The following is a 266,635-nucleotide window of genomic DNA, read 5'->3' as shown; positions in this document are numbered from 1 at the left end:
ACCCCATCCACTCCGGCCCGGCTCTCCCTCACGGCCCGGCAGCTACCTCCACCCAAGCAGCTGAACCCGCCAACCACGCTGACCCGATGCCCCTTATAGTTAGGGCCGCACTTCAAGTGGGCCCCGACACTGCCAAGCTCTCCTGCCACAGTTCCCTGAAATAGTCACCTTTTCTCACGCGGAAAGCCTGCTTCTCACCCTGGTCTCCTCTCCCGTCTCCAACACCCTCTTCAATGACTTCAGTGACTCAAACTTCAGTCACAGAAGATGGAGTCAGAGCGGAGGGACTTCATCGTCCCCTTCCTCTGCTCCCTGCCTGCAGAGCAGTGGGCCCACACTGTGGGGGGATCCCCTCTCTTCTCTACGGCCGAGTCTTCGACTTGTGGTCTGCTTCCATCCCTCTTAGCTCCGAGACTCAATCCGAGCAGCCGTCCCCTTTTCCTCTTGCATTATCCGTGCTGGCTCCCTGCTGGCTCATTCCCACCCGCAGACACCCAAAGCATCCTACCTTGGCCCTCTTGAGCCCCTGCGCCATTTCTCTGCTCCCCTTTATGGCAGAGCTCCCCAAAGCTCCCCATCACCAGTCCCAACCCTCCATTCTCTCCTCAGCCCACTCAGATGAGGAGGCCTTTGCTCCCACCACCCGTTAAACAGGCCACTGTGTGTTTCCGCCTCGTCCAAGTTTCCGCCTCGTCTCTCCCTCCTCTGTTCAAACAACCTCTTTTCTTAAGTGACCACGACCAGTAGTCTGACTTCAGATACCATGGATGTGACAGGGATGCAAAGTCTGATCCTCAGATAGAACCTCCCCGGCTCAGGGCCAGGCTTAGATCACTTAGTAGACTTCACGCATTGAACACAGGCAGAAAATTCATTTTCCTCACAAAGTAACTCCCTCCCCCCACCCCATCCAAGCTTTCCCCATCTAAGTAAACAGCACCATCATCCCCCAAAACCTTAACTTCCCCCTCTCCCCCACACTCCATTATCAATCCATCAGTAAATCCTATTGGCTCAATTTTCTTTCTTTCTTTTTTTTTTTTAAGATTGTATTTATTTATTTGACAGACAGAGATCACAAGTAGGCAGAGAGGCAGGCAGAGAGAGAGAGGAGGAAGCAGGCTCCCTGCTGAGCAGAGAGCCTGATGCGGGGCTCGATACCCTGGGATCACGACCTGAGCCAAAGGCAGAGGCTTTAACCCACTGTTGCTCAATTTTCTTAAATCTGCTTTGGACCCAACTAGATGCCACGGTCCGCATGATCCCGCCTGCAGTGGACACGAAGCCTGTGGCTTCCCACAGATTTCTCAGCTGCTTCATTAGTGCTTCCTGTTGGATCCCACCCTGCACCAAGTCCCCCCTCCGTTTTCGATTCTGGATGAAAAACCACTCCAAGGGGCCATGAGATCTGACTTCCTCAGAGGCCGCCAATGCCTAGGTGATTCAGTCCAGAACTGTGGAGACATTAGCTCCCCAGCGGCAAATATCGAAAAGGAGGAAATGGTAGGTGGAAAGGGAGGGAACTGGGCTAACTGCCTCCTTTTCTCCAAAATTCCTCCCTTCAGCTCTTCCAGAAAAGGGTCTGTGCTCATTATTACATTTGCTCAGTGCTCAGCCGTGCCTCTCTGCGCTTGCTGGGAAGCAGTAGCCTGGACCGCTCACTGCTTCGTCTCTTCCCCCGCCCCCCCGCGGCGCTCCCTGGGCCTGCACCTTCCCGATAAAGGACCAGCGCTTGGACCCATTTTTCAGCCTTTCTTTCTTTCTTTCTTTCTTTCTTTCTTTCTTTCTTTCTTTCTCTTTCTTTTCTTTTCTTTTCTTTTTTTCTCTCCTTCCTTCCTTCCTTCAAGATTTTGTTTATTTGAGAGAGAGCATGAGCAGGGGGAAGGGGGAGAGGGAGAAGCAGACTCCCTGCTGAGAAGGTAGCCAGACATGAGGCTCAATCCCAGGACCCTGAGATCATGACCTGAACTGAAATCAAGAGCCAGACACTCAACCTACTGAGCCACCCAGATGCCTCAGCCTCTTCCTTCTTAAGGACCAAAGTTAGCACTAGGGGGAGACACATTCCCCAGTGTGAGCCGTGGTGAACTCTGGGGCCTCTGCATCCCTGGGAACTTAGCACACAGTTCTTTTTTTTTTTGTTTTTAATATTTTATTTATTTACTTCACAGACAGAGATCACAAGTAGGCAGAGAGGCAGACAGAGAGAGAGGGGGAAGCAGGCTCCCTGCTGAGCAGAGAGCCGGATGCGGGACTCGATTCCAGGACCCCAGGATCCTGACCTGAGCTGAAGGCAGAGGCTTTAACCCACTGAGCCACCCAGGTGCCCTCAGCACACAGTTCTTGAGTCCTGCCTCAGACTCCTGGAGTCTGGATCTCTGGAGAAGGAGCCTGGGACTCCGGGATTCGACAAGCTGCTCGGCTGAGTCTTGTACCTGCTAAAGTTAGAGATAGATTGTTCAAGGAAAGAAAGGAGTTTCTAGAGGAGAAGGGCTGTTGCTCTCTCCTACTCCTGCTGGCTTCCTGCTTGAGTGTGGTTTCTTTTTCTTTTCTTTTCTTTTCTTTTTTTAAGATTTTATTTATCTGAGAGAGAGAGCAGGAGAGCACAAGTACAGGGAGCTGCCGAGGGAAAGGGCAAAGCATCCTCCTTGCTGACCAGAGCTCGATCCCAGAGCCCTGGGGTCGTGACCTGAGCCAAAAGCAGATGCTTCACCAGCCAAGCCATCCAAGCGCCCTTTTGCTTGAGTATGTTGAATGAGGATATGGAGTGTGGGGTTGCAGCAACCACTTTGGGATCATAAGTTCAAGACCCTAAGGATGGCAGAGCAAAAAGAGCAAGCCTGAGACAGCTGCCCAGCCAGCTTCAGAGCTACCAAATCTAGATCCATCTGGGAGAGAATGAAATGCCTTGATTCATTTTGTCAGATAACCCATCGCTTGCAGCTAAAAACAGCCCCAAAGGATTCAAGAGATTGTTTGATCTTATCCTCACATTCACGTGAGAAGTGGGAAACAATTTCTCCATTTTACATGTGAGGAAACAGGGTCTGGGAGACCCAGTGGGATCCAGTCTTGAGTCCAGTCCAGGCCCATCTGGCTCCAGGACCCACTCTGTGACCCTTGACTCAGTTCTGCAGATGCTCAGAGGGCATTTGCGATGGGAATGAGTGAGCTGGCTTTGAAGATGGGAACGTAAATGATCAGAGCCTGGACTGGGCTCTGGACCGAGAAGTTGGGGCATTAACATTGGCCAGAGCAGAAATATTCCCTTCCTCCTCCCACAGCAACGCAGGGGGCAGAGAAGGTTCTCCCAGTTATCTGAGAGCTTTGTCATTCTTCCAGGCTGCACGTAAGATGGAATCGGAGGGGACGGCTCTTAAATTGCCCTCAGAGAAGCTGGGTCAGACATGAAAGGTGGTGACTTCCCAGAAAGAACCCCAAGGATCACTTGCCACGTCCTGCTGCAGCCAGCCAACGCCAACGAGTCCGCATGGTTAGCGAGCCCTCTCCGGAAGCCTGCCAGCCTCTGCAGAACGTGCCGGACTTACCACATTTAATTCTCACAACAAGCTCGTAACATCATGCTTCCCATTTTACAGATGGGACAACTGAAGCCCTAGGAGTGTTAAGTAACTTGCTCCAAATTGCATAGCTGGTGAGGGACTAAACCTGATCTGACTTGGATGCAATGAGCCTGAAGGAAGGCTGCTCTAGAAGCTTCCACGCGGGGCGCCTGAGTGGCTCTGTCAGTTGAGCATCTGACTCTTCATTTCGGCTCGGGTCAGATGATCTCAGGGAGGTGAGATCCAGACCCCTGTCGGGCTCTGCAAGGAGTCATCTAGAGATTCTCTCCCTCCGCGCCCCACCTCCACTCATATGTGCTCTCTCTCTCTCTCTCTAAAATAAACAATTTTTTAATTTAAAGATTTTTATTTATTTATTTGACAGAGAGGAAGAGCACAAGCAGGGGGAGCAGCAGAGGGAGAGGGAGAAGCAGGCTCCCCTCTGAGCCCAGAGCCCGATGCGGGACTTGATCCCAGGACCCAGGACCTGAGCCGAAGTTCCACACTTAACCGTCTGAGCCACCCGGGCGCCCCCAAAATAAATAAAACTTTAGAAAATAATAAGAAACCTCCACACTATTCTGAGGCCCAGTGGCATGTCCTGGGCCACACTAATGGCCGAGTGAAGACTAGAATCCACACCTGCCTCCACAGTAGTCTGGGCCCCAGATCGGCACCACCCTTTATTTTTTTTTTTAAAGATTTTATTTATTTATTTGACAGAGAGAGATCACAAGTAGACAGAGAGGCAGGCAGAGAGAGAGAGGGAAGCAGGCTCCCCGCTGAGCAGAGAGCCCGATGCGGGACTCGATCCCAGGACCCTGAGACCATGACCTGAGCTGAAGGCAGCGGCTTAACCCACTGAGCCACCCAGGCGCCCCTCGGCACCACCCTTTAAAGCAGCCAACCGCCACTCCACTACCCACCATTTTCTACCACTGAAACTTTGGAAGTGTCCAGCTTCCTTGCTGGTGCCGCTGCCCCAAGACAGCGAGTCACAACTATTCCCGCTCCAACCAGACAGAACACTGGCCCTCGCACTCCGTCTCTCACTCCCTTAGGAGAAAAAAACTCTTCCCCTCTCACCTCCTTCATGAGGGCTAGAAGGCTAAGCTGAGCAAAGACTGTTCTTAGAATATTCTTATTCTTCCTAAGGTTACTTTATGCCGATCGTATGGCAGGCATTATCTCATTTAACCCTCACGACATTTTACAAAGAAGAACACAGAAGCCTGGAATGGCTAAGTAACTTGCTCCCAGTAAGTTGACCAAACTCCTGACCTCTATGTCATGAGAAGGCGGTATCCTCAGTGCCACATGAGGGCTCCCGGGTTCCCTGCATAGTTCCCAAATTGAACAGAGACATGCCCAAGGCCCGCAGCAGTCCCCATGCCAAAGCAAAGGCCCCATTTTCCACCAAGGAACTCCAGGCACAGGACCTAGCCCGAGACCCCTCATGGCCCTTGGCCCTAAGGCAACATTTTTGGCTACTTCGACCTTTGGCTTGTCTGAGGCTGGGGCAAAACGGCAAGGCCTATTCAGGCCTGCACTACAGAGGGCACCCCAGAGGCCAGACATTTCCCCAGAGTTTAAGCAGCATTTGGGAGAATGGTACCTGCCAGGCAGTGAGTCATAATGACTCGTGCTTCTTACTCCTACTTACCTACCCATACATCCTGAGTTTTCCACACTGGCCATGTACTCCTTGGGTGGGCCCGGAGGAAGGAGCTGGGCAGTGTTCTTTTCCTTCTGAACATAACAGTATTGATGGCTCAGTATAAAAACATTTTTTGAAACACCTCAATAAAGACATACCAAAGGCAAACATGAAAATCGTCTCCTTTGCAAACCCACTCTCCTCCCAGAGGCAGCCCCTGTCATGTGGATACGGACCCTTCTGGGTTTTTCCTGGGCATTTATTTACAAACATGAACGAGTCCAGATGTGTTCTGAGGTCCCCTTTGCCTCTGAGATCTAGGGGACATGCTGAGAGGGGCTCTTACCTCCACCCCCATGAATCATGAGAGGTTGACAGTCACCTCTTTGAGTCCCAAGAATGGTGTTGGGAGAAAGAAGGGGACCCTTATGTGTCCGGTCCCCTCAGTCTCTGGCTCTTGCTTCTGCCCTGGCCATCTCCTTTCTCTGACCCAGACGAAAGGTCAGCTTCTTTCTGGACTCTACCCTAAAACTCACTCACACAGACATTGGTCAGTCGAACAGACTTCCCAGAGGGTTCGGGGGTCCCAGAAGTGTTCACATTGTACCCCACATGGCAAACCATTGTATCATCTCTGTGTTGGGTTCATGCCCTCTCAAGCCTCCCCATTCCCAGGAAGGGGTGCTCCCTCGCTCTTTGCCCCATTCATTCTACCACCTTGACCCTCAGGAAATTCACACTCTCTTCCCTTCCTAACCCAAGTAATTCAGTCCCCCAGCACCTCTGTCAACCCCTCTTGGCGCTAACACAAAGGCCCTCCATTGTTCTGGGCCCACTCTCCTGAGCAGACATCTGTGGCACATTTCATGTTCTCTTGCTGCTCTCATGGAATGGGCCTGGAGCTCTTACAAGGCGAGGAGGCTTCTGTTTACATCTGGGTTACATATTTAACAAACAGAAATAGTGTGGGGGTGCAGTTTTTCTTTGTTTGCACAAGTGAAATCATGTTGTGCACAGTGCTCAGTGGTTTTCTTGTTCCACTCAACTGAAAGCACAGACATCTTCCAGATCACTAATAATCACAGCTGAACTTCCCCGGGGAACCTAACTCAGGCCCTGGGTACTTTGTACCTGTGCCATCCCAGCCTGATGACCGCGAGCCACATGAGGATCCAGAGCCATTGAGATGTGGCTGATGCCAGAAAGGACCAAATTTTTAATTTAATTTAATTTTAATTACTTTAAATTTTGAAACAAAAATATTTGTTAAATATGCTTTATTTTTTGGCAGGACTTCGCTTACAGTATTGTTGTAGAGCTGAAAGATGTCATGGGGTAAAATACATACCAGATTTCAAAGACTTAGTAGGAAAAAAAGGACAGAAAGTATCTCAGGGTAGTTGGGCTGGCTCAGTTGGTAGAGCATGAGACTCTTTTTTTTTTTTAGCATGAGACTCTTGATCTCAGGTTGTGAGTTTGAGCCCCATGTTGGGCATAGAGATAAAAAAATCCAAATCCTCAGTATTAATTCTTATATTGATATCATGTTGCAATGATCCATTATGTTAAAACATATATTAAAACTAATCTTACCTTTCTCTTTACTTTTTCTAAACATGGCTTCTACAAATGTTAAAATTGTATGTAGCTCATGTTGTATTTCTATTAGTGGTTCTTCGTCATTTTCTATGTATTACCTCACTAGGGCACTGACGTGTTTAACAAATATTTGTTGAATACCTTCTGTGTGTCAGGCACCAGTGATACCATGCCCAACAAAACAGACCAGAATCCCACTCTTACCAAACGTCCATTCTAGGTTGCAGTCTTTTTCTACTTTATCAGGTAGATAATATTATGACCCCATTTTATAGATGGGGAAACTGAGGGAGAGGAGAGTTAGATAATTTCCCCGAAGTCACAGAGCAAGTAAGTGGTCAAGTTGGGATTCGAACTCAAGCACTCTGAGCCCACCTGCAGGCACCACCATCAAGTACGACCTATGCAGGAACCAAACAGTACCTGTTCTGAGATCAGGTGAACTGGGGTTGCAGGCAAATATGAGATGTTGACGAGAGACAAGCCTTAGGTCTGAGGTCATAAGCAGGGCCAGAGCTGGGACAGTGAGGGTCATGTTCAGAAGCTGGGGGTGGGCTTGGCTGCCCACGAACAGGGCCAGGGAGTGCAGCAGCTTCCGGGGTGGCAGCCTGAGGGCTCAGGCAAGAGAGCACAGAAGGGCTGGGGAGGAGGCTGCAAGTCAGATCTGGTAAGCGGTGGGGCCCGGCCCCGAGAAGCTGTGCCCCAGAAGCCACCAGCGCCCCGCCAGGCCCCAGGCTAACCAACCTATTCTCTCCAGCTGGTTAGTCGGGCGGCCCCTCGACAGCCAGTTACCAGCTGCCGACTGGCACCACCCTCAAAATACCCACCTCACAAGAGTCCTAATGAGACGTTTTATTCCATCTGTCATTTTACAGCTGGATGACACGCAGCTCAGGGAGACGGAGTGATCTAGTAAACTAGTGACACAGCTGGCCATGGTTGAAGAACCCAGGGCCACTGGGTTCCAGAACCCACGGTCCACTCTCCTTACCAGTGTCGGCCTGCCTTCTGCGCCCCGACTGCCCGCCTGTGGACATCCCCAGGGTTCAGTGGTGTGGGAGAGGGCGGCTCCTGAATGACAGTGTGGGGCTAGGGTCTGGCCCAGGACAGGGAATGGGGGAGGGGATGAGACTCATTCCCGAAGATAACGGGTTTTCTGCCTAACTTAGGCCTAGAAAAAGGGGATTCTGGGTCTTCCCATCCTGCCCACAGAGAACCAACACCATGCGGGAGGAGCAGGCGGTGCAGCGGCCAGATCCCAGACATGGAGTTTCTCATCCTGGCTCTGTCCCTGAACGTGACCTTTGACAAGTGATCTCTCCTCTCAGAGACCTGGCTTCCTCATTAATAAAATGGAGATAGGAAACGGTACCTCCGGGGTGCCTGGGTGACTCAGTGAGTTAAGCCTCTGCCTTCAGCTCAGGTCATGATCTCAGGGTCCTGGGATCAAGCCCTGCATGGGGGTGCTCTCTGCTCAGCAGAGAGCACCTTCCTCTCTCTCTGCCTGCCTCTCTGCCTACTTGCGATCTCTGTCTGTCAAATAAATAAACAAAATCGTGAAAGAGAGAAAGAAAGAAAGAAAGAAAGAAGGAAGAAAGAAAGGAAGAAAGAAGAAGAAAGAAAGAAAGAAAGAAAGAAAGGGAAAGAAAGAAAGAAAGAAATGGTACCTCCTCCTGTCTTTGGGCCCCAGGCCAGAGCAGGGAAGAACCCTGCACTCCCTGGTGCACACCCCTGGCCAGAATAGGAGGAACAGGAGCTCCTGACTGGGCAGAGGAGCTCCAGGAAAGAAGATAATGACATACAGTGTTTTCTATGCACCTCATTTCATCCCTACAATACCCATAGTAAGGCAAGTACTATTTTCATCCCATTTTGCAGAAGGGAAAATTGAGGTATAGGAGGCAGCAGAGCTGGCTTGAGCACTCCGGTCCTTAAGGCCTTTAGGTCTATGCTTCTTTTTTTTTTTTTTTTTAAAGATTTTATTTATTTATCAGAGAGAGAGAGGGGAGAGAGAGCGAGCACAGGCAGACAGAATGGCAGGCAGAGGCAGAGGGAGAAGCAGGCTCCCCGCTGAGCAAGGAGCCTGATGTGGGACTCGATACCAAGACGCTGGGATCATGACCTGAGCCGAAGGCAGCTGCTTAACCAACTGAGCCACCCAGGCGTCCCAGGTCTATGCTTCTAAATACTGCATTGTCCCTCAAGATTCAACCTCTCCTGTTTAGTACAATAGGAACCCCCCACCCCCAGGGCACCCAGAGCTTTGGCTGTGAGAAATAGCCTTGCTCCCCAGGTTCTTGTCTGCCTGGCCTTTGGAGCGCTGTGAGGAGAGTAAGCAGCAGAGTCAGCAGACCCAAATTTAACTCCCTAATCTGTTCTACTGATCCTCACTGGGGGCTTGAAGGCCCAAATGGGGCTTGAACACACAACCCCGAGATCAAGAGTCTCATGCTCTCCTGACTGAGCCAGCCAGGTGTCCCAATTTTCCTAGCTTTAAAATCTGACCAAATGCAAGGGGGCGAAAGAGAGATCTCCCAAAGTTCCCACACAAAACTCCCTAGATGACGTCCAGGGGAGCTGAAAGGAGGGGAAGAGGCTCGTGGATGCAAGAGAAGGGCGGGCCAACTGGGGAGAGGCTGGGGATGAGGCGGGGAATGGGGCCATCACAACCCAGTGTCAGTGGCCTAGAACCTACGCGGGGGTACGCAGCAGGGATGGGGGGGTGCAGTAGGCCTGGGTGAGGTCAAACCCAGGAAGAAAGCCAGGCCATGCAGAGGGTGGGGTGAGCCTGAGGTGCGTGCCCTGCCCCGCCTCTTACCTTGACCCCTCATAGGTCCTTGCACATCCTCTAAGGTCCCGGACTGGTCCGTGTTTCCGAAACCCACATCCCCTGCCTTCGCCTGCGGCCCAACTAGTCAACCACTCACCCAGGCTCAGAACCTTGGAGGCCTTGGAATCAGGAATCCCCCCTTCCTGGCTGTGTTTCCCTCAGCTTTTATTTATTTATTTATTTTTAAGATTTTATTTGACAGAGAGAGAGATCACAAGTAGACAGGGAGGCAGGAAGAGAGAGAGGAGGAAGCAGAGAGCCTGATGTGGGGCTCGATCCCAGGACCCTGAGATCATGACCTGAGCCGAAGGCAGAGGCTTTAACCCACTGAGCCACCCAGGTGCACCAATCATAATTTTTTTTTAACTGAGCCCACTTTGGCACACCAGGCCCAGTCCTAGCTGCTAGGGACGCAATGGCAAGTGAAACAGGCTGACTCCCTCTCTTGGGAACTCACCTCTGTGGGGGAATCTGACGTTAAACACAGAATCCAATCGCAGATTGAGGTCAGTGTCAGCAGAATAAGAACATGGTTGAAGAATCAGACTGTGGCTTTCTGGGGCCAGGACAGGAGTGAGGAGTCGTGGGGCAGAAAGGTGAGGCCGGGAGGAGGAGGAGGCATCAGGCAGAGGCCAGAATGTCGGCAGGAGTCAGGCTGCAGCAGGAATGGCCAGAGGGGAAAGGGTGTGACAGAAGACAGGTTGGAAGGGGAAGGACATGGTGACGCTGGGCCTGTGTGCAGGGGTCAGTCCCCAACTCCCACACCTTCTGTGTCTCCCTTTGGTTGCTCACTGCACAGCCCTTAGTTGGCCTCCAAAGTCCACACTAGCAGGAGAAGCCTCTAGATGGTCTTCACCTCCCCCCTTTCTCACGCCCCACCCTCACTGTGTCCCTTCACAAACATTTTATAAAGTGTCTCTGGTAGCGAGGGACATTGGTAAGCCCTGGATATGTACACAGCAGGGGACAAAACAGACGTGGTGCGTGCAATGCCCTCTGGGAGGTTCCTGCCTTCATGGTCCCTGTCCTAAACTGCTCCTTCCAGCTCTCGAGCCCTTCACCTTTGCAAACCGACCCCCACCCCCTCACCTTGATCTTCCTGGTGGCTTCCCCACCAGCTCTGACTCCACACCTGGTCCTGGATGGTCTCTTCTCTTCCCAGCAGTGAGGGGTGTCATTTAAAGACAGAAATCTGATAGAGCGCCTGGGGGGTTCAGTCAATTGAGTTTCCAATTCTTGGCTTCGGCCTAGGTCATGATCTCGGGGTGGTGGGATCGAGCCCCACCTCAGGCTCTGGGCTCAGCAGGGTAGTCTGCTTGGGATTTTTTTCCCTGCCCCTCCCCCTACTCACACTGGTACGTGCAGACTCTCTCTCTCTCAAAAAATAAATAAATCATAAAAAAAGAAAAAGACAAAATCTGAGTTTCTTAGGTCTGAGCTGTCCTGCCTGCTATGCTCATCTTGGTCCCAGGTTTGTTTCCCTCCGTAACTCTCACAGCCTATAATTAATTACTCACCTGCTTACTGATTTCGGAAGAATGGAAGTTCTGAAAATTGTGGCAGATTGAACATACATATCTAACTCCGCATTTCTCCTACAACCCCGAGAAAACTACAGTAAAGAGATTTTGTTTAAGGCACAAACCCACTGAGACGAGGAGAATGAGGCAGACATCAGAGCATAGCGTCGGGAAGCTCGAACACAGACGGTTGGGTGGTAAGGACAAGAAAACCTAGGCTGTACAAGACCTAGGTAAGTACAAGAAAACCTAGGGGTACCTGGGTGGCTCAGTGGGTTAAAGCCGCTGCCTTCAGCTCAGGTCATGATCCCAGGGTCCTGGGATCGAGCCTCGCATCGGACTATCTACTCGGCAGGGAGCCTGCTTCCCCCTCTCTTTCTCTGCCTGCCTCTCTGCCTACTTGGGATCTCTGCCTGTCAAATACATAAATAAAATCTTTAAAAAAAAAAAGAAAGAAAGAAAAGAAAACCTAGGCTAAGCTGCATGTGGGGAAGAAGGGTCACAGGGTCACAGACTCCCCCAAAAGGTCCAGGTACCCGTTTAAACATGGGGGCATCTGAAATGAGAGGAGTTTAGACGCTGTTTCAAATCAGAATTGTCAGGTTCCCTGGGGACCCGACATCAGCGTTTCTTCCTCGATTCCAGCAGAAGACTGGATGGAGGTCTGTTCTCTGGAAAGGATGACCCGAGTTCAGGGGAACAGGAAAACCGCAAGTGCAGGGGACGGCAGGAGCAACCTCCCCAAATCGGGCAGTGGCGGGAACATACACGCTGGGAATGCTGAGACCCCCCCAAATGCTCCTGTTTCCCAGCTGGCCCCCCAGGAAGGTGGCAGCTGGGGCTTTGTGCTCCAGGCAGGGGATCAGAAAAGTTTTCTCAGCCCCTTAACGACTGAGCCACACAGGCACCCCCAGGATGTTATTTTAAAAAAGAACAAACATCTGGGGTGCCTGGATGGCTCAGTCATTAAGTGTCTACCTTCAGCTCAGGTCATGATCCCGGGGTGGTGGGATTAAGCCCTGCATGGGCTTCCTGTTTCCAGGAAGCTTGCTTTTCCCTCTCCCACTGCCCCTGCTTGTGTTCCCTCTCTCGCTCTGTCTCTCTCCGTCAAATAAATAAATGCAATCTTTAAAGTACAATTTTTATTTTTAAAATAAAAATAAAAAGAACAAACACCAAAGAAGAAGAAGAGCGACAAACATCATCAACAACAACGAGGCCCTGCGCATCAAAAATTCAATGGAGGGGCGCCTGGGTGGCTCAGTGGGTTAAAGTCTCTGCCTTCAGCTCAGGTCATGATCTCAGGGTTCTGGGATCAAGCCCCGCATCGGGCTCTCTGCTCAGTGGGGAGTATGCTTCCCCCTCTATCTGCCTGCCTCTCTGCCTGCTTGTGATCTGTCAAATAAATAAATAAAATCTTTAAAAAAAAAAATTCAATGGAAGGGTTGGAATAAATTTGAGGAAACCTTCCAGAAACTAAAACAGAAAGACACGGAAAGGAGGAAAATAAAAAAAAGAAAACTAGAGGACTGGTCCGGGACACTCAACACGTGGACAACAGAAGTTACAGAAAGAGAAAACACAAAAAGAGAGGAGATATCAATCAAAGATTGAAGACAATTCCCAGGTCTGAAGGATGGACGCTTCCATATTGAAAGGTATCTCCAAAGTGCTCAGTGCGTGGATGAAAATGGACCAGTATCAGGATGCGGTTGTGAAATGTCAGAACCCCAGAGAAAAAGAGAAGATTCTCCACCATCCAGAGTGGAAAAGACATCTCATACAAAGCACCAGGAATCACGAGGCCTTTGGACTTCTCAGTAACAGCACTAAAAGAAAATAATTTCCAAGTTCACAAGAGCCAAACTATGGAAAGAGCCTAGATATCCATCAACAGATGGATGGATAAAGATGTGGTATAGAGGTGCCTGGGTGGCTCAGCTGTTAAGCAACTGCCTTCAGCTGGGGTCATGGATAAAGATGTGGTATAGAGGTGCCTGGGTGGCTCAGCTGTTAAGCAACTGCCTTCAGCTGGGGTCATGATCCCTGGGTCCTGGGATAGAGCCCCAGTCAGGCTTGCTGGTTGGTAGGAAGCCTGCTTCTCCCTCTGCTACTCCCCCTGCTTGTGTGCTCTGTCTCTGTCTCTGTCTCTTTGTCTCTCTGTCTCTCTCTCTCCCTGTCTTTCTCTTTGTCAAATAAATAAATAAAATCTTAAAGATGTGGTATTTACATACAATGGAATACTTTGCAGCCATCAAAAACTGAAACCTTACCATTTGCAACGATGTGGATGGAACTAGAGGGTATTATGTTAAGCAAAATAAGTCAATCAGAGATAGACAATGATCATTAGATCTCACTGATAGGAGGAATTTGAGAAACAAGGCAGAGGATCATCAGGGAAGGAAGGAAAAAATGACACAAGGCGAAACCAGAGAGGGAGACAAACCATAAGAAACTCTTAATCTCAGGAAACAAACTGAGGGTTGCTAGAGGGAATGAGGTGGGAAGGATGTGGGGGCTGGGTGATGGACATCGGGGAGGGAATGTGCTATGGTGAGTGGTGTGAACTGTGTTAAGACTGATGATTCATAGACCCGTACCCCTGAAACAAATAATACATTATATGTTAATAAAAAAACTTATGATGTACTTATATGCTGCCTAACTGAACATAATAAAAAAAAAGAAAAAAGAAAAGAAAAAATAGAAAGTTAAAAAAAAAAGAAAAGAATTTCCAACTAGAATTTTTTATGATAGTAATACCAAAACTCCAATGGTATTTAAAATATGCCAGGCACTGTTCTTTTTAATTTTTTTTTTTTTTAGATTTTTTATTTATTCATTTGACAGATAGAGATCACAAGCAGGCAGAGAGGCAGACAGAGAGAGAGGAGGAAGCAGGCCCACGGCCGAGCAGAGAGCTGGACGTGGGGCTCGATCCCAGGACCCTGGGATCATGACCTGGGCCGAAGGCAGAGGCTTTAACCCACTGAGCCACCCAGGCACCCCTGTTCTTTTTAATTTTTATTTATTTGTTTATTTTATTCATATGACAGAGACAGAGAGAGAGAGAGAGAGAAAGCGAGCGCACGAGCAGGGGGAGCAGCAGAGGAAGAGGGAAAAGCAGGCTCCCCGCTGAATAAGCAGCCTCATGCGGGGCTAGATCCCAGGACCCCAGGACCATGACCTAAGCCAAAGGCAGATGTTTACCCAACTGAACCACCCAGGTGCCCCTCTATGCCAGGCACTATTCTAGAAGTTTTTAAAATATATTCTGTACCCAGCCAAATTATTGAGGGTGAAAGTAGAATGAAGATATTTGCAGACATGCAAGGTCTCAAAATGTCACTTCCCACACCCTTTTCCCCAAGAAATTTTTGAAATAGGGGCTCCACAGAAAGGATGGAGTAAATCAAGAAAAATGTGATCACAGAGGAATCCCTAGGAAGACTGAAGAAGATCCTGGGATCAGTGGCAAACTTCCCAAGAAGTTCCTACAGCCTAAGCTCCAGGGTCCTGCATGGCCACGGGACCCTGTGAGCGCTGGGAGCTATAGAGGGCTCTAGGTGGGCAGGAGAAGCCAAGTTGTAATCAGAAAGCACTTCTGCTAGACTGCCTGACGAGATCTCAGAAGAAAAGGTGCTGAGTCTTCCCGGGATTCGAAGCTCCAGGAATTTACTGGTTTATCTTATCAATCTATAAATTATACCTAACTTTGTATTCTTTTTTTTTAAGGTCTCCAGACTGTATAAACTGTAAAACTTGAAACCCTACAAAATCCAGATCTTTCCCACCCAGAATACTAACCATTCACCAGGTGTAAACTCCTGCTCCTTCTGTGTTGGCTCCAGATGGAGAGCTACTGTGCAAGAGAGCATCGTTCCCTGGGGCAGCCCTCACACTGTGACTGAGCCAGGCAGGTTCTAAGGGCCTGAGATTTCCGCTGGGCTTGGGACATTCTGATGGGCAATCCTTGCTCCAAAGCTCCCTGCTTTGCACATGCACGAGAATCCCTCATCGAAGTTCCTTTCCCTCTGCCCAATCCTGCTTCCACCCACTTCCTCACCCAGCTGATGGGTGTGAACATTTTGGGAAGACATTTAGATAACTGCTGGAGTTACCTTAAAAAAAAAAAAAAAAGGTGAAATTCACAAAAACTAAGCAAGTGACAAAATCGGACAATTATTAAGTCTGGGGGAAAACAGACAGCTGTGCAAGGAAAAATAGGGGCACCTGGGTGGCTCAGTGGGTGAGGCATCTGACTCTTGGTTTCGACCCAGATCATGATCTCAGGGCTGTGGGGTTGAGCCTCCCAGCCTCTTTCCAGCTCTGTCCTCAGCAGGGAGACTGCTTCTTTCCCTCCCTCTCCCTTTTCCTCTGCCCTTCCCCCTCCCACTTGTACCCTCCCTCAAATAAATAAATGAATCTAAAAAAAAAACAAAAAGAGAGAGAGAGAGAGAAAGGAAACATAGTTTACATGTAATAATGTGCGCAATGACTACTGAATCAACCAAAATTGTGTTGGTGGTTGGGGGAAGCAAGATTATGTGTACAGTGGGGCCGGTGATGGGGAAAGAGTTAAAACTTTATCTTTCTCAGTAGAAAGTCAAGAGATGGTGCTTAAAACTGAAACATCAAGAAATGGCCAAACAAGCAGGCTACTTAGAGATGACAGAGATAAATGCAAAAAACAGTCAGCTGAAAGAATTGAAAATAGGTGCCTCTGGGAAAGTGGAAATGTGGGGAAAGGGTGATGGACTGCCTTCTGTTTCCATAGAAAACCCTGTAATACTTGTTAGTTCTTTAAACCATGTGTATGTATAACTTTCACTTAAAAAAAAATCTTGGGGGCATTTGAATAGCTCAGTTGGTTAAGTGTCTGCCTTGGGCTCTGGTCATGATCCCAGAGTCCTGGGATTAAGTTGGGCTCCCTGCTCAGTAGGGAATCTGTTTCTCCCCCTGCCCCTCCCCACTGCTCCTGTGCTCGCTCTCTCAATCTCTCTGTCTGACGTAGAGAAATAAAATCTTAAAAAACAAATAAAAATAAAAAGAAGCTTCCCATTCTGTAAAAAGAAAGAAAGAAAGAATCTTAGGGGCACCTTGCTGGTTTGGTCTGTTGATTGTGCAACTCTTGATCTCAGGATTGTGAGTTCGAGCCCCACATTGAGTATAGAGATTACGTAAATAAACTTTAAAAATGCATTTTGTTTTATTTTTTTATTTTTAAAAAATATTTTATTTATTTGCTAGAGAGAGAGAGAGAGCGCAAGCACAGGCAGACAGAGTGGAAGGCTAGAGGCAGAGGGAGAAGCAGGCTTCCTGCCGAGCAAGGAGCCTGATGTGGGACTCGATCCCAGGACGCTGGGATCATGACCTGAGCCCAAGGCAGCCGCTTAACCAACTGAGCCACCCAGGCGTCCCTAAAAATGCATTTTTTTTTAAAGATTTTATTTATTTATTTGACAGAGAGAGATCACAGTAGACAGAGAGGCAGGCAGAGAGAGAGAAAGGGAAGCAGGCTCCCTGCTGAGCAGAGAGCCCGATGTGGGACTCGATCCCAGGACCCTGAGATCATGACCCGAGCCGAAGGCAGCGGCTTAACCCACTGAGCCACCCAGGCACCCCCTAAAAATGCATTTTTTTTTTTTTTTTTTTTAAAGATTTTATTTATTTATTTGAGAGAGAGAGACAGTGAGAGAGAGCATGAGCGAGGAGAAGGTCAGAGGGAGAAGCAGACTCCCCACGGAGCTGGGAGCCCGATGCGGGACTCGATCCCGGGACTCCGGGATCATGACCTGAGCCGAAGGCAGTCGTCCAACCAACTGAGCCACCCAGGCGTCCCTAAAAATGCATTTTAAAGAAATAAAATAAAAAAGAATATAAGTTTCCAGGTGGTATGGGACCATAAGAATCTTGTTACTATAAAACCCTGAGCTCAGGGGCACCTGGGTGGCTCAGTGGGTTAAGGCCTCTGCCTTCTGCTCAGGTCATGATCCCAGGGTCCTGGGATTGAGCCCCGCATAGGGTTCTCTTCTGCTTCCTCCTCTCTCTCTCTCTGCCTACTTGTGATCTCTGTCAAATAAAAAAATAAAATCTTTAAAAAAATAAATAAATAAAATAAAATTCTGAGCTCAAAAATTATTTGTTATTTAATGATTAGATAGAAGTCTTCCCCCTCCTTGAAACTCAAAATGGCTCCCCGTAGGGCACAGCATTGAGATCACAGAGCTTGTTGGGACACCTGGGTGCCTCAGTCAGTTGGGCATCTGTCTTTGGCTCAGATCATGATCTTGAGGTCCTGGGATTGAGCCCCACATGGAGGCCCAGGTTGGGCTCTGCACTCAGCAGGGAGTCTGCTTCTCCCTCTGCCCCTCCTCCTGCTCATGTTCTCTGTAGCAAATAAATAAATAAAACTTTTAAAAAAAAAATCACAGTGCTTGTGATGCCTCCAGGAATGACAGGCAGGATCTGGCACCTACAGACTCCTCTCCCTGACTCTTCCTCAAGAGTCATTCAATTGCTCACATGCACAGGAGTCCCTTCAGCCTCAAGAGCTTTGCACATGCTGTTCCTCCTACCTGAAAAGCTCTTCACCACCATCACCTAGTTCGCTCCCACAAATTGGTTAGATTTCAGCTCAAGTGTCATTTCCTCCAGATCTTCCCCATCTCCTGCATTCCTCTCTCATCAGCCTAATGGGGCCACGGTAGGATGATACCAGGATCCCAAAGGACCTTGTAGACCTATTAAGCCATTTGCTTTAAAAAAAATCGTATATATATATATATTTACTTTAGAGAAAGAGGCCATGCAAGGGCAGGGGCAGAAGGATCGGGAGAATCTCAAGCAGACTGCCTGCTGAGCATGGAGCCTAACTTCGGGCTCGATCTCATGACTCTGAGATCATGACCCAAGCAGAAAACAAGAGTCAGATGCTCAACTGACTGAACCACCCAGGAACTTCCAGGCATTTATTCCTTATGCAGAAGAGAATGAGAAGCCAACTAAGAAAGATAAGATCAGATATGCTGGTAGGTCTGAGACTCAGAATTATGAAAAGCAGCAAGCCTCTTGGGACATGTTGACCCTTGCTTGACAAAAAGTGACCTCATCCTACCTCCCCAGGGTTTCTCCAGTAATTTCTTACGGTAGTTTTACAGAACCGGGTGTGACTAGCACTAAGTGTTCTAGGGAATACTTTAATGATGTGTGAGCAAAAAATTTTTTTGGTCCATAAGAAGTTTATGATGACTTCAAGATACTATAATGCAGGGGTGCATGGGTGGTTCAGTAAGTTAAGTGTCTGCCTTTAGCTCAGGTCATGATCCCAGAGTCCTGGGATGGAGCCCTTCATCAGGCTTCCTGCCTGCGTCAGCCTCTGCCCCTCACCCCACCTCCTGTGCTCTCTCTCTTTCAAATAAATAAAAGCTTAAAAAAAAGAAAAAGAAAAAGATACCACCAGGTAGACTTTTCTCCCAGAAAATGGTCTTTCATATACAGGAAACCATTATCCAGATGAGGGCGGCTCATTTATCATTTTCATAGGCAGCTGGATTCTGCCTGTTGGATTTCTCAAACTCCTGGATCCCCCACGTGCAGACCAGATAAAATGCTACAAATGGGGGCTCCTGAGTAGGTCAAGCCTCTGCCTTCGGCTTGGGTCATGGTCTGCAGGGTCCTGGGATCGAGCCCCGCATCGGGCTCTCTGTTCAGCAGGAAGCCTGCTTCCCCCTCTGACTCTGCCTGCCAATGGCGCAACGTGAAGAATGCAGGCCCACAAGCGGAGCAGTGCAGTGGGGAGGCCCTGGCTGAAAGAACGCCATTTGCTGAGTCCTCAGAGGGCGACAAGCTGTAAGTGATCACATGCACCTCAGTCCTGCAGGAGTCCCTTGGCCCTCTACACTTGTGGGAACCACCGGCCTCCTCATGATCATATATATATATATATATTTTTAATGTATTTGACAGACAGAGATCACAAGTAAGGCAGAGAGGCAGGCAGAGAGAGATGGGGGGGAAGCAGACTCCCTGCTGAGCAGAGAGCCCGATGTGGGGCTTGATCCCAGGACCCTGGGATCACGACCTGAGCCGAAGGCAGAGGCTTTAACACACTGAGCCACCCAGGCGCCCCGATCAAATATTTTTTAAGGGCGCCTGGGTGGCTCAGTGGGTTAAGCCACTGCCTTCGGCTCAGGTCATGATCTCAGGGTCCTGGGATCGAGTCCCACATTGGGCTCTCTGTTCGGCGGGGAGCCTGCTTCCCTCTCTCTCTCTCTGCCTGCCTCTCTGTCTACTTGTGATCTCTCTCTATCAAATAAATAAATAAAATCTTTAAAAAAAAAAAATTTTTTTTAAATAGTTACATTTTTAGAGGCGCCTGACTGGCTCAGTGCATAGAGCATGGGACTCTTGGGGTTGAGTTTGAGCCCATGTTGAGTGTAGAGATCACTTAAAAAATAAAGTTTTCTTTAGCCTGACATATTTATTTCAGCTGGCATTCAAAAAAATAAAGCCTGCATATTAAACCCATGACTCCATGGCCATTATTGCTTAGGACTAACTTCATGAGGTTGATACTCCGTTGACTAAATTTTGGGAACTTGCCAGGCGCCCGGGTGACTCTTGATTTCGGGTACGGTCATGATCTCAGGATCCGGGGATGGAGACCGGGCTCCAGCTCCACTCTCTGGCTCTTACTGGTGAGGAGTTGGTTTGAGCATTCTCTCTCCCTCTGCCCTTCCTCTGCTCACCCTTGCCATTCTCTCTTTTTCTCTTAAATAAATAAATCTTTAAAAATAAAATAAAATAAAATTTGGGACCTCCTGCTCAAGTCAAACTCGCCAAGCACCATGAAAATCCCTCCCCATTTTTATATATATAGCTCTCCTGCCCTTCCTACCCCTGCTTTGGAAATTCTACAGATAATCCAAACTCCCAGTTGAAATGCCCCCTCAGCAAAGTGGTCTTCAATTAGGGCAGGAGACCAGCACAGTTGTTAAAAGCCAAGGTTTATCAAAAGTAAAGTCTGGCCTTTGGGTGATAATAATGTGTCAGTGTGGATTCATTAATTTTAACAAATACCCCACTGTGGTGTGGGGTGTTGATAGTGGGCAGGAATGTGTGTGGGGTGGTTATACAGACACTCTGCACCTTTTGCTCAATTTTCTGTGAACTAAAAACCGTTCTTTTTTAAAAAAGTAAAAAAAAAAAAAAAAAAAGTAAAAAGCTCAGAAATTCAATCCTTAGCTAGCTGTGTGACTTTGGACAAGTTACTTGACCTCTCTGAACCTCAAATTCCTCATCTGTTAAATAGGAACCTCTGTAAAATAGCCTGCCCTTAGAGGGCTGCGCTGATTTAATATCTTCATGCAGATAAAAGTACTTAGTAAGTGCATAGCATACATTAAGCCTTCCTTAAACGTTACTTGTTTTTATGAAAATGGGGAGCCACGAATTGAAACGCGTTCTCTCCTTATTTTAATTATTCATTTTTGTGTCTTTTCATATAGCAGGCGCTTAGGACAAGCTGGTTGGTTGTTGGTGGCATTGATGCCTTTGGGAGGGATCGTTCTCATCCACAGGAGCTAGTAGGTGACCACCATGGGGGCAGATGCAGAGCGTCCGCACCCAAACCCTACGAAGTCCTGAGCAGGATTCACAGTGGCCAGTGAAAGAACGCCTGCCAGGGCAACCTCGACCCCATTTCCAGAACCCGGTTCGGGAGGAGCGGGATCTCGAAAGCCGATCTCCCCGACCGCGGCCCACCCCTTGGTCGCTAAGGTCAGTTTCCCCAGCCCTGAGGGGTCCCCGGGTGCTTGGTAGGCGCTGCTCCCTGCGGCCGCACGGTGGCGACGCAGAGCCGAGCTCCTCATATGTGGGCGGCGCTGGAGAGGCAGCGCCCCATCAGTTGGGCCTCCTGGGCCCGGCTCCCCACCGCTGCCAGCACAGGTCACGGCGTCCATGATGAGGGAGCCCCTGAGCCTGAGCTCACCTCAATACCTCCCGTTGGACCCTGGATTCCAGATCGTGAGTCGGACATCCCCAGCTCACGTGACTCGCCCTCCAGACGGACCAGAGCTCCGCGGGCCGCCCCGCCTCTCTACCATCCCGCGCAGCGCACCTGGCGGGTACCGAGCCAACCGTGGCTCAAACTCGGGCTCCGAGCCCGCGAGACCTAACTGCGCCGGCTGGAGGAAAGGAGGTGGACGTGGACTCGAGCTCCGCGGCCCTCACTGCCCCGACCCCGGACCTTCCCATCCTCTGCTTCCGCCTCCGGGCCTGCATCTTCTCCGAGCTTCTCAGAACGCCCTTCTTGTCAACCCTCCGAACGGGGCCCCGGGGACTCACTGGGACAGAGACACCCTCGCAGGCCCAGAGAACCGGACGGACCACGCGCGGGCACGTGCAGGGGCGGGGCCTCGGAGGGGGCGGGGTCCGGGGCGGGGTCCGCGGGCTCGGGTTCCCGCGGGCCACGGAGTCCGCGAGGCGCGCGCGGGGTGCCGGGAGCGGGAACTATGCGGAAATGAGGCGCGGGGTTGAGGGGAGGGCGCAGGACTGGGGGGCGGGGCAGAGGTCCGCCCAGGGCCGGGCGGGCACGGGGTGGGGGTGGGGCGGAAGATTTGAGGGAGCTCAGGGAAGAGTAAACCTGGGAGCTGAATGGGCTGCCGCGGGGCTGGCCTGGGATTTGGAACCCACAGGCCAGAAGGGCCGGAGCGGGGCGTGGAGGAGGCAGGAACCCCGCCCACCTTCCGGACCGGGTTCTCGGAACCAGCCAGGATATCCTGGGACTCAATCTAGGGGCTAGATCTGGAGGCGACGGTTTTATAGAGACCGCTGATAGGGGCCCTCCGGTGTGTCATCACACTTATTTCCCCTGCATTCCAGGAACTGCTCAGGCTTGTCCCCCATGTGTTCGAGGACTTAGCGGCTCCCTCCCTGCACACCTTTGAGGGGCGGACCCTACCCTAAGAACCTGGGGAGGCCCTGCAGTCCCTCCAGGGTCCTTCCTTTTCTTGGGGGAGGACGGAAGTCTTCGGGGCCATAAGCCACATCTCGAAAGACCTCCAGCCCCCAGGGCCTTTTCTTCCCCCTGCCTTTGGGTCCCCGGTGGGGGGGTCCAGGAGAGAGCAACCTCAACTAGCTTCTTTCTGTTGCAGCCTTTGCAAAAGAGGACTTTGGCTGGGGTGGACTTTGAGGGCTGAAGACGGGGGTGCGGCTGTTAACCCCTCCCTCCCCACCGAGGAGCTGGCTGGAGCGGACTGCACAGTGACAAGATTGCGGAGCTGATCCTCTTGGAGTCCTTGGCTTTCTGCCATGCTCTGTTGTTGGGCCTGAGAAACACCAGGGGAAACCCTATCCACCACTCCCCCACCTTAAATGTTTTCTTTTATATAAAAGTAATTCATGAGTTTTATTAAAAAATTAAACCTTACAAAAACATAGATTAAAAAAAAAGGAAAACCCTCATCTTCACTGCTGAGATAGCTATGGTGTTGAGTGGCCTTACACCTTTTCTGTGTATTTACATCCTTAACGTGTGTAAAAATATACATAAAGGCGTCATGCTACACATACCGTTTTGCAACTTGCTATTCCGTGGACATTTGTTCCATGTCATTATACTGACATTTTTAACGAGTTTGTAGTATTTCAGAATATGAATGCCCCATAATTCATGTAGCGCTCTACTGATAAACAGTTTATGCCTATGTTTATAATAATCCTTATGGTATTTTACTTTAAATTGCAAATGTGGGGCACCTGGGTGGCTCAGTGGGTTAAGCCGCTGCCTTCAGCTCAGGTCATGATCTCAGGGTCCTGGGATCAAGGCCCGCATCAGGCTCCCTGCTCAGCGGGGAGCCTGCTTCCCTCTCTCTCTGTCTGCCTCTCTGTCTACTTGTGATCTCTCTCTGTCAAATCAATAAATAAAATCTTTTTTAAAAAATGCAAATGTGTGCTCGTTGTAATTTGTTTTTAATTTTTTAAAGATTTTATTTATTTATTTGACAGAGAGAAATTACAAGTACACTGAGAAGATTTTATTTATTTATTTTGGAGAGACAGAGCATGACTGTGAGTAAGCAGAGGAAGAGGGAGAGAGAATCCCAAGCAGACTCCCTGCTGAGTGGGAGAGCTGGAGGTAGGGCTTGATCTCTGGACCCCGAGATCTTGACCTGAACTGAAACTAAGAATCTGCCGGCTCCACCAACCTAAACTCCCTGGCAGGCTTCAATGTAAAAAATTTCAAATAAAATACCGATAAAAGCAAAAAATAGTGATAAAGACAAAATGAAGTTCATATTCCTACCAGGTTGAGATAACTCCTTTATTTTGTAAGCTGCGTCTGACAGAAAAATTACTGTATGCCAGGTACATGCTAAGTAATTCATGGAACATCAATCTGAGTGTTAGAGAAGTATCTCCCTTGAGGCTTGCCCAAGGTTACACAACTAGAAAGTGCCAGAGCCTGGACCTGCGCCCAACTTTACCTGATTCCGAAGCTCTGCTGGTCTCTTACTGTTAACATTCAGATGTATTTCCTTCTGATCTTTTTTTCTATGCAACAGGACAAAAATACTCACATGTAAATATTCATGGCTTTTCCTCCTTCCCAGACTAAGTTCTAAGGGGTCTTTGTAAGGAGGGCAGAGAGAGAGAGAAACAGACCTGAGCAAGGAGAGGAGTGACCTGAGAAATTTGCTCCCAGTCCCACTCAGGAAAAGCTGCTATGGAGAGATGGAGGGGAGTGAGCCGGCAGCATTTGGGTGGCCGGGAATTTGGAAAAAAACAAAAAGAAAGAAGAGGTTTGGGGAGCTACTCTGATAGCATGGAACTTTGAGGAAGAAAAATTTTGGAGATTTTGAGGTGTGCAGTGTCCTCCACAGAACTTTGGTAAAGACTTTTGTTTTCTGGGGCACCTGTCTGGGGCTCAGTTGGTTAAGCAGGTGACTCATGGTTCAGGCCAGGTCATGGTCTCAGGGTCTTGGGATTGAGCCCCACTTCAGGCTCCCTGCTCACTGGGGAGTCTGCCTGAGATTCCCTCTCTCTCTCTCTTTCTCTGCCCCTCCCCCAGCTCTCTTGCACAAGCGTGCTCTCTCTCTCAAATAAATAAATAAAATCTTTTCTGAAAAAAGGGCTTTGGGGAGTGCCTGGATGGTTCAGCTGGTTAAAGAGCCTTCGGCTCAGGTCATGATCCCGGGGTCCTGGAATCAAGCCCCACACCGGGCTCCCTGGTCAGTGGGGTGTCTGCTTCTCCCTCTCCCTCTGCTGCTCCCCCTGTTTGTACTCTCTTGCTTCTCTCTCTCTGGCAAATAAGTAAGTAAATAATCTTTTTTTTTTTTTTAAGATTTTGTTTATTTATTTGACAGAGAGATCACAGGTAGGCAGAGAGGCAGGCAAAGAGATGGGGAAGCAGGCTCCCCGCCGAGCAGAGAGGCTGATGCGGAGCTCAATCCCAGGATGCTGGGATCATGACCTGGGCTGAAGGCAGAGGCTTTAACCCCCTGAGCCACCCTGGTGCCCCACCATAAGAGACTCTTAACAATAGAGAACAAACTAAGGGTTGATGGGGAGAGGTGGGTAGGAGATGAGCTAGATTGGTGTTGGATATTAAGAAGGGCACTTGTTGGACGCCTGGGTGGCTGGCTCAGTGGGTTAAAGCCTCTGCCTTCGGCTCAGGTCATGATCTCGTGGTCCTGGGATCTAGCCCTGCATCAGGCTCTCTGCTCAGCGGGGACCCTGTTTCCCCCTCTCTCCCTGCCTGCCTCTCTGCCTAAATGTTATCTCTGTCTGTCAAATAAATAAATAAAGTTTAAAAAAAAACATTAAAAAAAAAGAAGGGCACTTGTTATGATGAGCACGGGGTTTTGTATGTAAGTAAGTAATCACTGAATTCTACTCCAGAAACCAGTTTTTTGGTTGGTTTATGTGAACAGTATGTTAACTAACAAAATTTAAATAAAATACATAAGAGACTATGTGGGTTTGGTGGTTTTCTATATCACTTGGTGTCAAATGAAGTACCGTGCATCAGTTATCAATCCCAAGAGAGCAGAGTGCTGTGCACCTGTTACAAATCCCCGGGGGAGAACTCTAAACCCTTCTAACCCATCTTGTCTTGGTATTTGAGTCGCCAAAGAAAACACATGCAGTCAAGCATCACTCACATAGAGAAGAGAAGGAGTGAGATCACCTTCAATCTTGGGCCTTGGTCCCCATGGCCAGTGGACCTCCCCCAGTGGTGGACGTGGGGCAATTTGCCTATATGCTCACTCTTCTCATTCTGTGGTGGAAGGACCTCGTCCCCTTCCAGAGAACAGATAGAGCAGTGGGGTTGGCCAGATGCCATATGATACACATGCTCTAAGAAGAAACAAAAGAATACACATTGCACTTGAGACAAGGAAAGATAATACCACACAAGGTGAAAACCCAGCGCAAGCTGTGTGGGCTCTTTGTCTCTTGGTTAGGAAGTGTCCCAGGCCTGGGACGCATTCTTATGCAGCTGAGTGGGGATCACAAGACTACAAGCATAAGATTGTCTTTCATAACATTTGGCTACCATGACTCTTATTTCCCTTTTTGCTTTGGCTGCTAAGAGGCTCAAAATATTTCTATTTCTTCATCTGTATTTTCTCCTTGTCCCAATTCTCTTAATTACTTACTTTAATCCTTTAAAAAAAAACTCTCTATTGGGGCACCTGGGTAGTTCAGTCCGTTAAGCATCTGCCTCAGGCTCAGGTTATGATCTCAGGGTTCTGGGATCAAGCCCCACATTGGGCTCCCTGCTCATCAGGGAGTCTGCTTCTCTCCCTCCCTCTGCTCTTACCCCTCCACGACTTGTGCTCCCCCCTCTCTCAAATAAATAAATAAGATCTTTTAAAAAAACCCCAAAACCGGGGCACCTGGGTGGCTCAGTGGGTTAAAGCCTCTGCCTTTAGCTCAGGTCATGGTCTCAGGGTCCTGGGATCAAGCCCCACATCAGGCTTTCTGCTCAGCAGGGAGCCTGCTTCCTCCTCTCTCTCTGCCTGCTTCTCTGCCTACTTGTGGTCTCTGTCAAATAAATAAATAAAATCTTTAAAAAAAAATCCAAAATCTCTCTATTATGGAACACTTCAAAATTGCATAAAAGTAGAGACAATATAATAAACTGTACCTATCATGTACCTATCACCTATTTTTAATAATTATCAATGTTTTGATAATTTGATAATAATCTTGTTTAATTACCTCTCCACTTTTGTCTCTCTCTGGAGTCCTATAATGCAATCCCAGGCATCATATCATTTCACCCAAATTATTTCAGCATATATCTTTAACAGATAAGGCTGTTTCAAACATAACTATCATACCTAACAAAATTAATAAACATTCCTTAAAATCTGGGGTGCCTGGTTGGCTCAGTCAGTTAAATATCTGCCTTCAGCTCAAGTCACTATCCCGAGGTCCTGGGCTCAAGCCCCACACTGGGATTCCCGCCTGGTGGAGAGCCTGCTTTTCCCTCTCCCTCTGCTGTTCTCCCCTCTTGTGCTCTCTTGCTTCCTCTCTCCCTGTCAAATAAATAAATAAAATCTTTTTTAAAAATTCCCTAAAATCACTGAATGCTTAGTTCATTTCAAATTTCTTTAATAGTTGGCTTGTTCCAATCAGGATTCAGATAAGGTTCACACATGTCATTTGTTGCTATGTCTCTTAAGTAACTTTTTATTTTTTATCTTTTTTTTTGACAGACAGAGATCACAAGTAGGCAGAGAGGCAGGCAGAGGTGGGGGACGCGGAAGCAGCCTCCCCGCTGAGCAGAGAGCCTGACATGGGGCTCAATCCCAGGACCCCGAGATCATGACCTGAGCTGAAGGCAGAGGCTTAACCCACTGAGCTACCCAGGTGCCCCTCTTAAGTAACTTTTAATGTGTAATAGTTTCACCTTTCTCTATTTTTCTTTTTTTTCATGCTATTTATTTGTAAGAGAAAACAGAGCATTGTCCTGAGAAGTTTCCCAAGTCGCAGAAGTTTTGGCTGATTGCTTCCTAATGGTGTAGTTTAACTTGTTCTTCTGTTATTTATATTTCAGTAAACTGAAAGTTAGATCTAGTGGCTTGATTCGTTTGGGTTTAATGATTTTGGCAAGAGTAACTTCTTGGCAGTGGTGCTGTATACTTATTATTAGGTCATATCTGGAGGCACATGATATTTAGTTGAAACATTTTTATTGATGGATCTGCTGGTCAGGGCTCTTGGCCTGCTCTCTTCATTGAAATCCCCATCAATGTTTTATCTATTCATTTTAACATCCACCTATGAACCATCATTTCATTAGATGTTATCAAAAATTGGGGTGCCTGGGTGGCTCAGTGGGTTAAAGCCTCTGCCTTTGGCTCCGGTCATGATCCTGGGGTCCTGGGATCAAGCTCCACATCGGGCTCTCTGCTCAGCAGGGATCCTGCCTCCTCCTCTCTCTCTCACTGCCTGCCTCTCTGCCTACTTGTGATCTCTGTCTGTCAAATAAATAAATAAATAAAATCTTTTAAAAAAAGATGTTACAAAAAATTTTTCTTTTTACAAAATATTTTATGTATTTATTTTAAAAGATTTATTTATTCACCTGAGAGAGATGGGTAGAGGGGCAAAAGGAGAGGGAGAGAGAATCTTAAGCAGACTCCCCACTGCCCATGTGGGGTGTGGGGTGAATCTCATTTCTGGAGATCACAACCAAAGCCCAAACAAAGAATGAGACACCCAACCGACTGTACCACCCAGGCACCCCAAGTTTTTATCTATCTATCTATTTTGTTTATTTATTTTAAAGATTTTTATTTATTTATTTGACAGAGAGATCAAAAGTAGGCAGAGAGGCAGGCAGAGAGAGGGGTAGGGGAAGCAGGCTCCCCGCTGAGCAGAGAGCCGGATGTGGGGCTTGATCCCAGGACCCTGAGATCATGACCTGAGCCAAAGGCAGAGGCTTAACCCACTGAGCCACCCAGGCACCCCAAATTTTTATTTATTTTTAAGTAATCTCTACACCCAACATGGGACTTGAACTCATGACCAAGAGATCTAGAGTCACATGCTCTATCGACTGACTCAGGCAGCCCAAAAGGTAATTTTCTAATTCTTCATTCTTTCTTGCATTCATTAGTTGACATTCTTACATAAAGAACTATTCCTCATTCATAATTTGATCTTCCTGAAATATAGTAGGATAAATGCTTGCTTTCTCTTATATATGTTTAGAATTTGCCTGAACTCCTTTGTGCAACAAGATGTGAAAAAAAGGCAGGCAGAGGCGTGGAGTGGAAGGAGCACAGGCCTGGGACTCAGGCAGCATCCCGACTCCGTCACTTATCATCTCTGTGACCTTGGGCAATCTTCTGAGTCTCAGCTTCCTCGATTGCCAGTTGTGGATACTGATCCCCAACTTCCCCAAATCGTTAGTAGACTCATTTCCAGGCTGTGATCAGGCAATTCCTTGTACTGGAAGTAAAACGTATTCATTGTGGAAAATGTAGAGGATCCAGGTAAACACAAAGAAGGGAATATAAGCCTTGTGAAAAGCATCTAACACACGCCTGTCATAAAGAAGGTATTTTGTTTTTAAAGATTTTATTTTTAAATGTTTTTTAAGTACATCCTATGCCCAAGGTGAGGCTTGAAGCCATGACCCCTAGATCAAGAGTTGCACGCTCTACCCACTGAGCCAGCCAGGCTTCCCCATAAAGCAGGGTCTACTTCTCCTTAAGACAGATTTATTTATTTGTTTGTTTATTATTTTTTTTTTAAAGAATTTTATTTATTTGACAGAGAGAGATCACAAGTAGGCAGAGAGGCAGGCAGAGAGAGAGGAGGAAGCAGGCTCCCCGCTGAGCAGAGAGCCAGATGTGGGGCTTGATCCCAGGACCCTGGGATCATGACCTGAGCCGAAGGCAGAGGCTTTAACCCACTGAGCCACCCAGGCGCCCTGTTTGTTTATTATTTTAAAAAAGATTTTATTTATTTATTTGAGAGGGAGAGTGGGAGTGCAGGAGAGGAGTTGTGGGGGAAGGAGAGGGACAAGCAGACTCTGGCTAAGCACACCCAATGGGGGGCCCGATCCCAGGACCCGGAGATCATGACCTGAGCTTAAGGCAGATGCTTAACCCACTGAGCCACCCAGATGCCCCAAGATTTATTTATTTATTTGAGAGAATGAGAGAGAGAGAGAATGAGCCTGAGTGGCAGGAGCGGAGGGAGAGAATTTCAAGCAGACCCCTGCTGAGCATGGAGGCCCACCTGGGTTTCGTCTCAGGACCCTGAGATCACGTGAGCTGGAACCAAGAGTCGGACACTTAACTGACTGTGTCATCCAGGTATTTTTCCTAGCAGGTATTTTTGACAACTCAGTCTCGCTTCTCAGGCTGCTCGGTGGCAATATCCTCCTGGAAGAGAGTAAATTTGGTTTTGGGTGACTATAGCCTCAGCCCCAGAAAATCCCAGCAAGAGTGAGAGAGGGAGTTGCAGGAAGGAAGCTGGAGGTAGCTTCCTCCGGTCTTATGTCAAGAGCTAGTGAACTATAAAGTTAGGCAGATTGGCCGCAAACTTGGAGTGAGATCCCAGGAATGTCACTTGACCTCCCAAGCCCTATCTTCTCACCTGTAAGATGGAGGTTGTCAAGGTCGACCTGTCAGAGTTACTGGGAGCTGTTTGGATATGGGCATGTGGGTCTCAGCGCCAGCCATTGGGAGGTGCTAATGGAATGAGTGTTAGCTCGTTTGGACTCCAGGAGCTCCCTCTCTGAGCTTCCTTTAAAAGTGAAGTCACTCATAATTGTCTCCTGTGACTGAGGGACTGTGTGGGACCTGGCTTGGAGCCTAGCTTTGTCTTAGAAGTGCTAGGTGCATTGGGTAAGCCTCTTCTTTTCTGGATGGAGCCTGGATTTCTCCATTTGTGAAATGGGATTAGGGATTAGGGATTAGATTAGGGATTCAAATCCAGATGCCCCCAGGAGCAGGCAGGCAACAAGACAGTGAAACAGTTGAGACAATAGTGGGTGGTGGGGGTGGGGGTGGGGGTGTGGCTGCCTGATGAACTTGCCTGAGTTTTTTTGTTTTGTTTTGTTTTGTTTTTTAAGATTTTATTTACTTATTTGACAGAGAGAGAGATCACAAGTAGGCAGAGAGAGAGGAGGAAGCAGCCTCCCTGCTGAGCAGAGCGCATATGCGGGACTCCATCCCAGGACCCTGAGATCATGAACTGAGTCAAAGACAGAGGCTTAACCCACTGAACCACCCAGGCGCCCCAACCTTGCCTGATTTAAGAAGGGCTACTACTCATCCTGCTGATACTTCCAAAACAGGAATGTGAGCCCAGGTTGACAGACTTTTAAAGAAGCTGGAGGGGCTCCTAAGTGGCTAAGTTGGTTAAGTATCCTACTCTTTTTTTTTTTAAGATTTTATTTATTTATTTGACAGAGATCACAAGTAGGCAGAGAGGCAGGCAAAGAGAGAGAGGAAGGGAAGCAGGCTCCCTGCTGAGCAGAGAGCTCGATGCGGGGCTCAAACCCAGAACCCTGGGACCATGACCCGAGCCGAAAGCAGAGGCTTTAACCCACTGAGCCACCCAGGTGCCGCAGGTGCCCTACTCTTGATCTCAGCTCAGGTCTTGATCTCAGGGTCATGAGCTGGACATGGAGCCTACAAAAGAAAGAAAGGAAGAAAGAAAGCATTTTTAAATTTAAATTATTTTTATATTTTCAATTTTAAAATTTTTATTGTGATTATTTATTTTGATTTTTATTTATTATTTAATTTTTATTTAAATTATTATTATTATTATTTTACTTCTTTTCCTTTCCTTTTTTTTTTTTTTAAAGATTTTATTTATTTATTGGACAGAGAGAGAGATCACAAGGAGGCAGAGAGGCAGGCAGAGAGAGAGGAGGAAGCAGGCTCCCCGCCGAGCAGAGAGCCCGATGCGGGGCTTGATCCCAGCACCCTGGGATCATGACCCGAGCCGAAGGCAGAGGCTTAACCCACTGAGCCACCCAGATGCCCCTATTTTTATATTTTTAATTTAAATTTTAAATGTAATTTTTTAGCTTAAATTAAAGCAATGGCAAGTTATTTGGGTTATTCAGCAACCTGTGTGGGCCAAACAAATGTAAAGTAGTATTAAGAGCATGGGCTCTAAGGTAAGAGATGTTCACGTGCCAGTTCTACTACTTAATGACTGTGTGTCCTTGTACAAATCATTTAGCCACTCTGTGCCTCACTTTTCTTTTCTGTAAAATGGGGATAATTAATGCAGTTCCTTCACAAGATTGCTGCAAGGGTTAGATGAGCAAAGATGAGACTAGGGTGAGGTTAATGAGGAATCATCTTGGGCGTAAGATTTAAGGGGGCACCTGAAAACTCAACAGTCAAGATAACTAATGTATTAATGTAATATTTTAAAAAGTAGGGACACCTGGGTGGATCAGTGGGTTAAGGATCTGACTTCAGCTCAGGTCATGATCGCAGGGTCCTGGAATCAAGTCCCATGTTGGGCTCCACACTCAGAGGGGAGTCTGCTTGTCTCTCTCCCTCTGCCCCTCCCCCTGACCCGCCTGTGTTCCCCCCCCCCTCTCAAACAAATAAAATATTTTAAAAAATAAAAATAAAAATTAAAAAAAAAAAAAGTCAAAAGTAGGGATGCCCAGATGGTTCAGTTGATTCGATGTCCAACTCTTGGTTTCAGCTCAGGTTGTGATCTCATGGGTCATAGGACAGCTCTAAGTCAGACTCTGTATTCAGTGGGGAGTCTACTTGGGGATTCGCTCCCTCTGCCCCTCCCCCCACTCTCTTTCTCTCTCTCAAATAAATAAATGCTTTAAAAAAGTCAAAAATACATTGGGGAGAGTATGTGCTATGGTGAGTGCTGTGAAGTGTGTAAACCTGGTGATTCACAGACCTGTACCCCTGGGGCTAATAATACATTATATGATAATTTTAAAAAAGTAAAAAATAATGCAATAAATATTTACAATGAACAAACTATCAATATTTTAAATAAAGACAGGATCTGAACTTGCACTGCATGACTTGTCCTCACTCACTTTACCCTAATCCCAGCCCTGTGGGAGTCTGTCCTCACTTTTAAAGTGAGATGAAACACAAGGAAACACCTCCGGGTCCAGTGGTTCAAGGGTAATAGAGAAAAAGCACTTGACCTTGTTCACTGCCATATTTCCAGCACCTACAATGGTGCTCACACAGGGTAGGATATTAATAAATATTTGCTGAATATCCCCCCCCAAAAAAAAGAGAAAGAGAGAGAGATGATGTCAAACCTTAGAACAGGACCTGGTACCAAGTAGGTACTCAGTAAAATAATAATGATGATCATAATTGAAAAGATAATGCCATTGTCTGTGGGTCTTCTTCTGTTTTCAGGTCGACGGTAAACCTAGTGTGTATCTGACTCCCAGATTGGATCATTTTTTTAACCACAACCTGACAGAATTTTCTCCAATAATAATTGTGAAACAAAACAAATAATAATGGCCAGAAAAGAAACATGGTAAAAATTTCCTTTTATTGGGTGCCTGGGTGGCTCAGTGGGTTAAAGCCTTTGCCTTCAGCTCAGGTCATGATCTTGGAGTCATGGGATTGAGCCCCGCATTGGGCTCTCTGCTCGGCAGGGAGCCTGCTTCCCCCTCTCTGCCTGCCTCTCTGCCTACTTGTGATCTCTGCCTGTCAAATAAATAAATAAAATCTTTAAAAAAAAATTTCCTTTTATTGACTTCATATACACACCCAGACAACCAAAATATAAAAAAAAAAAAATTACAAAACGAAAGAGAAAAAAGTAATGGACCAATATTTTTTTAGTTACATTACTATTATTATTATTTTTTTTAATAGAAAGGACATGTACATATACACAAGAAAAAGGGCCTCCAAAAGGGGCAACAGGGCAGGGTTCAAAGAATGAGCAGCACAGAGAATGAAAGAATTGCAGTAGCTCAAGTTTTGTTCCTTCATTTTTTACAGTCACTGTACCATCATTGTTGATTTCAAATCTGCTTATACACAGAGACAGGGGGACCTAAACATTCTTGAAGCGACTCCAGTATTTCTGAGCTGCTAGGAAGTCTCAAATTGAAGGCACATGCTGAGGGTCAACTGTGTAGGGGGGATAGCTTTCCAAATTAGCTCCCATTGTAGCATATATTATTTATCAAAGGTTAGGTAACATAAATGTACTAATTTGAAGCCTCCATATATATTATATTCTTAAAACTCTTAATAATCACAGCAATGATTTAGAACTTAGACCAACAGAAAGATCTCTTTAGGAGGGAGCATTTTTATCCCCGACATTGTCTGGAGGTACCAGGGCAGGGTGATAATAAAAAGCAGACCTACCCAGTTTCATTCATGTTTTTAAGTTCTCCACAGACAATGCAAGCCTTATGTCTTGCACACGAAGGACCTGCCACCACCCTTACCTGATTCACCTCAGCCCCAGGCCACCAGTTTTCCACTGCTCACTAAGACAATCCTGAAGGCCCTTTCAAAGCTGACACTCCACTCCTTTTTAATTCTGGATCTGCAAGCTGTTTCAAGCTGTGTGGCCCTGGGTAACTCCGGTAATTTCTTTAAGTTTCAGTTTCCTTGTCTGTGAAATGGGAACAATAATCCCAACCCATGCCTAATCCTTGTCAGGGTTCCATGAGGTAGTGTGGGAGGAGACTTGTAGGTGGCAGGCCTTGGTGACAAAGGGGACGTTCCTTTGAGGTGGTATGTGTAAGCTGTTCTTGCATTGAGGATCTGGGAGAGAAGGGGATCCAGTAGTGCTGGAGTTTGCAGATCACTGAGTATGTTTCTTTTTTTTTTTTTTTTCAGGAAAAGGCTCACTCCTCTTGGCCCAGAGGCGGAGAGCTGATGACAATGACCCCAGCGCCTCTGAGCTGTAATGTAGTCCAGCTGGACGGAGTACCTCCCTTCCAGGGCTAGGTGGCTGAGGCAGGAGCTGGCTCCCTTACCAGATGCCCCCTGAAACCCACTTACTGTTTCCTTAACTGTCTCTTCAGAGAGAATGGAAGGTCCCAAAACAGAGGTTGAAAAACTACCCCCCCCTCCCCAAAAAACGCAAAAAAGCCATTTCAGGCTTTCCAGGCCATATGGTCTGTGTTGCAACTACTCGACTCTGTTGTTGTAGTGCCAAGCAGCTCTAGACCACACATAAACGCAGCCTGGCTGTGTGCCAATAAAACTTTATTTGTGGATTCAGAAATTGGAATTTCATATAAATTTCACAGGTCAGGAAATAGTCTTCTTTTGATTTTTTTCTTTTTTTTTTTTTAAAGATTTTATTTTATTTATTTGACAGACAGAGATCACAAGTAGGCAGAGAGGCAGGCAGAGAGAGAGAGAGGAAGAGGAAGTAGACTCCCTGCTGAGCAGAAATCCCAATGGGATGCGATGTGATGCGATGCGGGGCTCAATCCCAGGATGCTGGGATCATGATCTGAGCCAAAAGCAGAGGCTTTAACCAGCTGAGCCACCCAGGCGCCCCTTTTGATTTTTTTCAATCAGTTAAAAAGGTAAAGACCATTCTTAGCGCACAGGTGTGCAAAAATAGTAGGTCAGGTTTGGCCCGTGGGCCGTAATTTTACCCATCCCTATCCTATCCTAGAGGGCAGAGAACCCTCTCCCTCTCCTCCTCTGCTGTATCCCCAGCGGCCACAGCGGTGCCGGGCACATAGTTGGTTTCTGATGAGTATCTACAAATGACCCACTGCTTCCTCTTTTGTCCCTCGAACTCCAGTTCCTTTTCCATCCTTTCCAACGAATAGCAGCAAGCTTCTGCCTCATCCCCAGGCTCCAGAGCAGCAGGAGAGCCCCCAGCCAGTTCTCCAGCAGACCATCCCACCTGCACACTCCTGTTCCTCCTCTTCCTTTCTGACGACTCCATCTCTGGCCTCATTCTTTCCCTGCCTCGTGACCACGGTCACGGGAGTGCCTTTAAACCGAAGCCTCTTCTCACATCTTCATCTCACACCGGTGGAGAACACATCCAGTGAACTCTCCAAGTCCCAGCCTCCTGCGTTCCCTTCCTTTCCAGGGGAAGAATTAGGGAGGAAGGGAGAAGGGCTATGGTTGTTTGTATGGTTTCTCTTGAGCACCTACCATGTGCCAGGCACCACACAGATATTTTATTGCCCGATCTAACTTAATTCAGACACCCCTGGCTTAGAGATGCAGAAACCAAGTTTAACTAAATGTTCCGAGTCACAGAGCTAGGAGGGGGCAGAGCCTGGATGAGAGCCCAGGTTGGTGTGGTTCCATTCATAAGTATGTTTGAGGGCTTGCCATATGCCAGATGTATCCTGGGATACAACGGTAAACAAAACAGATAAGCCCTGCCTCGTGGAACTTTATTCTACTGGGCACAACGAACAATAGCAAACAGGTAAATGGGCAGTGCGACTGCTGCTGGTGGAGAGGCGTGCAGTGAAAACAAGATAACGTAGGTGATGCCGTTGCTGGGGAGCTGGTTTAGAAGGGGCTAGTTCTCTCTGAAGAGGTGACATTTGAGCAGAGGTATGAATGAAGGGAGAGAACCTTCCACATGAAGGGGACAGCAGGAGAGAAAGCCTGAGGTGGGAGCTGCCTTGCATGTCAATGAGCAGGAAGGAAGCCTGGTGGCAGGAAGGCACTGAGCAAGCTGAAGGAGAGGAGATGCCCCAGGCAGCAGGGAGCCGGGTCCTGTGGGGCTTTGCAGGCCCAGCAAAATCTGTGGATTTTGTTTGAAATGTGATGGTGGAGCCACATGAGGGTTTCAAGCAGGGGAGTGATGGCACCTCCAGCCCCCTAGACCTGGATGGAGCAGACGAGAGACTCTACCCCCTTCCCTGTTCACTGCTACCCGCTGTCTGTACCCTGGGTACCCCTGAGCTCCTGTTCTGGGCTGACCGTGTAATGAAGTGAGTCTTTGAGTCTGAGAGAATTAGGTTCTCAGTCCAGCTGCAATACTTACCAGCTGTCTGACCATGGACAATTCTGTCCCTTTATGTGCCTCAGTTTTCTCATCTGAAAAATGGGGACAATGATTTCAATCTCATAGTGGTGTTGGGACAATTGGATGAGCTCTTTCTTTAAACAGCTCCAAGCAGGCCCTATTGTACTCTCCCAATAAGCCCTTCTAGTTGGTTATTATTATTTAAATACTTAGCCAAGCTCGGGCCTCTTGTAATCACTTGTCAAAGAGGACTGTGACTGCCGTTATGATTATCCTTCTCATTGTGTTCCACCTGCTGCCAGGAGACACATGTGCCAACACCCTCCTCTACCGAAAGGCTAGGAAAGTATAATGACAGACCGTCTCCCTGAGGCAATGCCTTCTGCTCTTGATTATAGCAAGCACAAGGCCAGGTTCTCTTTAGAGAGACCCAAAACCCAGCCTTTGGCCCCTCTCAGTTCAGTACCCCTGCTCCATGCCAGAAAAATCTCTCCAACAGGATACAAAATAATAACCTCATTTGTGTCCAGCAAAGCCCTTTTATGAGTCATTCATTTAACAAACACCTCAAGTGACCGCCCAGAACAGCCTGTTCTAACACCGTTATTATTATTATTAATAATAATAGCTAGCATTTATCCACTACTCAGAGTGTGGGGTTAGACTGCCTGGGTCTGAGTCCTGGATTTACTACCATTTCATACACAGATGATGCTGGAATATCACTTAGCCTCTTTGAGCACCTACTATGTGCCAGGCAGTGTGTCAGGTGCCAGGAAGACCATGAAGAACCAAGATGCGACCCCTGCCCTCTCAGAGCTTACTGTCTAATTGAAGAGCCAGGTGTTAATCAAATAATCACATAAACACATGGAAAGGGACAACTGTGAGAAGTATCCATTGCTACGAGTGTGTATAACAGGGAGGCAAAGGAATATGTCCTGGAGGAAGTGATTGTGGAGATACGCTGGTTTGAGGAAGAGAGAAGATAGTTTCAAGTACAAGGAGCAGCGTGTTCAAAGGCCCTGTGGCAGGGCAACTAAAGGAGTTGGGGCTGGAGTCTAGAGGGAAGCAGGAGAAATTGTGAGCTGAGGCTATAGCAGAATCACTGCCCTGTAGGCGATGGTTTGGTCTCCATGTCTCTCTGTTGAGTGACTGCTGTCACTACAACATAGGTAGGCAAGCTGACCTGCCCAAACTGCCCAGGCCAGGCCTGGCTGTTCTCTGGGCTTCCTTTTTCCAGCATGACCCACCATGGCTTTTCCAGTACCTTTGGGAGAGGGGACATATGAAGTGAAACTTGTTCGTGGGAAAGCATAGTCACCACTCAGTCCTTAAGCGGAAACGATGCACTTGATAGGGAATCGTTTCCTGTAAGAAGCGAAAGGAAGAGGGTCAGGGGCCCCAGGAAAGGGGCAGACTGAAGACAAAATCGCTCCTGCTTTCCCCTCACTTCCTCTACTCCTGCCCGTCTATCCCATCTTCCTCACCCGGTCTTTTGCCCTGATGCTCTGGGACCTCTTCCTATCTCACTTCCGTCCGGCTTGCCATCAGATGTTTGGCCCCTGTGTGCCATCTCTTCTGTACCCCAATAGGATCACTAGATTCAGCAAATCAAAATATAGGATGCCCAGTTAAATTTGAATTTCAGAGAGACAGCAACAGTTTTTTTTTTTTTAAAGATTTTATTTATTTATTTGACAGAGAGAAATCACAAGTAGTCGGAGAGGCAGGCAGAGAGAGAGAGAGGGAAGCAGGCTCCCTGCTGAGCCGAGAGCCCGATGCGGGACTCGATCCCAGGACCCTGAGATCATGACCTGAGCCGAAGGCAGCGGCTTAACCCCCTGAGCCACCCAGGCGCCCCTAGCAACAGTTTTTTTTAGGGTAAGTCAGTCCACATATTACAAGGCTAGCCCCGAGCAGCAGGGGTTGGGACGCTGCAAATGGTTCCAGGCAGCTGAACTGGCAGACACTAACGCCGAGGTTAATAATGGCCACTGCCTCTGGTCCAAGCCCCCACCCTTTCCCATCAGGGTCATGGAGAGTGAGTGAACAAGACACCAAAATCTGGGCCCACACTGCCAGAGTGGTCTCAGTTCTACCATTTTTTCAAGCTGTGTAACCTCGGAGAGACCCAAAGAATGGGATGCCTAATTCCTCTGTCCTCAGTTTCCTCCTCTGTTCACTGGAGAGAGTAACAGCTCTCACCTTATAATGCTGTGAGGATTAAATGAGTTTATACAGGTGAAGTGCTTAGAACAGTGCCTGGTCCAGAGTAAGTGCTGGGTGTGTGTTGGCTGTAATTATTTCTGTAATCACACCAGACTGAACGTCAACTCTGGGAGAGCTGGGGCTCGGTTTTGTCATCGTTCTATCCTCAGCATCTAGAAGCAGTCCTGGGATACTATACATGCTTTGGAAGAGGGCCTGGCATGTCGTATGTAGGCATAAATGTTTACTGATTAACACAAATGTAGGCACACCCAGGTGGCTCAGTTGGTTGGACAGCTGATTCTCGATTTCGGCTCTGGTCGTGGTCCTCCAGGTCCTGAGATTGAACACTGAGTTGGGGTCCACGCTTGGCAGGGAGTCTGCTTGGGGATTCTCACCCTCTCCCTCTGCCCCTTCCCCCAGCTCACACACTCTCTGTCAAATAAATAAATAAATATTTTTTAAAAAATAAAATAGGGGCTCGTGGGTGGCTCAGTTGTTAAGTATCTACCTTTGGCTTAGGTCATGATCCCAGGGTCCTGGGATCGAGTCCCGCATTGGGCTCCCTGCTCAGCGGGAAGCCTGCTTCTCCCTCTGCCACTCCCCGTGCTTGTGTTTCCTCTCTCCCTGTGTCTCTCTCTGTCAAATAAATAAATAAAATCTTAAGAAAAAACAAAAAATAAAATAAAGTAACTGTTGTGCTCAGTACCTACCTGAAAGACTTGGGTTATAATTCTTTCACAGATAGAGAAACTGTGGTTAAGCGATATAAATTAGCTTTCCCATGTTAAGGAGGTAAAAGAGTTAGGATTCAAATCAAGATTTGTTGGGTTCTGGAGCACCTGGCTCGGTCCATAGAACATGCAAGTCTTGATTTTGGGGTTGTGAGTTTGAGCCCCATGCTGCACATAGAGCCTGCTTCAAAAAAAATTTGTTGCGGGGGGGGGGGGTTCCTGGGTGTCTCAGTGGGTTAATTTGGCTTAATTGGTTAATCTTGATCTGGCTCAGGTCATGATCTCAAGGTTGTGGGATTGAGCCCCAAGTAGGGCTCTGAGCTAAGCGGAGTCTGCTAGAGTCTCTCTCCCTCTGGTCACCCCCCCCGTAAAAAATTAATAAATCTTTTCTTTTTTAAGATTTTATTTATTTATTTAACAGAGAGAGAGAGAGAGAGAGACAGTGAGAGAGGGAACACAAGCAGAGGGAGTGGGAGAGGGAAAAGCAGGCTTCCCTCTGAGCAGGGAGCTGGATGTGGGGCTCAATCCCAGGGCCCTGGGATCATGACCCTAGCGGAAGGCAGACACTCAAGGACTGAGCCACTCAGGCACCCCAAAATAAATAAATCTTTTAAAAAAATTTGTTGGGTTTCAGTCTTTTTCACTGAAAACCCAATTCACTTGCTACCGTAGGAAAGTCGTGGAATAAGGGAAGTATCTGGATTTAGGAGAAATATTCATAAACTTTGATTTCTTAAAAGTCCTAATCTGTTCTTTTTTTTTTTTTTAAAGATTTTATTTATTTATTTGACAGACGGAGATCACAAGTAGGCAGATAGACAGGCAGAGAGAGAGGAGGAAGCAGGCTCCCTGCCGAGCAGAGAGCCCGATGTGGGATTCGATCCCAGGACCCTGAGATCATGACCTGAGCCAAAGGCAGAGGCTTTAACCCACTGAGCCACCCAGGCGCCCTCCTAATCTGTTCTTGACCTGGTGTGTGACCTTGGGTAAATCATCTCATCCTTGTGAGGCTGTTTTATGATTTGTAAACTAGGTGGTGGTGGGAATTCAAAGAAATCACAGGTTGTTGGAGCTGGTTCACAGAAGGTTTTTGATAAACAATCTTCCCCATCACCCTGCCTTAAAATTTACTTATTTAATTTAGAGAGTGGGGGTAAGGGCAGAGGGAGAGGGGGAGAGAGTCTTACTCAAGGCAGGGCTCAGTCTCACAATCCTGAGATCATAACCTAAGCCAAAACCAGGAGAGTCCCATGCTTAACTCCCTGCGCCACTCGGGTGCCCCCATCATTCCCCTGCCTTCCAAAAGCTTTGCAAATAACTAGCCATTCTTCCCCACCCATGAACCTGCAAGCCCATCCCTCCACTGCCCCACCTGTGAATAAACCTCTTCGCACCTGGACCCCTAACACCTCTTTAGATGCTGGTTGAATCTCTCCAAGAGGAACCCTTTTCCCTGGCCTTTTACTCCACGTGCAGCCCAAGTGTCCCTCAACCTTGGGAGTTTGGTCCGAGCCCTCCTCAGAGGGGGCAACAAACATAAATCAGCCCTGGGTCTGGGCCTGAAGTTGGAGAGATTCTGGGGAGATCTGGCTTGAAAGGGGTCCCCTCAAGGACAGATTACCCAAAAAATCTGGAGGCGCTATGGGTGCTGATGGTGGCAACATAATAGGAACCTACCCCGACCTGGGGCGCTAAGATCCCGGGGGATCTCTAGGGCCTCGTGAGCTGAAGGCCTGAGGGGCATGGGGCCCAGGCTCCTTTCAAGCCCCGGCCTGGGTCCTTCGGTGTGAGTGCTTGCCTGGAGCGGGAAGGGGAGAGGCGGGCGGATGGGGGCTGGGGGAACAGGGGGCATCCCTCCCGCAGGATGGAGAGGGAATATCTGGGGCGTGACTCCGCGCGAGCAGATGAGGGGAAAGCGATGACCCCGGCGTGGTCCGCACGGGGAGGACAGCGTTTTGGTAGGGAGGAGCCGGGAAGGCCTCTCATAAGCGGAGCAGAGCACCGGCCAGGAGCTCGCGGCGGAGGCGGGGCGGAGCCCTCCCGCGCGCCGGGGGCTGGGGTCTGCTCCGGGAAAGCCGCGCTGCGGGGTCTGGGGCGGGGCTTCAGCGGCCCCGCCCCTCGCGCAGGTAGCCAATGGGCGCGGCGGCGCCGGGTGACGGAGGGAGCCGAAGTGCGAGTGCCGCGGCGGTAGCGGCGGCGGACGGCCCAGCCCCAGCGCGGGGGTCTCGTGGGGGGCGCGGGGGCTCAGGGGCGCAGAGCCGGGGACCCCGGGACCCGGGAGGCGGCGCGTCCCGGGCCGCCAGAGGAGCGCGGGCGGCCTGGCGGCGGCGCGATGCCGCTCGCCCAGCTCAAGGAGCCCTGGCCGCTCATGGAGCTGGTGCCGCTGGACCCGGAGGTGAGTGAGCGGGGCGGGGGACGGGCGCCGGCGGCAGGCGAGCCTGGGTCCCCACGGGGGCGGGGCGGCTCGCGGCGCCGCTGCAGCCTGGCTGGCGCTCTCGAGGGCGTGAGTGCACTCCGATCTCTTGTGCCTTTCTTCGGCTCCACACCCCTATGCCCCGGGTGTGTGTGTGTGTGTGTGTGTGTGCGCGCGCGCGCGCGAGGGACAGTTCCGCCAAGCGTTCAGACCCCCCTTAGCACGGGGAGGGGATCCCGCGAGGCCCTGAGATCTGGCCCCCCGTCACCCCACACACCTAGGACCTGTACGGGAGCTGTCGGAGCTTCCTCTGTCAGCGCAGAAGGGCAGGGCTAAGGTGCCAGATGTCTAGGATTCTACAAGAGATGAGGGTCATGAGAACCCCACGTCTCTTTCATGTCTCACAGTGCCCTACCCCGAGAGCGGCCCGCTTCTCTGCTGCTACCCTAGCAGGGTTTCCCCTCTTGACCCTTGGCAGTTGTGGGATATGGGGTGACACCACCTGTCTAGGGCTGAAACTCTTGGGTTTTTTTGCCCCTGGGTTAGGGCCAGAGGACATATGTGTCCCCTACCCCAAGCTGTGGAGATGACAGTGGGGAAAAGCCCTTAGACCTTGTGAGGATCATTCCAGGAGACATGGAGGACCTTGGTGCCTGCCTTTTTCCTTGTGAGCCCTCCCATAGGAAGGGCTGGGCCCCTGGGGTTTTTGGCCTCTGTCACCTAGCTTCTCCCAGAAGCAGCTTCTGCTCTCCTCCGAGGATTCTGTGGTGCCAAGCCCTAGGATGCAGAAGGCCAGCTCTTCCTGTGCCCTTTGACCCCCAGGGTCAAGGTCAAGGCCCTGAACCAGCAGATTAAGAAAACTTTCCTCTCAGCTTCATGCTGGGAAGGAAGCAGATGAAACTCCATTTCCAGAGGGGATGTGGGGGTATACTGGGAGGGTGTGAAGACATCAGTGAGCAGGGGAGCCAAGGTGATTTTCTCTTGGCTTTGGTCCCTAGCCCCTGCCTAGCTCCCCTCCTCTGCCTCCTCTTACCTGGGGCAACCACCACGTACCCTGCCTCCCAGGGCCACAGGTTGTGCTTAGAGTGAGGACCCCAGGTCCCCAGCACCCAGGGTGTGCTACCCCTTTAAAGGGATGGTCGTAGCTGACACTGGCTATTGGATGGTGGGCGCGGCAGGATTAGGTAACCAACCTGAAGGTGCAATTTGGAGTAAATTGCTCTGGGATCCCTGCCATGGGGTTTTTACAGGCCCTGCACGGCTCTCGGAGGTTCTCTCGCTGACTCACCCTCTGAGGTGAGGAACACTGCCCTCTGCAGTACCCCCCCCCCACAAGGCCTGGGGCATCAGGGCTTGGTTGGGGGGGCGCTCAGAGATGGATGCCTTTGCCCTGGCATGCCCCTGTGACTTAGGCCTCCCTAGAGGAAGGGAGGCCGGGAAGTACTTAACCTAGGGACTTACCTTGGGTTATGCTCGCAGGAAGGGCAGACACCCAGGAGCTCGATTCCCAGTGCAGGGCACTACTTCCTGCTTCCCTTTGGGGAATCCTGGGGCAGGGGACCAGGTTTAAACAGGAAACTCGACTCAGTTTTGAGTACAACTGCATCTGAGTTCTGTGAGAGGAGAAGACTAGTGTATTTCCTAGGACTGGAGGCATCGTGATTTCTGAGCTTCACCTTGGAAACACTGTGTGACCCTCAGCCGGTCCTTAGCCTCTCTGCCCCTCTGTTCCTCCAGCGGCCAGTGCTGGGTCGTAGCTTCATGCTTCCTGGGACTGAGAGGTGCAGAGCCCTGGGCGCTGCTGCCTGTTCTCCCCCTCCCCCACTGCATGGAAGTGCCAGGCGTCTGGGTGTTATTGTTTGGGTAACAGGAGCCACGGGGCAGCCGGGGCACCGGTTGGGCCGCTCTCACTGGAGAACAGGGCCTTGCTGTTCTTAGCCCAGGTGACATGTAAGTGATACAGCAGCCTGACCCACAGGTACAGGCGCTGCCACCGCCTCCTGGCTGGGAAAGAGGCGGGCAAGGGGCTGCTGGGGGCATTTCGCAGAGGCCTGGGGTCTGGACGGCCCTGCCCTCCTCGTGACGCTGCCGAAAATGGGCTGCTGGGAGGCAGGGCCTGGCCCAGGTGGCCGTGTGGGTGCGGATTCCGCCCTGGGCCTTCCCTGGCCCTGCTGAAAGCAGGAATGTTCTCCAGGGGCCCAGCCCTGCCCTGTACAGAGCTTCACTGTGTGCCACCGACCCTGCTTTGCCTCTGTTACCTTGTTAAAATAATTCTCTAAACATCATCTCAAAGTAGGGATCATTGGGGTGCCTGGCTGACTCAGTAAAGCTTGCGGCTCTTGATCTCAACGTTGTGAGTTCAAGCCCCATGTTAGGGGGGAACCTCTTTTCTTTTTTTAAAAAAAAGGGGATTACCCCCATTTTTGGATGGGACAGCTGAACTTGGGAGAACTGGCCTATAAATTCATGTTTGAGACAGGATCAAAGTCCAGAGCTCTCACTGTCTTCTAACAAGTTGGGGGGTCGGGGCTCAAGGATGGGGAAGGGCTGGGATCAAACTGGCCCAGGTGGAAGGGACTCCAGGAGAGGCTCCGGATGTTGGCAGACTCTCTTTGTTCCACAGGGCCTCTGTCCAGCCTTTTCAGAGGGCCGGTGGTGCCAGCCAATCCTGGCACCTGGCCCCCAGCCTCCAGCAGCGTGCAGGGCTGCCAGGGCTGGGCTCTGAACCCAGCTCCTGGGGCTGCTTCCTGCCCGTGGGGCACGTGCTGTCTTTGTCCATCTGCTGCCTGGCTTCTCCAGATGCTGCCCTGAGCCCCACTTCTCAAGACAGAGCTGCCTGGGCGAGAAGGACGAATGCCTTTTGGAATCCATCTCTGACCTCTGGGGAGGGGGCACGGTGGTCTAGGGCAGCTGTCCTAGGAACAGTGCTCCCTGAGGAAGAGCAAGAAGAGTGGGTGAGGCCCAAGGGCCCTTCCTATGCCAGACTTTTTAGACAAGGTCTTTGACTCGGGATACTGCAAGGTCAGCGTCATTGTCCCCTTTCATTCATTCATTTATTCATTCATTCAGCAAATATTTATTGAGTACTCATCATGTGACAAGTACTGTGCCAAGCAACAGTGCAGCTATGAACAAGACAGACCTGGCCTTGACACAGATGAGAAAACCGAGGGTCAGAGAAGTGACATGACAGACCCAAGGTCAGAGCAAGCGGCCGGCAGAGTCGGATTAGCAGCTGTCTTTGTGGCTGGGGAGCTTTGTTCTTCCCACCTGCCTGTGCAACAGTCAGGCCAGAGGGGCACATGGACCCTGTCTTCCCAGGACCTTGGCTTTGAGGAGGAGGCTCTCCTGTGGTTTCTTCACTCCTAGTCCTTTCTCCAGGGCTGCCCATCCCTTTCTAGAAACATCGTGCATCAGCTCTTACAGGCATGGGGTTTCATGAGGGTGGCACCCAGGCCAGAGACCCCGGGACTGGAGACAGCCAGACAGGGCCTCTGTCTGGGGTCCCCTGAACCGCCCAGATATTGCTCAGTAAGCCCACACCTCTGGGGGCATCCGAGGCCTCCTCCCCTCCCTCACTGGGGATTTAGGCTTGCAGCCTTGTGACTTCAGGTTTCGGCGCCATGTCCATCACCTGCTAGGTGAGGGACCTCAGGTAAGTCCCTTAACTCTGAGCCTCATCTGAAAAAGAGGAGTACTCGAAGTTGGTCTGGGCTTCTTGCTCTCTCTGCTGAGCAGCGCTTTGCTGTGATCGACGGCGTGCCGGGCCCTGAGCTGGGTGCTGGGAAATGATGATGGACAAGCCTTGGCTTCTTCCTGAGTTCACCTGGGGTTTTCTCAGTGCCACTGGGGTCCAGAAGAGGGAGGAAAGGACTTGAAACCTTGTGAACAGAGGAGAGGACATTGCTGGAAGAAGGCCAGGTGTTTGCCAAAGTGACAAGGCAGGAAGGGTTTTCTTGGTAGAAGGAGCCACAGTGCAGATGCTAGGGATATGAAACAAGCTGGTCTGCCCAGGGTCCCAGGTCATTCGGTTAAGCTCAAGAACAGGACCCAGTAATGATGATGGCTGTTGTTTGTGGACTGGGTAGATTTTGTTTGCTTCTTGTTGCCTCCCAATGAGATACATTGCTTTCATGTCTGTTTCACAGATGAGAAAACCGAAGCTCTGAGAAATGAAGTAACCTCAGGGTCGTGCAGTGGCTAGAAGCCAGGATGTGACCCAAAAGGCCAGGTTCTAGAACCCACATGCTTAATTGCCTGTATTGGGCAGTTGGGGATAATGGTCTTGAATGCCATGCCAAGGAGCTGGGACTTTATTCTGTGGGCAGTGGGAAGCCATGGAAGGATTTTGGGCTGGGTCCATAGAAGGTTCTCAGTAAGGAGTGTGTGAGCGAGAGTTGATTGCTCAATGCGAGGCTCACAGTTGAGTTTGAGGAAGGACAGGGGTTTGGAATGAGGAGTGCAGAGGCAGGGCAGGGGGAGCTGGTCTGCAGGTAGGCTGTTGTGACCTACTGTGGGAATTATTGCAGGAGTCTAGAATGCCGGGTAAACTCAACATATAAAGACATCATGGTCCCTACTCCCTACTCCCTGGTCCTTAGCCACCCAGCCCTCCCCCGAGGCTGCTGAGAGATGACAGCACGTATGTGTATGTATGTGTGGAGGGACCTGCAGAGCAGCGGGCCCTGGGGTGGGTTGGGGCATTAAAGGGGCTCAGGGGGCAGGATGTTCTGCGAGCTGCAGGGAGGAGCCGCTCCAGGGGCCGGGAGATTATGTAATGGGCAGAGCACAGCTGTGCCTGCTTCTGCCAGGCAAAGCCACAGCTGCCCTGTGGACCCAGCCCCTGGCTCCAAAGTCCTGACCTGCCCGAGGCTGGGTCTTGCTAACGGGAGGAGCCGCCGTCTGCCTCCCCACACACTGGCTGTGCCAGGTGGGGTGGGGACTGCTCCTTCCTTACTTCCAAAGGCCTGGTTACTCACCTCCTATCACACAGGAAAAGGATGGGCTGGGTTTGGTATACCCCTGAGGGCAAAGTCTAGGGGCTGGAAGAAGCAGGACTGCCTAGAAATGGGCCCCAGTAGCCGCCTCTTTGCAGGTGGTTCGCCCTGCTGTGGCTGGGCTCCTCTTCAACAGACCTTTCCTTGATCACCTCCTGGGTGTCAGAGTCTGGATTTTGCATCTCCGCTTCCCAGTCCTGTGACCTTAGGTGCCATCGCCATGCTTCTCTGAGCCTCAGTTTCTTCGTCCGCCAAGTGGGGACAGGGCCTCCCTCCCAGGTCAGGAGGATTTAATGATGCCACAAGCAGGAGGCACCAAGCCCAGTGCCTGGCATGCAGCGGGGGCACGGAAGAGCGCAGCTGTTAGCACCAAGGCCTAATCTCCGTCCTCCCCTCTATGAGGAAGGGCAGGCCTCTGTGTATATAGTCCCTGCCGCGTCGCCAGTGGCACAGGGGAGGAATGCAGGGGCACTGTGTGGCGGCCGCGATTCTGCCCGGCAGGGGCAGGGGAGGAGTCTGAGAATGGGGCAAGGACAGGGCAGCCAGCAGCTCCAGGCTGGTCACTGGTGCAGACTTGGTCTCCTTACGTCCCTGCAGCAGTTCTGGGAGGTGGGGGTAACTCTCCCCAGCTTACAGATCGGGAGACTGAGGCCTCTTGGCAGTCGATTCGTTAGCACAGACTCAGTTTGTCTCCAGCGGAGCTGGGAGCCACACGTGCCCTTTCCTTCTCCCTGGGAGGAGATGACATTTGAGCTCAGTCTTCAGAGATGAGGGCTTTGCCAGGCAGAGAGCATGAAGGAGGGAGGGGGGAAATGCGGGTGAGGGGCTGCTGCAGGAGGGCCTGATACCTTTCCCCCTGCGTTGAAGGTGGGGGTAGAGGGCCCTCGCCTACATGGCCTCCCTGGCTAGCCAGGGCAGCCCACCGGGGTGGGGGAGGAGGGGTTCTGGCCGAGTCTGTTTTTGCTCCCTCCCACCCTGGGAAGTTCTGGTAATATTCCCCAATCTTCCTTCCCTTCTCTTTTCTAGAATGGACAGGCCTCAGGGGAAGAAGCTGGACTGCAGCCATCCAAGGTGAGGACCAAGGCAAGCACCCTGCGCAAGGGACCGTTTGCATGGTTGTAAAGGAGGAGAGAGGCCCACCCAGCTCAGCCTTCCTGTCTGGTCCCACTGAGTCCTCGAGGTGACCCTGTGCACAGAGATAGCTTGCTCCAACTTTCCTCTCTCTCTTTCTTTCCTCCTTTCTTTTCTTTCTTTCCTTTCTTTTCCTTCCTTCCTTCCTTTTTTTTAAGATTTTGTTTTATTTATTTATTTTTAAAGATTTTTTTTTTTTTTTTTATTTGACAGAGAGAAATCACAAGTAGATGGAGAGGCAGGTAGAGAGAGAGAGAGAGGGAAGCAGGCTCCCTGCTGAGCAGAGAGCCCGATGCGGGACTCGATCCCAGGACTCTGAGATCATGACCTGAGCCGAAGGCAGTGGCTTAGCCCACTGAGCCACCCAGGCGCCCTATTTATTTATTTTTAAAATATTTTATTTCTTCATTGAGAAAGAAAGAGAGATGTGCACACCCATGTGGGGCTCGATCACAGGACCCTGAGATCACAACCAGAGCCAGAGTCAGTCACCTAACCAACTGAGCCACCCAGCCATCCCTAGAGATTTTATTTAGTCATCTCACACCCATTGTGAAGCTTGAACTTACATCCCTGAAATCAAGAGTCACCCACTGTACCCACTGAGCCAGCCAGGAGCCCCTCAACCTTCCTATTTCTCAGGCAAGAGGACCGCGGCTGAGCCTGGGTTAGGAGCAGAATTCGGCTAGAACTCTGGCTCCTCCTCACCCAGGCCACTTCCTTGGTTTATTTCCTCATGGCAGCTGGGCTGGCTATAAGGAAAGAGCTGAAGGGGTGATGGGAAAGGTTGAGGTCAGCTGGGCATGATGAGGGCCTAGAATCTTCTGGGTATGCGGTGCTGGTACATGAAGGGAGGGCACATGGTGGCCCCCCAGGTCTAACCAGGGCCCAGTGCCTGGCACATGGCACCTGGCCGTTTCTCTCGGTTTCCATCTCCCAGCCCAGGGCTGGTTCCCTCCCCTACTGTCTTTGCTTCCCTTGGGCGCCTCCCTTTAGCCCTTCAGTCTCTGTTGCTGGTTTTGTGTGTCCACAGTTGTGTGACCTTGGGTGGGGCCTTTATTCCTTCTGGGCCTGGGCTTTCTCATTTCTCTGTTGGGAAAGAGCACAGCCGGTTTTCAGGAGCTGTGAGGCCACAGAGCTGCCGGCCATTGGGGGGCTGGGGGAGAGCGGCAGGCGGTGCGTGTGCTTGGGAAGCTGCCTAGAGAGGATGGAGCCTGGGTTTTGACATTAGGGCAGACCTGCGTTTAATTCCTGGCTCCACGCTCACTATTTGGCCAGAGGTGTGCTCCCTTCCAAGTCTCAGTTTCCTCATCTGTAAATTGGGGATGATGGCGCCTGGCTCAAGGGAGTAGGGGGAGGGACAGATGAGATTGTAACTGCCCCACGTGCACGCACGGTGACTTCAGCACCAGGAGCATGGGTATGACAGTATTGCCCCCTTCCAGGGGCCACACCCTCTAGACCTGGATCGGCCTAGGCACGAGACTTGCCATGAGCTTGACCTTTGAAATAGGCCTAGAGCTGGTCCCAAGGTTTGCCTTGTCTCAGCCTCCTGAGATAAGGGAACTGAGCTGCCCGAGGTATGGCAAGGTGAGATAAGCAGGCTCTACCTCTCTTCTGATGGTCACTTTGGCCACCTTGGCCAGCAGCAGCCAGACCAAGTGGTAGAGACTGGGTCCCTCGGTTTGTCTGGGCCCCTGGTCTGGAGAATCTCCTTCCGGAGTACCTGCTTCTAGTTGCTTCGTAACAAAACCAAAGGATTCAAGGAAGAACCAGGATGTTCAGATCTTAGGGTTCAAGTTCTGGGGGGTGCAGAGAAGCTCGCAGCTTTGGGGGGATAGGTGGTAAGCTACCCCAGGAGCTAGAGAGGCCTTTTGGGAGAGGGCAGGAACTTACGCAGGCAGGTAACCTACATTGGGTCTCAAGCCTATGATGCCTGTTCTCAAGCAGAAGACCCTGGGGTAGGAAGGGGGTTAAGGCTGGGGATGGATGGGCACGGAGAGCCTTGAAGGCCACGTTAAAGAAGAGAAAGAGCTTAACCCATACCACTCCAGGAGCTTTGCGTGTAGTTTTCACAACACCCCTGATGTAGAGATTGTTACTATCCCCACTTTACAGATGAGAAAATCGAGGCCTGAGGTCACATAGCTGGTGCACAATGGAGTCAGGTCTTGCTTGCCTACAGAGCCCATACTTTTCCCAGCCCAGAGAACATTGTGTGCTGAAGGGGGGGGGAGTATTGGGTCCCTGTGACCCCCGGTTTCACCATTTTTAAACACCTGCTTATCTCTTCTGTTGCCCCCAGAACCTCACATTATCCCCGGTGCCTGCTTCTGGGCTCGGCACACCAGGGGGCGCTCAGCCTGTGGTCGGGACCTCATCACTGTGCAGTGCAATGAGCTGGGAGCAGGCCATTTTCTCCTTTGCTTCATCAGACTTTAGGGACACTGTGCTGTGACACCGGAGGGCTCTAAAATGAGTCAGCAGCCCAGCCTCAGGTAGCTCTCAGGCTTGAGGAGAGGGTGGAGACAGACAAGCCGTGCGGTAGTGGGTGCTGGGTTGGTAGAGAACATGATCGCGGGCACAGAGAATCTCCATTCTGTGCCAGGCCCCATATCGGGCCAAGAAATATACCCCTTTCCACGTGCCCATGTTTCTCCCAGTGACATGGTAAGAGGAGCAGTCCTGGGGAACCAGCGAGGGGCACCTGTGCTCAGGGCCAGCATGGACCAGATGGATGGTTGCTGTTCCGAGTGGCAGGGGAGGAAGTGTCACGGTGGGCTCTAGGGCTCCCTGCCTCCTTCCCTGCAGAACTGGCATTTGGCTGGGCCTCCAACGGCCAGATTCGGCAGGCCCAGAGAGCATTGGGCCTTCCAGATGGAGATGAGGCAGGGGGGTGGCCCTTGGGAGTCCAGCATTCTGAGTTCAGAATCCTGCCCCTTTCTCATTTGCTGTGGAACCCTGGGCAGGTGCCGTGCTCCTCTGAGGTTCTGATGCTTTTCCAGCATCGGAGGACGAACAGGGTCTGCCCTCAGGCCCCCCTGGGGGAGGGAGTGTGATATGTATAAATTAAACAGTCCCACAAAGTTTGGTGTGTTGGGTTTGTTTTGTTCTTTTTTAAAAGTTTGTATTTTTAAGTAATTTCTACATCCACTGTGGAGCTTGAACTCATAACCTGAGACCGAGAGTCGCCTGCTCCACTGACTGAGCTAGCCAGGCCTCCTCAAAGCTTGGTGTTTAATGCTTGATTGTTTTATTCATTTTAGGCCGAAAGGGGGATTTGGGTTTTAGCTGCCATGGTATGGACAGCAGTCCAGGGCAAGAGCTCCCCGGATCCCTTCGGCACCCCCGCACTCCTGGGGTCCTCAGGCAGACTGGGGCTCCACTCACCCTCTCTCTCTCCATGACGGTGGACCAGGCGCCCCCCGCCCCTCCAGCCCCCCCATCTCCGGAGCTGGACCCCTTTGAAGCACCGGCAGGTCTATTTTGAGAGCTGAGCGTCTCCCCCCTCCCATCCTCTCTTCCTGTTTATGAAACCCTGATCCATCCCGGATCCCTCCTGCTCCTCTGGCCGGAGCACAAGCAGGATGTGACTGTGGACTTTGGGGAGCCTTGGGGGCCTCAGGTGTTGGGGGGAACTTCCCTCGGACTGGCTGGGGTAGGCCACCCACCCTCCCGTGGACCCTGGGACCATGTGGCTGGGCTGTGTCCCCGCAGCCTGCCGGGAGGAGACTGCAGCAGTGAGATCGCCCGCCCAATCCAGGGAGAAGTCCTGCTTGCAGCATCCGTTCGTCTCTGGCCCACTGTACTTGTAGCAACAACCTTCCCGGGCTGGAGTCTTTAGTTTTAACCTCTGTTTTACAGAAGGGGAAACTGAGGCGCACACAGGGAGGGAAATTTGCCTGGGAGCGCTCAGCTAGTGAGTGCACAGTTCTTACCTTCGTACCCTGCACTCCCGGCCTCAGCCTCTTCTTCATGCGGGTCTCTCTCGGCAAAGAGGGTCTTTTCTCCCCTCCTTTCTGCCTGGACAGCTCCTGTTCGTCCTCGGGGTTTAGCTGGGCTGCACCCTCTTTGGAAAGTCTTTTGGGACCTCACCCCTGGGAGATTGTTACTGCCCCTGGGCACCCGTAATACTGGATTGTAGGATTGTAGCCACTTGTGTTTTGTTACCATGGATTTTCAGGAGTTGCCAGAGAACAAGGCCCGAGTCTTAACATGTGCGCCTCCTAGCGTCAGGCTCGTAGCTTGGGGACGGGGCCGGAGGGGGTGGGTCAGGGTGGCGTAGCTTTGAGGTTGTCCAAAGGGGAACCAGGCTCGCACTGAGGGCTTGAATGTAGACTTCAGAAGCAAACACTCTTTGATTTTGCCCTTAGCTGTCCCCCTTTCTAGCCATGTGGTCTCGGACAAGTCATTTTCTCTCCAAGTCTGGTTTTCGTGGCTCTGAAATGGGATGACAGGATCTCTGTCAAAGCTAAAACACAGGGCCTGGCAGAAGCCACACCGGTAGAGGCTGAAGGAAAGAAAGGCCTCGTGCAGTACATGCTTCGTTGAGAAGGGGCAAGTTCTTGTTGTCACTCATGCCGGTCCTGGCCGAGTGCAGCAGGGATGCCTGGGAACTGCCCACCTCTCCTCCCCTGCCCCAAGGAACCAGGAGACAGAACAGGAGCCATCTGTCCCACCCACCGGAGGGGGTAGGCCTGGGAGGCCCTGTGTTCACTGCCACCTGGGGAAGGCACTGTGGGTGTCCGTTACTGCTGGGATTGGCAGCTGGGTTTAGGCTGCAGCTGGTGGTGGAGGGAGGCCCGTGGCTGGGACCCTAGGGACCAGGGATCAGGCCGAGGGGCTCTGGGCTTCTCTCCCAGCTGCCTTGTAGGAGGAAGTAAGTAAGAGGAAGTGTCTGTAGGGGAGAATGGGGCAGGGACCAAGGGATGTGGTCTGGTGCCTGTCCTCCCCCACTCCTGCCACCAGAGGCCTCACAGTCCCAGCACAGACCCTCCAGCGAAGGCAGTTCTGAGACTGTTTCCTTCCTGTAGCCCCTTCCTGTACTCTGCTAGCCACAAAGTCTTCCTTTGCTTCTCAGGGATTTGAGGATTGGTTGGGGGGTGCCCAGCTGGCTCCAGCCCAGAGAGCTTTGGGGCTTCCGGGGCTGTCCCGGTCTCTACAGCCCTGCCGGAGCTGGGTGCAGTGAGCAGCCTGTCTGAGGAGGCCTGTTTCCCAACCACCAGCAGGCCATCAGCAGCAGACTGTCGTTGGAGGCCCTTTGAGGACTGGAAGGGGAAGTCCGTGTGTACGTGGGGGCGTGTGTTTCCACATGTCTGTGGAAATGGTTTCCGATCATCGGCCTGTGTGTATTTGTGGGTGTGCCAGTTCCTGTGGGGGTACTGGTGGGACTGATGCGGCCAGGCCATGCGGAAGGGGGCTGGGCCTGGTCAGCCCCTGCCTCACTGCTACCTTCTCCTCCTCTCAGACTTCAATGAGGCCCTCTGGCCCCCTTGCCCATCCCAGCGCCCTGGCCTGGCAGGCTTCTGCCAGGCGGGGCTGGGTGTGGCGGTGCCTGCTCTGGGGGCTGCCATTTTGGGTGGGCCCAGCCGTAGGAAGGTCACTGCTGGGGAAGGAGCTTCTGCACTCTGGCCTGGGGCACTCAGAGACCTCGGCTTTGCTGAGTTCTGCCCCACATTCTCTCAAGGGGCTGTTTGCAGGTGCTGGGATGTCCAGTGTGTCACCACCTCATTATCTTGTGACTTTTGTCTGTGTTCTAGTCTCCCCTCCGTAGGATCAGAGGAGATGATGAGGGCTGTATCCCTGGACCGCCCCCACCCCGGAGTCGTGGGCTTGGGGTCTCCAGTGTCCCCTTCTCAGCTGGGGAGCCTGACCCGTCTTCTGTCCCTCCTCCTTACAGAGGGGGAAGTGAGAAGGAGGGGGTCAGGGACCCTGCCTTCTGGGCCGGGAAGGCTGAAAAAGCAGAAGTAGAGGAGTACCGGGGCCCTTTGGCCACCGCTTGAGCCCCACCATGCAGACCCCGGCAGATTTCCCCAGGGGTGAGAGAGACTCGCTCCCCTGTCCCAGAAAGGTGAGCAGAGGGTTGGTCTGCCCAGTCTCTGTCCCCATGACCCTGGGCAAGGAATGGGTTTGGGAGTGGCTCTGTCCCCTGGGGTTTCCGGGTGACTGCTTCTGTCCCCAGGGAGTGTCCTCAGAGGCAGGCGAGCAGAGGCTCAAACCTCAGGGCGGGGTGGGCAGGGGCTGCTGTGTGGCCTCGGCTCACCTCAGCCCCTCTCTGAGTCAGGCTTTCTGCCTGTCCTGCCCAGGCTTCTCCTCAGGCGCCTGCAGAGCCTGCAGCTTCTTGTGGCTGCAGCTTTTGTGGCTGTTCAAGGTCGCCTGAAGATGGGGCTACGTCTGTCCGGTCCCAGACCTAGAATGGGACGTCCCTGGACTGACCCCGGTGTTGAGGGAGGGGGTGGGATCGGATGGGCAGGGCAGGGCTCTGGCTGACTTCCCTGCTCACCCCGTCCTGGCACTGAAGGCCCGCTGACCCCAAGCCAGGCAGTAACTAGGGGAAGGATTTGAGTGTCAGCCGGCTGTGCCGCTGGTCTGCTTTCAGCCTGCGTGAGTCACTGGCCTCTGGGCCTCAGCTGCCTGTATCTGCAGTGGGGATAACAGATTTGGGGAATTTGGATCAGAGACAGAGCTATCAGCTTGCATTCAGGAGGTGGCCCTCTCACCCACTATATCGGTCCTGGGCCCTCCGCAGGCCCTGCAGGGATGAAACTCAGAGGAGTGTCTGCCACAAAGCCGGGACTGCTGCCCCAGATGCGGGGTGATGTCCCCTCACCTCCCCCCACTGGCTCCCTGGCAGACCAGCAAGAACCCGGAGCTCTGCCCTTGAGTCCCGGAGCTGGCTTTCTGTGTGTCTGGCCTGCATGTCTGTTGGTCTCCCTGGGCCTCACTGACTGGCTTTCTCTTTCTGTGGCCCACCTGCCTCTCTTACCGGGTCCCCATCTCTGTCTCCACCTGATGAGTGCCTGTCTTCACCTGTTGGGTACATGTCACATGTTGGGTGCCTGTTGGGTTGTGTCCCCTTCTGTCTCTGCCTGTTGAGTACGTGTCCCCATCTGTCTCCACCTGTTGGATGCCAGCCCCCATCTGTCTCTGCCTGTTGGGTCCCCATCTGTCTCTGCCTGTTGAGTTCACGTCCCCTTCTGTCTCTGCCTGTTGGATGTATGCCCTGGGCCCCTCTGCCTGTTAAGTATGGGTCCCCTCCTGCCTCAGCTTTGTTGGGTACGTGTCCCCATCTGTCTCTGCTTGTTGTGTGTGTGCTCTTCCTACCTCTGCTGGCTGGGTGTGTGTCCCCCTCCGTCCCTGCCTTGTGGGCCCGTGTCCCCACCCACTGCTGCCTGACAGCTGCCCACCTTCACCCGTCTTTACCTGTGGATGCCCGCCTCTGCCTGTTGGGCGTCCCCCCTCATCCGCCTTTACACGTTAGACGCCTGTCTCTGCCCGTCAGGTACCCATCTAGCCCCCAGCAGCTGTGTTGGCATGGGGCTTTCCCTTTGCAGGCCCACGGGCAGGATGAGGGGGACAGGGCCAGAGGGCGGCCCGCAGGTGGTGGGGAGGGGGGGCAAGAGAGGAAGGGACCGTGGTAAGATTGTAGGCCTGGAGCTGGGAAACCACAGGCCCCGGGTGATTGGCGGCCCTGAGCTGGGCCCAGCCCCCGCCCTCACCCTGCACATCCGCCTTGGGCCTGGCCACCTCCGAGGCGGCCCCCGACACTGCCTGCTCCTGCCATGGTGCCTCGGCCCTGCCGGGCGGATGGAGCAGGCTCCCAAGCCGCCCCGCCTGCGGCTCTGGGCCCTGCTCCCCTGGCTGCCCAGGAAGCAGCGGCCCCAGACCAGCCAGACCTCTCTGCCTGCCCCTGGCCCTGGCTCTGGCCCCAGGCGGGACTCGGTGAGTGTGCCCAGATGTCTGGTCCCGGCCTGGCTGGGGCCCTTGGAGCAGGTGCCTGGACGGCGAGTTTGGCCTCAGTTGGCTTCCGGCTTTCCTGGCCCCGGCCCGGCCCGGCTGGACAACTGGCCCCTGCCCAGACTTGCTTCCTGGGGACGTGAGGAGGTGCTTCAGGCTCCAGGGTACCAGTGGCTGATTGGAGGGAGGGCAGGAGGGTCCCGGAAGAGCTAGGACCTGGCAAGGGGTTTTTAGTAGACTCCTGTGATGGAAGTCTCAAAGGGTGGGCGGGGGAGCTCATCGAGTCTTTGGCCTCAGCTCCTAGCCACCCCAGACTGGCGCTAACTGGGTTAGTGTGGGTAGTCTCTGGTGGACTTTGAGTCCCTGTGCCTCTGGGCTATCCTTTTGGCCAGAAGGATCCTATCATCCACTTTGACAGGAATAAAAGCCCAGCTCTGCCTCCCTGGTATGAGAACAAGCTCTACTTCCTACTGTAGCAAAAGCAAAACCTTTGCAGCAGGGGGAAGGGAGTCCCACAGGTACAACCCGTGCCATGCACAGGCATCTCCCTGGGCCTCCCCGGGCCAGGACAGCAGGAGCGGTGGGAGCTGGGCCTCACCTGACCAGCACTTGGTGGTTTGACCCTCCCTGGCCCTTGAGACCCTTGGGGCATTGATGAAGAGGAGGCCGGCCCTGTCGGTACAGCTGCCTGGTGTGGCCAGCAGAGCCCTGTCTCCAGGGGGAGGGGGCTTGGATGGGCCCCCCTGTGCTCACCAGCTCTGTCCCTCCCATTAGGATGAGGGCGTCCTCAAGGAGATCTCCATCACGCACCACGTCAAGGCTGGCTCTGAGAAGGCCGACCCGTCCCATTTTGAGCTGCTCAAGGTTCTGGGCCAGGGATCCTTTGGCAAAGTGAGTCCTGGGCCCGCAACTAGCGGGGGCCGCACTGGTCGTGTCAGAGGTGGGGGCGAGGGGTCCCCTTGGGGTTCAGGATCAGAGGGTAAGGGTTGATGGGTCTCAGGGGAGGACAGGAGGTCACCTTGGTACCCAGGGAGGGCAAAAGGTCAACCTGGGGCTCAGGGAAGTTAGAGGTCAGCCTGGGGCCTGGGGGATGGGAGCTAACAGGTCTCCCCAGCTTCTCCTCTGCCTTTTCCCCATTGCATTCTCAGGTCTTCCTGGTGCGGAAGGTCACCCGACCTGACAGTGGGCACCTGTATGCCATGAAGGTACTAAAGAAGGCAACGCTGAAAGGTGAGTGAAGGTCACCTCCCCATGCAGAGCCCAGGCTGGGCACAGGATTGAGGGAGACAGCCCTGTTCTCCAGAGTGTTGGGTCTGATGGAGGAGATGGCTCTATTTCCAGGAGCACCTGGTCTGAAGGTAGAGAAACAGGTCTGTCCTCAGCCTCCCCTTACCCCCCTCCCACCTCATGGCAAAGACAGCATCTGTTTCAAAGAAAAGACTTCTGGGGGATTAGCCTCATCCCTCCGTTATTCCCCCGAGCCAAGCACCCATTGCCATAGCCGAAGATAAGGATCTGGAAAGGAGGCAGGGGGTGAGTACGTGTGTTTGTCGCAGAGGTCCTCACGTGCCTGGCATTGACATGAATTGGGAGAGCTATTCCATGCTTGGAAGGCTGAGGGAAACCTCTCAGGGTGGAGAAGGGTATGAAGGAAGAGGCAGGGAGTCTGGGAGACAGTGGGGGAGGGTAGGAGAGGGGAAGTTGAGGCAGAGCCACAGAGACGGAGAGCAGGGAGGTTCAGAGGGGAGCCCAAGGCCAGATCTGGAATTCCAAGGCTCAGAAAGGGCATGATGGTGGGTGGTGGTGGATTTGGGGCTGGGCAGTGACCCTTAGAGCAGTCTGGGAACCAGGGCAGCCACACTGACCAGCGGGTGGTAGGGGCAGTGGGCCCTGGCTGGGGTGAGGTGGGGGAGGATCAGAAGTGTTGACCTTGTAGACTTTAGGGGTCCTGTGGACCGTGAAGGGTTGTTTGTGGGGTGCTGTAGCTTTGATACCCTCATGCCAGCTTGGTAGGGGTAGAAGTCATTCCCCAGGAGGGATGATGGGAGCCATGGCAGGGAGGGCGGAGGACTTGGTCACTGCTCTGAAGGCCTCCCAGGCCAGGGTGCGAGTGGCCAAGTCAAGCCTACAGTGTGGGGCAGTTGGGGCTGTGAGTGGGGAGCCCAGGGGCTGGAGGGTTTTGGCCTCACAAAGGGTAGGCTCACATAAGGAGGGGCCACCTGAGCTGTGCCTTGAAGGATGAGTTAGGATTTCTCCAGACTAAAAATGATAGAGAAAATGTACTCCAGAAAGGAGAAGGTGTTTGCCTGAGCAAAAGTGTAAAAACATAAGGCGTATTTGGGAAACAGTGGTTGGAATAGTCCGGCTCCAGCATGGCCCGTGCCGCGTCTGGTGAAGGAAACGAGGAAATTAAAGGAGAGGGTGAAAAGTGCTCTGAAGGGGCAAGCACAAGCACTGCAGGAGAGAGGGCGCTCATTCGGTTTCGCAGTTGAAGGAAGACTTCCTGGAGGAGGTGAGGCCTGAGCTGAGTCAAAGAAGAAGCTGCTGGTGATCAGAATGCCTAGGGACTTTTATTCTTGGTTTTTTGTTTTGTTTTGTTTTTTAAAGGATTTTATTTAGTTGACAGAGAGAGAGAGCATGAGCAGGGGGAATGGGAGAGGGAGAAGCAGGCTCCCCACTGAGCAGGGAGCTTGTGGAGGGAACCTGCTGGGATCATGACCTGAGCCGAAGGCAGACGGTTAACCATCTGAGCCACCCAGGCACCCTAAGGACTTTCATTCTTTTTTCTTTTTATTAAATATTTCATTTATTTATTTGACAGAGAGAGAGATCACAAGTAGGCAGAGAGGCAGGCAGAGAGAGGGGGGTAAGCAGGCTCCCTGCTGAGCAGAGAGCCCGATGTGGGGCTCGATCCCAGGATCCTGAGATCAGGACCTGAGCCAAAGGCAGAGGCTCAACCCACTGAGCCACCCAGGCGCCCAGGACTTTAATTCTTAAAAAAAAAAAAAGAAAGAAAAAGAAAAAGAAAAAATATGTGACGGTGCCTGCTTAGGCCCATGAATCTGAATTTTAGGCCCAAGGAAAGGAATCTGCCTAATTAGCTCCCAGGTGACTATATCCCCATCCGCCCCAGAGCAACATTAGGGATTTTTTTGTGCCAGGTGGGGAAGGGGCTGGTAAAAGCATCCTGCTATGGGGAGCCTTGGGGGCAAAGGTTAAGAGCACACAGAGGACAGAACAGATTGCTCAGACTGGCTGGATTGAATGGGGCAGGGTTGGGGCGTGAGGAATGGGCAGGGTACCTGGGGCCCAGCCCTGGGCACTCCCATAAGGTGTGAGGAACTCGTGGAAAAGAGATCCCTGCTTAGCCAGAGCTTGGGGATGATTGTTTCGGGAGGCCAGATTCTCCATGACTGCCTTTCTCTTCTGGCCAGTGCGTGACCGCGTTCGGACCAAGATGGAGAGAGACATCCTAGCGGATGTAAATCACCCGTTTGTGGTGAAGCTGCACTATGGTGAGACCGCAGACCCTACCTGAGTTCCCAGCCTGCCTGCCAGCCCTTGCCCTGCCTGTGGGCTGCTGCCTTTCCCGGATGTTGCCCCCATCCCCAGCAGGCCAAGGGAGCTTAGGGCAGAGGGGCAGGGCCCAAGGCCGGACTGGCTGCGCCATTGCCTTTTCCCCTCTCCCCAGCCTTCCAGACTGAGGGAAAGCTCTATCTTATTCTGGACTTCCTGCGTGGCGGGGACCTCTTCACGCGGCTCTCTAAGGAGGTGAGCTGACACCCCACCACCATAGGGCCCCGGGATGGAGCTGGAGGGCGAGGCCTCTCATCCCAGAGCTCTGTGAAGAACGTGGCCAGTGTGGCTTGGACCTGGGACCATCTAGGCCTGCCCAGCAGACCCGGACCTAGGAACCTACCCTGGGACAGAGCGTACACCCTGGCCAAGCCACGGAATTTCTCCCGGGGTGGGTGAGGAGGCTCAGGCCCTGTGTCTGATGCCATCCTTGGTTCCCGAGAGCTAAGGGGTCTTTCAGTCCGCCACCTCCGTTCTTCTGAGTCTGCCCCAGGCAGGGCTGTGAGGATGGGAAGAAGCCCAAATTCTCCCAGAAATCTAGATATTTTAACATTATGTCCTATGTGGGTATTTTTTTTTTTTAAAGATTTTATTTATTTGAGAGAGCGAGCGAGTGAGCAAGTATCAGTGGGAGGGACAGAGGTGGAGGAAAGAGGGAGAAGCAGATTTTTCACCAAGCAGGGAGCCCGACGTGGGGCTCCATCCCAGGACCCCAAGACTATAACCCGAGCCAAGGGCATACACCCAACCAACTGAGCCACCCAGGCGCCCCTAACCGAAAGGATTTTAGCGGACCTAAAATAACTTGAGGCAGATATAAAAGCAGGACCATTAACACGAGTCAGACTTTAGAAGAGAAGCAAACTCTAAAAGATTTTTTTAAATGTTATTTTAATGTTTGAATAGGTAATACGTTTACATGATTGAAAAGAAAAATATCATTGAGAAGTCTTGCTCCCACCCCAGTCCCTCTACCCCCCCATAGGTAAATGTTTTTATTGATTTCTTGTTTAAGCACCCCATGTTTCTTTAGTAATACCAACCATTCTGCTACACGTTCTGAATTCCAACCCCCAGTTTCTTACACAAAAAGTACTGCCCTGTATACACCGTTCTGAATCTTGCCTTGCTCGAGACAGCGTATCTTAGAGATCGATCCGTATCAGAACCTAGAGAGACTCCCCATGTGGTTATGGCCGCATGCGTGGGACAGACAGTTCAGTCCAGTCTCCTGCTCCATCCCTGGGCCCTTTGCAACCCATCTGCTGTTTCAGAACAATGCCACAACGAGTGACTTGTATGTGAGTCATTTCACACTCAACTCCCTTTATAAAGAGAAGAGTGTGTGGCCCGGGGGTGTCTGAAGGTCCTCCCCAGGGGCGGCCCTGAGGACCAGAAGGCTGCTGAGTGCCCAGCGCCCTAGCTCCTGAGGGAGAGATGCCCCCAGCTGACGCCCCTGCCCGTCCGTTGTAGGTGATGTTCACGGAGGAGGACGTGAAGTTTTACCTGGCTGAGCTGGCTTTGGGCCTGGACCACCTGCACAGCCTGGGCATCATTTACAGGGACCTCAAGCCTGAAAAGTGAGTAAAGCCTGGCCTCCACACCAGCTGCCCTAGGGAGTGCAGAGGCCAGCCCTGGGGTGTTGCCTGATGGGTGGGCGGGACTCTCCCCAACAAAGTCTCTCTCTCTGGGTGCCCCGTGAACAGATGGGTTGAGTGGGCTGGCAGTGGCAGCAGGCCCACCTCGGGGGGCTGCCATTGACAAGGCCGGGGCTCTTCTGTGCTGGTGATTGCCTACATTTTTTGCTAATCCAGTGTGATGTCTGAGATGCCATCATGGAAGGTCATTCCTTGTTATGATCCTCTCTAGAATTTTCCTTAATATCAGTCCTCAAATGGTAAGCTTGGAGGAGCCAGGGACAAGTGCTTGGCTGGAATGACACCTGGTTTTAGCATTAGGCAGACCTGAATTCGAGTCTTATCTCTACCACCTGTTAGCTCTGTGACTGTGTAGGGTTACTTAACTTCCCTGAGCTTTAGTTTCCCCAATTGTTGCAGTAGGGCCCTAATAGTACCTACATCAGCCCGTTGTTCCAAGGATTAGCAAAGAAGGCAGGCAACACCTCTGCTCCATCTGCGCCATCTGCTTCTCCTCAGATCGATCTGGGTGGGTCACCTTCTCTGGGCTAGGCCCACCCTCCATAGCCCCCCTGGTGTCACAGATCCCAAGGGCCACAGCTGAAGGGCCTGACCCCGTATCTCTCCATTACAGCATCCTTTTGGACGAGGAGGGCCACATCAAACTCACTGGTGAGTGGAGGGCCCCTGCTCCCCCTCCTCAGGTCCCAGGGGAGGGCAGGATGGGCTCTTGAGAGGCCTGGGCTGAGAACCAGGAGATCCTTCCTCAGAGGCTGTGCCATGCCCTTGGAAGTGGTTAGAAGCCCACGCCCTGGACTTGGATGGCCTGGGTGTGAACCCTGGCTCCCCACTAGGTAGCCTTGAGCAAGTCACCTAACGTCTCAGGGCGTTAGCCTCCTCCCGAGTGTCACGGAGGTGATGCCCTCAGGCCTGTGGGCAGGGGGGTTGGGTGTGCAGGGGTTGGCAGCAAGGAAGGCAGGAGGTTCCTAAAGATGTGTCCTCTTGCCCTCCTTGCCACAGACTTTGGCCTGAGCAAGGAGGCCATTGACCATGAAAAAAAAGCCTATTCCTTCTGCGGGACGGTGGAGTACATGGCCCCTGAGGTTGTCAACCGCCAGGGCCACACCCACAGCGCGGACTGGTGGTCCTATGGGGTGTTGATGGTGAGTGCCCAGGCAGGGCTGAAGCGTTCAGCCCATGTTCCAGGCCTCAGTTTTCCCATTTGTACAGTGAGGGGGTTCATAGTGTCTACGACTTCCTTCTGTCTTCTCCCCACCAAGCTGCCTCACCCTTCCCGCAGGCACAGGTTCCTTCCTTGGGAGGAAGGAATCCCCCAGCCTCAGCCCCCTAGCATTGCTTTCGGTGTTCTGATTGGAAGGAGAAAGAGAACTGGTCACAATTCCTGATCCGGGTGGCCCTGCCACAGTCCAGCAAGAACCCGGGGAAAGGAGCTGAGTGGCCCAGGTGGGAGGAGGTGGGGGGACATGGGAGATGGAGACCAGAGCCTCACAGACCCTTGTCCTTTGCAGTTTGAGATGCTGACCGGCTCCCTGCCCTTCCAGGGGAAGGACCGGAAGGAGACCATGACGTTGATTCTGAAGTAAGCACCAGCCATGCCCTGACACTTCCAGGGCCTGATGCCGGCCCTAGCCTGGGGGCCAGAACAATACCCTGTGCCTGCCCCAGGTTTCCCCATTGAGACCCTCCCCTGGGATAAGCCTTATGCTTTCCCAGGCTTGGGAGGGGAATCCCTGAGTTAGTTGATGGTTTGTCTGGATTGAGCTGGAAATTCAACCCAGACAGAATGGGGAGGGGAGACAGGGCCTCTGGGCATGGGCTCAGCCCTGATGAGACCTGGGGGCTATTTTAGGGCGAAGCTAGGCATGCCCCAGTTTCTGAGCACGGAAGCCCAGAGCCTCCTGCGGGCCCTGTTCAAGCGGAATCCTGCCAACCGGCTTGGTAAGCAGCCCCAGCTCGGGAGGGGAGCGGGCCACAGCTGCAGCCTAGGCCACAGAGCCACATCTGGGCTGAAAGGGGCTGTTGTCCTTTGTGTGGGCAGACAATGCCGCGGGCCACCCTGCTTTCGGGCTCCATGTGTGGTGTTTGTTGCGAGGGGTGACCTGTGTGTAGGGGGAAGGCAGGAACTGAGTCATCCCCACTCTCCCTGGGGACAAGGACAGAGCCGCCCCCCCCCGCACCCCCACCCTGCCCAGCTCCTTCGCCAAGGCTGCTGGCACAAGAGAAAGTGTGAGCTCAAGAGGCAGAAGGCTCAGGTCCCAATCCTGGCCCCGTGTCAGGTCCTCACCGCCCCGCACACAGCAGTCCCTCCATAAATATTTGTTGAATGAGGGCCATTTATGAGCTAAGTGACCCAAGGAAGTTGGCTTCACCTCCCAGAGTTCCGGGTCCTCATCTCCACTGGAGATGATGCTCTCGAGCCCTGCTGACTAAGTGAGGTTGCATGAACGTGCCTGGTGCGTAGTAGATGTTCAGTATGTCTTGGCTCCTTGGCTCCTGGGTTCCTCTGGACCATGACCAGCTTTGTAAGGTCCAGTCTGGGTCCCTGGGGTTGGATGGACTGAGAGTTTGCCCAGTGGCATTCAAGGACATAGGATAAGAGCAACAGAGAGGAGGCCTGGCTGGAAGGGAGATGGGGGGCTTTTGCAGATCTCAGAACAAGGCCAGTTTCTGTTCTGTGTGGCCTAGGGCAAGTTGTCTGACTTGCTGGTTCTTTCTTCTTGTGTTAGTACCTTGCAGCTTGATCATAAGGGTCTCCAGAAAGTGGAAAATGCCAAGTGGGCAGTAGGCCTTTGGGGTGATGGCTGGGTGGATTTGGGGCAGGGGGAGCCCATTGTCCCCCATGCTCCCAGTAGACAGCTGCAGCCACTGGTCCCAGACCATGCATGTCTGGGTCACACAGCAAACAGGATGGGTATCTGGGGGCTTGGATGGTCCAGGGGCAGACCCTTCACCTGGGCTTTTTCAGGCTCCGGCCCTGACGGGGCAGAGGAAATCAAGCGGCATGCCTTCTACTCTACCATTGACTGGAATGTGAGTGTGTCTGTCCACCCCAGAGCCCCAATCAGGGCTTCGCCTGTGGTTGGCCGGGGTGGGGGGAGGGCTTCTACCAACCAGGGCCCCAGAGGTGGAGCAGAGGGTGACAGCATGGCCTTGGAGGCAGGGCTGCCCTCCCAGGGGCCAGCAGTTGTTCCCTTCCCTGTCTGGACAGCCTGTGCTCCAAGCCAGTTACTTCTCCCACCTGAGGCTCTTGGTGGGCTGTTGGGGGTGCCATGCTGACTGGGGTGCCCGCCTCCCCTTGTAGAAGCTATACCGTCGTGAGATCAAGCCGCCCTTCAAGCCAGCTGTGGCACAACCTGATGATACCTTCTACTTTGACACTGAGTTCACGTCCCGCACACCCAAGGGTGCGTCTGTGGTCCGGTTTGTCTTGGGCTGGTGCAGGAGGGAAGCAGGGAGTCGGGGGCCCCTTGGGATGGAGGGGTGGCCGGAGACTCAGGCAGGCCTAGGCGTGTGGGCAGACCGGAGGGTAGGTCTCTGGCTCTTTGTCCCTATCTTATTCGGTCTGACCCTCCCACCCCAGGGCTCTGTAGGCTCTTTGTATCTGGGTGAGGGGGTAGGGGGGTGGGTGGTTAAGGCCACAGTGGAAAAGTCAGGCTCCCTGCCCCGGGCGTCCTCCAGCCCACTGGGAAGACCGAACACAGGAGGCTCACATTCACGTCAGGGCTAAAGAATCCAACCCAGCAAAAACATGAGGTGGAGAGAGTCTGGCAGAGCAGAGGTGACAGCACCCACAGGTCAGGGCAAGTGTGGGAATTGCCTTTGGCTGTTCTGATCGCTGGACCTCAATGTACTCATCTACAACATGGGCTCAACCACAGACCCACTCGGTTCCTGGGGTTACTGAGAGAAGCCAAAGAGGGGGCTTCTGAGATGGAGTTAGATAAATCCCAATATATTGGCTAGATCCTGAGGGGGGAGTGTTCGTTCTGGAAGGATTCGCAGATGGATGGGTTTTAGCAGAAGGGGTGGTCTTTTCACTGTGGCTTGCACATCTCTGATGTCAGGGAGCTCAGCACTTCTCCAACAGTTTGTGCCATCTCGATTGCACGACGTGTCTGATCTATCTGTACCTGGTTCCTGCTGTGTGTGCCAGTGGTCAGCCACGGGGGGCTGGCCCTGCCTTCCCATGGCTCCGACTGTAGTTGAGGGGGGAGATGTGAAGACTGTGGGGCAGTGTGACAACTACAGCTGCACGGGGGTGGGGAGCTGGAGGAGCAGCCTCAGGCAGAGTTTCTCAGAGGGGAGCGTGACAACCGAGCGTTGAAGGACTCAGAAGCCTTGGAGTACCCGGTTCGAGGGAATAGCACGTGCGGGGTCTCAGGGTCTCCTTTGAGGACCTGGGGAGTCCGGTGAGGCTGAGCTGCAGAGCAGGGACGGATCACAAGGCCGAGGAGTTGGGCTTTCTTCCGAGGGCAGAGGGGAGCACTTGAAGGGTTCAGGCGAGGGGTGGATTTGTAGTTGGGACTGTCCGTCCTGGTGCTGCACAGAAGATGGGCCTGAAGGAAGAGGGCCCGAGGGAGGAGGCCTCCAGAAAGGGATGGAGTATCTTGGCTTGGGCCAGATGCCCACTGTGGAGGGGTTTTTTTTCTGTTTCTTGTGTTTCAGGGCTGGGCTGGTCTGAACACACATGAACTGAGGCCTGGCATGAGTGGCCTGCCCAAGCCCCCTCATAGCCAGCTATTGAGGCAGGCCTGGAAGCCCCGTGGTCTCCCTCTGCTGAGCTGCTTCCGGGTCAAGGGTGCCTTCTCAGGGTTACACACCACCTCTCACCCCCACAGACTCCCCGGGCATCCCCCCCAGCGCTGGTGCCCATCAGCTATTCCGTGGCTTCAGCTTCGTGGCCACTGGCCTGATGGAAGACGATGGCAAGCCTCGGGCCACGCAGGCACCACTGCACTCAGTGGTACAGGTGAGGGGGCAGGAGATTGCTGCTCTATTGTCTTTTCTACCTGGAAGCCACCGGGGCAGAATGGCTGAGAGCATGGGCCCTGGAGTTCAAACCCTGACTGTCACCACGAGTCCGTTGGGCCCCCCAACCTCCTTGGGCCCCAGTTTCTCTGCTTGGATGGCAACATGGATCGAAATTTCCCAGCACAGGCCCGGAACATTGTAGAGCCTCGATAAATAAATGCAAGGGGGTGCCTAGGGTGGTGGTGCTGTGGGGTGGCTGGCAGGAAAGGGGGGCAGAGGACTCATGTTTTCTCACGTTTGTCCTGCATGAGTGCACTTTCCCAGCTCTGTGGGAAATTTAGAATTGGGAATCCTGAGTGTAGACGCTAGAACTCATGGCCTGGGTTCAAAGCTTCCAAGGTAAGGGACTTGAGGGAGACTTTCACCTTCCCAGGGCCTCCTGTTTCCTCAGCTATAAATGGGGCTGATGAGAGAACCTTTCTCCATAGGTTGTTGTGTGTGTAGAGTTAAGGTGACTCTAATTTATTATACAACTGGGACATCTTTGTCCAAGACAAACACGAAATCAGACAGGATACAAGGACGACAGGCGTGAACCAGAACTGTCGGGGCTTGTGGTCCCTGCTGGAGGGTGCTGAGAATAGTGCCAGCCCCGTGACCAAGTGCTATAGAAGCATTTGCTATTGTTAGTGGTTCAGAACCTTAAGACGCCTCATGACGTGGGCTCTGACACCCCAGAAGGGTGAGGCAGCTCACCCAAGTTCACAGGAAGTGGCAGAGCCGGGACCTAGCTCAGGGCTCCTATGTCCCTCAGGCCTGCCCAGCTTTCTCAGAGCCACAGGCCTCTTGACCTGTGTGGGGCGGCTGTGTTGCCTATCCCCGTCACCCCGGCCTGACCACGCCCAGAGCCACGGCGTGTGCCCGTATAGAGTAGAAAACAGAGGCCCAGTGCGGGGCAGATTCTTTTTCTTTTTTTTTAAGATTTTATTTATTTATTTGACAGACAGAGATCACAGGTAGGCAGAGAGGCAGGCAGAGAGAGAGAGGAGGAAGCAGGCTCCCTGCTGAGCAGAGAGCCTGATGCAGGGCTCGATCCGAGGACACTGGGATCACGACCTGAGAAGAAGACAGAGGCTTTAAACCACTGAGCCACCCAGGCACCCCTGAGCGGGGCAGATTCTTGCTTGAGGTTACAGGATGAGGCTCCAGGCCTCTGGCTCTTGCCTGGTGCCACCTCCACCGAGCCAAGGCCGTGGGAGCTGGGGGACGAGCCCTGCATTCTAGAGCGGAGAGTCAACCCCACCTGTTGGTTTCCTGCAGCAACTCCATGGGAAAAACCTGGTTTTTAGCGATGGCTACATCGTAAAGGAGACGATCGGTGTGGGCTCCTACTCCGTATGCAAGCGCTGTGTCCATAAGGCCACCAATATGGAGTACGCTGTCAAGGTGGGCCTCTTGACTGTGTCTTAGCCAAGGCTGCTGGGCTGGAGGAGGCCAGTGTAGCCGTGGCCATTTGGTGGGGGAGGGTGGGTGCCTTGGGCTCTGCAGGTGAGTGAAAGGTATGTGGCTGAGACTCCCCCCAGGCCCTGCAGTGTGGGCTTCGTGGCAGGGAGGGACTCCGGGGAATGTCCCCCTGATTTTGCCCACGTGCCCCCTTTCCGCAGGTCATTGACAAGAGCAAGCGGGATCCCTCGGAAGAGATTGAGATTCTTCTGCGGTACGGACAGCACCCCAACATCATCACTCTGAAAGACGTGAGTGGGTGGGGGGGCTTGAGACCGGGATGGGGGCTGGGGCACTCAGGTCTGGGATTTGTCTCAGGACTGCCATTCCTTTGACTTCTGATTTTCCTCTGCTCATGGGAGGGAAGGATCTTTGTGCCTCCTGTCTGGCTGTGTGCCAAGGCCCTCCACTTCAGACTCGGGCATTCTCTGACTGCTTTCCTGCCCCTTGGGGGACCAGTGCCAATATCCTCCTGTCTGGGGAGGACAGGGGCCCAGAGCACAGAGTAGAACACGCGTCCAAGGCTCCTGTCCTTCTTCCCCGGCCTGGTGAACGGGTAACCAGGGGGCCCAGGCCCAGCATGGACGGGAGGGCCCTGACCCTGAGCTCTTTGGCAGGTGTACGATGATGGCAAGCACGTGTATCTGGTGACAGAGCTGATGCGGGGTGGGGAGCTGCTAGACAAGATCCTGCGGCAGAAATTCTTCTCCGAGCGGGAGGCCAGCTTTGTCCTGCACACTATTAGCAAAACCGTGGAGTATCTGCACTCCCAGGGGGTAAGTCTGGGGTAGGGGGCAGCCAGTGGGGGTGGCGGGCTGCCAAGGGTCTCACCGTCAGTAGAGTGCGTGAGCCACGGGCTGGCCCAGGCAGTAGCCATCTTCAGGCAGCCAGCCAGAGGGGAGACGAGGGATGGTGGGTGGGTAAGTAGACGGATGTAAGGAAGGGAAGGAGGGAGACATGAGGCCAGATGGTGAAAAGGAATGTTTACACAGTACTTGCTGTGTGCCAGGCACCATGCTGAGTTCTTTCCTTACATTATCTCAATTGCTTTCCACAACAACCCTATGAGGTAGGTGCTGTTATTGGCCCCACTTCGCAGGGAAGAAGAGCAAGGCTCAGAGATGTGAGGTCACTTGCCCAAGGTCACACAGCCAGGGAAGAATAGAGCCGGAGTGTCCGACTGAGGAGTGAGGTTGGGGAACTGCAGGTAGGGTGTGGGTTTTTCTGCGAGGAAGCAGCCGGGTCAGCCGGGAGCTGAATCTGGTTGTGGGTTCAGCTGCTAGGACAGAGGAACTGGATGTAGGAAGAGATGCTGCTGGAAAGATAGCAGGTGCTCGAGAAGTGTTTGTCCAAACCATACGATGTGGCCTTCATCATCGCATGGGGTGGAGATAGAAAATTTCCTGTGGTGTGAATAGAAGCTGAGAACAGAGTTAGCATGAGTTTCTGTCTGGATGAGACAAGGTTTTGGGGTGCTTCCAGACAGCATGGGGGTTAAGAAGGCAGGTTCTGGAATCTGAGGATTGGCTGTGTCCAAGGACTGTGTGTACAGCTGGGAAGGCCTCTCACCTCTGAGCTGTTTCCTCCTCTGCGAGCTCAGGATAGCCGGAGCGGCCACCTCGTTGCGCTGGGAAGGCGCCATGGGCCAGGCAGCCCTGCAGGAAATGCCGCACTGGGAGGAAGAGGGCCAGATCGTGGCTGTGGCTTTTTTTTTTTTTAATGATAAATTATTAATGTATTATCAAAAATTTTAAACATATACAAAGCTATGAGAAAAGTATAATGAACCTCCAGATACCCATCACCCAGATTAAAGAATTGTTGAGATTTTTATCTCTCTCCCTCCCTCTTTTTTCTTTCTTCTCTTTTCCTTCCTTCCTTCTTCCTTCCCTCTCTTTTTTTGTCGTTACTGAAGAATTTCTCCCACCCTTTTGTTGAGGAAAACGTTCCAATCTGTAGAAAAGTTAAAAGAATCTTATAGTGAAAACCATTTCCCTTCTAGTGTCATCAGATCCTAACAGTCTGCCACATTTTTTTGAATCTCTGTTTCTGCCTTTGTCTCTAGCTCTATATCCTTTAGTCTGGATGTAAATGTATATTTTTACAGGTGCCTTTGAAAGGAAGTTACAGACATCATGACATTTGACCCATAAATCCCTATAATTATTTTATTTTTTTTTTTTTAAAGATTTTTTTTTTTTTTTTTTTTTTTTTTTTTTTATATGACAGAGAGAAATCACAAGTAGATGGAGAGGCAGGCAGAGAGAGAGAGAGGGAAGCAGGCTCTCCGCGGAGCAGAGAGCCCGATGCGGGACCCGATCCCAGGACTCTGAGATCATGACCTGAGCCGGAGGCAGCGGCTTAAACCACTGAGCCACCCAGGCTCCCCCTATAATTATTTTAAAGCATATCTCAGAACTCATATTATCTTATCTCTAAAATATCTTATCTCTAAAAAAGATATTTTCTTTCATAACAGCTCTCAAAATTAACAATTACTCATGTTCACATGCTACCTAGTCAATAGGTACATTTCTCTATTGTCCTTTCAAAAAAATCTTTTTGCCATTATTATACTGGAATCATAATCTCTGGGAGATTTACACTTTTCATTCACTTTTTAAACCCCTTAAGTCTCTTTTCAGAAACAGATAAGATTTGCATACAGTAGGTCTTAAGTGTAAACCTGATGACTTTTTTTTTTAAGATTTTATTTATTTATTTGATAGAGAGACACAGCCAGAGAGGGAACACAAGCAGGGGCAGTGGGAAAGGGAGAAGCAGGCTTCCTGCCTAGCAGAGAGCCCGATGTGGGGCTCCATCCCAGGACCCTGGGATCATGACCGGAGCCGAAGGCAGACGCTTAACGACTGAGCCACCCAGGCGCCCCAAACCTGATGACCTTGTTGAATGTATACATCCATATAACCTCTGTAGTGAAACCTCCCTTTTTAAAAAAAAAAAAAAAGATTTTATTTATTTATTTGACAGACAGAGATCACAAGTAGGCAGAGAGGCAAGCAGAGAAGGGGGGGGGAAGCAGGCTCCCTGCGGAGCAGAGAGCCGGATGCGGGGCTCGATCCCAGGACCCTGGGATCATGACCTGAGCTGAAAGCAGAGGCTTTAACCCACTGAGCCACCCAGACGCCCCGAAACCTCCCTTTTTTATGCCACAGACTAGTTGAAGAGATCAATTCTGGGAAATGTCCCACATTCTGAATGTGTTTGTTTGCTACCTTATGACATCATTTTTAAAAAATATTGTTTTGTTTTAAGATTTTATTTATTTTTGAGAGAAAGAGAGTGTGAGCAGTGGGAGGGGCAAAGGGAGAAGCAGGATCCCCCCCTGAATGGGGAGCCCAACTCAGGACTCCATCCTAGGACCCTGGGATCATGACTTGAGCCAAAGGCAGACGCTTAACCAACTGAGCCACCCAGGCTCCCTATGGCATCATTTTCATTTTTTTTTTATTGCTTCTATTCTTCTATTTCTAAAGTCTTTTTTTTTTTTTTTTTCTGCCAGGCTGTAATTAATTGTAATTAATGCCCCACCCCTCTCCCAGCCACTGGTAGGCTGGATCCGCCATTCCCGCACGCAGGCGCCCCCTATTTCTAAAGTCTTAATCATATCCTGCTTTAACTTCTTTTCCGAAGCAAGGAGTTAGAATACACTTCATGGGAGGTGCGGTGTGTACTTGATATGGCATGTCACCCCGAGCCCAGCGTCAGTGGGTGAGCCTGGCGGGGTGTTGTAAAGACCCCCACCAACCTTCCGTGCAGTGTTTTCATCCTCTCAGGATCTTTGGCCTGCATCAGTCATTTCGCTGGGGTTTGCAGAAAATGGCAGTGTCTGATTCTGTCTAGTTTATGGGAGGGGGTTCTTTTGTAAAAGAAAAAAAAAATCTGAGCTTCACTTTGGTTACCACATGTACCGACCGTTTTAATGGTCATGTTTGAAGTGGTTTGGGCTTTTGAAATGGCCAGTGCAAATAGACTAATATTTAAATATGTCAGGTCAGATAGTAAATGTTTCCTTTTCCTGTTTGGTTCTCAAATGAGTACTAGTTAAAGTCACCCCCAAGAAGGTTTAGAAGATAGAGCCAAAGCAGGGAGTTTCCAGTGGGTCAAGCTCAAAGCAAGGAAGGACTTTCTAGAGCAAGAGCTGCCTTCTCTACCAGGGGTATATAAACTCCAAGTACAGACAGCTGCGTGGGGGGCGTGGCATGGGAGGACATTGTCTCTTTCCCAGTGCCGTGAGTCTCTGGGTCTCTGAAGTTTCTGGCGCTTTCCAAGTACCAGGGGAGATGGGGAGGAAATGGGAAACTGAGGTATTTGGAGGGAGATTCTTTGAGCTGATTATGAACTGGCAGTATCTGTGGTCTAGAGGCTGGGACTCTCCTGAGGGGGATGGAAAGGGGATAACCAGCAACAGGGTCCCCTGGGATTTTCTATCTGTTTTAATGTTATCTTTTTATTGAAGTAGGACATAAAAACACAAATCCTAACGTACAAGTCAGTAAATTTTCCGAAAGTGAACGCACCTACATAATCAGCACCCAGATCAAGAATCAAAGCGTTTCCATTTTCCCCAAATGTGTTAATATCCCTGCCAGTCCCTGCCCCCTTCCCAGGGATGACCATTCTAAGCTGACTGCTGACAGCTTTGATTCATTTTGCCTGCCTTTGAATTTCATGTGCACACCCTCTGTCGTATCCGGCTCCCACCACATCACACACTGTCCTGCACATGGTTGTGTGGCCGAAGCTCCCTGGTCCTCATTGCGGTGTAGCTTCCACTGTGTGAACAGACAATGCCTTCATGGTCCCTTCTGCTGTTAATGGACCTTGGGTTGTTATCAGTGTTTGACTATGACAAGTAAATAATGCTGCTGTGACATTCTAGCGCTTGTCTTTCGGTGACCACACATGTGCGTTGTGACACTGTGTGGACACCAGCAGCAGACCCTCCGGGTTGCAGTGTGCGTGTGTGTGTGTGTGTGTGTGTGTGTGTGTGTGTGTGTGTTCATGTCTAGTAGGTGATGCCAGACAGTTCGTCGAAGCTCTTTTGCCCGCTTACAGCCCCTCCAGAGCGTGTGGGAGTTTGGGTCCTTGACAATGCTCAGGCTTATGCAGGGCTGTAATCCCAGCCCTTCCGGTAGACTAGACGGCGAGGGCTTTCTCGTGGTGGTTTTCATTTGCATTTCCCTGGTGACTAGTGAAGTTGAGCCCCTCTCTGTGTGTTTATTGCCACTTTGGACAGCCTCTTTCATGAAATGCCTGTTCAAGTCCTATGTTTATTTTTAAAAATTGGGTTGTCTATCTTTTTCATCTTATTTGCGAGAGTTCTTTGTGGAACACATGGAACCCTTTTAAGCCCAGCTTCCCTTGTGCTGCCTCCAGAAGGGTTCACTGTGCCCAGGGGAGCCTGTTTGAAAAGTCAGTAGAGAGTGACACTTTGGCTTCTCTGTTTGACCAATGATTTACATAGATGAACTTCACTTCTGTGTGTGTGTGTGTGTGTGTGTGTGGCTGGTCCCAGGCACCTAAACGCGCATCCTCTAGTGATAGGGACCGCGACAGACGTGTGGCTGCTAACGGTAGCTGGCGCCACACAGCAGTTCCCGCAGGCTAGACAAAGTTCTCTTTATTTTTATTTTTAAGGATATATTTATTTATTTATTTATTTGACAGAGAGAAAGAGAGATAGCAAGAGAGGGAACACAAGCAGGGGGAGTGGGAGAGGGAGAAGCAGGCTTCCCGCTGAGCAGGGAGCCCGATTCGGGGCTCGATCCCAGGACCCTGGAATCATGACCTGAGCTGAAGGCAGACGCTTAACTACTGAGCCATCCAGGCACCCCCTGAGTTCTAAGCACGTTACTTATCAACTCACTTAATTGTTCCGACAGACAGTTGGAAGTTGGGTACTGTCATTATGCCCATTTTATAAATGAGGGAGCTGAGGCTCTGGGAGTAAGTAAAAGTCTCCTCCCTAATCTGGCTTCCCGGTCCTTATTGTCCTTTAATCTTTAAGTGCTTCTTTTTTCTTTCTTTTTTTTTTTTTTTTTTTTTAAGATTTTATTTGTTTCAGGGCGCCTGGGTGGCTCAGTGGGTTAAGCCGCTGCCTTTGGCTCAGGTCATGATCTCAGGGTCCTGGGATCAAGTACCACATTGGGCTCTCTGCTCAGCAGGGAGCCTGTTTCCCCCTTTCTCTCTGCCTACTTGTGATCTCTCTCTGTCAAATAAATAAATAAAATCTTTTAAAAAATTTTTTATTTGTTTCACAGAGTATGAGCACACAAGCAGGGGAAATGGCAGGCAGAGGGAGAAGCAGGCTCCATGCTGAGCAAGGAGCATGATGCAGGACTCGATCCCAGGACCCCAGGATAATGACCTGGGTCGAAGGCAGACACTTAACCTGAGCTGCCCAGGCGACCCTTTAAGTGCTTCTTAACAAGCACACACTGTATCTGAATGTCCAGCACGGTGGTGGCTTCGGCCCCAAGAGTGCTGGAGTTACAGGGCCATTTCCCAAGCCCAGTGCTAAATATTCCTGGTACATAACTCATATGCTCCTTCCTCCCTCAGCACTATCACCAGCCCCATTTTCCAGGTGAGAAAACCGAGGCCTAGACAGGGTAAGTGACATGCCCAAGATCACACAGGCTGTTAAAGTCAGGATTCGCACTCTGGCCTGACTGAAATCCCAGCTCTGCTAGAGGCCACAGCCTACTGCTCCTCTGTGGCTACATTTGACTGTGTCCATATTTTATTTGGCCTGCAGGCCGTGGGGTGGTTTTTTTTGCTTTGGGTTTGGTTGAGTTGGGTAATTTGGCTCCTTTTGAAATGTGGGCCTGAAGTGCTGCGCAGGGGTTGTGGGCTGGAATGGGTCAGGTCGCAGCTGTCCCTTTTGACCGGTTGGCCTGGCTCCCCCTCCCCCGGCACACACACCTAGTGACGGGAGGGATGACATCAGAATCAGCGGGGATGGGGGGCTTCCTGCCGTAGTGAGCCACCATCACCTGGAGGAGTTTGGGGGCAGGATAATGATCAAAAACTTCCATATCTCAGTTTTCCAAAAGTGTCATCTGTGTCACACCAACTGCAAAGACTGGAATTAAGGTTAGAGACGGGTTCAAGTTCCACCTCTGTTTTTTACTTGCATGACCAAATCCATTCTCTTCTCATAGCCCTGGTTTCCTTCTCTGGGGAACAGGGCCAGCAGTCCCTGCCCTGTCTGCTGACCTAGGTATAACCGGCAGCCCCCCGTGAGCTTTTGGGCAGGGGAGTTCTTTGGAAACCAGGAAGATCACTCATACTGGGTAGTCAGTGTCCTCAGTCCGGCTGAGCGTCCCTGACTCCTGGGAAGCTAGGCTGGGCCTTCCTCAGGGAATAGTCTACGTTTGTGGGGTCTGGCTCTGTCTTTGGGGCCATGTGATTGGATTAGGAAGGACAGAGCCCTAGGAGCTGGTCAGGCACGGCCCAATCAGGGGCTGCCCAAGAGCTTGGCTACAACTCATGGGTGTCATCCCGACCCCCCCTGCCGTGAGAGGTGTAGACCTCTCCTCCTTATCTCGCTGTTCCCTCTGGACGTGGACTGTCCTGGGCCAAGGCTACCCTCCAGCCTACCCGCCCCACAGGCACCTGCTAGAGGGCTTGGGGCTCAACTGGGATTATGAAGGGGCCGTCTCATAAAGCCAGCTAATCTGTGAGAGCTAACCTCACCTGCAAGATCTCCATGTGTTTCAGAGGCGGGTTTGTTCATTCATTGTACACAGTTCACTTCGCCCTTGCTCAGTGCTGGAGGTGAGCAGCTATTCCACAGACATGGTTATTTATGGTCAGATGAACTTTCATTGGCCTGAGCTTAGGACTAGTGAGAGGTTATCGCAGACAATGAGGCTACAGTGGATAACTGAGCCTCCTACACCGGGTGGGGGACTTTGGGCTTTATCCTGCAGGTAGTAGGGAGCCGCCGAAGGTTTTTGAGAACACCTTTTTAGCTCATGGGAGAAGGAGCAAGAGGGTGAGACTGAGTTTGTTGTGGGATATGTTGGGTTCAGGGGTCTATGGAACATTCAGTGGTTGCTATCTGGTAAGCAGCTATATGATTCTGGACTCAGAAAAGTTCTGGGCTAGGGTCTGCGATCTGAGGTGGTTGATAATTAGGTAACGGAGGAGTGGCTCTACACAGAACCCTGCAGAGGGAGCAGGGAGGATGGAAAGAGGAGTGGGTCAGCCCTCAGACTTCAGGGGAGCAGGGGGGCGCCAGAGGAATCATTTGCTTTGGCCTCAGTGGTAAGTGTCATTCAGGCAACAGGTTCCTCGAATACCTGCTGCATGCTATCAACTATTGTAAATGTTGAGATACAGCAGTGAATGAAACACTCATGAAACTTACATTCCAGTGGCTGGATTCAGAAAAACAATTAAGTACATACTGTGTCAAATGGAGGTAAATGCTATGGGTAAACATAAAGCAGAGTGAGGAGACTAAGGGGTACTGGTTGGTATTTGCTATTTTATATGGAATGATCCAGAGAATTCCTCACTGATAAGGTAACATTTGAGCAGGGACCTGAAAGAAACAAGAGAATGGGCCAGGCAGATGCCTGAGGCAGGAATGTTCCCAAAAGTGGGAACAGTGAGTGCAAAGGTCCTAAGGCAGGAGTGTGCTTGGCATGTTGAAGGAAGTGCAAAGAGGCTGGTGTAGCTGAAGCTGTGAGCAAGGAGGAGGGTGCTACAGGACAACAGAGTGCAAGAGATGTGGATGAGCGGCAGGGGAAAGATCAGGTGGGGCCATGTAGCATTCGTAAGGACTCTTAAAAGGGGAAGCCTTGGAGGGGTTCCAGCCAGGATGACATGATCTGACTTATATTTGACAGGGTCACTCTGGCTGATGTATGTATGTATGTATGTATGTATGTATTTAAATGATTATTTATTTGGTTATTTCTTTGAGAGAAAGAGAGAGCTTGCAAAAAAGCAGGGGAGCTGCAGAGGGAAAGGGAGAAGCAGGTTCCCCACCGAGTAGGGAGCCCCACATGTGGCTCAATTCTAGAACCCTGGGATCCTGACCGAAGCAGAAGGCGGATGCTTAATGGACTGAGCCACCCAGGTGCCCCTGACTGCTGTATTTAGAACAGACTGTAGGGGGCAGGGGAGAAGCAGGGAGAACAGTTAGAAGGTGGTTGCTGTAATACTGGGGAGGCATGATAGTGTCCCTGGTAGGGATCAGTGTGCTGCCCCCTACACCTCCTACACCACGTGGGGGACTTTTCAGCCTCCTACACGTGCCCCCCACGTGGTGTAGGGGTTGAAAAGGGTTTGGGCTCTGGATATATTTCAGTGGTAGAGACAGCAGAGCTTGCTGATGCCTTGATTGAGGAATGTAAGGGGGAAAAAAGGAATCGAAGGGGTACCTGAGTGGCTCAGTCGGTTAACTATCTGCCTTCGGCTCATGTCATGATCCCAGGTTCCTGGGATCGAGCCCCAAGTCAGGCTCCCTGCTCTGCAGGAGGCCTGCTTCTCCTTCTCCTTCTGCCTGCTGCTCTCCCTGCTTGTGCCCTTTCTCTGTCAAAGAAATAAATAAAATCTTCAAAAATTAAAAAAAAAATAGAGTAAAAAAAGAGGAATTGAGGAGGACTCAGGATTTTGACCCAAGCCATGGGAAACATCGACGGAGTTGTCGTTGGGAAAAACTGTGATAAGCACATTTGAGGGGAGAAAAAGGCAGAAAAAGCAGAGTCTGGTGTGGACACGGGTGAAATTAGGACTGTCTCACAGGCATCCCCATGAAATTCAGATCAGCAGTACCCTTAGCACCAAGGGCCCCATTTCAGCCCCTTCCCTTCCTCTCAGATTCTGGGTCCTTCTGTTCCTCTCTGAGCCCGTCTTCCTCACTCCCTCATCCCTGGCAGTTGACCTGGGTCACTAGCAGCCTGCCCACACTGAGAACTGACCAGACCCTCTGCCCCTAGGTTGTTCATAGGGACCTCAAGCCCAGCAACATCCTGTACGTGGACGAGTCTGGGAATCCCGAATGCCTGCGCATCTGTGACTTTGGCTTTGCCAAGCAGCTGCGGGCTGAGAATGGGCTCCTCATGACACCTTGCTACACTGCCAACTTTGTGGCACCTGAGGTGAGTCATGCCAGCCTCCTTACCTGCGAGAGGAAGGGGGCCTGGCACAGGAGGCCTTGTGCCCCTTTTACGGAGGCCCCACGTGGTCCAGGATTCCAGTCTGTATGGTTTTGGCTTCGGTGCCCAGGGAGGTTGGGATCCTTGTCCTACCCTGGGGAGCAACCCGCAAGCATCTGGGGCCACTTGCCGCCACCCCAGACTAACCACCCTCCCCTGCCTTCCTTGCTGCCAGGTGCTAAAACGCCAGGGCTACGATGAAGGCTGCGACATTTGGAGCCTGGGCATTCTGCTGTACACCATGCTGGCTGGGTGAGCGTCCCCTCTCCCCTGACCCTACCTCCAACCCCAGTGCACAGGCGGGGCTGGTGCTTGGCTGATGGGAGAGACGAAGCCCCACCTCAGGAAGGTCTGAAGATAGGGATGTGGCCCTGCCCTGGGGAATACCCAGTCTGAAGGGAGAAACACAGCCCTACCCCCACCCTGAGCCCAGGATGGGGGCCAGAGGCTCTGGCCAAACTTTTCTGGACTTCTCTCCAGATACACTCCATTTGCCAACGGACCCAGTGACACACCAGAGGAAATCCTGACCCGGATCGGCAGTGGGAAGTTCACCCTGAGTGGGGGAAATTGGAACACCGTGTCAGAGACGGCCAAGGTGAGTCCGTGAGGCCCAGCTTATTTGCAGTGGGGAGGCAGCTTCCCATCCTGGGGCTTTTCAGCAGTTCGTGAATAGGTAATCTGCAATCTTGTTTCCGCAAGCGGAACGTTTCACAAATCCCTGTTGCTGTACTTCTCCAAGTGGAAGCTACCCAGGCAGACTGCCTTCCTGCCTTGTTTGGACAACCTGGTGACCATTCACGGCCCCTCCCATGTTCTAAGCCCTGTGCAGGGGGGACAGAAGGCTGCGTAATCACAGCCCTTGCCTTGTGGGAACTTGGTATATCTCCCCAGAGATACAGGCCTGCATACAAGGAACAGAAATGCCGGGCCACAGAGAAAGGCAAGTTCTTCTCCAGGGCTGCAGGCATTGGAGGCATGGAGCAGTGCTACTGACCACGTCAAGCAGAGAGGCCTTCTCAGAGGAGGCAACTTTTGAGCTCTCGGTATTACCAAGCTTCCAGCTATGGGAGCCTCTGTGCCAGACAAAGGGTTGAGCCATTAATGAATAGTATCAGCCTTATGAGGCAGATAGTGTCATTCTCCCTCTTTCTCAGAGGAGAAACTAAGGCTCAAAACATGGAAGCAATTTGCCCAGGATACTCAGTCAATCAGCAGAAGAGTTCAAGTTTTTTTTTGTTTTGTTTTGTTTTTTTTTTTTAAGGATTTTATTTATTTATTTGAAAGAGAGACAGTGAGAGAGAGCATGAGAAGGGAGAAAGTCAGAGGGAGAAGCAGACTCTCCATGGAGCAGGGAGCCTGATGTGGGACTCAATCCCAGGACTCTGGGATCATGACCTGAGCTGAAGGCAGTCACTTAACCAACTGAGCCACCCAGGCGCCCCAAGAGTTCAAGTTTTGAACCCGAGTCTATCTGATCTCAACTTTAGGTTCTCCTCACCTTCCTGCATGGCTTCTAGAAGGTGAAAGAGAAGGGAAAGAACATTCCAGAAAGAAGTCCCAAAGAAGGGCTTGTGCTTGGGGAGGCCTTGGAGTGATGTGGAAAGTGGGTTACAGGGGCTGCTGGAAGGGTTCAGGCTGAAGATGGTGGGAGATGATGGAAGTTGGCCACTTGCCCATTTCTCATCAGAGGAACCCAGGTGTGTGTTCCTCCCAGCAACCCTCTTGTTTGCCGTGCCCCCAGGACCTGGTGTCCAAGATGCTGCATGTGGACCCCCACCAGCGCCTCACAGCTAAGCAGGTGCTGCAGCACCCGTGGATCACCCAGAAAGACAAGCTCCCGCAGAGCCAACTGTCCCACCAGGACCTACAGCTTGTGAAGGTATGGCCACTCCGGGCTGCTGGGCCTCTTGTGGCCCAGGCCAGGGTTCTGTGGGTCAGAACCCGGGTGGCATAGCCTATACATGCCATATCTATTTGCCCTTAGGGAGCCCCAGTCTAATATGCAAGGGTGTCGTTGGTCCTCTGGGGGACATAGGCTCTGACCTCTGAAGCCTCCAGTCTAATGGAGGAGGCAGGAGGCCAACCATGACAGACCACCAAGGCTGGCTTGGCAGGGGACTGGGCAGGTGTGGAACACAAAGCAGCCGGGGAGCACATGTTCCCGCTCCCACCTGTACCCCCAACTGTTGTGATCTGACCTCCCACCTTCTCTCCCAGGGAGCCATGGCAGCCACCTACTCTGCACTCAATAGCTCCAAGCCCACCCCTCAGCTGAAGCCCATCGAATCATCAATCCTGGCCCAGCGGCGGGTGAGGAAGCTGCCATCCACCACCCTGTGAGAAGCCACGTCGTTCCGGCCACAGGGCGGTGCTAGCTTGATGGAGGCGGCATACTTCCCAGATGGAGCAGGCCTGAGTCCCAGGGCCAGAGGGAGCGGAGCCCCGAGGGGCCCAGGAAGCAGCCAGCCCAGGTCACCCCCACTGAGGGTGTGAGAAGTGCCTTCTCCTTTCCCGGGATGGACTCTTCTCGGCTCATGCTCTGCTGGTTGAAATCAGTTCACTGTACAAACTCATCTTTTTTTAAGGAAAAAATGGCATCAAACGCCATGGATTTTTTTACAAGATCCATTTGCCTTTCCGGGAGTGGAAATAGTGCGGCTCCAGGAGGGGCACTGCATCACACCAGGGCTCTCTGTGGCAGAGAATCCTTAGAGCTTTGGCATCTACCCCGGGGCCCCCCACGAAGGGCCATCCGTAAGCCATCTGCACATACCTCCAAGGCAGTCCAGCACCACCTTCTAGAGCCCTCGGCTGTTTAGTGGAACTTGCTCTACTCGCGGTCAGCTCCTTTTCCGTTCTGTTCTGCTGGGGGGCGGCGGGGTCGGTCTAAACCTCTTCCTGCTAGAAGAGAGGACCAGGACCCTGTGACCCGCAGCTCAGGCACCAGCATCTTCACCGGCCCCGCCAGGTGGTTCCCTGCAGGGAGATTGGGCAGCCCCAGGAGGAGGACCCAGAAAGCACTTTTGGGCTGACTCGTGTTGGAGTCTGCTCCGGACAGAGTTCACGAGAGGCCTGTGGGGCGGGCCGAAAGACGCAGGGGCTCTTTTTCATTTCTTCCTCAGCTGGTTACTCAGGGTTCATCTGTCCATGGCCTTTCTAATAAACTTGCAGTTGAGTTGAAGCACACTTGCCTCCACTTTTCATCCCTGAACTTCACCTCTCTGCTACTGGGTGTCGAGGACTTTGGCAGCAACAAGAAATGGACCAGAGCCAATGGGCCCAGCTGCTTGGAGCTCAGGTCGTTTGGGGAGCACGTGGGAGTCCCACCAGCCCCTTCTTACACATCTCTGCCAGGGGATTCCGTTATGGTATTAATAAGATTAATAAGAGTAATAATATTATTAGCCACCAGTGACCAAGTACCAGGCACTGTGCCTGGGCCTTATGTGTGTATCTCATTTAATCTTAACACAGTGAGAGAAATGCTAGTCTATTATTAACTGTGTTTATAGATGGGGAAACACAGGCTCAGAGAGGAGAATGACATTTGTCCGCAATAAGTATTTTCTGAGCACCCACCATAGCCCTGCTCCAGATACTGGGGAAACAAGGAGAAAACAAGGTCATTGTTTTCACGGGCTTTTCCTCCTAATAGGGGCAATGGACAATTAACAAACTGAGGTCAGCTATGGGAAGACACATGCAGAATTAAATTGGGGTACAAGATGGCATAATCAGGAAGACCAGTGTGGGGAGGTGGCCCAGAAGCTGAGACTAAATGATAAGGGGCTCTCTAAGACTGGGAGGCAGGGCAGAGTCAGGAGGAAAGCAGCCTGGGCATGCTCAGGGTGGGACCAAAGGGAAGCCGACCGGGCTGTGACAGGGCCAGGGGTTTGCATGAGGTGAGGCTGGAAAGGAAGGTGGGGCTGCTCATGCCAGGCTTTGTGGCCCAGGTAAGGGGTTTGCATTTGATTCAGAGGAAAATGTAAGCTTCTAGTAGAATTTAAGCAGAAGAGTGACGTGATTTGATTTACATTTTTTTTTAAAGATTTTATTTATTTATTTGACAGACGGATATCACAAGTAGGCAGAAAGGCAGGCAGAGAGAGGAGGAAGCAGGCTCCCTGCTGAGCAGAGAGCCCAATGTGGGGCTCGATCCCAGGATGACCTGAGCCGAAGGCAGAGGCTTTAAACCACTGAGCCACCCAGGTGCCCCTTGATTTACATTTTTAAAAGATGGCTCTGCTAACGTGCCAGTGGCTTAGATATGAGATGAAATGGCCTAGACTAAGACGGGAGGAGAGATGGGGACGAAGGGAGCAGGTATATGCTTTATAGGTAAAACAGCATTTGTTGGCAATTTGGATAAAGAGGCTAAGAGAGAAAGAAGAGTCTTACAGTATCTTCCATATTTTTGACTTGAACAGTAGAACACTGAGGGAAATGTGGAGGAACAGGTTTGAGAATTCTGTGGGAGAGAATTTTTTTTTTTTTTTTAAGATTTTGTTTATTTGACAGAGAGAGAGAGATCACAAGTAGACAGAAAGGCAGGCAGAGAGAGGGGGAAGCGGACTCCCTGCCAAGCAGAGAGCCCGATGCAGGGCTCAATCCCAGGACCCTGAGACCATGACCCGAGCTAAAGCCAGAAGCTTAACCCACTGAGCCACCCAGGCGCCCCAGGAGAGACCTTTTAAATACCCAATTAGAGATGTCAGCTAAGAGTTGTAACTAGAAGTTGGAGTTCCAGAAAGAGGTCTGAATTAGAAGTATCAATCTGGGAGTCATTAGCTTGGAGGAAGTTTATAGAACCAACAACCAAGAGACTGGGCTTTTCCAAGTGTGGTCCACAGACTGGCAGCAGCAGCATCTGGGAACTGGTTAGAAGTACAGGATCTCAGGCCCCTCCCTAGACCAACTCAGTCAGATTCTACATGTGAACACAATCTGCATACGGTCTGTGTTCACACTGAAGTTGGAGAAGTGCTGTTGTAGGGACAGAGAGTAGAGAAGAGAGGGGACTGCCCTTGAGCCCTGGAATATGCTAGCGTGACAGCCAGTGAGCAGGGCCTGCCAGTCTGGCAAGGTTGGAAATGAACTCTATGAACCAGGGCCTCTGCTTCTGTTATTCTCAGCCTCCCCGCTTTATAAGTTAGAAAGCCAGAGCCTTAGAGGTGAACAGATCCTGTTAGGATGGAAGGAGTTTCCGGCACTAGCAGCTTAGCTAGAATTGGCCTAAGCATGTGGGTTGTGAACTAGCAGCCTCCCCACAAGAGGAAGGAAGGCAGTGTTGGAGTCCCAAGGGCTAAGCAGCCCTCCTGAACACCCACTGAGAGACACAGTGCTGAGCCCCTGACCTGGGTATGTTCCACTCCCTTGAGACTCAGTTTCCCCATCTGTGCAGTGAAACCAACATATCCTGCCCACCACCCAGGGTTGTCTACCCTGGACCTCTTCACCCCAGCTGGACCCTGAGCATCATCCCTGACTCCTTCCCACATCCCATCTGCATCCTGGCCCCATCAATTCTGTCTCCTAAATATTGGGGGGATTTATCCCCTCCTCTCCATCCTCCCTGTCATATTTTTGTCCTTTGCCACAGCCTACTAATGCCCCCCAGTCTTTTATGTCCCCAGCACCTTCCATTTAGAATTACAGATCGGACCCAGCATCTGCCCTGGAATGGCTCCTTGTAGTTCACAAGACAGAGCTCAGGCTGACAGTGTCCTGTGCGATGCAGATCCTTTCTGGGCATCGGCTCTTGTAACGTATCCTCGTATTATTCCCGAAACCTGTACTTGCCATTCTCCTACCTCCCCTGGATTCTGCTGCTATGTGCTCTGATTAGCTCCTACTCATTTTTTAGAAAAAGTTGAAAGCAGTCCTCCTTTGGGATCCCCAGATATCCTCATGATCCATTTCTTTGTACATCACACTGTTTCCAAACAGCTAATGATGCCCCCCTTCCCCCACACCAGACTGTGAACTTGAGGGTATGTATTCATGTTGTACCCCAACACCTAGCACCAGGCCTGGCACACAATATTTTGGTCCTTAGCTAGCGTATGTTGAAGGGGTCAGCACAAGAGAAAGCAGGAACAGTGAACTTGATGGTGGGTGGTACTAGAGGAAGCATAGAAACTACGTCCTCAAAGCTGCAGGGCCCTGGAAAGGCATCTAGGGAGGAGGAAGAGAAGCTAGTGCTCTGAGGCCCAGAACAGTTAGTGTCTTGTCCCAGGCACCAAAGGGAAGATTCAAGAACCAGGAATTGTTGATGGGTGGGGTGGGAGCCCACAGGTGTTTTCTCAGCAACTAAACTCTAAAGCATGAAATAGTTCACCTCTCTGCACCTCAGTTTCCTCACTTGCTCAGCGGGATCATAATTCATGTCCGGGGCCCCTGGGTGGCTCAGTTGTTAAGCATCTGCCTTCAGCTCAGGTCATGATCCCAGGGTACTCGGATCGAGCCCCATATCTGGCTTCCGGCTCAGCGGGAAGCCTGCTTCTCCCTCTCCCACTCCCCCTGCCTGTGTTCCCTCTCTCACTGTGTCTTTCTCTGTCAAATAATAAATAAAATCTTTAAAAAATAATAATAATTCATGTCCATCTCACAGCATCACCTGAAGATCAATGGGCAAGTGAATATGAATATGTTTAGGAAGTCAAAAGAGCAGCTTTACCATTAAGCTTGTTCTAATTTTCACAAAGTCAAGACAACTCCCCAGGAGCTAAGTAGACTCCAGGAAAAGTGCCCAGCTGCCAGCATCTCCGCTAGGAACTTCCTTCTCTGAGTGCTGACTCCCTGGGTAAAACCCACTAATAGAAATATCCTGGCTTGAGGGACAAATTATTGATACATATGTCCCTAAATTCTAGAGTCACTCTTCCCTGTAATGCTCAATGACAATCCTCAAGCTTCCGCCTTATAGGACACCCCTTCCCATAAGATACGTGATCCTGTCTATTAAACGAATACTAGGGGCATCTGGGTGGCTCAGTCAGTTAAAGGTCCAACTCTTTTTTTTCTTTTAAGATTTTATTTATTTATTTGACAGAGAGAGACAGGCGAAGAGGGAGCACAAGCAGGGGGAGCGGGAGAGGGAGAAGCAGGCTACAGGGAGCCCGATATGGACCTCAATCCCAGGACCCTGGGATCATGACCTGAGCCAAAGGCTGATGACTAACGACTGAGCCACCCAGCACCCCAAGGGTCCAGCTCTTGATTTTGGCTCAGGTCATGATCTCAGGGTTGTGTGAGTATGAAGCCTGCGTAAGAGTCTCTCTTTCTCCGGGTGCCTATGTGGCTCACTTGGTTGGGCATCCAACCCTTGGTTTTGACTCGGGTCGTGATCTCAAGAGTCATGGGATTGAGCCCCACATTGGGCTCTGAGCTCAGATTCCGTCTCTCTGCCCCTCCTACCCCATCCCTCTCTAAAATAAATAAATAAACAAAAACTATGTGGAGTGCTGGACACCAAGTGTATTCATGTTTTACTTCACTTGACCCTCATGTGAAGGAGGGATGATTAATTCCACTTCATACATGAGAAAATCGAGGCTTGGAGGTTGATTTGCCCAAGGACACGGGTGAGTGGCAGAGCAGAACTCGAAACGAAGTCTGTGTGATTCTGAAACTCCCTCAACAAGTGTGCTGTCCCATCTCTCTCCTTCTGAGAATGCCCCAAATCTACTTAAATGTCCCAGAGATCTGTCTGGTGTGGTCATAAACACTTCTATAATACTGGGGTCTGGTCTCAATTAGAGGATGTGGTTTTCCACAGTTACATTTCCCAGCTGGCAAACAACAGAGAATACGCTGGGAAATGCGGGGAGTTTCCTATGCACAGTCTCAGAAGGTAGTGAGTTCCCCATCACCTGGGCTGCACACACACAGAACTAATGAGCCTTGTCAGGATCTTCGAAGAGATTCTAGTCCCCAGCCGGGGGCTGTTTAAATGGTCTTACATGTCCCCCTCCGAGTCAGAGGCTCAGTTTCTTAACTGTTGGCACAGAGATCAAGATCCCCGAGCATTTCTTACATTTTACCCACTACGTACCATGTTCTCCATGATTGTTTCTAAGATAGGCAACCTCAGAAAGAAGGCTGGTTTCCTACATATGTTAGATATCCCAACATTTGGTACTTTGGTTAACACTTGGATTTGTCTCATCCAATCTTATAAGAAAAGGCCACCAAAGGACTTGCCAATCTGTGATCGGGCCATTTGTTTAATGGCCGTAATAGCAGGTATGATTTATTGAGTTCCTTCTTGACACCAAGCACATGGACACATCATCCCTAATGCAATTATGGTTTTCACAAGTTCACAATAGGCCATTTCGCATTTATGAAAGACCAAATTATGGAGTGCCTGGGTGGCTCAGTTGGTTGGGCGACTGCCTTCAGCTCAGGTCATGATCCTGGAGTCCCGGGATAGAGTCCCACATTGGGCTCCCTGCTCAGCGGGGAGTCTGCTTCTCCCTCTGACCTTCCCCCACTCATGCTTTCTCTCTCTCAAATAAGTAAATAAAATCTTAAGAAAAAAAGGACCTACTTAACTATCTGTTTCTGCTAACCAAAAGACACCCAAAGAGGATTTTCACTGATGTGAAAAAGGCAAAAAGTGAAAATAAAGAGCATTCCACGGCTCTCACAGAGGCAGAGCTCCCCTCAAGCAACCCGGCCAAACTCCTCCCTGAGGAGCCCCACTCATCGTCAAGCCTCCATGGCTCTTCTTTCTTTTCTTTCTTTCCTTCTTTCTTTCTTTCTTTCTTTCTTTCCTTATTTATTTATTTATTTGACTTTTTAAAAAAGATTTTATTTATTTATTTGACAGACAGAGATCACAAGTAGGCAGAGAGGCAGGCAGAGAGAGGGTGGGGAGGAAGCAGGCTCCCTGCTGAGCAGAGAGCCCGATGTGGGGCTCGATCCCAGGACCCTGAGATCGTGACCTGAGCTGAAGGCAGAGGCTTAACCCACTGAGCCACCTAGGTGCCCTCATTTTTTTTTTTTTAAAGTTAGCTCAATACCCAATCAGGACTTGAACTCAGGACCCTGAGATCAAGAGTCACATATTCTACCAACCAAGCCAGCTACTACATCTCTGAACCGTGTCTGGTAGCATCTGTGCTTTATCTCAGTTCGTTCTGTGCATCTGCTAGCAAGATGGGTTCTAAGGTATCAGAAAAGCCTAAGAGAGTTATTTTTGGGGTCTCAGGAAAGCTAAAAAAATTTCCCATTTTTTAATATTAATTGCTTCTTCACTTTATGTCATTTCGGCTTCTGGAAGTCTTCATAGGAACACTATGCTTTCAGACAGTGGAAGAAACCTGTACTCGAAGCAGTCTCATGAGGTGGGTATTATAATTTCCATCTTCGGAGGCTCAGAGAGAAAACCTGCCCACAGTCCCCAGTGAGTTGGTGACTGAGCCGTGTTTTAAACCCAGGTCTGTTTGGCCCCACAGCTCACGGTGTACCACCCTGACACACAGGTGGGACTTCATCCTGCAGTGACTCACAAAAATCTCACAGTCAAAAGGGCTCTGAAAGACTTCACCCCTGTCTCTACCCACTACAGGAATCTCCCGTAGAAGGTTATCTGGTTCTGCTCAAAGACCGTCAATGACGGAGACTCCGCCACATCACAAGGTGGTCCCCGCCTGGTTGGAAAGTTCCTCCACTTTGACTGAGATCTTCTGAGTGGCTTCTCTCGCTTGGGGGGATTCCCACTAACTCCAAGGGACTCAGCAGAGAAGTGAGTCAACAGTAGTAGGGAGATATCTGAACGAGCTCGCCCCTCACCCCCACCCCGGGAAGGCAGCTGCCCCAGCAGGCGGAGGCTTGGTGCTAAGCCCATGTTGCCAAGAGAGGAAGACCCTGTGAAGCAAGCAGGAGGCCCTGTGATCATGCCCCCAGCCCCCGCCCCCAGGCCCACGCAAGGGGCCCCCATCTGTTCCCTTCTGTCTCGACTCCTGCCCAGCTCATCTGCGAGGGCAACAGTGGGTTAGTAGTGGGAACAGTTACTGGACGTTGAATCAGACCTGTGATCACACTCCAACCCCAGCTCCCCCCAGACCTGCTGTGTGACCTTGGGCGAGTCATCGTACTGCTCTGATGTTCCCTCAACCGTCAAACAAGGCTATTGAGAACATTAAAAGAGAGGGTGTGTGAAGTGTCTACAGAGCTTTTCAGTTACAAGCAAACAGTAACCAGGATGTAGGAAGCTGTGTAGACCTGTGGTTAAGGGCAGACTCTGAGGTTAGGCTCCCCAGGTTTTGTTGTTTAACTGTTTTCTTCACATATAAGCAGTCCTGGGTTAGAATCCAATTTTGACCACTTGTCTGTGTGACTCTGGGCAAGACATTTAAAACTTCTTTTTTTTTTTTTTAATTGAGAGAGAGCACGTGTGCATGCACACTCAAGCAGAGGGGGGCGGGGTTGGAGGGTGGGGGGAGGGGGAGGGGAGAGAGAGAATCCTAAGCAGTCTCCAGGCCCAGCACAGAGTTGGGCAAGTCATTTAACCTCTCTGCCTTAATTTTCTTTCTTTAAAATGGCTGTTAATAGTCGTGTCTGCTCCTTGGTGAAGGTGAAAGGGGTAATGCTTTCAGAAGCATATGGCCCAGGGCCTGACACATATGAAGAACTTAACCCACTCCTTCCTCCCAGAGCACAGATTCCAACCTCTCAGTCCCCTCCCTCTCCCTCTCCCCAAGCCCCTTTGAAGTAGAGGGCATCACATCCAAAGCCTGGAGAGAGGCCCGTCTATCTGAGCATCTCTGGCCCACAGGGAGAGGATGGAGCCCTCCCTTAAGGACCTTCTCTGCCTTTCCCCCTCCTACCCCCAGAGCCACACTCTGAGTTACACTTCATGTTTATGACTCAGTCTGAAACTTCTTATTATAAATAATTTCCTCTGTTCCTCTTCCCTTCTTTTGCTCCACACCCACTGCCCAGGCCGTGAGCCAGATTGAGAAACTGAGGGGCCGATGACACGTATTTGAACTGGATGTGAGGGTTGTACTTGCGGTGGGCCTGGAGTCACTCAGCCATCTCAAACCCGTCTGACCAGGGCTGGATTTGGTCAAAGTCATTCCTGCCGTCATGACAGAACTTTAGTTATCAGACCCTTTGCATGGACTTCATAGAGCGCCTGAAGGGGCTAAATTCTCGCCTGGAAGAATGAGTAGGGGTTGGAATCAGAAGGCAGGAGATTGAAATCAAAACTCAGCACCAGCCATGACTTGCTCTGTGATCTTGGGCAAGTAGATTGGCCTCTGACCTTCATTTTCTTCATCTGCAAACCATCCTCAAAGGTTATAAGAACAAGGACACCCGGGTGGCTCAGTCAGTTAAGCATCTGCCTTCAGCTCTGGTCATGATCCCAGGGTCCCAGGATAGAGCCCTGCGTTGGGCTCCCTGCTCCATGGGGAAAGCTTTCTCCCTCTCCCTCTGCCACTTCCCCTTCTTTGTGCTCTCTCTCTCTCTCTCAGATAAAATCTTTTTTTTTTTTTTTTTTTGAAAGGGTTAAAAGAACAAAAGCTCTGGCAGTGATTAGGTGCAGATCAAAGGGTAGCTAAATTGCAAGATGCTTGATAGAACCTTCAGAGCTACGTGCAACATTTCAGAATCAGAGGAGCTTAACTTGGGGTCCATAGGCTTACCAGGAAAATGGAAATTATGTGCAAATGTAAAACAGCGTGTATATGTATATTTTCCTGGAGGAGAGGGTATAGGGTTTTCTTTAGATTTTTGAAAGGGGTTTGTGATCCCCTAAAATGTTAAGAACTATTGTCTCCAGGAGAGCAGATAACTCGCGCTTTTACTTTATAAGTGCAGGACAGACTTTCTGTCCCAGCACTGGGCATTAGTTCATTCAGAAGACATACATGTTCCAGGCACTGAAGATACAAAGAGAAATCCTCCTTGCTTTTCTGCAGTACCGTGCATCAGAGAGGTTAAGTCACTTAGCCAAGGTCACCCACTTCTGAAGGAAGCCTACTGTTCAGTTTGGAACCCCACATCTCTGACTGTGAAGCAGCCCCTGTGTGTCTCAGCAGAGGGGCCCCCCTCAGGTCTGTGGCATGCCAGAGTTCCCTGTGGTCCCCAAGACAAGCAGGGTCAGCATTCCATAAGAAAGGCCCCGGAGTCAACATGAAGGAGCCAGATTTAGGTGATGGGCACACCTCTCCGAGCTTCCTGTGGGTGGCAGGTCACTGACTGCCAGGAGCCCTTTTGTGAGCTGATTCAGGGAGGATGGTTTCCCTTCCTAAGCTCCAGCTCGGGCTGGCTGACCAAGAGGGAATGCCACATGTGTATTTATATCAACCATATTGGGGTTGGATTTATGTACAGTAAAAATGCATGCACTTTGTACAGTTGAATGACTTCTAACAAACGCACACACTGGTGAAACCCATAACACTCTCGAGAGAGAATGGATTATAACCCAGAGTTCCCTTGTGTTCCTTTCTCAATATCCCCCAGTGTTAGACAGCCACAATTCTGATTTTTGTCACCACAAATTATTGTTGCCTGTTCTAGACCTGGTATAAATGGAATCATAACAGTATGTGCTCTTCTGTGTGATTTCTTTTTTTTTTTTTTAAGATTTTATTTATTTAACAGACAGAGATCACAAGTAGGCAGAGAGGCAGGCAGAGAGAGAGGAGGAAGCAGGCTCCCTGCTGAGCAGAGAGCCCAATGCGGGGCTTGATCCCAGGACCCTGAGATCGTGACCTGAGCTGAAGGCAGAGGCTTTAACCCACTGAGCCACCCAGGTGCCCCCTGTGTCTGATTTCTTTTGTTCAATGTGATGTCTGTGAAGATTCATCTGTATGGTGGCCTATATCAGTGGTTTGTGCCTTTTTGCTGCCAAGTTGTATTTCACTGAGTGAATATATCACAATTTGTTGAATCCATTCATCTGCTGATAGTCATTTCTTTTTCCCCCAGCTTTTGGCTAATAGAAATATTCATGTAGGATCTTTGTCTGGGCATATGTTTTTATTTGTCTTGGGTAAACATATAGAAGTGGCATTGCTACCTTACAGGTTAGATGTACGTTTAATTGTATAAAAAAATTACTGTTTTCTAAAATACATTTTACAGGGGCGCTTGGGTGGTTCAGTTGCTAAGTGTCTGCCTTCGGTTCAGGTCATGATCCCAGAGTCTTGGGATTGAGCCCCACATAGGGCTCCCTGCCAGGTGAGAAACCTGCTTCTCCCTCTCGCACTACCCCTGCTTGTGTTCCCTCTCTCGCTGTGTCTCTGTCAAATAAAAAAATAAATAAAATCTTTAAAAAATTTTTTTTGCACTCTGACCAGCAATGTATGAAAGTTCCAGTTGCGGGGCGCTTGGATGGGTCAGTCAGTTAAGCCTCTGCCTTCGGCTCAGGTCAGGAGCTCAAGGTGCTAGCATCAAGTCTTGCTTCGGGCTCTTTGCTCAGCAGGGAGAAGCACTCCTTCTGCCTGCCTCTCTGCCTGCTTGTACTTGCTCTCAGTCAAATAAATAAACAAAATCTAAAAAAACAAAACAAAACAAAAGACAAAGAAGTTCCAGTTGCTTCATACCCTTGCCAATCTTTGGTATTATTGGCCTTTTTAGCTTTAGTCATTCTAGTGAGGGGGAAGAGGTTTCCTTTTGTGATTTTAATTTGCATTTCTCTCATGACTGATGATGCTGAGTATCTTTTCATGTGCTTCCTAGTTATTCCTATATATTCTTTACTCTGTTGAAACCTTTTGCCCTGTTTTCAAAATTAAGTTATCTTAGGGGCACCTGGGTGGCTCAGTGGGTTAAGCCTCTGCCTTCAGGTCATGATCGCAGAGTCCTGGGAGTCCTACTTGGGATTTCAGTCTGTCAAATAAGTAAATAAATAAATGAATACAATCTTTAAAAAAATTACCTTATCTTATAGATTGTAAAAGATTTGTTATGTATTCTGGTACACTTTTGTCAGATATAGGTACTGTGAATATTTCAATCTGAGATGTGACATTTTATTTGAAGAGCAGCAGTTTTTAAAGACTTTTATTTATTTGACACAGAGAGAAAAATCACAAGTAGGCAGAGAGGCAGGTGGAAAGAGAGGGGGAAGCAGGCTCCCTGCTGAGCAGAGAGCCCGATGTGGAGCTTGATCCCAGGACCCTGAGACCATGACCTGAGCTGAAGGCAGAGGCTTTAACCCACTGAGCCACCCAGGTGCCCCAAAGAGCAGAAGTTTTTAAATTTTGATAAAATACAATTTATTTCTCAAACTCTAACTTTGATATTTTCCTATCCAAGGAGGTTTTGTTTTGTTTTGTTTTTCCTATCTAATGGTCACAAATATTTTCTTTTAAGGGAAACCCATAATTGTAATGGAAATTATACTAACAACTACTGAGCCGTTGGCACCAAGCACTGTGCCAAATCATCAGAGTGACCACCATGAGGCAAAAGTATCATCTCCACTAAAAAGATGAGAAAACTTAAGCAATGGGAAATTAAATAATTTACTCAAGGACCCAGAGCTTAGAGGGGACAGAGTTGAGATTAAATTCAGGTCTGTCTAAGCTGGAATTCTATGCTCCTAACCTTTACTGCTTTCCTACCTCCATAATTTTAAACCTAAATGATGGATAATCTGGGAATTTTAAAGAGCTATAAGGTTTTTATTGGAATTGCATTAGGTCTGTAACTTAATTTGAGGAGAATTAATATCTTTTAAAAATATATTTTATATATTTACTTGACAGACAGAGATCTTAAGTAGGCAGAGAGAGAGGGAGGGAAGCAGGCTCCCTGCTGAGCAGAGAGCCCGATGTGGGGCTCCATCCCAGGACTCTCTGGGATCACGACCTGAGCCGAAGGCAGAGGCTTTAACCCACTGAGCCATCCAGGTGCCCCGAGAATTGATATCTTAACAATACTGAGTCTTCCATTTCATGAACATGGTATATCTTCCTCTCTTGAGGTTTTATTTTTATCTATTTTAAGATTTTAACTTTAAATACTCTACACTCAATGGGAACTTGAATTTATATCCCCGAGATCAAGAGTCACACACTCCACCGACTGTTGAGGTTTTATTTAATTTTGTAGACGTCAGTGTTCGGGTCTTGCATATCTTTTATTGACTTTATCCTTAAGAATTTGATGTTTTGAATAATGTTGTCAATGGCTTTGTTTCTTTAATTTTAATTTCCAATCATGTGTTGTTAGTATATAAGAACGCAATCGACTTTTTAAAGATTTTCATTGTTTGGGGCGCCTGGGTGGCTCAGGTCATGGTCTCAGGGTCCTGGGATGGAGCCCTGCATCAGGCTCTCTGCTCAGCAGGGAGGCTGCTTCCTCCTCCTGTCTCTCTGCCTGCCTCTCTGCTTACTTGCAATCTCTGTCTATCAAATAAATAAATACAATTTTTAAAAAATAAAAAAAAGGATTTCATTGATTATTTATTAGTTCTAATAGCTGCTTTTGTAGATTCCTTAGACTTTTCCACATAGACAACTGGTCCTCTGCAAATAAAGATAGCTTTATCTATTCCTTTCTAATTTGTATACATTTCTTTTTCTTGCTTATTGCATTGACTAGAATCTTTGGTACAATATTAAATTTAAAAACATTTTGTCTTGTTCTCAATCTTGGGGGGGGGGAATCTCTCACTCTTTCACCTTATGTATGATTTATCAGTGGGTTTTTCCTGGATGTCCTTTATCAAGCTAAAGAAGTCCCTTCTCTTTCTAGTTTGCTGAGAGTTTTTATCATGAATGAATTTCAGATTTTGTCAAATGTTTTTCTGTACCTATTGAGATGATCATATATTTTTTGTTGTTTTTGTTGTTTTAATCAATTACTATAATGATTATATGGATTGATTTCAGAGGTTTAATTTTGCATTACTGAGCTACACAGCGATTCTGGTTATCTATTTCTTCTCGAATGAATTTTGGTCATTTGTGTCTTTCAAGGAATTTATCCATTTCATCTAGGTTGTTGGCTTCTAATTTACTGGCATAAAGTTGTTCCTAATATTTCCTTAGTATTTTAATTTCTGTGATATGTACAGTAATGTCCCTAGAATGTCTCATTCCAGATGTTGGTAATTAATATCTTTTCTCTTTTTTTCCTGATCAATTGACTAGAGATTTATCAATTTTACTATACTCTCAAAGAAGTAACTTTCGGCTTAACCAACTTTTTACATTGCCTTTCTGTTGTCTATTGCATTGAGTTTCTTTTAAAATCTGCAAAGTTCAGGGCGCCTGGGTGGCTCATTCGATTGAGCAGCTGCCTTCGGTTCGGGTTGTGACTGCAGGGTCCTGGGATCAAGCCCCACATCGGGCTCCCTGCTCAGCGGAGAGCCTGCTTCTCCCTCTCCCTCTGCTGCCGCTCTGCCTACTTGTGCTCTCTATCTCTCTGTCAAATAAATAAATTAAAATGTTTTAAAAAATAAAAAAATAAAATCTGCAAAGTTCATCCTGCTTCCTCCACTGGAAGCTTACTAAAATGCCAATATTGGCTCATTCTCATAAGTTGCTGGTAGAAGTGCCTGACCTTTCTGAAAGACAACAAGGCAATAACAAAATGTTTAAAATGTGTGTAAAATGCACATACTCTTTGCTTCTGAAATACTACTTTGAGGAACTTACATAGGGGTATACTGGAAAATATTTAGCAACCAACAGGGGCAAGGAGAACAACCCTTGATTTGTAGTCTTTACTGATTTTGTGATATAAATGTTCCCACAATGGCCATTTTCAAGCTACCAACATACATGTGTTGCTGGAAAGAGATGGCCACAGTTGGGTCTCAGGAGCCAGTACAAGTAAGTTCCAGAATACTGAATTTATGTTAAAGAAAAAATTAGGAATAAATATAAGAAATTATATATAAGTGTATCCCACAGTTTTATTTTATTGGTAGGAAATTGGTTGAACTATACAGCAGTGAGGCAAAAAATGCATTACAGTATAGCTGTATGATGGTATTTTATACCGACATGTAATATTTTATACAGACAATAAAATTTTGTTTGGTAAAACTATTGAAAATGTAGGGAAATATTTATGATAAAGTGTCTTTGTTTTTAATATAATTTCTTAAGAAGCAACTGTAGGGGCATCTGGGTGGCTCAGTTGGTTAAGCATCGACCTTGGGCTCAGGTCATGGTCCTGGGGTCCTGGGATGGAGTCCCGCATCAGGCTCCCTGCTCAGCAGGAAGCCTGCTTCTCTCTCTCCCTTTACCTGCCACTGCCCCTGCTTGTGTTCCTATGCGCGCTTTCTCTTTCTCTCTCTGTCATATAAATAAATCTTTAAAAAAAAAGAAGCAAGTGTAATATAGTAAAGATGAATTTATTTTTGAATTTTTTATGTATAGAAAAAACCCCAAATGGTAAACAAACTATTAACAATGATTTTTCCTTGTACTTTTAATTTTTAAAAAAGACTTTATTTATTTATTTATTTAAGAGAGAGACAGAGCTCAAGCAGTGGGGGAGAAGAGGGAGAGGGACAAGCGGACACCCTGCCAAGCAGGAAGTCCGCTTTGGGTTTTTTTAATACTTTACAGACTTTTGAATACTTTACAGTCTTTGACTATACTTTGAATACTTTACAGACTTTCTAAAATGAAGCCATGAATCTAGGAAAAAAAGAAAGAGTGAAAGAAAGAAAGAAAAACCATACACTCCTAAGTAAAAAGAATTGTGTGTGTGGTTTTCAGAGCCCAGCTGTGCCCTAAGCATGTGTCCTAAGAATGGAAGATCCAGGGGTGTCTGGATGGCTCAGTGGGTTAAGCCGCTGCCTTCAGCTCAGGTCATGATCTCAGGGTCCTGGGATCGAGTCCCACATCGGGCTCTCTGCTCAGCGGGGAGCCTGCTTCCTCCTCTCTCTCTCTCTGCCTGCTTGTGATCTCTCTCTGTCAAATAAATAAATAAAATCTTAAAAAAAAAAAAAAAAAAGAATGGGAGATCCAGAAGTCGCTGACTGTTCCTATGACCATAGCCCTATAGGGCCACCTTCGTTCCCTTGACTAATCCCTAGGGACACTATGCAAAAAGAAAATGATTTACCTATCTCCAACCAAGAAACTAGAAAGCCTGAGTAGGGACAGGCAAGTGTTTTAAGTGCCTAAAAAGCATGTTTTAGAAAAATGAAATAAAAAAAAAGAAAAATGAAATTTATTTATTATGCTGTGCATTGCAGTGATGTTGGCATCTGTTCATTTCTCAGTCAACAAACATTTCCTGGGCATCTACCTAACATCTAATTTTTTGAAGGAAAAAATTATGACTTTGGTTTGGTGTTTCTTAAAAAGCAATCTCTCTGGTTCCTTCCTCCCATTTACCACATGCTAAGCACTTTACTAGGGGTTTTAAAGGCTTTTGCTCATTTAATAATTTTTTTTAAAAAAAGGAAAACAGGGACACCTGGCTGGCTCAGTCAGTAGAGCATGTGATTCTTGATCTTGGGGTTGTAAGTTCAAGGCCCACATTGAATGTAGAGATTATTTGAAAATAAAATATTTTAAAAAACAGCAAAGAAGATACGAGTATTTCCATGTACATATGACAAAAAACTGGAATGTCAGAGAACTTAATCAAATGGTATATTAAAGAACTTAAATCTCTTTTTTTTTAAAGATTTTATTTATTCATTTGACAGACAGAGATCACAAGTGGGCAGAGAGGCAGGCAAAGAGAGAGGAGAAAGCAGGTTCCCTGCTGAGCAGAGACCACGATGCGGGGCTCAATCCCAGGACCCTGGGATCATGACCTGAGCCGAAGGCAGAGACTTTAACCCACTGAGCCACCCAGGCGCCCCTTAAATCTCTCTTTAAAAAAAATGCATGTGTTTTTAAACATCTCTGAAATTAATATGTGTCTTATAAACAACTAATAAAGCCTTATGCCATGGTCTTTAAAAAAAGGACTTATATCTCTTAATCAATAGTTCATTTTTATTGTGTGTTTACCCAGTGCCAACTGTACCACATGCTTTATAAGTGTTAGTGCCTTTACTTACTTGCCAATGGAGTGAAGTCTTTGACTATACTCATTTTACTTAGAAGCATGATGTTAAATTATTTGTGAGGTTAAATTACACTCGAGGTCATCCTGTTAGAAAGTAGTAATGCTGGTATCAACACTGAACTTGGCATTTGACAACTTGTGGTCAAATCCTGTTTTTACTTTATTATTATTTTTTAAGATTTTACTTATTTATTTGAGTGGGAGAGCGATAGCAAGAGAGAGCAGAGCAGGATGGAGGGGCAGAGAGAGAAAGAGGTTCCCTGATGAGCAGGCCCTAGCAGGGCTCGATCCCACAACCCTGGGAGCGTGACCCGAGCTGAAGGCAGACGCTCAACTGACTAAGCCAACCAGGCGTCCCTCAGGATTGTTTTAAAGGCATAAAAGGGCTTTGTATACCTCTAAATATTGTGTATATGTATTACTATTCAATCAGAAAACATTGTTGATCACCAGTTATGTGCAAGGTCTATACTGGAGGTACTGGGAGGATGCATAAATAACTTGTTGGCACTAAAGAGGGCCTTATAGAAAGGAGATTAGGTATAAATACAAATAAGAACCACAGATACAAAGGAATCCCACTCTTACAAACAGATTGGGTTCTGGAATCCAGATAAATACAGGTTCAAAACCTTGACTCCACCGTCCACTAGCTGTGTGACTTTGGGCAAATTAGCCAACATTTCCAAACCTTGGGTTTTTCCTCTGTCATCCCCTCCCTGTATATTATACCTACTTTGCAGAGGTGTTTCAGAGGACTGAGTTAATTACATAAATTAAATGAAGTGCCAGCACCATGTCTGGCACAAAGCAGATGTTCAATCAGTGGTAACAATTTTATTTTTTAAGAGCTGTGGGCAATTCCCTTCTGACCATGTCCCTTCTGAGTCTATCTCCTCCTCTTCCTGAGCAGGCAGCCAGACTACATTTCCCAAGTTCCCTTGCTGTTAGGTGTGGCCATGTGACAGAGCTCTAGCCAATGGGATGTGAACAGACATAGTCCGTCCACCAGATCCTTCTCCCCATGCCCTTTCTTCTTGTGGTTTGACAGCTTGGCTACTTTGGGAGCCACTTAGTGAAGATGGGCAGAGCCATGAGATAGCAGGAGCCTGGGTTATGGAATCACTGCTAAAAAGGTCACATGTCGGCACCTGAGTGGCACAGTGGGTTAAACCTCTGCCTTCGACTCAGGTCACGATCTCAGGGTCCTGGGATCCAGCCCTGCATCGGGCTCTCTGCTTAGCAGGGTGCCTGCTTCCTCCTCTCTCTCTGCCTGCCTCTCTGCCTACTTGTGATCTCTGTCAAATAAGTAAATAAAATCTTAAAAAAATATATAAAATATAAAAAGGTCACATGTCAATCAGGGACACTTTAGATTTTATGTTAGCAAGAAATAAACTTGTTTTGTGGGTTGGTTTGTTATAGCACCAAATACTATCCTAAGGGATCAACGAAGAGTCCATTCTCATTTTTGGCAATCCCCAGCCTCCAAGCTTCCCAGGACCTGTCTTTGTGGACCTGAGAAATCTACACAGAGGGCCTACCCAAGGTAGTACTCCTCACTCCAGACCTCTCCCTGCCTTGTGCCCCCACTAAGTAGACATGGAATATCAAATGATAGAAGAGCCAAGGACTGACCTCTGCATTTTGTGTGCTGGCAGCTTTATTGAGATAAAACTGGCATGCAATAAACTGCACCAAGAACAATTTGATGAGTCTGACATTTGTATACACCTGTGAAACCATCTTCACAATTAATGTATTCTTTACCCACAAAAGCTTCCTTGTGTCCCTTTGAGTCTGAGCTTTTTCATCTGCAAAGTGCAGATTGGTCTTGAGGACATATGGTGTGAGCCTAGCTGGAGTCCTGGCACATAGAGGGTACTAGGGAAATAGAGCTAGTATAACTGAACCACACGGCAGGGTAGATAAGGGCATAGTCCCTGGAGCCAGACTGCCTGGGTTCAAACCCATCTCTGCTATTTTTTACTTGGACGATTTATTCTATGAATCATCTTTTTCAACTGTAAAATGGGAATGATAACATGGTACCTACCTCAAAGGATTGTTATGAGGATTGAGAGTTAATATGGTGAAATTTTTAAAAAAATATTCATTAGCACCTTGTCTGACATGTAGGGGTTTGGGACTCCAGCTTGGTAACCTCTGAGCTGAATGCGGTCTCCTCGCAGGGATCTCTAGGAACTCTTACAAACCTGGTCCTGCGAGGTCTAGGATGTAAGTGGCAGCGGTAATTCTCGGAGTGACCACAAGGGGGAATAGAAATCTACTCTTGTGAACGGTGAGAATTTTTTTTTTTTAATCTACCCACTTGGAAATAACAATATTGATATCTGAGCAACCAGCTACTTCTTAGCATGTCACATCCGGGGCTTTGGTGAGTGACTCATCGCTACTGTTTTGTCCATCGGGTCTCTGTGGTTGAGCGCCATAGTGAATGTATGGACAGAAGGACTAACAGCCTTTTGGAAAATAATCTGTTGAACATAAGGAGTTAGTAGCGGCAGCAAAAACCGCGGTAGTAGCCTACGTTTACTGAGTGCACACTTTGTAGTGGGCACCATTCCAAGTGTTTTTCATTAACCTATCCTATAAGGTAGGCATTCTTATCATCTTATTTCGCCACTTCAAAGATAAGAAAACTGGAAAAAAAAAAAAAAAGAAAGAAAGAAACAAAGAAAAGAAACAAAGAAAATAAAGAGAAGAAAATTGACACCCAGAGAGGCTAGGAAACTTGTCAAAGGTCATGTCGTCATCAGAGGGATTTACGGTTCATCTAGGGAATCCTACAGTAGGAGAGAAAAAAAAGGGAGAGCGTATTTTGATGAAGGTCCTTTCATCTCTTACCGCCTTTTGCCACTCAATATGACACTACTAAAAGTTGTAAAAACTGGCAAAGGAGTCAACCAGATCCGTAGATAAACACCAAAAGTAAAAGAGTTCCCACCACAGGATTTTACCCTAGTCAGCCTATTATGTAGTCTTCACCAAGAGAAAAACATTGAATTGAGAGTTTGAAGAGGCATCAAGACCTGGTAGAAAGGACACACCTTTGGAGTAAAGGTGACTAGGTTCAACTTCTGAGTCTTCCAATGGCTGTGTGACTTTAGATAAACTACCCTGCATCTCTAAGCCTGTTTATTCAGGTATAAAAAAATTAAATACATATACCTTATTCATAGAGAGTTTATGAGGCCTAAATAACCTAGCTTTTGTACAAGCATCCGAGGGTCTGTAGCATACAGTAGGAACTAGGAACATGCTTAGTCAGATGTCTGGGGAACCTCAGAAGGAGACCCTGAGATGGAGATTCCTGGGTAAGAGATTTATTAAAGAAGTGTTCTGAGAAGCCAGTAAGGGCATAGAGAAAGCAGGGCAGGGAAGAAGGAGAAGGAGGAGGGGGAGGGGAAAATAAGTAAAAATGAGATCTCAGGCAGTCCCACAGAGAGCAGCTTAATCCCTCAGGAAACTCAGGAGTGTAAATTCTACTGGAGATAAGTAAACTGGGCTTTCAAACACTCACATCCAATTAGTCATTTGCTGGAGACTAGGGAAGAGGGAAGAATCAAAGCCATTCTGGTAGCCTGAGGACTGCGCTCCTCAGAAGGGTCTCGGGTACTGGTTATTGGAAACAAAAGCAAATAGCAACCAAGGGAGGGCTTGGGGGGACTAGTAAGAGAGCTGAGAGGATCTGGAATGAGCAAGAATCATATTTGCTACAGGGTTTGGGGTTTGTTTTTTTTTCCCCTTCCTTTTAGAAAAGCTGGGCTCAACTCCTTGCTTTTTCACTTACCGGGATCAAATGAAGCAATATAATGAAACCGTTCTAGAGTTAAAATGTTAGATGAGAGGGTACCTGGCTAGTGCCGTCGGTTAAGCTTCAGTCTCTTGGTTTCGGTCCAGATCATGATCTCAGGGTCACGAGATGGAGCCCTGCATTGAGCAACTTGCTCAGGATGGAGTCTGCTTGAGATTCTCTCTCTCTCTCAAATAAATAACTAAAATATTTTTTAAAAGTGTTAGATGAGATTTTTTTTGGTTTATTTTTATTCAACAAGCATTTACCAAATTTCTTCTATAAAGCAGGCAATGTACTAAGTGTTGCGACATATATCTTATTATGAGATTTGTAAACTCTTAAGGAGCTTTTAATCTAGTGAAAGAGTCAGATAAGAAAATAAAAAACTATCTGACTCTACGATAAGTGGCATTATCAAAGCATGATGGGGAAGGGGAGCAGGTGGTAGGAAGGAGGGTATGGCAAGCTCTATCGAGGAGCAAGGTTTCAGGGAAGGTTTCAAAAGGAGCTGATGCCTAAACTGAGTCCCCAAAGATGGGGATGGATTTTTCAGACAGATCGCCAGAAAGGGCATTCCTGGCAGAGGGAACAGGCCAAGCAAACTCAAAGAGGTGTGAAATAGCCTGACAAATCAGGTGACTTGAAAGCTCAACACAGACACCTTGGATGCCAGGACTAGGGGTTTGAACTTAATCCCATAAAGCAGTGGGAGCCATTGAAGGATTCTGAGCCAGGGAATGGTTTGACCAACCTTGCATTTTATTTTATTTTATTTTATTTTTAATATTTTATTTATTCATTGGACAGACAGAGATCACAAGTAGGCAGAGAAGCAGGCAGAGAGAGGAGGAAGCAGGCTCCCTGCTGAGCAGAGAGCCCGATGCGGGGCTCGATCCCAGGATGCCGGGATCACGACCCGAGCTGAAGGCAGAGGCTTAACCCACTGAGCCACCCAGGTGCCCCCTTGCATTTTATTTTATATTGTGTTTTTAGATTTTATTTTTTTGTGTAATCTCCACCTTCAAGGGATGGCTCAAACTCATAACCCCCAAGATCAAGAGTCACATGCTCTACCAACTGAATAGCCAGGGGCCCTGACCTTGCATTTTAGAATGATCACCCTGGCTGGCACTAGTGTAAGCAGTGCTGTGGAGGAAGAGAGACCAGACAGGGAGATCAGATGGGAGACAATTAGAGTGGTCAAATCAGGTGCTCAAGGGAGGCACCCATAAGACTTGGATTACTGAATGGAGAGCTGTGTCTTTTATCAAGATTATAAATTATCGGGGCGCCTGGGTGGCTCAGTGGGTTAAAGCCTCTGCTTTCAGCTCAGGTCATGATCTCAGGGTCCTGGGATCAAGCCCCGCATAGGGCTCTCTGCTCAGTGGAGAGCCTGCTTCCCCCTCTCTCTGTCTGCCTCTCTGCCTACTTGTGATCTCTGTCTGTCAAATAAATAAATAAAATGTTTAAAAAAAAAAAAGATTATAAACTATCATTTTGCCGAGAGTGAAGGGAAATAGAAGTTTTTATATTTTCCCTATTAATTTCAGGTCAATAGGGTAAACAGGATAAAGGAGAAGATTGAGGAGATCCTGTGGACAAAATTAATTATTAATAAAAAAATCGTATGGACCATCATACTCCTCAAAGTACTTTCACATCCAATATTGGATTGATCCTTGAACAACCCCGGGAAGGGGGGAAAGCAATTGACAGATGAAAGGTTTGAGACCTAGAAAGCTGAAGTGGGTTGCCCATAGTCATGCAGGACTTGTGAGGTTTTTAAATGTTTTTTGGTAAAGTGTGGAACTAGAGCCTTGGTATCTTTTAGGGGAACAAGTTTTTCTTCCATTATACAAGTTAATATATATTTGTAAAGATCATCTGGAAAAGACTAAAAAAAATAGGAAGAAATGTTTAGTTCCTTACAGCTTTACAAAGAAATACTGGTAATGTTTTCTGTGGTTTTTCCCCCAAAAAATATTTTCTATGCTTAGGTTTTAATTTGCTCTTTCAATCAGTTTTTTTTCTTTCTTTTTTTCTCATGTTGCACTATAATATAAACACTTCATCATGTAGTCACAATTTTTAAATATAATTATTGTTAATAGCTTCAGAATATTGCAAGTGGATGGTTTTGATTATTTACTAATTGGTAGATATTTGGGTTGCATATTTTAAACATCTTTTTCAACATAAAATGATCATTGTGATGAACAACTTTACCCACATGCCTTCTTCTGAATTTTGAATTCACCCACTAGAACAGGTTTGCAGGGGTGGAATGATTAAGTCAAGGTGAAGAACATTCTACAACTCTTGATAAAATATTGCCAGTTCTTTTCAAAAAGGATTATATCCGCATTTCTGGGACCCTCCATCAGCATTCCTTATATGAATCCCATTTATTTTCTCTACCTCCCAATTATAAAAAGAAAGTGATACTCTTAAAAGAAGGAAGATTTTAGCTGTGCCAATACCCTTCATCAACTTGGGGACATCTTACCTCATCCATCCCATTTGTCTGCTGTTATTTCTCTTTTGAACAGCAGATGGCAGAATAACCCCACAACAGGTGGTCATGACTTAATTTAATTGCAATGAGAAGAAAATTGCTTCTTTTCCCACATGTATTTCTTTCCTGAGATAAACAGCATGTAGGCATCTGCTTCCTTATTAGAAGTAAGACATGTAAGAAGGTGGCTTTTCAGCAAGGAATATCAAGGTAGCCAATATAAATTCCGAGCCTTAGGTTATTACACTCTGTGCAAAACCAAATTTCTCAGAAAGAAGGAAATGGAGGTTGAAATTCCACATATTCTAGATTTCCCCAGTTAATAATCATAAAAAAGTTTATAGCCAGAAAGTCACAGAGGCCCTTCTGTTGTAATTGTTAGAGTTTAGAGTCAGTAGGAACACCCTTCTCACCCAGGGAATTTTAAAAGCCCAATCCCACCCCCTCCCCACAATTCTCTCCCCTAGCACTCATTTCCCATCCCTTCACAAAATTGCCAGGGTAATTGACTCTTAGATGAGATGAGTTTGACTTTCTACCCTGATTTTGTAACAGAAGTTCTTTTGGTGAGGTTCTTTGTTTGAAAACGCACAATAAAAATGGCTTTAGAATGACTTCAGAGGAGTCTTTCTTTTTCTGGTGCCAACAACAGATTCCAAAGCAGCTATTATTCGAGGTGGGTGATAGGATCCCTCGAGACTGTTTAAGTATCGGTTTTCAAAGTGCTTAGGAACCTGAAATGTCCTGTATGGTATATTTGCAGGTGCATAATTGGCCAAGTGCTCCAGGGGTTATAAAGACTGCCTTCCTGTGGCTGGAATAGACACATTTAGCCTCTTACTGAAATTGAAGGCTGCAATGTCGATAACAAATCTGATTCTAGCTCTCCCGTGTCACTGCAGCCCAAAGGTGCCTTTGTCTCCTAGGAGAAAGAGGTTGGAGGTAAGTGAATGGCCCTTAACCAGAGCCATGTACAAAACACTGCTAAGGAAAACTTTTGTCCTGAGAGTGTAGGTTTAGGCTGTTGTGTGTGAAGCAAATTTGCTTTGTTCACAGCCAACCTGCCTGAATGCAAGTATTGCGAGATGGCTAGGCTGAGAAGCAGCAAACTGCTTTAAAAGCAGGCTTTTCAGTGGGAAACTTTAAACATACAATGGCTTTATTTTTGTTAGACATAATTCTCCAACCTGGCTTTTTTATTGCACCAAACAAAATAAATCTGGATAAACTTAAAAGGCTGCCTTGATGTCAGAAGAAAATGGATATTGTCTCTCCTGAACGCGTTTGAATGGTAGTACATAATCCTAGCTCCAACCAGATAAGAATATACCTCCTCCCGTAGAAAGCTTTCCTGGAATGGAATATCACCAGGAGCGTTCACTTTGCGGCTTGACAGTACCAGCCTGTCTTCCTAAAACTTCTGAAGAAATAGTTTGCCCAATCTTTTCACTCTTACATTTGTAGTTAATACTTACGTGTACTTAGCTGGGTTCTGAACTCCTTTTATTTCTCAAGGCCCCTGGCATTTGATGATACCTGTGCAGCGGGAGCTTTCATCACAGCAGATTCAGGGTGGTGTTTAGTGGAGAAGGGGCCAGGAGGGAGGAAAAATCACCTATGCATTTTCCTAAGTCGTTTGACTTAGGAAACCAGTAGTCACCTTTTAAGATCAAATGCATCTTTAAATATTAGGGTCTCTGGTTATGACGACATGGAACTGTGAAACTGTTTCCCCCAGACAAACCTGAGGTGAAGGATGTAGGTGTCACATACGAATCAAAGAGGTGCCTCTCAACAGGGAAGATTTAATCAGCTCTCCTTCCCAGGATCAGCTGCCAGGTTTGAACATTTACTTGTCTGTGTTCCAGGCAGGAGACACTGCTAATTATGGGAGCAATTCCCATGGATACAGAGAAGAATTGTCTAAGCTGGGGAGTCAAAGCTCTGATCAAGAGGGTGCTGAGAGGAAAAATGCCCCCAACATTCTCAGAGGAAATTCCAGAGTTGTCAAGGACATGCCTTCTCTGCAGGAATGCCCCCTCCTCTATCTGGCATTTGAAGATCTGGAAATACTCTTTCCCTCACCTTCCTAACTCAGGCACTGAGAATCCCTTTATTTGAGAAACAGAATTTAAAAGTGTTTTCTTTTATTCAAACACGATCTGATAGGTTGTCTTGAAAAACAAAACAAAACAAAACAAAAACCCAGGCTTTACCAAGAGTGAGTCTCACAAATGACAGTACCTGAAAAGAGGCAGATTTCGCCATCAGGGCAGCTGAAATGGCACAAGCATTTGAAACCTGTTGCCTTAACCTTGGCAGAGATGACACTGAATCCATTCCGCTGTATGTCAAGTAAGCTGTGGCAAAACTTAACCGTTCTCATGGTACAAAATCTAGACTCACAAGTGAGCTTCTCCAACATCAGTTTGAATTTATATTCTGTCCCTCTTCTTTCTCCATTATGCAGAGCACCTGCTCCCTATCCCTCCCCCACCCCTCCAGCTGTCTGTCTGTCTCATTTGTGTCAATTAAGAATTCAATACTGCTTGATTTAATTGAATGACTTTCCCTGTATAGAATCCCAACCACAGAGAGAGCATCAACCATCACTCCCATTGCCCAGAATAAAAACTCTAAAAACCTAAAGGCATGCAAGGGTGCCTTAGAAAAGAGAAGGGGTTCTCGTTCGCTGTGCCAGTAAACTGAAGAAGGCAAGGAAGACAAGACTGGATTCCCTGGCCATACCAGTTATGTAGTTGGTGGCCTACCAAAAGGCAGCATTTCATAAACCAAGATCATTTGGGTCCACCCAGTTTAGTTAAGGATTTCAGAAGTGGTTCTTAAGGCTTTGAAGCCAAAGAACCAACTGAAAGAAATAAACTTCCACACCACTTCTTGGTTTAAAAAGTGTTTTCCCATCCTCAGAAGACTGACTTTGACTTTCCGTTCATTCAGTCATTGAACGAATAGGCTTTGTTCTTTAGTCACCTGCCCACTGTCCATTGAGTACCTACTATGTGCCAGGCAGTGTTCTAGGAGCTGAAAACCATGTTCTAAGAACAGAAAATAAAAGTTCCTGTCCTCATGGGACTTGGGTTCTAAAGGGTGGGGGTTAGGAATGGGGCAAACAATAAATAAATAAGTAAACAGGTAGTGTACCAAATGGTAATAGGATTGTGAAGAATCAGAGAGGAGTTAAGGGAGATGGAGATTATGGTTTGAGCAGAATTTTTTAGTTTAGAAAAGATGGTCAGAAAGGACTCCAGGAGCTGAGACATAAAAGAAGGAAAGGAGAAAGCTATACAAATATGACAAGGAGGAGAATTCCAGACAGAAGTACAGCAAATCTAAGGGCCCTGAGACAAGAGTTTCCTTGTGAAGGAGACTAGTATAGCTTAAAAGAGCAAGCTAAGGAAGAGAGGTAGGAGATATGTAAAGGAAGTGGGAGAGGAGGAGGCAGACTTTGTAAGGACTTGTAAGTCATTGTAGGCTTTTATTCTGAGATGGAAAGCTACTGGAGGAATGACATATTTTATGATATGAATTATGTTTTAAAAGCTTTATTCTGCCTGCTGTGTAGAAAACAAGGTAGGAATGCAAGGGTAGAAGGAAGAATAAAACAGGAGACAAATGTAGGAATGTAGGGAAGAAGCAATGGTGGCTTAGGTCAGGGTGGCAACACTGCAGATGGTGACAAGTGGTTAGATTTTGGAGGTAAAGGTGCCAGGAATTGCTAATGGACATGATACGGATATATGAGAAACAGAGAGGAGTCAAGAATTTTGTGGTTGTTGGGGCCTGAGCAACTATTAGATTATCTAATGGAATGAGCAGAGGCCGTGAATCAGGTGAAAATAAATCTTAAATCCATGGCTTCTGGGTTTTATAATTTTGGGCAAGTTACTGAACCTCTCTGAGCATCTATTGCTTCATCAGTAAGAAAGTGATAATGAGAATAGTAATACCTCTCTCACAGGTCTATGGTGAGAATTGAATGGGATGTGAAAATTCTTAGAATAATACTTGGTACAGCAATGCTCAATACATGTCACTTGAACCCTGGGAGCAAATAATTCCTTTTAAAATACTATGGATCCAATGTCTTCGCAATTCTCTCCTCATTAACTTACAACCTCTAATGACTTCCCACTGTATTTTGAATAAAATCCAACTCCTTCTAAATCCAGGAAGACACTTGCCTGGTCTACTTAAAAAAAAAAAAAAAAAAAAAGATACCGCATGGTCTAGATTCTCCTACCTGTCCAACCCAGCAGCCACACTGACCTTCTGTCTGACTGCTAATAGATCTTGACAACTTTCCAGTTTCAGAACTATCACACACTTTCTTTTTTTTTTTTTTTTTAAGATTTTATTTATTTATTTGGCAGAGAGACAGAGAGATCACAAGTAGGCAGAGAGGCAGGCAGAGAAAGAGAGGGCAAAGCAGGTTCCCTGCCGAGCGGAGAGCCGGATGCGGGGCTCGATCCCAGGACCCTGAGACCATTACCCAAGCCGAAGGCAGAGGTCCAACCCACTGAGCCACCCAGGCAACCCTATCACACACTTTTTTTTTTTTAAAGATTTTATTTATTTATTTGACACAGAGAGAGAGAGAGAGAGAGAGAGAGATCACAAGTAGGCAGAGAGGCAGGCAGAGAAAGAGAGGGCAAAGCAGGTTCCCTGCCAAGCAGAGAGCCCGATGCGGGGCTCGATCCCAGGACCCTGGGATCATGACCTGAGCCGAAGGCAGAGGCTTAATCCACCGAGCCACCCAGGCGCCCCTTTCACACACTTTCTTGTCTCTGCTTGGAATGGCCCTCACCCCAGTGGCTGCTGCCTTTTCATCCTGCAAGAAACCATTTCCTCAGTATGGCCTTTCCTGACCATCGATTTAAAAATAAGTTCCCACTATAAGTTCCTTCTTTTCATTCAGGGTTTGTTCCTTTCATTCAGAAAAGTGAATCACAACTTGTAATTCTTTTTTAAAAATATTTTATTTATTTACTTGACAGAGAAAGAGATCACAAGTAGGCAGAGAGAGAGGGAGAGGGGGAAGCAGGCTCCCTGCTGAGCAGAGAGCCTGTTGCAGGGGCTCAATCCCAGGACTCTGTGATCATGACCTGAGCCAAAGGCAGAGGCTTTAACCCACTGAGCCACTCAGGCGCCCCACAACTTAAAATTCTGTTTTTCTGTTTATCGTCTGTCTCTTCCACTAGACTGTAAGTTCTATGAAGGCAGGGACTACCAAAGATATGCACAAGGCCTGGCTCCATGCTTGGATCATAGTAGGCTTTTAATAAATATTTGTTGAAAGGTTGAGTGACCTAAAAGGTTCTTATTGGTATTCTGCTGCTATTCTTTTCCTTTTTTTTTTTTTTAATCTCACTTCCTTCACATTTTGCACAATTCTATATTCCATTTTACTGATGAATAGAAACACTCCTCACTGTTGAATTAGAAAATCACTTGGCTCTTCTTTTCTGTACACTATGCTGGACTTAATGTCTATGTATAGTACTAACAATGACTTGTTCTATTTTTTAATGCTCACTTTTCAAGGCTATACTTGTCTTCTTTATAGGCAGATGGCAAAAGAATAAACCTAAACTTCAGATCATCTAAGAACCATCACTCTTATCCATCCAAAGTGTTTGTATAGGCAAAAGGAGTGGGGAGGGCTTTCCAAGAAAGGGAAAGTGTTAGCAAAAGCATGCTGCATGTTGTGTGTGGGATAATTAAGAAACACACAGAGTTTTGGGTGCGTGGGTGGCTCAGTGGGTTAAAGCCTCTGCCTTTGGCTCAGGTCATGATCCCAGGGTCCTGGGATGGAGCCCCACATCGGGCTCTCTGCTCTACGGGGAACCTGCTTCCTTCTCTCTCTCTCTGCCTGCCTCTCTGCCTACTTGTGATCTCTGTCAAATAAATAAATAAAATATTAAAAAAAAAAAAAGAAAGAAACACACAGTTTTTATGGTTGGGGCAGGAGAGTCAAAGATCTGCCTGGCTAGAGATCTAACAAGTTGGAAATATTCCCTCTTCTTCCATTTTCTGAAAGAATATATATAAAACTGATGTGACTTCTTCCTTACACATTTGCTAGAATTTGCCAGTGAAACCATCCAGGCCTAGAGCTTTCTTTAGGGAAGATTATTGATAAGCTCAATTTTTTTTTTCAAGAATACCCAGTTTATTTGCTATAGCAGCTCAACGTTACAACCGCCATGGAAACAAGTTCAATTTCTTTAATAGATATAGGGCAATTCACATTTTTTCTTTCATCTTGTGTCAGTTTTAGTAAGCTGTATTAGATAAGGTCTTGAATGCCAAACTGAAATTTCTTTTCTTGAAATTATTTACATTTTGGGGTCATTAAAGTTTTTATGCAAAAGGGGGGCAATCCATCAGAAAGGTTAATCTGGAGAATGTACAATAAAGGTTTGAGAAACAGGTCAGAGGAAGGAGAGAAACTGGGCTAGAAAACCAGATAGCAGGCTTTTACAGAAATGTGAGGAATAAGTGACAAGGACTCTGACCATAGTAGTTTTGGAAATGAGGGGAAAGAACCAAATTCCAGAAATATAACCACTTCTTTATCTATATCTCCTTTTGCCTGAACTAGGGTATTGATAAATTTTAGTGCTTAATGGAACAAAATGTTGCTTCTCAGCATCTACTCTGACCAAGGTGGAAAGCATTCCTTGTACCAGAGCCCAGTGGTAGAAAGGTATAATATTTCTTCTGTGATTTAGACTTCTAGCCTTTAAAACTGAGGCCTTAGGAACTGGTGCCAGCTGTCTGTCCTTTTGGTTTTAAGTTTAACTTCATAATTAGCTTTTCTAATATACTGTTGATATTTTTCTTTTCTCTGTGACAGATGTGGTTTCACAGGGCATCTAGAGGTTGCTTAAATTCTGTAAGTAAATACTGTGGTGTAGCTATTTTCCTAATTTGGGAACTGAAATGGCAGATATGATAGAGAGAAGAAACATAGGATTTAGAGTCAAAGGCCTGAGTTTTAATACTGGCTCAACCACGTATTGGCTGTGTGATCTAAGGCAAGGCACTTAATCTCTCTGAACCTTAGCATTCTCTTGTGTAAACTGAGCATAATACAAATCTTGCACATTTCACAATTTGTTCTGAGAACCAAATGAAAGAAAGTAGTTTTCATTTTTTCAATTAGCAATAATCGCGCCTCGGATAAACCTCATTGGCTACGATACTGCCACTGCGCAAAGCTAGTAGTTTTCATTTTTTAAAACAAATAATCCATTTAAAATCCAACATCTAATTATTTCTGTGAATAATGCTTTTAGTTAAAGTAAATTAACATAAATGAAAATCTTTTAGCTGATAATTTTAAGAAGTTTTATTTGTTTGCTTTTTGGGTGGATTTCCATATCCCTAAGTGACTACAGTAGAACTATTTGACTTTCAGGGAAAAAAGTAAAATTTACTTTTTTGATGTGAAAATTTCAACTGACTCTTAGAAGACTTTATATTTAGCTCTAAGGGCTCAGTAACTTTCTTTCTTTCTTTCTTTTTAATATTCTATTTATTTATTTGACAGAGATCACAAGGAGGCAGAGAGGCAGGCAAAGAGAGAGGGGGAAGCAGGCTCCCCGCTGAGCAGAGAGCCTGAGGCGGGGCTTGATCCCAGGACCCTGGGATCATGACCTGAGCTGAAGGCAGAGGCTTTAACCCACTGAGTCACCCAGTCACCCCAGGGCTCAGTAACTTTCAAAGGAGAAATTATTGTGCATTTAGCAAAGACTCTCAAGTTAGGTTAGAATTTGCAAGTCCTAACTCTTAACCTATGCTCTGAGAGGTATTAAGCCAGTTATCAGGAATTCTCTTCTGCCAGATATCCATATGGCTTGCTTACTTCTTTACCTCCTTCAGAGGTCTTCAGTTCAATGATACCTTCTCAGTGAGAGCTTCCATGATCATTCAGTTTAAAATTTAAAACTTCTACCCAACACTTCTCATTTCCATTCTACGCTTCTTTTTCTCCCCACATCATATCATTTAACACATTATATAATTATTTTGTTTATATCTTGCCCTTTCCTCACCCTGCCCCCCCTATAATGTAGCCTCCATGAATTTTATCTGTTCATTGTTGTATTTCTAGAATATAGGATAGTACTTAGTTCATAATAGGCACTTGATAAGTATCTGTTGAATGAATTTAAAAAAAACACTTCATGGGTTCCCTCTTTGAATTTGGTAGTGTAAAAATATGGAAAATCTGGAATATAGCATTTCAACAAAGCAGTGATGGGACTCTGTGAGCCAGCTACTTCTTCTAACACTAGCCACAGCAGACCAACATGTCCACTTTTTTTTTTTTTTAAGATTTGTTTTATTTATTTGTCAGAGAGAGAGAAAGAACATGCACAAGCAGGAGGAGAGTGGCAGGCAGAGAGAGAAGCAGACTCCCCACCAAGCAAGAAGACTAATGTGGGACTCGATCCCAAGATCCTGGGATCATGACCTGAGCCAAGGGCAGATGCTTAACTTACTGAGCCACCAGGCCTCCCTACAGGTTCATGTTTAAACAGAAAGGGTCCTGTTTGCTCAGCTCTGAGAACAATGAATAGAAACTTTTTTGGTCAGTGGCACCTGGGTGGCTCAGTGGGTTAAAGCCTCTGCCTTCGGCTCAGGTCATGATCCCAGGGTGGTGGAATCGTGGAATCGAGCCCCGCATCCGGCTCTCTGCTCAGCAGGGAGCCTGCTTCCTCCTCTCTCTCTGCCTGCTTCTCTGCCTACTTGTGATCTCTGTCTGTTAAATAAATAAATAAAATTAAAAAAAAAAAAAGAAACTTTTTTGGTCACTGTTCACTTTATTGAAGATGGTAAAGCATAGGAAGTAGCAGAGAGGTGTTTGGGGGTCATCTTCTAAGAAAATGCTCTCCCAAATCTTGGGCTCTGGCACTCTGCCTATCAAATAAGGTTGGAAGTCATTAAGATAATCCTTTCCTATCACTTCCAGAGGATTCCTTCTGAAACACAAGTACCCCAGGAGGGGATCACAGCTTAATCCTTCATCATTTAACACTTGAGTTGGATTTAAGGGGGAGACCTGGGCAGGAGTATTTTATCAATTTTGCAGTTGTGCCTAGGAGCAGACTCTGACTAGCTTTTTTCACACGCCGAAGTCCTTTTGCCCCTAAATATCACTCCACCAATAGTATAGATTGCAACTAATGGGAAAGGATGGGAAATGAGTCCCTATTTCTAACCAGCTACAATTGTATCAATTCTATCAACCTGATCTCTGCAATTGCAATTACAAAGAGATCATAAGGGAAAAGGAGATTTGGATTTCAAGCATACCAGACTGGTGCCACAGAAGGTAAGACAAGTTATCTGCCTTTCATTTTGGGCCCTGAGGTGTAAATTTGGCAGGGTGAATGCCTACTGATTAGATCACCATGTGATAAAAATAAGTACATATTTTGTAGTTTATACCCAAATGTTCATACTCAAGCTGAGTGACTCTTCTGCTATGTGCTATGAGCAAAGATTCTCCGACTCCTATCAGGGGACTGACTACACCTGGAACGCATGCAAAAAATACAAATTCCTGTTAGACCTAACAAAACAGAATCTCAGGGAGAATACAAGCCAACAATCTGTGTTTTAAAACAAGTATCTGATGATTATCATGGATAGCTAGGTTGGAGAACCCCTGTGAGGGACACCAAGGATATGACATGGGCCCCAAATTTAGGAACTTTGTTGTTTATCTGGAAAGTTAGAAATGAAGTAAGAAATAACTGAGCAGGGGTGCCTGGGTGGCTCAGTCAGAGTGTTTGCCTTGGTTCAGGTCATGATTCTAGTGTCCTGGGGTTGAGCCCTGAGTCGGGCTCCATGTTTGGTGGGGGGCCTGCTTCTCCCTCTCTCACTTCCCCTGTTTGTATTCCTTGTCTTGTTCTATATCTCTCTGTCAAATAAATCAATTAAATCTTTAAATAAATAAATGAGCATGGTTTCATTACAGTGGTGAACATGTGGCACATTATATAAATGTTACCAATATGAAGACCAGAAGGAGAGAAGTCAGTGCTGGGGAAGACTGAGTAGAGGAAATAAGATTTTGAGTTTTGGATAGGATTTGAGTAAAGGAAAGAGGAGCATGTGGGGGAAGTCAGTAGGGAAATGAAGAGAGGTTCAGAGGCAGCAACACAACAGCATGTTCTTAGAACAGGGAGTCTGACCAAACACTTTGATGAAGTGTTAGAAATAGGGATTGATAGGTAGCTTAGGCCAGGTTATAGGAGGTCTTAGAAGTCAGTCAGAAGAGTTTAACTTGACTGAGGTGGGAAAATAAGGAGTAAAATTAAACCACCCACTGAACAAAATCCACTCTAAGTGACAGAAAGGGTATGGATTCTGGTGCACTCTTGATGACTAGTCCTACTGTCTCTTCTTAATTCTGAGACTCTATGCAGAAAGGGAAAACTACAAGAGGGGCCTGTGTGTGTCTTCTCACTAAACTCTCTTATACAATTTTTTTTTTTTCAATCTCTGATACAAATTGCCTTTACCTCTTCCTTTTAAAATCAACAGAAAAGTTTCCAGGGAACCTGAAAGCTGCTTCACCGTTTAAGGCAATGCTTACTTCTAATTGTAGAAACCCTTCTAGTCTGTCTATAATCCTAAAGTAGTTTTTCTACCTATCCTGAAAACATACTGGTCTGGAAATTCCCCATAGCTGAGGAAGCAGTTTACTTACACTGAATATGAATGCATTGCTCCCAATTCTTCTTGTAAAAGGTCTTATGGACTGTGAACCATTTGAAAAGAGAAGGGCACTGAGGCTGTGGTATGTACCCTATGGAGGTAAGCGTTCTCTCCTTCTGTTTCTTTGGCCACCACCGAGCAAGAAATTTCAGAAGCCAGTGCCTGAGCCAGAAAGCCAAGCTCCTGAGTGATTGAGGATTTTCTGGTTTCGAATTAGACAGAAAACTAAATTAGCAAATTAATTGTTGGATGTGTTTTCCTGGGCCCTTCATCAGCTGCTGCAGGAAGGGTAGCCAATCAAAGAAGACTTTTGGCTGCCCTGGAGAGGGGGCAGGGTTCAGAATCAGGTTCTGCTAGCTACCAAGTGTCAGACATGTTAATTTTAAATTACTTTTGTACAGCTTGGTGTCAAAATGATTAAAGCATGAAGAGAAAAACAGAACCAAAGGAGAGAGAAGGGAAATTATTTACCTTGCATCTGGAGCAAGAACAGTTGCGATTCTATTTCATCCGGCCTTCTATAAATTATGTAAGTTCTAAGCGTTAGGCCTTTTAGTGACCACCTGAGAGGGTTGTGGTGGTGATCATGGCTCTCCATTCCCCTTGTATAATCTAGAGATATCTAGATGGCAGAATCTATATCGCAAACACTAACATGGCCACAATTTCTTCCCCCTTCTCCAGTAAAACTCTATTCTGATAATGTGTTAGTTACTATGTGTCACATACTGCCCTAAATATATGTATATTCTTAAGATTTTATTTATTTGAGGGGGGGGAGCAAAGGGAGAGGCAAGCAGACTCCATACTGAGCATAGAGCCCAACCCAGGGCTCTATCCCAGAGCCCTGAGATCATAATCTGAGCTGAAATCAAGAGTCAATCACTTAACTAACTGAGCCATGCAGGCGCCCCCTAAGTATATTTTACGTATAATATATCCTATAATCCTCACAAAAGTGCTATAATCCTCACAATAATGCTACGTATGCTATTATTTCCATTCCACAGATGAGAAAACTGAGGCCTGGAGAGGTAAATTATTTTCCATAGTCATTCATCTAGCTTCTGCAGAGCCTGGATTCTAGTCCCAGCTTTGTGCTACTCCAAAGCTGTACTGTCTCCTCTTCATTTTCCCTTCTGGGTTGGAGGAACCAAGAACTTAAGTAAGTCTGATTGCTAAGACGATTTCATTGGCCCTTTTAGCAGTCACACACATTTACTTTTTGTTGAAGATGCTGCTGAGATCAACCTTATTCTCTGTGAAACAGCAAAGTCTTTACAGAACTTGTTTCCCAGGGTAAGCAGATAACCAGATCACTGGCTAGCTTGTCTGTCTTCGTCTCTGTACACAGCTTTTCCAGTTGGACTTTGTGACATCTTTTGCTCAAGATGAGCCATTTCACTTGTATCTTGAATGTGAAATGTAAGACTGACCTCAGCGGCTGTTGCTTTTCAACAGTAAATAAAACGCTGTGCTGCTTAAATTCTCTCGGTCTGCCAGATTTTATTAAGTTTATTTTCTCCACCCTTCCCACATTATCTTATCATGTTTTTTTGCCTCTGGAATTTTAGTGTAGTGCTACTATTCAACTTTTAAGATCCTGATGGTGTAGAATTCAAAATATTGCTCCCTGGGTGCTACTAAATAAGTTTTAGTTGCATCAGGATATTCTGAAGTTGCTAAGTGATACCCAAGCCACCATTCAGGATAATATTGATAATGCCAAAAAGTGATCTATAAACACAAACATTAAATAATTGCCCACTGATAAATTTAGAAATAGTAAATCTTAAAGCTTTAGGGATGTTTTAATCAGCTGACTTTTAGTGAGTGCTATCACTTACCATTGCGCTAAGTGCTTGTCAACAAAATAATGAGGTGGGTTAGATTATTTTCCCTCTTTTTACAGTGTCTAAGTGAATGGCAGAGCAAGATGATAGGCACCTTGAATATTATATAGTCCAGCCGCTGTGTGCATTTGTATGCTTCTAGTGAAGGATGTGGAGCTTGTTACATTTTGAGACTATTTTATATTTACATGACTTCTTCATATTCTGAGCTAAAATGTGTGTTTCTAAAGCTCCTAATCATCAGTTCTAGTCTTGCCCCACCTCACTGCCCTGGCCCAGGACAAGTTTAATTCTTTTTTCATGTAGTATCCCTTTGGTTATTTCAAGATATTTCTTCTATCTCTCATGAATTCTTCAACTCTTCCTCATAAACCAGGGTTTCAAGACTCCTTACCATCTCAGGTGGCTGGTCTTTATTATATTCCTCTAAAAATGATCATATTACTTAGATGTGGTCTAAACAGAATAAGGCAGAGTTTCCCTTCCTCCTTGTTCCAGATGCTATATTTCGATCAATCTAGTCTAAAATTCCACTTAATTGATCTGAACTGCATATGGGGGAAAACGCAGCCTGCTCCCCATCGCCTTCCCTTGCCATGTGCTTGGTTTGGATGTTTATGTTCCTTTTCTGGTTCCGTCATTATACGAGCACATACTTTTCTTCTGCATGACCTTGATCCTCAATTCCTTGTAGCATAGTACTGATCTCTGCATGGGCACGTAGGTTACATTTATTTTCTCTTGGTTTCTATCACCTCATCTCTTCCCGCTTCACCTCCTGGATCCTACCTAGTTCAAAATCAGAGAATCCAAATTGCTTTCTAATCATCTTGTTTCTTTCAAATGTGAGGTAGGCATGTTCTGAATCTGGTGTATTTGGATGTGTCTATCCTGGTTAGCATTTACAATACATATGCTAACAGCCTGAGGCTGGCTGCCAAGAGAGTAGTTTGATTTGAAAATACTTTTCCTAAGCAGATCTCAACGAGTTTCGCTTTACAGGAGCTCCAGAGGAAAAAACACGACCCAGAGCTTGGTCATCTGAAGGCAAAAGGTGGTGAATGCATGCTTACTCTTCATTCCATGGACAGCTAAACTGATAACTAACCAGGTCGGATGATGAGAAGCATAATGGATGCAGCCTGGGTTCAAAACTTGACTCTGCAGATTGCAGCCTGGGCGATCTTGTGCTAGTTACTTAACTTCTCTGTGTCTCAATTTCCTCATCTGTAAAATAGTGGCAACAATTGTACCCACTTCTTAGGCCTGTTGCGAGGAGTTAATTTGTATAAAGAGCTTAGAACAGTGTCCGGCTCACACATAGTGAAGGACAGATATTCCTTCATGTTGGATAACACCAAAACAGAAAGGAGATTATTTCTCCTAGGCATTTAAGTTTTCCGCCTGCATCTTTACAAGCCTTAATTCACTGAGCCTTAGTATTGAGGTTTTGGCTTTATAAGGAAGCAGACTTTCAGAAGGAGGCTCAAGAGTCATTTGTGAATGAATGCCCCTCAATCTGGGGCTGGTGAGAAGCAGGGTAGAATTGTTATTGAAGAGGGAGAAAGGCTGGAAGAATTAAAATCTATCGGGGATGAGATCCAGCATTATCTTTCTTTTCTTCCTATTGAAACAACAACAACAGCAACAACAAAACTTTCAGACAAAAATGAGTAAATATGACTCCTTAGTGAGGGCTGTGGAACTACAGACCTTACCAAAAGAATTAAGTAAGTGGTCTACAATGGCCAATCTTTTGTGCTTTAAAAATCTCTGGATTTAAAAAATGAAAACATGACTTCCTATCCCCCTACCCCCTCTCAAAACCACCCCTCTTTTTAAGTCTTGGTCCTATAGCAGTTTCCTAAGGAATTCTACAAAATGTCAAAGGTTTCACAGAAACTTAAGTTTGCTAATGTATAGTCTACAATGTACACTCTACACTAACAGAAGAAATTAGTATAGGTTGTGTCAAATCGTGTTAAAATACAACATTAAATAAATGCAAAGAGCCCAGAACAAAGAAAGTGATTAAGCTGGTTTAACTGCATTCAACCCACTATGCTAAATCCCTGTAGGGGGCTTGAGTTAAACAACAAACTTGGTTTTTTTGGCCTAAATCCTTTTCTTCAAAGAATACATTTTTCTGGTAATTCCGATAAATTTGTTTTCATCTTCTTCATTTTTCAGTCCCTAGGGAAGCTGGGGTGAGAATAACCTATCCCATTGGGTTACATTTTAGGAAGAGATGGGACTGCGAAGAATGGAATAGAGATCAACTAACTATACAACTAAAGAGGCATTGGGTTAACCGAGGAATGGGAGGTGTGCGATTGTTCAGCCCCAGAAAAAGGCCAGCTAGTGACGCCCGGGATGAGGATTTTATCCGGCAGTGAATCAAGGAAGACTGAGAGGGAGATAATAAGGTGTAATTATAGCAGTGCTGTTAGTGCCTGTTTATGGGGTCTGGCAGCAATTTGGTTGAACACCCCTCATTTTGAGAAATTTGTAATTTGGCAGTAAGAATTCTTGCCTTAAAATTTGGCACAAACCCTCACAGTTTAATATTGCAAAATCTGGGAAATGTTGAAATGTGGCTGCTATTCTAATTGAACTTTTTCAGGCTCTTTCGAATTGGTTTTTTTCCTGTTGGATTCAGAAACAAACGCCTTTTTAAAAGTTCACGAAGGTTTTTTAGACTACAGACTCAAGTAAGCTTACAAGCAGATGTACTGCTGTAGTAAACGCTCACGACTTAAATCTTTGTGTACACACAGTTGCGGGGGAAGGGTGGGGGCTTTAACTTGAAAAACCCGAGTTCATTCTGTTTGGTAGCCCTTTAAAAATTCCTCACAATCAGTATTTTGTTTAATTTCCTTTGAGTCGGAGCGGTGCAACGTGGTGGTGCTCTTGGTTTTATCAACCGACTGCTTCCCCCAAGATTATTCTCCGTTGTTTTAAAGTAGAAGGGAGGTCACCAGGCTTTAGTGAAATGCGGCCAACTCCGGCTGGGACCAAGTTGGCCCAACCGACTTCTCTAAAGTAACTGGAAGTTTTCTGACAGGAAACCGGTCAGTTCTTGTAAGTCTCGGCTCCGGTTCCCACGGCCCCGGCGGCGGAGGCGCCCCCGACGCCCCTCTCTGGGCCGGGGAGGGGCGCGGGGTGCGGGGCGCTGTGGGCGGCAGGGGGCAGCAGCGGGAACCCGTTGTTCTCGAGGCGGGGGGTGGGGCGGGAAGCCGCGCCCCCCCCGTTTCCGCGCCCCGCTCCCTCCCCTCCCCCTCTCACGCCTTCCCTCCCCTCCCCGCGGGGAGGAGGGCGGGGGGTGCGGAGCCCTCTCCCGGGACAGGGGGCGTGCGCGTCCCCTCCGCTCCCCTCCCCCCGGCCGGGCTCTCCTGGCTCCCCGAGGCGGGAGTTTCCAGGAAGAGCTCAGAGCGCGGCCGCACCACCGAGCGCACGGAGACATCAAGTAGTCCCTCAGAGCAACATTATTAGGGAATTCTAGCTGCCAGGGGCTGTCAGAGTCGCAACCCCGGAATGATAGCGGGTGACAGCCTGGCCTGAGGAGCTCAGAGAAAGAGGTCCGAGCTTCCACTGTGCATTGCCGGAGAAAGATGTGTGGGGGAGGCGGAACGAGTTCCGGCGGAGGGCTCGGGCGCGCCCGGTGGAGTGAAGCGCCGCGCGGTCGAAGCGCACACGGAGTTAAAGTGGGCGGGAAAACCCGGAGCGGACTGTCCCTGACACGCCCAGGACCTCCCGTCCCATTTTTCGTGGGGGAGGAGGACGAAAAGAGCAAGGGAGAGAAATGTGTTTCCTTTCCCTGCTACCTAAACCCCCACTGAAGAAAAAAGTGACGACCCGCCAACGGGTACGCGCGGCAGGACGCTTAGGTCCCGCCAGGGCGAGGAGGTGCCGCGTGACTCCTCCTTCTCTAACGTCCGCACCGTCGGCGCACCGCGCGCGGTCAGAAGCCCAGGCCTGTGAGCCGGGGGAGAGCTGAGCGCGCGCATGCGCGCGGTGGCGCGCGCTTCCCGCCCCTTTCCTGAGAGCGTTCGCTTTCCCCCTCCCCCCACGTTCCTGTGCCGCCACCTCAGAGCTTCCCCCGCACCCAGCCCTGTCTTTTCGGGGGAGGTGGCCCGTCTTGCCTATCCACTGACTAACCCCTTCACCTCAGCTTCGCCCCGCCTTCCCTGAGCTCCGGTACAAACTCCGCAGCGAGCGCTCGGCTTTCACATTCCCGCCTCCGCCCTCTATTTCCCCTCCCAACCCTGAAGCACTTCCTGCGAACTGCCCGGGTCTCGCTCTCCTCCGCGCGCCGCCTACTCCCTGCCCCGACTGGGTGGCTGCCTTCACGTTGGCAGAGCCACAGCTTGTGATCCTGTAATTCTTCCTCCAAGTTGCGATCGCCTGCTCCATTTTACAGATGGGGAAGTTAAGGCCCAGAGTTCTAACAGGCTGGATTCTTCGAGTTCTTCCCCAGATTGAACCATAACTGACAATGGAAAGATAAACCCTCAATTTCCTAGAGTTTCAAGCAACCTTGGAAAGACAGCCCCCCAGTCTTTACCTTGGGATCCTCAGTCCGTCAGCAACAGCCATAGAAACAATTTACCCCAAATCAACTCTGTAGTGTTTACTACGTCAGATAAAGGGCCAATTCGAGATCCTAGACTTAGAGGTGATAAGAGGTTATTTGTTCAATGTAAAATCGCTTTTTAACGTGATGTGTCATGTTTTCTCCTAGATCTTGTAATTCTCTTATTCCTCCCCCCATTTGAGAGAAGTTTTTAAGGTTTTGAAAACATTGTGATGGAATTTGTTTCCTCGATTTAAAAAAAAAACCTATTTTATCTTAAAAGATAACTTTTCCTTTTTGTTAATGTTTGGTTATTATTATCCTGAATTCCTCCTCTTCCCAAAGTCAGTTCTTCCATGGGCTTCAGCTCTAATTTGAGTTATGTGTGAGAGGCTTGCAAGAGGTGTCATAAAGAAAGCTGGAAGCGCTGTAAGCCTTTTGTGTACCACAAATCTTAAAGATATAACTGGGAACAAAAGGAAACAGGAGACCCGTGTAATTTTATGTATATCTAGAGATTTCATTAATTCAGATTCAATGATTTGAGACTTATTCCGAGCATGGTAAATATGGATCTGTTTTGTTACTTTTTTTTTTTTTGAATGACACTTTTATCATGATTTCCCTCTATTGCAAATATCTTTCTTTAAAAAAAAAAATATTTTATTTATTTATTTGACACAGAGAGAGAGAGCACAAGTAGGCAGAGCAGCAGGTAGAGAGAGAGAAGGGGAAGCAGACTCCCTGCTGAGGAGAGAGCCCTATGGGGCTTAATCCCAGAACCCTGAGACCATGACCTGAGCCACCCAAACGCCCCTTTGTAAATATTTCTAAATTATTTTTTGGGCTGATGTCTTCTAAGCATAACGATGGTCTTAAGAACCAATCCTGATTTGTTACAAGAGGGTTTTTTGTTAAGTAGACTTAGAGTGTTGCATGCTAACACTTTCTGAATATTTGTTCAGCAAATGGATACTTCCTAGATGCATAGATAGCACTGTTACTTCTTTTGTGGCATATAAAGTTGGACAAGACAGGGCTGGGTTTTTTTGTTGTTTGTTTGTTTTTAAGATTTTACTTAAAATCTTTTTTTTTAAAGATTTTATTTATTTATTTGACAGAGAGAAATCACAAGTAGATGGAGAGGCAGGCAGAGAGAGAGGGAAGCAGGCTCCCTGCTGAGCAGAGAGCCCAATGCGGGACTCGATCCCAGGACCCTGAGATCATGACCTGAGCCAAAGGCAGCGGCTTAACCCACTGAGCCACCCAGGCGCCTCAAGATTTTACTTAAAATCTTAAGTAATATTTTACTTAAGAGAGTGAGAGAGAGCATGCCCAGGGGGAGGGGGGAGGAAGGAGAGGGTAAGACTCAAGCAGACTCCCTACTGATTGTGGAGCCTAAGGAGGGGCTCCATCCTAGGATCCCAAGATCATGACCTAAGCTGAAGTCAGAACTTCAACCGACTGAGTCACCCAGGCACCCCAAAACAGGGCTGTTCTTAAAATGCAATCTAGTAGTTGGGGCACCTGTGTGGCTCAGTGGGTTGAGCCTCTGCTTTTGGCTCAGGTCATGATCCCAGGAGCCTCACATCGGGCTCTCTGCTCAGCGGGGAGCCTGCTTCCCTCTCTCTCTGCCTGCCTCTCTGCCTACTTGTGATCTGTCTCTCTGTCCAAAAAAAAAAAAAAAAAAAAAAAAAAAAAGCAATCTAGTAGTGGAGATAAAACTCTTTATCATAGGCCCAAATCAGCGAAAATTCATTATTTATAATTCATTTAAAAAAATCATATAAGTTATATATTAATTTGCAGTTTACAATATTCTCCCCCTTTGTTCATGTACAGTTCTCAGGTTCTGAACATGCAGATCAGGAGATGGGAGCAATGAATAGTTAAGAACCATCTAAACAGAAAGGAGCAGGAGTGGTGACTTAATGGAAATGTGAATAATGACACAGTCCATTATTGAAAAATAAGATCGTAGGAACAACAGGAAAGAGAAAAATTAAAGTGTAAGAATGTGCAGGTCTTCAGATTTTAAGTGCTGAAGAAAAATGGGAAAGCCTTAGGAATTATGTACTGTTTAACTTTGCATGAGTGTTCACAAACAGTTTTTATTTCAGGAAGGATAGAATAGTCTTGGATTTAAGCACTTGCCTACACACATAGAATTGGTGAGGAGTTTTAAGGAAGGCAAATGGTAGAGAAGTAGGATCTAGTTTCTAGTGGAATTCAAACTTTGTAGAGCAGGAGTTGGGAGATCCTTTGATTAGTTTAGACAGACCCAAAACTCTTACCCACCCACCCCCAAGAAATCACTTATGAGTCAAGAGATTAAATATAACTTAAATCTAAATACTTTTGACCAATTTAGAAAACACTGTATTTGAACTTTATTACTCAGAATTACTCTTCTAGGGGCACCTGGGTGGCTCATTCGGTTGAGTGTCTGCCTTTGGCTCAGGTCATGATCCCAGGGTCCTGGGATAGGGCCCTGTGACAGGGCTCCCTGCTTGGTGGGAGCCTCCTCCTTCCTCTTCCTCTGCCTGCTGTTTTGGTTACTCGTGTTCTTTCGCTCGCTCTGTCAAATACATAAATCTTTTTTAAAAAAGTTACCCTTCTAAATGATTTTTTAAGTTCACGCTCCATTCAGCTACTCTAAGTGTGTGTGCTGGGTTCTTGCTTCTGCTTCCAGAGTTCACTGCAACTTCCACCTTGATGTTACATCCTAGTCTGCAAACTGATGCTTCTCATGGGGTTAGTGCTATAAGTAACTAGGGGGCACCTGGGTGGCTCAGACAGTTAAGCATCTGCCTTCGGCTCAGGCCATGATCCCAGGGTCCTGGAATCTCGCCTTGCATCAGGCTCCATGCTCAGTAGAGAGCCTGCTTCTCCCTCTCCAGCTCCCCCTGCTTGCATTCATTCTCTCTCTCTCTCTCTCTCTCTCTGTCAAATAACTAAATTAAATCTTAGGGGAAAAAAAGGTAAGTAACTAGGTTTTCAGCTCGATATCATTTTGTTTCTCACTTTTAAGTTCAGAAGTTAAATTGTGAGAACCTCAAGAACATTGTCTTTCTCAAGTAAAATGAAAAAATTACATGTGAAAGTGTATATTTTTATTAAGTCTAAGGATTTTCAGAATTCTCATATGTAAAAAAAAAAAAAAAGAATTCGTGTATGTGACTGTATTGTTACTCATAACCTGCAATAGTACCACAAAGACATTACAAGTCAATCTGCTATGGTTTGTTACCACTGATATGCGAGAACAGTGGCACTATCTGATTTCTTTTTTTTTTTTATTACTCTTTTTTTTTTTTAAAGATTTTATTTATTTGACAGAGAGAAAGAAATCACAAGTAGGCAGACAGGCAGGCAGAGAGAGAGAGAGGGGAGGAAGCAGGCTCCCTGCGGAGCAGAGAGCCAGTTGCGGGGCTTGATCCCAGGACCCTGGAATCATGACGAGCCGAAGGCAGAGGCTTCAACCCACTGAGCCACCCAGGTGCCCCCACTATCTGATTTCTTAAGGGAAAATCACGTTGTAGACTAAAATCTATAGAAAAACTGACACAAGCTATCACCTTTATCCCAGTGGAATTTGGGCCTCCCCCCCCCTTTATTGTCATCCTCTGTGTCATAGTGCATAAACAATCAACCTGTGTGTCATATAGCATAAACAGATCCCTGTTGTTAGTCCTGCATCCAAGCTGGAATTCATAAGGCTTCCATTTCTTCTGTCATTTTTAGAAGCCACAGTTTGAATAGCAACCCATTAAGTCTTTTCATTCAATAAGCCTTCTAAAGATGACTTTTCTGGCCACTGCTTCTGACTCCATTCTTTGTGGGATCCTGGGTGTATCACTCCTCTTATTTGGGCTTCAGTTTCTCTACCTTGGGTCTTGCTGGATCCACAACCAGCTCCTGGCCATTCTTCAGGGGGCCACTTTTTTTTTTTGCCTTAGTGCTACAGGGCCCTGGATTCTTCACCTATGGTTTTTCTTGTGTTTTTTTTTTTTTTTTTTTAAGATTTAATTTACTTATCTGACAGAGGAAAAGAGCACAAGCGGGGGCAGTGGCAGGCAGAGGGAGAAGCAGGCCCCCCACTCAGCCAGGAGTCCCACGCGGGACTCCATCCCAGGACCATGACCTGAGTTGAAGGCAGACACTTAACTGACTGAGCCACCCAGGCATCCCTAGCATTTCCTTTCAGTATGAATGTTAGTAACAAAATCATAGCAGTATTAGCAATACTGGTACTTGTGAATTTCACTGATAGAAATCACAGATAATTTCCTATCACACTGTAGTTGTTGTGGACATGTTGATATAGTTTTTTTTTTTTTAAAGATTTTATTTATTTTATTTGACAGACAGAGATCACAAGTAGGCAGAGAGGCAGGCAGAGAGAGAGAGAGAGAGGAGGAAGCAGGCTCCCCGCTGAGCAGAGAGCCCGATGCGGGACTCGATCCCAGGACCCCGAGATCATGACCCGAGCCGAAGGCAGCGGCTTAACCCACTGAGCCACCCAGGCGCCCCATGTTGATATAGTTTGCTTTACTTTACTACTAGATCTTGTCATTTAATGTGTTAATAAACACATTGTATTATAAATTTTTAGTATTTTGATAACTATTTTGGTTTCCTTTGTAAAGCTCTTTTTAAAAAAGATTTATTTATTTATTTTGGGGCGTCATAGGGGGACGGAGAGAGAATCTTAAACAGACTCTTGCTGAGTGCAGAGCCCAGTGTGGGGCTCTATCTTATGACCTTGAGATCATGACCTAAGCCAAAATAAAGTGTCCGATGTTTAACTGTCTGAGCCACCCAGGCATCCCAGGTTTCCTTTGCAAACCTATGTAATATCCTCTGTAATTATTTAATGCATTTAAAAACTTTCTGACAAGAGGTCTGTAGGTTTTTCCACACTGCTAAAGGAGTCCATGGTACAAAGAAAGATTAAGAACCCCCACTTTAATAAAAATAATTACTATTAGCAACGGGTTATAAACAATTGAATAAGAGTCCATGAGTCCCCATGGAAATAAATAAGTGAATAATCATTATACAAATGTAGGAAAATTGAAAGCTTTTCCTACGGTAAGATGACAACTAATAAATATAAATGGAATGATGAGGGAGGAAACTCATTCACAGATGCTAAAACTCGTGGGTGAAAGTTTGTTGAGGAGAAGGATATTTATATTCCAAAGTATCTCTCCATAAACTACTTAGTAGTTATAAAGGGGAAATAGTGGAAGAACCTCTTTAACACCACCTCAACCAAGTCATCAAGCTTATATCATAGATATTGGGACAAACTGACTTTATGTATCTCTTAATAAGAAGCACTGAGGACACAACATCGCTTCACTGGTAATCCTGCCAAAAATGTACAGACTGAATCTAATCATGAGGAAATGTCAGACAAACCCAAATTGAGAGCCATTTTACAAAATAGCTAGTCTGTACTCTTCAAAAATGTCAAGGTCAGGAAACAAAAAGAAAGGCTGAGGAACTGGTCCAGATTAAAAGAGGCAAAAGAGATGTGGCAACTAAATGTAATGTGTGACTTTAGATGTTATCCTGGACCAGGAAAAAAATAACACTAGATAATGTTTTTAGGACAACTGACAAAATCTAACATGGGTTGTGAATCAGATAATAGTACTGAATCAATGTTAAATGTCCCTATTTTTATATCTATACTATGGCTACATAAGAGAATGACCTTGTTCTTAATAACATACTGAAATATTTAGCAGTAAAAGAGTATGATGTCTCTAAGTTTCAAATGGTTCAAAAAATACATATGTCTATATGTAAAGATAGAATCATAAAGCAAATGGAGCAAATGTAAATAAAATTTGATTTGGATATAGGATAGGGGAGTTCCTTCTACTGTCCTTCAAATTTTTTGACACTTTGAAATTATATTGCTTTAGGTCATTTGCTCCATCTCCTCACTTTGAAGAGGTGAAAATTCAGATTTTGGAAGGTGAAGACTGGTTCAAGATCATACAACAAGTTAGTGACGAGAGTTAGGGGCAAAACTCAGATCTCCAGATGTCAGTCTGCTTTTAACAACACTAACTGAATCCTTTGGTGTTTGTGTTTGGAAGGCAAAAATTGAGCCACCCCTTTTTACTTCTCTTTTTAGTGTCTTGGTTCCTTAGAGATAGTTCCTTCTACTAGAGAACCACAGAATCATAACTAAATGCCTCTTTCAGTTCCTTCATGATTAGGCAAGGATCAATTTGAAGTTTTTGAGCTGTAGTGTTGGAATATCACTTTACTCTTGTAGGTTCAACATCTTTCTTACTGCCAGTCTTTTCCGTAAATGGATGGTTTCTTTTATATGGCACTATTTGTACCCCTTCTCCTATAGAGTGGTGGTGTATTACTGTTTAAACTTCATTCCACAGACCACTCCATTTCAACACTGTGTACTCTAAAGAAAATTGTATTTTTCATTTCTATGATTCTATAATTCAGTTTTCTTGTAAAAAATTAAGGCATAATATACTGGGGAAAAGGGGGATCTAGGATCTTAGAGTTATAGTCTTTTTTTTTAAGATTTTATTTATGTATTAGACAGACAGAGATCACACGTAGGCAGAGAGGCAGGCAGAGAGAGAGGAGGAAACAGACTCCCTGCTGAGCAGAGAGCCCTATGTGGGGCTCCATCCCAGGACCCTGGGATCACGACCAGAGCCGAAGGCAGAGGCTTTAATCCACTGAGCCACCCAGGTGCCCCTAGAATTATAGTCTTAAGGAGAGTAATCTAACCACAGTAATAGATGGTGGGGGACATTTAATAGTTCTACTAGTTACTGAGTAATATCAGCTTTATCAAAATATTAAGGACTCAAATCTGTTGTTTTCTATGTAAATCATGGTAAATCAGTTAATTATCATCAATATGAGGACTCCGTGTCTCCAAATGGAATAATGGAAAATATTAAGTTGAACCATATGAAATTGCCATTTTTGTAACAGCTGACTATCAACACTTTTATATGGCTCAATTTAATAGCAGTGAGCACATAATTAGAATTACTTTAGGTTGTTAAATTAGGCTATTTTTCTTTTCTTACAGAACTGTAGAAAAATGGAGATATTCATGTGGTATCTGCTTTTGACTCTTCAACTTCTCAGTTTCTTTTCCTACTCTGGCTGTTCCTGCCCTCACACTCTGTGAGATTCTAGCTAGGCTTTGGATTCCTCCAGATTTCCGTCTTGGCTTTTATTACCTTCCAGCACTTGGGAGCCTTCCATCAGTTCTTAGAAAGTTAGAGATGGACTATCAAAGGCAGTTTGTTCAATCTCTTTATACTTCAGATGAGGAAACAAAAGCTAGCATCATAAAGCTGATATCTGATAGGTGTGGCAAGAATGCAAAATCCTGACTCCCAGTCCATTGATCTTTCTATTTCAGTACCTATGTTCTGTCTGGATCTTATATTCCTGCAGCCCAACTGTATGGACTTGTATCTATCAATTTCTTTCTCTTTCCTACCCTTATCTTTTTACTTGGTTCTCAATTCTCCTCAATCACCTGGATCTTATTTCCTCAGTTTTGCCTTTTTACCATTCCAGAGCAGACCATGCTTATGCATTCTTTCATCTTTTCCATTCGTGAAAGGTGAAGAAGTAGTTATATTCCATGAATTTTACTTCCCGGGGTGATACTATGGGGGAGTAGCTGGGATCATTTTATTTTAAGATAATGAAAGATACCCTTGTGCATTTGTGTATCTTCAGTGCATTATTGTATACTTACACAATATTTTGAAAATAATTTTAAAAAAAACTAGTGGTTGATAATATCTGTCTGTACAATAAAAAATTCCATAGTCCAATGGAAACAATTGAAAGTAATTAGAATATTAGAATATTATTATTTAATGAATGATTGATTCTTTTGTTAAGCCCCAGAGAGTAGAGTTTTGAATTACGTTTGACTTTGCTAAAAATATACCATATCTTTATTCCTAAAATACTAAATTGTTTATTTGAAAAGCCCTTGGGAATCATGTTTAGAGGAACAAAGTAAAATATCAAGAAAAAAATTGTCATGAGGGAAGTGAAAGACTAAGGTAATGAACAAGTGTTGGGGTCCTAGTAGTAATGTAGCATTTTTTTTTTTAATTTCCTTAAGTAATCTCTAAAACCAACATGGAGTTTGAACTCATGACCCTGAAACAAGAGTCACATGCTCTATCAAATGAGCCAGTGATTACTCCCTAATGTAGCAATTTTTAAAAGGAAGAGGGAAAATAATAATAATTTCTTATAATTTGCATACTTTTAAGATAGCTCAACTAGAGATTGAGCCACTAAGTAGCAAAACTTGGCAGTAAATGTTTGGTATATGAATCTGGTAACCTGAAGAGTATCTCAGATTTTTTCTACCTTTAAAGACTTAGCTGTTGATAAGAAGTTCCTTATAAACACCTTATTTTGGGGCACCTGGGTGGCTCAGTGGGTTAAGCTTCTGTCTTTGGCTCAGGTCATGATCCCAGGGTCCTGGGATCGAGCCCCACGTCAGGCTCTCCGCTCAGTGGGGACCCTGCTTCCTCTCTCTCTGCCTGCTTCTCTGCCTACTTGTGATCTCTGTCTGTCAAGTAAATAAATACAATCTTAAAAAAAAAAAAACACCTTATTTTGTCATCATTTGCATCCTTGCAGCCCAGGAATTTGGTTTTATGTGCGTTACCTGCTTAAGGACAAATTGACCTTCTATGGGTTAGATGTGTGGTATGCAAGGTGCTACTTCAGCAGGGAATTTGGATAAGCACTGACTGATGGATGTAAGAAGTCTGGGGTGCCTGGGTGGCTCTATGAGTTAAGCCTCTGCCTTCGGCTCAGGTCATGGTCAGGGTCCTGGGATCCTACTTGTGATCTCTCTCTCTCTCTCTGTGTTAAATAAATGAATAAAATCTTTAAAAAAGGGGGGGGGGGGAGCACCTGGGTGGCTCAGTGGGTTAAGCCTCTGCTTTCGGCTCAGGTCATGGTCTCAGGCTCCTGTGATCAAGCCCCGCATCGGGCTCTCTGCTCCTCGGGGAGCCTGCTTCCCCCTGTCTCTCTGCCTGCCTCTCTGCCTACTTGTGATCTCTGTCTGTCAAATGAATAAATAAAATCTTAAAAAAAAAAAAAAAAAGAAGTCAATGGAGACTGTCTTAAGGCCACTGTTTGTATTTTCTTCCTTCTGCCACGGTAGCTTTTCTAGAAATCATCTTTGGGTTTCTTTTATTAGTTAATCTCCCACTCCCATCCCCAAACCTACCTCATCCTCATCTCCCCACCATCTTTTTATGTGTAAACCAAACCTTGTCAAAAGCAACTTATGGCAAAGTTGTACAATTTTCTTTGGAAAATAAAAAATGGTTATGTATATGACTATCTCTGGTCTCTTTTCCTTTTCAAGCTTTAATCACTCTGTTATTCATAGTCCTGATTTGGAAAAACAAAGAGAAAGGACTGTTCATCTGTGGTAAATGGTGTTACCATCGATAATTGTAAAAGGGTTTTTAGACACTATTCATGATTCTGTCTAATAAAGTAACAACCCTTAGACTCCTAATTTTATCACCTAAAAACTTGCAGCGTTTTCTCCAACTATCAGTTGTTCCTGTTACATACATAGAGCTGAAAAGAGATAGTGTTTATTTCAGGGTTCTTTCACAATCATATGTGAAAGTGAGATGTTGCTTTATCAAATATAAAGAAATCAGTTGCCCATTACTCATGCCTCTATTCTGCAGATATTTCCTATGAATACAGTGGGCAATACATTTAAAATTTTTTCACTTTAGCTTATTTTACTAATAGTTATTATCTTTTTTAAGATTTATTTATTTATTTGGCAGACAGAGATCACAAGTAGGCAGAGAGGCAGGCAGAGAGAGAGAGGAAGGGAAGCAGGCTCCCTGCTGAGCAGAGAGCCAGATGTGGGAATTGATCCCAGGACCCTGGGATCATGACCTGAGCCGAAGGCAGAGGCTTAACCCCCTGAGCCACCCAGGCACCCCCCTAATAGTTATTATCTTTAATTTGTTGAATTTTCTCCAAGACTCTAGGAAAAAAGAGCCTTACCGATAAACTTAAAAGAAAGACACTTCGATAACCACCCTTCCGGAATTCTTCTTGGCTAAAGGGTTTAGCTGATGAACTTGATTTAGACAAGAACCTACCTAGATCCATTCTACTTATTCAAAATTTGCCAATCTCTTAAAATTTGTTTTATTTTTTAAAAATTTTTAATAAATCCTTTTAAAATTTTTATTTATTTATTTATTTGACAGAGAGAGAGAGAACAAGTAGGCAGAGAGAGAGGGAGAAGCAGGCTCCCCGCTGAGCAAAGAGCCTGAGGTGGGGCTCGATCCCAGGACCCTGAGATCATGACCTGAGCCGAAGGCAGAGGCTTTAACCCACTGAGCCACCCAGGCGCCCCCAAGATGATCTTTTCTTCTCTTTTAGCCACCCATTAACACATTATACATACCAGTTTATCAAGCCAGCCGGATTCTTTGAGATATTACTAGGTTCTCAGAGTAAAATAAATTAAGTAAACACCAAATATTATAAATCTCTCAAATATATTTATAATTCACCTTATGGATATATTGTGAATGAATATTCAAGTCTCTGAGAAGGTCTGCAATAAAAGAAATCTGACTAATTTTGTTTAGTCCATTGTACTTAGTAAATGCTTTCTAAATTGCAAGTTGTAATTCATATGTCACTTTCTGCATGAAGACTCTAATGACTCTCTCAGGCTGTGTCCAGTGTGTCCACCACCGAATTCACATAGCTCAGTACATTATAAAGTGTTATAAAAATTTAGTTTCTATTAATATTATGATATAATCTTTTGATTGTAAGCAACAGAAAACTCACTTCAAATTGGCTTAAAGAATTAAGGGAATTTACTAGTCATTAACTGAAAACTCAGGCAAAGTTTGGTCCTCAGTATTGAGGATCCATGATATTACTGAAAACCTGGTTTCTTTCCATTTCTTTTTCAAAATACTTGATTTTCTAAAATTTGCTCAATATGACCCAACATGCTCAATCTCAATATGGCTGTAGCAGTTTCTTTTTTTTTTTTAAGGTTTTTTTTTTTTAATTTATGTATTTGACAGACAGAAATCACAAGTAGGCAGAGAGGCAGGCAGAGAGAGAGGGGGACACAAGCTCCCTGCTGAGCAGAGAGCCCGATGTGGGGCTCGATCCCAGGACCCTGAGATCATGACCCGAGCCAGAGGCAGAGGCTTTAACCCACTGAGCCACCCAGGCACCCTGGCTGTAGCAGTTTCTAGGAGGGTTATATGTCTTTCCTCATCTCTAGTCATAAAAGAACATCTCTCAAGGGAGCTACTTCACAATAACAAGGAAGCATCTTTCTCAGAAGCCCCAGCAAAGATCTTTGCATATCTCATTAGCTTGAATTAAGGTCACTCATCTGTCACTGAACTAATTAATGTCCATGGAGATAGGATGTGCTGGACTTAGGTCAAAAAGTTCTACCTTGGAATTGAGTGTGAAGTCAGCTTCCTTAGAAGCTTTTTGTTATTACACATGAAAGAATATGGGTACTGTTCCTAGTAGGAAGGAGAAATAGGTGCTGGGAAGCCAAAACCAATAAAAAATCTACTATGCGATGTTTATTACTATATTCCATTACTTCTGTGTCAATACATTGGTACACATTAATTCATACATAATTAGTACATTAATTAATCATTCCATATTAATTAACTTTGTTCATACAAAAACTTGTACCCAAATGTTCATAGCAGCAATATTCATAATAGCCTAAAAGTGGAAACAACCCAAATGTCTGTCAATTGATGAATGGATAAACAAAATGAATGGATAAACAAAATGTGGTATGACCTTATAATGGGGGGATGCCTGGCTGGCTCGGTCAGAGAGCATGCAACTCTTTATCTCAGGGTCACGGTCACGAGTTTGAGCCCCACATTGTGTGTAGAGATTACTTAAATAAAACTTAAAAGAAAAATGCGGTGGAGGGGCACCTGGGCTCAGTCCATTAAGCGTCTGCTTTTGGCTCAGGTCATGATCCCAGTGTCCTGGGATCAAGCCCCACATCGGGCTCCCTGCCCAGCAGGAGTCTGCTTCTCCCTCTCCCACTGCCCCTCTGCTCGTGCTCTCTCTCTCAAATAAAAAAAAAATTAAAAAAACTGCAAAAAAATGTAATGGACTATTATTTAGAAATAAAGAAGAATGAACTACTGAAACTTACTACAACATGGATGAAACTTGAAAACATTATGTTAAATGTTAAGAAGCCAGTGTAAAAAAGGCTACATATTGCATGATTCCATTTATATGAAATGTACAGAGTCAGAAAATTCAGAGACAGAAAGTAGATTAGTGGTCACAACAGACTAGGAGGAGGTAGAAATGGGATGTGGTTGCTAAGAAGATACAAGGTTTTCTTTGGAGGTGATGAAAATGTTCTGAAATTAGTGGTGATGCTTGCATAACTTTATGAATATTCTCAAAACTACTAAATTATACACCTTAAATGTGTTTGTTTGTTTTTTTTTAGATCTTATTTTTTTAAGTAATCTCTTCACCCAACATAGGACTTGAACTCACATCCTCAAGATCAGGAATTGCATGACCCACCAACTGAGTCAGCCAGGGACCCCTGTATACTTTGAATTTATATGGTAAATTTTATGGTACATGAATTATGTTAGTTCAAAAAAATATACACTTATATACTTTGAAGTTAGGAGTTCATTTGTACCTTTTATTTTCAAATCCCTCCCACCCCATGGGAACCACAGTGCCTTATACATAGCAGGTGCTCAAATAATATTTGAATGGGGGGGCACCTGGGTGGCTCAGTTGGTTAAGCATTTGACTCTTGATTTCAGCTCAGGTCCTGATCTAAGGGTCTTCAGGCTCCCTGCTTAGTGGGAAGCCTGCTTTTCCCTCTCCCTCTCCCCCTGCTTGTATTTCCTTTTTCACTGTGTCTCTCTCTGTCAAATAAATAAAATCTTAAAAAAAAATTGTTTTCACTTAATTTTCAACTTTGAGAATGAAGAGTTTAATTGGAGCTCTGAATCTGTTTTGTCTCAATACTGCTTATAGTATTTGTCTTATTTCTTAAAATCATTACCTTAGGTTTGGGTTTCTTCTCCAGAGGGCTTTAATCATATTAGCACCTTTCCAAGTTAATGGTCTCTGTATTTACCTCCACAAAGACAGGATGTGAAGGAACCTATGTGTGCAGGGGGAATCATTGGTAGTGCAAATGATCATGAGTCTGAAGAAGAGGAAGGTCAGAAATAAATTTATCTTCCAAGTTTGTCCTGGCTTTCTTTAAACTGGGGTGGGCCTTGCCACCCCAGATTATAAGTAAGATATAGAGCCTGCTTAGCTCTGTCATTCAGAAACAGAGACAGCGAGAGAGGGAATACAACCAGCGGGAGTGGGAGAGGGAGAAACAGGCTCCCCACGGAGAAGGGAGGCTGACATAGGGCTCGATCCCAGAACCCCGGGATCACGACCCGAGGCTAAGGCAGACCCTAACGACTGAGCCACCCAGGCACCCCAAGTTGCAGGCACTATGGCACTTTCTTAAATGTGCTAACTATTTTAACCTGTATCACCTAAATAAAAATAGATATATTTCCTTACCGTATTTGTTTCTTGTGGCTGCTATAACAAATTACCACAAACTTGTTGGTTTAAAACAAAAGAAATGTATTGTTTCACAGTTCTGGAGGTCAGAAGTCCAAAATCAAGATGTTGGCAGGGCCACACTTCCCCTGGAGGCTCTATGAAAGAATTATTTGCCTCCTCCAGCCTTTGGTCGCTGTCTGTATTCCTTGACTTGTGGTCACATTGTTCAATCTCTGCCTCTGTGGTCACATTGCATCTCCTTCTCTGTCTCCGTTATGTGCCTCTCTTTAAAAAAAAATTAATTTTTAATTTTTTTTAGAGAGAGCGAGCAAATGCATATGAGTGAAGGGTGGGTAGGGGGGAGGGAAAAGGGAGAGGGAAAGAAAGAATCTCAAGCACATCCACACCCAATGTAGAGCCCAACACGGGGACTGATCTTTCAACTCCGAGATCATGACCTGAGCTGAAATAAAAAGTCAGTCACTCAACTAACTGAGCCACCCAGGTGCCCCTCTATGCGCCTTTTATAGGGACACTTCTCAGTGGATTTAGCAATTACCCAGAAAACCCAGGTCAATCTCCTCTTCTCATGATTTCTAACTTAATTATATCTACAAAACTCTTTTCCAAAGAACATTCAAAGTTCTGGGGTTTAGGACATGGACATATTTTTGGGGGGGCCACCATTCAGCCTAATACACCTACATAACCATAATACAATTGTCATTCTTAAGAAATTTAACACAGTCACAATTTTATTACTTAGCATTTGATCCATATTTAAAATTTCCCAATTTTCCTTATAATTTACTGTATGGCTTTTTTTAAAAAAAATACAGGATTACATTTTGTCTTCAGCTGTCTTTAATTCTTTAGTTTTCCTTATTCTAGAACAATTCTTCACTTTTTATTTCCCCCATGATATTGCCATTTGGGGGGAGACAACACCTTAATTTGGATGAATCTGATTATTTCTTTATGATTAAAGTTAAACATTTTGGGCAAAGATATTAGAGAAGTGGCTAGTTACTCCTTGAGAGTAACTCAAAGAGTTCTCAAGGAGTGATCAACCACTTGCTCTATCTCTGGTTTCCCTCCCAACTCTTCCTCGCCAGCCATTTGTTAATCCAAGCATTTGCCAAAGCAGCCTTTAAAAATGTGTTGGTTTACTCTCTCTTTTCTTTAGCCATCCCCTCAACTTAAACAATTTTCTTTTTCTGTATACAAAAAATACAAATATTGGGTTGGAGTATGTGAGATTCTTCAATATTAGGCTGAAAATTCCCATGCAGTCCTTGGGAAATTATATTAAAACCACTTAGATAGTCACTAATGATTCTGGGACCTTGAGGCTACAACAATTGAAAAGAAAGCATTTCAAAAGAACAAAGAAATGGCTCCAATTACCAGTACCTATGGAATATCAGAAGTTTCTTATCGTTAATGAATAAGGATATATTAGGGAAAAATCTAGTAAATCCACTTTGTAATTCATTCTTTGGGTAAAACTTTATAATTTTTATTTTACTTCTTTAGTTTTGGGCTACTGGTTCCTTTCTAAAGACTGGATATCTTCACATTAGAGTTGAAACAACTACTTAATGGTATTTTTTTTCCTTGTATCCTTCCGACTTTGTACAACTGGTTACACTTCAACTCTCTTTTTGTTGCTCCTGGAATAGCTACTATTGTTTTCTTCCTAGTCTCTACTTTTTGGGGAATATGGTTAAACAGATGCTTTTCTGTTTTCCTTATCCTGGTGAAGGTGCTTGCTAATGAGTGGCCTATCTAGCCACTGCCCTCCTAATTTTTCTAAAAAAAAATCTTCGAAAGGTGCTTCTTGGTACTCACAAAAGATTTTTCTATTTCTCCCTTGTAGTACAACTATTAGAGCTAGTTGATGCGGTCCCTGAGGGATGTTCTGAATTTGTTAGAAATTGCTATGACTCCTTATTAACTTGATATATGCCTTAGGTCTCTGATTTTCAGAGAAGTTACAGAACTATATAGATATAAAGTTATGTGTTTCTTTTGCTGTGTTTGGCCAGTTGTGTGATCAGTGGATGTCCTTTGTATAAAGAAAGAATGAGAAATCAGAAGGAAGAAGAGATAAAAATGGAGGGAGATGGTTATGGGAATGAAGAGGGAGATGGGCAAAGTGAGAAGGAGCCATAAAGCTAATTAATGAGTTTGAAGTCTTGTCTTCCAAGCATGAAAGCAAAGAAAATGAGTCAGAATCTGAGACAACCAAATCTAGTAAAGTAAAAGAGATTAGGAAGTTGCCTCTAAAATGATATCATTGTCTATTCTCTCTCAAAACATACCTGTATTATTTATTCCTAGCAGAAAAAGGAAAATAGTTTTTGTAAGTATTAAGTAAGGTCTAGAGAATTACAAACCACTGAAATAAGTTATTTCTTTGGAGTTGAAATTTTATAGAATCATAGAACATAAGATCTGAGGAAACTTAGAAAAAAGTTGTTTATTACTAACATTCATTCATTTCTCAACAAATATTTGTTGAATGTGTCTGGCACAACGTCTGGTCATATCAACAAAATAATAAAAATAATAGTAATTCATATCCTTCAGGATAAAATAATTGCTATGGAAAGATTTACACACATTACAAAGTGCATATAGAAGACGTGTCTTTTTGTTTGTTTGTTTTTGCTAGCTTGTTTTTGAGATAAGATGGTTTTATTTGAGTTAAATCTTGAAAAAGAAATAGAAGTTTCCCTAGTGAGCAGAGGGGAACAAATCCTGACTGAGGAGACAGCACATGAAAAAGCACAGGAATATGATATACAAGAGTACATTTAGAGAACAGCAAGTAATTTGGTATATTAAATATGCCAATCATTTCTTCTATGCTCATATCCCCTTCTTAGGAACCTGCCCTTCTCAAAGCTATTGATTGCTCTTTATATTACATGACCTTAGACCCTTGGCCACAAGAGCAGGAATGGGCTATTGACTGGAGCTAATGAGATTTTCTCTTACAGAAATAAAATAAACCAAATAGACTTCCCTTGTTAGTAATGATAGACTATATCATTCAAGTCAAACCTCCTACTGAAGACAGCTAAACAAACTAGATGAAACAACAACAACAACAACAACAAAAGCATCCTCTAAAAGCATCTAGTAACTAAGAAAATAGAGAGGAATTACTGGGCCAAGATTTTGGATAGGTAAGCAATTTGGAGAGATGAGCCTGACACTCATGCTGCTTTTGTCTGGAAGCATTTACTACATTTACTCATTCAGAAGAAGTAACTGTCAAACTAAGCTGTACTTTTGGCAGTCTTGAGAGCTGATGGGAACAAAAGTTGGAGTTCAGGGCCCATAAAAATGATTCTACCTGGTCTTTGACCAGGTAGAATGCTGCACTGTAGGTGTAAGGGAACACCAAAATTAAACTAACCTTCATACAGACTTCAGGCTGACTTCATGTCATTTAACTAGAAAAATCTCAGGGCCTGAACTCGTATTGGCCCTAATTGGCCCTAACTGCTAGTAGCAAGAGTAAATAAAAATCCTCTTTGAAGGAAAATATCATCCTCAGCCTCAAATTATTTATATAAAAACTTGTTTTTTCAGGACACCTGAGTGGCTCAGTTTTAGGTGTCTGCCTTCAGCTCTGGTCATGATCCCAAGGTCCTGGGATCGAGCCCTATGTCAGATTCCTTGCCCAGCAGGGAGCCTGATTCTCCCTCCCCCTCTGCCCCTCCCCCTGCTTGTGTTACCTCTCTTGCTGTCTTTCTGTCTGTCAAATAAATAAATAAATAAAATCTTTAAAATATATATTTTTTCAAATATAGTGTTTAGCACAAAGATAACCAGACGTGCAAGGAGATAAGACACCATGAAGGAAGAGAAATAACAGATAAAAGAAACAAACCCACAGGTATTCTGTAGGTTGCAATCACCGGACACAAACTATAAAACAACTCAGTGTACTATGTTCGAGGAGGTAAAAAACCAAACTTGAAAAACTTGGCAGACAACTACAAACTATTAAAAGTGATATAAAAGGGGTGCCTGGGTGGCTCAGCCAGTTAAGCTGCCAACTCTTGATTTCCACTCGGGCCATAATTTCAGGGTCCTGGGATCAAGCTGTGCATTTGGCTGTGCACTCAGCAAGGAGTCTGCTTTAGGATTCTCTCTCTTCCTCTGCCCTCCCCCTACACATTCACACACTTGCTCTCTTTCTAATATAAATAAATCTTTAAAAATAGATAAATAAAAGTGATGTAAAAATAGCAGATTTGTAAATGAGAAAAATGGAAACTCTAGACTAAGATGGTGGTGAGCACTGAGATTTGTAAGATCAGAGACACTCCTACCCAGTGACCTTGTTGGTCCATCTGCAAGTCCAGGAAGAAATATAGAGCAAAACAGAGGTAAGAAAACATGTGACTACAGGGAGAGAAAGATGTAGAGAGAGTAGCCACTTGACTGTTTTTCATTCTAGCCTCTTCTCACTATAAATGATGCCACAATAAGTATCTGTGTACATATATACTTACATATTAGTTTTTTTTATTTCTTCTTTCTAAAGTTTATTTATTTGAGAGAGAGAGAATGGGGGCAGGGGTAGAGGGAGAAAGAGAGAGAGAATCTCAAGCAGACTCCCCACTGAGCATAGAGCCTGACCTGAGGCTCAATCTCCAGACCTATGAGATCACAACCTGAGCAGGAATCAAGAGTCCAGTGCTTAACCACTCAGGCACACCACTAGTCTTTTTATATTTATTTAAAAAGATCCCACATGCTGCATTAAAAGAATATCTTGGGGGGGAGCACCTGGGTGGCTCAGTGGGTTAAGCCTCTTCCTTCGACTCAGGTCATGATCTCAGGGTCCTGGGATTGAGCCCCATATCGGGCTCTCTGCTCAGCAGGGAGCCTGCTTCCCCCTCTCTCTCTGCCTGCTTCTCTGCCTACTTGTGATCTCTCTCTCTCTCTGTGTGTCAAATAAATAAATAAAGTCTTTTAGAAAGAAAGAAAGGAAGAATGCTTTAGGGCCACCTGGGTGGCTCAGTTGTTTGAGTGTCCCACTCATGATTTTGACTCAGGTCATGATCTCATGTGTCATGGAATTGAACCCTGCAACAGGCTCCACGCTCAGTGGGGCGTCTGTTTGAAGATTCTGTCCCTCTGTCCCTCCCCTCACTTTCTCTCTATCTCTCAAAATTAAATAAATAAATAAAATTTAAAAAAAAGTATTGGGGTGCCTTGGTGGCTCAGTCAGTTAAGTGTCTCCCTTTGGCTTGGGTCATGATGCCAGAGTTCTGGGATGAAGCCCCATGTTGGGCTTCCTGCTTCAGCAGAGAGCCTGCTTCTCCTTCTCCCTTTTCCACTTCCTCTGCTTGTGCTCTCTCTCTCTGTCAAATAAATAAATAAAATATTTTCAAAAGTGTTTTAAAAATGAATATCTTAAATTTTGACACTATCACATTACTTTCTGAAGTTCTCATCCCTTCACATTCTTTAAATAATGAATTTATCAATGTGCTGATATATTGCCAATCTGAGGAGTTAAAAATGGAATCTTTAAAAGTCTACTTTGCATAAAAACAGACATGGCCAAGGGTGCTGGGTGGCTCAGTGGGTTAAGCCTCTGCCTTCGACTCAGGTCATGATCTCAGGATCCTGGGATCAAGCCCTGCATTGGGCTCTCTGCTCAGTGGGGAGCCTGCTTTCCCCCGCCCCGGCCTGCCTCTCTGCCTGTGATCGATTTCTCTGTCAAATAAATAAACAAAATCCTATTAAAAAAAAAAAAAAAACAGACATGACGAATGGAAAAGAAAAGAGAATCCAGAAATAAACCTTTGATATATGGTGAAATGATTTTTAACAAGGTGTCAAGACAATTTAATGCGGAAAGAACAGTCTTTTCAACAAATAGTAGTGAAAAACTGAATATCCACATGCAAGACTCTTACCTTGTGCCATACACAGAAATTAACTAAAAATGGATGAAAGACATAAATGTAGTATGAAAGCTATAAAACTCTTAGAAAAACAAATAGAAGAAATCTTCACATCATTGGATTTGGCAATGATTTTTTGGATATGATACCAAAAACAAAAGCAAAAGGCAACAAAAGCAAAAATAGATAAATTGAACTTCATCAAAATTCAAAACTTTTGTGCATCAAAAGATACTACCTGTAGAGTAAAAAGCAACACACAGAATGGGAGAAAATATTTGCAAATCATATATCTGATAAGAGATTAATATCTAGAATACATAAAGAACTTCTACAACTCAACAAGGACAAAAAACACTGGAAAACTCCCAATTAAAAAGGGGACAAAGGACTAGAATAGACATTTTTCTAAAGAAGATGTACAATTGCCAACAAGAACATGAATGATGCTCAACATCCTTCTTCATTAGGAAGTTGCAAATAAAAACCACAGTGAGATATCACATCACACCTACTAAGAGGGTTATTCTATGAAAGACAGATAGTATTTGTTGATAAGAATATGGAGAAATTGGAACCCTTATATATTGCTGGTGGGAATGTAAAATGGCACAATATTTTTAGAAAACAAGTTAATGTTCCTTAAAAAACTAAAAGTAGAATTATGAGTTTGGGAGCTTAGGGAAGAGAAGTGGAGCTGGATTATAAATTAGGTGGCCTATGGCAGTATTTAAAGCTATGGGACTAGATAGGATCACCAAGGGCAAAGTGTGGATAGAGGCAAAAAGAGCCAAAAGCAGACAATCTTCAGAAGTTAGAGGAAGAGGAGGATCCAACCAAGATGAAACATGACCAAAGAGGCAAGAAGAAAACTAGGAGAACAAAGTATTCTACAAGCCAAGGAAAGAAATGACTTCAAGGAGGGAGTAGTTGACAGTGTTGAATACTGTTGAGAGGTTAAGATGAAGGTAGAAATATAGCCATTGGATTTGGCAAGATAAAGTTTATAATGACCTGAAAAAGACAGTTTAGGTAGAATGGTGGAGACAGGGGCACCTGGATGGCTCAGTCAGTTAAAGCTTCTGACTCTTGATTTTGGCTCAGTTCATGATCTCAGAGTTGTGAGATTGTGCCCCATGTCAGGCCCATGCTGGGTGTGGAGCCTGCTTAAGAATCTTTCTCCCTCTCCCTCAGCTCCTCTCCCCCACTCTCTCAACCTCTCTTAAAAAGGGGGGGGGGGTGCCTGGGTGGCTCAGTAGGTTAAAGCCTCTGCCTTCAGCTCAGGTCATGATCCCAGGCTCTTGGGATTGAGCCCCACATAGGGTTCTCCGCTCAGCAGGGAGCCTGCTTCCCTTCCTCTATCTCTGCCTGCCTCTCTGCCTACTTGTGATCTCTGTCTGTCAAATAAATTAGTAAATAAATAAAATATTTTAAAAAAGAAAAAAAGCAGGGACAAAAACTATTTTTTAATGGATTAAAGAGAGAATGGAGATGAGAAAGTAGAACCAGCAAATAGAGACAAATGCTTTAAGTAATTTTGTAAAGAAGTAGGGTGATAGGAGGGAGGTGGGACAGGGAAAACTTTAAAAATATTTTTAAATAAAGGGGCGCTTGGGTGGCTCAGTCATTAAGCATCTGCCTTCAGCTCAGGTCATGATCCCAGGGTCCTGGGATCAAGCCCCATATCAGGCTCCCTGCTCAGTGGGAAACTTGCTTCTCTCTCTCCCACTCCCCCTGCTTGTGTTCCCTCTCTGGCTGTTTCCCTCTGTCAAATAAATAAATAAAATCTTTGAAAAAAATATTTTTGTATAAAAACAAAATTTTCAATAGATTATATTATATGGTACAAAATGACATGCAGTGAAAATCTCACTCCCATAACTTTCCCTCAGCCACAATGTTTTCTTCCCTCATTTCAATGATTCCAGTCTCTTACAAATCCTTCTGGAAATATTCTCCGTATTTTGAGCAAATATTTACATATATGTATTCTATCTTCCTTCCCTTTAAACAAATACACAAATGGTAGCTCACTGTATATACTGCTTCTACCCCTGGCTTTTCTACTAAACAACATATCTTGAAGATTGTTCTATAAAGGTATGTAAAAAGGTCTTCTGCTTTCTTTATGGTTGCATTATGTTATTATACAATAATTTATTTATCCAATCCCCTAGTGATCCCTACTGATGATATTTACATGGTTTCCAATCTTTTGTTATTACACATAAAGCTGCAAAAAATAATTTTATACATAGATCTTTTCACATGTGTGGACATATGTATCTGTAGGATAAAACTACTTAGAATTGCTGAGTCAAAGCATAAGTACATTTGTGAGTTTGATAGATATGGTGTCAAAATTTTCTATATAATTTGTACCAGTATATTTCCTACCAGCAATGATGAGAAAACTTGTTTCCCCATACAAAGTGTTATCAATTTTTTTAATCTTTGCCAATCTAGTAAGTGAAAATGGTTTCCTGTACCTTAAATTTACATTTTTTTCTTTTGAGTGAAATTGAATATATTTTCAAAAATTTAAAAGCTATTTGTATTTCTTTGAATTGTCTCTTTTTCCCTTTTGTTCATTCTCCTAATTAATCATTGGTCTTCTTCTTAGTCATGTGTAGGAGCTCTTAATATATCAGGCACATTAGCTCTCTGTGATATGAATTGCAGATATGTCTTTTCATTTTATGTTTTTCTCTCCACAAATTTTAAATTTTTACATATTTGAATTTATCTAAATTTTGTATCATACTTTAAAAACCTTCCCCACTCCAAAAGTATTTTTTTTAAAGATCTTATTTATTTATTTGACAGACAGAGATCCCAGGTAGGCAGAGAGGCAGGCAGAGAGAGAGGAAGGGAAGCAGGCTCCCTGCAGAGCAGAGATCCCGATGTGGGGCTCCATCCCAGGACCCTGGGACCATGACCTGAACCTAAGGCAGAGGCTTTAACCCACTGAGCCACCCAGGCACCCTGGGCTCACTCTTTAAATGACAACTGAAATCTTCCCCACAAATAATTCATGTTCTGTACTTACCACAAAGCTGCTAAAATCTCAACAACTTAGGCTTTGGTTTCTTGCCTTCTCTTTTTTCACCTGGCATTTATACGTCTCTAAAGAGAGAATTTGATTGGGTTGACTTTATTCAGTACTGAGTGCTGCTTTTTTTTTTTCCCAATATTTTATTTATTTATTTGAGAGAGAGGGAGAGTGAGGGGAAGAAGCCAACTCCTCACTGAGCAGAGAGTCCAATGTGGGACTCAATCCCAGAGCCCTGAGGTTATGGCCTGAGCCAAAGGCAGGCATTTAACTGACTGAGCCACCCAGGCACCCTGAGCACTGCTTTTGAACACAGCTACCACTACTGCCTCGATGCCTTAGTTGGCTAATGTATGTGTAGTTGCCTGTGGCTCATGTGTTAATCATCTGTGACAGCAAGGTTTGTCTCATTCAAAACATGTTGTATGAGTCATAGCACCTGAAGAAGAAAGAACAGTTTGGATCACTTTGCCTAGAAGGAGGCCATGTACCTGGCAAGTCCAGATGGCTGCCTGGACTCCTTGCCTCCTTCCAGTAAATTGTTCGTTTTCTTTGTCTCAGTAATGCATTCTGTTTTTGGAAATCTAACCTAGGGAAATGATTTGTAGGAGGTAGTTTAGAAGATTGGTTAAGAACACACAGGCTCTGGAGTCAGATATACCTAGGATTGAATCCCAAGTGGTGGTGATCTTGAGTACGTATCTACTAGAGATTTATATCTCTGGGCGCCTGGGTGGCTCAGTTGAATAAGCATCTGCCTTTGGCTCAGGTCATAATGTCAGGGTCGTGGCATCAAGCCCTGCATCGGGCTCCTTGCTCAGTGGAGCCTGCTTCTCCCTCTCCTTCTGCCTGCTGCTCCCCCTGCTTGTGTTCTTTCCCTCTTTCTCTGTCAAATAAATAAATGAAATCTTGAAAAAACAATTTAAAGATATTTATATCGTTGAGCCTTAAGTCATCGTTATTCAATTTTTAAAAAATATCTTCATTGATACAATTCACGTACCATAAAATTCACTCATTTAAAGTATACAATTCAATGGTTTAACCATATTCACAGTTGTGCAACCATCACCACAATTAATTTTAGAATATTTTCATCATCCCCCAAATAAACCCCCTGCTCATTTATCACTCTCCATCCTATAGAGCCCTATATAATCACTAATCTTTTTGTCTGTGTGGATTTGTCTATTTTGGACTTTTTGTATTATGGAATCATACAATATGTGGTCTTTTGCACCTGGATTCTTTCATTTAGCATAATGTCTTCAAGCTCATTCATATTTTAGCATATATCAGTCCTAGATTCCTTTTTATTACTGAATAATAATTCCACTGTTTGAATATATGACTTTTTTTTTTTTTAATATAAAAACCCTGGCAATACACTCTTGGACTTTTTTTTTTTTTTAAGATTTTATTTATTTATTTGACAGAGAGAGATCACAAGTAGGCAGAGAGGCAGGCAGAGAGAGAGAGAGGAGGAAGTAGGCTCCCCGCTGAGCAGAGAGCCCGACGAGGGACTCGATCCCAGGACCCTGAGATCATGACCCGAGCCAAAGGCAGTGGCCTAACCCACTGAGCCACCCAGGTGCCCCGGACTTTTTTTAAAGATTTTATTTATTTATTTGACAGAGATCACAAGTAGGCAGAGAGGCAGGCAGAGAGAGAGAGAGGAGGAAGCAGCCTCCCTGCTGAGCAGAGAGCTCGATGTGGGACTCAATCCCAGGACCCTGGGACCATGACCTGAGCCGAAGGCAGAGGCTTTAACCCACTGAGCCACCCAGACACCCCAGAATATATCACTTTCATTTACCCACTCATTAGTTGATGAGCATTTGGACTGTTTCCGTTTGGGGGATATTATGAATGATCCTCCCATGAACATTCACCCACACCTTTTTGCATACAAGTTTTGTGTAGACATATATATGTATTTTTTAAAGATTTTATTTATTTATTTGACAGACAGAGATCACAAGTAGGCAGAGAGGCAGGCAGAGAGAGAGGAAGGGAAGCAGGCTCCCTGCTGAGCAGAGAGCCCGGTGTGGGACTTGATCCCAGGACCCTGAGATCATGACCTGAGCCGAAGGCAGCGGCTTAACCCACTGAGCCACCCAGGCACCCTAGACATATATTTTTATTTCTCTTTTATATACCTAGAAGTGGAATTGCCAGGTTATAGGATAACTCTGTCTTCAACTTTCAAGCAATTGCCAAACTGTTTCCTAGAATGCTACATCTCTTTACAAACATACATCCCAGCAATAGCTGAGAATCCAGTTTCTGCTTCCTCACCAACACTTGTTATGATCTACCTTTCTGATTGTAGCCATCCTAATGGGTGTGATTTGCTACATCTCTTTACAAACATACATCCCAGCAATAGCTGAGAATCCAGTTTCTGCTTCCTCACCAACACTTGTTATGATCTACCTTTCTGATTGTAGCCATCCTAATGGGTGTGATTTGATAACTCATTATGATTTGTTTTTTGTTTTTTGTTTCTAAGTAGGCTCCATGCTCAGGCATGGAGCCCAAGGCAGGGCTTAAACTCCTGACCCTGAGATCAAACCCTGAGCGGAGATCACAAGTAGGCTCCCTAACCAACTGAGTCACCCAGGTGCCCCTCATTAGTTTTGATTTGCATTTCTCCAGCTGTGTGTTTGCCTTCAGCTCAGGTCATGATCTCAGGGGACTTCTTGCTCTGTTGGGAGTCTGCTTTTCCTTCTGCCCCTCCCCTACTTGTTCTCTCTTTCTCTCTCAAAGAAATAAAAAATATATATATATATATTTTATTTGTGGGACACCTGGGTGGCTCAGTGACTTAAAGCCTCTGCCTTCGGCTCCGGTCATGATCCCAGGGTCCTGAGATCGAGCCCCACATGGGGCTCTCTACTCAGCAAGGAGCCTGCTTCCTCCTCTCTCTCTCTCTCTCTCTGCCTGCCTCTCTGCCTACTTGTGATCTCTCTCTGTCAAATAAATAAATAAAATCTTTTTTTTTTAAAGATTTTTTTTTAAAATAAAATCATGAGATCATGACCTGAGCCGAAGGCAGAGGCTTAACCCACTGAGCCACCCAGGCGCCCAATAAATAAATAAAATCTTTAAAAAATATTTTATTCGTAAGTAATCTCTACACCCAGAGTGGGGCTCAAGCTCACAACCCCGAGATCTAGAGCCTCAGGCTCCAGTGATTAAGCCAGCCAGGGGCCCATTCTTCATTCTCTTGATGGTGTCTATCATTTGCAGTAAAATGTTTTAGATTTTGATATAGTCCATTTTGTCTACTTTTTCTTTTGTTGCTTTTCCAATCAATGTTTTAAATTCGTCTTCACTCAATCTCTCTTGATCCTACTCCAACCAGGCTTTAACTTTCAACACTGTATCAGAATTGCTCTTGATAAACTCATCAGTAATCTCCATATTATTGATTCAATGGTCAGGACTCAGCCTTCATTTTTACTTGACACAGCTCTCACCCCTTCCTTCTTGAAATACTATGGTTTATTCACTTGGATCCAGGATACTAAACCCTCCTGGTTTTCTCTTACCTCACTGGCTGCTCGTCCCAGTCTCCCTTGCTGCTTCTACCTCATCTCCCTGACCTTAAACATTGGAGTGCAGCAAGACGCAGACCTTGGATTTGTATCTCTTCTCAACAGTCACTGTGTTGGTGATTTCATCTAGCCTGATGGCTTTTTTTTTTTTTTTAAGATTTTATTTATGTAGGGGTGCCTGGGTGGCTTAGTGGATTAAGCCGCTGCCTTCGGCTCAGGTTGTGATCTCAGGGTCCTGGGATCGAGTCCCACATTGGGCTCTCTGCTCAGCAGGGAGCCTGCTTCTCTCTCTCTCTCTCTCTCTCTCTCTCTGCCTGCCTCTCTACTTGTGATCTCTCTCAGTCAAACTAATAAATAAATCTTAAAAAAAAAAGATTTTATTTATGTATTTGAGAGAGAGAGGAGCAGAAGGAGGGGCAGAGGCAGAGGGAGAAGCAGGCTCCCCAACAAGCAGGGAGCTTGATGTGGGGCTTGATCCTAGGGCCCTGAGATCATAACCTGAGCTGAAGGCAGACGCTTAACCAACTGAGTCACCCAGACACCCCTAGCCTGATGGCTTTAAATATTATCTGTATGGGACAGGGTCCTGAGATCAAGTCCCCACATCAGGCTCCTTGCTCAGTGGGGAGCCTGCTTCTCCTTCTGCCTGATGCTCCCCCTTCTTGTGCTTTCTCTCTCTCTCTGACAAATAAAAATTTTTTTAAAAAAGGTAAATATAATTTGTATGCTAATAACTCCTTAACTTATATCTCTGGCCCAAACTCTCTGCCAAAACATTCTTCCCCCAGATATCTGCACTGCTCACTCCCTACTATGGACTGAATTGTGTCCCCCACCCAAATTCATATGTTGAAGCCTTAACCCCCAGTGAAACTATTTGGAGATAGGGCCTTTATGAAGGTAATTAAGGTTGAATGAGGTCATGAGGGTGGAGTTCTGATCCAATAGGAGGAGGAGACTCCAGAGACCTCACGCTCCCGCCCCGCCCCCCCCTCCATGTACAACATCCGGGAAAGGCCTTGTGAGAACACGACGAATGAGAAGGCTACCGTCGGCAAGCTAGAAAGTGAGCTCTTATCAGAACCCAGCTATGCTGACACCCTGGTCTCAGATTTCCAGCCTCCAGAACTGTTAGAAAATAAATGTCTGTTGTTTAAGCCCCACAATCTACGGTGTTATGTTATGGCGGACTGAGCCAATTAATAAACTCCCACACTCACTTTAGATTTTTGCTTGATGTTTCCTTTTCACTGAGGTATTTCCACATTGTCTTGTTTAAAGTTGCAAGCTTACCTAACCCCGGCATTGTCTTTTCTTTCCTGATTTATTTTTCTCCATTGAATCAATTGACATATATACTATCTATATTTTAATTAACTTTTAATTATCTGTTTTCCACCACTGAAATGTAAGTTTTTAAGGGTAGAGTCTTTTGTTCACTTTGCTTACCTCTGTAACCCTAACACCTAAAACAGTAGGAAAATCATAGACCTTTTTTCTTTTTTTTTTTTTTTAAGATTTTATTTATTTATTTGACAGACAGAGATCACAAGTAGGCATAGAGGCAGGCAGAGAGTGAGAGAGGGAAGCAGGCTCCCCGCTGAGCAGAGAGCCCGATGCGGGACTCGATCCCAGGACCCCGAGATCATGACCTGAGCCGAAGGCAGCGGCTTAACCCACTGAGCCACCCAGGCGCCCCTGTTTTTTTAAGATTTATTATTTATTTGTTTAGGGGATCCCTGGGTGGCTCAGTTGGTTAAGGGTCTGTCTTTAGTTCAGGTCATGAATCCAAGGTCCTGGGATTGAGTACTGTGTTGGGCTCCCTGCTCAGTAGGGAGTCTGCTTCTCCCTCTCCCTGTCTCTGCCCCTTCTCATGTTCTCTCTTGCTGTCTCTCTCAAACAAATAAACAACAACAAAAAAAATTTTATGTTTATTTATTTATTTGAGAGAGAGAAAGACCACACAGGCACAAGCAGGTGGAGGGGCAGAGGGAGAGAGAGAACCTCAACTGGACTACCCACTAACATGGAACCTGCTGTGGGCCTCAATCTCATGACCCTGAGATCATGATCTGATCCAAAATCAAGAGCTGTACGCTGAGCACCTGAGTGGCTCAGTTGGTTGGGCGTCTGTTCAGTGGGGAGTCTGCTTCTTCCTCTCCCTCTGCCTATAGCTCCCCCTGCTTATGCTCTCTCTCTCTCTGTCAAATAAATAAATAAAATCTTTAAAAGAATAAAAATGTTGGATATTTAACTGACTGAGGCTGCCAATTGCCCCAATTACAGGCTTTTAAAAATATACATGTTTGGGGTGACTGTGTGGCTCAGTTGTTAAGTGGCTGCCTTCAGCTCAGGTCGCGATCCTGGGGTCCTGGGATCTAGGCCGGCATCCAGCTCCTGGCTCAGCGGGGAACGTGTTTCCGCCTCTCCTGTTCCTCCTGCTTGTGTTCCCCATCTCTCTGTGTCTCTGTCAAATAAATAAATAAAATCTTTAAAAAAAAATAAAAATATATATGTTTAATGAATGATTGCCATTGTAGCTTGAGAATATACGATGAAATTGGATATATTAAATTGGAAAATAATGAAGTTGGCTACTTCTGTGAAAGTGATAATTCAGGCCTTCATAGTTACTTCTTAGGAACTGTTAATGAACAGTTTTTTTTTTTTTTTATGTTCCCATGAGTCATGGTGGGATGTGTGTGGGTGAAGTATTGAGGTCATGGACAAGGTAGGGATTGTTCAGGTGTGCCTTTCTCTTGGAATGCCTTTCACACTTCCCTTAATCTCTCAATTTTCAGTCTCATTGCTTCCATGAAGGTTTTCCACAGCTATTGCAGCTACAAAGCCCCCACCCTCATGACCATTGGCGTGAAAGACTCTTGGTGAGCAAGTCACAATTGGGACAGGGATGCTCTTTATGTCGACATCATGTAAACAGAGCCCAGTCCTAAAGCATCATGCTTGAATGTTTCATATACGTTGGTGACTCCTCTGACATTGTTAGGAGGTCCTCTTCAAAGCTTGTGGTCCATTGCTGGCATGAGCGTTGGTGGTATAGTGGTGAGCATAGCTGCCTTCCATTGCTGGCATGATGGTGCTGGCCCCTTTGTGGTGATCTAAATGAAAACATTTTGGCATGGGAATACCCTTAAAGAAGCAGCTTAAATGTTTTTCATTCTTTACTAGGATCTGTGTTTCATGGTCATTATACTTTTGCTGTTTAAGATAGACTTGTTTTTGTGATTGTTTTGTAGCAATTCTTTGTATATGGCATGAGAAAGCATCAACAGAAGGATCTCTAGTGGGGCGCCTGGGTGGCTCAGTGGGTTAAAGCCTCTGCCTTCGGCTCTAGTCATGATCCCAGGGTCCTGCTGGGATCAGGACCGCATCAGGCTCTCTGCTCAGCGGGAAGCCTGCTTCCTCCTTCTCTCTCTCTCTCTGCCTACTTGTGATCTCTCTCTCTCTCTGTCAAATAAATAAATAAATAAAATTTTTTTTTTAAAAAGAAGGATCTCTAGTGAAAGATATGACTTCATTATTTTAATGATGGAACTCTATATAGATACATTAATATAAATAAGTTATATTAGTAGCCACTGAAGTAAGAACTATAAGTAACTAGAGAAAATTAACAGATTCAATTCTCAGTCACCTCTAAATCAACGGATACTCTTGCTAGTTTTAATTAGTGTGTATACTTATTATATAATTTGTATAATCAATTTTAGTTGAAGTCAGGTCAGATCATTTACATGTTCTGGTATAACATGTACTTTAGGTGTACTTTTCTACTGAGAATGACTTTAATAGTTCTCTTGCAAATTTTCACAGTGACATAAAATAAAAATTAATTTAATTTTAATTTAAATTTTTTTAAAGTAACCTCTCTGCCCCAACTGGGGTTGAACTCACAACCCTGAGATCAAGAGTACCATGTTCCACTAACTGAACCAGCCAGTGCCCCAAAAGAAAAATTAAAAGTATCTGCTAACTTGTTGACACCCGTAACAATGGTATTTATACATATGACCATTTGTATGTATTACTGTAAATACTATACAGTCTCAAGGCATTTTGCTCTGAGTTTTACTATTACATGTATCATGAATTATCCAAATCCTATTATCAGTTGAATTTTCTAGTACTTTGAATGGCATCATCTTTCAAGAGAGCCCTTCTAATTGGAGAATCTTGGTACCCTTGGATTTGCTGGCTCAGTATAAACAGGGGTTGACTAGTCTGTAGATCCACATGTCTTATGAAATGTCTATTTCCTGTTTTCTCCACCTGCTGAACTGTAACAACATTTGGAATATAAAGGTTACTACTGCTGGGGTTCCTAGGTGGCTCAGTCATTAAGCATCTACCTTTGGCTCAGGTCATGATCCAGGGTCTTGGGATTGAGCCCCACATCAGACTCCCTGCTAGTCAGAACGCCTGCTTCTTCCTCTCCCCCAACCCTGCTTGTGTTTCCTCTCTGTCAAATAAATAAATAAAATCTTTTAAAAAGGGCGCCTGGGTGGCTCAGTGGGTTAGGGCCTCTGCCTTCAGCTTGGGTCATGATCCCAGGGTCCTAGGATCAAGCCCTGCATCAGACTCTCTACTCTGCAGAGAGCCTGCTTCCCCTCTCTCTCTCCGTCTACTTGTGATCTCTGTCTGTCAAATAAATAAGTAAAATCTTAAAAAAAAAAAAAAAAAGGGAGGGGGGCAGGGCGCCTGGGTGGCTCAGTGGGTTAAGCCTCCGACTTCGGCTCAGGTCATGGTGTCAGCGTCCTGGAATCGAGCCCCGCATCAGGCTTTCTGCTCAGTGGGGAGCCTGCTTCCCTCTCTTTCTGCCTGCCTCTCTGCCTACTTGTGATCTCTCTCTGTCAAATAAATAAATATTAAAAAAAAATTTGGTTTGGTCTAGAGGCATTATTTAGAGGGTTTTATTTTTAAATTCAGTATAACTGGTGATATTACAACAAAGCGAAGAATTCTCCAAACTGCAATTGTGCCAAATATGGCACAATTTTAAGTCATGTACAGTATCATGGAAAGTCCACCTTTAGTTATTCCACAAACTGATTACTTAATTTACCACTCAACAAGCATTTATTGAATACCTTTGTAGGGGGCACTTGCAAATATTGGAAATACAACGTGATAAACTAAGGTCCTTGCCCTCATGGAGCTCATAGACAGCCAACTCCTATTTTTTTTTTAATTATTTATTTGACAGACAGAGATCACAAGTGGGCAGAGAGGTAGGCAGAGAGAGGAGGAAGCAGGCTTCCTGCTGAGCAGAGAACCCGATGCGGAGCTCAATTCCAGGACCCTGAGCCAAAGGCAGAGGCTTTAACCCACTGAGCCACCCAGGAGCCCAGAGTTAGATATTTTAAATGCTAGAAGAAATGCTAAAAAGGTGTTCTGAAAGACTATAGGGATTTTGTTTTTATTTTATTTTATTTTTTAAGATTTTATTTATTTATTTGACAGATCACAAGTAGGCAGAGAGGCAGGCAGAGGGAGAGAGGAGGAAGCAGGCTCCCTGCTGAGCAGAGAGCCCGATGCAGGACTCCATTCCAGGACCTTGGGATCATGACCTGAGCAGATGTCAGAGGCTTTAACCCACTGAGCTACCCAGGTGCCCCAAGACTATAGGGATTTTAGATAGAATGAAAGCTACTTAGCATATTGTATGTTGTTTATTGCTGTATAACAAATAATTTCCCAAACTAGCAGCTTAAGACAATAATAAACATTATCTCATATAGTTTAAATGGGTCAGGATTTCAGGAGAGTCTAAGTAGTATAGCTCAAAATCTCTCATCAGTTTATAGTCAAAATGTCAGTTGAAACAGCAGTCTTCTGAGACTTAACGGAGGAAGAGAAGATCCAATTCCAAGATGGTTCACTCACATGACTGTTGATACAAAGCCTCATTTCTTTGTTCCAAGTTCATGCATTTGCTTGTCCTCAACGAGTTTCCTCCAAAGAGAGTGATCAAAGAGAGAACAAGGCAGAAGTCACATCACTCTTCTGACTTGTTCCAGAAGTCATACACCTTCATTTCCACAGTACCTTATTAGTTACTAGTTTGTCATGGTTCAGCCTGGGAGGTGACACCAGTGCCAGGATGTAAGGATTACTAAAGGCCATCTTGGAGGCTGGCTACCACATATATAGTCTCCAAACGCAAACTTGCTGAAATCAAACTTTGCAGAAGAGCCTAATACAGTCATTTTATAAACAACATCTGTTCGCGTTACTAGAAGTTCATATTCAATTGCCTATCAGTAGAGGATTTGCATGATCCTGTTTCCCACTTATTTAAGAACCCTACCTCTTCTTACATTTCTCCCCCACTTTTTCCATAGATGTTTACAGAGTACCTGTAATCATTAGGATTTCGGTTTTGCTCAGTTAAGAGAGATATAAAGACAGAACATTTGCCCTCAAGTGCTCATATGATGGAGGTTTATAAACTTTTCATACAAATGTGATAATGGAGGCATGAACAATCAGTTTGGAAAAGAAATATCTAAGTAGAGGGGCACCTGGGTGGCTCAGTGGGTTAAAGCCTCTGCCTTTGGCTCAGGTCATGATCCCGGGGTCCTGGGATCGATCCCTGCATCGGGCTCTCTGCTCCGTGGGGAACCTGCTTCCTCCTCTCTCTCTCTCTGCCTGCCTCTCTGCCTACTTCTGATCTCTATCAAATTAATAAATAAAATCTTTTAAGAAAAAGTAATATTTAAGTAGAGTAGGGGCCGCCAAATCAGAGATCATGGGCCAAATCTACCTCACTGCCTGTTTTTATAAATAAAGTTTTATTGCTGTGCAGCTACTCCCATTTGTCTATTGTCTCTGACTACTTTTGCACAACAATGGTAGAGTGAAGTCATTGAGATTGAGGCATTAACTGGCACTCTCATCCCTCTTGGCTTGTATAGCATACAATATTTACTACAGGGTTCTTTACTGAAAACGTTTGCCAACCCCGGGCCAGAGGAATTAATGTCACCCACACCAGGTGACATTGGAGATAAGACTTGGAGGAGCCACAGAAGTACTTTTGCAGAAGGGAGCATCATGAGATAAGGTATGAAGGGATATATCTTTTTTTTTTTTTTAGATTATTTATTTATTTATTTGACAGAGATCACAAGTAGGCAGAGAGGCAGGCAGACAGAGAGGAAGGGAAGCAGGCTCCCTGCTGAGCAGAGAGCCCTATGTGGGGCTCGATCCCAGGACCCTGGGATCATGACCTGAGCTGAAGGCAGAGGCTTTAACCCACTGAGCCACCCAGGTGCCCCTGAAGGGATATACCTTAATACCCTGGAGAGGGGTCTTTAGTGGACTAAGACTACATTGGGTTAACCCTCAATCACTGCAGCTTACAACTACAGGAACTGAAGGAACAAGATGCTAACAGGAAAACATGAGACATAACAAAAACATGGCACCATAGCTCCCAACCCACATCCCTACTTTCCGCTCTCCTCACACAAAGATCCAAAGCAAAGCTTTGAAGGCTAAGTTATTGACCTTAGCTAACTTTTAGTTCAACTGAGTTTTGACCACAAATGCATTTTGGCCCCAACTTTGGTGGAGTAGAACATCTGAAGAAAGGAGAACCCCTAGAATCTCAACCCTGTTTACAACATCGAAGATAAGTTGCTTCACCTCTCCTAGACAAAAAGTAATAGGTGTATGGGAGGCCAAGTAACAGACAAAACAATAAATGTGGAGTGGGCTAAAGAATCATGGAATATTGTACCTAACTGGGTAGAAGCAGTTTGGATAGAAACTCTAATACAGTAAAATATATATGGCATATATTACGTAGCATAAAACCAACATAAAGCAGAAGCAGAAAATGGGAGAAAACATGAATTAACTGAGGCAAACCGGAATTGGTGTTTGTCACAACTAACAGGTTAAGGAAGAAAAACTAAAGAATTAAAGGCTTCAAAAGCTGCTGTAAATATTAAATAAGAGCTCAGAAAAGCACAATCCTTATTGTCATTTATTCATTAGTGGCCCATATCATCGGCTGATGGAACTTGTGAATAATCCTATGATTTAAGTCATCTCAGACATCCGCATGGAAGATCTTGTCCCCTTTAATCCTCTACATATCTTCCAGAACCATGTATTTTAGAAGATTGTCCAAGATTTCTTCTTCTTTTCTTTTTTTTTTTTTTAACCACCATACAAAAAAGGATTTCATTTTGGGAAATCGATTCCTAATTTATGGCAAGTTTTACTTTCAGAAAGAAAACCACAAAACAACACAATCTAATTCAATCTTAAAGGCTGGCATGCTGAGCAAAGAATGTTCTTATTCTTTGTAGGAGCTCCTTCTTTACACTGTCAGGTACCAGGGCTCTGCCTTTTGGTGTGATTTCAGCCACCGAAGTCATCAATAGACACTTTTCTTTAATTACCTCTTTACAGTGTGCCTTCCACTAATGTTGTGTCTTTCAGCCACATTCAATTAATTTAGCTTTCAGCAACTCGTTGAGGCGTTCTCTTTCTCCAGTTTCTATCAACTTTTGGTCAATCGCTGCGCTTATCTGCGCATCTTTTTTTTTTTTTTTTAAGATTTTATTTATTTATTTGACAGAGAGAGATCCCAAGTAGGCAGAGAGGCAGGCAGAGAGAGAGAGGAGGAAGCAGGCTCCCTGCTGAGCAGAGAGCCCGATGCGGGACTCGATCCCAGGACCCTGAGATCATGACCTGAGCCGAAGGCAGCGGCTTAACCCACTGAGCCACCCAGGTGCCCTATCTGCGCATCTTTGTTCGTCTTGCTAACCACACTCTTCAGCTGCCCGGACCTAGACCCGCAGTAGCTCAGGCACCTAAGCACACAGAAAGCTAAAACACACATTTCCCTTATTCTTTTTTTAAGCCTTACTTATTTATTTAGGTAATCTCCACACCCAAAGTGGAGCCTCAAACTCACGATCCTGAGATTAAGAATCACGCTTTCTTCTTACTGAACCAGCCAGGCACTCCGCCTAAGATTTCTTCTTATTGAAATACTTCTGTACTTGTTTTCACCAAAATCTCAACCTATGTTCCATCAACCCAGTATTTGCCTTTGCACTCTGGATGAGGTATTCATATCCCTGATAGGCTAATATTTGACCCTGTGGCTTTCCTCATGTGGCTTTAGATCTGCTCTTATGGGACCCAATAATGGCCTTTAAAAGATATGGCCTTTGGCTCAAGCTGGGCTAGTTCAAGTCATCCCCAACCCCTCCTTCAGGGGGAGATACTAGCAGCCGATGAGAACCACTACTACTTGATCTCCAAATAATAATTGCTGATTACAGACACGGCTGGTTGGTTACATTTATTACCAATAGGTCCTTGGTCAAGTTGACAATTATTACCAAAATACATGCTCAATACATCTTATTACCTCTCAAGCAATAGTGTAAGGATGGTAATTTGGCTTAATAGAAAGAATGCAGACTTTGAGAATAGTCTTCTAAGTATGACAATGTGGGGGGAGTGGGTAGAGGTAGGGAGATGAGCATCCTTAGTCCCTAATCGTCATTCATCCGGGGCATCCGATCCCCTATTTCTCCTTTCCTCAATATATGAGCATTTGAAGTTTTCTTGGCCTACCTGTGTTTGGCCACTGCTGATCCAGAGCAAGCTGGAACAGATGTTCCTGAGACTGAGTTTTGACCATGCAAGGGGAGTGAAATCCCCATAGGAGAGGGCAAAGCAGCAATATGAAAAGAACCCAAGTCCTTGACTGACCAGGTGGAGTAGAGCTGCCAGCAATCCACAGTCTTCCAGACTGTTATTTGACAAATAAATTCCTGTTTTCTGTTTTTATTTTATTTTAAAGATTTTATTATTTATTTGACAGAGAAAAACACAGCAAGAGAGGGAACACAAGCAAGGGGAGTGGGAGAGGGTAAAGCTTAACAACTGAGCCACGAGACGCCCGTTTTCTGTTTTTAAAAAGAAAAAAGAAGGGGCATCTGGGTGGCTCAGTAGGTTAAAGCCTCTGCCTTCAGCTCGGGTCATGACCCCAGGGTCCTGGGATCAAACTCTCGACATCGGTTTCTCCACTCAGTGGGGAGCCTGCTTCCCCCACAACCCGCCTGCCTCTCTGCCTACTTGTGATCTCTGTCTGTCAAATAAATAAGTAAAATCTTAAAAAAAGAAAAAAGAAAAGAGGAGCACCTGGGTGGCTCAGTAGGTTAAGCCTCTGCCTTCAGCTCAGGTCATGATATCAGGGTCCTGGAATCGAGTCCCGCATTGGGCTCTCTGCTCAGCAGGGAGCCTGCTTCTCTCTCTCTCTCTCTCTGCCTGCCTCTCTGCCTACCTGTGATCTCTCTCTGTCAAATAAATAAATAAGATCTTAAAAAAAAAAGAAAAGAAAAGAAAAGAGAATCCAGACTTTTTACTCAGGATTGGATTTGAATCTCAGCTCTTATACTTATTATTCCTATAACCCTGTTTAAGTCACTTAAAGTCTGTTAACCTTAACTTCCCACAAATGTAAATTAGGGTTGTTACATATTTTGCAGAGATGCTCTAAATAGAGGGAAGAAAATATGTATACCTGGCATATATTGGACACTCAATGTAAGATGGTAATTGTAACTTTTTTAAACTGAGTATGTTGGTTTTATAATTATTTATTTATTTATTTTTAAATTTTTAAAAAAGATTTTATTTATTTATTTGTCAGAGAGAGAGGAGCGAGAGTGAGCACAAGCAGACAGAGTGGTAGGCAGAGGCAGAGGGAGAAGCAGGCTCCCGGCTGAGCAAGGAGCCTGATGCGGGGCTCGATCCCAGGACGCTGGGATCATGACCTGAGCCGAAGGCAGCCGCTTAACCAGCTGAGCCACCCAGGCGTCCCTTATTTTTTATTTTTAAAGATTTTTATTTATTTGACAGAGAGAGAGAATGCACAAGCAGGGGGAGCAACAGAGGGAGAGGGAGAAACAATCTCTCTGCTGATCAGGGAGCCCGCCCGACATGGGGCCCGATCCCACTGAGATCATGACCTGAGCCGAAGGCAGAGGCTTAACTGACTGAGCCACCCAGGTGCCTGAGTACATTGGGTTTAATCTAAAACTAAAACTCAGACATTTTTCTTATCATAAAAAAGTATCATATTTTGAAATGTCTCTGTAATCTATAAGAAGATCTTGAGATTTTACCAGGTTTTCTTTATGCCCATATAGGAAGGACTAATGGTTTTTAAATCAGAAATAAGAAGGAACTTAAAAAGAACGGTTTAGAAACAAACAACTTTTTTTTTTTCAAGATTTTATTTATCTGTTATTTGAGAGAGAGAACAGGGAGGGAGGCAGAGGGAGGAGCAGACTCCCTGCTGAGCAGGGAGCCTGAGGTGGGGCTCAGTCCCAGGAGTTTGGGATCATGACCTGAGCTGAAGGCAGACGCCTAACCCACTGAGCCACCCAGGTGCCCTACAAAGAACTTCGGAAGAAAAAAATCATATCTGGCTGAATTGTGTTAGCAGAAATTGATAACACCTCACTTTTCTACAGAAAGTAATTTAACAATCTAGGGTATCTGTTGGGGAATTGAGAATATTGGAGCAAGTAAAAAGGAACATTGAACTGCTTTGAAAAGCCAGTACTACTCACTTTTTAGGAAAGACTCCCATATTTAAAAACCTATTTGCTCTCACTTTACACACAATGCTAATAAACTTGGTTATCTGGTTTCCTAGGACACAGATTAGGTAGAGGACAGCTAAAGCCAGGTATTCAGGAAGTAGTAAGAAGTACTACCTAACATTTTAACAAAATAAGAGGCAAAAAGTCAGAAAGAAAATTATTAGTATGTAAGCAGCCCAAGTGTCTATTGATAGATGAATGGATAAAGATAAAGAAGATGTGTGTGTGTGCATGTTTGTGGGTGATGGAATATTACTCAGCCATAAAAAAGAATGGGTAGATCTACAGAGTATAATGCTAAGTGAAATAAGTCAGTCAGAGAAAGACAAAAACCATATGATTTCACTCAGCTGTGGAATTTAAGAAACAAAACAAATGAACAAAGAAAAAAAATAGATAAACCAAAAGCAGACTTTTAACTACAGGGAACAAACAGATGGTTACCAGAGGGGAGGTCGTGGGGAGATGGGTGAAACAGGTGAAGTGGATTAAGAGTACAGTTACCAGAATGAACATTGAGAAATGTATGGAATTGTTGAATCACTGCATTGTACATATGAAAACTAATATTACATTGTATGTTGACTCTCTACTGGAATTAAAATTTAAAAATAAATAAATAAAATAAAGTGAAGATTAGGAATGTAAAGAAAAAAGAAAATTATTAGAAGGACATAAAGGAACACAAAAACACACTTAACCTTGGATCATTTGGGGGAGAACAAAAAGTCTAGAATATTTCTGTGTTTCTTAAAGATGCATCACTTTCCACTCTAGTTCTTTTTTCTTTTTCTTTTTTCTGAAGATTTTATCTATTTATTTGAGAAAGAGTGTGACACAGAGAGAGACAGCACAAACAGAGGGGAAGGATAGAGGGAGAAGCAGACTCCCCACAGAGCAGGGTCCCCCCAATGCAGGGACTTGATTGGGCAGAAGCTTAACCAAATGAGCCACCCAGGTGCCCACACTCTAGTTCTGAATGCTAATAATGACCAAGAAAGTAGTTAAATTATATTTGCTCTATGTTTCAAGAATTCAGAAATCTATTTTATTTAAAATAATATTTCAGGAGCATATTTCAGGGTGGCTCACACGTTAAGCATCTACCTTCAGGTCACGTCATGATCTCCAGGTCCTGGGATCAAACCCCACGTTGGGCTCGCAGCTCTATGTGGAGTCTGCTTCTCCCTCTCCCTCTGCCCCTCCCCTTGCTTGTGTTCTATCTCTCTTTCTTAAATGAATAAAAAAGTCTTTAAAAAATAAAATACATAAAATAAAATATTTCATTAAAGGTGGTTTTAAAGCATTTCATACTTAAAGGGATTACTTCCAATTATTTAGAAAACGGATTCATACCTCTCACATTTTTCAAAGACAAATGGAGCTTTTCTGAATTGTAATAGCAAAGACAGAGTAAATACACACCAGTTTGTGTTGACAAGTCTTCTAAAAGCGTCTTTAGATCTGGTTGGTTGCTTTGACCCCCAAGCAAGAGAAAATAAATAATGCATTCCACTACAAGCTAACAGTAAAAGTTTAACAAGCTCCCATTGGCATGCCCAGCTCTGTAGGAGACAAAAAGTAGAAAATAGAAAAGGTATGCAACACCTTTTTCTAAGTTCCCAAGAATTAAAGGAGGATCATACAAGCAAACCCAAAATATGAAACTACATAAATCAACAAAGGTTCTATATAAGAATAATTTCTAAGCAATGCCTGATATGTATAAGTTATTACTTAAGAATTCAGTAAAATCATGAAGTCCATTAATACTATGGTTCTTTGCCTTTGCGATACCTCTGTGGCTCTCAGGGGTTTATTCAAGTGTCAGAGTAAGTTGAAGGCAGAAGGTTCTGCAAGGCTACCAGCCAGGACCACATGACTCCATCTGCTTTTCTTCCTTGATGTCCAAGACAGCAAGGTCTTTCTTGCCTGCTTTCACTCAGAGAGAGCGGGATTCATTAAGACACACTGAGGGAATCCGCCAGACATATGACAGTTCTATTCCGGCTGCGGTGTACCATTATAGAGCCTCCTCCACACCCCCCTGCACAAAACAAGAGAGACCTGGATCCTTGTCTGCCTTGTGTACAGCACAGGGCTGGTGTGGAGTAGTATCCAAACATTTCTTGAATGACTGTGATAGAGTGACAGTGGAAGCTTGAGGTTCCGGAAGCCTAAGACTAGAAAGCCTTTCCCAGGACTAAGGACATGACCTGCGGACACATGTGCTACTCGGAGAGCACAGGGTAGCATACAAGAACCTGTAGTCAAGCTACATACCCCCCAATGAACTCAGGCAAGGTTCTAAATCCAGCCACCAGCAATGCGGGAAAGTGCTTTTGTTATTATGCTGATTTTAATTTTCATTTATGTTTCATATCAAGAGTTCTTCATTTATTAAAGAACACCTTGATTTTGGAGAACAACAAAAACAACAACAACAAAAAACCTCCTTTTCCTTGATCTGCTGTTCAGTCGGGCAGAATGTTTAGACCAACTCTCTTTTTTAAGTAGTAATTTAGCATACCCAAATGTCTAAGAACCCAACTGTTGTGCTGCTGGAAGCACAAGAGAAAACAATCCAGGTAGAAAGGAAAGGGGAGAGATGTTTAGGTTCCCTATTCTGAGAAGAATAGCATAGAGAAATGAAAGTGAGCTGAAGAGAGGAAGAGAAATGGTAGCTGAAGAAAGCTGAGAGAATCAGGAAAAGAGATTGCAAAAGCGTGTCCCTTTTAGCCCCACGTGCATTTGCACTTGTTTCTTTCTCTGCATCTTGGTTGTCTGAAGGTACCAAGCGTATGTTCCCACACAGCACACCCTCGGCCTCTCCTGGTCACACTCTGTCATGAGTCACAACCTTGACTGCTGTGGAAACAGCAAAGGGCAGGGCTCTGGGGAGGAAGGCAGTGCCCGACCCAGTGTCCACTACTTCAAGAAATGGGCATAAGGTGGCAGCACTGGTAGGGCCTGCAGGTGTTGTGGAGAGTAACTTGGCCAAGGACCAGCTGTACTTGAGCTGCTAAATCCAAGGGAGAAGATGGGAAAAGGGGACTCTGTTAAAGATCTCCTTATTAGGGTTGTTAGTAATGGGAAGTGCCAGGCTTCTCCTAGGGGAACAGTGGCACTCAGGAGTTGCACAAGGAGGAGTGGCTGATGGGTCCCATTGTCAGGTACCTCCACCTCTGTTGAAGGAGCAACTACCACTTATGAGGAACGATTAAGACGCATTGATGTACAACATGGATGAAGCCTGAGAACATGGTAAGGGAAAGAAGCCAATCACAAAAGACCATGTATTGTATTGTACTGTACTGTACTGTACTGTATTGTAGGTCCAGAAGAAGAAAATCCGTAGAGACAGAAAGATTAGTGGTTGCCTACGGTTGGGGCTGGGGAGATTGGGGGTGACTTTTAAAAAGAGTATGGGGTTTCATTTGGGGGTGATGAAATGTCCTAAAATTGATTGCAGTGACAGTTGCACAACTCTGAGTAAGTTAAAAACCATAACTGAGTAAGTTAAAAACCATAGCACTTTAATGGGTGAGTTTTAATATACCTCAATAAACCTGTCACGAAAAAAAAAAAAAGAATGATGAACATATAGTTAAAAAACAGAGAAGAAAGGTAATTTGTGAGTGCATTTGAACATATAGTTAAAAAAAAAAAAACAGAGAAGAAAGGTAACAATGTGAGTGCATTCTTACCATTCTCTCCCTCCCTGGTCTTAGGAACAAGGAGGGCCTCAGTATGGGAGAGAGGCATCCCTTTTTCTGGAATCCCCCATCTCTAAGACAGTGCCACTTAAATTTTAAGTTGCATACAAAGCACCTAAGGATCTTGTCAGAATGAAGATTATGTTTCAGAAGGTCTGAAATGGGACCTGACATTGTGCATTTCTAAGAAACTCCTAGGTGATCCTGAAACTTCAAGTCTTGAAGTTAAAGCTTCAAGTCTTAAAGTTAAAATTTTTATTTATTTACTCTTATTAACATATAAGGTGTTATTTCTTCCAGGGATGCAGGTATGTGATCCATCAGTCTTACACAATTCACAGTGCTCATCATAGCACATACCCTCCCCGAAGTCCATTAGCAGGCCACCTCATCCCTCCCACCCCCCTCCACTCCAGCAACCCTGAGTTTCTTTCCTGAGATTAAGAATCTCTTATGGTTTCTCTCTCTCTCTCTCTCTCTGGTTTTGTCTTATTTCATTTTTCCCTCCCCTCCCTGATGATCCTCTGCCTTGTTTCTCAAATTCCTCCTATCAGTGAGATCATATGATATTTGTCTATCTCTGACTGACTTAACATAATGCCCTCTACTTGCTTCCGTGTCATTGCAAATGGCAAGATTTCATTTTTTGATGGCCCCATAATATTCCATTATACATATATATACACATATATACATGTATATATATACATCTATATATAGATGTATACACACACACACATACACACCCCACATCTTCTTTATACATATACATATATGTATATATACATATATATGTATGTGGGGTGTGTGGGTGTGTGTGTATATATATATACACACATCTATATATAGATGTATATATAAAGAAGATGTGGTATATAGCATATACCATTCATCTGTTGAGGGGCATCTTGGCTCTTTCTATAGTTTGGCTATTGTGGACATTGCTGCTATAAACGTTCAGGTGCACATGCCCCTTCAGATCACTACATTTGTATCTTTAGGGTAAATACCCAGTCGTGCAATTGTTGGGTCATAGGGTAGCTCTATTTTCAACTTTTTGAGGAACCTCCATGCTGTTTTCCAGAGTGGCTGCACCAGCTTGCATTCCCACCAACAGTGTAGGAGGGTTCCCCTTTCTCCGCATCCTTGCCAACATCTGTTGTTTCCTGACTTGTTAATTTTAGCCATTCTCACTGGTGTGAGGTGGTATCTCATTGTGGTTTTGATTTGTATTTCCCTGATGCTGAGTGATGTTGAGCACTTTTTCATGTGTCTGTTGGATGTCTTCTTTGCAGAAATGTCTGTTCATCTCTCCTGCCCATATCTTGATTGGGTGATTTGTTTTTTGGGTGTTGAGTTCAATAAGTTCTTTATAGATTTTGGATGCCAACACTTTATGTGATATGTCATTTGCAGATATCTTTTCCCATTCTGTTGTCTGTTGTCTTTGTCTGTCTGTCCATGTCTGTTGTCTCCCATTCCCATGTCTGTTGTCTTTTGGTTTTGTTGACTGTTTCCTTTGCTGCTCAGAAGCTTTTTATCTGGATGAAGTCCCAGTAGTTCATTTTTGCCCTTGCTTCCCTTGCCTTTGGCGATGTGTCCAGGAAAATGCTGTGCCTGAGGCTGAGGAGGTTGTTGCCTGTGTTCTTCTCAAGGATTTTGATGGATTCTTGTCTCACCTTTAGATCTTTCAACCATTTTGAGTCTATTTTTGTGTGTAGAATCACATTTTGAATAGAGAGAAGAAACTCTAAGACACCCAGTGAAATTATGTTTATTGCCTGATTGGGATCGATATTATGTCAGCTCTGAACTAACGTTAAGAGATCTGGGGTGCCTGGGTGGCGCCATTGGCTAAAATGTCTGACTTGGTTTCTGCTCAGGTCTGATCTCAGGGTTGTGAGATCGAGCCCCACATCAGGCTCCATGCTGTGTGGAATCTGCTTGAGTTTCTCTCTCCCTCTCTTTCTGCCAGTACCTCTCTCTCTCTGCTAGCACTCTCTCCCTTCGAAATAAGTAAATAAATCTTTAAAAATCATAATAAAGTTAAAAGACCAATTAAATAGTTTTATTTTTACCTCATACTTGGTAGTGGCATTTATATGTGTATATATATATATATATATATACACACACACACACACACACATAATGCTTCTAATAACAGTTAATACTAGTATCTTGAAAAAGCACATTACTAAAGTACACTGTGGAATTTATTATCTATTTTTATTGAAAAGTTAGTATTTGGAATTTGTAAGAGAACTAGGTTTGAATCCTGACTCTGTCATTTACCAGAGTCATGGCTTTGGATTACATTATCTGAGTTTCAGTATCTTCATTATAGATTGGAGATAATGCTATTTATCTTAGTGGATTTTTGTGAGTACTAGAGACTATATGGTGTATACATAGTGGTCAATCATAAGATTACTACTTTTTAAAGATTTTATTTATTTACTCATTTATTTGAGAGAGAGAGAGCATGAGCAGGGGAGGGGCAGAGGTGGAAGCAGACTTCCCACTGAGCAGGGAGCCTGATATGGGGCTCAATCCTAGGACCTTAGGATCATGACCTGAACTAAAGGCAGACACTTAACTGACTGAGCCAGCCAGGCATCCCAGGAGATGCTTCTTTAAGATTCTTTTACTTGGAGTGCCTGGTTGGCTCAGTGGGTTAAAGCCTCTGTCTTTGGCTTGGGTTATGATCCTGGGTCCTGGAATCCAGCCCCGTGTCGGGCTCTCTGCTCGGCAGGGAGCCTGCTTCTCTGCCTACTTGTGATCTCGGTCTGTCAAATAAATAAATAAAATCTTAAAAAAAAAAAAAGATTCTTTTTCTTCATCCATTTGAAAAAGATGTTGTTTAGAGTTCTAGGAAAATGCATATGGAATATAATTTTTCATAGATAGAGCTATGGATTTTTTTTATTAGTTCTGATATGAAGGAATTCAAAGTGAAAGTTCAGATATTCAATAAGGAATTTTGGTCTCCTTGATTCTTTTTTTTTTTTTTAACCTTTTATTTATTTAGGTAATCTGTATTCCCAACATGGGACTTGAACTCATGACTCCAAGATCAAGAGTCACATGCTCTTCTGACTGAGCCAGCCAAGCACCCAGTCTCCTTGGTTCTTAAGTGTGAAGCTGAAATAATTCAACAACAACGATCTTTACTTTTGTTGAAAAAAATTTCCAAACTGTTGCTTAATTTCATTTTAGGGCCTCTGTTATTTTCCTTTTTGTTTACCGGTACAGCAGGCAAGTTCTCCTAATGCCTGGCCCTCAGGGAAGCCTACAGAGAGAGGCAATTTGGAAAGCCCTGCTTTGGATTGGAGTTGCTCCTTAATAGCTCCCCATGGAAGAGGGATTCCTGCTGCAAATGACATGACATCACAGGCACATTGCTTGGGCTGGAGCAAGGACTGCCGCTTCCTTCTTGAGGCTCTCTGACCTAGGAGGTCCGTGGTCTAGACCGCTAGGTGAATGCCCAGGTCCCTTGTTCCTCCATGTCATGCCTGGTCTATTCTCTGGAAGTTACAGAGACACAGAGGCTGCCCAATGTGTATGTTTACTTTTCTTTTCATATGCTTTTGACTTTTAGGTTGACTTCATCTTCTTGGTTTTCCTGGTTTCTGGAAGAAAATGAGGCAAACGTTATCATTGGCAAATTCCTGCCATGCAGCTTTAGTAATATTCCCCCCACACACCGCTTTTTTACACTATAAATTTAAACTCTTGCCAACACATTCTATCACCATGTACTCTTCATTACCTATATGAAGGCCTAAGCAGTATGGAGACAAGAATTTGTTTTCTTCTCTATTTGATTTTTAAATTATAGACGACTCTAATGCTGCCAGCTGGTAAATGTTTAGAGTTTAAGGTAAACATCACTCCAACTTTATAATGTTTAGAGTTTAAGGTAAACATCACTCCGACTGAAAACTGATTTTGAAGACACCCTTTTTTGGAAAAAAAAAAAACTATTTTATAAAGAATACTCTTAAACACATATTTTCCAAATTTGAAAGGGAAAACGAGGGGTTCTACCTGTTCCATGCGGTTTTGAATATTTAGGATTTCTTCTGTTAACTGTTCTGCTGCATGCGGTGCTCAGAAAGACTCAACGGGAGACACCAGTCCCCAGAAAGGAATAGCCTCATGTTCATGGAGTGAGGAAGTGCTAGCTGCTGGCTGGGGACTTCCCAGATCACTAATTTTGAAACCTCCAAACACTGACTTAAAGATCAAATTCTTGTCCTCAATAGCAAGGATCAAACAGTTGGAAGGCTGTATTCTGTTTCCTCATCCAGCACCAGGGTTCTGTTGGACAGTTGCAATTAAATGGATGCTAAGTCCCGCTTGTTCTTTTCTTCCTCATCTGTCCAATTAAGGATATTCTTTGATTTGGTGCATCTTAGCTATTCGTTTTGGTGGACAGTTGCTTCTCTTGTTAAAAAGACCAAAGACCATTCTAAACTTGGAGTCAGCCAAGTAGATAGAACAAGTATCTCATCATTCCACACAGCTGCCTTAGGAGCACTGGGTTCCAATCTATGCAGAAGTCCCCGTTATGAGCGTTGTTATGTACAAGAACTTGAGCTTTGAGAGCAGCCATGTAGCATAAATTGTACCTCGTGGACATTTTTGTATGGTTTAGTTCAAGTACAATTACCTGACGTGAGAGCCTATGTGACACTGAGACAACAAAAGAGAGAAGAGAGAAAAGAGGGAGGAGCAGAAGTTATCTTGATTCATTTCTCTTAATTCTCCCTAGGGGAAAAGAATGACTAAAATATAACCTGCGTATAAGAGCATTAATATTATTAATAATAATACTTTTGATAACTAGGCCAGTGATTTCACAATACTTTTATCATCCATTATTTTCTTTATACTCACCCAAATCTCAAGGTCCTATAGAATGGGTATTGCCATATCTTAAGTTTTTTTGTTTGTTTGTTTCTCTTTTCTTTTTCCTCATTAACTTTGTTTGAAAATGAGGGACCTTGGGGCACCTGGGTGGCTCAGTGGGTTAAGCCTCTGCCTTCAGCCCAGGTCATGATCTCAGGATCCTGGAATTGAGCCCCACATCGGGCTCTCTGCTCAGCGGGGAACCTGCTTCCCTCTCTCTCTCTCTGCCTGCCTCTCTGCCTACTTGTGATCTCTGTCTGTCAAATAAATAAATAGAATCTTAAAAAAAAAAAAATGAGGGACCTTGACCTGAGCTCTAAGAACTTATAAATTTTGAATGAAAAAAGCTAATATTATTTTGAAGGCATTGTCTTTCCTCTTAGACATCAGCCTACAATGTCCTTTATAGGCGGTACAAAGGTTGTGTATATATACAATATTGTACATCCCAGCAGAGTGATGTCAATGGGCCTTCCATTTAGAGTAAACTCAATGACAGAATTTATATCCAAAATCAAAAAATGGAAAATTCTAGACTGGTTTCAAAGCATCATAGTGCAGAGACAGTCAGTTGACTCCTGGAAAGCCTCTCTTCTGGTACATCTGAGCACACATAGTTCATATGATTAGATTTCTTGAGTCTATTTAAAATCTTGGGGGCACCTGAGTGTCTCAGTGGGCTAACCCTCTGACTTCAGCTCAGGTCATGATCCCAAGGTCCTGGGATTGAGCGCAGGGCATCAGGCTCCTTACACAGCGGGAGCCTACTTCTCCCTCTCCCTCTGCCCTTCCCCCTTCTCCTGCTCTCTCTCAAATAAATAAATAAAATCTTAAAAGAAATGAAATCTTGATCATTACAGCTTATAAATGAATACAGCCACTTGGAAATCTGACTTAAAATGAAAGTCTGGATATTTGTCTCAAATGTTGAGATAGCTCTCAAATGGTAAGCTCTTTGCCTTGACTATTAGGTCGGTCATCCTCCTTTAAATCTTGTCTTTCCTTAACCCATCGCTACCCCCATTCATCTCCCAAATAAAACCTCTAACAGAGTTTTCCATGGTCTTTGTAGTACTCCATTCCTGTAAATTCCTTCCCCATGTTTTTCTTCTGTTTCACTTAGTTTGGAAAATGGCAGTATAGAATATGTTTGGTAATGTTTGGTATAACCTTAATCCTGGCTGGCATCAGTAATCACTTAAAACACACACACACACATTTGAAGATAATTTTTCTAAAAAAACCTATTTTATAAAGAATTTTGCTGAATTCTTTACATATATAGAATATGTATATTTGTATATATTTGTGTATATTCCTCTGTGTGTGTGTGTCTGTTTGTGTGTGTTCTGGGGTTGAAGTATAGAAGTAAAAACCTTAAATAAAGTAGAAAACAAGCATCTCTTATTACCCAGTCCCCTTTTAGTTGTTTAGAAAAAATGTTTCCCCTGTTGTTCCTATTAAATATTTTTCTAGTTTTGGCATCATACACCAAAATGTGATGTCAGAGTGTGTGTGTGTGTATGTGTGTGCATGTGGGATAGAGGTAAGGGAGAGACTAGATCACATCCTATAATGTGCAGTGGTGAAGAACCTATTAAATTACATAATCTTTAATTAGCAGATCATTGAGAATATGAACATGCACACAGGCAATCAAAAGGTGACGTCAGTGAACGGTTACGGCTCAGCATGACTGTTCCTGTTTGGTATTGCATTTATTCCTAGAACTCCTGCTATCACAAGGCTGTCTTTTGAGTTTTACTGTGGGACTTTAGAAATGTCTATAACAAAGAGGCATCTGGGTGGTGTCCACCTCTTGGCTTTGGCTCAGGAAATCTCAGGGTGGTGAGATCGATCCCTGCATCAGACACCACACTCAGCATGGAGTCTGCTTGAGATTCTCTTTCCCTTTTCCTCTCCTGCTCGTGCTCCCTTTCTCTAAAAATAAATAAATAAATCTTTAAAAAAAAAAAAAGTCTATGTCAGCATTAATAAGTATTCTAGGACATAGTTAAAACAAGGAACAAGAAGGATGTCTGGGTGGCTGAGCCAGTTAAGCATCTGCCTTAAACTCAGGTCATGATCTTAGGGTCCTAGGATCAAACCCTTGCATTGGGTTCCTTGCTCAACTGGGAGTCTGTTTCTCCCTCTGCCTCTGTGTCTCCCCTCCCCAACTTGTGCTCTCTTTCTCAAGTAAGTAAATAATCTTAAGAAAGAAAAAAAAAAAAAAAGCAAGGAACATGGTGCTGAATGAAGTATATAAATATGGCTTTGGAATGACCTTATTATTAGCAGTAGTCATTTAATTAACTTCCAGTTGAAAGAATAACATGCTCACAAGATTACTGAGCTTCAGAAGACCAATTCTGGTATAAATTAGGTCAGAACAGCACATGCAACTCAAGGATTGCTGAGGAGGGTCAGATGCCTATGGTGAAGTTGCCTCCTCATGAAAGGGGAGTATTCAAGGAGGAAACTGGGTGCCCTTGATCTATGGTATTTGGTTAAGTTTATAAAAATGGTTTCTATCTAACCTCTCCATGATCAGTTATAAATCATGCTAATGAAGGATTACTAAAAATCCTCAGTAGCCAATCAGGGTTACCTCTTTACATCTGTTTTTTCCTAGAGAAGATCTTTTTGAAGGATGTACTACTCTAATTCTCCCACAATTCCATCTTAGAAACACTGGTTGCTAGTTCATAAAAAAACAGAGAGTAGGTGTGGAGTCAACTATAATACTCCTTTTCTAGAATACTTTGGACTTCTAATTTTAGCTGGGCTAAAGGGGAAATACAACATCAGCCATCAACTCCAGTTTTTGCTGGACAGAGTATCCATATTCTTAGTTAGCTGTTGGTTGGTTGGTTGAGGAGGAAAAAAAAAAAGAGAGAGAGAGAGCCCTTGGACTGTTCTGGGTCAAAAAGGACCTCACATTGACAAAATGTATAATCTATATCCTGGTCTTGGTGTTTGGGGCAAAAATAGTCCCTAACGTTGAATGGCATGGTGTATTCTTTTGTTTGAGTATAGTTTGTGGATGGACTCTATTGATGAAAACACACTGTGGTAGAGAGCAGTATGAGTATGTGTGTGTGGCGGGGGGTTCAGTGCTGTTTTTCAATGGCCTGTCGGATAGGCTCGATGGAGTGTGTTGGGTTGTTTCTCCTTTGTTTCCTGTCTTCTTCCTCCACAGCAAGACAGGCAGAACAACACACTTGTACACAGATGTCCAGGAGTTTCTCTGGAGGGGTAGGCCGATGAGCACTAACCTGCCAGTGCCCACCCTCCAGCCCCTCCGGTTGCTTTTGAATCCAATTTTGTTAAATTTCCAAGCAGAAAGTGATAATTTGGAAAAGTGCCAAAACCCACAGTAGTTTTTCCTGGCAGCTTTCCTTTGGTGTCATTGGTAAGTTTGCATTTCACCGGAGTGCCACAACACTACCACCACAGTATCTCACAGCTCCCTTTTTTGTTTGGTCCACTTTTCTTTTCTCTTTGGAAGAAGCCATTTTCTTTCTGTAGGGATAGCTGGGTTTCAATTCTATTAAAGCTAGTCAGAATGCTTTCCCTTAGGGGCCATTCACTTCCTGTCTTATGCCTAATAGGATCCTTTGGATTTTCTTTGATTCTCACATAAAAAGCCCGGGATGATCATTCTGGAGTATTCTCTTGAGGTAGCTGTGTTGCAGAGAACAGGCAGCACATTTGCTGTTTCAGCCTCCCATCCTGTTTTACAGGACTGCCTGCCTCCCTCCATTTTGTCAGTGCTCACACAGTTCTTCTCTTTCCCACTCTCTTCTACAGAACTTATGTTGGAGCAAAAGACTCCATTCCAGATCCATTCCAGAATTGCTATGAGAAACCTCCCCACTCACTGACTCTTTCTCCTATCTCAGTAAAATGGCAGTGTAAGAAAGCCTTATGCAATCAGGGCTGAAGGAAATACCCACCTAGAATATTTGATTTTCCTTCTGATTTTCTCCTCTACCCTCAACGTCCAAAAATTTCTCTTCCAATCATTTTTACGTGTGTGAAATTTTCCTGGATTGGTTTTAAAATAAAGCAAAACAAAAGCAGCCTACATTGATTTAATATGGGAAGTCGAAGATAACAGACTTTTCCTGTTCCCTAGCAATAGACTTCAATATTAAGATCGATGACCTTATCTTTTCTTGGTAATATTGTTGGTACTTAGCTCTCCAAATCCAAAAACAACTTAGTATAATAAGTACCAAATACAAAATCATGAAGTTTCTCTTCTGATGGACTATAAAGGGGCTTTTTTTTTTTTTTTTTTTGGCAAGTAGATTTTTTTCATATACTATTTTTGTATCAGTTGGTGAATACAAACCTTCAGTGAGCCTCAGCAGAAATGTCCAAATTCCTGATCTGCCCAGTGGTTTTATAAAATTCCAGTTCAGGTATGTTTGTTTGTCTTTAAAATATTGGCAGTACTTTTACTCTCTGTTATCTCCAAAAGAATAGACAGCATGCTCACCAATGAGGTTGATGGATAAGGAAAAGGTACATAATAGAGTGGGAGAGTTGGTACCTATTTCCTCATGTTAGATGGAACCTGGGTTGTAAGATTTTGTTTCAAATCTGCCACAAATCAGACCAGCCTGGATCTTTACTTTATTTCTGATTTTAGTTTTTGGAGAGGTGATGGTGAGGGTAATTCTCATTTTATAAAGCAAACTGATGTACACCCTAAGGTATTTTTGGAGAGCTACTCTTCTGGTAGTGGAAAAAAAGAAAGCCTCATTCAGAAATGAACATTTCTCAAAATGTGTTCCTTATTATTCCATATGTGAATTTCTCCAAATTATTTTAAAACTTTGAGATTGGTGGAAGAAAGCATCTACACAAGCAGTTGTTGAGCGCCTGGCAAGCTCAATGCTTCTGGGGTTGCTGCTTCAGGATTCTAGACGTTGGGCAGGCACAATTTTACCGCTAAGAGCTGTTGAGCGCCATTTAGACTCCATTCCATTTTTCTCCCTGGCGATCCAGTTCGTATCTTACAACTCCCGTCTGGGAGCCGATAATATAATGAATTGCCTTGACTCTCGCTTCAATCCACTTTCCTCGCTTAATATGCAGCCCAAAGTTTTGCTGTTCGCTGTCAGATGGTAGTGCTAGACTTTCACACTGCTCCCAAAGCCTCCGCTGGGGCTGTTTCTGAACACGGAGTTACAAACTTTAAGAAGCAGGCAGTTCCAGACGGAAATCCACGCCAGGATTTGAACTCTGCTTCTGGCTTCCGTCAACTGACATAGTTGCCCTTTTGCTCAAACTCGCAGCTCCAGTTCGCACTCGGGAGAGCTCCGCTGGGTGTCTGCTGCTTTGCCGCGGCGGGGACGCGTGTGGGGGCCACAACCCGGCGCTCCTCCGATTCCTCGCGCCTTATTCAGAACCGAGGCAAACCCTCACTAGGATCCCAGGGCTTAAAACGTCTTCCCCCCAAAAGAAGTGGGGAAAGGAAGAAGCTGATCTCGATCTTTTTTGTTTGTTGAGTCTTATATTTCGGACCCTTAAGGAAGCAAATTGTGAGAAAGGAAGGGCTGTTCTTACAGCAAACGTTTCCCTCTCTTAGCAAGCCCTCCAGGCCTCGGTTCCACATTTTGCAGTTGACTGCGTGGATTTTAATAGGTTGTTCCTATATTTTCGGGCCCAATCCTTGCACACTGTACAAGCCGGATAAAATGAGAGCACATCCTCTGCCATTTTCAGTCGGTTTGTCCTGGCAGCCCTGCCCCCCTCCTTGGCTGCCGCAACCGCTGGAGTTAAAGCTGAGCGGAGAAACTCCGCCTGATCCGCTGGGCGGGAGATCCAGTCCACATTTGCCAAGTGCTGTGCGGTCGGGGATGGCGATAAGAACTCTCTTGTGAGGGAGCGAGCAAGACTTTAGTCCGGTTTCCATGTCAACGATTCAGTCCATATTTGCCATCAGGCTGTTGGAGGCTGAGGCGCTTTCGTGAGGGTAGCGCCGTCCTAGTCCTAGTTCTCCAATCTGCGCCGGGATTCCTGAGCTGCCTGGGTGTGGGGTTAAAATACTGGGGCTATGGGGGAGAAAACTCCACCGGGAGAACCCGCAGCCCCAAACCTGAGTCTTGGAGCTCCGGCCAGCCACGTGCCCAGCTCCTCCCCTCCCCCCCCTTTCCCGCTGCCATTGCCCCTAGGGAAAGCTGATGGGCCAGTTTCTAAGAAAGTTCCCTTCAACTCGGCAGTCCCTGGGATAGTGGTCTGGGGCTCTAAAGGTAGGGGTGGGAGAGGTCCCCAAACGATTTGAAATTTTTAAAAAAATGGTAAAGGAGAAACCCTACATTACCTGCTCCAGTCCAAGTGGATAGAGTTTTACGCACTTTACCTTATTGCTAGATAAAAATGGTGGCTGTTTTCAAAACAGCGTGCCCACGTGTAGGAAAGGGATTTTGGCACTTTTCAAATTTCACTGCCATTGAAAATAAGGGGGATGAGGGCTTTCTCTGGAGACAAATCCATTCTGGCTTCCAGATTTTCACTAGGCTCCAGGTTTCCCATTACACTCCAGCTCTGAGGAAAATGGCAGGGTAATTGCATGTAAAAATTCCTCATTTGTGTGCAGGACTCAGGACTGTTTGCCAGCTCAGAAGCAGTTGATTAAATAGCCAAGCTCCATTTATGAGGCAGCCTATAATTTGGTTTCTAGGACCTAATGCACCGGGAGAGTAGTTGCCCCTGAGGACTGTGAGTGAAAGGAGGGCACTGGCCCATTCCAGTCGGTCAGAGCCTGGTAGTTTGGTTCTTGACTTGAGGGGGGGGGGGGGGAACCCACCAGGCTTAGATTAACAGAAAGGTTTTGTCTTTTTAGTGTAAGATGATATTAAGTTTTCTTCAGAGTAGGAATGACTTCAGGTTTTTTTAATTATTCACGGTGACCAGCGGCATGACCAGAGTTTGTCCAAGGGGCCTGCAGGATCTGGAAGTTCTAAGATAATGAATCTGTGGCTATGACGTCTCCATTTATAAAATCTGAGGGGAAAAGAGGCCCTGGTGTCTAGTGACTACACTGGCCTGGGCCTCTCCCAAGGCAGCCTTGGGCCTGGTGAGGAGCTGGAATCCCCTCTGGCTTTTGCAGCCTGTCACGTCAGAGCATTCCAAATCAGCTTGAGGCGGAAAAAGCTGCTGCTGGGATTTGGTAGGGCTGGAGATCTAGAGTTTTCTATGTATGTTTCTAGCTCAACTGGCACCTTTTGAAATATAATAGTAAACTTTGAAGAATCTTTACACTGGGGGGTTGAAAACAATTTGGTTGCATCCATTTTTTAAGTGACCTGTTAGACTGCCCCTTTTCTCTCTTTAAATAAGGAGAAAATGGTTGGCCTCTCTGTGGCCATCCCCATTCTGCCGTGGTTCCTTTGAACACTCAGTTTCCCTCAGTCCCTGGAGCCTCTTGTGTCAAGTGTTCACAGTCTTACAGGTATTATCTTCAGAGACTGGGGCTATGATCATTGTGGCCTAAGTTCTCTTAAGAGGAAAAATTGGCCTTGGGTTCTCCTGCTAGAAGGCTGTCATATGTCCCCAAAATAGCTTCAATGGTGGTCATTTTATGTTAGTGTTGAGATAATCTAAGGTTGAGATGATCTGCTTTCAGCTTTGATCTCAAACCCATTCTTATATTCTGATCACATTGTTGAATGTGGGAGGACTTGACGGCTTTTTTTTTTTTTTTTTTTTCTTTTAAGGCTTAATGGACGGGGACTCTGCTGCTTTTAAAAATCACCCTCCTCTGTGCTTTGACTGACAGGGCAGTCCCTTCCCCTCCGTCTTCAATTCTATAAAATGGGGATAATCGGAACCTCATGCCCCCAGGGCCTTATGAGGCCTGGCTAATGAGGGAGGGGAGTGGAAAAACGGAAAGTCTGAACAATGATCTGTCACTCCTTTGGGCTTGCAAAGGGGGTAAAATGTAAGGCCCTGCTCGTTCACTCAGCTGGGTCTTTAAGAGCGGGTTTGTAAAAGGCTTTGAAGAAAAGTGCTGTAGAGGTGCTAAGTAGCAGCCAAGAGACCAGGCCCGCTGCCAGGGGGTCAGGCCTGGGCCGAGGCAGCCGCGGTCTCGGGCTCAGGCCAATTTTGCAGCCGCGAGTAAAGTTCACGCTGCCCGCTCCCCTCTGTGCGGCCTGGAGGGGACCGACCCGGATAGGAACGCCAAGAGGAAGGCGGCGCAGGCTCCGGAGAGGCGTGGGCTCCGGGCCGGGTTTTCCCCGAAGCCTTCGGCGGCGGCGCTGCCGAGCGAAAGCGGCAGAGGGCCTGCCGCCGCCGCGGCTCGTTCTCTCCCCTCCTCCTTTGTGAGGGGAAGGGAGCGAGTCCGTTCCATGGCCTGCACCCGCTCCGCGCTCCGTTCCGGGTTTGCCAGGCGGCCGCGACGGCGCTGGGTAAAATGGCAGTGCTGAGCCTCGTGTCGGAGTGAGGGGGACTCGGAGGAGAGTGGGGCGCTCTAGCCGCTCAGTCCGGCCGCCCGCCCGCTCGCCAGCCCGCTGCCGCGCAGCAGCCTCGGCCCGCGCCGCGGCCGGGGAGGGGAGGCAGGGCGCCCGGCCGGGTCCGCGCTCCGACTCTGCCTCCCGGCGCCCGGGCTGCTGCCGCGCGCCCTCCAGCCCGCCCGTCCCGGGTCCCCCTCCCCCCGCTCCCTCCCTCCCTCCCCGCCCCCTCCCCCTCGCCTCCCTCCCTCCCTCCCTCCCTCCTCCTTTCTCCGGCAGCAGAAAGCGGAGAGTCACAGCGGGGCCAGGCCCTGGGGAGCGGAGCCTCCACCGCCCCCCTCATTCCCAGGCAAGGGCTTGGGGGGAATGAGCCGGGAGAGCCGGGTCCCGAGCCTACAGAGCCGGGAGCAGCTGAGCCGCCGGCGCCTCGGCCGCCGCCGCCTCCTCCTCCTCCGCCGCCGCCAGCCCGGAGCCTGAGCCGGCGGGGCGGGGGGGAGAGGAGCGAGCGAGCGAGCGCCGCGCAGCAGCGGAGCCCCGCGAGGCCCGCCCGGGCGGGTGGGGAGGGCAGCCCGGGGGACTCGGCCCCGGGGCGGGGTGGGAGGGGGGGAGAAGACGAAGACAGGGCCGGGTCTCTCCGCGGACGAGACAGCGGGGATCATGGCCGCGCAGGTCGCCCCCGCCGCCGCCAGCAGCCTGGGCAACCCGCCGCCGCCGCCCTCGGAGCTGAAGAAAGCGGAGCAGCAGCAGCGGGAGGAGGCGGGGGGCGAGGCGGCGGCGGCGGCAGCGGCCGAGCGCGGGGAAATGAAGGCAGCCGCCGGGCAGGAAAGCGAGGGCCCCGCCGTGGGGCCGCCGCAGCCGCTGGGAAAGGAGCTGCAGGACGGGGCCGAGAGCAATGGGGGTGGCGGCGGCGGTGGAGCCGGCGCCGGCGGCGGGCCCGGCGCGGAGCCGGACCTGAAGAACTCGAACGGGAACGCGGGCCCTAGGCCCGCCCTGAACAATAACCTCACGGAGCCGCCCGGCGGCGGCGGCGGCGGCAGCAGCGATGGGGTGGGGGCGCCTCCTCACTCAGCCGCGGCCGCCTTGCCGCCCCCAGCCTACGGCTTCGGGCAACCCTACGGCCGGAGCCCGTCTGCCGTCGCCGCCGCGGCGGCCGCCGTCTTCCACCAACAACATGGCGGACAACAAAGCCCTGGCCTGGCAGCGCTGCAGAGCGGCGGCGGCGGCGGGGGCCTGGAGCCCTACGCGGGGCCCCAGCAGAACTCGCACGACCACGGCTTCCCAAACCACCAGTACAACTCCTACTACCCCAACCGCAGCGCCTACCCCCCGCCCCCCCAGGCCTACGCGCTGAGCTCCCCGAGAGGTGGCACTCCGGGCTCCGGCGCGGCGGCCGCCGCCGGCTCCAAGCCGCCTCCCTCCTCCAGCGCCTCCGCCTCCTCGTCGTCTTCGTCCTTCGCTCAGCAGCGCTTCGGGGCCATGGGGGGAGGCGGCCCCTCAGCGGCCGGCGGGGGAACCCCCCAGCCCACCGCCACCCCCACCCTCAACCAACTGCTCACGTCGCCCAGCTCGGCCCGGGGCTACCAGGGCTACCCCGGGGGCGACTACGGCGGCGGGCCCCAGGACGGGGGCGCCGGCAAGGGCCCGGCGGACATGGCCTCGCAGTGCTGGGGGGCTGCGGCGGCGGCGGCGGCGGCGGCAGCAGCCGCCTCGGGAGGGGCCCAACAAAGGAGCCACCACGCGCCCATGAGCCCTGGGAGCAGCGGCGGCGGGGGGCAGCCGCTCGCCCGGACCCCGCAGGTACACAGCTGAGTGGGGAGGGGGCTGGGGTGAGCGGGGTCCTGGGAGTGGGTGGCGGCTGCGGGGAGCAGGCCACAGCCTTGGGCTACCCCCAGTCCGGGGCCCCCACTGCTGGGGAGCTGCCATTGTCTGGCTGTTCTCTTAAAATGGCTGCCTGTCTGCCTTCCTCTCCTTCCCTCCTTCAGCCTTTGTGTGGGGCTTTCCCTGAGGTGTATGCTCCCCTTCTCCCTCTCCCCTGGTCCCTTCGAACTCCTGGGGTCTTCAGAGGGGTGCAGGGCAGAATGTGCGGGAAAGGGCCTGGCCCGGGGTGAGGGGGGTGCTGGGGGCTCAGCTTAGGGGTGTGCAGTGCTATGAGCTCGGGGGTTGAGTGGACAATTCTTTGCTCACCTGCCGCTCCTCTCTGCCCGCCCTCCTGCCTTCCTCTAGGCCGTTCCCCATCTGTGCTTTCAAGGAGGGGCCCCTCGGGCTCTGGGGTACCTCGGGGGAGGTCAGGGGCCTGCTTGGGGGCAGCTAGAGGCCGGCTGCGGCTCACCCAGGGCAGCCCGGGCCATCTCCTGTCTTAGTCTCCGTCGGCCCAGTGGCCTGGGCTTCTCCCTGGAAGTGCTGGTAAACAGCTGAGTGATTGGAGTAGTAAGTGCAGATTGCTTTGGTTTGGGATTTGAATTATGGAGGTAAAATCCTTCTGTCAAAGCCAGGAGACAGTTGGTCTTAGGTTGACATCCTATCTGTGATCTGATTGGCTCCCCATCTCCTGCTCTTGGCCATTTATAATTGCCTCTGATGTAATGGTACAACAATCCTGATGAGCTCATAAACTTTTACACTCTGCTTTTCTGCCAGTGATAACCCAAACCATCGCTGCCACTATCTGCCTTTTATTCCAGAGCTGAAATTGGCTGTGACCTTGAGGAGGGAGGTTTAAGCAGCAATACTGTATCAGCAGGAGCAGAGCCCCAGACAGGCTGCCCTTGTTACATTGTGCCGAAACAAAAGAGGAGGCAGTGGCATTTTGCTTGTACCTTGGATTTATTTTGCTTGTTATGTTTTATGCAGCCTGAAATAGATTCTGTGTTGTCAGAACAGTAGCTGAGTTTTTCTCTACAATGGGTTTGCTGTTTGTTTTGGTTTTGTGACTTTCCTGATGGTATAAATGACTTCTTTGATGGCTCTGAAGATGCATTTGTCTTGAGTAATTTTGACCATGTTCGCTTTTCAGAATCGAAATTATTTTATTGGGGTTATTTATTGAGTGGCAAATGTGGGATCTTTATGGGAGGGGTGTAAGAGAAAACTTTTTTTTTTTTCTTAAACTGGAAGCTTTCTGAGAGAATTTCATATTAGGTTCAAGTGTTCTGTTTTAAGGAAGACTGGCCTCATTCTTTGTTTACATGTTGAATCTTGTTAACACTTTGTTAATTGAACTTTGGGAGAGCAGCTCCGATTTAAAGAAGAAGCTGACATCTTTTATGATCTTGTGTGGGACTTTCTCCTAAAGGCCTGGTTTGTTGAAATTTATCATTTGTTCCTGGGATATCAAAAAGGCTGGTTTTCTGTTTTGTCATCAGTCACTTTAGAGCTTTGAAATAGAGGTCATCTAATTTTTTTCTTTGCATTTTAAGGTATGTTCCATTTTTTTTCTATCTTCCAAACCTTGTAATGATACATGGTATTTGCTTAGAAATGACAACTTTTAGGTACATTTTTATGCATTCTATTTTATTTTTATTTTGCTCTTAGTATCTCTTAGCATCTTTCTTTCTTCAGTGTTTTAGTCAGGAATATTGGGTATTCTGTGGAGTAGGTATCTTTTGAAAGGGGAAAAGCTCTTCATGCCCCCAGCCCCCAGCAGTACCTAGTGGTACCTTCCTGCTATGAGATTTTGTTCACTGATTAGCTGTGTTCCTTCCTCATCCTGGAACTGCTTTTCTCTTCTCTTGAGCTGGGAGTTTTGAAAATAGCTGTGTTAAATGGCAGATTTAGAGCTCTGTGCCTTGACTCCACATTGTCTATGATGTTCTGTGTTGGGGCAAGAAACGGGAATTTTATATGGAATTTCTGGTTCTGGAGGATAAGTTTTGTCTTAGAGAAGAGAACATCCTCTTCTTTCTGGATAAGAGACATTACATCTCTTTTCCCTTGAGGGGAGGAAATGTGAGCCATTTACCTTTCTTAAACTATTAGAAGAAATAATTTGGGGTAAGTTAAGACTCATTTACAAGCAAAAATTAATTTGAATTCTGCTGGTTTGGGGATATCCAGGCAAACACTTTGTTTTTTTGAGGGGGTGGGGGGAGCTGGATAAAACAAACTTTTGCCATAGAGTGGTTTCTGTTTTTCAGTCATTAAATATTTGAGCACTTTGTGTGCTAGATACTATGCTCTGTGCTGAGTAAATGGTAGAAAAATAGATGTCGTCCCTGTCTGAAAGCTTGTCTGTGCTACCTCTCAATGAGTTTCTGGATTCACTTTTAACATCACCATACCTAGCACTTAATGCAAGGTTCCTGTTCAATTTCATTTCAGTTGCCTACTCCCTGACCTCCAGAGAATGGGCTCTTGAGCATTCACTTGTGGAAGAGACTATACAACTTTCAGTTTTGTGGTAGTCTCCATGAACCATGTAGATGGATAGATTTTGATACAAATTCTTCTTTGCTACTTAAGGATAAAGCTCTTGTCAGACCACGAATCCTTCTTTTTAAGCATTCTTAAATAAGAGGGTCTTGCTCTGTCCCTTTCTCAGTCTTGGATTAAGACTGTTTTGCAGAGAATTGATTGACACAGCTAAGATGGTAATGTTCTCATTTGACTCTACTTTTATGAAATAAAGATTAGCTAAGTGTTTGTATTGTGGCTCTGTCTTTTTCACAGGAGCAGGAAGATCCCAGCCAGCAAACTTTTCCTTTATTGCTTTCCATATGTAACACTGTGGCTTCAGGTGTTGAATCCTGCTACTGATGAAATATTTTTCGGTCACCTATGTGCTTGAGCCTCATGTGAAGCTTTTTATTTGGGATGCTTTTAGCTGTAGTACCTTGAGAGGAGTATCAGCTCATCAAAGTAAAAAATGAAATAGAATATGTGGTCCAGGATCAAGATGAATTTGATTGTAGAAGTTTAGCTGTTCTTGCTATGGAAATATCAGATGATATTTCCGATTCCTGGGAAACAAATACAGGAATCTTGGGCTTATTATGGGAATGCCTGCTGGCAGAAATTCTGGGCTGGCTAAAATACAGGACTCTTGGAGCTCTCTCAAGTAGGAGGGACCAGGAAAACCACACTGAAATGGCACTTAGTTGTGAGGCTTCATGTTTCTCTACTGTCCATGAGAAAACTAGGGGTGATGGGGGTTGGGTTGGTGGCAAGAGAAGAGAAAGCATCCAAGACCAAGGTTGGCTTCTTTGTATTGGGCCCTGTAAGGACTTTTCAAGGTTTCTTTCCTTTGTGTGTGACACAGAGTAACCACGACAAGTGGCACCTGCTGTAATAAGATGTCTTGGGTTGCATTAAACATTCATCTGTTGGATTGATTCCTTCAGGGTGTGATGTCTACAGTAGGCTTTAGCAACGAAGTTAGTGAACTTTTGAAAATGTGGAAAGAGGCTAACAGAGTATGGCAGGCCCATTCCCAACACCCCGCTTCCCAAGGTTGTATTACAGAATTCTAGAAGCCACCGAACTGAGCAAATATATGGTTAAAATATGGTGTTCAAAATAAATTGGCACTGAACTGTTCTTTCCTGCCAGTGAACTGGGATACCTCAGTCTCTAAAATGGAGTCCTGATTCCCATGGCTTTTATCTCTGGGTTTCTCCTTGTTTAGATTGATCATTATTATTGATGCACACTGAGTTGTGTGTCACATAGTGGTGGGGGGTAAAGAGCACAAGGCTCAGGAGCAAGAGGCTTTGATTCCACATTCAGTTCTAGATTAAGCTGTGTGATTTGGGGCAAGCCGTTGATGTTGTCTCTTCATCAGTAAAGTGAAATTGGTGGATTGCGTGGCCGCTTTCTCTGATGCTACACATTGGGCTGTGCTTTCGTACCTGACTTAACATGACGGCAACTTTTTCCTATACATGTACCGGTAGGGGTCTTGATACTGTCTGTCTTCCCTTGGGCCTGAAGAACTCAAGGCTGTTTCCTCCTGAGGATTTACAGGAGCAAGCTCTGAACAATTGGGTACCACGATGATCTGTGGCCCTTTACAGAAAAAGCCCTACCAAACTATTTTGCTTTGAAACTTTATCATTAATCATTCTACCTGGCTGGTGGTTAAAACACTAAACATTAATGGAAAAATTGGGCAGACTTCATTAAAGCAAGACTTGAAAAATAGTTGCTTCAAAATCTCCAAGAGGGGATTTGGGGAATAGATTCAGGGTGGGGTAGGGAATAGATATATTCATAACATTAACACTCTGCTTCTTTTTGGAGGGGGAGGTTAGGAAGGTGAGAGAGGTCTCTTTAAGTTTTCCAGACTCTTTGGGTGTTTGGGCAGGTCTAGGTCTGGTTTGGGCAGTTGGTTGTAATCTGAGTGCCTGAACTTGTCCTGTAAGTTTTGCTGAGAGAGGAGCAAACGTTCCTGAGACTGGAACAGGAAAAGCCAAGCATTACAGGGTCAATTTCATAGGCCTGTTGCCCTTTTCTCATACCTTTGGTTTTTTAAGCTACATGGTGTGATTTCCAAATGCTGGAAATGCTGTTCTCTCTCTTCTCCAGCACACCTGAATTTCCTTTCTTTCTCCTCCTGGCTTAGTAGTTTAGAAGGATAATTTAGGCATATTCGAAGTATGCTAAAAGGAAGCTTCCCTTTATGAAAGAGGGGAAAAGGTAGAGGAAAAGGTGTTTGATCATTCTCTGCTTGACACAGCAGCTTCTTCCTCTCTGAAGGAACCAAATGTTTCAGAGCTTTGTGTAAATACTTGCTGAGCTGTCAATATGTACCCAGGAGGTTTCTGTAGTAAGATGTAAACGGCTCTATAGAATGTTTGACAGGCAAATTAATAAACAGTTTTCAAGCAAAGATAATGCTAGTCTGTTCTCATGTGGGGGAATAAGTAACATTGGAGAAAAAGAAATGTGGGTAGGGAAGGGGATAGTAAGGGGGGGGGGTGTGTGGAGATGTGGAGATAAGGAGAGATGATCTAAAAGAGATTGGAAGTGAAAAGATGCTGTCCTGGAAGAGAAGCCTCCATGGTCCTGGCTCCAGGCTAAATTCAGGGCACATGGAGCCCCTGTTCAAAATGGATTGCAGTTTCAGAGTGAAAATAAACAGAAGTTTGGAAAGAAGATACTAAGTTTCAGTAGTGAGGTAAGTGCTCCAAAAGCTTGGTTTATGAGACACTGAGTTTCAAAGCCTTGTTCTTTGGGAAAGGTTTTGTAGTTTGGTGAGATGTTTTTAGGGTTGGGTTTGCATTTTTGGAATACCAGAAAGGAGAGGGGAGAAAAAGATACTGCAGCTTCAGCGTCCTCCTCAGCATCTGTTTTGCTGTGGCTCTCAGGATTAGAAGCCCACTTTATGGGCTGGGTTTATTTGTATAGTTTTCACTGGATTCCTGTGCATTCTTCATATATATGTTCAAATTAATGCTTCCAGGTTCCTGGGTTAGTACAAGGCCTAAATGTTTGGGGACTCACTAAATACTGCCTGAAGGGTTATATGGGTAGATTCAGTCTTTGTTTTTGAAATTGCCATTTTAGGATTAAAAACATTTCTGTGTTCCTTCAGTGAAACATTCTTTTTGTGGAGGAAGAAATATTTTAGAAGTATTTTAGCTGTGTGCCTGTAGTATTCTGCTTTGGTAGCCTTGTGAGATGACCAGATTTATCTCCTCAAAGTCTCTTTTTAAACAAAATCCACTGACTCTGACACCAGTTTTCTTCACAAGAAGTGTTTTTATAGACCAGAGTCCTGGAAGTGCCTGTTTGACTTAGCATAGTAGTAGGGAATATGAATATCATTATGGCCCTGGCCATAATTTTTAGGTTCCACTGACTTACCAAAGGCTATCAGCTTGTTCTAAAACAAAATACAAAAATTTGGGTTGACACGGACATTGGTTGCACAGGCCTTTCTCAGTGTCATGGTGATAAGGGTATTAGATCATCAGACTTGTTGCCGAAAGTATGATTTCTGGCTCCGGGATTTGGAGGTTCAGATGGGAGTAGGAAATAGCCCTTTGTGAACACGCCAGTTAGATACTAGGAAGGGACTTAAAAGAGACAGTATCTGCTTCAGAGGAATTTCATTTTCTTGGCAAAGCATGCTTATGTGCACACATCTGGAAAACTTGCAAAGCAGGGTTTTTTAAATGGGTATAGACCAAACTAAGTGTGTGGGCTGAAAGAATTCAAGAATAAGGAGCAGTAAGAGTTGGGCAGGGTTAACCTGGGACAGGTTTTCGGAGGCAGTGAATCGTGAAACTTAATGTTCAAGAGGGGGAAAGTTAAAATACTAATTTGCTTTTTCATAATGCTACTCTGAGTGCCACAGGCTCTATAGGATCCATGTTACACAACCATCTCCAGACCTGTAGTTGCTTCATTCTGGTGACTTTGAGAATTTGGACTGTCACTATAAAATTCTGTGAAAGAGAGTGGCTCCAGGGTCTTAGTGGTTCTTGTGGTTATGTGAGGCCTTTAGTACAACCTGCCAAGTTCTTGGCCAGTTTCAGGGGCTCTTTTTTAGTAATTTTGGGTTTCGAAGGTTGTGTCACCTTCAGAGTTGTGTGCCCTGGACAACTCTGCAGTGACAGTGGTTCAACTTTGGTTGGAGAGCTTAGGTTTTTTTCTTTTTTTGGCAGAGCTAATCGACTTTTCTTAAAATGAGAGCCATGAAGTACCTGTCCAGACACTTAGGCTGCTGCTATTTCTAAAAAGTTGGGAGCTGTGCTGAAGCTGAGTTGCTTGGATCAGACCTTATATTGAGGGTTGATGGGTGGGTAAGGCAGCACATGTGCAGTTTGCCCATCTGTTCAGAGAAATGGCCTTTAATATTGTTCTTGATTAGGTTGGCTATGGCCAAAAAGCTCATAAATGCTGCAAACACATGCTTATTCCTATGGGAGCCTCTGAAATGGCAGTGATTCTTGTTTCTCTCTACCTGCTGGTCCATGTGCAGTTGGACCACACATGACTTCTGGTACTTTTCAAGGGCTGTAAGTGGATGCTTAACCACTGAAGATGCCTGGAGAGTCCAGTGCCAGGCCGCTACCGTGGGTTCACCTGGAAGAGAAGGCTAGGTTACACTGTTGCAGTATACAAAAGTATAGAGTCCTGAGTACAGATTCTAGTCTAGAAATCTCTTTCCCAGCTTGTTTTGCCTTGCCATTCTGGCATTTTGCAAAGCGAGTTTCCAGGCACTCAGAATTAAGGCTCGGTGGCTCATCTGTGATGGATAGCAGGGGAGTAGGGGCCTAAGATGAACTCCTTAGGCTGTCTGGGTTTTAGAGGAATCCAGGTTAGGGTGAATGTTGACTTAACAACCTTGAATATTCTTCACGAAATTGTGTCCCCCCCCCCCCCATTCAAATGGGATGGGATTAGTTTTTATTAAATGTTAAGGGACATCTGAGTGAACTTTCATGTGTTTTTGCTAGTCATGTGTGCATGCCAGAAGATGATCTTGGGACAGGTTGAGTCTTTATTTCCCAATGGCTTCTGCATATTCCAAGGGTGTGCTGCAGTAAGAGGTCCAATGCCAAGAATGCATTCCAACACGCTGCAGAGTAGGAAATTTGATCCCTAAAATGTTGACTTAGTGTTGGTTATGGTACATATTAGAAATCACCCAGTAATCCAGGACAGATTTTTGTCACCCTCCAGGAAGCTAATGTTGATATGAAATACTAAGGGGCTTTGGGCACCGGGGCTATGTGCTCTGCAGGCCCAGAGTGCTGCTTAAATTGCCACCCATATGAAGAGGAAATGTGCCATGTGCTTTTTTTCCTCTTTTGCATTTGGGCTTCCTTATGGCTTCGTTGCTTCTGGGTTCCCAAGTCTGCAATGTTAGATATTAGACTTCCTCCTCCCTTGGCACGAGCACATTCATGATTTTTTGTGGCTCATCACCAGCAGCCAAGATTTTTGTATGCTTTTTCCCTCTTAAACTTGTTAGCTTTCAGCTTGCTTGTTTATAGACATCTCTGTTAAAAGGAACTCCCTGCTCAAGATCTAGCACCAGCATGACGGCAGCAGGGGAGTTGAGGGGCTGGTGTGATATCAGTCATTTAAAAACCCATTTGCTGTGTGCGTGGTGTTTTTTATTTTGCCTCCTGTTTTCCTTGAGGTCACAACTTGCTTGTTGGGCATGAGTGCATCTGGGTCCAGCTGTTTGCTCTCAACTGACTTAGGCCTGGTATACTTTGACTTTAAGCAGAGTGTGAGTTCAGCCACATGGTAGATGATTAAAGGCTACATAGTGCTGAGTGCTTCCCCTTAGAGGAAACAAATGCGTGTTTGGGCTCTTCTTGCACAGTGATTTCCCCCTCCTTCTGAGTGGACCTTCTTATGGCTTTCTCTTGTCCTTAGTGAACAAGTCACCTAAGCAGAAATGCTGGGAATTAGTTGCTCTTTGCTACTGTGTCTGGTCTGGTGCGTACGGATTGCTATCTCTGTTCCGATCCTCAGGTGATGGAGTTCTTCGGTTGCTCCAGCAGTAGTAGATGTAAAAAGTAGTAGATGGGAATCTGGCTGCCAAAGATAGCTCTACTATAAAAGATTTGGGGAGCAATTCTATAGGTAGTTGATCCATAACTTTGTCCTGGGCTAGGGATAGGCTGAGAATCTCACTGAAATTCCAGTTTTCAAATGATGGGATACTGAGGGTGAGTGTTACTGTTAACAGCCATGCATTTGCGTACTTACCATGTGCCAATCTCTGTGCTGGGTCTTTCTATGAATTTACTTATTTAATCTTCAAAACCATGAGAGGTGGGTTCTATTGTTACTCCTCCCACTTTACAGATGAGGAAATAGAGTAAAAATGAGAAATTTGCCCTAGGGCAAAAAGCTAGTAAAAGGTAGAGTTCTGATATGAATCAAGGTTTGTCTGATTCTTGAGCACCGTAACATTTTAAAATACTAAATTTGCTTCTTCAAAATAAATTATTCAAGCACTAAGGCTTATTGGGACATTATTTTTGCAGTAGCTTGGGACTCTTAAATGGGATGAAAGACTGAAAAGCCTTTAGTTAGAGTTTTACATTATGCCTAGATTTCTGTCCATCTAGAATTTTATTTAAGTTTCTGATGAATGGCCATGTGATTCCCAATGCAAAGAATTGGTGGCATTTGGTCATCAGGCCACTTTTCTTTTTGGGAGGGACCTTTGAGAGGAGTGAGGGTATGGATGGATTGAGGCTCAAAGTGATCTAAGTAAGAGCAACTTGCCTTATGAGAGTATTTGCAGATTGATTTTACTTTCTATGACTTGGAGCACTTGCAGGAAAGGCAAGGTTTATGATCTTAATTTCCACTCGGGGAAAGTGAACACATGAAGATTGAGTACCTCACACAAAGTTTCATAGCAGAGTCAGCTCTAAAACCAAGGTTTAAAGTTCCCTTATGCTGTGTGACTTTAGGCAGGTCACTTAACTTCTCTGAATCTGTATCCTCAACTATATAATGAGGAAAAAGATGTACCTTGTAGGTTTCAATAAATATTAATAAGATATATGAAGATACTATTATCAAAATAAAATTTGAACATGACTCCTGGTTGGTAGAGGCCCGTTTGAGAGGGGGATAGTAGGGAATGGTTAAGGACACTTGGTCTTTACTGAATTAAAAGCTATCCCATAGTTCTTAGCTACGTATAAGTTATATTAATGCTTAAAAAAAATAACAGATTTTATTACGCATCTTTTGTTCTGGTTTGAGAGATTAGTCCAGTGGTTCTCTGTGGGATCCCTAACCATTAGCATCAGCATTACCTGGACCCTGTTGAGAAACGTAAGGGGGCGCCTGGGTAGTTCAGTCAGTTAACTGTCCAGCTCTTGATTTCAGCTTGGGTCTTGATCTCAGGGTCATGAGTTCAAGCCCCACATTGGGCTCCATGCTGGGTATGGAGCCTACTTAAAAGAAAGAAAGAAAGGAATGCAAATACTTATCCAGACCTGCTGAATCCAGAACTCTAGCAGGGTGTTTTAACAAGCGCTCCAGGCCGTTGTGATGCATACCCAAGTTAGAACTACTGGGTTTATGCATTTATGGTCAGCTGTGCTACAGAGTATATCTGAATTATGGGAGGGACTCCTTCCAGATTATACCATAGGCTAATGTTTCACATGTATCTGCCCTTCCAAGATGTGAGAGAATTACTGGATAGAGAAAAGGTAAATGTGTGGGGTTGGGGAAAAGAAAGGAATACTTTTGAGATGGATCTTCTGCTATGCAGTAATGATAAACTCCAGTGACCAAGCAGGTCTGTTTCCTTATAGGTCTTAGGGACTCCCTGCCTTCCAGTTCTCTTTTTCTTAGCTCTTTGGTGACATGCAGAATGAGGATAATCTGAATCTGTGGTACTGATTGATGAAGGTGGAAAAGTTCATTTTAGGATTGTGACTGTGTGGTCAGCAGGTATAACCAGGCAAGTAAATTGACTAAGAAAGTGATTCTTGAAAATGGCACTGAGGCCAGTTTGGGAGCTTTGATTAAACGCCATGATGTCCCTTCTGCTCGTGATGGCCAACTGATCTGAGAACAGGGCCTTTGGTGATCTACTGGTCTCTTAGTAGGACATCCTTAATGACCTCCCTCCTTCTCTCACACCTTAGCCTTTCAGTGGCTAGCCAGAGTCTTGCTGTGATTCCTTTCCTTGTGACCCTTGTCTTTCCTTGTGACCCTTGTCTTAAAGTCCTAGCTTCTCTAAGTCAACTCCTGACAAGCTGCCCATCTTTGAAGTGGTTGAGATCTCTCCGAGAAGTGAACTTTTGAGCCAAAAAGTTGTATGACTTGATAAATAATGATTGTGCTTGGCACAGAAGTGGAAGTTTGAGAAATGGTCCAGGAATAAACAGTAACAATGCAAAGACATAGTGTAGAACCAGTGTTTTAGTACACCTGCACTTTCTGAAAACCTGATGCGGTTTCTGTATTGTTCCCATTAAAAACAAGTTTCCTTGTACCAGGCCTCTTTTCCCTCCTGTCTGAGGAGTGAAGCTGTGATCACTGTGACCTGGCTGCCATGAAGGCCAAGGCTTCTAGGAGGCAGTGTACTGACAGTTTGATCTGTGATTTGACATTTATGGGTACAGACAAATAATTTTAGTAGGGAGTCCTATGTTCTTTGTGTGTGCTTGTGTGTTTTAATCTCCCTTTGTCATCCCTCTGCCTTCTAGCTTGATTTTCTCTAGTTTTTGTTTTTTACCTTTTCCGTTCCCTCTTTGATGTCTAACTCTGTTGGTAGAATGCAGAGCACATGGAGGCCTAGTAATTTTACCATACTAGAGCTGGTAAAGTGTCTTTATTGGAGATGCAATTTACACCATTTTGAGATCAACTGCTATCTGTGTGCCTCAGTTGGAGGTACCTGCCCTAAGGAGAGGCAGGAAGTGCCTTTGTCTAATTAACTAACAAGCAGAAGTTTTCCTAAATGATCTCTACCTCTTCTACTCTCTTTCCCACTTTATTGCCTTTGGCCTGGAGACTGTTTTGTAGCCTTCCTCAATCTGTTTTTGGGGTTGTGTTGGTACAGGACAGATTGTAACATTTTTGTTTTTCTTTCTAGTCTGTGATTTGAATCCTCTGCTTTCCCAGTGCAGCTTTGAATCGGCTTCTTTAAAACCCCTACATGAAACCTCAAGTGACCAATATGTGGTCTCATTATGGTATTTTGGGTTAAAATAAAATGAGATTGAGATAGCTGGGTTCACCCACCCAGACGTATTCACCAAAAGGAAACTCTGTGTGCCTTGAATAAGACAATCTCCAAAGAGTGTGTGAGCTAAAACGAAAACAGACTTGGGGGTGGGGGTGAGGAAAAGATAAATTTTAGCTAGATTTGCATAACTTAGCTTGCCAGGTATCCATCTCAATTTGATTATACTGGCCAGAGATAGCAAATAAAGAGGAGAGACAACTAAACTTCAGAAAAGATAGCTAGTAACTTTGGTCTGGCCCAGGCATATTTCTGGTGTAACTGACGGAGCCAGCCAGGGTCTCCTGTACACATTTGTGTCAACAGTGGTGTAGAGGAGGTTGGTACCAACGTGCTTTTGGAGCTTTGAAAAGAACTGGAGAATTCACAGGACTGTATGGCTTTTCATTCAGGGAATTGCTGACCTTAAAAAAAGCCTGAGGATTTAAGAGGCATCTATAATCTTAATAAGGTTGGCTGTGCCCTGGGCCATTCTTTAACTTACTTGATTGTGCCTGTTAGAGTTCAGAGTAGATTTCGGGGGACGAGGAGAAAGACTGGCATTTTTGGAAAGTGGTCCAAGGCAGCCCTAGGAATTAAACACAGTGGCATTGCTGCTTCACAGTGTCTTTACAGGACTTGATTGGATTGATGACAAACGGAATCTCCGACTGCATGTAAATCAAGTTCCTACAGCTCAGTGATGTGTCACAGATACCTTTTTTAGTACAGAAGGAGAAATTTTGGCAGGATGTAGAACTGTGCACTTAGAGAAATTTAGGATCTTTTTATATAACCCATGCAAGACCAGTCCAAGTTTGGAATTACAGATAAAATAAAAGGAGTGGGGGAAAATGAGAGCTTCTTAAAGAGAAAGCAAATGAGGCCTTAAAGTTTTGCGACTATGAGCAGTTTTTGCCTTTGCCTTTTTTGTTTGTTTTTAAGCAGTTATCTGCAAAGCAGTTTAATATGGAAGAAGGAAGAGTATTTCAGAAACTAGGTCAGAAGAAGTAAGCATGATTTAGAAGTGTTGTCTTTATTGAAAAGTTGCTATGTGCTCTCCTGGGTGAAGCTGTGTTTGTAAGGTTACATGACCCTTGACTCTCTATTCCTTACGTGTACTGTATCACTTCATGATAAGGGACAAGTAAGCAGGGCAGAAACTGTCTTAAAAACCGTGCCACTCCGTAGGGCTTGTGGTCCATCCACACTAAGGTCCTTTTCCTAATAGAAACACCAAAGAATGGTTTGTGGGAGGAAGTACCTTTTCCTGGTGTCAACCCAGACCACCTCATGTGGGTAGCAAGGTCTCTACATTGTTTTTAATTATCGAGCGCAGTACTGGGATGCGACATCCCAACCTGTCTTTCTTGCATACCATCAGGATTTCCTAGACTTTGATCCTATTCCCCATTTTTCAGGAATTTGGGGGGATAATAACTTTTTAGCTCACTTAATTGCCCAATCCTGTTATGGACTTACTTGCCAATGTAAGAAGTCTATGGCAGAACTTTTTTTTTTGGAAAACCTGTGAGTACCCACCTTCCATTTGCAGGTTGCTTACAGTAATGCAACAAATACTTACTGAGCTTCTACAATGTATCAGTCACTGTGTTGTGAACATAGGATTCATAATTTCTGCTTCCGTGGAGTACTTTCTAGTGGGGGAAGATGTAAGTAAGTAATTACAAATAACCATTATGAAGTTGTAATAAATGCGCGGGAGAAGTGCGACCTTCAGTAAATTATCTTCTGACTATTTTTTAAAGTAAATTTTATATATGATTACCTTGGCTACTGGGTGGCTTTGTAATGCTGGGCTCTTGGGATGGGTACTGGTCAGTTCTGATTCCCTTTCCCTTCACTGCTCCAGGGTCAAGTGTTACAGGAAATTCTCCATCTAAGATTGGACTTGTAATGGGCTAGAGTCCATTGTTTCTCCTCGAGGCTCTTCTTTGTGTGGAGATGCATTGCAGGACATTTGGCATCCTGCTCCCCAGGTAATAAATGCCAGTAGCACCACAGAGTTGATGTGATAACAACAACAAAAAAAAACAACAAAAAAGGCACTTTAATACATTTATTTCCAAACACTTCTCAGGGGATTAGTATTGTTCTGATTGAAAACTATTGGGCTTTACTGTCAGGATTCTTGGGAGGTGATTCCTTGGGATTCCTTTGGGAGAAAAGACTGAAAGTAGATAGAGCTTGAAAACTGGACTGATCAACCCTTTCGATGTCTGACTTGTGTTGTTCTTGATTTTTAAGCAGGTAGTTTGAAACTGCTTACAGCCCATTCTGCTTTTTCGCTCATTGAGGGTAAAGGGAAGTAATGTCTGTATGTGTAGTTTATGAACCTGTATGTTTAACAAGCATTTCACATATTTAATCATTTCAACTGTCTTATATCTTTGTTAGACAGTTTTTAATCCCCCAGTTTTACAGATGATTCTGGTGCAAGGGAAGTGACTTGCTCAATGTAGTATCAAAGCCTGTGCTTTTTTCCCTCTTTTTTAAAAAAGCATAACCTCAGTTTATTTGTTAGCTGACCTCTAATTGACCACTTTGGGTTTCTGGTCTTGAGTGTATAGGACGAGACCTTAAGTGTTCTAGTTGCTAAGCTTTGTTTCTAGAAATCTGGGACTTGTGCAGGATGATAATAGCTAACATTTTGGGTGCTAGAGGATATAACAGTCAATGAAACACACTTTATACCTCTAGTATCTCTAGACATATACCCACTAGCTTATATATTTTAGTCTAAGATATAGACATTAAACAAGATAAATAGTAAACCATAGAGTATTCTAATGATACATGCTTGGGAGACCGGTTAATCATGGACCAGGTCTAAGAGCTGTGCAGGATTGAGATACTGGATGGGTTTACCCGGGAAGGCCACGTTAAAGTGTTGTTTGATGTGGAAGAGAGCTATACTAATACTGGAAGGAGGAAAGTGTATTTCTGGTGGAGAGGTTGGTGAGGCTGCAGCATGTCCAGTTGGTTTGAAGAAGAGGGTCTTGTTTTAATGTATTAAGTCATTCATTCAGCCCCGAGGGTGCTACTACTATTGTCTCTGTTCTCTTGATGCAGAAACTGAGGGACAGAGATGTTGAAGGCCTTGCAAGGGCAGAGCTCTTAACCATTGTGTAGGACTGGCCACCCAGGGCCAAAGCATTTCCTCTGCATGAAGGAGGTTAGGAATTAACAAGGCCTCTAGAATTTCACTTTCCCTTCCACAGTCCCCTTTCTTTCTTTCTTTCTTTTTTTTTTTTTTTTTAAGATTTTTTTTTATTTATTTGACAGAGAGAGAGAGAGGTCACAAGTAGGCAGAGAGGCAGGCAGAGAGGGAGGGGGAAGCAGCCTCCCTGCCAAGCAGAGAGCCCGACGTGGGGCTCGATCCCAGGACCCTGGGCTCATGACCCGAGCTGAAGGCAGAGGCTTTAACCCACTGAGCCACCCAGGTGCCCCCACAGTCCCCTTTCCTTTCCTACTTTTAAAGAAGGAAAGTTGCTTTACACACACATCTTCACTGTCCTGGAATACAGAATGTGAGCAGCATAAGTATATAGTATGTTAGTGATACGTGTTTACGTGAACAAGACAACACAGGGACTCAGTATATGAATTTCGGAAAGCTTGGTTTTGACTGAGACTGCGGCTTATTTAGGAATCCTGGAGTCTGAGATGCATTCCTGGTGGTTTCTCTATTGGCCAGGCACTGCCCTCTTAAGACCATTGTTTGGCTAAGGAAACTGAACATGCATCTCAGCTCTAGAGTCACTTGGTACTAGAGATGGGAGGAGTTTGGGAAAGAGGGCATTGTAGCCCGAATGCTCCCAGACTTGACAGGAGAATTGCCTAAGGAGATTCCTGGCCCTCTCCCAGAGCTGCTGTTCTAATCTGGAGGGCCGGATTCCATTGTGTTGCTGAGGACGTTAAGGTACAACCTGGCTAGTGCTTTGCCCATCCCCCCCAACCCCAGCCCACCCCAGGGAACTGGTCAGAGAACTGGGATGGGAACCCAGGTGTCTTATCAGTCTAGTACTTTTCACCATGTTGTGCTGCTGCCTTACTCTTGAGATTAAAAAGTTGTTAAGGAGGGGATGTTTAATTTTATCAAATGGCATTTCAGTTCCTGTTTTAATCATCTTCTTGGGGACTTAACTGTTTTTAAAACCTGGGATTGAAGCAGGACCTAACGAGGAATTCCTTCTCAAGAAGTTGTGTGGTTTCCTCAGAGGCTTTTGTAATTCGTTAGAAATGGGAGAGATTGGTTAGCTAAATTTGGTCTTTGAAAAAAGTGCTCCTCATTATTTTCAGAAGAGCATTTTCTTTGTGAAAGGTGGCTAATGAAAGTGTGCTGGTTAAGAAGGACTCATCGTTTGTTGTTCATTAGTTTGGTGCTGTTGCTGCACTATTTGAAGGGCTCTTTCTGGAACCAAAGAAGAAATAAAGAAAATACAGCCACCTGGTTGTGGTTTTTCTGGCATGCCTCTTCTGGGTGGACAGCTGTGAGGTGGTTATTACAGTTGGCTCTCATAATCTGTTTGAGTTTTGCTAGATGATTCAGTGACTCTTACCCTTTGGTCTCTTTTCTACCCTTCATAAGTTTTCTGTGATCATCTGACCTAGAAGGAGGGAGCACAGTAGCCTAAAATCTCTGAGCCAGGGAGAGAAGCCCCTTGTTCTCTATCACTTTTAGAGACAGAGTGTGAATTGGAAGATCAAGTCTGATGTCTGGTTGCAGCCCCTCCTAGATGTTTGGTCAGGCTGGTGCTTCAGGTGGTGGCTTTGAAATGAGTTCTTAGTCTGCAGAAAGGAGTGTGCCCTAATCTCCTAGAACTATTTCTGTAAACAGAGTAGGGTTGATAGAACTTTTCATTGAATTTGGGTTGTTTTTTTAAAGATTGTATGTATGTATGTATGTATGTATGTATGTATGTATTTGAGAGAGAGCACAAGTGGTCAGAGGGAGAGGGGGAAACAGACTCCCCGATGAGCAGGGAGCCCGGGAGCCCAATGCAGGACTCGAGTCACGACCCAAGCCGAAGGCAGACACTTAACTGATTGAGCCACCTAGGCACCCTTGAGTTTGGATTTTTAACATTTTTTTTTTTTTTTGAAGATTTTATTTATTTATTTGACGGAGATGGAGAGAGGGACCACAGGCAGGGGGAGTGGGAGAGAGAGAAGCAGGTTCTCCACTGAGCAGGGAGCCCAATGTGGGGTTCTATACCAGGACCCCAGGATCATGACCTGAGCTGAAGGCAGAAGCTTAACAACTGAGCCATCCAGGTGTCCTGAGTTTGGATTTCTGAATTTATATTCTAGTTGGACACTTAACAGAATTTTGAAAGTGTTTTTTTTGTTGTTGTTGTTTTTTAATCTCTTTGGAGAGGGGCACCTGGGTCACTCTGTGTCAAATAAATAAATAAAATCTTAAAAAAAAAAATCTCTTTGGAGAGGTAGTTGTTGTTAATACTTGTCTCACCATAGGCAGATGACCAGTTCATTTAGTAGTTGGATGAACTAGCACTAGAATGTTTTCCATCTCTTGTAGAAAATTTGGGGTATGATTCTTAGGTTAAGAAGGATAAGAATCTTGGGCTTAGTGGATTTAATTTCCTAGGTCAAGTGTTGGTATGTCTGAAGAGGTATTTTTCTTTTCCTATCATCAGTTTAGCTTCAGAAAATCTTAAATAATGTCTCTGGTGAGACCAGATAGGAGGTTAAGGAATGTCTTATTGTTGTCCTAGGTCATAAACAGTAGGGAAACCTGTTTAAAATCCAAAACAGAATGAAGGGAGTCTCTTTATTTTAAGAGGCAGAGTGTGGGGATGGAACTAAACAAGCAGGTTTCTGGGCAGTTTCTCTTCAGTTCGGGTAGGGGTCCTTGACCAATTTTCAAAGCCATGAGATACTGGAAGAGTAAGAAGAGAATGAGGCGGCTTTAGATACAGATGTCTGTGTGGCGGGGGAAGAGGGCACAATGAGAATGATTTATTCTGGTTAGCTGCTGTGTACCAGGGTATAAAGGGTGATTCTTTTTAGGGGAGTCTATTCTGTCCATCCTGGGATCCCAGTGGAGCCACGTGGAGCTTGGGGGAAGCTGAAAGCGTTGATTGGGAGAGGCCTTACCTTTTATATTTGTCCCTGCCTGGAATGCCCCTCAACAGGGGAGGGTCCTGAACGGGAACTGGATCAACAGCTGCCGCCTGTCCCTGTGATCACAGGAAGCCGAGGCCGGGTGCCTTTGTATGGGAGCTCCGCAGCCAGACAATAGTTTGTGCTGGCGGGGCCATGTGGCGAGTCACGTGACCTGGGGCTGTTTTCTGCCGGGGTCCTTACCCATCTGTTCTCTCGGCTCTTTCTGGGTTATCAGGCGCCAGTCCAAGTCCTCCCAGGCAGCCAGCTTCATGGCCAGAGATTACGAGCACTAACCTTCCTGGCAGGGGCGGTGTGGCTTCGCGTTTATGCAGATTAGCCATGTGTTTCTCACTTCAAGGCGTTCCACAGGAAAAGCCTTTTCCTGTGTTTGGCTCTCAGTGGGCGGTTCCCAGCTTACTGTACTGGGACTCTCGAGCAGCAGGCATGCACGGGAGGGATCACAGTACACTGGCCCCCTCCCATTCCACCTCCAGTGCTACGTCACCACAACACAACCGCTCGCGCTCTCATACTGTTGGTGTCATTCATTCGGTGCCAAGATTGCTTTAAAAAATTCCCTTGGCCCCAGTTCAAACAGGAGTACAGCTGGGATGTGTTAGATTTTAGGCAGTCTGCCCTCAATTTGAGATGAGTTATAAATAGCAGTGCCGACTTCCTTAACTACCGCTCTCTGAGGTAAAATGCAGGTTAATTACTGTGGGAATCAATTAGGGGGTTCTTTCGGTTAAAGAGCCAGGGATGCTTTTTTTTATTGTTATTATTAAAAGTCATACAACAAATCTGGCCAGGAATGAATTGAAAGCACAAGGAGTAAGGAATAATATTTAGATGTCCAAATTCCAGGTTATGGCACGAAGTTTATACTGGCCCCAGCTATTTGGCATTTAGGATGACAGAACAAGTGGTAGTCAAGACTTCTGCATTCTGATGGACGGCTTTTCCGCAGCCTCGGCCCATCCCTTTCTACTCCTGTTCTTGCCAATCTTTGGGTACCAAGTCTGGCTCCTTAGGTTTGCCTGCCGCCTGGTCACATCCTTTCTGTATCTTTGGATTGAGACTGAAGCCTGGAGCTTTTGGACTTTCATTTCAAGAAAATTAAGTTGATCTTTCTTTGGTGCCACAGGAACATGGTGTGATACATTTTGGTGAATAGTATCTTTCTGCTTGGAAGTTTGAAGGAGGGGGCCTTGGGGGCGATCTTCCCTGCTCTCTTCACAATCAGTCATGGTCAGGAGTTGGAGAATTTTGAAGTCCAGTTTCTTCTATCTCAGCATCCCTGAGGGTTGTTAATGGCTTTTCTTGGTGCAATAAGAAGTTGTCAGGGATTCCATTAGCCCACTGGTCTGGAGGGGCATGTAATTACTTTTGCCTGGATTAGGGGGACTCTCTGCGAATGGTTAGTCTACAAGCTGTTCTGACTATATTCAGAGGGTCCAGCCAACTAGGCATCTTTGCCTTTGATGCCCCTCAACTGCATCTTTTGATGCATTTTATTTGGCAGGCGGTTTGTAACATGGCCAGTGATCTGGAAAGAGGTAAGCGGTGGATGGAGATGGATTTTTTTTTCTTCTGGTTCTTCCCCCTTTTTTATTTTTATTTTTTATGAATACAGGAGAGTATATATAGCAAGGGGCCCAACTTCCCTGATCAAGGGGGCATCATTTTCTTCTCATTTATGTGTCTTTGTGGCAGAGCCTTTGCTTTCGAAGTATAATCACAGTAATCTACTCCTGTGGTTTCCCATTGAAAAAAGGATTTCCTCTCCATCATTCCCAGAGTGGAGTCTCTGGCTCTTTGCAGCCAGAGTTTGGTGTTTCCCCATTCCCTGCCTCTTCCTTGATGCCTGCAGACTGCTGATACTGGCTTTTCTGTCTTGCATGTAGTAGGGATTTTTCTGGCTTGAAATTGCTATTTTCCAATAAAGCTGATTAGTGATGATTTAAGGCCCCTTCTCTATTATGAGAGATTGTAAGATGGCATTTCATCTATAACTGCAAATCGCAAATCTTTCACAGTGGTTTGAAATGTCAGAAGTGTGAGTTAGGTCTCTACTTACCTCCCCTTCAGATATAAGCGGATGTTTAGCTTTGACATGAGACCAGAGTTATCGGATTGTTTGAACTGAATATGTTTTAATTTGCAAAGCTGCATATTCTGTTGATTATAAACCTTTGGTGAGGGGAGGGGGTCAGAAATCTGATGTCCAGGAGGGGCAATGTCTAAATTTTATTTTTAGAATAAGGATTTCTTTGATTTGCATTAATTTTTGGTCTGCAAAGATTTCCTAAAGTTGATGAAAGAATCCTTGAAAGCTTTATTAACTAGGCCCCTCTAAGTAACTGTCCTCCACTGGGAGTACAGGTTCCTAGATAGGAGGGAGAAAGAGATAACTTGCTTTTAGCCTTTTGTTTCTAAGCTGTGTTTGGGGATGCCTTTGCAGTTTGAGGATCTCTCTGGTACAGCATGGCACATAAGATTCTTCTCAAAAGTGCTGCTTCTCCCCTGGCTGTTTGTTCTACCCTGCCCTCTTTTTTCTTTCGGTTTAATCCACATTTTTTTTCCTCTTCCCTCAAAGTCATGACCTGGTTTAGGGTGTGCCCCTGGCCTATGGCTAGATGGTTTGATCTGGGCTTTCCTCCCCATAGTATCCCCTACCTACTTCTTACAGTAGGGCAGCCTGGCACATTGAAGTTACTGGGCCCTAGCTCTGCACCTGCTTTCTGTAGCAGGGAGTGGAGGGGGAGGACTTTGAAGGTGATCTCTGGCTTCCTAGAACAGCCCCCCCCCCCCAAGATTTTATTTATTTATTTCACAGATCACAAGCAGGCAGAGAGGCCCGTTGCGGGGCGGGGGGGGGGGGGGGGGAGCAGGGAGGGGAGCAGGCTCCCTGCTGAGCAGAGAGCCCAGGGCTTGATCCCAGGGCCCTGAGATCATGACCTGAGCCGAAGGCAGAGGCTTAACCCACTGAGCCACCCAGGTGCCCCCCTAGAATATAGTCTTGACGGATGCAGTCAGCTAGACAACTAAGTGCCAAATCTTAGGATTTTGAATTTACTATAGGAAGTTTAGATATATGAGAGATCAGAGTGTGCTGAAGAATGGGAAGTGCCTTTATGTTGAAGGGTTGGGTTTCTGCTAGTGGAAGCCATTGTGGACAGGAGGGCAGGGCAGGATACCACTGTGTGGAGCTGGGCATGCCCCTGTGTGGGTTGAGTCTGAAGAGTATAGAACTACAGCACACTGTGGACTTCAGAGCCAGGCAGAAGCACTGTTAATCGTTATTGATAATAGCTACTATTTATTAGGCATTTAAATGGTACTGTGTGTAGTGTGTTATGTACATTTTTTTTAAGATTGATTGATTTATTGAGAGAGAGATTAATTTGGGGGGAGGGGGAGAGGGAGAGGCCAAGGCAGGGCTGGATCTCACAACCCTGAGATCATGACCTGATGAAACCAAGAGTCGGATGCTTAACCAGCTGAGCCAGTCAGGCGCTCCCAGTTATGTGCATTTTAGGTGAAAATTTTTTCACTGTTTAGATGGACTTATGCTCAAGATTAGACAGTGATAGAGTTAGGATTTGAACCCAAGTCTATAAATTCTTTGTTCTTTCTGTGCAATACTGTACAGGATGTAGACAGGAATTTTGGAGCCCTTGGTGAACAGGGAAAGAGGAAATTGATTTGTGAGCACTGCTATAGAACTGTCAGTCCAGTATGATAGTCACTAGCTACAGGTGGTTATTTGAATTTAAATAAAAGTAAATAAAAATAACTCAGTTGCAGGCATCTGGATGGCTCAGTCAATTAAATGTCTGCCTTAGACTCAGGTCTTAATCCTGGGCTGGGGTGGAGCCCACATTGGGCTCCCTGCTCAGCGGGAGTCTGCTTCTCCCTCTCCCTCTGCATCCCCCCTCCCCTCCCACTTGTGCTCTAGCTGGCTTGCTCTCACTCTCAAATGAGTAAGAAAATCTTTTAAAAAAAAATAATTCAGTTCCTCAGTCATACTAGCCATATTTCAAGTACCTAAGTCACATGTCAGAGAAAATTTTATTGGACAGTGTGTCTCCAGATCTCACTTACATTAGTGTACATTAGAATCATCCAAGGATCCTAAGGAGTGGAGGGAGTTGGGGAGAGACACAAGCATTCGTGCAGCCTCACAGAAAATTCTGATCTGTTGCCCTGGTTGATAACTACTGCTCTAGAAGCTCCACAGTAACCATGGTAATAACTGCCCCACTTGTGTTGTGGGGAGACCTGATCTGACAGAGATACCTAGAGTGCGCTGGTCTTTCAGTTGAGCAAGTGTAGTCTCCTTACCTGGGGGCCACATGGACAGCAGCTGCAGTTGGGGGTGAGCTGAGGATCTGGTCACTATGTGTGGCATCGTGTGGCCATGTAAGCCCCTGAGCTCTTTGCAGGAGGGACTCATTGCTAGGTGTATCTGGGGAAGACCCCCTGCTATTTATTACTTACTAGTCCAGTTGTTAAATTTGAATTTCCTAAGCAGCGCCAAAAGAATCCCCATAGCTCCAAAATTAATGATTGAGATTTCATTGGAGCTTCTTATTACAGAGGCAGGACTTGGGCAAAAATTTGGTAGGTATGATTGTTGGAAACAGCACTTTAATAATATTGACATGTAGTAGTGATTTGGTAAACGGTTTTACTGTGGTTCACTGTAGTCTAGAAACTTGAAGGGTACTTCCATCCTCACTGTTACCTTTTTAGCTGAGAGTTTGCTGCAGCCTAAGAATTTTGCCTCTGCTTTTTTTCCTTTTGGTGTTTAGGAGGACAGTTTCTGTGGCTTTTTGTCTTACCATTTTCTGTATAACAGCTTGACTTTCCCCTCTGTTATAAAGCACTTAGGTAGTACTCTGTCCCACAAAAAAGACATGTACAGAGAACCAGTTATCTGAGTGTGCCTCCCTCCCCGTTTCTTAGAGGGCTTTTGTTGTTTTTTAAGGTCTTATCCACCTTAAATTATAGAACACTAACTATATAAAGCAGAAGAGGAAGGACCCCAGGTATAATCTAGATCAGTGGTTCTTAAAGTATGGCTCCTGAACCAGCAGCATCAACATCAGGAGGATCTATTACAAGTGCATAGCTTAGGCCTGACCCTGAACCTGTAGAGTCAGACACTCTGGGGGTGGGACTCATCAGTCTGTGTTTTAAAAAGCCCTGTAGGTGATTTTGATGCATTCTAAAGTTTGAGAACCACTGAATCCTTAATTTGAGAGCTAATGTTATACAGGCCCAGAGTGTTAATATATCTATTCCCCATTCCCAATTTAAGATTCAGTTTTCAAGTTTTCTGTCAAGTCCAGGCCTACTCTTCAACTCTGGTGTATCTATTTAAGGTCTTTAACGACACACCCCACCCATCAGTATAGGTAGGCATCACTGGCTGGAAAACATGCTGGACTCTGTCCTATATATAGCTCCAACAGGATAGAGTTATGTCAGAAAGTGAATGAGCTGTTTGAACCTATTGTCCCACATAGAGCTGAAAGAAAGCCTAAATGTTAGTAGCCAAATACTTGTGAAGTATACTTTAAGCTTCCTTATCGGTGTACCTGTATATCTTGTCCTTTAAGGAGATAAAAATTCTATCCTTACACATTCAAACCTTTGAATATTAAAGGAGATGAACTTTTCAGTTGAGATGGCCAAGGTTCTAAATTCAGAGTCAACAGCTGTAACTTAGCCATGTTACCCATTGAGAAGAAAGCATAAACGTAATTGCTTGTGCCATAGTGTAAATAAGCTACAGACATGCAAGAAGAAAGATTCCACCATTTAAAGAATGGAAGCATCTAGATACTTAAGTATTTGAATCCCCAACCACAGTATTGAAGCATTAGTTTCGATAGTGTTGAACAAGATGATGGCAGAGCATAGCAACACTGTCCTCTTGCAACTGAACGGTCTTTGTTCTGATTTTCTGCACCAGAGGGTGCATATATTCACTGGTTCACACCTGGCCTGTTCCTTGGATCTCAAGTAGTGCCACAGTCACAAAGTAGTGCATAGCTTTCATAGTGGTATTTTCATTTCACATAGGGTAAAACCAAGGTTATGAGGAAGGTTAAATGACTTGCCCGAGGATTACTGGGTCTGTACCACTACTTTTTCACAATAACTGTTCTCCTATGTGGCATACAGACCTGTACGCTTGTGTTTATGATCATATTGGCCAGAGGCTATCAAAGCTTCAGGTTAATGAAATGCTTTTTATTTTGTAGCCATCCAGTCCAATGGATCAGATGGGCAAGATGAGACCTCAGCCATATGGCGGGACTAACCCATACTCGCAACAACAGGGACCTTCATCAGGACCGCAGCAAGGACATGGGTACCCAGGGCAGCCATATGGGTCCCAGACTCCGCAGCGGTACCCAATGGCCATGCAGGGCCGGGCGCAGAGTGCCATGGGCGGCCTCTCTTATGCACAGCAGGTAGATGGTGACTCCAATTACCTTAACCCTTGTTGCTGTCCATGATCTGGTCTTGAGCTGTAGACTCAGAATGAGTCTTTGGCATCTAAACCTCTCAACAGCAGCATAGGCCAGTGGGCTCAGTTGTCTACAGTATATGCTGCTTACAAGGCCAAGGTTGTGGGCATCATCCCATGTGTGCTCAAAGAAAAGCTGTTTGCCGGCCATAGGCGGTTACCTGTGTCATCTGTGTCCTTTGACCTGGCTGGCCTGCTTGTACCAACCACTGAATAGTGATCTCCAAAGGATGTGGGGGAAAAAAGGCAGGGGCTGGGCACCTGTCCACTGTAATCAGGAAAATCATCTCATGCCTTGTGCCCTGGGAATGGAAAAGGCCCTTCGTGTTTCCAGAGGCCTTCGACATATAGCTGTCTCATTCAAAAGGAAAGATTAAGAGGGACTGGGAATAGAAGAAAAAGGGAAGATTGAACGGTAGCGATGCAAACAGTGCTGTTAAAAATGTTAAGGTTTCCCTTGTCTCCTTTTGTCTGGTCATCTGCACCATTATCTATTGTCATTTTTTGTTTTGACAGCATTTCCTATCGTTTATATTTGAGTAATACTCATACTGAAAATGGTGATGGACAGAATATAAAACCTAACTTTACTTCTAAGACATTAAAGCAAAGTAGCTCTTTAAATATGGAAAATAGAATAATGTCACTCTGGGGTTTGTTTGTTTGTTTGGGGGGCTTGTTTGTTGTTTTTGTTTTTCCGGTGAGAGATGGAGGAAAGATGGATGGGTATTACGGGGTTGGTTGTTTTTTTGTTTTGCCTTCTTACCAGATATACCCCCAGTGCCTAGAATTGAGCCTGGTACAATCAAGCAAGTAGGCTCTTATATATTTTTTGAATGAAGACTGAATGAAAAAGAGAACCAGAGTAGCTTAATGATTTGCACACTGTCTGGGCTATTAAACCCGGCGTTTTTAGTCAGCTGAGCCAGGCTGCTGCTGACCATTCGTTGTGGCGAGGATACAGATTCCTAGCACTTACAAAGCAGTTTAGGTTGTGATAAAGAAGAGGTTCACTGATGAAAACGGCTGCGCTCGAACTCTTAAAAGTTACCCAGATATTAGTGTCAATTTTCTGTAGACAAATGCAATCCACTTGTAAACAAACCAACTAGTAACCCAGCTGGGCTGTCCTTCTGGCTCTGTTTAGAGAGGGCTGGTAGGAAAAACCGTGGGCCTTCTAAGTAGGAGGCTGGGCTTGCCTACTTCCTATACCCATCCTCAAGCGGTAGTCAGATAGAATACCCTTCTTCATCCAGAAGAGTCTATGCTAAAAGTATCCTTTCCTTTCCTACAGATTCCTCCTTATGGACAACAAGGCCCCAGTGGGTATGGTCAGCAGGGCCAGACTCCGTATTACAACCAGCAAAGTCCTCACCCCCAGCAGCAGCAGCCACCATACTCCCAGCAGCCACCGTCCCAGAATCCTCACGCCCAGCCTTCCTATCAGCAGCAGCCGCAATCTCAGCCACCACAGCTCCAGGCTTCCCAGCCTCCCTACTCCCAGCAGCCATCCCAGCCTCCACATCAGCAGTCCCCGACTCCATACCCCTCCCAGCAGTCCACCACCCAGCAGCACCCACAGAGCCAGCCCCCTTACTCACAGCCGCAGGCACAGTCTCCCTACCAGCAGCAGCAACCTCAGCAGCCAGCCTCCTCGACGCTCTCCCAGCAGGCTGCGTACCCTCAGCCCCAGTCTCAGCAGTCGCAGCAAACTGCCTATTCCCAGCAGCGCTTCCCTCCACCACAGGTAAGGTGCCGCTCCTCTCGCCCTTGCCTCCGTGTGACCACAGACAGCTTGGGGCTTGGTGTCAGGAGAACTTTGCCATACAAATTATTCTCTCATGTGCACTTAAAAACCAATTAAACTCTGGGTAAACATGTTAACTGGATTGATTGAACTAATAAAGGCATAACCTTCTTAACTCCATAAAAACCTGTGGCTCTTCTTACTGATGAAGAAATAGGGCAATGGGAAGTTGCATAGACTGATAAGAAATTAAAAATAATGGGACTGGTTTTGTTTTGTTTTTGTTTTTGTTTTTGTTTTTGTTTTTATAAACGAGCATTCAGAACTGAGCATCCAAGTGAGTTTGGTTCTTTTTGAAAAGTCCCAAAAGCCTTTGGGAGGCTGTACTGTACGTTCATTCCAGCCGCCGTTACATTCTGCCATTGCTTAGGATAGTTTGGACCCCTTCATGTGAAGTTGCCATCGGAGCTGCACATTCTTAGAACATTCTTTAGAACAGTCTCAGTGGTGGCAAGTTTGATTTGTTGAAGGTGGATTTGATTTTAGGAAATAGCTAAAATTCCTTTGTAGCCATGTCTGTGAGCAAGGTAGGTGATAAAGCCTAAAAATAACAATTTGGGCTTTATTATTTTAAGAGCAAAAAAGAGGAGCTGTGACCAGATGACAGGTCCACTAAAGATTCTGTGCATTGATGGCAGTATTGGAATAAATATCACATCCCAAGGCAGTTTCATTTTGAAGGAAGCAGTACTCGTTTTATTGTAGAGTTTCTAGCATGAGTTTTTTTTTAATTAATTGGTTTCATTCCTTGATAGATTATAAAAACCCTTGTAGTTAGCTGTACTTCAGCGTTTAACCCCAAGGAATAGCTGTCTGTGCCGATAAATGGTCAGCAGTGCTGTTCAGAGTCTTAAATGCACTGTTGACATTCTTTTTTTCCTTCTAATTAAACTAACTTTATTTTTTTAAGTTTTTATTTTAATTCCAGTTAGTTTACATACAGTGTCATATTAGTTTCAAGTGTACAGTGTAGTTATTGAACCCTTCCATACATCACCTGGTGCTCGCTGACCTTCCTGTCTTAAGAGCCACACCTTGTATTTTTCTGCCTTCAGAGAATATCGTGGGTAGTTGGGCAGTCTTGGTCCCGCCTGCCCTCTGTGAGACACTTCCGTAGCCCTTTCACCATGAAGCAAGCTTGCCTGGTTTACCAATACCAGGCCTTCACAGCATTTTGTTTTTCTTATTTTAGGAGTTATCTCAAGATTCATTTGGGTCTCAGGCATCCTCAGCCCCCTCCAGTAAGGGAGGGCAAGAAGATATGAACCTGAGTCTTCAGTCAAGACCCTCAAGCTTGCCTGTGAGTATTCTTGCCAACCTCTAACAGATGATGGGGCAGAGAAGAAAGCAAAGAAAACTAGTTTCTGGTTGGATGTTTTGGTGGTATGACCTAAATAAACAATTAGCTATTCCTTGAATTCAGGTTGAAAATTCTAAGTAGGAATTTATGGTCTGATCTTGTGGAATATCTGTTTTGGCTGGCTGCCTGGGGAATAGGTTTGGTGATCTCTATTTAGAGTTTTCTGGTTTTGTGTTTTTTATTTTTTTTAAATCTTGGGCCCTGAGGCATGAACCAGGTAAGGGACAGAGAAGATAAAGATATTGGAAACACTGTTCACTCTCTGTCAAAGTTGAGAGAGGTTTCAGGGTTGTTTTGACCTTATTTTTGAGTGTTTAATTTTTAGGTTTTTGTCTTAGTATTTAGCTAGGAAGTACGAGCTGGGGTGCATTTAGCTTGGATGGTCCCTTTGAGCATGGGCTGAGTAAAAGCAGTTTTTCTGGTTGTTTTGTGTGAATAGGTGCTTTTGTCTAGTAGAGTGCTTGGTGCCCAGATGCTTGATTGCTGTTTATGGATGAACTGATTGTATCCTGAGAACGGCAGTACAGTCTGCTGATGAAGAGCTCGGGCTCTAGAGCCAGAGCTCCTGGATCTGCATTTTGACTCAGCCACTAACTCTGTACCCTTGGGCAAGTCACTTAACCTTCTCCTGCCTTCGTTTTTGCATCTGTGAAATGATCCTATCATGGAGTGGTTGCTAACATGAGATAGGTTAAAGTAGAGTGCTCAGGCATTGTGGGCACTCCCTAAATGTCAGAGATTCTCATTATCATCTCAGAGGACGTAGGGACTCTACTTGATACCTGAGAGACTGCACCAACTAGTTAAAAGTAGACTGGTTCTGGGAACACTTACCCCTCGTCTTAGCTCTGGTACTATGTGCAGGCCAGTCACACAGGTTCTGAAAGTTAATCTGCTGGGCACGGGAATAAAATGGGCTGCTCTAAAATCTAGTAAGACCATTGGTAGACAAACCCTCCATTATAAATCCTGCTTCGGTTAGTAAATAGAAATTCAGCCACACATGTCTAGATAAAAAAACGTCTTTAGAAATTTTGATTCTACTCCAATTTGAAGCCTACCTCTTCAGTTTTTCTGACTTGGGAGAAAATGGTCTCTGGATCTTTAAGGAATAAGTAGGAGGCAGGAACTCTCTTCATCATGAAGCCTCCCCTGGCTTCCCCTGAAGATCTCTGAGCCATAACCTGCGTGGGGCAAGGTCTCGGATTCCCTCGGTACCTATTGTGCAGGCATCCCGGGCCACAGGCGTAGCCACTGTCACGTGGGCCCCAAAACTGTGGACTTTCTCAGTTGAGGAATTGGGTGAGGATGTGTCTGAATAAGGCAATCCCTCTTTGTTCCCTTTTCATTAGGGACTGTTGCAATCCTTTTCTGCATCCCAGACCTCACTGGAATGTGTTTTTTAACCTGGTTGAGTCAGAAGTGTGTACCTACTCCCTCCTCATCTGTGGTCTGTAGCTGACTGAATCTGAGTGAGGTGCTACTGTGGCAAGAAACCGAATCAGTGGATTTTTGCCATTGCTTTAAGTCGCTCCCCGAAAAGCAGAAAGTTTCTGCTTGCTCCTGGTAATCTTCCAGCGGAACTGTGTCATTTTTCAGTCCTGAGAAGCCTAGCGTACAAACAGGGTTGAGAGCCCTGTACCGTCACATCCAGAGCTTCTGATTTGACCTGCCGAAGTGAGGGCACTGGCAGCTTCGTGGGCCCAGGAGAGGATTGTTCCTGGGCAGCCTATCACAAGGAGCCTTCCCAAGTTCAGGCTTCTCCTATAGATTCATCCAAATGGGTCATTTGCTCTGTGGTAGAAGCTCTATGTGGGAGGTGAGTTGGCTGGGTTATTGGCATCTTGTTTGTTGAATTGCTTTTTATCCCTCTGCTATTTGGACTAAGAAACAAAAGGTGGTTATTCTTTGAAATTTTGGTTTGATGCCAGATTTGCCTAGCCAGGCTGGGAAACGGTCATATTTGAAGAAAGGAGAAGTCAGGATTCCCTAGAAGGGGCCCACTCTTTCCCGAAGCAGTTGTGTCAAGGGATCCCGAGGTTTGCCGCTGTGCTTCTTCTCTCAGTGGGTGTTTGTGAGGCGCCTCTTGGTGCTGGGCTCCAGAACGGAAGCTGGGCTGACTGGAGGGCAGCCTCTCCAGTTCTCCACGTCCTCCTCTTTGCTCATTCACCTTACCACAGCCCTAAAGGCTTTATGATTGTGACCCTTGATGTAAAGACTCCTGGTTTCTGATCCTGATTATTACAAAAATTAGATTTTGAGGAGTTTTTGCTCTGCTGTTAATGCCAAACCATTTAGCTGCTATTATCCTGATTATGTTGTCCCTCTGTTTATAATCTCTCAATTGTTTTTCATTAATCTTAGAATAAAATCCAAAATCCTTAATATTATGTAGGCTGCCCCCTGCTTCTGATTTAGGTCTGGAATGAGGCCTGAGACTTTGCATTTGAAACAAATTCCTTGATGCCGCTGATGCTGCTGATGCTGTAGGCTAGGGATGGCACTTTGAGAACCTGCACTTCATCCTGTTTTGCCCTTTGCCTTGTTACTGACTTTGTCTCAGTTTTGTAAGGCTCCATGCTTTATTCTGCTTCCACACCTCTGCACAGACCCTTCCCTTTGCCTGAGACACATTTCCTCCTAACTCCTCTAGTCATATTTCAGGCTACATCTTCAAGATTATTTCTTCAGAAAACTCCTTCCTAATCAAATGTCAAAACTCAGCTTAAATAACTTCTATGATGCCCTCACTGACTAAAGTCAGTTTTTATTTAAAAAACCAAAAAACTGCAATATTTAAGATGTATTAAAAGGTATAAAGAGGGGTGCCACCTGGGTGGCTCAGTGGGTTAAGCCTCTGCCTTTGGCTTGGGTCATGATCTTAGTGTTCTGGGATCGAGCCTGGCATCAGGCTCTCTGCTAAGCGGGGAACCTGCTTCCCCTGCCCTCTCTGCCTGCTTCTCTGTCTTCTTGTGATCTCTCTGTCAAATAAATAAAATCTTTTTTTTTTTTTTTTTTAAAAGGTATAAAGAATGATTCAGGGCCTGATGACCCACCTTTAGAAATCAAACCTTGCAGGATGCCTGGGTGGCTGAGTTCATTAAGCGTCTGCCTTCATCTCAGGTCGTGATCTCAGGGTCCTGGGCTCGAGCCCCACATCAGGCTCCTTGCTCAGCAGGGAGCCTGCTTCTTCCTCTCCCACTCCCCCATCTTGTGTTCCCTCTCTCGCTGTGTCTCTCTCTGCCAAATAAAGAAAAATAAAATCTTAAAAAAAAAAAAATCAAACCTTGCTAGCATAGGTAAAAGCACCTTATATGGTCCTCTGGGATCACTTCCCCATCCTTACACCAGGAGAAACACTATCCTGTATCTGAGGTTTCTTTGCTTTAGGTCACCAGAGCAATTTGCTGATACTTGAACACTTGGGTCTCTGTCACTTGATGGTAGGCTTCTGGAGAGCAGGCACTGTGTTACTGGCCTGTGTGCCCCCAACATCTATCACATGATGCCCCCGACCAGTGGTTCTCTACCTTGGCTACATGTTAGAATTATCTGGGGAGTGAATGATCTTTAAAAACCAGTGGCTGGGGGACGCCTGGGTGGCTCAGTTGGTTAAGCAGCTGCCTTCGGCTCAGGTCATGATCCCAGCGTTCTGGGATCGAGTCCCACATCGGGCTCCTTGCTCGGCAGGGAGCCTGCTTCTCCCTCTGCCTCTAGCCTGCCACTCTGTCTGCCTGTGCTTGCGCTCTGTATCTCTCTCTCTAACAAATAAATAAAATCTTTAAAAAAACAAAAAACAAAAAACAAAAAACCAGTGGCTGGAGTTCACAGAGTTCTGACTTGTTTGGGGTTGACAGCAGTTGACCAGCTGTCCCTGGTGATTCTGATTTGTAGCCCTGGTAGAGATCCACTAATCCAAACTGTGTCAGGTTCCTTTGCTAAAATAGACTGTCTTAACACCCGTGTGTTTTGTCAGTATTTATCTCAAGTGTAATTTCAATTACTTACTTGACACAAGCTCAGTGACGGCTGACGGTCTCTGTCTTGCTCATGGCCATCATAGTGCCTGGCATAAAGTAGGCGCCAATTCAGGGAACGAATGAACCTGAGCAGTATATATTACATTGTTCATTCAGAAAGTGTATGTCTGACAGGGGACAGCTTGACCATACTGTAAGATTGTTGTTTTCACGGTGAGGGAAAGACAAGTATCACAGCCTTTACGGGAAGGCCTAAACTCCATTTTAGAGGACAAATTAATTTATTTGTTCTTCCTGACAGTGTTTTTAGGAAGAAGTGAAGTTAGGGTTTGTGGCTTATCTTGTAAAATAGCTACTACTTCACCTTACGGTAAGAAGGTCTTTGTAAGGGATGGGTAAGCAAACCTCTAGGTGTTTCATTAGTCTTTAATTTCCTTTAGTTTGGGGCAAAATCTTTAAGGGTCTCATCTGAAAATTAGTATCTGACTTTTGATTATAATTATTTCAGGGAATGACTTGGAGTTGCATCTTTAAAAGGTTCTGTTTAAATGATTCACTCAAGTGTATGTGGTTTCCCTAGAATAATGAATGCTTCCCAATTTTTTTCTTACTGGGGCACATTTGTAAATTTACATTATAGTCTGAAAGTGTACTTGGGATAGAGTTTCCATTCAGTGGTAGAAAATAGATACAGGATTGAAAGCCCAGATCTGGAAAGGTTAACTAGATCAGTGCTTCTCCAAACTTCAGCATGCAGTGAGAATCATCTGGAGATTAATTAAAACACAGATTACTGACCTCTACCCAGAGAGATTCCAGTTCAGTAGGTGGGAGTAAGAATTTGCATTTCTAGCAAGCACTCACTTGGTGCTAAAGTTCCAAAAACCATATTTGAATAACAGTGGGTTTAGGTAGTAGTAGTCCTTTAACAAGGGAAGAAAAAAAATCACAAGACTAGGAAGCCACAGTGGTAACTGAATAACAGTGGTGACTTACACGTAGTGTAACTCTTGGTGATCTGGGTAGTGTAACTCTTGGTGATCTGGAGGGAAGGCCGTGGCTTGAAAATGGTAGAAGGAAAAGAAACTGGGGCAAAACAGACTGCCTGCAGCCATGGCCCCAGTGTAGTCTCTTCCTGGGTAGGGCAGCCTTTGACTGCAGTACCACCCTGGGGGTTCTCTCTGTGGCACTCACTGGATTCCTTCCAGAAGTTGGTCACCAAATCCCAGTCTACCTCAGATACGGTTTTTGAATCTGGTTCCCCCTGTCCTACCCATTGCCTTTTTTTTTTTTTTTTTTTTTCCTTAAAAGGACCCTGTTACCTCCTACCTAGTGTCTTGCCCCTGGCTGTTTAATTCCTTTTCCTTCCAAGTCTGTCCTCACCATAATCACCTGAGTACTCATCTTAAAAAATCAAATCCGGGGGCACCTGGGTGACCCAGTCGGGTAAATGTCTGACTTTTGGTTTTGGGTCAGGTCATGATCTCAGGGATCTGGGATTGAGCCCTGCATCGTTGTCAGGTTCCCCACTCCGTGGGGAGTCTGCTTATGTCTCTTTCTCTGACTCTCAAATAAATAAATAGATCTTTAAAAAAAAATTCTGGCAAGTGAACATTACTGCTTTAAAAACCTGGCTACCTGTTGCCTATGGGTTTAAGCCCAAGTGTGACACAAGTTCTTTTGTGATCTGGAGGATAAGGATATTTAAAAAAACAAAATGGGGGGGGGCTGGGTGGCGCAGTGGGTTAAAGCCTCTCTCTGCCTTTGACTGAGGTAATGATCCCAGGGTACTGGGATCGAACCCCACATCTGGCTCTCTGCTCCTCGGGGAGCCTGCTTCCTTCTCTCTCTTTGCCTGTCTCTCTGCCTACTTGTGATCTCTGTCAAATAAATAAATAAAATACTAAAAATAAAAAAGTTTCCCATCCCTCCAGTGAAAGCTAGTACACTGTTTGTTGTGATATTCTATGGAAGGCAGACAGGCATTAGACAAGGGTTAGACTTTGATGATTTCTGAGGTAGCCTGTGATTTGAATATCACTTCGTTGCTGCCCTCAAGTATTCTTTGTTTATATAGTAAAACAGAAGAATGTATGCCTGAATGTTACAATGGGTGCTTTCCAAGTTTGGGGAAGACAGTGACCATTTATGTCTAAACAGTTGAGGAAAAACATGGCAGAAGTTTTAGAATGACCTAGATACGGACATACTTGGGTGGTTGGGAAGGAAAAGTATAGCCTGAGCACAGGCCAGGTGGAGGTGAGGTATAGTATAGATGATACTGGGGGACTGGTCAGGATCAGGCTTCCAGAGGATAGGGAGTAGCAGGAGGAAAAGCTGGATTATAGGGGTTAGGGCCCTGGTGGGCCAAGTAAGCCATTTGAATTTGATCTTAGAGTCCTGCAGATAGGCTGTCCAGTAACATGATAAAATTAATGTTACAAAAAATCCATTCATGTATAAAGTGGTTTGAAAAGGGGAGAGCCTGGAAGCAAGGAGAGAAGTTAAACTGTTGAAATAATTCTGGTGAGAGGTTTGGAGTTGTGCACCCTCTGTCCCGTTTGCATAGCCCGCTAGTCCTGGTTCTGAGCTATGCAGGAAGGATTCTGTAGAACTGGGAGAAAGCGGGTAGAAAAATGTAATGATCTTGAAGAGGGGTGGGGAGAAAGAGATCTCATTGACAGAAATAGAAAGGTTAATAGGAAAACTCATTTTGAGGAACAGCTAAGTTCCGTGTAGTGGAATGTTTAAAAACAAATGCTTAGCTGCTAGTTGGAGACAGGAGACTGCACCTTGGGTAAGAGCTGAGTGTGTGTCAAGTCAGAGAGCATAGAGCAGTCTGTGGAGTGATTGATCCTTAACGCGCAGAATGAAGGAGGCCTCCGAGGCACTGGCTTATGGAGGGAGGAGCCAGTAGGAGTCCTGGACAGTGTCTGTGGTCACCAGGTAGGAGCGCCCAGCAGATAGCTGGTCAGCTTGGAGGAGGACCAGGAAGGGTTGTGTCTATTTATGGAAGCCCAGGGTAGGGGGGCGGGGGATGGTCCACATCACATTTATAGTTCAGAGAATATGAAGTTGGATTTGTCAGGAAGCCCGTTATGGGGTTCCTTTTTACGTATGGAAAGGACCTGATGTCTGAGGGCTGGAGGAAAGGAAATGAACAAGGGAAAGGCGTAAAAGTAAAGAGCATTCTTGAAAGGCATTGAAAGGAAGGGGCAGCTGAATCAGCCCGCATTCCTCTGCTTCATCTGAAGACCCGCATGTGTATAATGCAGATAGATTGAAGGGTGACGATGCTGGCAGAATATTAGGAGGGTATAAACAGACTTATCTTTCAGGAGTTGTGAAAAAAGGAATCAAGGGCACTCACTGGGTTAGCTCACAAAGGACACTGTACCCTTGACTGGAAAAGTCTGAGAGGCTGCCGTTGAAGAGCTGGATCATACTTGTTTCTTCTAGTGAGGTAGGCGTGGAAGTTACTGATGCTGGGAATGAGGTGGAGAATAGGATTAGGATTTTTAATCTCTATTAAATTATCTGTAGTTTTTTGTTTTTTTCTTTTAAATCACTTGCATTTCCAAGCCCATCTTTAGATTTCACTTAATAAAACTGTAGCTGTTAGCACTCGTGTTTTACTTGCTGTGGTATTTTCATACTCAGAGAGCTTGGGTTATAGTGATCTAGAAAGAGGAAATGGGAGGGAACTATGTTGTTCCTGTAGAATCCAAATCTTAAGAGGGCAGGAATAAGGCCAAGAAGGGAGCTTACAGGCAACACCAGTCCTCCTAGAAGAGCGGGAATTCAAATGTACTGAGTAACCACTTCTTTTTTATATTAGAAGAAACTAAGGGTCAGAATCAGGATTTGAATCCAGTCTCTATCTCTGATATTTCAGATGAAATATTTCCATAGCATCCCACCCAGCAAAAGACAATCTGATCCTCTATTCAGGTTTAGCCAAAAGCCTCAACCCCTTTGCCATTTAATATTTACCAGACTTGTCCTGAAAGGATTTCCATTTCACTTTTGTTTTCTCAGGCCACCTTTTTTTTTTTTTTTTTAATATTTTATTTATTTGTCAGAGAGAGAGCGAGCACAGGCAGGCAGAGGCAGAAGCAGGCTCCCTGTCGAGAAAGGAGCCCCATGTGGGACTCGATCCCAGGACCCTAGGATCATGACCTGAGCTGAAGGCAGCCACTTTACTGACTGAGCCACTCAGGCATCCCTTCTCAGGCCTCTTGTCAGGGAGGCACAGATGAGTTGTGAAAAGGGCAGCTATGGTACAGGGAAGGGTGGGAGAGGGAACATGCCCAAGTCCATAGGGCAGGTCTGCTAGAGGAACTAACCAACTAGGGAATCCCCTCAAAAAGTGGAAAGCTGACTAGAGTTTGGTTCCCCCTGAATTGGACAGGAGCACGTCCTATTCTGTGCCTTTCTTCTTAGAGCACAGTGTCCTGATTAAGGCTAATGTTAATCAGGTAGAGCCTTGTTACTGAAAAAATGTGGTCCATTATCTAGCAGCACAGACATCACCTGAGAATTGTCTTAGAAATGCAGGTTCTGGGGCACCTGAGTGGCTCAGACTTGGGCATCTGCCTTTTGCTCAGGTCGTGATCCCAGAGTCCTGGGATTGAGCCCTGTGTCAAACTCCCTGCTTGGCAAGAAGCCTGCTTCTCCCTCTCCCTCTCCCACTCCCCCTGTTTGTGTTCCCCCTCTCACTGTCTCTCTATCTCTATTTATTAAATAAATTAATTAATTAAAATCTTAAAAAAAAAAAAAAAACCACAGGTTCTCAGGTCCCACCCAGCTTTATTGAATCCAGCAGTGTTAACAAGATCCCCAGGTGATTCATTTATCTAATGGTTTAGAAGCAAGGAGTTAGACCCTGAGAACGGAGAGTAAAATTTTCAGATGAATATCAAGCTGGGGACTTTGGAATACAATGAGTTTTACTGATGTCTAGTAACATTTAAGTACTCTGCATGGGGGGCATTGGAGGGAGAGACCACCACCATTTGTTTTGTGGTACTTTGGAGGGCTTTGGTTCCCCATGCCTACAGCCCAGACCCCTTTGTGGGACCACCTGCAGCTCCCAGCAGACCTGTGCAGCCTCAGCTCCAGCCACTCGGGCGTGCCTCAAGCTCCTCACAGCCCCCAGTCCTTCCTGCCATTGTCTTCGTACTGAAGATGTCTGCCCATCCACCTTCCCGCTCTGTTAATGTCCGGCAAAACTCCTGCTTTGGCTTCAAAACCCAGCTGAAATACTTTCTCTGGGATTCCCCCAGTTTCTTCCTGTTGGCCTGGCATCATGCGGGTGCCTCTGCGTGGGCATTGGGTCCACATCCAACACCTGGGCCAGGCAACCGACTACTCGGGAAACCTGTGCTGAGCAGTCCAGGTTCTTGCTGCCCACCTGAGCTTGGCGGCCTGCTTCTTGTTTAGATTTACTGGGGGAAGTGACAGAAATCCTCTGAAGGCTTAAAAAATTGAAATGCTTGAAGGACTTAAATTTTACACTGTGTTGCCTTTTGTCACATTTCATGGTAAAAGGAAACAGGCCAACACTTTTTGCCTAGGCTTTTTTGATGGCTTATTTTCAAGGGGCTAATAACAAAAATGCCACTGGCAATTTTGGTACTCAGAGAACCTGGGCCTTTCTGAGGTTGATGACCTGTTTTCTTTATATCTGACTGTGTATCTGTGCTTGTTCCCCTTGAATTGTAGCCCAGGTGCTCTCAAAAAGTCTCAGAAAGGAAATCCCCACCCCCTCTGTCAGATCTGCCCAGACTGCTCAGAGCAGCATGTGCTTTGTGCAAATAGCCGTCCCTTCTCTCAAACGCTGGTTCTCCGGGTGGTTCTCGGGCAGGGCTGGCCAATCCACTTCTCCATCTTAGTCACGCTGCCGGGCCCTAATACTGCCTGGTGCCTGCTGGAGCCTGTGCGGCTTGCTCTGCACTACTGTATGCTTGTTCCTGGGCCCATTTCCTGTTTCTATTCTAGTCACTGGTGGCTCAGCTCTGCTTCCTGCCTGTGTGTCTCACACAGATTCCTCTTGCTAGAACCTTTTGTTTTCTTCAGAACAACTTCACTCTGAAAACGAACTGAGCCTCACTTCTGGTGTGATGGCCCCTGGGGTGAGTTTGCCCTTCTGAGGGCTGGCAGGAAGTACCTCCTTCCCACCAAGCAAACCATACCCCTTGGATTCGAACTTGTTCTTCAGGTTGTCCCCAGCCTTGCTATAGGAAGCTGGTGGCTCGTTGCTTAGACCAGAAATTGCTCTAAGAAGACGAGCTGGGATCTTTGGCAGTTAAACCTGTCTTCACTCCCCAGCTGCTGGGGGCTGTCAGGATTGCTGCTCTATCACCTGGAGCTTATAAACGTGTTTCTCGCCACTGCGGAAGATACTTGGTACCCTGTCTAGCCCAGTCCTCCCTAAAGTCTGGAGAACACTTACACGGGGTTGGGCAGGTAGTGCTATCCTCAGCAGAGTAAAAGCTTGCAGAGAGTATAGAGATGGAAAGAAAGCATGTGCTGACTCAGCCTTCTGTCCCGAGTGAGCAGTTCAGCAGCCCCCCACCCCCACTCTGGCATTAGAGTGGGAGGGAGAAAGTACAGGGAGGTTGTAAAAAAAAGGGAAGAAGTAAAGGAGCTTGTTCTGGACAAATGTATTTTAAAGTTCTAAAACTCCTCCGTCTTGCCCGTTTTTCCCAAGAAGATGCCGACTTGGCAGAGAACATGCCTTGTGAATAACTCTGTTCTCCCTTCTTCCTTCACAACTATTCTTTTGGGATCATCTGATAATCCTGCGTCAGATGGAGTGGTTTCTACAGTGAACCGTAGGCCTAGGTATGTTGAATAGAGAGGGATTTAGTATAGGGATTTGGGCTTACAGAATTGCTAGAAAGATTGAGGAAGCATGCTCTAGGCTTGTCCTTCAGGAGCAGGACCTAAAACTAGATTTCACCCACCCGGGAAACTCCTACCTTTAAACCACTATCATATTATATTAATTGCTCTACATCTGCTGTCCAGGGATGCGTAAGCTAGAGTCAAGAAGGAGCAGCTGCTGCCACCAGAACCAGCACCCAGTTTACTGGAAGAGGAAGCCAAAATGCTGTTGCAGGAACAAATGAAGGAGACAGAAATATGGTCTCTGCCATACTTTGATCTAATCTTGAGTTTGCTCCTAATTAGTAGAACCTGAATTACATCTAAACCCATTCACAGGGGGTTTTGGGAAACATGGTTTTTAGCTTTTTAACCCCTACAATTAAGAAAAGAGTAGCATGGAAGTGCCTGGGTGGCTCAGTGGGTTAAGCCTCTGCCTTCAGGGGCGCCTGGGTGGCTCAGTGGGTTAAAGCCTCTGCCTTCAGCTCAGATCGTGATCCCAGGGTCCTGGGATCAAGCACCGCATCGTGCTCTCTGCTCAGCGGGGAGTCTGTTTCCCCTCTCTCTCTCTGCCTGCCTCTCTGCCTACTTGTGATCTCTGTCAAATGAATAAATAAAATCTTTAAAAAAAAAAAAAAAAAAAGCCTCTGCCTTCAGCCCAGGTCATGATCTCAGGGTCCTGGGATCAAGCCCCCACAATGGGCTCTCTGCTCAGCAGGGAGCTTTCTTCCCTGCTCTCTGCCTGCCTCTCTGCCTACTTGTGATCTCTCTTCCTATCAAATAAATAAATAAAATCTTTAAAAAAAAAAAAAAAAAGAGTAGAATGGAGACAGCATGAGCTGGTCCACAGAAAGTTCACTACACTAACACAAACATGATACCCCTTCCTCTTACTCCCTAACCTTACATATGAGGAACCTAAGACCCAGAACGGGTAAAGGACTTGCCCAAGGTCATTCAGTAAATGAACATTCCATTTCTGGACTTCCAGTCCAGTGCTTTTTACTATTAGGACCAACTCCTATAAAGGATCAGGGAAAAGCTCCTTTATGAGAAAGAAGAATGCCATATTGCCTTTGGAGAGGAAGAGGAGGTATTTAAAGATGTGGGGCTGAGATTTTTAGGCAAAGGTAGTGATACTATAGTTTCTGGATTTAGATCTACTCTCCAGGAAGATGTAGGAAATACTTTGGAAGGAAGAAACCTCAAAAACCAGAATTTCCTGCAATTCCTGAGTCAGCATATGGATGAACTCCGTTGCCTTGGTGATCATGGCTTTCTTCCACCCCTCCTCCCCCCACCGCACTTCCCTTTCTCTCCTATTGGTGCTTTTTTTTTTCTTCTTTTCTTTTTAAGATTTTATTTATTTGAGAGACAGCAAGCGAGCATGAGCAGGAGAAGAGGGGAGGGAGAAGCAGACTCCTCACTGAGCAGGGAGTCCGATGTGCAGCTCAGTCCCAGGACTCCGGGAATCATGACCTGAGCTGAAGGCAGACACTTAACCAACCAAGCCACCAAGGAGCACCCCGTTGGTGCTTTAAAACCTTCTGCAAAGGGGCGCCTGGGTGGCACAGTGGGTTAAGCCGCTGCCTTCAGCTCAGGTCATGATCTCAGGGTCCTGGGATCGAGCCCCACATCGGGCTCTCTGCTCAGCGGGGAGCCTGCTTCCTTCTCTCTCTCTCTCTCTCTCTCTCTCTGCCTGCCCCTCTGCCTGCTTGTGATCTCTCTCTGTCAAATAAATAAATAAAATCTCTAAAAATAAATAAATAAAACCTTCTGCAAAGCTCTTTGGGAGATTACCTCAGTGAAGTGCATGCCCCAGCTTCTGCCATTGTCCTTCTCCAAAAAGACCCAACAAAATAAAAAAAACGGGGCCTCCCAGATATGTGATTGCCAAGCTGTGTCTCATCTGTCCTGAGGGCTAAAGGGGTGTTTGGGCTTTTTGAACAAGAAATAAGCCACGCCCGCCTACATATGCTGTCCTTCAGAACCACTAGGGCCTGCTTGCACAAACTGTTTCACCAAACTGCATCCAGAGGGGAGGACCTCGGGGTATGGAGCTTTGTTAACATACCTGATAAATCAAGCATAGAGAGTTCTTTTGTCTTTTTTCCATGTTTTTAGGATATTTGGCATTCAGTCTTTGGGGACTTGGGCTTGTTCTCTTGCGCCATCCACTTCCACAGCCCGAAGCTCTTCCATCTTTCCCACTTGGTGTCAGTACGGAATTGGCTGGTATTGTGACATAGTCTCTGATTGCCATTGGGTGGAGCTCACCTTCGAGCGGCTAGCTTGCTTCCCATTTGACTTTCCCAAGGAAGCTAAGAAGCCATGCCTTGTTGAAAATGGAAACTAAGAGTTGAAGGCTCAAGCTGAAAGTCAGCAAACCTGTCCCTTTAAGGCCAGCTTTGATGTGGGAGGAATATTAAATATTGTTTACGGAGATAAGTGAAGGTAATTTCCTGATATTTGGGGAAAGGTAGGAGAAAAATCAAGTTCCAAATAAACTGAATCAGTCAGTATTCAGAGGAACTGTTATCAGGAATATTTGGTCATTTTCCCCTCATCTGCTTTTCGAACTTTACTGTGTCTTTCCCTGTGTTCAGAGTTGTTCTTCTGGTTTTAAGGCCTTTGGGGTTGATGGTTGTCTGTTTTGGTTTAAGATGCTATTCAGTCCCTACTCTCAGATCTGTTTGTTGCATACCTTCCCCCCAATCTTTGGATTTTATCTAGAACAGTAGGCCGTGGGAGGGAGGACCACTGGCAAATACATATTTAGGGGTTAAATACTAAACCCAGAAGGGCATTGAGCTCCCTGGACCTTGGTCTAAACTGTGCTCAGCACAGTGCCATCCTTGCCTTCGCTAGTTACGCACGTTCATTGTTTTCTGGTTGCTGAGGGGCAGCTAGGTGAGGTGGAAGCCTAAGGCCACACATTCCCTCTCCCTTCCACTTCTCATATCTAGAACTCTTCCTTCTTTTCTGTTTCTTTCCTCTTCCCTTTCCTCGACCCCTCCTGTTGCCTTCCTTGCTCAAGTTCTAGGATTTCAGCTGAAGATCTTGGTGGAACAAGGTCTATGTGGTTGACTTTCCTAACAGGAAATGCTTAACTTGGGGAAAGTAGGGAGTTCCTAACTTCTTTGCTTTCTCAAGCTTTACAGTGCTTGTTTCCTGCTGGGATTAGAACAGCCCCTTTCCATAAATATGCACTGTTCTTGACTGCTCTAACTCAGGCCCAGCTCTGACCCAGTTTCAGGGGGTTTTTTTGTTTTGTTTTTTGTTTTTCGGGGTTTTTGTTTTTTTGTTTTTTTGTTTTTTTTCAGATTTGAGTCTGTTAGCTAGTGACCCTTAAAACACTGTACGTTTTTGGCCAAGAGGTTGTTTCTGACTAGATAAGACATTCTCTCCTGACCCAAGTGAGAAGCCTTTGCAGAGGAGGGGTGTGTGTCCAAGGCTGGTCAGATCGTAACATGGTATTTTACAAGCCTGGTGGGGGCTGTGACAAAGTTGGAAAACAAGGTTTCAATGATTGCTACACTGTGGATCTATCTAGGATCTATTTTTTTCAGGAGTTGGGAAACTGGAAGCTTTTAATGTAAAATCTCAGAATTCTTAGAAGGATCTGTATGGGAGTGTTGTTCCAAGGGTTAAAAAGTTCTTTGGCACCTGTGGGTCTGTCCCTGCAGCTTCGTGTGGACTGCGCATGTAGCTTTGGCTCCCTCAGAGCTGGTATTTAGGATTTTCTGAGGTTGGAGGCCAGTTGTGGCCAGAGACATCTACCCATTGCCAACTCTGCTTGTGTTTGGTGTTTGTTTTATTGGTTTGGGGAGGGGGAAGCGCAGGGGAGATGTTGAGCAGAAGCACTCAATGTGATTAAACCTCTAGCCGTGCAGATCTGTGGGAGCAGAATATCGACCCTTGGAAAATCAATGGCTGCTGCAGTGGCCAAGCTGCTGTGTGCAGGGGCTCCCACCGCAGGAGTGCAGGCAGCCCCCCACAGTCTTTCTTCTCTCCTTTCTCGCCTCAGAAACGCCCTCAGCCCCCACCCAAAGGGGCAGACCTACCTCAAGAGATTTTGCTGAGGTGGATTAGAACAGCAGGTTCTTGTATTTTTGTAATTAGATTGAAATTTCTCTGGTGACACAGAGCCCCGCCTCCCCACAGCTTCCTTTCCAGACGTTCCTTCCCCGCACTGCAGTTCAATCAGCTGCTCTTACCCAAGTGGCCGGGGCCTACTCGGGCTTGTACTTGACAATTTTAGACCGGAGAGTTCATTCCCTTGATGTCAGCACCCAAGAGTCCCTTCCTCCATGTGGAGGTCTAGAGCTCAGGTACGGGATTATGGTGGGGGGATCAAGGTTAAAGGAAAAAGAGAAGACTGATAGAGATTGGGTCTACAGAGGATGCTTTTGAGTAGATTATTCATTGAGTAACTTCTCAAACAGGTTGTCTTTTGTGTGCCCAGCATTTTTCTGGTCTCTAACAACATAGGAGGACCTGTCCTGGTCCTGCTGTCGTCTCACAGGCATATTCAGCACAGTGCCATCAGTCCTGCGACAGTGGGTCCAGGAGGAGCCCCTTGGAGGGACTCTGAGCATCACCCCTGGGTGAGGGGTGAAGGGCCAGGAAGTTTGTGCTGACCGTGGAGGCTTTGTCCCCCCAAAGCTTTTCTTGTCTCCAAGGCAAAAATGATTTTAGTCTTATAGCACCTGTAGCTTGACTTCAAGTATTTGGTCTTCCCACCCAGTTCTCTTCAGTGACTGGGAAATGGGCCACCCTTCTGTGTTAGAGGAGAGTTCTGGTGCCTCTCCTTACCCCCACACCTGGTGGATCACAGCTATGGACAGGGGGTTGAAGCTTGTTTGGGGAATGGGCCCTTTAAACAAGGCCTAATTGTCCTGCAGTTGGGAAGGGTGACAGCAGGGCTGGGTGAGGATTTGAAATTACCTGAGATGAGGCCATCTAGAGGCCTCGGATGTTTTGACTTCTCCCTCTGGGCCACACCCCTGCGCCCGATAATAGGGGTAGAGCACATTCAGTAGGAATATCAGCAGATAACAACCTACAACCTACCCTTAGCTTCCTAAGGGTCTTCCTAGATTCTAAGTCACTCCCCCCCGCTTCCCCTTACTCCATGTACATTAAGTACCCTTCTAAGGGCCCAGAGGTGAGAAAATGTACTAAACCATTTAGTGTAGCCAGTGAAAGGGCTGACTTGAAATAAACCATGAAAAAAGGATTAGAAAGGAAGAACGATTTATAGGAAAAGTGACTAGGCAAGAGGAGAGTATGTAGCATTGTAGTCTAGTAGAGTTAAATTATCTAATTCTGGTCTTTATTTCTATAGAGGAACCAAGCAAGGCCTAGTGAGGTTAACTTGTTAGAGCCATGGCGGTAGTCATTCAGTATGTCCAGACACAGGTTGTGGCCAGACTTCGGAGCACGGAACCTCGCTTCTGATAGCGGCAAGCTTCCACCTTACAGTAGGAAGAACGCAAGCTCTGGAATCAGAGCAACGGGGTTTGAACTCGAGTTCTTCTGTGTGACAGCTCTCTGTCCTCGGGCACCACCGTTTAACTTCTGAGCTCTTGCTTTGGTAAAACAGGGAAGAGACTTGCACCTAGAAAATGGTTCTAAGAATTAAATGTGAGCCAGCCATGTACCTGAGGGCTAAGCACATGAGAGTGACACATTTGTGTTGCGCTCTGCTTCCCTTCAAGAGGGAGACACGAAGAGACTTCCTTTATTCCTCTTTCCAGCATCCTTTGGATTTCGAGATTTGGTCTCCCTGAGTTTTATTTATGAATTCTGATGTATAGATTTAGGGGATTTCCTCTTGGAGGTGGGCCCATGAAAAGCATTCTGGAGACTAGAAGAGTTCTACCTTTCTTTACTGTGCATCCCCCATCAGGCAGCCAGAAGGTCACCAGGAAGAAATGACCCATTAATCCCCCCAAAGAAATAGCCTACTGTTGAAAAAGAGAAGAGGGAGTATGGTGATACGTTTTAGGAAACTTGGGGTAGGAGTTAAGAAATCAGGTTCTCTTAGCCTTTCTTCTCCAGAACTGTTTCTGCTGTTCCACACGGTGGGTGTAGTTCAAGCAGGAGATGATGTTTGGTCCTAAGCTAGAAAGATGGTGCCAGGTTCTGTGCCTTTCCTTTACCCTTCTCAACCACCTGCTTAGCCCCTGACTCGAAAGTACCACCAGTAGTAAGAGGCAGCCTATGCTGTGTATTAATTCATTCTTGCCATTTCACCAGCACCAGCTAGTCCGCTCCCTGGGCAGAGATGGCAGCGGCCGTAACCATTCATCAGAGTTCTATAACTCTGGAGTCCCTGCCAGTCTGTGGGGTCAGGTTACCCTTTCTTCCATTTAGCAAAGACTGAGGAAAAGAGAACCTACGAACGAAGCTTTATTGTACTGAATATTTCTTAGAAGTGTTTGGTAGAGGTAGCCTCTTCTCCCCTGACACTTGACAAACAAGTTGCTTAAGGAAGTCTCTATGAAAAACAAGGTCTCCCCAAAACTTACTTGCCTTGTGTTTGCTGTACTCCTTTTTCCTTGAAGTTTCTCCCCTTTATCCAGACAGAAGTGCTGTCTGCCTTTCTTCAAGGGTCAGGTCTCCCAACCTTTTCTGTGTTCTTCAGGATTTCCTCCCACTCCCCGGCATGGGAGCAGCGTCCTGCTGTGGCCATGGATCTGTTAGGTGCACAGCCAGAGAGCACCTGAGAAGTGCCAGTGCAGATCCAGATTGGTCATCTCAGGCTGTGCCTTGGGGCTTCTTTCATACTAGGAAAAGTCATTTAAATGAGTATGGCTGAATTGCAAGGTTCCCAACACAAACACACACACACCCCTATAAGTATATATGTAGGGGGGCATCTGGGTGGCTCAGTGGGTTGAGCCTCTGCCTTCGGCTCGGGTCCTGGTCTTGGAGTCCTGATCAAGCCCCGCATCACGCTGTCTGCTCAGTGGGGAGCCTGCTTCCCCCTCTCTCTGCCTGCCTCTCTGCCTATTTGTGATCTCTCTCTCTGTGTCAAATAAATAATCTTTAAAATTAAAAAAAAAAAGTATATATGTAGGATTTACCTGGTTCTCTTGGTGGGTGGTTTCCCCGCCAATAGTCAGCACAACTTGGCAGAAGCTCTTCTCAACTGAAAGAGGACAAGAACTCCATCTGGGGGTTAACAAAAGCTCCATTTCTCGAGGACTCATCCAAATTTACGAGAAAACCCTGAGTTGAGCATTTTCATGAGCCTGTTCTTTAGACCTGCCTGTTGGTGTTATTTAATCTGCTCGGCAGAATGAACTGATGTCATCCTCAGGCTCTGTCAGGAGACTGTTTAAACCCCCTTCCTCTAACCCTGATCTGGTATCTTCCTGCTTGAAAATGTACTTCATCAGGCAGCCAATTCATGTTAGAACTTGCAGCCCTTCCTGTGAGAGCACTAGCAGGCCTCCCCCAACGTCCCTCCCCTCAACGAGGTATGGACTGTGTGATTTCAGGCATGGTTTTGTTGTGGTGTGAAGAGAAGGTGTTAGCTGCCGAGTTCTGTTTGTCAGCAGAGCCTGACAAACCCATGCTGGCACTTGCTGGGGCTGGGCAGCCAATCACAGCTGGAACGGTTATCGTCATGGAGTCCCTATGGGCTTCCTCTATCAGGTCACATCCCAAAATAACATTGGGCAGTATTTCAAGTGAAGAAACGAAGGCTTTCGGGGCTGTAGCCAGCCTGGAGTGTGAGATTCTGTGTGAAATAGTTGGACTTGCTCCAGCGCTTTTGATCTGCATGGTAGATGAGCAATAAAATGCATGAAACACGTTGGAAACACGTGAGGAAATTCTCCCTGGCCCTGCTGCTTCCTTGGAGCTGGCAGGGCACTGAGTGGGCTGATCCTCACCTCCCATCTCCCAGCAGGATTATGCTTGGAAGAGAGCAAACCTGGGAAAAGAAATCTTTCCTCTTAAGGGGCATTGCCACAGTTCTTTCAATAGACCTCCTGGAAGATACCTGTTAGGTGGGCCTTTTCGGAGGAACCAAGACACCCTGAATTTTGAAATGCGAAGTATCCCCTGCCAGGGAGAGTAGGGGCTTGCGCTGATTGAACTTTGTGTGATAGGTGTGTTGTGGAAGGTCAGACTTGTTCAGCACACTGAGATCTGACTCAACAACCAGACATCCGGCTTTTTGTGGAACAAAAGACCTGAAAAACTGGCTTTTTGTGGGGTAGAAAGCAGAGGTGTGTCCCATGTAATAAAAGGACATGGATTTCCGAGCAATATCTGTTCGTGTAGAGAGAGGGGAGACACTTATTTTGGAGTCTTCTCCCCACCAGGCCCTGCCATTTCTCAATGAAGACATTTACTGTGATTAAGCTACTGGGACTGATCGATATGTCTTACATCTTACACTGCTTATGTGTTGTCATATCTCTCATTCCAGGCTGTTAACTGCTGGTACTGCATATTCCATATGGCCCCAACCATATGGTGCCAGTGGAGTTTCATGCATATGGCCCAGGGTTACCACAAACTCAGATTTGTCCAGTCCCCCTCTTGGGTAACTGAGAAAACCAGGCCCAGCTTGTTGCCAGCTTGTCCAAGGCCATAACTGATAAGTACCAAGAACCAGGCCTTGGTCTCCTAACTCAAAGGTGTGGTTTTTTTTTTTTTTTTTTTTTTTTTTAGTCCGGATAGTATCACAGCATAATGGAGAGAGAGAGAACATAGGCTTTGGGGTTCACCAGACCTGTTCAAAATCTAGTTTCTGATACTCACTTGTTGGGTGACTTGGGCATGTAACCCAACCCCTCTGAGCTCACATGCACATCTTGAGCATGTCAATGGTAGTAGTACCTGCTTCCAAGAATAGTAGAAAATTAAGGAACTCCATAAAGGGCCTGGCACATTATACATGCTCAAATGGCAAATGATTTGTCCCTTTCTATGCTAACATTCTGGTTCTTAAAAAAAAAACAAAAAACACCGGCGCCTGGGTGGCTCAGTCGGTTAAGTGACTGCCTTTGGCTCAGGTCATGATCTCAGGGTCCTGAGCTCAAGTCCCACATCAGGCTCCTTGCTCAGTGGGGAGCCTGCTTCTCCCTCTGCCCCTCCCGCCAACTTGTGTTCTCTCTAGTTCTTCCTAGCTCTCTCTCCACCAATAAATAAATAAAATCTCTGTCTCTCTCTCTCTCTCTCTTTTTTTTTTTTTTTAAAGATTTTATTTATTTATTTGACAGAGAGAAATCACAAGCACACTGAGAGGCAGGCAGAGAGAGAGAGAAGGAAGAGCAGGCTCCCTGCTGAGCAGAGAGCCCGATGCGGGACTCGATCCCAGGACCCTGAGATCATGACCTGAGCCGAAGGCAGCGGCTTAACCCACTGAGCCACCCAGGCGCCCCTCTTTTTTTTTTTTTTTTAAAGATTTCATTTATTTATTTATTTGACAGAGGGAGAAAACACAGGCAGGGGGAGTGGGAGAGGAAGAAGCAGGCTTTCTGTCCACCAGGAAGCCTGATGTGGGGCTCCTCCCAGGACCCCAGGATCATGACCTGAGCCAAAGGCAGACGCTTAACAACTGAGCCACCCAGGCATCCCAATTTAAAAACAAAAAACAAAAAAAAAAAAACAAAAAAAAAACCTTTTAAATCAACTACCCTCATGCTGACCAGTTGCCATCTGCTGAAAATGACAGTTTGAGAGATTGGCCTCAAACCAACCAAGTCAGAGAGATAAGAAGATTAACGCTGCCTTCTTCCCCACTATTACTCTGTGCCCAGGCATCCCTGCCCAGGTGGGACTGCTGTTGACAGTGGTTTATTTAACACTTTTTCTCCAAGGAGCTCAGGGCACTTTACCAAAACTGACGGCACTCCTCAGAGTGCCTCTGGGAGGGAGGCCTCCCCGCTGCTGCCTCAGAGACCCCCAGGGTCCTGAGAGCCCAGTCCCAGCGGCTGCCAGTGTTTTCTTCATGCTCCTGGGATCTCTCAGCTGAACTAACACATTCACTTGTGGATCTGTGGAGAACCTGGTTTTTAACAGAAGTGTGGCCGAAGGAGCCGTCCATAGGCCCTGTCCCGATCCATAGCAGTGCTTGGTGGGCTGTTGGGTATCCCCCATCCCGCCCTCTTCAGTTCCTCGGAAGATTTCCAAGGGTGTATACCAAGTTGAACAGAGGGGAACTTTTTCTTTACCTATACTATCTGAACTGTTCTTGCCATGAGAATATTCCTGTTTTGTTTAATTAGAAACAGAAATATTCAGGGGTACCTGGGTGGCTCAGTTGATCATCTCACTCTTGGTTTTGCCTCAGGTCTGGTCTCAGGGTCCTGGGATTGAGTCCTGCATGGGGCTCTGCTTTCCATGGCAAGTCTGCTTGAGGATTCTCTTTCCCCCTCCCTCACCCCCACCCCCACACTTACATGTGCAAGCAGGGGCATGCTGGTATTCTCTCTCTCTCTCTCCCCCTCTCCCTCTCTCCCTCATAAATAAATAAATAAATAAAAACAAAGGTGTTCAAAACACTTAATTTTCCAAAGCCATTTGAATAGGGCCAAGTTCTTATGGATGGACCTTTGATTCCTATTCTGCTTCAAAACACACTGATTTCTTTTCTCTGTAAGCAAGTAGTTCATATCACCGGGAGCTGGCAGACCAATAAGGAGTGGGTACTGAGGGAAGGAATGCTGAGGGAACCTAGTGGTCCCTGAACGAGAGCTTTGAGCTATGGTTTCTGTTACTGATCCAGGCCTAACAAGTAGCTTTCAAGCTCTACACCACTGGCTTCTCTTGTCTTCTTGCTGCCTCTTTGAGTTTATTCTCCTTGTATCAGGAGCCAGATGTCCCTGGTATAGCTTAGCCCTCCACATGAGAGTGGAATCCTCCCTCCTCGGGATGAACCCAGGGCTTCTCAGAGCTCCAGGTACTGCAGTCCTTCGCAAGGAAAGACACCCTCTGGTGTTACCTACAGGACAGCCTTCTTGTCCATGCTGGGACTAATTCTCACTGAGTATTTAAAGCATGCTATGGTGTGCTAGGTCTGCTTCTTATAGGAAAGCTAGCATTTTCTGACTTCTGAGCTAACACTGGAGACCTGGACACAGGCACAAATGCATACTTACCTGCCTGCCTTGCCTTCAGGGCAAGCTTTATTCCCATAGAACTCAGCAGAAATGTTCCCAGCTTAGTGAAGTAACCACATGGTTTGCAGGAAGTCCAGCCAACCTGATACCAACCTGATACATGGGGGGAGAGCCCAGGAGATACCCTCTGGCCTTCAGTGTTATTGTCAGACTCCAGGATGCGTGTCATCTTGAACTAATCTTATTAGGTTGAGCTTGTTGTAGGAATAAGAATGGACTTAACTCAGGCCATTTCGGATCTCCTTTCTCTTCAGGTGTATTTCTTTAAAAGAACTTTTTAAACCATTTCACCATTAGGTGTTTCCCAGATCTGAGCGCCTGCCTAAAGCTCTCATCCTTTGTTCAGCATACGGTCGTTCCCAGCCTGAAGTTAACGTGTGGTGTTGAACCAGTGATACTGCTAGAGAATGAGGTTGGGGCTGGGTGTGCATTTCCGGTGGTGAACATTTCTCATATTGAGCTTCTGGTTGCTAATCTGGGAAGTTTACTGACCTAGAGTGAACTCTTTACTGATGAATTCAAGGTAAGCAAAGCCCCCCACTTAAACATCAAGTTCTCACTGAAAAAGCTAGAAGGAAAACTGATTTGTTCAGTTGGTAAGCATTTGTTCATCCCTGTTGTGGGCCAGCTGTTGGGAATATAGTTCCAAATCTCCTTGGCAGTTAAGGAATTATCTTTCCTATACAATATATCCCTCTCCCACATCCTATCCTTTATGTTTACCGTGTGGTAACTTGGAGCAAGTGTGTCCTTGGTAAATGTAGGTTTTAAGAATCTGATGGAGAGAGGATCTGTGAACATTGCCCAGACTTGTTTAACATTCTCCTGTAGCTAGCTCCTGGTGCCATCCTGGTAGTGTTTTGTTAAGTTTCCCCATCGGAAAGAACTAAAGCCTTACTGAAAGAGCAGCTTTCTTACAACTATAGAAGTTGGGGACAAGAAAGAAGATCAAAGTGCTGGATGATCTGCTCTGGTAGATAGACCGTGGGTCAGCAAACTACAGCTTATGGGCTAGTTACTTGTTTTGTTTTGTTTTTAATTTTTTTTAAAGATTTTATTTATTTGACACAGAGAGATCACAAGTAGGCAGAGAGGCAGGCAGAGAGAGGAGGAAGCAGGCTCCCTGCTAAGCAGAGAGCTCCATGTGGGGCTCAGTCTCTGGACCCTGAGATGATGACCTGGGCCAGAGGCAGAGGCTTAACCCACTGAGCCACCCAGGCACCCCTAGTTACTTGTTTTTATAAATAAAAGTTTTATTAGAACACAGTCCATGAATTTTTTGATGTATTATCTGTGACTGCTTTTGTACTATGGTATCAGAGTTGAATAGTTGTGACAAAGACTAAAGGCTCAGAGTCTGAGGTATTTTCTATCTGACTCTGAATACTTTGCCATCTGTAAGCTTTAGTATCATGACTACATAACTTGTGCAGTGTGTTTGCTCTTGGTTGTCTAGGGAAAATATTAATTGTGTAGTACAACTGTTGAAAGAAGAGTCTTTCTGCCTAACATTGCTAATCCATATCCTTGTGTGTGTTTCAGGATCTGTCTGGTTCAATAGACGATCTCCCAATGGGGACAGAAGGAGCTCTGAGTCCTGGAGTGAGCACATCAGGGATTTCCAGCAGCCAAGGAGAGCAGAGTAATCCAGCTCAGTCTCCTTTCTCTCCTCATACCTCCCCTCACCTGCCTGGCATCCGAGGCCCCTCCCCATCCCCTGTTGGCTCTCCCGCCAGTGTTGCTCAGTCTCGCTCAGGACCACTCTCGCCTGCTGCAGTGCCAGGTACCTTCAAGTGCTGGACTTCGGGGAGAGGGTAAAGGTACTGGCCCTCAGTGATAGCAGGGCCCCAGCCTTCCCCTGCCACAAAGAGCATCTCTAATTCATGTCTACGAAGTTTCCCTTCAGCATTCGAAGAAGAGAGGTGGGACCCCTTTGGTGGGGTCCTTCTGTGTATGTGGTATTGGGAGATTTAGCCTTGCAGGAGCCATTTTCAGCTCTGAAATGACCTCCTACCTAGAATTTCCAGGCTTAGGCATGATTGGCTTCTTTCTGTGTTTTGAGCAGGCAACCAGATGCCACCTCGGCCACCCAGTGGCCAGTCGGACAGCATCATGCATCCTTCCATGAACCAATCAAGCATTGCCCAAGATCGAGGTAAGACCCTGGGCTTTCAGGGAGGTGTGGAAGTTTAAGGGAGCTTTTTGGTTATCCCGTGCAATAGTTTTTTGAGAACTGTATGACAAGGAAGCTTAGGACAGTCTCAGCAGTGAATCGTGAAATTAGAATGGGCTTGACCATGCTGGTGGCTCCAGTATTGTGTTTTTCATTGTTTGTGTTCTGTTGAATTCCTCCCTACACAGTATCTAATTTGGTCAGCAAATATTGAAAACTCGACATGAAATCTTTACTCTTTAAATGCTGTCCCATTTTGTTGTCAGTGCTTTGTCTTTCAGACCTGCATTTAATAGAAACAGTTGCCATACCCTGGTTAATGGCTATGTCACTTTGGAGGGTGCCCAAAAGAGCACATAATTATATAGCAAATAAGATACAGACTTCTTGCAAGTAGTTGCTAAAGAAAATGTAGATGGTGAGGTCCTGTGATAAGGGAGAACATTTGTTCTCATTATACTGAGGTAATAATATATGGACACTCCCACAAATAGGTTACATGCAGAGGAACCCCCAGATGCCCCAGTACAGTTCCCCTCAGCCCGGCTCGGCCTTATCTCCGCGTCAGCCTTCAGGTGGACAGATGCACACAGGCATGGGCTCCTACCAGCAGAACTCCATGGGGAGCTACGGTCCCCAGGGGAGTCAGTATGGTCCACAGGGTGAGTATGCTACCCAGTCAAGAGTACACAGAGGTGTATACATACACTGCTCTCTGGGTTTTAAGAATAGGATTGCCCTTTGCCTTAAATCCACCAAAGCCAGGCCCTAAAATAAGGCAGGACTATCACCCTGGGAAAGTCCCTGAATATCCCTGAGCCTCTCTTTCATCTGTAAAATGGGGAGAAGACGTTTTGCACAAGACTGGGCAGACACTTAACGGCCATTAAAGTAAGTTAGTCTTAATAGAACGTATCTTTGCTCAAAATGAGCTCTGGACAGATCTAAAGCTGAATGTCTCATGCAGAGCACGGGAGAGATGGCGGATTACCTATATAGAAAGGAAGGAGTTCTGGGAGGTGAGGGGCCTGGGTAGCAGCAAAGCCACTCTTGCCTGCCAGCCAGCCTTGCTCTGTGCTGCGCTGGCTTTAGGATGAGAGGACAATTGAGGCCTGCCTTTCTGTGTTTCTTGCCTCTCCACCCCCCCGCCTTTTTTTTTTTAATGGGGTGAAGGCTGCAATGAAGTTGGTCTTTTATCAAATCAAATAGCGAGCGATTCCTATCATTTATTATCTTTGGAGTTTTAGAGCTGAGCAAGATTAAGGAATTGCTAGTGAATCACTAACCAGTCTCTGCGTCTTCTCTTGTTCTTTCCTTCCCAGGAGGCTACCCCAGGCAGCCAAACTATAACGCCTTGCCCAATGCTAACTACCCCAGTGCAGGCATGGCCGGAAGCATGAACCCTATGGGTGCTGGAGGTCAGATGCATGGGCAACCTGGCATCCCACCTTATGGCACACTCCCTCCAGGGAGAATAAGTCATCCCTCCATGGGCAACCGGCCTTATGGCCCTAACATGGCCAATATGCCACCTCAGGTTGGGTCAGGGATGTGTCCCCCACCAGGGGGCATGAACCGGAAAACTCAAGAAACTGCTGTCGCCATGCATGTTGCTGCCAACTCTATCCAAAACAGGTAAGGCCTAGGAAGTGAAGAGGGTGTCAGCAGAAGGAAATAAACTTCAAAGTTATTTGGGTTGTTGAGATGCTTCTGGATCTGAACCATGCCATTTTGGTAAATATGTATTTTATTGAGAGCTCTTTAGAAAACTGGGTTTCCTTGCAGTGGAAAGAAAACCAACAAAAGTGCTGATTCTTAAGCATCTTCAATTGATATCAAATTTCACATGACCAGACATTGTATGTAAAGAACTTTATAAAGCATAGCTTATTTTGATGAGTAAAATAAGTTTTCAGAGCTTCTCTGTTTCTTCTGTCAGTCTAGTTTTTTTGGTCTCCCAAGGGATTTTAATGATACACATGACTTGGATCTGTAGTGTGAGAAATGGAGGATGGTAGGGTTGTGGTTTGCCATTTCTCTACTGTTCTGTGTGGTTCTTTGTGTTTGAATCTGGTACTAACGTGCAGAGAGTTCATGTGATTTGGTTTAATGACCTTGAAGATTCATCCATTCTTCCTTGGACACTCACTTTGGTGGCTGTTCACTTCAGTGAATATGATTCCATTGGCTTTTGAAGGCCCTGTCTGTGTACCCCATTGTTGGTGGCTACAGTTCTTACAGTGACTCTTGTCTTACTGGAATGCTGATGAACTAAGGTAGAATAGGGTAATTAGTGGTAAAGAGATGGGTTTGGTAGTACTTCAGAATGATGGAAGCATAGAGCAGTAGATCCATCAAGAAAGCACGTCCAGGTGCTATGCAGTGAGGGGTCCAGATTGGTTGGGATTTGACATGACAAAGTGGTAAAATCTAGGCCTTTTGCCGTAGAGAGGGCCCTTAAATGGAAACACATTTGACACTGGAAGTGCCTGGAGGGAGATGGTACTTAAGAGACACGGTAGGGGTCCCTTCTTCAAGGATTGTATCCTTTAAAATTGAGCTATGGTTTCCTGTTTGGAGCCTGAACCATCTTAGAACCTTTCATGGGAGGTAGTAGATAGGAATGTCTAGGTCAGGTGGTACATGGTTGTGGTTTAGGAAACCCATAAACTTTTTCCTTTGAAGCCTTACTAGATGATCTTGGCTCACAAACTATTTAGCTCAGGTCCAAATCTGAAAGCTCAGTGTCTCTAACTCTTGTCTGTCACTTTCCATCTTCTTCCTCAGGCCACCAGGCTACCCCAATATGAACCAGGGGGGCATGATGGGAACTGGACCTCCCTACGGACAAGGGATTAATAGTATGGCTGGCATGATCAACCCTCAGGGACCCCCGTATCCCATGGGTGGGACCATGGCCAACAATTCAGCAGGTAAGTCCAAGCCTTTGCTCACCCAGGAATTTCTTCTAGAATGATCTTCATTTCAAACTTACTGGACTTTTGATCTTTTTTCTTTTTTATAGGGATGGCAGCCAGCCCAGAGATGATGGGCCTTGGGGATGTCAAGTTAACTCCAACCACCAAAATGAACAATAAGGCAGATGGGACACCCAAGACAGAATCCAAATCCAAGGTAATGATTTATATCCTGACTCCTCTCACCTCTCTGTCCCATCCTCTCCAGGGATAGGAAGGAAAAAGAAAAGAAGGTGATTAGCCTTTTATGACACGGATTAGATCTCAGAAAAGTCTGCTCTTGCCTCTTCTAATCATGAAGGGAGGGTCCCAGGCTAATAGCTCATTGAATTAGATTTCAGTTAGCCTAAAGGGTCCTGATAGAAATAACACAATGTTTTCATAGCTGTCTGTGATAGAGAAAATGCCAGGCCTGCAGTGTAGAATTCTCTGTATTGCCCTTTGGGAAACTGTGCACCCTGTCCTCATGCATTGGTAGGTGGTGTGTGCCATGGGCAACTAGTTGCTCTTCTCTTCCTGGACCTTCCTCCGAGCAGCAGGAATGGTTGGTGCCCTGTGTTTTATAAAGAGGAGGATGAGGCAGGTGGGGGTTTGGGTCCTTGCTGGCCTCCCAGTAGGATGGTCCTGAGGGTGCTGTCTGTTGGCTTGTATGGCAGTCTGGGGACCTGCTCAGTGTTTGAAACATTTCTGCCCTTTGTCATACCCCATTTTCCCTTTCTCGTAAAGCTGGGGAAATAAAAATGTATAGCTGCCACATTCTGTGGACCCTCACCTCTGGCTCTCAGGCCCTCGTAGCCACCCTCCTATCTGGGACAGGACAATTAACATCCAGAGCCTTTAAGGCAGGTTAGGAAGACCCTTCCTTTCTTGACAGGAGGAAGTTTCTTTTCATTTGAGTCCATCCCATTGTCTCGAAATCACGTTTTGAATTTCTTGAGTTCTCCGAAACAGTCTCTGACAGCATGCCCAGGCTCCTGGGTAATAGCACGGGGGTAGTATAGTGACAGTGTTGTCAGGTGTATAAGGGTTTGACACTTAGCTCTGTTACTTAAGAGCAGTGAGTTTTAGGAATGGGCTCCTTGTGCCTGCTTCCTTATCTTTTAAGAGGAGGATAATTAATAATGCTTAATATATAAAGGCATCTAGCATGGCACCCAATGCATAATACATAGGCAATGTTAGCTTCCTTCCTTTACAGGAAGAATTTCTAGCTCCCATTTGGTCTTTTGACCTTGCAAAAGGCAAGGTACATGTTAATGACTGCCCCAGAATAAGAAGCTTTACCACCGTCCTAATCAAAGGACTTCTGAGACCACCCTTAGCATAGGCTTTGAATCTGACCGGTTCCTATGAATCTTGACCTGCCCCTTCCAGAAATCCAGTTCTTCTACTACAACCAATGAGAAGATCACCAAGTTGTATGAGCTGGGTGGTGAGCCTGAGAGGAAGATGTGGGTGGACCGTTATCTGGCCTTCACGGAGGAGAAGGCCATGGGCATGACAAATCTGCCTGCTGTGGGTAGGAAACCTCTGGACCTCTATCGCCTCTATGTGTCTGTGAAGGAGATTGGTGGATTGACTCAGGTGAGTGCCTAGCACTTGGCTTCCTCTGTGGTTTCAACAAGCCTCTCTCTAGGTACTCAGTGGCTTCACCTGGTGCCAAGCCTCCTACAGGGACATCACCGTCTCCTGCTCTCTGAGGCACATACTGACAGACTGGAAGCACAGGGCTTCTAGAAGATAAGATAAAGAGGAGGCTGAGACCTGCCTGGGTAGTATGATGTATTAGTATTGAGTTTACCATATGTCTAGGGTCTCACTGGGGTGCAAAGGTAGGGAAAATGCGGGAGGCAGTTTGGCATAGTAAGCAAGGACATGGTTTGGAAAGCTGGGTCTGGTTTTGAATTCTTTCTTAGCCACTTAACAACACATGTGACCTTAATCAAGGTGTATGACCACTCTGAGCCCTAACTTTCTTACTTGTAAAGTAGGGAGAGTGTGTATCCTGCTAGACCATTAGAAGCTAGAACTAACACTCAAAGCTTGCAGCAAGATGTCTGCGGTGTAAATTGGTCTGTAAGATGGTATGGTAGTTGCTGACCCTTCCAATCCCAGTGAAGATGGGATTTCAGGAGCTATTTGATAGAAATAGCTTATGCGGGATGAAGTAGGTGGGGAAGTTGTGTTTAGGTGCTCCATATGGCATACTGACGTGAATGCATTAGTCTGTGCTAAAAACCTCTGAACTGAATACCTCCCTGAACCTTGCCCCTGCTCTGAGGCCTTAGAGCTTTGCTTCACACTCAGCCCAGGAGGCAAAGAGTTGAGGCAGTGCTGTGCTTTGCAAACTTTCCTCCTATGTGTATTCTGTAGTCATCAGATCAGGAGCCTGCTGTTGGATCTGAGTTTGTGGCTGAGCTCAGGGGGAGGCGTGGCGGGGAGAGACGTATTCCAAACCTTCTAAATCAGAAGAGGAAAACAGCTGTCACCAGCAGAAAAGAAAGTGATTGGAATGAAGCCAACCAACAGTCAGTTATGAATTCCTTCTCCCTTCAGGCTTTATTCCCCTCCCCCACAAAGGAAAACAAAACAAAACAAGACACGTGCACACCGCCACATAACTGGCGTGGGAAGCAAAGCCACAGCAGGCTTCTGAGGTGACCCTGGGCTTATTCCTGTCATTCTCCCCGGTATTGAGTTCTCCAAAGCAGGCTTCTCCTGCCTGTAGGGAAAGGGGAGGGGGGTGGTGCGTGGTGTTAGGTGCGGCAAACTTTCGATTGGATGGGCTTTTGGATTCACCGAACCTAGGATGCGGTCCAGAGGGAATCCCGAAGCCTGCGCCTGTCTTCTGGTTGGCGAAAGGATGCCAGCCTTTTAGGGGCTAGGATGTAATTGAATGCTAAAGACAGTGCGAGTTCAGAGGAGAGAGTTAGTTTTTCAAGCTTCCAAGAAGGCAGAAGATGAGTCCTGAGCCTCTGTGAAGATAGAGGAGGGGGTCATCCAGTTGACCGGCCTGCATGGCACAGATATAGGAGAGTCTGGAATATACCTGGCCAGCGCCATCTCCGACCTTCAGGCTTCAGCTCAGATGGTAGCCTGCTCTGGAAGTGTTCCTGGTCACCTCCCCACCATGTAGGTTGTCCCTCTCTTTGCTTCCTTATCACTCTTCTCTCCAGTATTGTAGGTACCAGGTCAGCAGACAGACCACAGCATGTTGAGCTTCCTGTGTGGTCTGGGACTAGAAAGCTGGTGTTCCCAGCCTTTGAGGTGGATGAGTTAAGCATGAGAATACATGAAGAAGGACACCTACCTGGCTAGAGCAGCAAGACCATCTAATTGTAGGGATTGGGGAATGGTCTTGGTCAGTGTGTCCTGAAGCTTAGGAAAGGAGACACGTGTAGGCTGGCCGCTGGGAGGGCACAGAGAAGTTAGAGGGATCTCCTGGACAACCAGGACAGTGACTGGTGAGGAAAGGGAGCTTGTAGTTTGTGACATGTCACTGAAAAGCAGGACAGCAGAGGCACAAGAATGTAAAATTTGCAAAGAGCCCCACAACGAGAAAACACCCCAGATATGGAAACTTCCAGTTTGACGAAGTAAGTCAAGCAGAGTGGTAGCTGATACTGCCATGCCTCTGTTTTGGAAAATGTTGATTTTTATTGTTGCCTTTGAAGGGGTTTGGATCTGATGGTGACTTGCACAGCCCTTTTCAGTACTGTACTTGTGTTAAGCATCATACCTTCTGAATTCTGTTCTCTCCCATTAATAGTGATGTGAAATCTACCCTTTTTTGAATAAGCACTGTCTGCTAGTTGCTGTGATCTGTAAATAGAGCCTGCTAAGGGTAGAGGGAAGCTAGCCATGGATTTAACACTTGTTGTGGACTCTGCACCAAGGGGGCTTAACTTTGGTTAACTGCTATTCCATGAGAGATGAGTGCGTGTTAGCCTGACAGGGTTTGGGGCTTGTGAGCAGGAAGACCAGGTGGAAGATGGCCCTCGACTCTTCTGGTTGGTTGTACAGGTCAACAAGAACAAAAAATGGCGGGAACTTGCGACCAACCTCAACGTGGGCACCTCAAGCAGTGCTGCCAGCTCCTTGAAAAAGCAGTACATCCAGTGTCTCTATGCCTTCGAGTGCAAGATTGAACGGGGAGAAGACCCTCCCCCAGACATCTTTGCAGCTGCTGATTCCAAGAAGTCCCAGCCTAAGATCCAGCCTCCCTCTCCTGGTAAGGATCTGGTGCGCAGCCCACTAAGGCTCACCCTTCACGGGTAGCATTCAAGGGTCCAGGCTCCTTTATGCAGCAGTGCCTGGCCCTAGGGACGGCTGCTCTGCCCTGCCCTACCCCAGGCCTTAACCGCGATGATCGAACTGAAGAGCAGCGGCCAGTGGCGACTCCCTTGAGAGGTAGTCTGTAGCAGCCCTTAAGTTTTAATTTTCGTTGTGCACCTGGCATCTTGCCAAATGTTTGTAAACTAGCGAGTAGGAGGGACACCAGAGGAGTGGGGAAGTCTGACAAATCACAGTGAGGCAGGGCCATCTGGGAGCTTTGGCCCACTGATGTCAGCGCCTTAGAATGCAGCTCAGACTAGAGCCCTGAATTCCCCAGGGAGCGGAGATGCTAATGAATGGGAAGGAGGGGTTGGGGAGGGGATATGAATGGAACTCGCTGATGGGAGTGCCTCTGCCCACCCTCCTTTCTAGAGGAGGCTGGGGCCTGAGCAAGCATGGGGAGGGAAGAAGGCCAGGGCTCCTAGAAGGTGGGTGTAAACACATGTGCCCTGGTGTTGACCTCTGAGGGTGTAATGAGTGCCTGAGATGACTCATCAGCTGGGGAGGCCTAAGCAGTGGGATATCTGCTGCCGGGGATGGTAACTCATGGAAACATTAATTACTGGTAGTTCTGCTCGCATCAGCTTGGAGGAACATTGAAACCTGAGAGGTGACACTGTGCTAGATGTTTGTTGAGTGGGAGCGCCTAGGTTCCTAAAGTACACTGCAGGTCTGGGACAAGATGGAGCCTTCCTACCTAGGATTCCAGGGGCTCTGACTGGGAACTTGTACACAGCATTACAGGGTTTAGTAGGTTCGAAATGGTCCTTGGGGAAGTAAAGAAAAGTAGTCAGGGAAGCTGGCAGAGACTCAAGGAAATCCCTAGCATGGTGATGGCATCTCCGCGCTACTCCTCGTCTCCAGATGTGAACAGTAGCAAGGAGCAACAGAAACCTCCGATTCCCCGGGGCACCTGGGCGGCTCAGTCAGTTAAGCATCCGACTCTTGCTCTCAGCTGAGGTCTTGATCGGAGTCATGAGTTTAAACCCCACATCAGAATCCACAGTGGGCACAGAGCCTTTGTTTAAAAAAAAAAAAAAAAAAAGGAAAAGAAAACTCAAAATTCCCTTCTTTATTATCTGGCCTTACATATCCCCTGCTGAGAAGGGCGATTCAGACTTTAAAGAAGCCCAGCTTTAGCCTTATAAGGATCCTTTCGAAAGAGACCCCAGGGCATTTGTGTATTTCTGTGAGAGTTAAAGATTTGCCAGCTCACCCCACATCTCTATCCACAGCGGGATCTGGGTCTATGCAGGGGCCACAGACACCTCAGTCAACTAGCAGTTCCATGGCAGAAGGAGGAGACCTGAAGCCACCAACTCCAGCATCCACACCACACAGTCAGATCCCGCCCTTGCCAGGCATGAGGTAAGGCCAGGAGCAGGAGCAAGGGGCTTGGGAGGACCTGGGCGGAACTGCAGGAGCTTCTGTGCAGCCCGAGGTGTCCCTGCTCTGCCCGCCCAGCCAAGGACTCTCACACGCCCTGCTTACTGGAGGAACTGCTTTATTTGGGGTTTAATTGGCTTTCCTCACTCTGGAGCAGGAGCAATTCGGTCGGGATCCAGGATGCCTTTCCTGATGGAAGTGACCCCACATTCCAGAAGCGGAATTCCATGACTCCAAATCCTGGGTACCAGCCCAGTATGAATACCTCTGACATGATGGGGCGCATGTCCTACGAGCCAAATAAGGATCCTTATGGCGGCATGAGGAAAGGTGACCAACTGCTTGAGGACAGAGCCAGGGAAATGGGGGGATATCTTGAGCGGTTCAGGGTTGTTCTTGACAAGCCATTCTTAGAGATACGGCCTTCCCAGACCTAAGTACCACTCTTCATCCCTACCTCCTTCCTTGTGTCCCTCTCCCTGGCCACACCTCATCACACCTCAACAAGTAGGAGCTCTTTGCTGATTGGAGCCTCTTTAGATCTCTTTGAGCCTGTCAGGGAAACCGTAGGAACAAGCCAAAGCCCTGAAGAGGGCTTGGTCTTTGGGGCAGGCAAGGTGTGTGTTGCTAGGCTTGCTGGCTTACCAGTTTGCTCACTGCTTTCCTTTCTACGTGCAGCGCCAGGGAGCGATCCCTTCATGTCCTCAGGGCAGGGCCCCAATGGCGGAATGGGAGACCCCTACAGCCGAGCTGCCGGCCCTGGGCTGGGAAATGTGGCGATGGGACCGCGACAGCACTATCCCTATGGAGGTCCTTATGACAGAGTGAGGTGAGCATGGCCCCTGCTCCTGTCCCACCCCGCCCCCCACAGCTGTTGTGGACTCAGTCCACTTCTCCAATTGTGTTTAGGACGGAGCCTGGAATAGGACCCGAGGGAAACATGGGCACTGGAGCCCCACAGCCGAATCTCATGCCTTCCAACCCAGACTCGGGGATGTATTCTCCCAGCCGCTACCCCCCGCAGCAGCAGCAGCAGCAGCAACGGTGAGGGAAGGCTGGTGTTAGTGTCTCTTTGGCTCAGGCTTTGCCATTTCCCACCCTGATCCTCTGATTCTCTCCCTCCTACAGACATGATTCCTATGGCAATCAGTTCTCCACTCAAGGCACCCCTTCCGGCAGCCCCTTCCCCAGCCAGCAGACCACAATGTATCAGCAGCAGCAGCAGGTGAGGATAGCAGGGCGCACTGACACACAGGTTCCCCTTAGAAGTCGGTTCAAGGCCTAAGTTGAAAAGTGTAAAAAGGGCTTGTTCTAGATACTTCAGTTTTCTCCCACCCACATGGTTCTGCTGAAGAGCCAAGCCCTCCAGCTCATCCCTGTTTAGATTCCAGTCCAATCTCTCCGGTTCCCCCAAAAGAGCCAGAAACCAACCGTGTTTTGGTTTTTGAACTTTTCTACGTCTTTCTACGTAGAGCAAGGGAGAACCAGGGGGAAATAGGGACTGATTTTTGCTTTCAGAAACAGTTTCAAAAGATCATTTGTAAAGGTGATTCCTTTCTTCCTTGGAGTCCGTGTCCTCTTCTGGAGGCACAGAAGCCCGGCGAGGGTCTGCTGTAGCCGTCTTGGCAGCTGTGGGTCTTGGGTCCCTGCACGCAGAATACTAACTTCCCCTCTGCTTGTCCCTGTCTTAGAATTACAAACGGCCAATGGATGGCACGTACGGCCCTCCCGCCAAGCGGCACGAAGGGGAGATGTACAGCGTGCCGTACAGCACGGGGCAGGGGCAGCCCCAGCAGCAGCAGTTGCCCCCAGCCCAGCCCCAGCCTGCCAGCCAGCAGCAAGCTGCCCAGCCTTCCCCTCAGCAAGATGTGTACAACCAGTATGGCAACGCCTATCCTGCCACTGCTGCCGCTGCTACTGAGCGCCGACCAGCGGGTGGCCCCCAGAACCAGTTTCCATTCCAGTTTGGCCGAGACCGTGTCTCTGCACCCCCCGGCTCCAATGCCCAGCAGAACATGCCACCGCAGATGATGGGCGGCCCCATCCAAGCATCGGCTGAGGTCGCTCAGCAAGGCACCATGTGGCAGGGGCGTAATGACATGACCTACAATTACACCAACAGGCAGAGCACTGGCTCTGCCCCCCAGGGCCCCGCCTATCATGGCGTGAACCGAACAGATGAAATGCTGCATACGGATCAGAGGGCCAACCATGAAGGCCCGTGGCCTTCCCATGGCACGCGTCAGCCTCCATATGGTCCCTCTGCCCCCGTGCCCCCCATGACAAGGCCCCCTCCATCCAACTACCAGCCCCCGCCAAGCATGCAGAATCACATTCCTCAGGTATCCAGCCCCGCTCCCCTGCCCCGGCCAATGGAGAATCGCACCTCTCCTAGCAAGTCTCCATTCCTACACTCTGGGATGAAGATGCAAAAGGCAGGTCCCCCAGTACCTGCCTCGCACATAGCACCCGCCCCCGTGCAGCCACCCATGATCCGGCGGGACATTACCTTCCCACCTGGCTCTGTCGAAGCCACACAGCCTGTGTTGAAGCAGAGGAGGCGGCTCACAATGAAAGACATCGGTAAGGAGACCTCCCTGATTAGGTTGCTTCATCTGTCCCTAAAAATCTTGTCTGTTTTTCTGTCTCCAATCCTAATATTCTGGATGGGATAAGATTCCAGTACAGTGTTGTCTAAAATAGAGCCAGAGAACTTTGGATAAGGAAAAAGGATTATTTCAAGCTTTACCAAAAGGCAGGCTCCATACAGTGATGTCCTAGAAGGGGGCCTAGAAGCAGATGCGTGTCCTCTCCTAGCTAGGAACTGCCTCCCGCCATGTGTTAACCTTCAGAGTAGCTGGACTGATGGGCCAGCCCTGGGGGAGCATCCAGCCAACCTAGGCTTGGTAGATGGGCGACATGGAGGTTTATTTCAGGAACGCCGGAGGCATGGCGGGTAATGATGTCCCTCAAGTCTGGGCTGCTGGCCGAGAGCACGTGGGCATTAGACACCATTAACATCCTGCTCTACGATGACAACAGCATCATGACCTTCAACCTCAGTCAGGTGAGTACAGGTGCCTGGGAAAGATGGGCAGAATGGGAGGGTCTGGGATCTTCTTGAAGTAGACTACGCTGAGTGACATGGGGAGTTAAGCCAGCCCCAGCCAACATGGTCTCCCCTCTCGCTCACTCTCTGGTATCTTCCGTGCCAGTGCTTTGATTCCATGCCAGTACTTTGCCACTGGCCATGGGCCCAGAACACTGAGAACAATAATAATTTTGTGTAAGGTATCAGGATTGACTTCAAAGGGAATTGGGGAGAAACTTTTGGTACTGGTACGAAATGCAGATTCTGTTGATGTGAATGAAGACACCAACTTTCAAGACTACCGAGAAAAACCTGTGTTTATTAGTGAGCCATGCAGTTTCTTCTGCCCTCTCTTCATCTGCTGTGCACGTCGGAGGTCCTTATCGACCCCATTCTCTTGATGCGTAAAGGGGAAGTGGAGTGAAGTCTGCTTGTGGGTGGCGATAGTGGCAGTATCTTAACTACACTGTTGCAGAAGCAGTTCTCCAGGTCCTCTCTCCACAGGATGTGCGCCTTGAGTTTTCCCGACAGCTGAGAAGAGTTTCTGCTACGCCATCCCACTCTTTTGATCATCCTTAGTACCTACCAACCCGTCTATTGAGCTAGGGGGCATTGAAGAGTTAACCGTTTCTTGTGCTGCTGCTTTGTGCTAGGTCCTTCGTATTTTCTTTCATGTCATACTCACAACAGCCTTCCAAGACAATATGACCTCTTAGAGATGAGTAAAGAGGCTCAGAGTCTTACCTTTGCCCAAGTTCACACAGCTGTCAATGGTCTTTCCAATTCCAAAGCCTGACTTTATGTCCATTTCATAAAATTGCCATGAGAAGGCAAAGGAACAGCTATTGACTGAGCAGTTTCCATATGCCAGGCATTTGGAATATTCCATTTAGACCTCAGAACAATCGTGTCAGGTGTAGGAATTACCCTCGTGTTCAATGGAAAGATAGAAGTAGTACAAGTTGGAGAGTTAAAGTCACATGGCTAGTTCCTAGAAAAGCCAGAATGCAAACCTAGATCTTTCTAATTCTAAAGCCCTTATTTTTTCCATTCTGCTTTACTCTCTTCAGCCAGAGATGAATCTGACTGGAGATTCAGTGTTTTCTTCTAGAGGTAGATGGCCTATACAGGATCCAAGCTGGAACTTAGGTCCGCCTACCACCAGCTTGGTCCCATGTTTGGAGGACTGAACCTCATCCCACTCACTATGTTGCCTGATTGATTCATGGAGGTCCAGCCTCCTGGAATGTTGGGGAGCTTGGAGAAGAGAGTAGGTGAACATCTGTCCACACTGCTTAACCCCTTCTCAGCTCGTCTTGAAGCCTTGGGTTGTGCTTGGCAGTGGAGTATAGAGAGTGTCCTAAGAGGGACATTGGCAATGACCAGCAGGTAGGAAGCTGGGCCTGGTGAGGAAAAGCAGGGATTGGCTGGGAAGAGGAGGCCAAGAGATGGTGAGGTGCAGAGCTATTGGTCAACATGTCCCTCCTGCTGGAGGCAGGCTTACAAGAAGGTCGGCCAAACAGAAGGAAGAACTGTGTGCTGGGCACAGGAAAGATTGAATGACTTGCTCTGTGGAGATCCTTTGGGAAAGGAGCAACTCCATCTCTCGCAGGGATACGGTCGTCTGACGTACAAGGAAAGGGGGAGATTAGGTAGAAGACCACAGGAGGCCTCTCAGGTCATGGATTCTCTCCTTTGGCCCCACTTTTCTTCATTTATTTCCTGTTTTTCTCTTATAGCTCCCAGGTTTGCTAGAGCTCCTTGTGGAATATTTCCGACGTTGCCTGATCGAGATCTTTGGCATTTTAAAGGAGTATGAAGTGGGTGACCCAGGACAGAGAACACTACTGGACCCTGGGAGACTCAGCAAGGCATCTAGTCCAGCCCCCGTGGAAGGGGAGGAGGAGGAAGACCTTCTAGGTCCTAAACTAGAGGAGGAAGAAGAGGAGGAAGTAGTGGAAAATGACGAGGAGATGGCCTTTTCGGGCAAGGACAAGGCAGCCTCAGAGAGTAGTGAGGAGAAACTGATTAGTAAGTTTGACAAGCTTCCGGTAAAGATCGTGCAGAAGAATGACCCGTTTGTGGTGGACTGCTCAGATAAGCTTGGGCGCGTGCAGGAGTTTGACAGTGGCCTGCTGCACTGGCGGATTGGTGGGGGGGATACCACTGAGCATATCCAGACCCACTTTGAGAGCAAGACAGAGCTGTTGCCGACCCGGCCTCATGTGCCCTGCCCACCAGTCACCCGGAAACAGGTCACGGCAGCAGAGGGTATGCCAGGGACAACAGAACAGGAGGGCCCCCCGCCTGATGGCCCTCCAGAGAAACGGATCACAGCCACAATGGATGACATGTTGTCCACCCGGTCTAGCACATTGACCGAGGAGGGAGCTAAGAGTGCAGAGGCCACCAAGGAGAGCAGCAAGTTTCCATTCGGCATCAGCCCGGCACAGAGCCACCGAAACATCAAGATCCTAGAGGACGAACCCCACAGTAAAGATGAGACCCCACTGTGTACCCTTCTGGACTGGCAGGATTCCCTCGCCAAGCGCTGTGTCTGTGTCTCCAATACCATCCGAAGCCTGTCGTTTGTGCCCGGCAACGACTTTGAGATGTCCAAACACCCAGGGCTGCTGCTGATCCTGGGCAAGCTGATCCTCCTACACCATAAGCACCCAGAGCGGAAGCAGGCACCACTGACTTACGAGAAGGAGGAGGAACAGGACCAAGGGGTGAGCTGCAACAAAGTGGAGTGGTGGTGGGACTGCTTGGAGATGCTCCGGGAAAACACCTTGGTCACGCTTGCCAACATCTCGGGCCAGTTGGACCTCTCCCCATACCCTGAGAGCATTTGCCTGCCTGTCCTGGACGGACTCCTACACTGGGCCGTCTGCCCTTCCGCTGAAGCCCAGGACCCCTTCTCCACCCTGGGCCCCAACGCCGTCCTCTCCCCCCAGAGACTGGTCTTGGAAACCCTTAGCAAACTCAGCATCCAGGACAACAATGTGGACCTGATCCTGGCCACACCCCCCTTCAGCCGCCTGGAGAAGTTGTATAGCACCATGGTGCGCTTCCTCAGTGACCGAAAGAACCCAGTGTGCCGGGAGATGGCCGTGGTGCTGCTGGCCAACCTGGCTCAGGGCGACAGCCTGGCAGCCCGCGCCATCGCCGTGCAGAAGGGCAGCATCGGCAACCTCCTCGGCTTCCTGGAGGACAGCCTCGCCGCCACGCAGTTCCAGCAGAGCCAGGCCAGCCTGCTCCACATGCAGAACCCACCCTTTGAGCCGACGAGTGTGGACATGATGCGGCGGGCTGCCCGCGCACTGCTGGCCCTGGCCAAGGTGGACGAGAACCACTCGGAGTTCACGCTGTACGAGTCACGGCTGTTGGACATCTCAGTATCGCCGCTGATGAACTCCTTGGTTTCACAAGTCATTTGTGATGTACTGTTTCTGATTGGCCAGTCATGACAGCCGTGGGACACCTCCCTCCCTGTGTGTGTGTGCGTGTGTGGAGAACTTAGAAACTGACTGTTGCCCTTTATTTATGCAAAACCACCTCAGAATCCAGTTTACCCTGTGCTGTCCAGCTTCTCCCTTGGGTAAAAAGTCTCTCCTGTTTCTCTTTCCTCCTCCTCTCCACACCCCTCACCCCCCACCTCACACCTTTCTGTTCCTTGTCCTCACCTTACCCCCCTGAGGACCCCACCCTGTTTGAAAAGACAAAGCTCTGCCTACATAGAAGACTTTTTTATTTTAACCAAAGTTACTGTCGTTTACAGTGAGTTTGGGGAAAAAAAAATAAAATAAAAATGGCTTTCCCGGCCCTTGCATCAACGGGATGCCACATTTCATAACTGTTTTTAATGGTAAAAAAAAAAAAAGGAAAAAATACAAAAAAAAAAACCTCTGAAGGACAAAAAAGGTGACTGCTGAACTGTGTGTGGTTTATTGTTGTACATTCACAATCTTGCAGGAGCCGAGAAGTTCGCAGCTGTGGACAGACCCTGTTCACTGGAGAGGCCTGTGCAGTAGAGTGTAGACCCTTCCATGTACTGTACTGTACACCTGATACTGTAAACATACTGTAATAATAATGTCTCACATGGAAACAAGAGAAGCGCTGGGTCAGCAGCAAGCTGTAGTTTTTAAAAATGTTTTTAGTTAAATGTTGAGGAGAAAAAAAAAAAAAGGCTTTTCCCCCAAAGTATCATGTGTGAACCTACAACACCCTGACCTCTTTCTCTCCTCCTTGATTGTATGAATAACCCTGAGATCACCTCTTAGAACTGGTTTTAACCTTTAGCTGCAGCGGCTGCGCTGCCACGTGTGTATATATATGACGTTGTACATTGCACATACCCTTGGATCCCCACAGTTTGGTCCCCCTCCCAGCTGCCCCTTTATAGTATGACGAGTTAACAAGTTGGTGACCTGCACAAAGCGAGACACAGCTATTTAATCTCTTGCCAGACATCGCCCCTCTTGGCGCGATGCTGTACAGGTCTCTGTAAAAAGTCCTTGCTGTCTCAGCAGCCAATCAACTTATAGTTTATTTTTTTCTGGGTTTTTGTTTTGTTTTGTTTTCTTTCTAATCGAGGTGTGAAAAAGTTCTAGGTTCAGTTGAAGTTCCCTGATGAAGAAACACAATTGAGATTTTTTCAGTGATAAAATCTGCATATTTGTATTTCAAACAATGTAGCTAAAACTTGATGTAAATTCCTCCTTTTTTCCTTTTTTGGCTTAATGAATATCATTTATTCAGTATGAAATCTTTATACTATATGTTCCACGTGTTAAGAATAAATGTACATTAAATCTTGGTAAGACGTTTGTGAGGCTTTTTACTGTTTTCAAACCAGTTAACAGCTTGACCTTTGGCAGGGGGAGCAGGGTAGGGTGCGGTGGGGATGGCTGGTCCTGTTCTTGGAAATCTCTCTGGGTGTGCTCTCTTCCTAAATGGTGGCATCCTGGACCCTGTCGTTTCTGCACCATGTTCCGCTCTACCTTCCACAGTGTAAGTAAATCGAAGAAAGTGGCTGCGATGATTTCATCTGCAATAGGTAGTCCAAGGCATAAAAGGCACCTTTGCCCCTTGAAATAAAATGGGTGTAAGTAGCCAAAGAAATTGATGATACTCTAGGGAAAAAGTGGGGTTTTTTGGAAATCGTTGACTAAGGGAGGATATCTGCTTTCCTGAGGGGGAAAAAAAAAATTTAAGGTTTTATTTATTTGACAGAGATCACAAGTAGGCAGAGAGGCAGGCAGAGACAGGGAAGCAGGCTCCCTGCGGAACAGAGCCTGATGCAGGGCTTAACTCACTGAGCCACCCAGATTCCCTGAGAAAATTTTTAACAGTAAGACAAGCATTTATCTCAAGGCAGCCTCCAACTTAACTGTGTGAAAGTTTAACTTGAACACCCCTGAACTAAAATGCCCTATCTTCCCCTAGAAACCTGCTTTTCCCATACTTTTCCCAGTAAACAGCAACTCCAGTGCTTGGCAAAACAAAACAAAACAAAAAACTACTTTCATTTCCAAACCCAGTCTGTTTGCACTCTCCAAAAAAGAGCCCTCAGTCGAGACACTACCACTATAGTTCAAGACACTACCCTATCGTAAAATTCTTGAAATCTCCTCCAAACTGACCTTGTTTCTGCTTTGCCTGGTTGAACCTATTCTTTTTTTTTCTTTATTTTTTTTTTTTAAATCACATTAGGCATTTTTTTTTTTTTGGACTTTCAAGAGAACTTTAAATATTTATTTATTTATTTGACAGGCAGAGATCACAAGGAGGCAGAGAGGCAGGCAGAGAGAGAGGGGAAGCAGGCTCCCCGCTGAGCAGAGAGCCCGATGCGGGGCTCGATCCCAGGACCCCCGGATCACGACCTGAGCTGAAGGCAGAGGCTTTACCCCACTGAGCCACCCAGGCGCCCCTGGTTGAACCTATTGACATAGCAACCAGAACACTCCCTTTATAACCTACAATCAAAATCCTTCAGGGCGCCTGGGGTGGCTCAGTGGGTTAAGCTGCTGCCTTCGGCTTGGGTCATGATCTCAGGGTCCTGGGATCGAGTTCCACATCGGGCTCTCTGCTCAGCAGGAAGCCTGCTTCCCTCTCTCTCTGCCTGCCTCTGTCTACTTGTGATCTCTGTCTGTCAAATAAGCAAATAAAATCATTAAAAAAAACAAACAAAATCCTTCAGTCTTCTCTGAGTAAAGTCCAGATCCTCAGAATGACGTGCAAGGCCCTTGGTTGTCTGGCTTGCTGTTAGCCCTCTGGGCCCCTTTCCTCCTCCCCATTGCTCACTCCCCCACACAGGGACGTTTCCGCCTTAGGGCCTTTGCATCTACCATCCCCTCTGACCAGAATACTCTTTGACCAGATAACTCTTTGGCTGAAGTCCTCTTTTTCAGGTCTTTGCTCAAATATTGTGTGGGTGAACCCTTCCCTATCGGCCCTATTTAAAATAGCAATCTCTGCCCCCCTGCCTGATTTCCCTCTCTGCCTTCTTCTTTGTAGCCCTTGTTACATCCAGCCTGTTGTACAGTTGAACAGTGAGGAGGCTAGGGTTGCCAACGCCCTCCCTGGGCAAAAATACTCGTATACTTTTTTTTCAAATTTTACAAATGTTGCCTTTATTTATTTTTACTTTTTGTTTTTTAAGTAATCTTTATCCACAACCTGGGGCTTGAAAATATGACCCCAAGATCAAGAGTCATCCTGACTGGGCCAGCCAGGTGCTCCCTCCCCCAGAAATACATGTATAATTTGACTCCCCCAAAACAGAACACTAACAGCCTACTGCTGACTGGAAGCCTTACTGATAAATTAACAGTGGATTAACACATATTTTGTAGGTTATATGTATTATAGACAGTATGCCTACAGTCAAGGAAGAGGGAGAAAATGATAGGAGAGAATACACTTATAGCACTGCACTTATCCAAAAAAAAATCTGTGTAAGTGGACCCACGCGGTTCAAACCCTCTGTTGTTTAAGGGTCAACCATATATCATACTCACCTGTTGTCTCCCACTATAATGTGAGATGAGAGCCTTATTATTTTGTTCACTGCTACATCCGGGTCCTATGACACAGGGTACTACTTAAATAGTTGTTGAGTGAAATTGTAGATGTTGGCCAGATGTGGTTACTTTTATAAGGCTAATGTTGCAATATACAGCTTCTCTGTTCATCTCCTTCCTTAGGGAAACAATGAAGAGACCACAAGCAGTAACAGAAAATGACGTTGTTGTGGACCCTTCGAAGGGAAACCTGAAACAAGTTTTCTAGTGAGTACCTACTTGTGTACCAGATTTTGTTCATCACATCATCCTGCAAGGGATCGAGGACGGTGCCTGGGACTCAGTATTCTGGCTCGCATTTTACCGTTGAGGAAAGCGGCTGGTTTGAGCTCAAGCACCAAGCGAGGTTCCACAACCGAGGCCCTCCTTCCTGGGTCAGAGGACAGGCAGGAGTAACTGAATCTAGCCGCGGAGCTCAACAGGCAAGATTGGTTTTTGTCGTAGTCAGCATGAGGTAAAAATTGTCCCAAGAATTTCAATCAAGTGTTCATCAAGCTAAGTGCTTTTAAAGTGCGGTTGTTAATATTTGGGTCAGGGACAAGAATCAGTATTCCTCTATTGATTGAGGGGGAGGTAGAGACAATTGCTAACCTTCGTCAACCAAGACACCTTCCTAGGACCCTTCTGGGAAAAAAACTACATGGGAAACTTTTCATATCTATATTTTGGTGAGCTGTGTTGCTAATGACTATTTTTGTACTGGGCCTCTTGAGCTCCATTTCTAGTCTAGAAAGTGCATTTCTGGGCTATGTGTGGAGCATTACCTAGGAGTTTGGTTTCCTGGGTTCCTTTCATCTGCTCCCCTGCAATGCAGGGGGAGCCTACCCTGGTCTCCAGTTTCCGACTGGAGTTACCACAGACTGAGAGAACTGCTAGCCACTGAGCTGTGAGTAATTTGCTTTTGAGAAGTAAATAGAACCTAGCCAGTAGAGAACCCAGGGGTGTGGCCAGTAGTTCTTTCCCAGGCTCCTCCCTCCCCACCCCCCAAATGACCTTAACCTTCTTTCATAGCTGGAGAGCTGCCAAGTCTGGCCCAAACAATACTCACCACCTCATTGGCTCTTTTGCCTTGCAGCCACTGCCACCCCCAAGCGGCTAAGGCCCTTCCCACTAGGCCTCTCAGTGGGGTCAAGGTTTTCTAACTACTGAAAGGCAAACACTGACGGAAGGGTGAAAAATATTTAGTGTCCATGGCCTTTAAAAGATCAGTGTTTGACTCCTGCAGTTGATAGGCCGAGTGCGGTCTTTGTCCCGCTGTGGATGGACATCTTCAAATGACACAACAGAGGCCAAAAGAAACATCCAAAACCTGATTGGTGCCACCCCAGATTTCAGGATGGATATAAATGTCACCCAGCACCCTTGGAAACTGCCAGTGAATGCCCACTGAGAAAAGACAGAGGATAAAGTTCTGGGAAGGCACAGCTGCCTGTCATCATAGGTTATTAGCCCCTGCCTGCCTGCTAAGTTGGCAGTGACAGAATCAGAGGCCAGTGCGGTTGCTTTTGTCCCATAATGGCATGGCCTCAAAGCCAAGATCAGGGTCAGCTATGCCATCATTCCCATGGGACTGGGACTGGGCCTGTGGAAAGTCTAGTGTATGAAACTGAATTACTGAGAATGGATACACAGGTCTGTTCCTCTACTCAGTCTGGGGCCAAGGGCATCTTCAGATATGGTACAGGAGCCAGGCAAGGCAGCTACAGAAAGAAATGAGTTGTCAGGTTGCCCCAGCATGGTGAGGGCTCCATGATAAAGACAGCAGCCTGTCTTTATCAAGCACTTTGGGCCAAGCACTAGAAAATCCATGAGGTAGATATTAATACCATCTCCATGAGGACAAGGACTGTGTCTGTCTTGCTCAGAGCTACATCCTGATCCCCTGTCACATGGTAGGAACTCCAATTTTGTGGACTAAATCAAATAGATAAGATAGGAATTTATTAGAGGAAAGAGTAGTTAGGAGCTGTTAAGATGTGGTATGCCCTATGCAAGGCTCTTGGCATAGCCTGTACAGATTCTTAGTTGTGTGGAACAAGAGGACGAGAGGGAAAGAAGTAAACCCAAGAAAGTTTAAAATAGTGTGGAGTGGCAGGAAGAAAAGCCAGCCTGGAGATCTGAATGCAAGTCTTGCCTTTGCCACCAGCTGTGTCATTTAAGGCTGGCCACTTCCCCCTTTTCTGAGCCTAGTTCCCACATCCATAAACTAGAGGTATCAGTTAAACAAACTGGTTTATAAACCAGATCTTTACTGAGTACACACAACGCGCAAAGTTCTGTTGTAAGTGCTGGTAATACTTCAGTGAATGTGGCCCCCGCTCTCTCAAGCTTATATTCCGTAAGAGGGAACCAGACAATGAGAGCAGTAAAATTCATAAACAGAACAATTAGGTGGTGAGAGGTGCTATGAAGATAACAGAACAGGGTGATGGGATAGTACAGGGGGCTGGTTGTGGCTCGGTAGTGGGAGAGAGCTTCTCTGAGGAGGCCACCTTTCAGCTGAGACCTGAAGGTAACGGCCTGGCCAAAGGGTGGTCTGGCAGTGAGGCATTTCAAGCAGAGGAAACACAAGAGCAGAGCCAGGCAATTCTGAGACACAGAAATGCTGTAACTCTTTTACCTTCTAGGATTCCAGAAACAGTGATGCACTGCTTGTATTGTTTAGGTCAGGGATTTGTATTATGAAATCATTTGTTGGTGGTATGGGATATTTGCTTCTTCATGGAAGTGACTGGATGGTATAGAATCTTTCTGGAACCCTTGGCTACGTCTCTGTCTCCCTGGCTCTCCCACAGTGCTGGTTGCTCGGCTGGCTCCCTGTGTAGATGGATGCAGGCTCCATTTTAGCTGCAGACTCCAAAAGCAGACTGGAGAGAGTTGCCTCCTCAATTACTTAACCACGGCCTTGAAGACCCTTCTAGAACCCCCTCCCATCCCACCTAGTCTTCCTCCATTCTGACAAGCCAGGGCTTTGAGAGCACAAGGTTCAGCTTTCTTGTTTTCCTGTCAGAGCAAGAGCCAGAAAATAAAACAGGAAACAGAGCGGAAGGGGGGGGGAGGTAGCAGAGAAGGAAAGGAAGGAGAAATTGCTGGAAAGTAGAGCTGAAGATCTGGACAAAGTTCTACCTCTCAACGGGTGACAGTTGAGCTGTTAGAAAACATTCTGACTTGTCACAAGAGACCCCTGTCCTTTTTTACAGACAGATTTTTGAGGGAATTTGGTGTGGATGGAGAAACCCTTAAGAATGCCTGTCTTTTTCCCTTGTGAATTCACAAAGCGAGTACAGTTCATTGCTTGGTTTTGTCTTGCAAACAGAGTACTGCTGGGAGCCTCATGGAGTTCTAGAGATTCAAGCCACAACCTCAGGCCCCAGTCACGAGTGTGCACCACAGCCTTGCCGATTCACTGACAGGCCTTTGGAGCAGAGAACAAGTGTGTGTCAGTGAAAAAAACTGCGGAAGAGTCTTCTCCATTTTTTTCCCTTCTTCAACTCAGGACTGACATGTGATTTCTTCTATATCCACCTCACACACAACAGTATCTTAGGCCGGCTTGGGTGTCAGAGTCTGAAATGAGTTAGAATCAAAAAGTGCCTTTCCTGGCCCCCACAGAACTGATGGAGGCCAGTTTTGCTTGCCTGGAGAGATAGCAACCATCCCTTTGTTCCCACCCACACTAATAGCTGTGGCAGAAGATAAACCCCTCCCTCGCCAGGTCTGTGGCCAGAGGCAAACGCAGACCCCAGCTCCGTTTAGACGACCGATAACTGAAACCACAGAAGGCTTTGGAATCCTGAGAAACGAGAAATCCACCAACGGAGAAGGATTTATTATCTGTTTCCTTGAAGGAGGGTGCAAAGTTGTTCTAACAGTTTCCGTTACAGGGGTACCCACTGGCCGCTCCTCCCTAACAGCCTTTTTTGTTGAGTTGGCTTCTTGGGCGTTGCTTCTTCTTTTTTGGCCCCACTTCCTACCAGGACAACTGTTTGAGGAAGAGCCCTGGGGGGCGTTCTCGGCACCGTCCTCATTAGCACCTGAGGTGGGGCTGAGGATCGAATTAGGTCCCCGTTATCTTGAGGAAGGGGAAGGCAGGGGGATCCCCCCACTTTCCTCACACCGGACGCTGGCCACAGAAACCCCAAGGCTCCTCTTTCTATTCAGAGACCATCTATTGTGTGCCAGGCCCTGTGCTGAGCGGTTGACGCCTGACGGCAGGGAAAGTGCGGCTCTGGCTTCGGTGCAGAGGCCCCAAGAGCCTCCTCCGCACAAACACGTCGGGAACTCAGTGGATGTTTGTGGGCTGCAACCGGGCGAGAACGCCGACTCTGCCACAGTAGCACGGACGGGCTAACTGAAGGCTAGGGAGGGGACCTGAGGCGCGCGAAGCGCCGGCGGGAACTCTTCAGGTGTCACCAAGGCGGGAAGGTGCCACGGCGGAGGGCACAGACTCTTGGTGCTAAGGCGTCCCCGCCCCGCGCGCCCGGAGTCAAGATGGCCGCCGCGGAGGGGGGCGGGGCAGCTCCGAGACCGGGCAGGAGGGGGGCGGGGCCGCCTTGGCGGAGCTGGTGCGCAGGCGCAGGCCGCTCGGGGTCCCGGATGAAGGAGCTGAGGTTCGGGCTCCGCCTGGGAGGTCGAGATGGGCTGGGGCTACGGACTCGGCGCCAGCTTGGGAGCATTGGAGTTTTTGGGGAGGAGGGAAGTTGTCAAACGGAGGCCGAGGGAAATGAGGCGGAGGTCGCCGAGAAGCGGAGAGCCCCGCCCCTCCGCCATAGCGTTCTCCCGATGCCGCCACTTCCTTTACAGCCTCCCGCCCTCCCCTGCCTTCCGGCCGTAGGCCGGCTCTGGCCGGGCCCCACCGGCCCCCTCGGGAGTGTCCCCGAACCGTGGCCCCTTTGGGGAGAGGTGGTTCCCACTACCCGCCTGGGACTGTGTCCGAAAGGAAAGGCTTAGGATGGGTTTCGGACCTGGCTGGGGTTGGCAGAAGGCGGCCCCTGGCTCGCGACAGCCGGCGATGCCTCTGGTCCCGAGGACCCTGGGTCACGGAGACTTCCCTATTGTACAGAGGACGCTGTCCTACTCCCATGGGTCCCGGGCTCCAATTCAGGCTTCTCCGGAGTCTGAGCTAGGGCCCTCCCTTCTCTAAGCATACCCAGTAAGAGCATGCGCTGTCTTTGGATAAGTATTGGGCTCGGAGTTGGGAGTCCTGGGTTGTTACCATGGCTCTGAAAGAGCACATGCCCTTTGGCCTGGTTGAGGGCCGGTGGGAAGATCATGAGGTTCCAGAAGGGAAAAAGGAGATATTCGCTTTAAATATAGCCCAGGGTGTGTCACATGACCCCAATGAGCCTCAGTTTCCACATCCATAAAACGGCGATGGTAATTATACTGGCCTCACACGGTCTAAACCGTGGAGATTTTTATTAGTCCCCACTCTGGGCATATTTATCTCCCAGGAAAATAGAGTAAAACTAGTTGCTCCTAAGCGTCCTGCCAATTCAAGAGTTTGTGATTTTGTAAAGGGGTTGTTGGGAAGCGAGGTCTTCAACTAGCCCAGAGGGACAACTCATTGGCTTTATTTTGTTTTAACTTGGTTTACCTATAAGCTAAGTGTAGGTTACAAGAAGCCTGTGGTCGTTGGGGCTAGAGCTTGACTCTGGAGAGAGGAAAGGAAGAATGGAAGCCTGGTGAAGAGGCAGAGGTGGGTTAAGTGCTTTTCTGTCCCCAACTTTTCTTCTGCATGTGGGTGGGAAGCGAAGGAAAGAAAAAAGTGAATTCACCCTGGGATGGGGAATCAGCGGCCATGTGAAGCTGGCCGTACTGATTTCTACAATTCCTCTCGATTCCGCGAGTCAGATGCTGGAAATGCTGCATGGATTCACAAACTACCGCCGCTCTCTGGGGTTTTCAAAAGCTTGCCTTTGAACTGAATTTTGATGAGTAAACCCTTGTGGCGATGACGGCCCCTCCCTTCCTCCAGGCCGCCTAGTAATGGCGTGAGCAGCAGGCGCCCCCTTGTGCTGAGAAAAGTGTACTGTTGCTATTGGCCAGTCTTGCGCCCTTGGTGGAGAAACTGTTTTCCTGTGGCTTCTGTGACTTAGGTCTTAACTAAGACGTGAGATGTAGCGGGAAGAATACTTAAAGCAGTGATTTTATATCCCGAGCCAGTGAACTGGTGATGCCGTATCTTGTTCTTGCCACTTCCACTCAGTGAGAAACGGAGGCTTGAAATGCCTGTGTGTAATGCTGGACCCAGCTGGTGTAATTGGGAGCATGACAAAGCCCCTGCCCTCCCGAGCCACATAAGTAAGTCACAGCAGTAAAGACGACGAAGCACAGTGCAATGAGAGCATATCATATAGTCTAGTCAGCATCAGAGAATTCCAGAAACGAATAATAGCTAAAGATTTGATAGATACTACTCAGATAAGAAAGAAAAGTCTTCCAACCCTCGCTGTTAATTTCCCAGTTGAAATGTTTCTTCCTTTAGGGATAGTTCACCCCAAATCATCAGTGAGCTGCCTTTGGTGCTCTGGCCCCCACTTCTGATTTCCCAAACTAGTGTTGGAATGTTCGGTAGGAGCCATTGCTACTTCTTTTAGCCCAAGGAGTTGCGTTTAAAAAAAAAAAAAAAAAAAGAAAGCCTCGAAGTTCATTCCTTGCCTCAGAGTGGCTTCGCAGTTGTTTGTACATTGCTGCCATTCCAACAAAGAGATGGGGAAATAACAGTTTTCTGCATCCCTAGTAGTCGACTGTCTTCCCCCCTCAGTTTGTTTTAGCAATGTGAGCTGGCTGAAGCCCTGCTGAGTGGTGGTTTTCTTTTCCTTCTCCACTTAATTTAACAGACCAGCTGAACACACATCAGAGAGCCAGGCTACAGTGTGTAGTCATTATGGTCTTCCAGTTGAGTCCTGTGCCCCACTTTTGGGACTCTGGTTTGGGATCTAGTTTATTATTCTGGGCAAGAGGGAAAGGGCAGACACCAAATAATAGCAACCACAACATGGATTTGGTGGTACTTCTTCACACTTTCATCCCCTTCACCATCGTGACAATTTTGTGAGAGAAAATAGTCTGGGGGAAAAAAAAAAAAAAAAACCAACAACAGTCTGATCCCATTTTATACCTAAAGACCTGAGGCTCAGAAGGTCTGAATTAGAACTTGCAAGTAACAAAGTCAGGATTTGAACCCAGGTCTTTAGTTCCTGCACAGGGGTACCCAACAGGCTTTTGAAGATTTTCTGTGAGCCTAGCTACTAATTTCATGCCTATCTGTCTAGAATTTTCCTGAAATACAGTGCTTCCGAGTGACACCCAAGAGGTCCCGTCTGCCTTCAAGATGCTTCTCCCTCATCTGGACCGGACAGTTGGGCAATTAAGTTTGCCATGTAATGCTGAAGGGGGAATCTTCTGTGAAGAATGCTTTCAAGAATTTACTTTTGTGGAAAAAAAAATAACAGTAATTTACTTTCGGCCTATGTGTGACGTTTCCTCTTTGGGTTTTGGAGTTTAGAAGCCTGCGGGAGCTCAGTCCGAGCAGCAACACCCCTGGGTTCCCGGTGGTGAGAGGATGTGGCCCCTGGACCCATCCAGGAAAGAGGTGCTGAGGTTTGCAGTCAGCTGCCGTGTCCTGACTCTGGTGCTGCAGGTCAGTCTCTGATCTTTTGTCCTGAACTTGCTGTTGCCACATGACTGGGCTAGCAATAAGAATCATCCCCACATTCTTTCTGCCTCCCAGGTGTGTCCTTCCATGTGGTTGGAACCATAGATACCTACACCTGATAACCGAAAGGTGGGCAGGACTCTTAGAAATGGTGTCTGTTTTTTTTTTTTTTTTTAAGATTTAATTTATTTAATTTTATTTTTATTTATTTATTTATTTTTTTTAAAGATTTTTATTTATTTGTTAGAGAGAGAGAGAGAGAGATACAGAGCGCAAGCACAGGCAGACAGAGTGGCAGGCTGGAGGCAGAGGGAGAAGCAGGCTCCCTGCTGAGCAAGGAGCCCGATGTGGGACTCGATCCCAGGACGCTGGGATCATGACCTGAGCCGAAGGCAGCTGCTTAACCAACTGAGCCACCCAGGCGTCCCTTGATTTAATTTATTTAATTTTAAAAAGTAAACTCCATGCCCAACGTGGAGCTCGAACTTATCAAGATCAAGAGTTGCATGCTCTGCCAAGTGAGCCAGCCAGGCACCCCAGAAATGGTCTATTAATCATTTGCTTTACACACGAAGAAACAGAGGCCCAGAAAGATTCAGTAGCTTCCATAAAGTTGCACAGCAAGTTAGAGAAGGGCCAGAATCAGACCCCAGCCTTCCTAAGTCCTGAGCTAGTGGTCTTTCCAATGGTCCATGAGTTTCTGTAACCAGAGATGCCTTTAAGGCACGACAGCCCAAGGCATCGGCCTGAGTCCCCTTACCAGGAAACTGAGCACAGTGTCAGTCAGTTGAGAGGCACTGTCCTGGGACCATCTGTGTGTATTCAGTTAGTCAGCAATGTCCCCAGCTCTTCCCCCAGGTGCCTCACCCACCACAACCCTCAGAATGCATTTGCACTTTTGCAACTTCCTTTCCCCTCCAAGGCTCCTCTTGATACATATTTTGACCAATTTTTGCATATATATGAATTCTGTCTGGTGCCTAGCACAGTGCCCAGTGCTTAGTATGTGCTCAGTATGTGTTGTTGTTGAAAGTCTGTCAGCAATCTAGTGGTGTTATATTAGCATAATTTTGTGTGCTTTTTCCACAGATGCCATTTTCTCAGGGTTCTCCTTCTCCTTTCTGGAAACCTCCTTTCTCCCTTCCTGCACTATGACGCCTAGCAGCCTCTACGGGGCCCCAGGTTTAGTTAAAAGTAGCTTCAACTTGGAGACTAGGGCTGTTATCTGTGACTGTCACTCCTGTCCCATTCGTTTTCACTGTTTAAAGTGGCCTGATAAAGAAACTGATCAAAAAGAGAAAGTCTTAAGAATGGAGTTATATCGCAGTTGTGGGGCTGGGAAAACTGACCCAATGATGGCTTTGAACAGTATCAGATGAGTGATTACCAGGCCCCTGGGGGGGCCTGGTGAACTGGCATCTGGGATAGGGAAGCAAGCCTAATTCAGATAGTGATTTGGAAATGCGTATGTCTCCTGTTCTCTCCTCTCATTCTACCACAGATCGTATTAAGTGTGTGCTCTGTTCCAAGAACTGTGCTAGGTGATGGGAAGGAAAAGTCACAGTCTCTTATCCTTTGAGTAGCTGACAATCTGATGATGCAAAAAGACATTTAACAATAATGCTATTTCATTATCCCCCTCTCTCCCCCATCCCCCTTCTAGCTTTAATGCTCATGCCATCAGATGTTCACCCCAGTTACCCTTCACTCTTGCTGTCGTCTCTGTTAGTGACAGCTCATTCCTCTTCATTCCTTGAAGGTTTAAGCTCCTGATACACTGTTGCGCTTTCCAGCACTCCTGTTAATTTCTTGGTGGTCTCAATATTAATAAAGCTGATAGGACTAACCACTATCTCCTATCTTTCCAGCTCACTCCCTCTAAGTACCCCAGTTCTAACGGCTCTTCCACCCCCTTAGGACTTACAGTCCACTGATTCTACCACTGTTTCACTGTGCCTCATTTACCTTCTGGCTTCCGCACCCCTTCTTACCCAGCTAGATTCCATGATCCACCAGGCACACAGGCACAACTCGCGCGCTCCCTTCTCCCTGGCTTAGTCACAAGACAGAGGCCCAGGCACAGTTCAGTTTCGTTCTCTCTCTACTTCTGCATCATGCCCAGAGAGATACACACAGCTGTATTGACTAGTCGCTTTCTCTTCAAAATTTTTGGCCAACATGAGTCTTTAGTGCTACCTGGCGATCTTAGTGTATTTCCCTGGCCCATTCACCTTGCCATTCGCTCAAATCGTTCTGCACATCAGAGTCACTTGGGGGAGCTTAAAAAACAAAACACAAAAAACCAAAAAAACTCAATGCCCAGGCTGTATCCCATACCAGTTAAATCATTAACCGTAGGGGAGGGACCCAGCCATCCAGACATCAGTATTTTTGAAACTCCCTGGATGATTCCAGTGCACAGCCTATTTGGAGAACTAGGGGTCACAGAGGACTTACTTTACATGTTTATCTTTTTTTTTTTTTTAAAGATTTATTTATTTATTTGACAGACGGAGATCACAAGTAGGCAGAGAGGCAGGCAGAGAGAGAGGAGGAAGCAGGCTCCCTGCTGAGCAGAGAGCCTGATATGGGGCTTGATCCCAGGACCCTGGGGTCATGACCCGAGCTGAAAGCAGAGGCTTTAACCCACTGAGCCACCCAGGTGCCCTACATGTTTATCTTTTAATTCAAGTTTCTAACACCTTTTCCCCAGCTTGCTTCCCTGAGCGAAAACTCAGAAAAATAGATGTAATCAGAATTGACCTTGTGTGTGCTCCCCCCACATTCATCCCATGCATGGCACCCGTGTGCCTTTGCTGCTGAAGCAGGCCGAGCCCTGCTGTCCTCCCTCAGGCTTGCTCCTCCGCCTATGTAGCAGTTCCTACCTGCCTTGTGCCGGCTCCAGCAATTCTTCCCTCGCCCCTGCATACTTAGTGGTGTCCTTTCCACCGGATTATCCCCATTCACAAATGCTTCTCTCCCCCGTCGTCATTCACCTACTACCCCATTTGCAGCCAAACTCGTCCAGATAGTTACCTGCTTTCCTTCTCCCCTTCTCTGCTGAGCCCAGTGTCGGCAGTCTTCTCTATTCTCCACTCCACTGAAACAGCTCTTGTCAAACTTAACTAGTGACCTACACATTTCTAAATCCAGCGGCCACTTTTCAGTCCCCATCTTCCTTTTTTTTTTTTTTTAAAGATTTTATTTATTTATTTGACACAGAGAGCGATCACAAATAGAGAGGCAGGCAGAGAGGAAGGAGCAGGCTCCCTACTGAGCAGGATCTCAGGACCCTGAGATCATGACCTGAGCCGAAGGCAGAGGCTTAACCTACTGATCCACTCAGGCGCCCCAGTCCCCATCTTCCTTGACCTATTAGCAACATTTAACAGAACTGATCACAACCTTGCTTCACTTGGTTCTAAGACACCTTGCTCTCCTGGTTTTCCTTCTTTATCTTCATTCTGGATCCTCACTCTCCTTCAGGCCTCTAAACGTTGACACATTCAGGGCCCAATCCTCAGATCTCTTTTCTCTAGCCCTGCTTCCTTCCTCCCCAGGTGATCTCATTCAGTCCCACGCCTTTAAATACCTTCTGTGCACTTAGGACATCTGAATTTATGTCTCCAGCCCTGATCGCTCTCCTGACTGTCAGACTCCTGTGTCTGCCTCGTTGACCTCTGCCCTGGAATGTGTAGCTCAAACTTCGCTAGTCTAGAACTGAACTCCTGATTGTCCTCCAGCAAGTCTGTTCTTCCTCATTTTATGATATGGTAATTCTTTCCTTCACTTGCTCAACTGAAATCCTAGTTCTCCTTCATCCCACAGGCTCTCTTCAATGCCATCATCCCCGATCACCATGCAGAAGCCTTCTCTCCTCCTCGCCTCACCCCTTCAGGCTCTGTGGACCAAATCGTCGAAGGTCTTCTGGGTGGCCTGTCTCACTGGGATGCTGAACACTTCCTATTCATTGCTGAGCGTGGCTATCTCTATGAGCACAACTTCGCCTTCTTCCCTGGCTTCCCCCTGGCCCTCTTGGTGGGAGCTGAACTACTGAGGCCCCTGTGGCCATTGCTGAACCTACGAAGTCGCCTGTTAATCTCAGTAGCGCTGCTCAATTCCTTGTTCTCCGTGCTGGCCGCTGTCGCACTTCACGACCTGGGCTGTCTCGTTTTGCGCTGTCCCTGCCAGGCCTTTTATGGAGCCCTACTCTTCTGCCTCAGCCCCGCCAACGTCTTCCTGGCAGCTGGTTACTCAGAAGCTTTGTTTGCCCTCCTGACGTTCAGTGCCATGGGACAGCTGGAAAGGGGCCGAAGCTGGACTAGTGGCCTCCTGTTTGCCCTTGCCACTGGTGTACGCTCCAACGGGCTGGTCAACATTGGCTTCCTCGTGTATTCTCAGTGCCAAGGCTTTCTGTCCTCTCCCATGGTGCTGAATCCTCTGAGACCACTCTTGAAACTAATGGGCTCTGTATTCCTGTCTGTGTTCGCGCTTGGCCTTCCCTTTGCTCTCTTTCAGTATTATGGCTATACCCAGTTCTGTCTGTCAGGCTCAGTCCGCCCCATCCCGGAGCCCTTGCGGCAGTTAGCCATGGACAAAGGCTACCGGACTGTGGAGGGAAATGAGCCACCTTGGTGCTCCTGGGAACTGCCCCTAATATATAGCTATATCCAGGATATCTACTGGAATGTTGGCTTTTTGAGATATTATGAGCTCAAGCAGGTGCCCAATTTCCTTCTGGCCACACCAATGGCTATCCTGGTTGCCGGGGCAACATGGACATATGTGACCACCCACCCTTGGCTCTGCGTTACGCTGGGGATGCAAAGGAGCAAGCACAGTAAGACCCCAGAGAAACCCGACCGCGGATTCCTCGGCCCTCGGGTGTTTGTGTACCTGGTCCATGCCACGGCGCTGGCGCTGTTTGGCGGTCTCTGCATGCACGTTCAGGTGAGGGGGGTTCCTGGCCGGGGTCAGGGTGGGAATACAGGCAAGACCCCTGGGCCAGGGTCAAGGAAGACTGCTCGCTTCTTCCCATTTGACCTGTGCCTAATTTATTCATTTGCCAGCTATTAGGGGGTTTTCTTTGTCCAGACCCTGGGTGAGACCACTGAGGAATGGAACATGAGTGAGGCAGGATTGCTGCCGTCGCGGGTCTCATGGTAGAAATGGGGAGACAGACACTCACAGATAAAATTCTAGTTCAGTCGGATGGAAGAAGAGTTGCTGTTTTGAGGTAAAGGATTGTGGAAACACAGAGGAAAAAGTAGCTCATAGACGGAAGGAGTCGAGGAGGGTGTCCTATGAAGGCTGGGTCCTAAAGAGTAGGAAGGAATTGCATTTAAGAAGCAGAGGAAGAGTATTCTGGGCAAATGAGGGGTGCGTGCAGAGACGCGACAGTCGTGGAAGGACCTGAAGTGACAGATAAAGGAGTCAGCACAGACCTTCCCCGACTGCGCGGGTTACGACGCCCAGTGCCTCCTTGGGTGTTGACTTAAGGTACTCTGAGCCCTGGCAGGTGCTCAGTCTTTCGAGGAGATCCCTTGTGTCATGTTCGGGGTGGGAGAGGGCAATAGAAGGGTGGGAAGCCTTTGATACTTTCCATTTTTTTATTCCTGGCTCTGGCCCCGGTTCCCACATAACCCTGAGGAAGTCGTAGTCCTCCATGCCAGCCGCTCCCTAACAGCTTCTGCCTGTTGGAGGCGCACATTGGCTGTTTGTAAAGTTCTCTGGGCTGTGTGGATAAGAGGCACAGGGGAAACAGAAAGTAGCATTCTGTGTTTGTAGCTGGATTAACTGGTAGAGCGAGTGCCAGCACAGCTTGGAGTTTCCAGCTTAGATGAGGGAGGCCATGTGGAGACTTGGCTCTGAACTCCCCTAGGACGGAAAATGTTGAACCACAGGATGCCCTGCCCCCTTTCCTTCTGTTCTGCCAACCCCAGGGCATGAGGGAACCCCTTCAGGTTCCCAAAGCCCCATGTCACAGCCTAGTGGTTAGAGTCCAGGCCCTAGGCTAAAATTGGACCTCGTAGGTTTTAGTATTGATTGGCCGATGACTGTGGTAATTAGTCTGTGGCTCTACTTATTTGTAGCATTGAGGTCACCTGGCTGGTGTCACACAGAGCTCTTTATAAGGCAGATCCTAAGTTCTGCTGAATCCCTTTTCCAGAACAATACCTTTCTAGTCATGGGGCTATAGTTGACCCAGCAGCAGGGAAGCCCCGGGCTGGTCCAGTGTGAAGCAGTGATGGTCCAATAAATGTGTGGGTTTTCCCCCCTCTTATGATTTCCAGGTTCTCACCAGGTTTCTAGGTTCCTCCACTCCTCTCGTGTACTGGTTTCCAGCTTATTTGCTTCATAATCAGGAGCCACTGCTGAGATCCCTAGAGACCGTGCCTTGGAAGCCCCGTGTAGGGGACTCCCTACCAGGACAAATGGTCCCCAGAAATTCCATCATGGGACTTTTATACAACTGGAAAACCTGTTCTCTAGTCACACGATGCATTCTGGGCTACTTCCTGTCTTACTGGCTCCTGGGACTGCTCCTACATTGCAACTTCCTACCTTGGACATGACCCAGAGTCTCAGGGGCTTGGAAGTACAGATCCACATTGGGACTGTGTTGCCCCAGGACCCTTGCTCTGTCCTTTGGGGACCTCCAGTCTCTCTGAAGGCTGGTCAGGAATGGGAGAAGTGTGAGCCACTGGAGAGCCCCGTCTGGTCCCGGCTATGGCAAATTTTAGAGTAGTACCTATTTTCTCTGTAAGTGAAGAAATCTCATTCTCCAAGTCTAAATAAAGTACACTTGCATTTGTCTCATCAACCAAGCATAGCAGAGATAGTTGTAAACTTTAAAGTATTTAAATAAAAATGTAAATGTAAGTGTAAACACATCTTGAGACCTGCCTTAATGTCAGTCTCATCAAAGGCTCTAGCTAACGGGCTGCTAATAGTCCACACATGATGGTGGAGGCCTGAACAATGTACTGGCAGTAGTAAGTAAAGTAGGACCATCTTTTTAAAATGGAACATTGTTTCTGAATATTTTCATGATTTGTTCATTTATATATATGAAAAATCTTACAAAGATATGCAAATTAAACAACTTTTGGTTATGCATGCAATGATTTATGTATTTATTTGCTTGTTTGTTTGTTTATTTTTAAGTAGGCTTCACACTGGGAAGGACTTGAACTCATGACTGACTATAAGATCAAGACCTGAGCTGAGAGTAGGAGTCGGACACTTAACTGGCTAAGCCACCCAGGTGCCCCTGAATTATGTGTTTTTGTTTTGCTTTGCTTTGTTTTTTTTTTTTTTTTTTTTTTAGATTTTATTTATTTTTCAAAGAGCAAGCAAGAGAGAAAGAGAGCAACAAGTAGGGGGAACGGCAGGCAGAAGGAGAAGCAGGAGCCCGATGTGGAACTCGATTCCAGGACCGTGGGATCAAGGCCTGAGCTGGAGGCAGACACTTAACTGACTGAGCCACCCAGGTGTCCCTGAATTACATTTTTAAAAATAATATGGAATACTTAGGGGGAAAGTCACGGTAAAAAGAACATGGTACAAAGAACCAGGAGACCTGGTCCTCTCAGTAAAACCCCACTTACTAGCTGTGTGACCTCGGGAGAATTTTCACAGCCTTACTGACCTCTTCCGAAACTGGGGGAATTGATATTATCCTCCTGGAAGAGGCGAGGCGGGTGGGCCATATAATCTAGTAGATCCCTTTCGGCTCTAAGATCTTGAGACCTGGGGCGCCTGGGTGGCTCAGTGGGTTAAAGCCTCTGCCTTCGGCTCAGGTCATGATCCCAGGGTCCTGGGATCGAGCCCACATCGGGCTCTCTGCTCCGTGGGGAGCCTGCTTCCTTCCTCCTCTCTCTCTCTGCCTGCCTCTCTGCCTACTTGTGATCTCTGTCTGTCAAATAAATAATAAAATCTAAAAAAAAAAAAAAAAAAAAAAAATCTTGAGACCTGCCTTAAGCAATGGCATCCTCCCAATCTGAATATTTATGGAGAGGCTCAAACGTGATTTTAGGACAAGCTATCCAGTTCTCTTGCTTTCAGTGCTCAGAACTCTCCCTTTTTAGGTACAACTCCAAGGCGTAACTGAAGTGACCCTTCCTTTGAATGAGGGAAAGCAGTGATACATAGCCAATCAGTCTCCCTTCCTGTGGAAGTAAATCTGTGCCAGGCAAGTAAACGATCAAAGTGGTGACTGGTTTTCCTGCTGTGCCCGAGTGCCTGTGCTTTCTTGATAGGTAGACATGGGTCGGAGGAGCCAACAAGGCAGCATGAATTGATAAATTGTGGCTAAGTCCAAGGTTGAATGAAATAGTGTCTTCCTGGCCCCCATTTGGTTAGGAGCCCATCACTGTACTGGTAGGAAGAGCAGTGACTCCTGCTGAGCTGTTGTGCTCGTTCTTTGAGTGAGGTTAGAGGCTCTGCAGCATCACCACTCATTCCCTATTGGAAATTCCAACAAGCAGAAATGTTAAAATAGATGGGCAATCATAGCTTCTGGAGGGCACTGAGAATTGGAATTTTGACACACTCCCTCTGACCATGACAGAAAGCTAAACTTGCCAGCTTCAGGGAAGCTCCTGGCTGAGCCCCAGCACCCTCTGTCAGAGCTTCTAGTCAGCCTGGCCAATAAGCATTTCCCATCCATCGCCCCAGCTTTAGCACAGCTGAGAGCATTTGGTCCAGAGTCAAATGCTTCTGAAAATGTACACACAGATCGGGGCAGCCCTCTGCCTTCTGCCAAGACACCCGAGTGCCCTTCTTGGCAGAAGAGGATAACCCCTGCCCTAGTGTCCCTCCAGCTGGCAGAAACTGTTCCCTCCCTCCTCACCAACAGCTGCAAATCCAGGGACTTCCACCCGGTGTGCACGAAGACTTGAGGGCCTGTTTCAGCCCTGTACCGCAGAGGTAGGAGCTCTAGATCCTTTGCTATCTTGGATTCTCCTCTTTACCTCTTTTTGGGGGATACTCAGGATGGATTGCTCCCCAAAACAAATAATGTCAAGGACCAGAAACCTAAAAATGGAAATACTACTTTCTCAACTAATGCCAAGCAACCGAAGGTACCAAACTCTTGGTATTCTGCCAAGGCCATTGTGGCTCCAGTTCATCATAGAGGAGATAACTGAGGACTCCGGCTTGGTGAAGGCACCTGGTGTGTGACCTGGAGACGGACACAGTTTTCTCTCTGAACTTGGAGGGATCTAGTTGCTATTCTCCAAGGATCTAAGGAATGGGCTGATTTTTACGGCCAGCAGCTGTCTTTTTACCATCCTATTAACAGTCTTTAATAGTCTGGGAGAGGGACATGAAGGGCCCAAGGCAGGAAGCTTCCTGTTTACCCTGAGGCCTAACAATGCTGCAGCTGGGTTGGGCGTCTACAATTTCAGAGAAAAGTCATTTCCTTCTGAGACCCAGCTAAAACAGAAACCAGACGCTTCATACACCTAAGAAGTAGATGCTTTTTTGTTCTCTAATGAAGGTGGGAGGAAAGGGAGTGTTTGACATGTCTTTACCAGTCCCCTTGGGGAAAAATCACTTTTCCTAAACAGACCTTCTCACCTTCATCTAAAAATGTAGTGTGTGCAGGCTCAGAGGGTTTGAAATTGATCAGTTCTTTCAACAATTATTTATGAATGGCTATTTTAGGGACTGAAGATGACTTGCCACACATCCCATCCTCAAATAATTCTCTAATAGAGTTGGTAGCAGATACACAGAAACTTTCATCAAGATAGAAACTGGTAGGGGCAACTGGGTGGCTCAGTCAGTTAAGTGTCTGCCTTTGGTTCAGGTCATGATCTCGGGGTCCTGGCACCGAGCGCCCCATCCAGCTCCCCACTCAGCAGGAAGTCTGTCCCTCTCCCTCTGTTCTGCCCCCAACTCGTGCTGTCTCTCTCTCTACCAAATAAATAAAATCTTTTTTTAAAAAAAGATTTTATTTTTTTGTCCGAGAGAGAGAGAGAGATCATACACAAGCAGGCAGAGGTGGAGAGAGAAGCAGGCGCCCCACGGAGCAAGGAGCCTGATGTGGGATTCGATCCCAGAACCCTGGGATCATGACCCAAGCCGAAGGCAGCAACTTAACTGACTGAACCACCCAGGCATCCCCCAAATATATAAATAAAATCTTAAAAAAGAAAGAAATTGGTAAATTCTGGGACCGAAGAGCCACATAAACTTCTTGCCCTGTACCTCTCCCCTTGAACTTTGTTAGAGTTTTGCTTGTATGCTTCCGAAAAGATAAGTGAGATACAGAGTAAGTCCTCTGTAAATTCACACAAGGTGGAGATCCCTTCAAGCTTGGTATACCCGAACAGAATTGGTGGGGAAATAGCCCTTGAGCTGGCCTCTGAAAGATGGGGAGGATTTGAAAGTTAAAGGTAGAAAGTGAGTATAGGAAGCAGGCAACCAAACAGGACAGGGAGAGCTCAGTTTGAGTAGAACTGAGGTATTGTCACTGAGAGCTGCTGTGTACTCGAGTATAAACCTGAGCCAGATCCTGACTCTCTGAGCCTCGTTCACTCATCTGTGAAATGTGGATAACACTGTACCTCTTAGCTATGAATAACATGTCTCAGGGTTGTCGTGGAAATTGAAGGAGAAGCATGGAGAACAGTATGACACAGGAGTAGCTGCACACTTGGGCTGTGCTGAGTTTAATGCCGTCAGCACATTCATGTGCCAGGAAATGTGCAAGTGGAGACAAGGAGAGAGGTCAGGGAGCCATCCATACAAGACACGATCGTTACAGAGGCCAGTATCGGATGGACTGTCAAAAGAAGAGTGTAGAGAGAGAAGCAGAGCCAGTGAGACCTTGGGCAAGTGACTCAACTTCTCTACACCTGTTGTCTCACCCTGAAAATGGGAGTGATTGTACCACACAGAGAAGTTAGGAGGATTAAATGAGATACTAGATAAAGCACTAGCGCAGCACCTGGCCCATAGTAAGAACTTGGTGCATGGCACCTATCTTCTTCCTTCTCTTCCTCCTCCTCATCATTAGAGGATGAGAAAATAATAATATTAGGGAAGGGAGAGTTTCCAAAAGAAAGAAATGGTGACCAAAGCCATATGCTGTTAAGGAAAGGATGAGAAGAGCTATTGGATTTAAGGATTAGGGATATTATTCGAGACAGACTCACTGCTGGTCTAGTGCAGGTTTGGGGAGGGAGGCCTGTTCTACTCATTCATTCAGGGTGCAGGCTCCTTCCATTGTGTGACTCTCCCCTCCTCTAGATGCTCAGAGTCCTCTGCTTTTGGAGAGGTTTTACGAGGCCAGGCCTGGGAGAAGGGCACATTTCTCACCACCGGCCGGACCTCAGTCACCCACCACATCTAATTGCAAAGGGAGGCCAGGACGGAGGGCTGCCCGATGAGACACAGAATGCC

The 266,635-nt window shown here is 46.6% G+C and overlaps 3 protein-coding genes and 2 pseudogenes across 13 annotated transcripts; 3 read left to right on the top strand and 2 right to left on the bottom strand.

The window, feature by feature from the left end:
• The first annotated feature begins 41,242 nt into the window (after nucleotides 1-41,242).
• RPS6KA1 (ribosomal protein S6 kinase A1) lies at nucleotides 41,243-80,682 on the top strand. 4 transcript variants are annotated; one of them, XM_032301429.1, is made up of 22 exons: nucleotides 41,243-41,487; nucleotides 47,529-47,573; nucleotides 56,364-56,480; nucleotides 56,738-56,819; nucleotides 59,024-59,104; nucleotides 59,281-59,360; nucleotides 60,639-60,745; nucleotides 61,437-61,474; nucleotides 61,823-61,965; nucleotides 62,332-62,402; nucleotides 62,673-62,761; nucleotides 63,789-63,853; nucleotides 64,125-64,227; nucleotides 65,662-65,792; nucleotides 67,115-67,240; nucleotides 67,459-67,548; nucleotides 67,915-68,073; nucleotides 77,275-77,436; nucleotides 77,669-77,745; nucleotides 77,974-78,091; nucleotides 79,238-79,375; nucleotides 79,714-80,682. In XM_032301429.1, exons 1-22 carry the CDS (start codon nucleotides 41,425-41,427, stop codon nucleotides 79,834-79,836), a joined length of 2,208 nt encoding a protein of 735 aa, XP_032157320.1. In that variant the 5' UTR covers nucleotides 41,243-41,424; the 3' UTR covers nucleotides 79,837-80,682. The 4 variants fall into 4 exon arrangements, with proteins under 4 accessions (XP_032157320.1, XP_032157321.1, XP_032157322.1 ...); XM_032301430.1 differs by lacking the exon at nucleotides 47,529-47,573; XM_032301431.1 differs by lacking the exons at nucleotides 41,243-41,487; nucleotides 47,529-47,573 and adding an exon at nucleotides 53,549-53,703.
• Nucleotides 80,683-109,953: 29,271 nt separating this feature from the next.
• LOC116568298 lies at nucleotides 109,954-110,085 on the bottom strand (annotated as a pseudogene).
• A 44,339-nt stretch (nucleotides 110,086-154,424) lies between these two features.
• Nucleotides 154,425-154,800, bottom strand: LOC116568237 (annotated as a pseudogene).
• Nucleotides 154,801-175,238: 20,438 nt separating this feature from the next.
• On the top strand, nucleotides 175,239-245,298 carry ARID1A (AT-rich interaction domain 1A). Of its 5 annotated transcripts, none has more exons than XM_032303443.1 (20): nucleotides 175,239-176,776; nucleotides 201,062-201,274; nucleotides 202,625-203,077; nucleotides 204,330-204,437; nucleotides 228,052-228,292; nucleotides 228,575-228,664; nucleotides 229,177-229,344; nucleotides 230,005-230,317; nucleotides 231,470-231,615; nucleotides 231,708-231,817; nucleotides 233,035-233,244; nucleotides 235,684-235,891; nucleotides 237,231-237,363; nucleotides 237,539-237,711; nucleotides 238,060-238,210; nucleotides 238,291-238,425; nucleotides 238,510-238,606; nucleotides 239,073-239,964; nucleotides 240,318-240,448; nucleotides 242,212-245,298. In XM_032303443.1, the coding sequence occupies exons 1-20, from the start codon at nucleotides 175,637-175,639 to the stop codon at nucleotides 243,940-243,942; spliced, it is 6,843 nt and encodes a 2,280-aa protein (XP_032159334.1). In that variant the 5' UTR covers nucleotides 175,239-175,636; the 3' UTR covers nucleotides 243,943-245,298. The 5 variants fall into 5 exon arrangements, with proteins under 5 accessions (XP_032159334.1, XP_032159333.1, XP_032159335.1 ...); XM_032303442.1 differs by having other exon boundaries at nucleotides 237,536-237,711; XM_032303446.1 differs by having other exon boundaries at nucleotides 175,243-175,328; nucleotides 237,536-237,711.
• Nucleotides 245,299-251,154: 5,856 nt separating this feature from the next.
• On the top strand, nucleotides 251,155-262,071 carry PIGV (phosphatidylinositol glycan anchor biosynthesis class V). 4 transcript variants are annotated; one of them, XM_032302209.1, is made up of 5 exons: nucleotides 251,155-251,599; nucleotides 253,164-253,258; nucleotides 255,071-255,205; nucleotides 259,049-260,170; nucleotides 261,514-262,071. In XM_032302209.1, the coding sequence occupies exons 3-5, from the start codon at nucleotides 255,128-255,130 to the stop codon at nucleotides 261,793-261,795; spliced, it is 1,482 nt and encodes a 493-aa protein (XP_032158100.1). In that variant the 5' UTR covers nucleotides 251,155-251,599; nucleotides 253,164-253,258; nucleotides 255,071-255,127; the 3' UTR covers nucleotides 261,796-262,071. The 4 variants fall into 4 exon arrangements, with proteins under 4 accessions (XP_032158100.1, XP_032158101.1, XP_032158098.1 ...); XM_032302210.1 differs by lacking the exon at nucleotides 251,155-251,599 and adding an exon at nucleotides 251,612-251,966; XM_032302207.1 differs by lacking the exon at nucleotides 251,155-251,599 and adding an exon at nucleotides 251,993-252,170.
• The last annotated feature ends 4,564 nt before the right edge of the window (nucleotides 262,072-266,635 follow it).

This window comes from Mustela erminea, chromosome 10, assembly GCF_009829155.1.
Source record: "Mustela erminea isolate mMusErm1 chromosome 10, mMusErm1.Pri, whole genome shotgun sequence".
In the NCBI taxonomy this organism is placed as follows: domain Eukaryota; kingdom Metazoa; phylum Chordata; class Mammalia; order Carnivora; family Mustelidae; genus Mustela; species Mustela erminea.
This window is presented reverse-complemented; position numbering and strand designations above follow the sequence as displayed.

Bases quoted from the DNA above. Each gene is read 5' to 3' on its own strand.
- RPS6KA1 (XM_032301428.1), top strand. From the start codon at position 55,440: ATGGAGCAGGCTCCCAAGCCGCCCCGCCTGCGGCTCTGGGCCCTGCTC. The intron at 61,475-61,822 runs GTGAGTGGAGGG...TCCTTGCCACAG, and splicing joins GGGCCACATCAAACTCACTG to ACTTTGGCCTGAGCAAGGAG. The intron at 63,854-64,124 runs GTGAGTGTGTCT...CTCCCCTTGTAG, and splicing joins ACTCTACCATTGACTGGAAT to AAGCTATACCGTCGTGAGAT.
- ARID1A (XM_032303442.1), top strand. From the start codon at position 175,637: ATGGCCGCGCAGGTCGCCCCCGCCGCCGCCAGCAGCCTGGGCAACCCG. The intron at 201,275-202,624 runs GTAGATGGTGAC...CCTTTCCTACAG, and splicing joins GCCTCTCTTATGCACAGCAG to ATTCCTCCTTATGGACAACA. The intron at 237,712-238,059 runs GTGACCAACTGC...TTCTACGTGCAG, and splicing joins TTATGGCGGCATGAGGAAAG to CGCCAGGGAGCGATCCCTTC.
- PIGV (XM_032302209.1), top strand. From the start codon at position 255,128: ATGTGGCCCCTGGACCCATCCAGGAAAGAGGTGCTGAGGTTTGCAGTC. The intron at 255,206-259,048 runs GTCAGTCTCTGA...TTCATCCCACAG, and splicing joins TCCTGACTCTGGTGCTGCAG to GCTCTCTTCAATGCCATCAT. The intron at 260,171-261,513 runs GTGAGGGGGGTT...TATGATTTCCAG, and splicing joins GTCTCTGCATGCACGTTCAG to GTTCTCACCAGGTTTCTAGG.